Source organism: Salmo salar, chromosome ssa15 (assembly GCF_905237065.1).
Source record: "Salmo salar chromosome ssa15, Ssal_v3.1, whole genome shotgun sequence".
In the NCBI taxonomy this organism is placed as follows: domain Eukaryota; kingdom Metazoa; phylum Chordata; class Actinopteri; order Salmoniformes; family Salmonidae; genus Salmo; species Salmo salar.
The window spans coordinates 84,408,394-84,696,751 of NC_059456.1; the positions used below are offsets into that span (position 1 = coordinate 84,408,394).

The 288,358-nt window shown below is 45.0% G+C and overlaps 2 protein-coding genes across 2 annotated transcripts; one reads left to right on the top strand and one right to left on the bottom strand.

The window, feature by feature from the left end:
- Positions 1-32,987: 32,987 nt before the first annotated feature.
- Positions 32,988-222,908, top strand: LOC106572369 (metabotropic glutamate receptor 4). Its single transcript, XM_045696173.1, has 9 exons — positions 32,988-33,210; positions 90,289-90,424; positions 98,938-99,092; positions 99,448-99,588; positions 138,635-138,835; positions 150,487-150,623; positions 151,972-152,907; positions 214,651-214,897; positions 222,051-222,908. The coding sequence occupies exons 1-9, from the start codon at positions 33,099-33,101 to the stop codon at positions 222,098-222,100; spliced, it is 2,115 nt and encodes a 704-aa protein (XP_045552129.1). The 5' UTR covers positions 32,988-33,098; the 3' UTR covers positions 222,101-222,908.
- LOC123727329 (uncharacterized protein K02A2.6-like) lies at positions 59,151-60,341 on the bottom strand. The gene has a single exon (XM_045696174.1). The coding sequence runs from the start codon at positions 60,339-60,341 to the stop codon at positions 59,151-59,153; it is 1,191 nt and encodes a 396-aa protein (XP_045552130.1).
- Positions 222,909-288,358: the final 65,450 nt, after the last annotated feature.

The window sequence follows — 288,358 nt, forward strand, 5'->3', positions numbered from 1 at the left end:
CTTTCCCTCCATCTTGTTTCTCCGTGCCTTTCCTTTTTATAGCCATATTTCAGCCTGGTTTCGGGTGACCTAGGGTGTTTTTCCTTAGATGAAATGCCCCAGAGGTGTGAATAGTTCATCTGGAAACAGATACATCATGCTTTGGGGTGCAAGGTCTGTGTGAGGAAGTTGCAAATAGGATGCATTTTATCACATTGTGTTTAGATGTAATGCATACTTAGAACAATATAGGTGATGTAAAAGTGTTTAAATAATATGTCCAGGGTGTCACACCCTGATCTGCTTCACCTGTACTTGTGCTTGTCTCCACCCCCCTCCAGGTGTCACCCATCTTCCCCATGATCCCCTTGGTATTTAAACCTGTGTTTTCTGTCTCTCTGTGCCAGTTCGTCTTGTATGTTTCAAGTCAACCAGCGTGTTTTTCCCATGCTTCTGCCTTTTCTATTCTCTTTTGCTAGTTCTCCCGGTTTTGACCATTGCCTGTTTTCTGGACTCTGTGCCTGCCTGACCATTCTGCCTGCCCTGACCTCGAGCCTGCCTGCAACACTGTCCCTCCTGGACTCTGAACTGGTTTTGACCTTTTGCCTATCCACGACCATTCTCTTGCCTACCCCTTTTTGGATTATTAATAAATATCAAATACTCAAACCATCTGCCTCCCGTGTCTGCATCTGGGTTTCGCCTTGTGCCCTTATACAGAGATCCCTTGAGGATAGTATAATTATTTTGGTAATGAAAATGGAAGACACACAATAATACATTGGGATAGACACCACAAAAAACACCACAACACCACAAAATAACTACGGTATTTCTGTCCCTTTCTCTATCTTCTCTTTGTTGGGAGCTACAGGGGATACATAAGATAGCAGCCAGTATTGATTTATTCATCATTGATCAACTTTGTGTCAATGGGAACCTCCAGTGGTGAAAATAATGTGGGGGTTCATACTGTAAGAATGTACCCACTGGGCACAGATGTCAGTTCAACATCTATTTCACGTTGTTTCAATGTAATTTCATTGAAATTATGTGGAAACAATGTTGATTTTAAACCGGTGGGTTCCCAGTGGGTAGCTTGCTCAGTGTTATCATTGTTATAGTGCCTTAAACATGTCTTTGGGCAAATATTTTTTTCATCTATTTAACCCAAAAAATGAAAATTAATTACTTTCTCTAGACCTTGATAGAAGTCCGCTTTCATTCAGAAATATATTATGTGTACGCCATGTCCCTAATAACTATATTTATAGTGAAATAACATACCCTTTTTTGCCCCTTATTCAGTGTTGCACCTGGTAGAGTTCAGGGTAATTACAATTATGGAATGATTCAGGAAATGATTCAGGAAAATTGCATTTTATGGCAAAAAGGGAACATTGCCTCTTTTGTGTTGAAATGTAATACTTTTGTGTCTCCTTGTTATTTTTCCAAAAAGGTTCTGAACAGAGTGCAGGAAAGAAGGCATGAATAGGTTCGTCCAGTCTGTCGATTACATTGGTTCACAATGGAGGTTTCCTAAAACATTGAAATATAGCCCTTTAATAGACCACAACTTTGGGCCTTCTCCTATCCCATGTACAGTATTTGATAACTACTAACTACCAAATTGTTTTAGGTGACTGCACACTATTACACCTCATAAAGTAGTTATATGAAGACAAAAACTAATACAGGGTCATATTTTCTTCACATAATGTCAATTAATTTGAGATCAAACATTCACTGTAAAACTTTGATGAGGAATTTTGTTTAATTTTGAGCAATGACATAAAGCATACTTTGTGTGTGCATTGGTTGCTTGGGCAACCAACACCTACAATATACAGTTGAAGTCGGAAGTTTACATACACTTAGGTTTTGTTTTTCAACCACTCCACACATTTCTTGTTAACAAACTATAGTTTTGGCAAGTCGGTTAGGACATCTACTTTGTGCATGACACAAGTCATTTTTTCAACAATTGTATACAGACAGATTATTTAACTTATATGTATCACACTGTATCACAATTCCAGTGGGTCAGAAGTTTACATACACTAAGTTGACTGTGCCTTTAAATAGCTTGGAAAATTCCAGAAAATGATGTCATGGCTTTAGAAGCTTCTGATAGAATAATTGACATCATTTGGGTCAATTGGAGGTGTACCTTCAAACTCAGTGCCTCTTTGCTTGACATCATGGGAAAATCAAAAGAAATCAGCCAAGACCTCAGAAAAACAATTGGTTAATCCTTGGGAGCAATTTCCAAACGCCTGAAGGTACCACGTTCTACTGTTCAAACAATAGTACGCAAGTATAAACACCATGGGACCACGCAGCCATCATACAGCTCAGGAAGAAGATGCGTTCTGTCTCCTAGAGATTCATGTACTTTGGTGCGAAAAGTACAAATCAATCCCAGGACAACAGCAAAGGACCTTGTGAAGATGCTGGAGGAAACAGGTACAACAGTATCTATATCCACAGTAAAACGAGTCCTATATTTACATAACCTGAAAGGCCATTCAGCAAGGAAGAAGCCACTGCTCCAAAACCACCATAAAAAAGACAGACTACGGATTGCAACTGCACATGAGGACAAAGATCGTACTTTTTGGAGAAATGTCCTCTAGTCTGATGAAACAAAAATAGAACTGTTTGGCCATAATGGCCATCGTTATATTTGGAGGAAAAAGGGAGAGTCTTGCAAGCCAAAGAACACCATCCCAACCGTGAAGCACAGGGGTGGCAGCATCATGTTGTGGGGGTGCTTTGCTGCAGGAGGGACTGGTGAACTTCACAAAACAGATGGCTTCATGAGGAGGAAAATGATTTGGCTATATTGAAGCAACATCTCAAGACATCAGTCAGGAAGTTAAAGCTTGGTCGCAAATGGCTCTTCCAAATGGACAATGACCCCAAGCATACATCCGAAGTTGTGGCAAAATGGCTTAAGGACAACAAAGTCAAGGTATTGGAGTGGCCATCACAAAGCCCTGACCTCAATCCTATAGAAAATTTGTGGGCAGAACTGAAAAAGTGTGTGTGAGCAAAGAGGCCTACAAACCTGACTCCGGTACACCAGCTCTGTCAGGAGGAATGGGCCAAAATTCACCCAACTTATTGTGGGAAGCTTGTGGAAGGCTTCCGAAACATTTGGCCCAAGTTAAACCATAAAAAGGCAATGCTACAAAATACTAATTGAGTGAATGTAAACTTCTGACCCACTGGGAATATGATGAAAGAAATAAAAGCTGAAATAAATCATTCTCTCTACTATTATTCTGACATTTCACATTCTTAAAATAAAGTTGTGACCCTAACTGACCTAAGACAGGGAATTTTTACTTGGATTAAATGTCCGTATTTGCTGCTGTAAGCCACACATGAAGTTCCCTCGCAGGAAATACATTTTATTTGAAATTGAATTGAAGGAACAGTGAACATGTTCTTATTTATGGCTAGATTCATTAAAGTCCTCTGCACAAGCAAAATGTTCTCTCTGCCAGGTTGGGAGTAGATCGTAGTAATGATTTCTCAAACTGTGAGAGCTTTGTGGTTGCCTCGGAGAGGCGAGGGGGACCAGCAAATTGCCTTCCTTTGTATCTTAATAAGCAATAATTGAAGATATTAGTGGGAGGACATGCTCATCTTCTTTCTTAATTTGCATTCTAATGGCTTCTATCCCCTTCCCTTCTCAATGTTTCAATGGCTGAGGGATTTATTGCTGTTTCAAATTGTCATTGATCAGCCTAGGACTAGTGTTGATACTACATTGTACCTAGGACCAGTGTTGATACTACATTGTACCTAGGACCAGTGTTGATACTACATTTGTACCTAGGACCAGTGTTGATACTACTCTGTGACAAAGACCAGTGTTGATACTACACTCTTAGCTCTTAGAAAAAAGGGTTCCAAAAGGGTTCTTTGGCTGTCCCCATAGGAGAACCGTTTTTGGTTCCAGGTAGAACCGTTTTGGGTTCCATGTAGAACCCTTTTGAGTTCCATGTAGAAACCTCTGTGAAAAGGGTTCTACATGGAACCGAAAAGGGTTTTACCTCAAACCAAAAGGGTTCTACTTGGAACCAAAAAGGGTTCTCCAAAGGTTTCTCTGATGGTGGACAGCAGAATAACCCTTTTAGGTTCCAGAGAGCACCTTTTTTTTCTATGAGTGTACTCTGTGCCTAGGACCAGTGTTGATACTACTCTGTGTATGATAGCAGTCTGCTTGGCAAGTTCTCTACTCATATTACACTGTAAGAGAGACTTTGTGGAGGGATTATAACAAGCATAGTTAGCTTCAAGTTGGCTGACTTAGGTTAGTCAGCAGTTTTATTCGGGCCCTAAAGGTTAGAGCGGATCATTCCAACATCAGATGACGTTTTACCTTCCCCACTATCCCTGTCTCTAAATAGCATTCCTATTCCCACTGCTTCGGCCAAGCAATAATGTCATACCACATCTTCCATCAGTATCCTATCTCCATTCATCATGCTGAGAGATCCAGATGTACAGCCTAACACAGCATGGCCAGCCGGCTTTAATGGATCACACTGATAATGGTGATACATCATTCCCAGCACCACCGCATGCCAACATGGTTTGGTTGTTGGGTTGTTAATAACAAGCAACACATTTTCTGGGAATTAACATGGTATATTCGAAGCTTGGTGATGATTCAGACGAGTTTAATAAATATAGTAATCCAGAGCTTTGTCAGACCAGCCGTTTATTCACACCCGAGATGCCTCGCATACAATAGGATAGATGATCTGGCTGTTATTATGGAGTCCAGTCACATTGCTACAGTACTTACCCCTTTAAGACTATGGCAGGTGGCTAGAGCTGTTTGTGATAATTCCACATTAGAATAATGCTGCAAATCAGCCAGGATCCTCAGCCACAATACCGCACCTCTACAGCCACCTTGCTACCACTCGTCCAAGTATCTATTAATCTTTCCTCGTTTCTCTCTCCTCCCCCCTAACTATCTCCAAAGATGCATTATTCAACACATCATTTAATCTGCTTTTTCAAAGCAGATGGGGCCTCCATTGAGGAGACACATTATTGTCCTGCTATGACTGATTCCCCAACATGAATCACACACAGCTAACAAGGTGTCAAGAGGATAAAACAAGGTTGACTCACATAGTATTTTGTAGTAGTGGTCTACAATAAAGCCATATACCCTAGCTATGTTCAATATTCACTTTGAGAATGATTCATCACAACCATAATCATTATTTGAATGAATGTGTTATTCATTTATTATCTGAATGAATGTAATGTTTGTATCAGAAGTATGGGACCTAGCATTTTCACAGGTAATACGTGTATTTTCAAAATGACAGGCTAGAGGATTTGCTTTCCTACATGGTCAGTGTGTTAATTAGCCTACTCGTTTGGTCAAGGCAGCAGTATTTACTGCATGTTATAGTACTGTATGTCTGTGAGTGTGGAATCCTGTGTTCTCAAGGATTACAGAGACCCATGCAGTGGTTATATTTGTTCTATCCGACCACACAATAACCACCATTTATTCACTGTTAGGGCACTCAGAAGCTGCAATCACAAGATGCTCCATAACTACAAATTGTGTGCTTTAGCTTTGCCCATAATGGCTGCCCTGTAGTGTTCTCTAGTCATGTACCAGTTCCTGAAGTACTTAGGAGTACCTCTGTTCTTATGTGTCCCCTCATTTTCAGAAGAAATTCTATTAGTTCTAATTCTAATTCTATTAGTACCTCCAATGGGATTCTGCATGTGCAGACAAAAACAGTCAAACAACAACAAATATATAATAGCCTCCATATTGCTACATAGCTCCAAGCATTTCTGCAGAGTCTATGTTCCTTCCTGACCAGTTATTGTAGGTGGATACTCAAACGTTTCATATCCAGCAAACTTCCTCTGCACTTGTGCAAACATGCTAATGTCACTAGAAATCCCTGCTTTAGCATGTTTCTGTTAGACAAATTATCTTGACAAAATACAACATACTGGCCTGCTAATGTGCCTGGACCTTCTAGACTAAATTGCCTGAGAGAAAAATCATAACTGATCCAAATGGTTGCCTAAACAGGCAGGCAAGATGCAGTTATTTAATTTGATCGCATCCTAAATTGAAACAATGTGTTTGAATACATCTCCCTACAGGGACTGTTGATCCGAAGGCCAAACCTGTAAGGCTTGTCGTCAGGAATGGACCAAGGCGCAGCGGGAATGTGAATACTCATACTTTTAATAAACACAAGTAAAGCATCCACAGTGAAAAAACAATAAATGATACTCACGACAAGAACAGTTTTGCAGGCTAACAAACGCAGTGCAAAAACAACTACCCACAACCCCAAGGAAAAACACACACTACTATATAGGACTCCCAATCAAAGGTAACTCAACACACCTGCCTTCAATTGGGAGTCCAACAACCAATTTACATGTGACACAAAAATCTCTGCCACATCCTGATGTGACAAAACCACTGTAGTCGTGGATAGTTATTTAGTTATCCTGCTGGGTATAAATCTGTTCCCTTTTTTCATTTCTCCCGAGAGTCAAATGAATCTAGAAGGAGACCAGTTTTTGGCACATTGTTAAATATCATGCTGACCATCAATATAAGCCAGTCGTGGAGGTTATGACCAGGCAGTGGTGGTTCTAGCTCGTATGGCTCCCTGGGCGAACCCCTCCTTCGCCCCCCCCCCAGACATTTAGAACAACACAAATAAATAATCATAACATTTAAACCTATATAAATATAAAAATATATACAAAACTAAGACTCATAAATATCAAAAAGAAGTAACAAAGTCAAATAGAAATAAATTGTAGTATATAAATACTAAAGAAAACCAAATTATTACCTTGTCAGCATAGGGATTCAATCCAGCAACCTTTCGGTTACTGGTCCAACGCTATAACCAATAGGCTACCTGCTGCCCTAGGTGTAAGATACACCAAAAGACTCAATATATCACAAAGATACAAAATATCGGCATAATATAGACATCTTTTAAGTAGCTGCTTACCTTTACTTTTTGCACGTTTCTCCACTTCTTCTTTCCTCTTGACGTCATGGCTTAGACGTTTTCTTATCCATTTGTGTTGATTTGACACTCAAACATCAATACAGTACCCATCCCCCAACACTGTCAACCAAGAGTGAAGACTAAACCAGTTCACCTTGGTGGTATGCAGACTGGTTTTATATTATTCTTAACAATTTCGCACAAACCAGAAAAAATGCAACAATATGTCTGTGAAACTATATATTCACAGTATTATGAATGAATTGTGGTTTATTTGGTAGCATTTCGTAGTGTGGCTGATTTTACTAATTGCATTAGTACTGTACAAAGTTAGAGGTGCGCTATTTGATAGATTCCCCCGCTCCCCTTACCTCGGGCTTCCAGTGGGGAACATTGAGGTCAACCTACCCCAGCCCCCCTCCCCATCTCGTACCTCTGAGTGGGAGACCTTCCCAGGCAGTAGCCTGCCTAGCTCACAAACTAGAATCAGGATGCCCTCTCCGACAAGGTTAATTGACCCACAGTCCCACACGGTGACATGATATCATTGACATGACGTGCAAATAAGCGATAGAAAACCGATTGCGGCAAATTTCACCATTCCACTTTTTTTTGTGCGGGCGCCCCGTGCCGCGCCCGGCAAGATCCCGCCCTGGGCGGCTGTCCATGTCGCCCATACCTAAATCCACTACTGTAACCAGGTCTACACTGTCAAAGTAGTAATAGCATGAGTCTTATTTGCTTTATCAGAGCATTGCAAATATCAGGGCTACTCCTACTGAAGATTGATCACCTCTCAAACAAGTAGGCCTGTGCACTTTCAATCTACTGATTAATAGTGCACATATGGAGTCATACTCATTATGTAATGCTATTTATTACATATAGTATTAAAAATGAATATATATATATATATATATATATATATATATATATACTGCTCAAAAAAATAAAGAGAACACTTAAATGAAATAAATAATGTATTAAATACTTTTTTCTTTTACATAGTTGAATGTGCTGACAACAAAATCACACAAAAATAATCAATGGAAATCCAATTTATCAACCCATGGAGGTCTGGATTTGGAGTCACACTCAAAATTAAAGTGGAAAACCACACTACAGGCTGATCCAACTTTGATGTAATGTCCCTAAAACAAGTCAAAATGAGGCTCAGTAGTGTGTGTGGCATCCACGTGCCTGTATGACCTCCCTACAATGCCTGGGCATGCTCCTGATGAGGTGGCGGATGGTCTCCTGAGGGATCTCCTCCCAGACCTGGACTAAAGCATCCGCCAACTCCTGGACAGTCTGTGGTGCAACGTGGCGTTGGTGGATGGAGCGAGACATGATGTCCCAGATGTGCTCAATTGGATTCAGGTCTGGGAAACGGGCGGGCCAGTCCATAGCATCAATGCCTTCCTCTTGCAGGAAATGCTGACACACTCCAGCCACATGAGGTCTAGCATTGTCTTGCATTAGGAGGAACCCAGGGCCAACCGCACCAGAATATGGTCTCACAAGGGGTCTTGATCTCATCTCGGTACCTAATGGCAGTCAGGCTTCCTCTGGCGAGCACATGGAGGGCTGTGCGGCCCCCCAAAGAAATGCCACCCCACACCATGACTGACCCACCGCCAAACCGGTCATGCTGGAGGATGTTGCAGGCAGCAGAACGTTCTCCACGGCGTCTCCAGACTCTGTCACGTCTGCCACATGTGCTCAGTGTGAACCTGCTTTCATCTGTGAAGAGCACAGGGCGCCAGTGGCGAATTTGCCAATCTTGGTGTTCTCTGGCAAATGCCAAACGTCCTGCACGGTGTTGGGCTGTGTACATCGGGCCCTCATACCACCCTCATGGAGTCTGTTTCTGACCGTTTGAGCAGACACATGCACATTAGTGCCCTGCTGGAGGTCATTTTGCAGGGCTCTGGCAGTGCTTCTCCTGCTCCTCCTTGCACAAAGGCGGTAGGTTGCGGAGGTAGCGGTCCTGCTGCTGGGTTGTTGCCCTCCTACGGCCTCCTCCACGTCTCCTGATGTACTGGCCTGTCTCCTGGTAGCGCCTCCATGCTCTGGACACTACGCTGACAGACACAGCAAACCTTCTTGCCACAGCTCGCATTGATGTGCCATCCTGGATGACCTGCACTACCTGAGCCACTTGTGTGGGTTGTAGACTCTGTCTCATGCTACCACTAGAGTGAAAGCACCGCCAGCATTCAAAAGTGACCAAAACATCAGCCAGGAAGCGTAGGAACTGAGAAGTGGTCTGTGGTCCCCACCTGCAGATCCACTCCTTTATTGGGGGTGTCTTGCTAATTGCCTATAATTTCCACCTGTTGTCTATTCCATTTGCACAACAGCATGTGAAATTTATTGTCAATCAGTGTTGCTTCCTAAGTGGACAGTTTGATTTCACAGAAGTGTGATTGACTTGGAGTTACATTGTGTTGTTTAAGTGTCCCCTTTATTTTTTTGAGCAGTGTATATATATATTCCATATATGTGTCAGTTTTATGGTAGCATTATATATGGGCTGAGATTTGACTTGAGGTAAGGAATGACGTCATAAATTATTTGAGATTTTCATACATTGTCCTAATGAAAAAACACTGTTTTTCAGAGGATACATTTTTAATTATGACATTATCTCGATGTGTGAGACTTGACTTTCACTGCTAACTCACCTGAAGATATGCAATGTAAATACATGCTAATAATGCCCTCAGTGTTGGATCAAGCTGTATCTGTGCTAGTGAGGATCTAAGAATATATATAATACTGCTCTTACATTGAGCAAGAATGAAAGATGAATTGTTCTCACTCTGAAATATTAAGTTAATTCACATCTCAAAGGACAGCTTGGAATGCTGCTTACTCTGTTTCATCAGCGGCTATTTTTTAAACCATCGCAGTAGAAATTGTCCGTTGCCTGGGGAATAGAAAGAGAATGAGGCGGTGGCAAGAGATTCTTGATACAAAATAGATCTATATTCTCTAAGCACAAGGCCTCCCAGGCAGTTCATTACAGGTCAGATTTAATCATATGTTTCAAATGAAACTGCCAGGGCCCCTCACTCAAGAAAGTGGCATTTCAATAGCTTACTTTACAGATACCTAAAACAGATTAAGGTAAGGATTAAGTGTAAATCCTCAATGGAACCAACGATGCATTTAGATTTCAGAGAATATGGCCTACATTTCTCTACAGTTATTATTATTATTCAAAGAATGATCTCAATCAAAGTGAATCAATCAGGAAGTCCAATTCGGCATAAGCAGAGGCAGGAGCTGATGTTATCATCTCTTAGCACTAATTGCACTTTTCTATTGGCTCCCATCCCTTTATGTGGTAAACAAGTGTATTATTGTATCTGCGGTGAATCATTAATCACAAATGACATTTTTGTTCAAATCTCAGAGCATCCTCAACCTTCATTTGTGATAATTTGCATGTTTAATGCAAGTAATAATTCAATCTGTAATGAGATAATTAATCACAGTTGACAGTACACAAATTAATGATTGCAATTCCTTAACAAATGGAATACCACCCCCATGTATCCAGCAGTGTGTAGATACTTTCACAAAAGGGAAGAAACAATAGGTACCAGGCGACCTCATAAATTCAATTCATCCCCGGCATTTGTATTTTTTGTTATGGCAAAGTATATAAAATGAGATGCCTATTTGTTACAAAGAGTGGGAAATGAAATGGAAATGGCCCACTCAGCCAGAATGGGAAATCAATTATTATCCTGTATACCCTGTCTGTTCTTTCCACTATGAGACACAGTGATACATGCAAACTCAAACAATGTAGTATCACTGTCTCACATTGTGTGTGTATGCGTTTGTGTGTGTTCATGTGTGTGATTGAATGGATGAGAAAGGTTGATGTGCACATCCCTTTTTGGTTGTGATGGATGTTTCTCGTCTAATGCAGAGGGCTGTCACCCTGTTTCCAAGGGTCAATAACATTTAAAAGTTGCGAGTTTACACTGCGGTACCCAGCGTCACGGCTTCATTGCTCCAGACCACCACAAGGGGGAGTTAGAGCACTCATTATGCATTTGGGTCCCAAGGTTTTTATATGACAAATCATATCGAGTGGATCCAATGACGAATTTGACGCGAGCCAGCCGTCCTTGGTGACTTTCTTCAGCAAAGATGGCTGACAAAACATAATAGGGGAAGCAAATGTAAGTAGTTATAAAGTCATTATGAGTCAAGCAAAACATGTACAATTGAAAGGAATATGTTAGTTAGACAAACAATTGTGCATATTTTTTGTCATAGAGTTAATTTACGAACATCGCTATTTAGCAAGTTTTTTTCAGTTATATCCAATACCAGGTGTATCAAACTCCATTATTTGAATGATGCTGTGTCTGCATGTATGTATTACAACTATACACTTCAACAGTGTTTACCACTCCTGCCCCTGGGACATCAATTATTACACATTGTAACTATGCAATAGACTAGAAACATGATTTAAGTAATGGCTGATTTGTAATTCATATATATACAGAATTAAAAACAATACATCCTGCTAGCACACTCACAAGCGTGTTTAATGACGCGTGGAACAGAGCGAGGAATGAGATGGGAGTAACAATCCAGGCTATTTGCTCTGAGCCCGGCATAATCATGTATTGAAACAAGCAGGGAGCAGGTTTTGGACCCTCAACATTCTAGCCCGAAGTCCAGCACGCTATCGACTGTGCCCAAATGTATTAATTGGGGTTGGGGCCAATTGTGGCTAAAAAGACTTTATCAATTGGAATCTTTAACATGTGTAAAGGGAGAAAAGTATTATTATTAGGTTTTCACAAGCGTAGCAGGATGGGCTATTAGCTGAACAATAGACTATTCAACCTTTACTAAAGAATTGTCTAATAGCCGAGCTGGGTGTGAAACCCCTCCCCCCTCCCCAACTTGGGATAGGTGTGAACCCCCCGTCCCCAACTTGCAACAAATCATTTGAATCTATCTTTCCACATCGAGTGGCGCAGCGGTCTAAGGCACTGCATCTCGGTGCAAGAGGCTTTACTACAGTCCCTGGTTCGAATTCAGGCTGTATCACATCTGACCGTGATTGGGAGTGCCATAGGGCGACGCACAATTGGCCGGGGTAGGCCTTCATTGTAAATAAGAATTTGTTCTTGCTTAGTTAAATGAAGGTTCAATTAAAAGAACAACTGGCGGCAACAGCAGCGTAAACAATAGGATGTGAACAGTGGCTGGTGCTGAAAATATAGATAACTTGTTATGCAAGTGTTGCACACCAACAGTTGGAGAACCTACACCAGTCGAGCAATTCATTTCAACAATAATCTTCATTTTAATTTGACTTTACAAACAACAAGAAGGCTTGAAGTCTATTTATTCATAGCCTAGACCTATATGAAATAACTTAACCTCTCTGGGACACGTCCCACCCGCGGGACACACTATTCAACAGCCAGTGAAATAGCAGGGCGGCAAATTCAAAACAACAAAAATCTCATAATTCAAATTTCTCAAACATACAACTATTATATCCCATTTTAAAGATAATCTTCTCATGAATCCAACATTGGCGAGTGATGTTCAGAAAATGTATGGCCTCCAAAACTTCCGGTGAATAAGCACATCAATTTACAAAAATACTCATCATAAACGTTGATAAAATTTACAACAGTTATTGAAAGAACTATAGATACTGTCATGACGTTGGCCTGTGGGTAAGGTTTATGACCCCCCCCCCCATAAATACCTTTCCCCCTTCCCCTCTCTTACTGACCCTACTGAAGGACTGCTGTCCTGTTAAATATAGAGAGTCTGGGAACATCAAACAAATGTGGAAAGGTACCACATATTTTGTTAATAAAACCAGTTGGAAATATGCTTGGGAAGGTAATGAGTATGTATGTCAGTTCGGTTGTCATCTGAGACATTATGACTGATGACAGGACGACATAAACTGTATCTGAGAAAGGATACACCCTCTAGTTATCAGAGTCACATGGAATTGTTATACAATTTAAATGTTTGATATTGAAAATGTTTGTTAGGAGATGAAATGTAATTTTAGCTTCCAAACAAGAGAATTGGGTTTTCATAAGGAAAGTGCCCTGCTCGATCAGTGGCCCAACCCTGTGAAGAGACATGGGTTATAAACGATGAAACACCTCCCTCCCCCTCTCCACTATATAATCCTTTGACGAAAAGATAACCAGGAGTTCCAGTACTGGAGGTCTGCAGCCTCTACGTTAGAAGGACACACATGTCAAGTCAACTAAGCCAACCTCGGCGTGAGCTATGGTATGAACTGGTATGAACTTTGAGCTTATTCACTACAGAAGTGCTACTTCCTAGCCGTTGAGTTAGCAGCGGCCGCTGTAACGTGGGCTAGGAAAGGACGGACAACGGATCTAGTCTAACAACCAGACGAAGATACCACCACGTATCCAATCGACCACCATTGACATTCTTCCGAAAACAGGGAGATCGGTTGGCCAACCCGGCCAGCATCTACGACCAATCTACCGAAGCGCAGCTCAGAGTAAATATTTATTGCATTTTCCTTTTCCAAATGGGCGGTAATTTAGAATGCATAAGATAATGTATTTACGATAGCATAGCTGCTGTTTCTCTGTTCCTAAATCTTCCCGCTCTTTCATTCAAGCCCAACCCCCTTTCCTTTGTGTAACCAGCCATCATATCTGTTCCGTCTACCGGGACGTTTTCTGTATGACATCATTTGTATTCTGTGTATTTGTAATTCTGTGTGATTAGTTAGGTATTTAGTAAATAAATAATTAAACCCAACTTGTTAGCCAGGGTTCGTGAAGATAGCCAAGAACTTACAACTTTCATTATGAGACTGAAAATAAAACAAGGGTTAATATTGACTGCTATCGATGTAAAATATTACAAAGTATTTTAAGAGTTTATTCGGAAGATAACAGCTCTATAAACGTTCTTCCGTGGTGCCCCGACTTTCTAGTTAATTACATTTACATGATTAGCTTAATCAGGTAATATTAATTACAGAGAAATCATTTTACAAGTTAGCATGTCATATCACTTAATCCGGCATAGCCAAAGATACGACAATACACTTCTCCTTAATGCAACCGCTGTGTCAGATTTCAAAAGAGCTTTACGGCGAAAGCACATTGTTCAATATTCTGAGTACAGAGCTCAGCCATCAAAGCAAGCTATACAGTTACCCGCCAAGTTCTGGAGTCAACAAAACTCAAAATTAGTATTATAAATCTTCACTTACCTTTGCTGATCTTCATCGGAATGCACTCCCAGGACTCCCACTTCCACAAGAAATGTTTGTTTTGTTCGATAAACTCCATATTTATGTCCAAATACCTCTGTTTTGTTTGCGCGTTCAGATCACTAATCCAAGTGTTACATTTCTAACTTAAAACAGCATTTCTTCACCAACATCTTTATGCTTTCGTTAATCTTCTTGATCTTCTTCCTTTTTTTCTGTAGCAATTTTGAGCAAATTGCTCAAGGGCCACAGTTGATTCATTTGTGAAGATGATGTTATTGAATGTCTCGCCAGCTTTGATCCATGCCTGGGCCTGCAGGACGCAAAAGTTATTTTGAATCATTGACTCACTCACGCATTGAAAAGGGCAAGGAATGAGACGGAGTCACAATCCATGCCAGGCACACCTGTAAGCTCTGGAACTCCACCTCCGACAAAGTCAACATACATGGCAGGTTCATCTGGTCTTTGGTTCACCCTGACATTTCCATTCCTTTTCTGACAATAGAACTTGACCCACTGCTCACCAGGCACAGCAAAGGCCACCCGGACTGTTATGCTGTTCTGCTATTCCAAGGATGTGTAACCGAAGAGAGATACCACACGTGGGCACAGAATACATAGCCTTCCCGCTGCGGACATCTATTTCAGACCGTTCCGTGCTGCTCTGAGACAAGCATAGAGAAACAAAAATGTTCAAATATTCCATGATATTTTTACGATATGTGTTGGCTGAATATAATCAAGTGATGTCGGCTAAATAATCAATTTAGGTTTCTCCAGAAATAAATCATTCTAAATAACAAACTGGCTTTATTTACAAATTAGCGAGAATGTCTCACACTATGTTCAAAAATTGCCTTTTCTAGCTCACTCTAGGTTAAATGAAACTGAAATCTCCATAATAGTGTTACTTTTTAAACAAATCGATTACTATTATTATATAAAAGCCCCTTAGATATTCTCAGATATTCTCACAGATCCCAATGGAAAATGCCCCTTAGATATTAATATAGAGTCCTCCAATCCTCTAAATGTAATTATTGGTGGAGAGTCACATCACATCATCAAAAAAATATTTGTAGATATACTGTTAAAAATGGTGTAGGTCTTATTTATTTAAAGAGCATATTGAAGTTAGAAGCAAAAGCCTACAACTATTTTAGCACCGTTTCACGCTGCTCTGTGACAAGCATGGGGACTCTGAGACAAGCCTACTCCTTCCTCCCCATTGGGGATTTGAACCCCGGTCTCTCATCTGCACGACACAGGGATTCTTTAGCTAAATTGCCCAGTACTGTACTGCTGACCGTCACGTTGTACAGTGCCATATTTTCCGTTCCATCCTAACAGAAACCCAGAGGGTTTTTCATTTTTCATGGAATAGAAACACCATAATATTAATCAAATTAATTAAGCAAATACCAGTCAAAAGTTTGGACACACCTGCTCATTCCAGGATTTATTTATATTTTTACTATTTTCTACATTGTAGAATAATAGTGAAGACATAACAACTGTAGCAGGTGTAGCCCATCATGCAAATGTTTCCTATTTGCAGGACAATAGACTTTTTATAGGCCGGCAACTGTTGTGAAAATCCCTCAACTTGCAATGTATTCGATGCTTAAGTACTCTAAAGTGTTACATTTCTAACTTAAAACAGCAGTATAGTATTTCTTCATCAACATCTTCATGCTTTCGTTAAGGATCGGCGTTCCGTCAATGGGACAGTTGTAAATCATGCAGTGCATTATATCAAGATCGCAGATTTTAGAGTAACAACAAATGTCGGTACATAGAAGTGTCTTATGGCTGAAAGCTTAAATTCTTGTTAATATAACTGCACTGTCCAATTTACAGTAGCTATTACTGTGAAAAAATGCAATGCTATTGTTTGAGGAGAGCTCCTAACAACAAAACACTTTTTTCAACGCGATTGGTTTGATAAATTCACCTCTGAAGGTGAAATGTGGACTTACATTCTGAAATCTTACTCTGATATAACATCCAAAGGGTCCCAGAGATAACATGAAGTGTCATTTTGTTAGATAAAATCATTTTTCATATCCTAAAAGTGTCTATATAGCACGCACGATCGATTTTGTATTTCCACTCATTCAATTTCATTCAAAAAAACTACCTCTTCCCCTACTGTATTTATTTATTTATTTATTGTGCTCGTTTGCACCCCAGTATTTCTACTTTGCACACTCATCTACTGTCAAATCTATCATTCCAGTGTTTTAATTGCTATATTGTATTTACTTCGCCACCATGGCCTATTTATTGTCTTTACCTCCCTTATCTCACCTCATTTGCTCACATTGTATTTCGACTTATTTTTCTACTGTATTATTGACTCTATGTTTGTTTTACTCCATGTGTAACTGTGTTGTTATATGTGTCGAACTGCTTTGCTTTATCTTGGCCAGGTCGCAGTTGTAAATGAGAACTTGTTCTCAACTTACCTACCTGGTTAAATAAAGGTGAAATAAAAAATAAAATAAATCAAATCAAATTTGCAATGAAAGGAATCTGTGAAAATCTCACCCTAAACGTTGTTTGAACGAGTCAAATCACATTTGTATCTATTCCTCAGAGATCCTAGAAGGTAGCAAGACTTCACTATTTCATTAGGGGTGTAGTATATCCTATAGGACACCATATTTGGTCAGAGAGCGACGCCTTCATGGCACGCCGATGACACGGGCGGCAATCACTTGAACAACTGTATCTTTGTCAAATCAGCACAAATCAGGGTCAAACAAAACTAGCTAGATAGCCAATGAGCTGGGCTTTACGGGAGCTTCCGGAAACCATATATATGTCGTAAAATGTAGCTTCTAACCTTGTTCGACAGCAAGCCTTTTAATTTTGGACAAAAAGTATAAGGATATTCAGAGTTATGAAGTTATGAAAACTGGTTGTTTTGCAAATGTTGAACTTATAATATGGCTACTAATACTTGGAAAGCTAAATCCAAGTTCAAGTATACAGATTTGACGATATTCTTGCAGAAAAATGGAATATGAATGCGAATGTCTTCTTCACGATTTGCCCAAATGTACCTGGGGACTTCACACTAAAAGTCTTGTTGTTCACTCATTTTCAAGTTATCCATCTGAAACTTTGCACATACACTGCTGCCATCTTGTGGACACTATTGTAATTACAACCAGAGTGATGGCTATAACTATGACCTTTCTCTTGTATTTCAAAGATGGTGGTAGAAAACTACTGGTTGGTTTTTTCTTGTATTTTCTTCTACCAAATCTATTGTGTTATATTCTCCTACATTCAATTCACATTTACACAAACTTGAAAGTGTTCCCTTTCAAATGGTACCAAGAATATGCATATCCTTGCTTCAGGGCCTGAGCTACAGGCAGTTAGATTTGGGTATGTCACTTAGGCGAAAATAGGAAAAAAGGGGGCTATCCCTAAGAAGTTGTTTAATAAAATAAAATACATTAAAATGCGGATGTTTATATTAACTACATTTTAGTCACAGTTCCACCCAGCTCCACGACCACAGGTAAAACCTTGCTGAGATGATCAATGTATTTGTTGCATTGTTGTATCATCAATTTCTCAAGCCAAAACATCTTGATGGCCTTGACCAGTTCATCTTCTCCCGTCGGCTTGGCAGAGTTATGATGAATGTTTTCAGCTGATGCAAAACAAGTTTGATCGGGTTTAAATCAGGAGACCTACATGTAGAGATGAGAAAATATTTTTAGATACACTGTAGGCCTACCGAAGGTATTGTAGGTCTTTTATTTATTTATTTATTTTTCTTTAACCTTTATTGTACTACATAAAGGTCTACTTACTCTGCTGGTGTCTTGACCCAGTTTTTGCCCTCATTTGCAATGCAAACCTGGGCGGCAGTGTGTTTTGGATCATTGTCTGCATTTGGAGAAGAAAAAAAGACATTAGGTACAAAAGTAGAAATATACATGTAAATAATCCTACCTTGAAAGAAACGATGTGTACCCAGAAACACCTCTCTGACATATCCAGCATAGGGTCCAGCATATCTCTTGATGATTTCTTCCTCAAAGAAATCTTGAGCCATGATACCTGTAAAAGGAGGCAAGAGTGAATTCTTGTGAAACACATAACAGTCCGTAAGTTGTAGGCTACAACATTTTATGTACCTTTTGCTTTGTAAATAGCTAAATTTACCATCAAAAATCAAATATGGGCCTAGTCCCTGGTGAGAAATTGCCCCCCACACATGGAGTTTGAGCGGATGCTTAGGACTCGGCTTGCTTGATCTTCTTCCTTTTTTTTTAAGCAATTTTGAGCAAATTCCTCAAGGGCCACGGTTGATTCGTCTGTGAAGATGACATTATTGAATGTCTCGCCAGCGTTGAGCCATGCCTGGGCCTGCAGGACGCGAAGTTCTTTGTTTGTCAGACGAATCATTAGGTCGAAATTATTTACAAATTAGTGAGAATGTCTCACCCCATGTTAAAGAATTGCCTTTTTCTCGCTCACTCTAGGTTAAATGAAAACTAAATCTCCAAAATATCGTTACTTTTTAAACAAACCGATTATTATTATTATTAATTATTTTAGAATGATATAAAAGCCCTTTAGATATTCTCAGATATTCTCACAGATCCTAACGGAAAATGCCCCTCAGATATTAATTTAGAATCCTCCAATCCTCTAAATGTAATTATTGGCAGAGAGTCATGTCATTGAAAAAAATAATGTTTTGATATACTGTAGGCCTACCATAGGCAAAATGAGTCTCACTAGTGTTGAGTAATGTGCTGTTAAAAATGGTGTAGGTCTTATTTATTAAAAGAGCATATTGAAGTTAAAAGCAAAAGCCTACAACTATTTTATCACAGTTTCACGCTGCTCTAAGGCAAGCATGGGGACTGGTCTTGATAAGTCAATGAGATTTTTATTTTCACTAAATCTCAGTTTGGGTATTGGTTAGACAAGAAGTAGAAAATTAGGGTGCACAAATATAATGGAACCTTTATTTAACTTGGCAAGTCAGTTAAGAACAGCTTACTCCTTCCTCGTGCCCTGTGGGCATTCTTTAGCTAATTAGCCCAGCACTGTACTGCCGACCGTCATGTTGTGCAGCGCCATATTTTCCATTCCATCCTAATGGAAACCCAGAGGGTTTTTCGTTTTTGTTGGAATAGAAAAAACATAATATTAATCAAATGAATTAAGCAAGTACCAGTCAAAGGTTTGGACACACCTACTCATTCCAGGATTTTTCTTTATTTTTACTATTTTCTACATTGTAGAATAATAGTGAAGACATCACAACTCTGAAATAATACCAGTCTCCCGCTTGCCCGCATTCTGTAGTACAGACATGGCCTGCTCTCCCTTATGTAAGGAATAAGGTACTTTCCCATGTTTACTACAGTATGTATTGTAGACAGCACAGTAGCCTAAAAAACAAATAAACATATTTCCTTAATAAAATAATTATACAAAAATACTCTTTCAAAATGCAGATGTTGATTTAGTTATGGATCCATAACGAATTACTATGGGTATAAATATCACTGATTTACAGAAATATTGAAACAAAGTTGTCTAATGAAGGCAAACAATTTAGAATCCTCCAATCCTGTAGCCTACTCCCGACCGTCACGTTGTACTGTGCCATATTTTCCATTCCATCCTAACGGAAACCCTGAGGGTTTCGTTGTTCATTTTTCACTGAATAGAAACACCATAATATTAATAAAATTAATTAATCCAAATTTCTTAAAATCAATCCCCTGTATTATGTTATAACAAAAAAGGTTTTAAAATCTCTGGTAATACCAAAACGGAATACTATGAAATGCTTCTCATAGATGCTCTCTGGTGGTCAAACTAGCAATAATTTGCAGTAACAGAAAAAATGGCTGACAATTAAATGACGTGCCACAGAAGGTATGACACAACTTTTAAAGGAGGAAACACTGTACCATGGCGCCAAATGGATTCCATCATTCTCTGGTAATGGCTGCATGCCTCTAAATCAACCTGCTGGTTAGTGAACACTCAACAATCACATAGCTAAGACTTAAGTAAGACTACTGCATACAACAGTTTACTACCTGAGCAGGTCTAAGATGAAGACCCTATATCATCTGCTCAGTATCTGTAACAATACATCATGCCCATACCCACATGAAAAAATAATAGATTTTACTATAGAATACTACAGTACTTACCATAGAATTATATAGTAAACTGTAGTGTACTGTAGAATACTATACTACACACTGTAGTATCCCTTGATCAAGTGTAGTACTTACTATAGAATGTTGTAGTATACAAAAACACTTAATACTATAGTTAACTGTAAATACTACAGCATACTACAGTGAATACTACAGTAAAGTCAGCAAAAGCACTACAGTGAATACTATAGTATTTATAACATAGTATACTATTACCCCACCTCTTTAAGGAATACCTAGGATAGGATAAAGTAATCCTTCTAACCCCCCCCCCCTTAAAAGATTTAGATGCACTATTGTAAAGTGGTTGTTCCACTGGATATCACAAGGTGAATCCACCAATTTGTAAGTCGCTCTGGATAAGAGCGTCTGCTAAATGACTTAAATGTAATGTAAAATGTACTATAGTATTTTTTTATGTGTGCAGTCCCTTCATGCCCTCACACAGCTACAGTATGCATATTCATGGCCCAATACTTTTTTTCATGAAATATAGGAGAAGTTCGCGTAGTATTGATTAGTAAGACCCTTCACCATAATGCTACAACATCTGTCATCTCCCATATCCTGTGAAAACGCTTGTCACAGACCTGAAGCTGAGCAGCATGGGTGTCATCCACTGAACAGGGAAGAGGAAACGCTGATTTGTTCAGACACAATTTAAAAAATGTTGGCATCAGTCTCCTACATCGTCACTATTGGTCATAGTAATTATTCCACTTGGCTCAGGTTACCCAGTTGTCTTATGCTGTGGGCTATGATGCTACGGAGCGGAAATAGACTGACTGTCTTCCAAACCTGTTGTAAAGCTGTGTTTTTTCGCCATTCTGGAGTGAGCTGGAAGATTAGCTTATTCAGGCATGACTTGCTTAGTGATGCTTTCTGTAATGTGAGTGTTCTCATCTACTCAGTGAATAGTATGGGGATATACAGTATTTACGCAGGTGATCCTAAATGGTGCAATACACAGTGGTGAATAACTGACATTTCAATGGCTCTTAAGATGGGATAAGAGCTACTAGAGGTAGCCTAGTGCGGTGTGATGACTAGCATCAAATAATACCTGTGCTGACAGTGCCTCACAAATCATTTGATGTAATACTCTAATATATAACCATTCTGTCGTTGTATATGTGGTAATTACTGTATATCACCTGAAATACCATGTGAGAGGGTATATATCATATTTAGGATGCTAGCAACACATTTCAAAGTTCATTGTCAGAGATATTCATTTCTTAAACTTTTAATAAAAAAATAATAGCTCATAACTTTCACCACTCAGTTTTCATCACCCAGTTAACACTGCAATGGGCTTTAGAGAAAAGTACAGTACACAATAACTGTCAGAGATACAGTAGGTATAAAATAAAGAGATTCCCTATACTTGGGCGTTTGACATTTTCACAAGTTGAAACGGTGGTGATAAAAAGGTGTCCCTTTTGATATTATGCAGTGCAAAACCTGTTCTCGAGTCTTCAGCTTTCTAGGCAGAACATCTATTAATTATGGACTCCGAGCCAAGAGCTGCAAATGATCCTATGAGAGGGACTTGTCCTCTTTGGGTCTCCAGGCCTCATCTTTCTCCCCAAGCCTCACAATATCCATCATAGTTAAACACAATGGAAATATCATAGTGTGGTTTTCATAGTATTTAGTGCATTGGTTCCAGTAGTTCACAGGATTAGACAGTAGTAATAGCAGTTACTTTATTGTCCCAGATGGGAGAATGGGTCTGCGGCATACAGTCAGTATAGGGTCAAGACAAAGAGTCTACTGGTAGAAGTAGAAATCTTCTGTGATTCAGCATTATAACCAGGATGGACAACACCGGTAGCACAGACTGGAGCACAGGGTCTCTAGTCACCTGCCTGCTGCTGGAGGAGTTTGTGTTAAGGAATCTCTCATACCCTGAGACAGAGCAAACAAGGCATTTTATGACAAAGCTATTGCTGCTTGGAGGATTGCAAAAATGACAGGAGAGAGAAATATATTTTGTTCATGTTCCTGTGTAGAGGACTGTGGGTCTGTTGAGTCAGTTCTAAATTTGGCAGAATTTGTCTTATTCTGCCACATACCATATATATATTTTTTAAGATGAGTTGATGTTGACGATGCAGTTAGGAAGCAAGGTGGGACACATCATCAACCATAGAAGCCATCTATACCATTATTTGAAGGCTAATGCTTTTTGAACACTAGTTGACACTTCAGGGCCACTGTAGAACAACTCTTTTCTCCTTCCTCTCAAAAGTATCCCTCACTCTGTGTCAGCCAAACACCAGGCAATGGGAGACCTTGAATCCCACCCAGTAGCTACAGTACCTCTCCTTGGAGGCTTCTTAATTTATTGGAGGAGTCTGCTCTGTGTCTGAAGGTGTCTGAAGTTTCCATCGTTTGTAACCTGAGCTTGGGGACTGAGGCGAATGAGGAGGCTGCAGCATGTGGTGTTCAGCTCTGCAGGAACCCTCTGAGAGCCGACTGAGAGCAGATGGACTTGCCGTGACAGGGTTTGCCAATAACTGAACCTGACAGACATGTGTGAAGCCCCCCGCGTACCACTAACAATCTAGCCCATGTTCGACTGCAGACCCCTACTGGGAGACTGGCAGATAAAGTGAAACTGTCGTTGTGTGTGTCGTTATGGTACAGGGTTGGTGGGGGCATCTGACTAAATCCCTATGTGCTGCTCTACCACGACGAAGAGAGCCACAGACATAGCCTACCCTGGGTATTAGGCTCGGACGGTCGTTTTAGTACATATTAAGGATATATAGTGACAGTCAGAAAGCACTATCTGGAACAGCAGTAAAGCACAATTCATTGGATAGACAGCCACCTGGCAGACTGGTAGCTAACTTCACCAGTCTCAGACATCCATGTCAAATAGACATGAATCACTTCAAGTCGTAAACCTGTACTATTTGTTTCACTGCCTGGCTGGCAAATGCACAGTCAGACAAACAGACTTGACTGAAATATTCACCAAGCCAAATAGTTTCAGTGCCAGCCATAATGCTTCAGATGTTACATTGCCAGCCACACAGTTCAGATGTATATTATTTCTGTAGGCTTCTAATGAACATCATTACTTCTGCATTGATGTTGTTCCAAATGAACTCAAAAGCAAGCGATTTGAACATTAAAACTGCATAAAAAAATCTGCTCGAGACTCCATCGCTGTAATTAAGCATTTCTCCCACAAGCCCATTAGAAATAAAATGGATGTGGAGGGATGAGGGAGGGGTGAGGGGTAAGGGGGTTCATTCCCAAATTGGGGAGGATACTAGACACCATTGCCTTTCCCTCAATTTTCTGATCATGTTTATAACAAATCTGTGGGAAATGTCAGTTTTCAGCAAAGGAGATCAGGTTTATGTCAGTGGACACCTGGCTATTGAGGGCAAAAAGCTTTGCTGATTTAGTCCAAGAGAAAGTGGATGAGGAGTTCGGCCAGGTCTTAGAACAACTTCAATGTTAACGACAGGTACATGTAGCCTATCGGTTAGAGTGTTCAAAAGGTTACAGGTTCAAATCCCTGAGCTGACAAGCTGAAAACATTTCCCCATGAGTCCTACTATGGCTGACCCAGTAAAACAACATAGAGTATTTTACTGCACCTATCCGTTGTATTTTACAATACACTTTTATTCTTGAAATTCTGGTGATGTAACAATATGAGAGCTCCTCTGACAATTCCCTATGAAATGACCCACTGTAAACAAGCAAAACACAGTGTTTCTATTGCATTCGGGATAATGTGTGTCCACGTCTGTACTGTGTTGTGGTGTCAACAAATTGCACATCTGCTTTCACTTCATAGGTTGTGAAAACTATCAGAAATTAACAGTACAATGAGGAAGTGTCAATTTTCACTTAGCAACGGCTATGGAAGACAAACTAGCTCTCTCGGTAGGTTCAGACAGAATCCACATTGGCCCAACTCTCTATATATAGGAATCTGCTTTTAGGTATCTCTCTTTGACCTTGATAGGATTCCAAGCCACATTGATACACCTGGCAGTGCCTATGGTTTTAGATGGAAAAGGTGTTCTCTGGGCTGTATGTGTGCATGGTACAATATTCTATCCAAGCAAAGGTTTCTCTAGTTTGTCTTAACTCATGTTCTCTCATGGGTCAGAGAAGAGCTTGGCTGGGGAGTTTAATTCCTTCTGTCAAAGTATGGAAGTGCCTGTGTTCAATGAGAACATCAGGCTTCAGTACTATCACTGTACTCCAGAGAGGGAGAGAGAGTGAGAAATCTGACAAACGAAAAACATGATAAGCTCAGCCTATCCTGCTTCTTGCCATGATGCTGAGATTTAGTGATTGTTACAGGAGGAAAAATCGATCATGTGAGAAATGAAACATTACACATAGTCCCTGAATATCTACAGCCATTTTATTTGGCTGATATATTTCCCAGAGTTGTCGTGGTAACACCACCATACATTGCTTGAAAAATAAACAAAAACATGTATATATCCCTCTTCCCTCTTCAACATTTACCAATTAACAGCATTTAGCTTAATGTCATTGTGCTACCCTGTAATCAACTCCAACTCGTATAGGGAGTCCATTTGCTATTACCGGATTTATGAAGCACCCCAAAACTTAAATGCTATGTTTCATAGTCTTGGTAATACTTAATTTGGATAGTCCCATACATCTTTACTCTAGCAAAGTTTTGAGCCATTTTCTTAAAGCTTGAAGAGCTAAGAACTGTTATTTTGTAGAGGAACAATAGAAGCGAGGCTTGCAGGTAGTCTACATTCATGTGTGATGTCAGCAGCTATCCTGGTTTATGTGTGTTCTGTGTTTAGACAAGCTCCCCTGGGAGGAAAGTCTGAGTGATCCTCGTGGGTGGCACCGCAACCCCACAATGTGTGACAGGAACAGTCCATTGTCTTTTCTGATATACTATTATATATTTATTTCCTATTATATATTTATTTCCTTTCAAAGTAACACAAAAGCACAGGTGAAAACACACTAGGATAGTAAAAAGAATTGTGCAGTACAATGCAATCACATCCTTGAGAGAGAACTCTGTTGGATGTAGGTGAAAGTCTTTGATGAGTTAAATGAAAGTGAAATAGTGAATATTCAAGCGCTCTAAAATAAGACATTGTTAGCAGTTTCCAAATACAATTTAGCAGCCCCTTTAATGATGTTCAGTTAGGAGGCAGAGCAGAACACAGATTGAAGTTTCTCCATTTCTTCAAAGCCAGAACACTTATTTTCCTTTCAAAGGAGACAGGAAACAGTTTCAATTAACCTCAAAAGAGACAAAAGTAGAGCAAAGATTGGGAGGTGAAGTGTGAGGACAGTGTTCCTTGAATCTGTGTCCTGTAGGATACTTCCTCTGTCGTCCTCTGCCCCCTCCATCACAGCCAACTGTTTAAGTCTGGTGACCTCTGTCGGTTCCTAGGGAGCCCTCTGGACATATGCCATAGACCACAGACACGACTGACGTTGGAGTGTCCCCATGAGCTCTAAAATTATGAGACACAGAGTGCCCAGAGAGACACACACAGTGGCCTTTTCAGGCTGGAAGGATGGCTTGGCCTGTTGTCAGGGTAGAGCAAGGAGTTGAGGTGACAGGACTAAGGACCATTCCTATCAGACTCATCTCATGTTCTATCATCAGTCATTACACATCAAGCACATCCACCTACATGGTATTCTGCTCACACAAGACGAGTCGTTACACATCTTTGCTCTAACATTCCAAGGATTAAGATGATGTCTCTTAAGGGACAAAACCATACTTAAATAGTGACTTACTTTCCAGGTGTCACTTGAAATGAGGCTCTACTGTGGTGCTGTTGTTAATTTGCATAATTTAAACGCTACATCCGTGTGGATGGAGGAATATGGGGCGGGAGGAAGGCTGACGTGGGTGTTAGGGGCTGCAGGCACTGGGCGCAGCTTGTGAACACACTAGTGGCAGGATCAATGGGAGCTGCAGCTGAACACATCAAAGCCAACTACAGTGTGAGGCAGGGAGAGGAGAGGAGAGAAGGGAAGGAGGATAGCGCTACAGCAGTCAGACTAGACCACAGAGGAATACTGTACTGTAGTTGCAGGTTTTGGGCAGGTTAACTCTACTCCTGTATTGCAGAGGTTTAGCCGCTGATCTACAGACTGGCGAAAATGCCTCAGTTCATTCCGGAACATAGTACGCAGAGCTGAACTCAGCAGCATGAGTCATAGCTCACACATATCTCTCTCCTCAGGTAACCACGACTCACCCTGTTTCAAATAAATGATTCAGGACGGACAGTGGCTATTGCAGTTCAGTGTGAACAGACACATAGTGGTACTGTAGCTTCAGTGTACAAAGATTTTTGTATTTTTTGTATTTTTATTTTATTTAACCTTTATTTAATCAGGAAGGGCTCATTGAGATTTAAAATCTCTTTTTCAAGAGCGTCCTGGCCAAGATACAAAAATTACAGACAAACAACATGAAAAACTACAAGTAATCTAGTAAAACCATAGAATTCACAAGAGTATAACAAAATCAAAAACAGCAAATTAAAAACATTGACAGGTCAGGGAATCAGTCTCAAGATCATTCATCAGTGATTTAAAAATACCAATCGGGACAAGTTCTTCCATTTTAAAAGATGGGACATCTGTTTAGGATTTTTTAGAATATGAGCAGATTTATACAAATATTAGTAGATATTAGTGATACTGGCATTGTCCGAATACATATACTAGGGTACTACATACTTAAACTGCATACTATGTACTCATCGTCACATACTGTTTAGCACGTATCGGATCCTGACTGGCTGAGTAGGTGGGATGGGGCCGAGTGCGAGTGGATTTTTCCAAATTCAACAGACATGAATCGCATTAACCAGCCTGATAATAGCTAATTTCCAATTTGATTAACTTCTTTTAACTCTGAGTAGAATACAAATGGAGATATAGGCCTACTCAGGCTGGTTATAGGCAGACTCACATTCAACCTTAGCTCATATAGCCCATCTATGCTATTTAAAAAGGACTGAAGACAGAAACAGATAATTTGGTTCCATTTCAACATATTTATTAGTGAAACCAAAGTGCAGTAACATACACTGTATACACAAAAGTATGTGGACACCCCTTCAAATTGGTGGATAGGGCTATTTCAGCCACACCCGTTGCTGACAGGTGTATAAAATTGAGCACACAGCCATGCAATCTCCATAGACAAACATTGGCAGTAGAAAGGCCTCACTGTAGACTTCAGTGACTTTCAACTTGGCAAATAAAATAAAATCAAGCTTCATTTAAAAAGAACATTTCAGACTAAGGAATGCAATGCAATGTGCTTTAAAGGAAAAAACGAATAGAAATCTATGAAAATAAAAGCTGAAATATTTACTACACAACAATCATAACATAAAAAACAAAAGAATGACACAAACTGAACAACTAAAAGGCACCCTAAGGAAAAGCAAAGCTAAAAATATGTGTTTTAACATCTCTTTTAAATATGTCCACAGTTTCGGCCCCCTCTCAGGTTCTCTGGCAGGCTATTCCAGAGGCTGGGGCCATAGTAACTAAAGGCTGCCTCTCCATGACTCTTGGTCATAGGCTTTGGGATAGTTAAAAGGCCAGTGCCAGAGGACCTGAGGGACCTACTGGGTACATAACATAACAGTATGTCTGACATGTATTGGGGTGCACAATCGTGGATTGATTTAAAACTAGTGCAGAGACCAAGAGTACCCGTGCTGCAGAATTATGTATGTTTTGCAGTTGACAAATGGCTTTCTTGGGTAGACCAGAGTGGTGTAAGGTTTGCCGCTATTAGACTCTGGAACAGTGGAAACACGTTCTCTGGAGTAATGAATCACGGTTCACCATCTGGCAGGCCGACAGATGAATCTGGGTTTGGCAGATTCCAGATGAACGCTACCTGCCCCAATGCATAGTACCAACTGTAAAGGTGGTGGAGGAATAATGGTCTGGGGCTGATTTTCATGGTTCAAGCTAGGCCTCTTAGTTCCAGTGAAGGGAAATCTTAACGCTACAGCATACAATGACATTCTAGTCGATTCTGTGCTTCTAACTTTGTGGCAACAGTTTGGGGAAGGCCCTTTCCTGTTTCAGCATGACAATGCCCCCAGTGCACAAAGCGAGGTCCATACAAAAAAGGTTTGTTGAGATCGGTGTGGCAGAACTTGACTGGGCTGCACAGAGCCCTAACCGCAACCCTATCAAACTCCTTTGGGATGAATGGGAACGCCGACTGCGAGCCAGGCCTAATTGCCCAACATCAGTGCCCGACCTCACTAATGCTCTTGTGGCTGAATGGAAGCAAGTCCTTGCAGCAATGTTCCGACATCTAGTGGAAAGCCTTCCCAGAAGATTGGAGGGTGTTGCAGTATATCAGCACAGAGGGACCAACTCCATATTAATGCCCATGATTTTGGAATGAGATGTTCGACGAGCAGTTGTCTACATGCTTTGGTTATGTAATGTGTATAAATTAAATCAAATAGCCTAGTACACACACCAAAACTTTTCAAACGTTCAAATCCGAAGGCTGTTGCAGAGAAAAACATGGACAGTCAGGTGCATCGCAAATTCAGAACCGGTTGACAGCAACATAATAAACTAAAGCACTGATCATTGAGAACGAGATCAGAATGAGTGCTGATGCTTGATCTATGAATTAAATAATTAAATAGGTAGCCTAGCCTCCAAAACTAAAATCAAATTTCAATCAATCAATCAATTAAATGTTTTTATAAAGTATTTTTTACATCAGCTGATGTCACAAAGTGCTATACAGAAATCCAGCCTAAAACCCCAAACAGCAAGCAGTGCAGATGTAGAAGCACGGTGGTTAGGAAAAACTCCCTAGAGAGGCAGGAACCTAGAAAGAAACCAAGCGAGGAACCAGGCTCTGCGGGGTGGCCAGTCCTCTTCTGGCTGTGCTGGGTGGAGATTATAACAGTACATGGCCAAGATGTTCAAACATTCATAGATGACCAGCAGGGTCAAATAATAATAATCACAGTGGTTGTAGACGGTGCAACAGGTCAGCACCTCAGGAGTAAATGTCAGTTGGCTTTTCATAGCTGATCATCCAGAGTTAGAGACATCAGGTGCGGTAGAGAAAGAGAGTCGAAAACAGCAGGTCAGGGACAAGGTAGCATGTCCGGTGAATAGGTCAGGGTCCCATAGCAGCGGGCAGAACAGTTGAAACTGGAGCAGCAGCACGACCAGGTGGACTGGGGACAGCAAGGAGTCATCAGGTCAGGTAGTCCCGAGGCATGGTCCTAGGGCTCAGGTCCTCCAAGAGAAAGAGACAGAGAGAGAGTTAGACGGAGCATACTTAAATTCACACAGGACACCGGATAAGACAGGAGAAATACTCCAGATATAACAGACTGTTCCTAGCCCCCCGACACATAAACTATTGCAGCATAAATACTGGAGGCTGAGACAGAGCGCTCAGGACCTCAGACTGAGGTGAAGGTTCACCTTCCAACAGACAACAACCCTAAGCACACAGCCAAGAAAATGCAGAAGTGACTTCGGGACAAGTCTCTGAATGTCCTTGAGTGGCCCAGCCAGAGCCCGACTTGAACCCGATCAATCATCTCTGGAGAGACCTGAAAATAGCTGTGCAGCTATGCTCACCCATCCAACTTGACAGAGCTTGAGAGGATCTGCAGAGAGGAATGGGAGAAATCCCCCAAATACAGCTGTGCCAAGCTTGTAGCATCATACCCAAGAAGACCTGAGGGTGTTTTTTCTAGATAACTTGAAACAGTCTAACCAGGTGTTATGTCTTGAAGTCACCTAGAATAGCTAGCAGGCTAGCCATATTTTTTCACCAATTAGCTTCAGCCGGCTGGTGTGCAACCGTGGAATAGTTGGTTTGACTTTGGATAGTCTATCTGTGGGGCTAGTTAGCGACGGTCAATAAATTACAATAATGTGAATTAGGACAGGGACGATACCAGTATCGCAATATTATTTCCATGGAAAAATGAAAACACGAAGCAGAACAAACTGTTTGGTCGTTTAAAAAATAGATGTAATATATTGTGCACTATAGCTTGGAAAATAAATAAATGTGACTCTGGGTGACAACATAGATGTTTGTTTACAACATTGGAGCTGTTTTCCTTAATTCCGCTTCGTGTTTTGTTTCCTTGCCACGATACTAACGAGTATCGCGTTACTGGTATCGTCCCGGCACTAATGTTGATGGAACAACGTTTTAGTTGTCTCATTAAATGCTTTCAATATTTGGAAATTATTTTATACAATTTATGGTTGGTTTTGAAGTGCGTTTGAAATATTGTCCTATATAAATTGCATTATTTACTGATGGTCTTTAACTAGCCCCATAGGTATATCGACTGTCAAACCAAATTGACCATGAGCATTACGATTGGGTCTTGTGCAGCTGCGCTGAAATTGATGATTACTTGGGTCCTGCCTGCTGTGGGCAGGGTTGAAATAAACCCAACCCAATGAAAACTGTTATGGTACACTTCATTCTGTGACATACCGTTTTTTCCCTAATTATCTCGCTAATCTCAGTTTTGGACGAGACTGACTTTATGACCAGAATTATCCTATTTACAGTTTGTAGTCGATTTTGACACTAGAAGAAATGTTTCTAATATTCCACATAGGTAGTTTTCTACTAGAGAGGGTGTTTATTGCCTTCATTTGCTCTTTAAAATGTGTTATCACAGGCCCTGGAACAAAGGCCCTTGTCTCTTAACACCTTTCACCCACAAATGAATCACTACTAGTCTGTGAGAATCACATTTTAATTTGCTCATAGCTTTTGTGCTACTTGATTGACTCGAATACCACTTTGCCTACAACATCTCTACTTTGAGCTTTAATCTCAGAGTTTTCTTAACTCTTGAGAAATGCTGTGCTCACTTGTGCAGAGTACTATATAACATCATAGCGGCTCCAAGTCTGTGCACATAGTTCAAATCAAATCAAATCAACGTTTATTTGTCACCTGCACCGAATACAACAGCTGTAGACCTTACAGTGAAATGCTTACTTACAAGCCCTAACCAACAGTGCAATTTTTAAGTAAAAAATAACTACTAGGTAAACAATGGATAAATTAAGAAATACAAATTTAAAAAGAAAACTGTAAAATGACAGTGAAAATAACAGTAGCGAGGCTGTATACAGGTGGTACCGGTACAGAGTCACCTGTTTGTTGGGCTAATTGAGGTAATAGTACTGTAGGTATAGGTATAGTAGGTATAGGTATAGTTGTGAGAGTGAGCAGACAGAGGCAAAATGTTTGTGGTAGATTTTCTTCATTTTTGAAACAGTTATATCAACTCTCTTTAGGTGTCAAACTTTCAGTGTACAGAAGTGTAATATGCCAGAAGAATAATACAGTAGACATTATTCTGAGGTACACCCTCCATATATGGAGTAAAATCCAGATTATCACCTCAGTCCATTTACTCAGCGGTAACCTGAATGAACAGAAAAGCCTACCTCTTCATCAGCTATTTGACACTATTCCCATATAAATTTGATAAACCCAGAATGTATCTCTATACTTCATCATTTGACCCTACAAGCATGGTGTACGTCTATCGTTTGATAGTATTGATCAACATCAGAGAAATGAGAGGGGTGGTTAATGAAACAACTCAGATAGCGCATAAATGTGTGATACACTGTGCTCAATTATGTTACCATCATCCGACCAAAGACCTTTCCCTTTAGGTACTAGATTTACTTTATATGAAATTACCCCTTACAAACTAGTTTTATTACAATGGATCTCTTGTCTCTTTTATTACAAGCACTTACCCCTTAAATAATGTCCGATTTTAACACAGCCAATCAAGCCTCTACATTCTATAAGTCAGCTTTTTACACAGCCAATCAAGCCTCAACATTATATAAGTCCGATTTTAACACAGCTAATCAAGCCTCTACATTTTGCAACTCAGCTATTAACATATATTCTGTAAGCCAGAGGACTAATATGAAAACAAAGAGCTGACAGCCTACTCACAAAGCGAAGGCTTTCAGGAAGGTGTTGATTACCTCTGTAAATTAGAAATGACCTACAGTACTAATCTTGAACAAGAGCCGACTTGATAAAATCTCATAACAACTCATAACAACAAAATCTCATAACAATTGTAATAAGTGGCAATTAATGAATAATTGTGAATAATTCAGATGTTCTAACTTCCAACATTCCTCCTAGCATATCGCAATACTATAAACCAGTGGAGGCTGCTGAGGGAAGGACAGCTCATAATAATGTCTGGAAAGGAGCGAATGGAATGGCATCAAACACATGGAACCCATGTGTTTGATGTATTTGATACCATTCCACACCAGCCATTGCCACGAGCCTGTCCTCCTAAATGAAGGTGCCACCAACCTCCTGTGCTATAAACAGGAAGTACAGTATGTGCTCACACCATGTTCTCTTGTTCACTCTCTCCTCAGATCCCCCAGGTGAGCTATGCCTCCACGGCTCCGGAGCTGAGCGATAACACGCGCTACGACTTCTTCTCCCGCGTCGTGCCCCCGGACACCTACCAGGCACAGGCCATGGTGGACATAGTTAAAGCCATGCGCTGGAATTACATCTCCACAGTAGCATCAGAGGGTAACTATGGAGAAAGCGGTGTGGATGCCTTCATACAGAAGTCCCGTGAAGACGGTGAGTCATCTCCATCTCTCCTGAACATTATTTTCACTGTTCCACATGCATGCTGGGTCTAATTTAGAGAAATATGATGTATTATTGGCTCCTGCAATCAGAAACCTATTATGGCATCACATGGCTTCACAAATTAGTCAGGTATGGAAACTTACCGATGTCCTGTGTCGCTAACCTGATAACTTGTCTGATAAATGAGGTAGATTTGTATTGATGGGGGAATATGCTTTTAAGTGGCAATGCTAAAGTTCTGTAGTTTATGGGCATGAAAAAGCTACATTTAGTTATATCATGGTTGAATTTGGCATATTGCAATGAAACCAATCACTTAACCCTTTACACTCGTGGGAATTGGCATATATGGACAGGGCTAAATTGAAATGTTTCTTACAGAAAATATTAAATGCATAATCATTGTAGCAATTGAAAGGGAACAGTTTGGAGATAATGGGAACATTTCTAGATCAAATGTGAGTAAATCTGACACAAGACTGACTGAATCTAAACATTACACTGTTGATTTTATGTGCATTTTACATTTACTGTACTCTGAAAATACTCTGGATACCAGTAACATAACAAGACTATTCCTGTAAAATGTGGGGTAGGTGCAACATAAGACCAAAAAACAACAAGGGTTTGAGTGAGAGGACTAACTGGTGTCTTCAAGTGGCCACACACCTCTTCAAAGTGTGCACTGTCCCTAAGCAATTTCAATGCACTTTTATGACTCAAAGAAGAGTCATCAACTACAAGGTACTTTTTTGAGCTTACCTAGCTGTGCCGTTGAGGAATTAGAGCTATCACACTTGTTGTTTTGTTTGGAGCACAACCCTGCATCCCCACCATCACGCAGTTACAGTTGTTGTTTACGCTATACAATAACGGCCATTTTAAATCACAATCTGGGTCAGGTGGGCATAATTTGAAAGCTTGTTCTATTGCCAAATAAAATACAATCTTACAGTGTTAAACTTTCACAAGGCAATTCAGAGAAACAGATTGTAATTTTGGTGAGCATAGAAAGGATTCATGATTGCATTTAGATGTAATAAAACAAACATAGGCTCATTCTGTTCAGAACAACCAAGGGTATGGCACGATGTCATCTTGTAACTGTACATTATACATAGTGACACAGTATATGACATGAGTTTTATGATTTGGAATTGTGCACATTTGGACTCACAGCTGTTTGGCTTTCTTGTATGACATCAAAGCAGTATTTATTATAATCCTCAATGTCTCATCCTTCAAAATACATTGATTCATCTTGAATTACAGCATTTCCCTTACTCAGACAACAAAACATTTGCAAAAGTTGCCCAATTACCGGGAGGGATGGGTGCAACTTCTTGTCATGTGCGGTGGTCAAGTTCAGAACGGCTGTCAGTCAAAACCAATACAACACTTTGAAGCGCAGAGCCAGAGCTCTGATGTCATGTATAGCATTTTACTGTACAGCCACTACATTAAAAATCTGCCATTTTCAACCTGTATATGGGTACGTATGTAAAGGGCTACCATAGATGCCATGTTTGTACATAATGTTGCACTTTCATTTACCTAAGAGCCACTGGCTTGAAAGCGCAATCAATTGTTTGCTGCTAAATGATTCCATCTCTATGCAATGCAAACACTAACATAGATTGAATGGCACTTGACCCTTTATGTGTATAGCAGATGTCATGGTGAGAGACAGTCCTTGAATAATTGCTTTGTTCAAGGAACAGAACCAAACAAATCAGGGGAACTCATTGGGAATTACAATTTACCTTTTGAGTGCTTTTATCTCTGCAGTATTATTTGACTCAACGGCCTGCATCTACTTTGGAGGTGCTCAGGTATGGCATTATGCCACTTTAGCTGTGTCTCCTTAGGAAGCATTAGAGGCAGAGAGGTCTGTAGTTTTCAGGGTAGTTCAAATGTTGTGACCCAGCAGAATTCAAATGAAAGGAAATGACAATCATAAAATACCTGTTCCATTTGAGCATTCCATCCACAGATCAAACAACAACTGTTAAATATAATAGTATTATACAACGTGTGGGTCTAATCCTGAATGCTGATTGGTTAAAAGCAGATTCCAGCCGTTGTCTATTATACAAGTTACCACCAGCTAAATCTATGACGTTAAAATGCCTATTTACTCTGTTTCATCTAACTGCGCAATCCACTGTCTCATCAGCCCAGGCAGGGAAGTTATACACTTGATCTCCACTATAAAAACCATCTAGACATTATCTCACATTTCTTTTAGACTAACATTTAGTTTTCAACATCGGAGATTTGAATAAACCTTGAACTGTCTGTCTCTCCGACATTTGCAACATTGTTTCAATATTCAAATTCGATCTCCAACTGTCCCTACGAGAGAGCACATTTTCAATACCAGGCGAAATCGTGCCTCATTAGCTCATTGCTATGGATGTATCCAAATAAATGTCAGTAGAAAACGGCTTAAACAAATGCAGCTCCTGTTGTTATTCTTTCTGCACTGTTTGACGTGACTGTAAGTTAACCGTAGTTGGATAGTTAGCAAGCAAGGGATACGAATGTTGCCAGCCAGTATGGCAAAGGAACATTTAGAACGAACGACTGGGTCGCATCCATAGATACAGAACAAAAAGACTGAACGATCAGCCGGCTTGGGAAGCAACCCTAGATTTGTTTCGGGACTATATCTTGTGGAAGGATGAAACAGTATGAATAAATTCATCAAAATATTTTTGTCATGAAAATATGTCAATCATTATTTGAATACGTTGGTAACTTCGTCTTGGGCCTAACAACACCAGTGCCAATATATCCTCCAAACACCGGTTTCTCGGGCATTATCACTTAAATATCCATTATGGACCAAATAAATAGCACTATGCTGAATCAATGGAATCCAGTCATGAATTACGAGGACAATTAGATAGTATAGCCAACAACATTATGACAATCATCCATCATACGCATCATACCGTACGATAATTATTTTACTGTCACATTTTTATCAACCAAATACAGAATGGTTTATCTGACAGTTCACAGCGTAACATATAACCGTATCCAGCCCGGTAACACTTTATTTTATGGGTATTTATAAAGTGTGTGTTCACCATGTATTAATCATTACTTCCGCATTTATAAACCATTTACTAATCATTCGTAAAGTATTTTTGCAGCCCCTAATCTAAAGTGAGCCCTTTATAAATATTTCATGCATTTTTTACTGACCAGTGTAATTTCTCACAAAAAAATGGGCATGCCATTGGTAGACATTCCAGCAGTACCTGGTAAGAATAAGCACACAACACAGGATATTTAAGGAAATATATATACATTTGTGAAGAACTAGATCAATAACATTTACAAATGTGGGAGTAATGATCAATAAATGGTGAGCAAACTGTTTATAAATGCATTACAAATGGTTTAGAAATGCCTTAGAAATGGTTTACGATGCTTTGTGGAAAGTACATGTTTTCCTGGGGAACAAATAGTTACTTTGGAGTTGACCACAATTATTTATGACTACTTTTTAAAACTATTTGAATAGAGATTTAAGAAAATAACTACTTTTAAAACTATTTCAATACAGACCTGAGGAAGCAACAACTTATATATTTTTTTTAAATACAGATCTCAGGAAGTGACTACTTTTCTGAAACTATTGGATAGGCTGCCTTCAACTAATGGCAAGGCTGTATCTGGAACTGCATGTTGAAGATAGAAAGAGAATGAATAGAGCAAACACAATCTCCCATACTATTCTAATCTATCTAACAGTCATATTGGATCTACACAATACATTTTTACCTAAACATTCAGTAAATGTCCATTATTCTGAATATCCATTGTCCCATGTGTACATAATCAAGTCAAACCAATAAACCAATGATCTTTTTTACAGATAAGAATAAATAAGTTGTGACGCTCAACTTCTGTATGACTCTTTCAACATGCCACTGAAAAGGTCAAAGGCTGCAACTTATTTTACAATACCTGAAAATACTGCAGAGTAATTCAAAGCTATTTGCAAACAGCAAATTGGATGCTTAGTAAAAACAACTTCAAACCTCTTTGTCCATCTGTTCTTGTTTCAAACAAACACTACACCATCTTTAAAGGGATAGTTCACTCAGAATACAAACTATTTTCCACCTACCTTGGCTGTAGTTGATTCAAGAAGGCAGTTTTGGGATATTTTGTTTACTTTTTGCACCTACTAGCCACATTTTGTTACTATTAGCATTTTCAGTAACAATTAACATTAAACTGTTCTTGTGCCTGTGTAATAAAACTGTAATTACTTTTGGAGCAACATTTTAATAGCATGTTAGGTTACATAATACTTTGGTTATTGCATTTTAGTTGCATAGCAATAAGCTGAGAGTTTTTGTAAATACTGTTCCTTATTCCACTTATGTAAGTACTACATTATTATGCATTTACAAAGGAACATCCTATGTAACAACTATGTGCCTATTGTAATAATCATAAAGTTACTACACATGTATAAGAATTTGATATCAAGTGTACCTCCTTGTGTCTCACGCATTATGAAAATATATGTGTTGGTCATTTTGAGTCGGAAAAGTGGTCTACTCTAATGTTGAGGAGATTCCATGTCTCTCATGTGTTTAATTCAAGGCTATAGGCTATATTAAGATTCATATATAAGAGCCCTCCAGACCAGGTGCTTATGATCATATATTTAGCCTAATTCAACTAACTGTTGTAGTTTTTGGTTCTTCATACTTGGCAGCCATCAAATACATATTTTTTTGTTAAATAACTTGCAACATACTTTCAAATAATATTTGTTTTTCTGAGACCTGTATTTGAAAATCAAAGAAAATAGTTAGTTGAAACTCTATATAAACTACAGTATATTCGACTACCTCGAGTTGTCACATCCTGACCAGTAAAAGGGGTTATTTGTCATTGTAGTTTGGTCAGGGCGTGGCAGGGGGTGTTTGTTTTGTGTGTTTCGGTGTTTTTGGTTTAGGTTCTATGTTTTCTATTTCTATGTTGAAATCTAGTTTTCTATTTCTATGTTGGGTTTTGGTAGGACCTCCAATTAGAGGCAGCTGGTTGTCGTTGCCTCTAATTGGAGGCCATATTTAGTTGGGGTTTGTGTCACTTGTGTTTTGCAGGTGGTTATTTTCTGTATAGCCGGTGTGCCTTATGGAACTGTTTTTCGTTGTACATTTATTTTGTTTAAGTGTTTTCATCAAATAAATTAAGTATGAGCACTTTACCCGCTGCGCCTTGGTCCAATCCTTACGACGCCCATGACAGAACCACCCACCAAACAAGGACCAAGCAGCGGGGATTGGAGCACCGAGGAGAAGGATAGGCGTGGGAGGCAGAATTACGTTTCTGGGAGAGGAAATTAAGGGAGCTACATGAGGCCGAGAGGCATCCCAAATTATTTTTGGGTGGGGCACACGGGGAGTTGGGCAGAGTCAGGATGGAGACCTGAGCCAACTCCCCGTGCTTATTATAAGGAGCGACGGATCAAGCAAGCACCTTGTTATGCGGAGATACGCACTGTGTCGCCCATACGCACGCACAGTCCGGTGCGGTCAATAAGGGCTCCGCAGCATTGCCGGGCGAGAGTTGGCCAGCAGCCAGGGAGAAGTGCCCCGGCGCAGCGCATCTGGCCACCAGTGCATCTCCTCGGTCCAGTTTACCCTGTTTCTGCTCCCTGCACTAGCCCTGACGTGCGTGTTACTAGTCTGGCGCCTCCAAAGCCAGCCCCACGCACCAGGCCTCCAGTGCGCCTGCCCAGTCCAGTACGTCCTGTTCCTGCTCCCCGCACTCACCCTCCAGTGTGCCTCCATAACCCGGTACAGCCAGTGCCTGCTGTGAGCACTCGGCCTCCAGCGATGCTCCTCAGCCCGGAGCCTCCAGCGACGCTCCTCAGCCCGGAGCCTCCAGCGACGCTCCTCAGCCCGGAGCCTCCAGCGACGCTCCTCAGCCCGGAGCCTCCACCGACGCTCCTCAGCCCGGAGCCTCCAGCGACACTCCTCAGCCCGGAGCCTCCAGCGACGCTCCTCAGCCCGGAGTCTCCAGCGACGCTCCCCAGCCTGGAGTCTTCTGAACGGGAGCTACGCCCAGAGCCAGAGCCACCTCCGTAGTGGGAGGATTGGGAGGGGGGGGGTGTAGCACAGGGACTGTTGTTGACGGTGGCCACCCTCCCTTTAAGTTTGGGGTTGTTTTTGTGAGGTTTTTGTTTTTGAGGTGAATTTGGGGTCTGCACCTTTGGGGGGGGGTACTGTCACATCCTGACCAGTAAAAGGGGTTACTTGTCATTGTAGTTTGGTCAGGGCGTGGCAGGGGGTGTTTGTTTTGTGTGTTTCGGTGTTTTTGGTTTAGGTTCTATGTTTTCTATTTCTATGTTTAAATCTAGTTTTCTATTTCTATGTTGGGGTTTTGGTAGGACCTCCAATTAGAGTCAGCTTGGGACATTGTAAGGAATAACTGATTCTGTTTCTTTTTGCTTGCTAGCCATTCAACTCTGCCTCCCTGGCCTCAGATCTGCCCCAGGTTAATGGGTATTTTGGCAGCTTAATCTTAAAATAAGTGGATACTGATTTGTAATGTAATGAGCATGAATAATTCAAATATGGGGAGGCAAAACAGGTCAGTGCTTCTGAATGAATTATCCATGTTAATGAATTTATATCTTAATAGAAAACAGTAATTTATTTATTCACATTTTTCATAGAGGATAATTGTTTGTGTACATTGTCCCCCATGTGCACAAATGGCCTGTTGTGCGTGTGTATTTTGTCATTATTATGACTGATTCATGTGCTGATGAAGCTTGTCCTTGCTGACACCATGTCCTCTCTGTCAGCTTACGAGTGTCAGTGTCCTAAAATGGGCTACACTTATCTTCAGCTTTCTGGCTAAACCAAAGCAATTTTTACAATGGGATTGCAAAGGTGTTGATGAAGCGACAATAAATCGGTATTGAGAAATAGCTAGAAAGTGAGCAAGCAAGAGAGAACTGAGAGGGAGAAGTAGAAGTGAGCATGTCTGCCCTGGAACTACAGTGGGCGTAGCACAGCGTTGGGAATACAGTCAGCCCCGAGCAGGGAGCAGACCACACACGCTCAGCCTGACCTCTGACCCCCGCTGGGGCTGAATGTAATCACTACCGACATGCCTACTGCACTCTGTGCCACTGCATCACTTTCCTCTGCCAGCGCCAAGCTGTAGCACATCATACTGTACCGTAACTATCTCTGGAGAGAGACCAGTGGTGGAGGGAGCGGAGGAGTGTCCCTGCAGAGCCCTCCTGCTTCCCTGGCTCAGCCCTGTGGAGCAGGAGTTAATATGAGGAGAGTTCAGCCGGCTCAGCGATTTATAGTTTGGAGCCCCTAGGTGGAGAGCACCATGGGGAGCCTCCAGAAAGGGAGTTCCAAGTATAGGCTACCATAGATTAGCCAGGATGGAGCTCATTTCTTGCAGGTTGAGCTCAGTTCAACTGAAGCAGCAACTTCCAAACTCACTTCATTTCACCGATAGACAGACAAAATGGTAGGTTAATGTACTGTAGCTTTTCAAGCATCTCTGCCTGAAAGTAAAAACACCATCTAGCTGCCAAGCCAACCTACTGAACCATCATTATTACTTGGCTTCTTATTCACTGTGGCAACAGGAAGCAATCCAACACGTCTATGAATACCCACCAAACCATGACATCTCCAATTAGCATTCCTCTCACCCAGCCCTGTGCTGCTGAGTTTTCCCTGTTGTGAGCACTCAACTTCAAAAGGTCCTTGCACTCCAAGTCTCCATGCGCCAGACCATTACACCCTGCACTTTAATGATATTGACAGCAGGGCCCTTTTCACTGATCCTTATAACAACCCAAACTACACTGTTTGTAGGATGTTATGTTGAAGTCAGCATACTTTGGACTTGTCATTGTACTCAGAGTACATTGATACTGTAGATTATGTCACAAGGTATGTTGGTCTAACTCGAGGTAATAAAAAAATGCACCCCCTCCACCATGTGAAAAATATTTCCGTCTCTCTCGGTTCCGGACTGTAGGCCGTCTCTCTCGGTTCCGGACTGTAGGCCGTCTCTCTCGGTTCCGGACTGTAGGCCATCGCCGGAAGCTCTGGACGGGGAACTGTCGCCGGAAGCTCTGGATGGGGAACTGTCGCCGGAAGCTCTGGACGGGGTACTGTCGCCGGAAGCTCTGGACGGGGTACTGTCGCTGGAAGCTCTGGACGGGGTACTGTCGCTGGAAGCTCTGGACGGGGTACTGTCGCCGGAAGCTCTGGACGGGGTACTGTCGTCGGAAGCTCTGGACGGGGACTGCGCACTGAAAGCCTGATGCGTGGGGCTGGCTTTGGAGATGCCAGACTATTTATACGCACCACAGGGCTAGTGCGAGGAGCAGGACGTACTGGACTGGGCTGACGTACTGGAGGCCTGGTGCGTGGGGCTGGTACTGGAGGTACCAGACTGGGGACACGCACCCCAAGGCTAGTGCGAGGAGCGGAAACAGGACGTACTGGACCATGAGTAGGCACCGGCGGTCTGGAGCGCACCGCCTGCACAACCCGTCTTGGCTGGATGGTAACAGTAGCCCTGCACGAGCGGAGTGCTGGCACAGGGCAAACTGGGCTGTGCAGAGGCCTGATGGCTGCCGTGCGTACAGCAGGCGTAGGGTAGCCTGGGCCTAGGAGGCGCACTGGTGGCCAGATGTGCTGTGCAGGCATACTCCTGCCCGACTGGATGCCCACTCTAGCACGTCACTTGCGAGGAGCTGGGATCGCTCGCACCGGACTGTGCGTGCGCATGGGCGAGATCGTGCGCACTTCCGCATACACCGGTGCTCTCACTGCCAAACGCTCCCCATAATAAACACGGGAAGTTGGTTTAGGGCTTACCCTAGGCCCAGCCAAACTACCCATGTGCCCCCCCCCAAAAAAAATAATAATTTTGGGGCTGCCTCTCGCACTTGCCTCTCGGTGCGTATAATGCCTCATAATAGCGCCGCTCCACCTTGGCTGCCTCCAGCTCCTCCTTAGGGCGCTGATACTCCCCAGCCTGGTGCCAAGGTCCTGTCCCATCCAGAATCTCTTCCCATGTCCATGACTCCACAGCGCTCTGCTGCTGCTCCTTCCTCCGCTGCTTGGTCCGTTTGTGGTGGGTAGTTCTGTCACGGGTGTCGTATTGATTAGACCAAAATGCAGCGGGAATGTGTATACTCATCTTCTTTTTATTTGGCAGAAAGAAGGAAAAACAAAACAAAACACACGTATACAAAAAACAACGACAACAACCAGTCCTGTAAGGCATACAGTTATACACAAAACAACTACTCTCAAATCCCATAGAAAAAACACCCCTCTTAAATAGGACCTTCAATTAGAAGCAACGAGAAGCAGCTGCTTCCAATTGAAGGTCAACCCAATAAACACCACATAGAAATAGACATACTAGAACTAACATAGAAATAGACTAACAAGAACATAGCCAAACAAACCCCAAAACACTCTAAACAAACACGCCCTGCCACGCCCTGACCAAACTACAATAACAAACAACCTCTTTTACTGGTCAGGACGTGACAGGGTGTATTAATACGCCATCAAAAGTGTAATTAATAACTTCACCATGCTCAAACAGATATTCTATGTCTGCTTTTTTTAATCTATCAATATGTGCCCTTCTCTGCGAGGCATTGGAAAAACGCCCTGGTCTTTGTGGTTGAATATGTGTTTGACATTAAGCAAATTAAGCACATTTCTACTCTTGAACTTATTTAGGCTTGCAATAACAAAGGGGTTTAATGCTTATTGACTAAAGACAGTTCAGCTTTTCATTTTCAATTCATTTGTAAAAAATTCAAAAAACATAATTCCACAGTAAAAAAAAGCCATTTTATCAATTTTAAGGGATGTGAATATTTTCTGAAGGCAACCGCTTATGTCTAGAGCCCTGTACAAAGCCTCCAGAGAGGCCCCCTTTCATCATAGAGGGAGTGGCCAGCACAGAGATGGAGGGATGTGGCCTCTCATTAATCAGCAAAACAGAGACAGAGTCTGTACTGCTGGGCTTTACTCTGTCCCTCCACGGCCTAACCCCCTGACAAGGTACACCGAGAGGGGCTGCCCCACATCACAATGTGGAAAATGCATAGTAAGGGAACATGTATATAAGTGCACTGTGCAAGTCAAACTGCTTAAGATCAGTTACTTTTATACAATGATTACAATGATTTGTCATTATACATGTTAGCATTATTGACTTTTTCACATGATATTCTTGACTTTCTATATATTTCTACACAGTCATTTTGATTGTAGCCGTTCACTCAGTTTGTAAAAAATATCATTTACATCTGTTTATTAACCATCTCAGATTCCTCCAACATCCCCACTGATGACTCTAATCCAATGTGTCTTGTAGCAATGTGTTTACTGTATGTAATTTAATTTGGAGTGGTAATTATTAGACCGAGGGGTGGCAGTAATCAGCCTCTTGATGATCTGAGGCCTTTGAATAATGTGTTGTCTGGTGACTGGTGATCAGAAAGCTCCTCTGCCCAGCGTTAGGGATAAGCAGATTGCTGCTGTGACATATAGTAACCCAACATCTCTATTAGACTGCTACTGCTGTGATATAGAGCGTCTTGTGTATTTGTCTTACTTGCCTTAGATGGTAAAATAAAACATAATTTGGAAGATGGCCAAAAATGACTGTGCTGGAATGTATGGTGCAGCAAGTTAATATTTTTTATTTTCAACTGAATGTCTTTTTTCGCAAAAGAGCCACAGTATGCCACTAAATTTAACATACAGTGGTTGTGGGTGGAATTTAGATTTAGATAGTTTGGTGTACTGTAGTAGTTCCATTAGAGTAACTTGTTTTTATATACAGGAGTATAGTGCTGTGTTGCTGTGACTGGACAAACCTATGTCCTAGTCTAGAGGGGCCCTATATGGACTATATACAGCTCAACTGAAAACCAGAGAGCAAGTTGTTTTCCCATTTCTGTTCCCAATCACAGTGTATCCCATTACACCCTCTAGGATATTGGTCAGGGTTCACAGTACATAAGGATTTCCACAGAGCTGCCGCAAACTATCTCGCCACCTGAAACGCAGCTTCTTCTCAAAGTGGTACTGCTTTATAGAATGTATCTATACAGCTGTGGCTGTTTCATCAACAAAAGGACAGTTGGTTGGTAGTTTATTTGCTGAAAGGAACCCGAAGCAAATATAAGCACATATAACCAGAGAGAGACTCACAGACACAGCAAACATTCACAAATGAAATGTGAAAAACAGGGAAGATGCGGCTCAAAGGTTAACTCACGAGCAAACGTCAATGTGAGGTAGCAATAATCGAAAGTGATGTAAGAGGGAGCTGGAATAATTCATGATATTGTGTCCACATACAGTACGTTAAATCGGTTGGATCTGGAGATGGTCTGCTAGTCTTTCTCTGATCCCGGTGGCAATAAAACAGCTATCAAATCTGGCTAAATGGAGAAAGGCCCACCTGGTCAACTTTATTATCCTGATTAGGCTACATTTATGTGCTTGAATTGATTATTCTGGAAATAATTTACTCATTCTCTCTATGGACCTTTGACGTTATATTGACGCAGCACAATGTGTCATGTCTTCAACATACATAATGGACTGTGTGTGTGGGCATTCGTTTGTAAACAAAGTCACTGTGTAAACATTGTTATGGCAGGTGAGGTTGAATCCCAGCCTCTGTCCTTAGGCTCTGTAAGATCATTTATAGCATTGTTTGCATGCCTTATTTGAGACAAAAGCCCTTTATACGTCGACCCACCTTAAATCAAAGCCATCATTCTTACTTTGTCTCTGCAATCTTCTTGCAAATTGCCATTTCAGAAACCTTTCTTTGGCATGCTTTGTCACTTGATTGTATGCGCTACAGTTTGGGCTACAGGGTGATTTGCAAGCATATAACTCATTGGTTACTCTCTGTGTCTCAACCTCTTTCTCTCCCTCTCTCTCACCCTCTCTCTCTCTAATGGAATTTTTAAGGATACAAATTCAGAGTCTGACAGGTTTCTCACGCAGCTGTTGATAGCACTCTGTCTCTGAGAGGGCTGCTTCAGTTACTTAACACCACTTGAGAAATGTGAATAATAGCATTATTTTACACTGACTCATGTTGCCTTAATACCACATTATATGCTACTTATCAAACACAGATACAGTTGAAGTCAGAAGTTTACATATAGCTTAGCCAAATACATTTAAACTCAGTTTTTCACAATTCCTGACATTTAATCCTAGTAAAAATTCCCTGTCTTAGGTCAGTTAGGATCACCACTTTATTTTAAGAATGAGAAATGTCAGAATAATAGTAGAGAGAATGATTTATTTCAGGTTTTATTTCTTTCATCACATTCCCAGTGAGTCAGAAGTTCATGACGGAGCTGGTGTAACTGAGTCAGGTTAGTAGACCTTGCTGGCACACGCTTTTTCAGTTCTGCCCACACATTTTCTATGGGATTGTGGTCAGGGCTTTGTGATGGCCATTCCAATACCTTGACTTTGTTGTTCTTAAGCCATTTTGCCACTACTTTGGAAGAATGCTTGGGGTCATTGTCCATTTGGAAGTCCCATTTGCGACCAAGCTTTAATTTCTTGACTGATGTCTTGAGATGTTGCTTCAATATATCCACATAATTTCCCTTCCTCATGAAGCCATCTATTTTGTGAAGTGCACCAGCCCCTACCTGCAGCAAAGCACCCCCACAACATGATGCTGCCACCCCCGTGCTTCACGGTTGGGATGGTGTTCTTCGGCTTGCAAGCCTCCCCCTTTTTCCTCCAAACATAACGATGGTCATTATGGCCAAACAGTTCTATTTTTGTTTCATCAGACCAGAGGACCTTTCTCCAAAAAGTATGATCTTTGTCCCCATGTGCAGTTGCAAACTGTAGTCTGGCTTTTTTATGGCGGTTTTGGAGCAGCGGCTTCTTCCTTGCTGAGCGGCCTTTCAGGTTATGTCTATATAGGACTCGTTTTACTTTGGATATAGATACTTTTGTACCTGTTTCCTCTTGCATCTTCACAAGGTCTAAAGCCCTGACATAGTTTTCTGGAATTTTCCAAGCTGTTTAAAGGCACAGTCAACTTAGTGTATGTAAACTTCTGATCCACTGGAATTGTGATACAGTGAATTAAAAGTGAAATAATCTGTCTGTAAACAATTGTTGGAAACATTACTTGTGTCATGCACACAGTAGATGTCCTAACCGACTTGCCAAAACTATAGTTTGTTAACAAGAAATTTGTGGACTGGTTGAAAAATGAGTTTTAATGACTCCAACCTAAGTGTATGTAAACTTCCAAATTCAACTGTATATGCATGAACTGAGAATAAGAACTGAATTGGTACAGTATGAGGCTGGATGGTAGTTCAGTATCATTGCTTCATTGTGACAGCTGAGGGAATGATCAGGGTCTGGGGACTCCCCAGCTTTATATAGTCAGACCAGGGGCTCCAGGTTATTCATTATGGGAGTAACGTTCCCCATGATGTGCTCAATGGTGTCATAATCATGCAATTTGTATTTTATGACCAAGAGTTGGCTCTGTGGTTCATACGTTTTACAGTGGTTAAAAATGCATGGTGTACATGTATGTTTTATGTTGAGGAACAGATTCCATGTTTCAAGGGGTTATCTAACAGCTTCCTCACCACTCACCACAGCGTATATTGTTATTACAGATAATCTTGTATGGTAGCATATTCAGGGTTTATTTTATCTAATTATAACAGATTACTGCACCTGTTCACTTGTGCATCCGTACACAGGGGGTAAGGAACTCCAGGATTATTCAGCGCTAGATGTGCATGTGTGAGTACATCTGTGTGCGGGTGTGTATATGTGGGGTATAGCTGTTGGCCAAGATTCAGCTCTAATCATATATCTTTCCTTGCAACCCTCTAGCATCACACCTGCCTGCCCAAGGCACAGAGGCAGATGTAATTGGTTTGAATCTTCTTCGTACAAAAACAAGGAAATGGGCTAAATATGGAAAGATATTAGATGGGCCACTATATCTTTACCACTTGAACCACAGGATCCTTTGGCTCCTTATCTCTAACCATCTTCTGATTGGCGGCCTGGTTCATTATAGTTCACAAGGCAAGAAGATACATTCTTATGACCCTCCTCCTCTTGTTCAGATACAGTTGTAGGATCTTAATTTGACCTATTTTGTTACAGCAAAATAATCCTGCAGTCCATAATGTCTCTTGATCTGTGGTTATGCTATTAGCTGGCCAAACGTAGGCTACATGAAAAGTGTAATACTGTTGCTATAACCACCTGTTAGTGTGGGTTTTCAGTGAATTTATGTAAATCACTAAGCTCATCTGCATTTCCTGCAAATTCTCAGCAACAAAAGAGTGATCAAATTAAGACACTAAACCTGTAGTACCCTCTACATTACCATGTTGAGCAATGATACCTGGCTGCACCTATAGACCCCGTGGAGACTTCATACAGTACATGGCCATTTCTCACTGCCCGTCATGTGTATGTTTAAATATTCCTGATGGATAAAGGGGTGCTGGAGTCATATTACAAAGCATATTCGCTAGAGATGGACCAGGGATAAAATAACGTTTTCAATGTGATATACTTGCACTGCCAGTTCCGTGTACTCGTGGATGCCAAAGGAAGCCAGTCAGCCCCTCAAAAATGACATCTTTCTGCTTTCATAATATTCCTTCAATTCTCAAGAGGCTGAATGTATCTCACCGGAGAAAGCATCTGAGCCTGCGAAACAGCCGTCCTTGTTGTGTCGTTTCTCTCTGGTGGATAGCTAGCTAGCAAAAATCATCCCTTTCCTAAATTAGCCATGAATGGAGATTGAGATTTGGACTTGTGGTTTTACTTAGTTCTCCGTGCTGGCCAACGATTCGGATCCAAACATAAATTCATACATTGTGCCGCTGGCTTGAGAGGATGGAAGCTCAATATGTAGCTAGATGTAGGCTAATGTTAACTAAGTTAACTGGCCTTGCACATCTTTTCCCATGAAAGGAAGTTAGGCTAAAGAGCAAGCATTTTAGCCAGGTAGCCTAGGACAACAAATATCACAACACATAGGTTGTAATATGGCTTTTTTTCCTGGCTTGGCTTCCCCAGTGATTTTACCCACGCACCGCTCCTGTGCACTGCACTAATGAAATTTCAGCTTTGTGACCTCGGAAAGCAAGGCTGTCGTCAATGTAGTGATCTGTTCTCTGCTCTGTATGGGGTTTCATTTTGTCCACCGTGACCACTATTGTTGAAAAACTGCTCTATGCTCATGTCTTATTAGAGACTCCTTGGCCCTCTGGAAATGACACCTTTGCCATTTTACTGAATAATTCTGAAAATAACTGTTTTGGGAATGTTCAGCGGCTTTGGTGAGCAATGCCAAGGCAATATCATATTTCCTTGGCCTCATGTATTAAAACCTCTTAAGGATCATACCCTTGTTTTCAATTTTCGCCTAATAATGACATACCCAAATCTAACTGCCTGTAGCTCAGGACCTGAAGCAAGGATATGCATATTCTTGATACCATATGAAACAGCAGGGGTTCAAACTTTAGAACCCAGTTCCTACATTTGAATATAAAAAGGTATTTTTATCAAACACAACTATGCTACGTTTTATCTCTGGGACCCTCAGGATGACAAATCAGAGCAAGATTGCTGAATGTAAGTCCATTATTTACATTCAGAGGTGAATCTATCAAACCAAGTCCAGTGATAAAAGTTTTTTGTTGTTGTGCACTCTCTTCAAACAATAGCATGGTATTTTTTCACTGTAATAGCTACTGTAAATTGGACAGTGCAGTTAGATAAGAAGATTTTAAGCTTTCTGCACATACACTGCTCAAAAAAATAAAGGGAACACTTAAACAACACAATGTAACTCCAAGTCAATCACACTTCTGTGAAATCAAACTGTCCACTTAGGAAGCAACACTGACTGACAATAAATTTCACATGGTGTTGTGCAAATGGAATAGACAACAGGTGGAAATTATAGGCAATAAGCAAGACACCCCCAATAAAGGAGTGGTTCTGCAGGTGGAGACCACAGACCACTTCTCAGTTCCTATGCTTCCTGGCTGATGTTTTGGTCACTTTTGAATGCTGGCGGTGCTTTCACTCTAGTGGTAGCATGAGACGGAGTCTACAACCCACACAAGTGGCTCAGGTAGTGCAGCTCATCCAGGATGGCACATCAATGTGAGCTGTGGCAAGAAGGTTTGCTGTGTCTGTCAGCGTAGTGTCCAGAGCATGGAGGCGCTACCAGGAGACAAGCCAGTACATCAGGAGACATGGAGGAGGCCGTAGGAGGGCAACAACCCAGCAGCAGGACCACTACCTCCGCCTTTGTGCAAGGAGGAGCAGGAGGAGCACTGCCAGAGCCCTGCAAAATGACCTCCAGCAGGCCACAAATGTGCATGTGTCTGCTCAAACGGTCAGAAACAGACTCCATGAGGGTGGTATGAGGGCCCGACGTCCACAGGTGGGGGTTGTGCTTACAGCGCAACACCGTGCAGGACGTTTGGCATTTGCCAGAGAACACCAAGATTGGCAAATTTGCCACTGTTCTTCACAGATGAAAGCAGGTTCACACTGAGCACGTGACAGACGTGACAGAGCCTGGAGACGCCGTGGAGAACGTTCTGCTGCCTGCAACATCCTCCAGCATGACCGGTTTGGCAGTGGGTCAGTCATGGTGTGGGGTGGCATTTCTTTGGGGGGCCGCACAGCCCTCCATGTGCTCGCCAGAGGTAGCCTGACTGCCATTAGGTACCAAGATGAGATCCTCAGACCCCTTGTGAGACCATATGCTGGTGCGGTTGGCCCTGGGTTCCTCCTAATGCAAGACAATGCTAGACCTCATGTGGCTGGAGTGTGTCAGCAGTTCCTGCAAGAGGAAGGCATTGATGCTATGGACTGGCCCACCTGTTCCCCAGACCTGAATCCAATTGAGCATATCTGGGACATCATGTCTCGCTCCATCCACCAATGCCACGTTGCACCACAGACTGTCCAGGAGTTGGCGGATGTTTTAGTCCAGGTCTGGGAGGAGATCCCTCAGGAGACCATCTGCCACCTCATCAGGAGCATGCCCAGGTGTTGTAGGGAGGTCATACAGGCACGTGGAGGCCACACACACTACTGAGCCTCATTTTGACTTGTTTTAAGGACATTACATCAAAGTTGGATCAGCCTGTAGTGTGGTTTTCCACTTTAATTTTGAGTGTGACTCCAAATCCAGACCTCCATGGGTTGATAAATTGGATTTCCATTGATTATTTTTGTGTGATTTTGTTGTCAGCACATTCAACTATGTAAAGAAAAAAGTATTTAATAAGATTATTTATTTCATTCAGATCTAGGATGTGTTGTTTAAGTGTTCCCTTTATATTTTTTTGAGCAGTGTATAAGACATGTCTATGTCTTGGAAAGTTGGATATTACTTGCATCGTCATTCTAGTCACTTTAGAGCATGTTAGCAACAACTGTCCCGGTATAGGGACACCGATCCCATAGAGATTAACCCACTAAAGCTCTGTTAAACCAGCCTAGTCCCAGATCTGTTTGTGCTGTCTTGCCAACACCTATCCAATCAAATCAAACTTTATTTATTACATGCGCCGAATACAACATGTGTAGACCTTACCATGAAATGCTTACTTGCAAAGCCTTAACCAACAGTGCAGTTCAAGAAAGAGTTAAGAAATTATTTACCAAATAAACTAAAGTAAAAAATTATAAAAAGTAACAATAAAATAACAATAACGAGGCTATATACAGGGGGTACCGGTACCGAGTCAATGTGCGGGGGTACAGGTTAGTCGAGGTAATTTGTAGGTAGGGGTGAAGTGACTATGCATAGATAATAGACAGCGAGTAGCAGCAGTGTAAAAAATCGAATTGAGAGGGGGGTGGTGTCAATGTAAATTTTTTGGGCTTTCCTCTGACACGGCCTAGTATATAGGTTCTGGATGGCAGGAAGCTTAGCCCCAGTGATATACTGGGTCATACGCACTACTCTCAGTAGTGCCTTACGGTCAGATGCCGAGCAGTTACCATACCAGGCGGTGATGCAACCGTTCAGGATGCCCTCGATGGTGCAGCTGTAGAACTTTTTGAGGATCTGGGGACCCATGCCAAATCTTTTCAGTCTCCTGAGGTGGAAAAGGTGTTGTCGTGCCTTCTTCATGACTGTCTTGGTATGTTTGGACCATGATAGTTCGTTGGTGATGTGGACACAAAGGAACTTGAAACTCTCGTCCCGCTCCACTACAGCCCTGTCGATGTTAATGGGGGCCTGTTCGGCCCACCTTTTCCTGTAGTCCACGGTCAGCTCCTTTGTCTTGCTCACATTGAGGGAGAGGTTGTTGTCCTGGCACCACACTTCCAGATCTTCCTATAGGCTGTCTCATCGTTGTCAGTGATCAGGCCTACCACTGTTGTGTCGTCAGCAAACTTAATGATGGTGTTGGAGTTGTGTTTGGCCACGCAGTCGTGGGTGAACAGGGAGTACAGGAGGGGACTAAGCACACACCCCTGAGGGACCCAGTGTTAAGGATCAGCATAGAAGATGTGTTGTTGCCTGGGGGCGGACTGTCAGGAAGTCCAGGATCCAGTTGCAGAGGGAGGTGTTTGTCCCAGGGTCCTTAGCTTAGTGACAAGCTTTGTTGGCACTTTGGTGTTGAACGCTGAGCTGTAGTCAATGAACAGCATTCTCACATAGGTGTTCCTTTTGTCCAGGTGGGAATGGGCAGTGTTGAGATTGCGTCATCTGTGGGCATTGGACATTGTCAAGTTGGCAGGAAAGCACAAACAGATCTGGGACCAGGCTACTGTGAAGCAATAATCAGTGTTAAATTTGCTCTGACTGTTAAAATGGATGATTGTCCAGTCTGTAAGGGATTTGTGCTGTTTTAAAAATGGAGAGGAGGAGAGGTTCATTCACTCCTCTCTTCAATGACCTATTGGAATTCTACCCCATGAAGTACAGTTTATGATTTTGGGATCCTTCTTTCTTTTTGTGCTACTACTACAGGGTAGTAAGAAATACATACAATTATACTTTTACTAGATGCTAATGTACAATGATTTACTGACTAATTAGGCAATTTCATGCTAATATTGACTTATTAACCATTTTAGGCCTAATCCTCAAAGCCGGAATTTGGAATAGTGTTTGAGAATTATTATTCCAAGCAGGTGGAAATTATCTCTCATTTTAAAACCACCTGCACTACAAAGCACCTGGCACTACAAAATGAAGCAAAACATTTCTGAGAATTTGGGAGAGAATGTGAAATTGACTATGTGTGACAGACAGTAATAATATCCAAAAGTCCTTTGGATATTTTGCTTAGTAACGTCTCTGTTGAAGGGAAGTTTTCTAATCATCACTCTCATTCTTGACATTCCTGTCATGCCAAAGGGACACTGCCCTCAGAGATAATATTTGCATAATAAATCTCCCTGCTATCACTCTGCCCTGTCTTCCTCCACTGCCCTCCTTGTTGCTCCACATGTCAATCATAAAAAGTTTCAGTTGGCCCTAGAACTCGAAATAACCTGCCTCCCACATTGATATGCAGCTGTATAATAGTGCTCTTTTGGACAATTACATTGGGCTGTTCACCACGAGAAGCCTCAGGTACACTAAATGAGTTCTGAAATATTGATGCGGATCTCTCTTGTGGGAGAAATAGTCCTTTTGTCATTACTTTTACACATTATAGTTGTATAGCTGCATCCAACCATCTATAGGTGTCACACACAGTGTGAGAGGAACTCCTTGTTTTGGTATTGATTTCATTATGGAACAATGAAACCATTCATCAATGGGTTGAGTAGGCACTTTGGTTGCCCTGACTATTATAGGCCCTATATTAGGGTTCTATATCTATTCTGACTGCTATAAGGTCAGTGGTAAATATAAATACTAAAAATACAATTTACTGTAAATACTATGTATCTGGCATAATGGTTCAGATTTACATCCCAAATTTTAAACACACCCACAATTAAATCGTTTTTTTCCTAACCCCCTCAGAAGAAAAAATACTATATATTTTTCTTTACCAGGCTTTTAATCAATGGCTATTGCATTTGTGTGGCAGTATAACCCGATTATTGTGTGTGGGAGTAATTTGGCTGACACTGTCTCTGCACAGCTGTTGAGGATGTTTGTCACCTTTGTGCTGACAGATGGAATCAGCAGCGGTCAGGCTCAACCTCAATCAATGCTCAAAGCCCCCTCTTCCCCTAGTCCATTTTTAGACAGACTATTAGACTTTAAAGGAGGCATCAGTAGAAATTACTCTGCCAAAGCCGACCCCTTTCTCTTGCATTTTTTCCCATACATCACCAAGCACCAAGAATCTCCCTGCTTTGCATTATTCATACATAGGCCCTCCAGTTGCTCGAGGCTCCAGGTAGAGCAGAGAGGATTCTGGGTAATGTGCTGGTCAGCTCTTAAGTGTACACATGAAATGCATGAGTGGCTTCAGGATATGTAGCCTAATGCCAATCAACCTTAAGATGTATATTTACATAAAAGCAGTACACAATTGTTTTAGACAGAGGCTTATGATATTTGACAGGAACATATATACATTAAAGAAGAAATTACTTGAGAAGTTTAGTTTTGACCTGTACTCAATCATGGTAGCTGGCAGAGTGTTTTCAATTGCAGTTGTCTATTAGTCATATCTAGTTAATGGAAACATCTAAATCTTTGAAAGTCTATTAAAATGTGTCCTTGGTGAACTATTGGAATTCTCAATCTTTTAATCTTTAATCACTTACATTTTTAAGGTTTTCAAGAGTAGGTTTACAGTACAGCAAATCATCATATAGGTAGTGGAAACATCATTAGCAGCATCATCATTATTATTGTCCAGCTCCCCTACCCATTCACCAAACTACCCTGAGTCAGTCTGTGTGATCTCTGACAGCAGCGGGGTCGCTGCGTGTCCTGTCTCTATACCCTTTCCCAACCACTACTATGTGTGGTCAACTAGCATAATTCATGTTTATGAAGTAAATATGGTGATTATTATTTAGGTTCTGGTCTTCTGAGATATAAACAAGTATACAACAAACCAGATAACTATACAATTAAGCAAAAAAATCAAAGGAAATAGTTCAAAAATAATTGTAAAAAATGAAAGAAAATGCAAAATTAAGTCATCAAATGTATCATATGTTTGGTTGCTTTGAGACTAATACGTCTTATGTCTACACTATTATTTACAAGGAGTGGTTCACATTATTTTTTACATACAGTTTTATTTTATGGGTTATCTTTTCCATTAAATACATTTCTTTCACTCTACAAGGTCATTCTTCCATAGTAGGAATGGCCTTATTTAACCAATGTGTCCTAATAAATGTATTTGCTGCAGACAAGTATACAAGTACTGTATATTTAATAGATAGGCATTTTGAAACAGTTCAGGGATTACTCCAAGTATGGCACTCTTTGGGTTCTTTGACAGGAAACATTTAAATACATTTTTTCCAAGTCAAAAACATATTCCAGGATAAGACCAAAAAATATATAGGTAGTTTGTAAACAATTCCCCACATTTTCTCCAGCATTTGCTGGTTGTTTCTGGTCTTATCTTCACCATTTTATCTGGAGTTAGACCGTACCTACTAATGACTTTCCATTGATACTCTTTCCCTTTGTTTGAGTGTGTAATGTTATGAGCATTCCTACAGATCACTTCCTAAGTTTCCTTTTTTATGTTCTCCCAAAGTTCAGATTCTAACTGAACCATTTATGTTCATTAATACAGGGCCGACATACAAGTTCCTTCCTTTTTTCCCCCTTCTACTTGTCTCTTCCATTTTTGTGGTAAAGCTGCAATTAGTTGGTTGTAATTTTGGGTAGAGCAGACATTTCCATATGTCCGTGTTAGCTGCATGTGTGACATAACACCACCAGTCCTATTTATGATATCATTCACTAAATATATACCTTTTTAAAAAGCATTCTTGGAAGAAGACATTTAAAAAAAAAAAATTGTATATTTGAGTTTAACCGCAATATTTGTTGTATTATTTGTTGTCTTTTCCGGTGGATTAAACTGAAATTGCAACCAACTTTCTAAGGCTTGTTTAAAGAATTACGACATTTTGGAGATTATTTCCTTATCAAACAACCGAAAGTGAGCAGGTGTAATCTGAATAAGGGAAAAAGGCCATTCTTGAACATAGGATGAGACATTCCTACCAATTTACTAGAGAACCAGTTTGGATTTAAGTATAACTTTTGTATGACTGATGCCTTTAGTGAGAGGTCCAATGCTTTAATATGTAATAATTTCTGCTCTCCGAATTCATATTTGTTATATAAATAGGCCCTTTTCATTTTCTCTGGCTTGCCATTCCAAATAAAATTGAATATTTTTTGTTCATATAATTTAAAAAGCAGGTCACTAGGTGTAGGCAAAACCATAAGCAAATAGGTAAACTGTGATATGACTAAAGAGTTAATCAGGGTGATTTTTCCACAAGTAGACAGGTATTTTCCTTTCCATGGTAGCAAGATCTTATCTATTTTTGCTAACTTTCTATAAAAATGTATTGAAGTTATGACCTTTCTTAGTCGCTTTAACAAGACGGAAGCAAGACGTTTGTAATGGTTTTGGAACAGAGCGAGGTCTATATGAATTACAGTCAGTAGCATTTTCTTTATGTATAAGACTGATCAGAGATTCTCTCCAAGTATAAGGTAGCTCTCCTTGTTTATAGTACACTTGAAAACACTTCCACTAATATTGGAGTGACGTGGTCTGGGAAGGTTGTTAAGAATTCATTAATGAACCCTTCAGAACTGAGACTTTTATTTTTTAAACATATTCTGATATCGGCTTCTGATATAGGAATATCTAGTTCCGTCACTGCTGAGCTCGTCAACTGAGGGCATGGAATTTTCATTCTTATGTAGTATCCTATTTTGAAATTACATTTTTCTTATAAACACAGGTATAATAGAGAGCAATAGTAATGGCATCTTTTTGAAGGCACTAACTCTGCCATGGTTCATTGGACAACGCCTATGGGGAAATGAATGGGTTTTTAGTAGGGGTTTTGGATAATCATAGAAAACAAGGTCTGTGGTAAACACAGGCTTTGGAGATCTTATACGTTTTGTTCTCTGAGATAATCTTAATCAGATAACGCCACTTTTTGTAAATTATGAAGCATTAATGTAATCAAAATAAGCACATAAAGCACATAAAGGCTTCAAAATTCATAAAGGTCATGTTAACTGACTGATATTATCTCATAGAACAAAACGTATAAGATCTCCTAAGCCTGTGTTTACCACAGGTCTTATTTTCGGCGTTTATCCCAAACCCTATTATTTCCCTATTAATTCCCCCCTCAGGAATGGCCGGACGAACCAGAGATAGCTAATTTCAGGGTTTTAGGACTCAAGCTGGCGAGCTCTATGTTCTTCACTGTCATTGTGACCTGAGGGATTTTCACATTTAGGTAAATTGCAAGAGAGGCATCTTTAAATTCCTAGTTCTCTCTCTTCAAATTACAACTTAGTTCATTAAGCAATACTGTATGAATGGCCTTTCATTACAAAAAAGTTGATATTGCACCTTGTGGCAACATATTTATTGAAGAAGTTGATTGAAAGCGTAATAGAGCATTCCTGCAACTCATGCCAGGTACATAAACTAAGTGGTTACATTTTCAAAGGTCCTTGTGTTGAAGATAGATTTCTTTCACTCATACCTGACACTGACAGGCTTGAGGATCCGTCAGGAATTTTATATCTCAGACAGTATATGAATCAGTTTTAACCTAATTCTGGTTAAACCCAGGTAGTAGTCAGTCACCAGCAGACAAGGCCCAGACTCATCATAATAAAACACTGCTGGTTGTGGTATTGAGTATGTAATTAGGAGGGATGCAGACCTTGACAGCTAGAACAAAGCATTAAAAGTGATTTCCTATCAAATCACCTGGTCAAGATCAATAGTAAAATGCTTTTCATTTGGGCAAAATTCATATTGAATCGTTGCCCAAATCTAGCTGGGAGAATAGCATTCCATTGTATTTGCAGAAGGACCAGTCCAAACATAAGCCACGATGAGGTTGGTCAAGGCCACTGAGCCTTGCCCCCAGTTGCTGACACTATACAAGTCCTTTACCAGCCCTGTCAAGAGCTACAGTGAGCACAACTTTGAAAGTAACTGGAACCTAATGTCCAACAGCTCTCAGACAGTCATATCAACCAAGTGGATTGGCCTACAAATGGAAGCAGCAAATTTTTTTCAGTGGTGTAAAGTACTTAAGTAAAAAGACTTTACAGGACTTCTTAAGTATATTTTTGGGTATCTGTACTTTACTATGTATATTTTTGACAACTTTCACTTCACTACATTCCTAAAGAAAATATCATAGTTTTTACTTTTCCCTGACAATCCAAAGTACTCGTTACATTTTGAATGCTTAGCAGAACAGCAAAATTGTGAAATTCAAGCACTTATCAAGAGAACACGTGGTCATCCCTACTGCCTATGTTCGGGCGGACTCACTAAACACAAATGCATCTTTGGTAAATAATGTCTGAGTGTTTGTCAGGTTGTGCGCTACTGGTAAGAAGTCAGGTGCAGGAGAGCTGTGATCAGGCGCACACTTTAATTGGCAGAAGTAACAACAGACGGACGCAACTGCGTCAAAAACCTCCAGCCAATAGGCAAAAGTGCAAAGCGCGACAAGAATCACAATAATGCATAAGTAAAACAATTAAACACACTCGGGTACAACATGGTACATGGGGAAACACCAGCCTGGCGCGTAACACGAAACATGTAACAAAAACGATTCCACACAAAGACATGGGGGGGAACAGAGGGAATATATATGTAGTGTGATTAGGGAATGTAAACCAGGTGTGCGGGGAAACAAGACAAAACAAAACAAATGGAACAATGAACAGTGAGCGGCGATGGCTAGAAGACCGGTGACGTCGACCGAACAAGGAGAGGAGCCGACTTCGGCGGAAGTCGTGACACTGTTGGTGTGTGCCCCTGGCTGTCCGTACATTTTAAAAACAAGAATATGATGCCGTCCACTTTGCTTAATATAAGTACTTTTAAATGATTTATACTTTTACTTTTGATACTTAAGTATATTCTAGCAACTAAATGTACTTTTGATACTTAAATATATTTAAAACCAAATACTTTTAGACTTTTACTCAAGTAATATTTTACTAGGTGACTTTCACTTTTACTTGAGTAACTTTCAATTAAGGTATCTACACTTTTACTCAAGTATGACAATTGGGTACTTTTTCCACCACTGATTTCGTTATACTTGAAAGTATAGGGTTTTTGCCTTTTTTTCATTTTAAAGTAAAGCTGTGCTCTGAGTGCTTTCCTTGGGGGGTGAATCAAGACTCCCAGGGCTCAGGTGAGTAATTTCATAACCCTGCTGTTGTATAGCACACTGTATTACTTATACAACTAATATAAGGACAGGGCATGAGACGGGAGTAGAAATTAACGTGGGCATTGTTTAATGCGTTTCACAGGAAGAACATTCCAAGCATTTCAATTTAGGTAAAGGGGGGGGGGGTTTACAGGTGCCCTAAAGGGACAAAACTAGAATATCAATACACAACATATTCCTCCCCCTTTACCTTTGATGACTCATAAGGAAAAAGTAAAAATTCACTGTTTTGCCTATTGTTTTCTTTTTAATATAAGTTCTCTTAATGCAAATAAATGAACTTTTTCAGAATAACCTTTTCTAAACTAGGGATAAAGGGTAGACTGCCTCAGTCCCCAGACTTAACCCTGGGGTGTATTCTGCCCCAATGTCGGAGGTTAGTCTGAACTAAATAGTCAACCTGTCAGGGGGTCGTCTTTCTCTTGCAGGATAATGACGACGTACAGGTGAGTCTACAGTCACATTATCTCTGAGTCTGAGTGGTGATGGTGTATGCCCAGACTGGGGTGCAACAGTACCCTGAGTAGGCACTCTGGCTGGTTCAGGTGAGTCTGGAGCACTTTCCACATTTGTAGGTTGCTGCAGTGGATGTTCAGGTGATAGCTCGTAGTCATGGTAGGTCTCCAGTAGCTGATCTTGGTTTGTCACTTGACATGAGTCATCTCTGAGATTGGTTCCTGGCAACAGTTGATCCACGTGTCTCCTCCAGATGATGTTTTCCGGTGTATGAACTGTGTAGGACACAGGCCCTGTTTGTGCAACCACTGTGGCTGGTATCCACTTTGGATCTTTGCAGTAGTTCCGAGCAAGAACTCTCTCTCCAGCTATGAAGCTTCTGTCTTTTGCTTTGCTCCGTCTCTCCACCTGTGATCTCTGTTGTGTCTGTACAACCTGTTTCGTCTTTGGAGATCTCAGGAGGTCGAGTCGCGTGCGAAGCTGTCTTTTCATTATGGCTGATGCGGGTGCCACTTTGGTTGTAGCATGGGGAGTGTTTCTGTAGGTTAAGAGGAAGGTGTTTAGACGCCTATTGAGGGAGCCGTTTCCTTGTGATGATTTTAAAGCTTGCTTCATCGTTTGGACAAACCTTTCAGCGAGGCCGTTCGTTGCAGGGTGATACGGCGCTGACTTGATGTGCTGAATTCCATTTGCTTCCATGAATGACCGGAACTCTTCAGACACCAGTTGGGGGCCATTATCACTAACGAGTTGCGTTGGCAAGCCGAAGCGACTGTAGATTGACCATAGCTCTTCGATGGTTCTCTCCGCTGAGGTGCTCTTCATCACTGTGACCTCAGGCCATTTGCTGTGTGCGTCAACTACGACTAAGAACATACGATCCTCCAGTGGGCCTGCATAGTCTATGTGAACTCGCTGCCAAGGCTCCTCTGGGAAGTCCCATGGGTGTAGTGGCGCTAGCTGAGGCATGTTCCTCATCTGTTGACATGCAGAACATGACTTGACCTTGTCTTTGATAGCTGCGTCCAGACCTGGCCAACAAAAGTAGCTGCAGTGCTGCTCAGACCTTCTGTACTTGATATCGTAGTGGTGAGCAGATAACAATAACGCCCATCGCTGCATGCGGCTGGCTGCAAACGACGGAATGCCGGTGTGGGGACCAAAGATGGAGGTGAGGGGTCTATGGTCCGTCAGCAGTGTGAATCATCGACCCAACAGAAACTGATGAAATTTCTTAACTCCAAACACAATGGCGAGTGCTTCACGCTCTATCTGTGCATAATTTCTCTTGGCTTTACTTAAGGTCCGTGATGCGAAAGCAATTGGCCTTTCTTCAACTGATGGCATGATGTGTGAGACAACTGCACCAACGCCATAAGGCGATGCATCACATGCCAACTGTAATGGCAAGTTGGGGTTGAAGTGGGTTAGGGCCTCTGATTGAGCTAATGCTGTTTTCCCTTTCTTGAATGCCTCCTCACATCTGTCTGTCCACTTCCACTGTTTGGTTTTGTTCAAAAGTTAATGCAGTGGCTTTAACATGTTAGCTAGGTTTGGCAAACTTTGCGTAGTATGTCAGTAGTCCTAAGAATGATCTCAGCTGACTCACGTTCTGTGGGGATGGAGCTTCCACAACGGCCTTCACCTTCGATGGCGCCTTGTGGAGCCCCGAACTGTCGATGACGTGGCCCTGGTACTCAACAGAGCATTTGTCCTTCTGGACCCTCAGACCGTACTCCTCCAATCTCTGTAGTGTAGCATTCAGGTTTCTCAGGTGCTCCTGCTCGTCTTTGCCGGTGATGAGTAGATCATCGAGGTAACATTGGACCCCAGTGAGCCCGCTCAGTATCTGGTCCATAGCTCTCTGAAACAAGGCGGAGCTGAGGTGATTCCAAAAGGAAGCCTCCGGTACCTGTACAGTCCTTTGTGAGTCACTATGGTCAACAGTTCTTGTGACTCTTGGTCCACATGCATCTGTAGATAGGCCTGACATAAGTCTATCGTACTGAATTTTTGTCCTCCAGCTAAACCAGAAAAGAGGTCGTCAATGAGGGGTAATGGATATTTTCAGCAGTCAAGACTGGGTTAATGGTGACTTTGAAATCACCACAGAGTCTGAGTGATCCATCTTTTTTTATGACTGGAACAACGGGTGTAGCCCATTCACTAACATTCACTGGATCCAATACTCCACTCTCGACTAGTCTGTTTAGCTCAATTTCAATTTGGTTTTATGGCGTATGGGACAGGTCTAGCTTTGAAGCATTTTGGCTTGCTGTCTGGTTTCACAGTCAGTTTAACTTTTATGTCCTTCATACTGCCAAGGTCTCCTTTGAACACATCCGCGTGTTTCCTCAATATCCCTTGTAGGTTTGTGTCCTCTTTTGCAACCATGTGAATTTCCTGCCAGTTTAGTTTGATCTTTTCCAGCCATGTGCGTCCTAGCAATGCTGGATGGTTGCCTTTCACAATGTAGAGTGGTGGCTTTACCTTCTGTTTGTTGAGCTCCACTGTAACAATCACGCTTCCTCTCACTGGAACAATCTCACTGGTGTATGTTTTCAGCATCATCTTTGTGGGCTGTAGTGTGAGGTGATGTAGTTTCTCCTTGTATACAGCCTCAGACAGCAAAGATATGGCTGCTCCAGTGTCCACTTGCATCCGTACTGCGTTTCCATCCAGTAGCGGTGTCACCCAGTAGCCGTATCCATTGTCTGAAATTGACATAACATGCAAAGACTCTTCCCCTTCAGACAGGGTGTCACTTTGTTCATCCTCTGTGTGCTCCATTTTATGCACTTTCTTTTTGTACTTCCTGAAGTCGCTTTTCCTTTGTTCAGTACTTTTGTTTGATTGTGTCTTTTTGTTTTTACATGCAAGTTCGATGTGACCATTTTTTCCATAACTTCTGCAGTCTAAGTCTTTGCACCAACACTCCTCTGCTTGGTGACCTGGTTTCTCACAGCGATAGCATGGCTTGCCACCTCCTGCCTTGGTTTTTAACCACGTAGACACCTTATGCACTTTGGTAGATGCACTTAGCTGTTGTGCGTCTTTATTTGCCATTTCCATTGATGTACTCACTTCTATTGCTCTCTGCAATTTTAAGTTACTCTCAGTCAAAAGGCGTTTCTGAATTGCCTCGCTGTGCATGCCACACACTAACCTATCACGTATAGTGTCACTCATTGATCGGCCAAATTCACAGTGTTCAGATAACTGTTTCAATACAGCCACAAACTGTGAGATTGATTCCCCCTCCTCTTGATTTCTCTTATGAAACCGGAATCTCTCTGCGATTATCAGTGGTTTGGGAGAATAATGTCCTTTTAAGGTAGCCACAATTTCATCATATTTATCACCAGGTTTTCAGGCATTACTAGGCTGCGCAGTAGATTGAATGTTTTTCCTCCCATAACAGTCAAAAATGTTGGCACAACGACTTCTGCTTTAATTCCATTTGCCAACACAAAGTACTCAAAACATTCTGTGTAAGAACTCCATTGTTCCACAGATTCATCAAATGTTCCTATATTTCCAATCAATGCAGACATTTTCGGTTTATTTTTCTTTCTCACACTTTTCAGACGGTCCCTTACACCCAGACCCCTTTTTTCCCTTTCTTTTAACTCACGCTGACTTCACTTTCTCCCGCAGCTAAACTCATCCCTCGAGGCTCTCGTTGCCATGACATCAAAAGCTAGCTAGCATCACTCGACTGGCTAGCTCCACGTTTTGTTTGCGTCTTTCTACAGCGAAAAAAAAAAAATAACGAATTTAACTCAGACTTTCTGCCAAAGATGATGAGTAAAAACGTGAGAACGTTTCTTCCTCATCGTCAGTTTTGTTGTATAGCACACTGTATTACTTATACAACTCATATAAGGATAGGACATGAGACGGGAGTAGAAATTAACGTGGACATTGTTTAATGCGTTTCACAGGAAGAACATTCCAAGCGTTTCAATTTAGGTAAAGGGGGGGGGGGGGTTACAGGTGCCCTAAAGGGACAAAACTACAATATCAATACACAACACCTACAGTACAATTCATCTCACAACGCTGAGAGCCTTCAGCCCTGCTGTTCTCTACGTATAAATCATTTAGCCCAAGTAAGAAAATGTAATTTAGTCGTTCTTAATTCTAATTTATGGTTGCCCCAGAGCCTGCTGTCATGTATTGTTAAGTCCAGGGAACAGAGTAGTCGGTAAAATACCCCTGTGTTAAGATAAGACGTTTTTTTGCAGAGTACTAATGACAAGTTCAAACAAAAATGCAGCTACAGTCAAAATTGGCAATGATACATTTAATTGTACTATCCAGATACCACTGGAAGTCTAGAATAGATTTGTTGTTGTTCAGTATCAGAGGAAAAAGTGCCTGTTTGAATGGTATGGTTTATTTCAGTGAACTATGGTGTGAAAATTATGTATTTACTAATTTGTGTAATCAAAATGTTTTGGGACACTGCACATGTGATATGGTGTGTGGGACTGCGTACCTGCCCAGATCCGGTTTTAGAGGGGGTGGGACTGGGGAGACTAATATGTGCACAATAACATGTTCTGTCACTCGCTGCACCGTAACTGCTTCCCATGTGCCTGGGATAAATAGAGAGTCCATGTCAATTTCCCCATGGGAATTAAAGACTGCTTACAGATGAAATCAGGGCTGCTGACGGATGGCTTACTAGGCCCTGTTGCAGTTCGCTTTCCAAAGCTTTGGAAACTAGGCCTGTCAACTAATACATACAGTTGATCCATCATCTAAAAAGGCCAGTGTATAAGTACAAGTACAGATACAACCCAGTTGTGTTCTCATGCATAATGTTCATGACAGATTAGTTATATCATCAATGTTGTTACTTACATGCTTGACTAGATAATTGTTGATTATGGCAGCTAATGGTTTCACTCACACGCTTTATATTTCAGCTACTACAGTTTACGGCGTTGTGGCACTAATGTATCCGTCGATTAACGTACAATAGTACATGGCTTTATTTGCTTTGATTAGTTATTATTCATGATTTCTCCATCTTTCCAACAGATTGTACAGTATTTAGTTATCGTAAATACTTGATGTAGTGCTGCAGTAGCAAGGGGGAGTGGCACTCATTAGATTTAATTACTACAAAAATTCCATGAAAATTATAGAATGACAAACAAAATAAATATGTATACCACTTTGATACACCACAAATTCAATGTAACAAGAATATCCACAGACAGAAAACTCTACCAGGGGTTGCTAAACAGCTGTCCTCAAAACAGTTCATTATGGGGCTCATGTACAGCACACTTGAACTCGCCCTACTGTCCGAGTGCTTAGCTTACAGAAACGTACCAGCTCTATTGTGTATACAGAAAAACTGAACCAGTACATGAACCTTATCATCACACCAATGAGATCTAGGATGATAAAACTCCACAGACCCCCACTTGTGTAGTGGAACCCAGAATGATACAGTGAGGGAAAAAAGTATTTGATCCCCTGCGGATTTTGTACGTTTGCCCACTGACAAAAAAATGATCAGTCTATAATTTTAAAAGGTAGGTTTATTTGAACAGTGAGACAGAATAACAACAAAAAAATCCAGAAAAACGCATGTCAAAAATGTTATAAATTGATTTGCATTTTAATGAGGGAAATAATTATTTGACCCCTCTCAATCAGAACGATTTCTGGCTCCCAGGTGTCTTTTATACAGGTAACGAGCTGAGATTAGGAGCACACTCTTAAAGGGAGTGCTCCTAATCTCAGCTTGTTACCTGTATAAAAGATACCTGTCCACAGAAGCAATCAATCAGATTCCAAACTCTCCACCATGGCCAAGACGAAAGAGCTCTCCAAGGATGTCAGGGACAAGATTGTAGACCTACACAAGGCTGGAATGGGCTACAAGACCATCGCCAAGCAGCTTGGTGAGAAGGTGACAACAGTTGGTGCGATTATTCGCAAATGGAAGAAACACAAAAGAACTGTCAATCTCCCTCGGCCTGGGGCTCCATGCAAGATCTCACCTCGTGGAGTTGCAATGATCATGAGAACGGTGAGGAATCAGCCCAGAACTACACAGGAGGATCTTGTCAATGATCTCAAGGCAGCTGGGACCATAGTCACCAAGAAAACAATAGGTAACACACTACGCCGTGAAGGACTGAAATCCTGCAGCGCCCGCAAGGTCCCCCTGCTGAAGAAAGCACATATACATACCCGTCTGAAGTTTGCCAATGAACATCTGAATGATTCAGAGGACAACTGGTTGAAAGTGTTGTGGTCAGATGAGACCAAAATGGAGCTCTTTGGCATCAACTCAACTCGCCGTGTTTGGAGGAGGAGGAATGCTGCCTATGACCCCAAGAACACCATCTCCACCGTCAAACATGGAGGTGGAAACATTATGCTTTGGGGGTGTTTTTCTGCTAAGGGGACAGGACAACTTCACAGCATCAAATTGACGGGGCCATGTACCGTCAAATCTTAGGTGAGAACCTCCTTCCCTCAGCCAGGGCATTGAAAATGGGTCGTGGATGGGTATTCCAGCATGACAAGGACCCAAAACACACGGCCAAGGCAACAAAGGAGTGGCTCAAGAAGAAGCACATTAAGGTCCTGGAGTGGCCTAGCCAGTCTCCAGACCTTAATCCCATAGAAAATCTGTGGAGGGAGCTGAAGGTTCGAGTTGCCAATCAGCCTCGAAACCTTAATGACTTAGAGAAGATCTGCAAAGAGGAGTGGGACAAAATCCCTCCTGAGATGTGTGCAAACCTGGTGGCCAACTACAAGAAACGTCTGACCTCTGTGATTGCCAACAAGGGTTTTGCCACCAAGTACTAAGTCATGTTTTGCAGAGAAGTCAAATACTTATTTCCCTCATTAAAATGCAAATCATTTTATAACATTTTTTACATGCGTTTTTCTGGATTTTTTTGTTGTTATTCTGTCTCTCACTGTTCAAATAAACCTACCATTAAAATTATAGACTGATCATTTCTTTATCAGTGGGCAAACGTACAAAATCAGCAGGGGATCAAATACTTTTTCCCCTCACTGTATGTGACCACTTCGTTACGGTGCTGTCCTTTCAGCACCATGATTCAAAGAGTGCTCATATCACTTAAAATAACCCTCATCAAGATCTGTTGCCTACGCCTAATAGTGCTTGTTTAGTAAAGTTAGATCAAAGCTGAATCAATGTCTCGCAACATCACATAATAATGAATTAATATTTTATATGGCCAAATATAATAGTATACAGTATACTGTAGCATAGTAGGCCTGTAAAAAATTACATTAGAAAGGCTAATAGTTTTTTTAACACCATCTGCTTTAATTCACCCATGAAACAGTAATTCAATAATATCTAAATGCATATTCCCATGAAACAGTAATTCAATAATATCTAAATGCATATTCCCATGAAACAGTAAAATGATTGGCAAGCGGTTTGGACATTTCACCAGTAAAATATGAAGAATAATAATTTACGATTGACAGTGATGATTGCCTATTTAGAAATTAGTTATGCCTAACTTGTTGTTTGAGGGTATTCAAAATATAAAGAAATACTGAGACAATATGTGTTGGCATTGGCAGACGTTGCAATTGGGAGGATGAATTGTATGCATACTGTAGGCCAATTCTACAATGATATGTAATAGGCTACATCTGTTGGTACAAACTTTGATTGAGGAATTATGTCATTTATAATATTTCTTGCGCTCCCTCATTTAACAAATTACACTACACCACTGTGTGTGGCCTCTGTGCAGTATGCAATACCTCTTAAGGTTCACTTCGTAAATACTATAAGCAGAAAACAACAAATGACATGATGAAAACATGTGCTTCCACACAGTAGCAATCCTAATGTCCTTTTATCCAGCATACAGTAAGCTCTCTTATTGGCAGCAGGATCTTGCTTACTAACATCAGAGAGAGAGAGAACTTCACTATAGAGTACATTAAGGAAGCATTACGTAAGACTACACAGCAAACTGGAGAATCCTTCCCTGGGATTTTGTTTCATATTTTTGTCCTTAGATACCAAATTGGTCGGGGACAGCACTTTCCTCACCAACATGGCAGAGTCAGGTTATTTTCTAGAGTTTAGGCATTTGAAGCTAGAGGCGTGATGGCGTACAGTATGTTTTCTTGGCTGCCTATTATAGTGAGGCTGGGGATGAGGTCATTCATGAATTAAACTTCTGTTTCGTCATCTAAGGATTCACTGTATATTTAATGAGTGGATATTGCAGTTTCATTCCTAATAATTTATTTAACTGAACACTGACATTTGCTTTAGAAGCATATTCCATTGCTCCTTCCTCTCTTTGCATGTCTTTTTCCAGCTCTCTGTAGATCTGTATTTCTTCTGCTCTACAGGTTAATGATCCCATACACAATTAATTTGTCCTTTTATTCATTTGCCATACCAAGTACATTTTTGGGGCAATGGGCTTGACTAATGATAGGAAATAATATGCACAAGACATTGGTCCCGACTCATGCAAACAATAAAATCACTCTCTGCTGAGCATTGATTTGATTCTGCCTCTGAAAAGGCTTCTGTTTGATTGAGCGATGCCCACTGCACAAGAGGACCATTTTAGATAAATTGACCCCATCTCCCTTCTCGTCACAATCACTAGTTGTTTAGTTTAACATCAGTTTCCTTTGGTGGATGACAGTTTCCTTTGGTGGATGACATCCATGTATTACAGGGAGTGACTAGACTAAAGCTACACACTAGCACAGGAGAAGACTTATACCCCAGGAGAAGACCATCCTCAGTGAATTCCATAAAAATACAAATAGCAGAAAAAAGTTGTCATTTTTAGATAAAACTGTACTAAATATATTCACATGCCACACTGTTTCACAATGAATGTCTACAGTAGCCTTAACAGCACTCTGTAGGGTAGCACCATGGTGTAGCTGGAGGATAGCTAGTTTCTATCCTCCCCTGGGTACATTGATTTCAATACAAAACCTACACAGCAAATGTGAGTGTTTAACACCAGGCATGTTCATTTTAACACTTGTCCAGTGTTTATATAGATCCACTCTCATCAGTGTTAATATTGAAACACTCTGAGTGTTAAGATATAACACTTCAGGTGTTGTTCAAATGACCCATGGGTGTGTTTTTTTAACACTCATACAATGTTTATATAGGGCCACTCTCTTCATTTAACACTTTTGGTAGTGTTCATATTGAAACACTTGTAGTTGTTCAAATGACCCATGGGAGTGTTTTTTCAACACCCTCAGTATTAAGCAGCAACACCTTTCAGTGTTGAGAAACTCTAGAGAATGCATACTGTAGCTGAATTGACACCAGGAAGTAGGAAATAACTTTTTTCTGGTTCTTTCCCACTCTTAAATCAAGCCTGCAAGTTGTAGGCGAGTTCAGAATTAAATCAGTGCATCACAGGTGCATCAGAATGAAAACAGTGCATCACAGGCGCCTCAGTACATGTAGTATATGAGAACAAGAGTATTTGCAGAGTTGCTATTTAACACAAGTGGAAGTCCTCCTAAGACTAGGTATGCAATTTTCCTGACAAAGTTGCCAATAATCTGACTATTACTCAATCATGTCAAACAAAGGAACAACATAAAGGCTCTCATCAGCACCTTAAGCACTTTGAAGGACAAAAGGCTTATAAAATTTCAGATCATCGACTTTGACAACAACTTTGTCATCAACACCATCAAACACAGTGAATGCATGGTAATGTTCACTGAAATGATCAGTATGCAACATGTCCAGCAATAGGTATACAATATTGTCAACCACAATGATCTTAGTTATTTTACAAAAGACTGGCATTTCATGATCCATCTTAATGCAAACTAGCAGTCCCTGTCTGTACTCCGTGCCATCCATCTTAACCCAGCTGGTAGAGGAAATGGCTTTCTGCATAGTGACCTGAAGTGATGCTGCCAACTCCTCACCACCAGTAAAATCACTCAGGGAAAATGCCTTTATCGGTCCATACTCAGTATGTCGCAATGGTGATGTCTCCCAGTGATGGCTTATAGCAAATTGGTGTTTTTTGGCAAGGGACTTAGAAGTCTTTGAGGGTGTTCTTAAAGAGTTTGTGCTTTGCCTCAAACCTCATGCTCCACAAATGTAATAAAGGACCGATTTGTCTTATGCATGCTGGGTAATGTATCATAAAGTGATGTTTGGGTATCAAGTTTTTATGTTGGTACAACTGTTTGAAAAGTGTGTGATGTTCAATTATCAAATGCTTCAGATACACAGTCATGCCCTGGCTAAGAAAAGGGGAAAAAACAATGATTATTTGCAGTAAGATGAGAGGCAAATTCCAGTTCTCATTTCCTGGTGGAGCAACATCACCCAAAATCAAGGGAACCTTTCTTACAAGACACAGTGTTTAAATAGAATTAAGTGCTATGCTATTTCCAATGTTCTCTAGGTTGACTTTAGTTGGACGTTTTTTGCGCTCCAACGAGTCAAACGAGTCGATTCTAGAGAGAAGCGAACGTTTCGAAATAACATTTTCAGATACATATTCAAACAACAATTTTAACTCAAACTGAGCCACCCCTTCAAAAATGTTATGCATTACGTCCACAGTGCTGCAAACTGTTTAGATTAGATTTTTTCTTTACACCATACACAGATGGGAGGTGTAGGTCTGATTGCAACTGATTCAAATGCATTTCAAATAGATTTTTACCACGCAAGACAATCTTAGGATCATCCTCACTGTAAACCGTATGAGCATTAGACTTTTCTATCAAACAGAACCAGCAAAAGTAATGACCACTGAAGGACTCTGTGAAACCAAGGACTTCATGCATCACCAAATTGTCTCCAGTTATTTGGCAGATAGTGGAAAAAGGCAAATTTACACCATCACGCTCCAGTTTTTTAACATCATTAACCAAGGGCTCCAGAATGGCATCAAAGCCATATTTCTTTAGATCTTGATCATGAAATAATGAGAGAAAATTAATATTCACCACAGCAGAGTTACAATTGGGGGGCAGATTCCTGAGGACAAAATAAATGGAACCTATCTTGTGAACACAACGCTTGGATCCAAGCGGGTTGGCAGTTTCAAAGTCATCATAGTACAATTGGATCTGTAAAGCATTTCTATGTTTTGAGAACAAGGGATAAGTCTTAAAGTAACTTCTATCACAAAAGTCTTCATAAGTGTCTTCCACAGATGTATCCCTAGGTGCATTTTCCAATAACTTACAGATTTCAGAATTGCAGCACACGAACGTCAATGTTTCCAGTATAGGAATATATACAAAAGTGTCTTTCACTGGCACTTGATCATACATGCCTGTTTGTTTATCTCACCTGCTATCACATATACATATCTAACTCCCACCACCACTTTTACTGGTTCCACAACACCTCATTTTTGGTTGAAGTACTTTGTTCTTTTGGTTTCTGTGTTAAAACTGGCAAAGGGGTTTTCAAAGTTATCAAAATTATCATTTACAGCAGATGTATAGGGGTTATCCATAGGCACAACCTACAGAACTTGTTTAATTTGGGAGTGCAGACCAGTAGTAAGCTCTTCTAAATCACAAACTACTGTTGACACAACACTATTTGCAACACCACTAGATTGCAACTTGGCAATGACGGAGGCACACATATCTTTAGCAAGTCCATTCTTCTCAAAACAATCACTTTGAGTATTATCATGTGGGACACCAATGTCGCCAACCATTTGTGGAGCTTCTGACTGGACTGGAGAATCACCAACATGAGAGGGCCCTTAAAAGCTTAATCCATCAACTACTTGACTAATATCCTTATGAATACTATTCAAATGTTTTCTGAAACTTGAGTATGTTGAAAACTGCCGTCTACAACCATCTTGAGCATAGGCCAATCTAAACTTGGTGGAGGGATAGAAACTATGCTCAATTCTCAAATGAGATATCCATGACTGGCTGTTTCTGTGCAACACTTGACAACAAAAGCACCGTAACATACATTTATCTAGTTAAGAAGTTTTGTCCTCAACTCTATTACGCTAGGGACCTCTCTTATTTTGCCTACTTCAACGTTGTAGATGGTTGTCTGCACAAATGTGTAGAAGTTGACAACAGCATCATCATATGTCAGGTTAAAGACAAAGTGGGCTTTGAACAGTTCATCAAATGCAAACAGACCACTAGTTGCCTCGCAGGGAACAAGCCTCTTGTCCCCCACAATGTAGTAGTTGTCAATCTTGCTCTGTCTTCTTCCGTTGGCAAGGAGGAATGGCTGTCGACCATGACTCCCATCAAGATGGTCTTCAATGCTGCAGCATGACAGCAACACACAAAGGGTATTTTTAAGTCACTCTCCATGTTAAGACAATGAAGAGGCAACCTAAAAAAGAAATAGGTGTCAGCTGTAGGTGTCATGGAGGGCAGGAAGTTTTCCCTTGGTGATGCGTTGTGCAGACTGCACCATCCTCTGGAGTGCCTTGCGGTTGAGGGCAGTGCAGTTGCCGTACCAGGCTGTGATATAGCCTGACAGGATACTTTCGCTTGTGCATCTGTAAAAGTTTGTCAGGGTTTCACCGTCGAACATCAGAAAATAAATCCTGATTCACCTAAAATGTAGTGGATCAACTCAACATCATGACCAACACCAAATCATGTTCTCAATCAGACAAATAGCCTGCAGTTATGATTCCAAGACATACTACATACTACATCACACACCAGTCCTGTGATGTCCAGAAATCTGGGAAAGACTGTGAGGACATCTGTGGTTCTGTCTGGACTATAAATTAGCTCCTGGCGATACTGGAACATCTCCATCTTCTGATAGATTTGTTTTTCATCGGCCGAGTGGACAAGGAATGATATGGCCACCTTGCAAGCTTCACCAACAAGCTGGTGGTCCAGGTCAGTCTTCCCCCTATGAGTTGGGCCTCCCGACTGGAGTTGAAATACTCTTCTTGATGGGTCGAAGTGAGGTCTTCTTTATACAGTCTTCAGACGATAATTCAGATATACTTTGCCTGTATCAGGATCATAGAAGTGTTCCTTAGATGTGGGAAAAGTTGACCAACATGGTAGTCAAATGGTTAGTATTTTTAGACTTGATTCTATGACTGTTTGATGTCCCTTTCAGTCCGCAGAACAAGTGTCAAAATATTAAAGCAAGCATGCTCTACCACCACTTACATAGATCTCTCAACAAAGGAAAGAGGGGCACAATTCCAAGACATAACATTCTCTCTGTTGATGAGTGGGAAGCCTCCTGCTCAGAAACAGTAAAGCATACACACACCAAATATGTTTAACCAAAGCTTTGTTGATGAAGGTACTGTATCTTTCTACAGTCTCATATTGATGCCAAGTAACATGAATGTATAGTTTGATTGTTTATATCCATTGTTGGTGGTCAGATTGGTTAATGAGAAGCTTACCCATGCATCTCTTTCATGTGGCTGACTAAGATGGCAATCATCTCTCTCCTGGTTCTGTGGTCCAATGTGTTGGCTGTCTGGTACTGTTCTAATACGTCCTGCCCACCAGGTCCACTAGTCAGGGCATCTCGGACCATCTATCAAAACAAGAACAAAGTTAAACAATTTATGGTTGGTTTATGCTGTCGGAATTTCCATGAAGAGCAAACACAGAAATGTGATTATCAACATCCAATATTAGTTATCCTTATACCTCTTTTGCTGCTGTGGAGTCGATGGCCTCAACTCCTTGAGTTGACTTGTTGGCTTTTTTTAGACAGTCTTTCTGGAGATCTCAGGTCTAAATCAGTTGACGAGAAGGATAATGTGCCTGTGCACGAACTAGGTGTCGAACAGCCTACAGGAACAAAAACAATGGATCAAAGCAATCAATCTATACATTCATGTTATTTGATATCGTTGGGCTGCCGAGTGGCGCAGTGGTCTAAGGCACTGCATCTCAGTGCGTCACCACAGTCGCTGGTAGACTGTGTGATCAGGCTCTCTGCAGCCGATGTCAGTAAGACCTTTAAACACGTCAACATTCACAAGACCGCAGGGCCAGACGGATTACCAGGACGTGTACTGCGAGCATGCGCTGACCAACTGGCAAGTGTCTTCACTGACATTTTCAACCTCTCCCTGTCTGTAATGCCAACATGTTTTAAGCAGACCACCATAGTGACTGTGCCCAAGAACACTAAGGTAACTTGACTAAATGACTACCGACCCGTAGCACTCACGTCTGTAGCCATGAAGTGCTTTGAAAGGCTGGTCATGGCTCACATCAACACCATTAGCCCAGTAACCCTATACCCACTCCAATTTGCATACCACCCCAACAGATACACAGATGATGCAATCCCTATTGCACTCCACACTGCCCTTTCCCATCTGGACAAAAGTAACACCTATGTGTGAATGCTATTCATTGACTACAGCTCAGCGTTCAACACAATAGTGCCCTCAAAGCTCATCAATAAGCTAAGGACACTGGGACTAAACACCTCCCTCTGCAACTGGATCCTGGACTTCCTGACGGGCCACCCCCAGGTGGTAAGGGTAGTTAACAACACATCCGACACGCTGATCCTCAACACAAGGGCCCGTCAGGGGTGCGTGCTCAGTCCCCTCCTGTACTCCCTGTTCACTCATGACTGCACGGCTAGGCACGACTCCAACACCATCATTAAGTTTGCAGGTGACACAACAGTGGTAGGCCTAATCACTGACAACGACGAGACATCCTACAGGGAGGAGGTCAGAGACCTGGCCGGGTGGTGCCAGGACAACAACCTCTCCCTCAATGTGATCAGGAAAAAGAGGACCGAGCATGCCCCCATTCTCATCGACGGGGCTGCAGTGGAGCAGGTTGAGAGCTTCAAGTTCCACCAACAAACTAGAATGGTCCAAGCACATCAAGACAGTTGTGAAGAGGGCACAACAAAACCTATTCCCCCTCAGGAGACTGAAAAGATTTGACATAGGTCCTCAGATCCTCAAAAGGTTCTACAGCTGCACCTTCGAGAGCATCCTGACTGGTTGCATCACTGCCTGGTATGGCAACTGCTCGGCCTCCGACCGCAAGGCACTATAGAGGGTAGTGCGAACGGCCCAGTACATCACTGGGGCCAAGCTTCCTGCCATCCAGGATCTCTATACCAGGCGGTGTCAGGGGAAGGCCCGAAAAATTGTCAAAGACTCCAGCCACCCTAGTCATAGACTGTTCTCTCTGCTACTGCACAGTAAGTGGTACGGGAGTGCCAAGTCTAGGTCCAAGAGGCTTCTAAACAGCTTCTATACCCAAGCCATAAGATTCATGAACACCTAATCAAATGGCTACCCAGACTATTTGCACCCCCCCCTTTACACCGCTGCTACTTTCTATTGTTATCATCTATGCATAGTCCCTTTAATAGCTCTACCTTCATGTACATATTACCTCAACTAATTGGTGCCCCCTCACATTGAGTCTGTACTAGTACCCCCACTGTATATAGTCTTGCTATTGTTATTTTACTGCTGCTCTTTAATTACTTGTTACTTTTATTTATTTTTCTTATCCGTATTTTTTTAACTGCATTTTTGGTTAGGGGCTCATAAGTACGCATTTCACTGTAAGGTCTACACCTGTTGTATTTGGTTCATGTGACTAATAAAATTTGATTTGGTTCGCATCCAGGCTGTATCACATCCAGCCGTGATTGGGAGTCCCATAGGGCGGTGCACATTTGGCCCAGCGCCGTCCTGGTTTGGCCAGGGTAGCCCGTCATTGTAAATAAGAATTTATTCTTAACTGACTTGCCTAGTTAAATATAGGTTAAATAAAAGTATGTAAGACTGTAGAAAGATACCTTCATCATGATATTTGATTGTGAGGCACAGGTCTGGATTGGCCTCAATTAGGTCCAGCAGGATATCCTCCTCCACCTCAGTTTAGGAATCATCAAAAATGTGTATTTGGGCTGCAGAGGGCAGTCCAAACCTATTTTTGACAACAAAAAAGAGACGAATAAGAATACAGGGAGATAAGCCACCTAAGGGGCAACAGAATGGGTCTGATCTAAATCAAGCCCAAGAGTTCAACTAAGAAAATACATCAGACAATTCAAACAGTTGAAGTCAGAAGTTTACATACACCTTAGCCAAATACATTTAAACTCAGTTTTCACAATTCCTGACATTTAATCCTAGTAAAAATTCCCCGTCTTCGGTCAGCTGGATCACCACTTTATTTTAAGAATGTGAAATGTCAGAATAATAGTAGTGAGAATGATTTACATCAGCTTTTATTTCTTTCATCACATTCCCAGTGGGTCAGAAGTTTACATACACTCAGTATTTGGTAGCATTGCCTTTAAATTGTTTGACCTTGGTCAAACGTTTCGGGTAGCCTTCCACAAGCTTCCCACTTAATTTTGGCCCATTCCTCCTGACAGAGCTGGTGTAACTGAGTCAGGTTTGTAGGCCTCCTTGCTCGCACACGCTTTTTCAGTTCTGCCCACAATATTTCTATGGGATTGAGGTCAGGGCTTTGTGATGGCCACTCCAATACCTTGAATGTGTTGTCCTTAAAACCTGTTGGGGCTCGGGGGCAGTATTGAGACATTTTGAAAAAAATATGTGCCCATTTTTAACTGCCTCCTACACCAACTCAGAAGCTAGGATATGCATATTATTAACACATTCGGATAGAAAACACTCTGAATTTTCTAAAACAGTTTGAATGGTGTCTGTAAGTATAACAAAACTCATATTGCAGGCAAAAACCTGAGAAAAATAGATTTAAAAAAAAGTGAATTTTGTGACTGTACTATTTAGTGTCATTGTTTTATAGATACCATAGTGAGAAAGGATTCATTTCGCAACACCTACGGCTTCCACTAGATGTCAACGATCTTTATAAAGTTGTTTGAAGCGTCTATGATAAACAGAGAGCAAATTAGAATCCAAGGAAGTTGACATGTCATCACTTCATTTTTTTGCGCCTGCGCATAAATCTGAGAAACGTGAGTTTTGTCTTCATTGTTTATCTCGACATAGGATAGGTTGTGTGAAAATATTACTGATGTTTAACGTTAAAAATGGACCAAAAGATTAATGCTAAACAACATTTGACATGTTTGAACGAACATAAATAGATTATTTACTAGGTTTTTTTAGCTTTTCGGCGTGATTTTACAGTCCCCCACCACGTTTTGTGGGAGCATAATGAACTCTAAGTACTTGGTGTTATTTGGACATAAATTATGAACTTTGTCAAAAGAAACCACATTTGTTCCGGACCTGGGATGCCTTCCGGACCTGGGATGCCTGTCTTCTGATGGAGATAATCAAAGGTAAGGGGATATTTACAATGTTATTATCGATTTTAGATGATGCTAACTGTATAGCATAGCCTGTTGTTCTTAGCATAGCACCCCGTTTATTGCAAAATGTGATTTCCCAGTAAAGTTATTTTGAGATCTGGCCATTCGGTAGCAATTACGAGATGATAATATATTATTCTTTGAATGACAATATTATAATTTACCAATGTTTTCGAATAGTAATTTTGTTATGTTCACCGGAAGCATTTCAGAGAAGAAAAGAATCTGAATTTCACGCTACTGTAAAATGCTGTTTTTGGATATAAATATGAACTTGATGGAACAAAAAATGCATGTATTGTATAACATAATGTCCTAGGAGTGTCATCTGATGGAGATTGACAAAAGTTAGTGCATAATTCAAGCTGGTTTCTGCTTTTGGTGACGCCTGACCTTGAATTGAAAATGGATGTTTGTACTTTTGTGGCTATGTACTGTCCTAACATAATCTAACTTTATGCTTTTGCCGTAAAGCCTCTTTGAAAATCGAACAATGTGGTTAGATTAAGGAGATGTTTATCATTTAAATTGTGTAAAATAGTTGATTGTTTGAGAAATTGAAATTATTAGATTTTTTATGTTTTGAATTTCCAGCCTTGTTAGCAATCCCGGCTCGGGGTTCATTGCTAACCTGTAGCCCCAACAGGTTAAGTCATTTTGGCAAAACTTTGGAAGTATTCTTGGGGTCATTGTCCATTTGGAAGACCCATTTGCGACCAAGCTTTAACTTCCTGACTAATGTCTTGAGATGTTGCTTCAACATATACACATAATTTTCTTTCCTCATGATGCCATCTATTTTGTGAAGTGCACCAGTCCCTCCTGCAGCAAAGCACCCCAAAACATGTTGCTGCCAACCCCGTGCTTCATGGTTGGGATGGTGTTCTTCGGCTTGCAAGCCTCCCCCTTTTTCCTACAAACATAACGATGGTCATTATGGCCAAACAGTTCTATTTTTGTTTCATTAGACCAGAGGACATTTCTCCAAAAAGTATGATCTTTGTCCCCATGTGCAGTTGCAAACCATAGTCTGGCTTTTTTTATGGCAGTTTTGGAGCAGTGGCTTCTTCCTTGCTGAGCAGCCTTTCAGGTTACGTCGATATAGGACTCGTTTTACTGTGGATATAGATACTTTTGTACCTGTTTTCTCCAGCATCTTCACAAGGTCCTTTGCTGTTGTTCTGGGATTGATTTGCACTTTTCGCACCAAAGTATGTTCATCTCTAGGAGACAGAACATTTCTCCTTCCTGAGCGGTGACGGCTGCGTGGTCCCATGGTGTTTATACTGGCGTACTATTGTTTCTACAGATGAACGTGGTACCTTCAGGCATTTGGAAATTGCTCCCAAGGATGAACCAGACTTGTGGAGGTCTACAATTCTTTTTCTGAGGTCTTGGCTGATTTCTTTTCATTTTCCCATGATGTCAAGCAAAGAGGCACTAAGTTTGAAGGTAGGCCTTGAAATACATTCACAGGTACACCTCCAATTGACTCAAATGATGACAATTAGCCTATCAGAAGCTTCTAAATCATGACATAGCTTTCTGGAATTTTCCAAGCTGTTTAAAGGCACAGTCAACTTAGTGTATGTAAACGTCTGACCCACTGGAATTGTGATACAGTGAACTATAAGTGAAATAATCTGTCTGTAAACAATTGTTGGAAAAATGACTTGTGTCATGTGCAAAGTAGATGTCCTAACCGACTGCCAAAACTATAGTTTGTTAACAAAAAATTTGTGGAGTGGTTGAAAAATTTGTTTTAATGACTCCAACCTAAGTGTCTGTAAACTTCCGACTTCAACTGTATATTCACCTTGATTGATGAAATCTCCATAAGAGAACCCAAGCTGCAACTTCTTGAACTTCTTGCTTTTTTGGTATTGGAACTTCACCAACATGCAATTACACACAATGTCATATTTAAGTTAAATTTGGTTGCAAACATTTTATGGCGTAGCTGTACATATAGAAACAATCACAAAAAAAGCCTCCTTATACCCTCTCCCAGGGTTACAGTGGATCAACCATTCGTTCCAAATGCCACTTTAATAATGTAATGTGGATCTGAGGCTTTCATTTTTAATTTAACTAGGCTAGTCTGTTAAGAACAAATTCTTATTTACAATGACGGCCTACCGGGGAACAGTGGGTTAACATCCTTGTTCAGGGATAGACCAGTAACCTTTCGTTTACTGGCTCAAAGCTCTAACCACTAGGCTACCCGTCGCCTCAGATTTGGCAGGGCAATATTGCAGTGAAATCAACCAACCAAACTAGCTAGCTAACTAGCTACAAAGAGTTACCACCACCACTCAAATCTATAGGTAAGAAACTGGCCAATACATTGTTTTCAAGCCAATGTCTGATCTGTGATTAACAACAAGCACACACCATAGACATTTTCATCTAAATGACCGAGGACAACCCTATCACGTCTGGCCAATTCCGCTAACAACCTAACGTAAGCGCTAAATTACAAGATATTGTGGTCGGTGTTGTAGCTAGCTATCTAACAATTTTGGCCAGACAAGTGTCTGCCTGCGGATTTGGGGCTTTAATACATTAAAAAAATGTAACCTTTGACTAGGCAAGTCAGTTATTTGTTATATGCGTTTTGAAAAAACAATTAGTAGATATTAGCCATGTTGTTACCTTCACTTCCTGGCTAGATACATGCTGCACCAAACGAGGCTCAAATTGATCACCATGCACCTGCTGCACCACTAATGTTAGTTGGTCTCGTGAACTCAATATGCATATGGTTGTAATCACCTAACGGTATAGCCTAACTCTGATCCTATTGGATTTTGATTCATTTTCTCAAATCGTATAGTTTTAGTTGATTTTAGTGAACTAATGAAGTTGAGACAAAGTTCCTGCTAACATTTAGCTAGATAGCTAATTAATCTAACGCTAACCTTAACTAACCACTCTAGCTAGCAACCTTCTTAATCTAAACTTTGCAGATGTACTGTAGATATACACTGCTCAAAAAAATAAAGGGAACACTTAAACAACACAATGTAACTCCAAGTCAATCACACTTCTGTGAAATCAAACTGTCCACTTAGGAAGCAACACTGATTGACAATAAATTTCACATGCTGTTGTGCAAATGGAATAGACAACAGGTGGAAATTATAGGCAATTAGCAAGACACCCCCAATAAAGGAGTGGTTCTGCAGGTGGGGACCACAGACCACTTCTCAGTTCCTATGCTTCCTGGCTGATGTTTTGGTCACTTTTGAATGCTGGAGGTGCTTTCACTCTAGTGGTAGTCTACAACCCACACAAGTGGCTCAGGTAGTGCAGCTCATCCAGGATGGCACATCAATGCGAGCTGTGGCAAGAAGGTTTCCTGTGTCTGTCAGCATAGTGTCCAGAGCATGGAGGCGCTACCAGGAGACAGGCCAGTACATCAGGAGACGTGGAGGAGGCCGTAGGAGGGCAACAACCCAGCAGCAGGACCGCTACCTCCGCCTTTGTGCAAGGAGGAGCAGGAGAAGCACTGCCAGAGCCCAGCAAAATGACCTCCAGCAGGCCACAAATGTGCATGTGTCTGCTCAAACGGTCAGAAACAGACTCCATGAGGGTGGTATGAGGGCCCGACGTCCACAGGTGGGGGTTGTGCTTACAGCCCAACACCGTGCAGGACGTTTGGCATTTGCCAGAGAACACCAAGATTGGCAAATTCGCCACTGGCGCCCTGTGCTCTTCACAGATGAAAGCAGGTTCACACTGAGCACATGTGACAGAGTCTGGAGATGCCGTGGAGAACGTTCTGCTGCCTGCAACATCCTCCAGCATGACCGGTTTGGCGGTGGGTCAGTCATGGTGTGGGGTGGCAATATCTTTGGGGGGCCGCATAGCCCTCCATGTGCTCGCCAGAGGTAGCCTGACTGCCATTAGGTACCGAGATGAGATCCTCAGACCCCTTGTGAGACCATATGCTGGTGCGGTTGGCCTTGGGTTCCTCCTAATGCATGACAATGCTAGACCTCATGTGGCTGGAGTGTGTCAGCAGTTCCTGCAAGAGGAAGGCATTGATGCTATGGACAGGCCCGCCCGTTCCCCAGACCTGAATCCAATTGAGCACATCTGGGACATCATGTCTCGCTCCATCCACCAACACCACGTTGCACCACAGACTGTCCAGGAATTGGCGGATGCTTTAGTCCAGTTCTGGGAGGAGATCCCTCAGGAGACCAACCGCCACCTCATCAGGAGCATGCCCAGGCGTTGTAGGGAGATCATACAGGCACGTGGAGGCCACACACACTACTGAGCCTCATTTTGACTTGTTTTAAGGACATTACATCAAAGTTGGATCAGCCTGTAGTGTGGTTTTCCACTTTAATTTTGAGTGTGACTCCAAATCCAGACCTCCATGGGTTGATAAATTGGATTTCCATTGATTATTTTTGTGTGCTTTTGTTGTCAGCACATTCAACTATGTAAAGAAAAAAGTATTTCATAAAATTATTTATTTCATTCAGATCTAGGATGTGTTGTTTAAGTGTTCCCTTTATTTTTTTGAGCAGTGTATATATATATATATATATAAAACCGAAAGCTCAATCAACACTGCTCTGTGCCACCGCCCAACCTCTGTACAGTAACTCTCACCTGGGAGTTATATTAGCACAGAGGGTGTAAAAACAGCTCTTAAATAAACACCTCTTAACACTAAAAATGTAACACCAAGAAAATGAACACTTGATAACAATTGCCAATTTGCTGTGTAGGAGGCTCGTGGTTCTCACCCCCTTCCATAGAATTACACAGTAATTATGACAACCTCCGGAGGACTTCTTCCAAGCTATCAGAACTCTTGCAACATGAACTGAAATGACATTTTTTACTTTAGTTTATTTAGTAAATATTTTCTTAACTCTATTTCTTGAACTGCATTGTTGGTTAAGGGCTTGAAAGTAAGCATTTCATGGTAAGGTCTACACAAGTTGATTTCTGTGCATGTGACAAATACAATTTGATTTGACATGTCCATCCAATCAAAGGATCAGAGAATGAATCTAGTACTGAAAGCACAAGCTACAGCTAGCTATCAGTGCAGTGCATAACATGTGGTGAGTAGTTCAAAGAGAGAGAAAGACAATAGTTGAACAGTTTTAAACAAATTAATTCCTTCAAAAATTAAGGAAAAGCAAGAGAGAGATATATTTCGTATTTTTTTTCACTTTCACTAACTTAGCTAGCAAATGCAGCAAACAGCTGGCTCAAATAGAGAGGGATGCTATGTTACCTACCTGGCTATAGCTATCCATCACTGGAACTCTTCCAAGTCAAGGTAAACTTTTGGTTTGATGACTTTATTGCCACTGGGGCCCGCTGGTATAACTGCTAAACTGCTTGCTAATTGTACACTGTACTGCATGATTGTAGTGGGTTTACTAACACGTTAGTTCTAGTAGCTATGTTGAGTTGACGTTAGCTAATATGTTGACCATAATGTAGGTATGCTGTGCGTAGCTGTTAGTGGTTATGATATGAAGGTTTGCTTGGAAAGGTTTTTTCGCCTGGTCACAGACAGCTGATGTGTTGTGCACTGAAGGGAAAAGGTGAGAGGGAAAAGGTGAGAGGAGGAGCGTGCGTAGATGCAAGAAGTAATTGTCCAACGATCAAAGGGATCCTGCTTTGTATGTGGCTGCTATTAAAATAAACTGTGTTTGCATGCAATCGGGTGTATTCATTCCACTGATTCTGTTGAAAAATGTTTCTTAAACGGAAGCAAATGGAATGAATCGGGGATAACCATACCTGAATTTGTCCAATAGAAAATCTTGTTTGCAACTGTTGGATTAATGATTACACCCTAGATTGGCTAGATGCAGGCAATGTTGTGCAAGGCGGTATTGAATGTGTCAATGTCTGTCACCTTGATTACCCAAATTTCTCTCGACCTTTCATTTATAGGCTAGGTTGTAGCAACCTCATGATGGGTATTGGGAAAATTTGAGTATCATGAAGTAGCCTAAACCCGTCGATGTTACATTGAGCTGGGTGAATGTATTGTAAAAGAAATAAGGCCATGTTCATAAGAAATAAAAAATCGCACTCCCTCATCTTAAACCGCACCGACTGCCACTGACATCATACTCTTGCAGCTACTCTCAACAAAGACCCTGATAATAAATGAATTCACACATAGTCCATAGTTGCCAGTGAGTGGAGATCCTGTTGAACAAATATCACACTCTGTCATACATGGATATTCTTATCCATCTCAATTTAGCAACAGTACAAAGCATGTTTTCAACTTTACTTCTGTTTGGCTAATTGCCTTTGCTTCCACATCAAACACCACAGCCAGTGAATACACCTGTATACAGAACATGATCTAAGTGGAGAGGCAACTGTTTTATTCACTCTAGAAGAGGGCCTCATTTTATTGCACATTGTACTCTTCTGAGATACTGTTTGTGATTCAAAATGTATGTATACTAGGCTACCTGGGGCGGCAGGTAGACTAGTGGTTAGAGCGTTGGGCCAGTAACCGAAAAGTTGCTAGATGAAATCCCTGAGCTGACAAGGTAAACATCTGTTGTTCTGCCCCTGAACAAGGCAGTTAACCAACTGTTCCTAGGCCGTCATTGTAAATAAGAATTTGTTCTTAACTGACTTGCCTAGTTAAATAAATGTAAATGGAGCATGTCAAGATCTATCTCTGTTCCTCTGATAAAAACACCAGCTCAAATTCACCCAACAGTGCCATATTTGGTTTTGTGCTATTTTCATAATTTACCAGTAATCATTTCATTTCAGTCAAATAGAGATGATCTAATGGCAGAAATTAAAACATGGTGTCAGGGTGTTTGCATGCTGGGAGTTTGTATCTGCAGGATGGGACAAGCTGAGAATGCTTCTCAGCACAGCAGTCTGGCGACATGGCTCAACAGACCACCAGCAGGAACACGTCCCCTGACCAAATTCTGTTTAGTCATTTTCAATGAACCCCCCTGCTCATGAAAAGGGTTGAGTTCTCTGTCGTTCAGGCTATTTCCATATTTTTCTAATCCTCTCCTGGTTCCTTGTTTAATTTGGCATCTTTAGTAGGAAAAGAAACGTCTTTCTGTTTCTCTTGTAGTGTTAATAATATTCAACCTAGTGGAAGAAAAGTAGTAACTCTTTGGCAACTTATCTTCAGTTTATATCCCTATCCGGGGAGAGGGCTTTTTATCTGATCCAGTTCCACTATCTGAGTGTGCCAACAAAAGTAGTCAGTCCCATAACCAGTAGCACATGCACTAGCACCACACACAAGGGGGGTTGGGAAATGGGACAACTTAGTTACTACCTAGTTCTTTAAAATTAGAAAGAATGTTTGCCCTCAATCCCTTCATTACATTCCACTGTCCATGGAACCTTCTAGGAGCTTTGAGAAACACTTTCATTCGAAAAGAGCTTGGTTCAAGAGTTCACTTGATGAAAATACCAAACTCTTCAGGCAAGAATAAAATCCAGAGGAACAACACTTCACCCCTTACTATGGAATGGATGAAAAGAAGTGACTGCCTAAATCTTGTATTTTGCAGTAAATGGTACATTCAATGTCAAAACAATGGATCATCGAGTACCACTTCCCTTTAGAGGGGATAATCATTATTTTAAATTCATAATAGCAGAATATTAATATACCTGACCTTTGTGTATGCAATTTATAACACTAATGTTGATATAGATTTAAAAAAATCTCTGTGTAATTACTTAAATTAAGGCTGTTGGGTAGTCGTTCACTGGGGAAATAATTCATGTTAGACGTTGTGCAAACAATAATTCGGGAGCCGCAGTCTAACAAACTGTGAACCGTATCTTTGACCACCTGGTCATACAGTATGTTGAAGGTAGATAAGAACATGATAAGGACAAGTCTAAACAAAGTCATATTTGCCTCTGTTGGAGACCTACACGTTTATGTTTTGTTATGTACTCAGCTAGCAATGAGGGTGCATAACCTATTTTTACTTTACAGCTTTTCTAATACGCCTCCACTAGTTCCACTGCCTGTTTCTCTCTGTTTCCAGATGTAAATCTCCCAGGCATAACACAGCGCTCTAATACTCCCCTCAGTGTTCTCTTGTACCAAGAGGGAGTGTGCTGCCTTGCTGCTCTCTCTGTATTCCTCCTGTTCTACTAGCTACTCCCTCCTCTCCTGTTAGTACGCCTCCCTGCTCCCTCTTCTTAGATAGGCTCTAGTGTACCTACACCCTTCAAGTGTACAGTCTGTTGTCTGTGTTTATTAAACATCTGCCTTGCTACAATATGTTTCCATGTTTTAGATACATCCCCCTGCTGCCACAAGCAGAGGCATTGGGAGACTATATACTCAGCTTCAACACACACGCAACAAACAACACACACGCAACACACATACACACACAGTGGCTATGTAAAATCATAAACTTTTCAAAGTTGTCAGCCATGTCATCAACATAAATATTATAGAGCAGTATTAACTAGGAAGTACATGATCAGCAGCAGCAGAGTAGGAGAGGAGAGGCATGCTATTAGTGTGAATCCCCATGGGCCCTAAAAGGGTTTGACAAGCAGGCATGTGGGCACAACACAAACCCCTTCATATGAAAGATAAGACTGAACTGCTGCATTCTCCCACAGGGACGGTGAACCCACGACTCTACCACGATCCATCCCAGAGCTGCTGCCTCATATTAGCCTGCACACTGAATAAACAAAGTAAGCCTTATACATTCTGACAAGTCCTCTAGTGTCTGCCATGCCTTACAATATAAACAAAGATTCCCTTACTATCTGGGAAGTGGGCATATACACACAGGTGCCCTTTTGATTTTATACATTTCTCAGTTCAAAAGAGGAGAATAAGGAGAATTCTGAGAAATGGCTTTGGCATATGTAATATTAAAAACAAATGGCAAATTGGTTAGGTGAAAATGGGGTCGTTCATCTCTTCCCATTCAATAGCTGAACCATCCATGTGATTCAAATTAAAAAACGATATTTGCTACTAGTTTTTTCTACTAAGGAACGTTGTAGGTTATTCTACGTATCCTTTATTTGCAAAGAAATAAACCACTCCGTGAAGGTGCAACTCTTTGTTATGTACAAGACACTGCAAACATAAATGTGGATTATTGAGGATCAAGTTGTTTCTAATCTGATGATGTGATGGTGATGACAATCATAAGAATGATGCATCAATGTGGCTGTGTGGTAGTAAATCATAATGGTTACCTTTACCCCATACTCCGGATTCTTTTACAGCTTGTTTACCTAGCAAATAGCATTGAATTGGTCACATTGGGATATCTTTAGCACCTTCAGTGTGGTAAATCTAGCGAACCTCTCTCCAGTATTTCCACAGAGAACAAACGCTGTGCAGCAATCCGCCACTCTGAGTGGGCTGTATTTAATGTTTACGACATCAACGTTCTCTCTCCTGGGTGTCTAATAGGAATGAAGATTGCTGTTCAGGCCCACTAGAGAAGAGAAGACAGCTACTGTCAGTAGATGACGCTGGTTAGAGAATAGGAGCGTGCAGATCTCTGCAAAGAAGGCTATTTTTGGAGATGATTTACACATTGCCTGTCTAGGAGGTGTGAGAGGTATTGGGGTTTAGGTGGAGAGATGGGAGGCTGGAGGTTCATTGGAACTCATCAGCAACATCTTCAGCCTGAGACGTGGGTTCATTTTTTTCTCCTTCACTGGGCCCTCAGGTTATTTTTCCAGGCACAGAGTTGTTAGTGATTTAAAATCCCTTAACCAATCGTGTTCTTCGAAAATGTGTGAAAAAAGAAGACACTCAAGTAAGTAATAAATCATATTTTTGATGAAGAAGAGAGATTGCTTGGCTTGGAGTTTGATAAATAGCACACAATTTAATTATATTTTTCATGCAAGCCTCACAAATTTCTTTAAGTCTGGAGAGACAACAACACAGTCAGGTGGACTTGATGAACATAATTAATCAACAGATAATTATTGGTATGCATCTCCCCAGAGATTTAGAAAATGGTTAAATCATGTTAATGCTAGGGCGGTTGCAACATTCACTGTGTTTTTTTGAACTGCTTCACTATCTGTCTTTCTGTCTACATGTTCATACCGTATGCCAGTGGATTAAAAATGGTTGGTCTGCAATGCAGGGAATTTCATCAGGGAAAAGGAGAGAGAGGGAGAGTTTTCCTAATTAATCATAACCTGAAGCTAAATGTAATCTAGAAAAGCATTGTGTAGAGAACCAGATTCCTGGAAGGCAGTAATTACCGGTGGATTATTACCTTATATAAACTATAATAGCAGATGCATAATGAGGGAACAACCATAATTAGACAGATAAAAAGGCATTTTGAAGTAGGAATAAAATGTAGTCTGTGCTGGATTTGTTTTCGCAGTTCATCATAAACTCCACCACAACCCCTCCCCCACCAAACAACTTTGTAATGGGGAAATAATAAGAATACCTGCAGAACAGTGAATACATACTATAGTCCAACAATTATACAGAGATTGGTAATGCATTGTAATATGATTGCAATATTATAACTGATGAAGCAGGACTGCTAGCAGCATAGGGCTGAATTATGGAGTTTTGTTTCCAGTGACCCAATAGGGGACCCAGTGAGTTCAGTGGGCCTCAACTGCAAGTGGCTGGGAGCTCGCTCTTTCTATTTTAATCAAACAATCAATCAAATGTATTTATAAAGCCCTTCTTACATCAGCTGATGTCACAAAGTGCTGTACAGAAACCCAGCTTAAAACCCCAAACAGCAAGCAATGCAGGTGTAGAAGCACGGTGGCTAGGAAAAACTCCCTAGAAAGGCCGGAACCAAGGAAGAAACCTAGAGAGAAACCAGGCTATGAGGGGTGGCCAGTCCTCTTCTGGCTGTGCCGGGTGGAGATTATAACAGAACATGGCCAAGATTTTCAAATGTTCATAGATGACCAGCAGGGTCAAATAATAATAATCACAATGGTTGTAGACGGTGCAACAGGTCAGCATCTCAGGAGTAAATGTCAGTTGGCTTTTCATAGCCGATCATTCAGAGTATCTCTACCGCTCCTGCTGACTCTAGAGAGTTGAAAACACAGGTCTGGAACAAGGTAGCACATCCAGTGTATATCTCGCTCCCTTGGCTTCCCTCTCCAGAGGCTAGGTCACAGAACAGTAGCAGTGAAGAGGGAGCAGGGAGAAAGGGATAACGCTCTATCTTCTCCACAGAGAATATGGCGAGGGACCCTGGGACTGGGACACCTATGAGGCAAAGAGATATTATGGTTGAGATGGATAGAGTCTCTGGTAATGATGAGGAGAATAGTTATAGCATTCACCCTAGATCTGCCCATTACTGGAGTAACATTTCCCATAAGTCTACAGGCTACATAGATAGAATGAGACAGCTAGATCGACAGATAAACCTCAGGAGAATCCGTTTCGACTGGGTATAATTAGTTGGAAAAAGTTTAGAGTACTGTAGGATTGGAGAGTGAAAACAGAATGTAGGATGGAGAAAACCCAGTGTAGGCCACTGAATAGATTGGACAATTGTCGGACCCACGAATGGCTTTCAATCTATTTTGGAGTGTGGAGGAATGAGTGAAAGAATCGTGGAAGCAGGAGAATCATGGGTCTGTCACTATGACAATGGCTGACCCTAGAAAAAACAGACATGAACCATGATATGAGTAATTTGATTTGATTTATTTGATATATTAGGATCCCCATTAGCCGATGCCAATGGCGACAGCTAGTCTTACTGGGGTCTGACACATAACGAAAAATACATTACAGACAAAAGACAAGACTCTATTTCTCCAGTGAAGAGAAAAATAAACGATTAACCAGCCCAGTGACAGCATGGTCAGAGCACTGCCAGTGTATGCTTCATGTAGGCTACTTGGGTATAGTGGGGTAGCAAAACCACAAAATCAAAGAAAAATAAACTACTTGCATGTACAGTATGTGGGAGGGAGTACAATAACATCAGTGTGTTGTTGCATGCCATTGACTAAGGCCTTAGCTCAAAGGATCTCAACCGGAAGTGGCCCTTTGCACCTATAAGCTAGACTGTCATCACGCCCATTGTTGACCATCTAATGGTCTTTGCTATTTTTTTTTTCTTACTTCCACTTTCACAACCTATTATTATCAGAGTTGGGGCGCTGCCGCTTTGTTTTCTGATCCGTCGTGTGGCCCTGGCAGCTATTCACTGAACCAGAGGGTATTATTCCTGCATTGATTGCACAGTTCATTAGCATGCCCATAGTCTCTGTGGCATTTTGGCAGGACGACAAAACAATTCTCCTGAAATGTTTCTCTGAGAATTAGAAAGCCTTGGCTTGTTTGCTATCCAATGGACGTATGCTGGAGCTCCCTCACTTTCTTTCTGCTGCTGGATACCAATGTCTCATGGCACGGAAAGGTTTAGTTTGCTGCTCTCTTTGGGGAATTGTGTAAGTGTATTGTGTGTGTCAGAGTCTAACACACCAGATTAGGAATGGTCAGAATGGGATTATGTCCCGTGCAGTGATGTAGTGGTAAAAACAATTGGTGGGTAATGATTGCCAGTCGCGCTGAGTAAAGAAACACTCCCTAAACTTTCAATGCATTTGTCCGCCAACAACAAAAAAATGGGTAAACAGAGTTTACTCTACGTGAGTTTACCCTCCACTACACCATTGGTTACATGGATTTGATTGATTGAATTTAAATTAAATAGCACTGGTTTCCATAACATGTTGTGTGATGTATTGGTGGGTTATTTTGGAGTTTTAATCATGTCACTGAATTTTTTTGTTGGTGACATGTCAGAGCAACTGTCAATTTTTGACAGTTTTCATGAGTCATGTGGATACTTCCATTGAAAATTGAATTCCTTGATGCCCTATATGTTTGGATTCATACAATACACAACAAAAAGAATGCTGTAAAAAGTAGAAAGATGAATATCAGTAAATGTATGCTTGCCCAGTAAGCAAGATGTACTTCATGTCTTTTATAACTTACTGAAAGCCTTACAATGCTAAAGTTGAACAAAATACATCTATGGAGAGAAACATTTAAACTATTCGCAAATTTTCATTTACGAGTGTAGGTTTGCTATGAATTGCTACACAATTTCCCCAATCTCATTGGCACCCCCATAAACTGAATTTATGATTTTCCATGTCTCAGCTATGCCCCTTGTGGTACATGACAATATTTTGTTAATACCTTGCGTTCATCATGCTGTGAAATATTACACCAGCACAATTTTTATCTTGCATCCAGACATCCATAAAAAGTCCCGAAGATATGAATAGGATTAGTGTTGTTGGTTTAGGCGAGTGAAAAAAACTCTACTTGGCTTTGGCCTACTTTCAGTTGACACAGAGAACTAAGAAAGAGGGTGATTCTAAGAATGATGAAACTGCATTTAGATAGAGGTTTACTGTATCTAAATGCAGATGCCCTGTGCTGGTTTACTGTAGCTATATGCAGATGCCCTGTGCTGGTTTACCAATATAGTTATTTCTGGTGCTGATGCCCGACAGGTGTTCCATAACAATACTCCAAACTACATCAGAGATGGTGTACCCTGATAAAAGGTCCTCAGGTACTGATTATAAACTTTATTTATACTCTGTTTTAGGGACAGCCTAGACAGATCAGCAGATCAGCTAGTGTAATTTATCCATGTCTATTTTCCTCTGTCTATAATAATCCTTACATGTTCCTCTGTCCCTTGATTGCAGGAGGTGTGTGCATCTCTCAGTCAGTGAAGATACCACGAGAACCTAAGCCTGGAGAGTTTGACAAGATCATCCGCAGACTGTCAGAGAACCCCAATGCACGGGTTGTTATTCTCTTTGCCAATGAAGATGACATTAGGTTAGTGATGTTGACTGTTACAGGAATGAAAAAATTATTAAACTAACATACTAAATGATGCCAACAAAGTATCTCAATAAATCTGAGTTTCTGTTTAATGACGCAACATTCAGCATGTTTGCCCATTGGTTTAGATGGGGATGCACTGCGGTATAAATGGCTGTACATTAGTATATTGTCCTCCCCACCATGCTTGAACATCCCTAAAATGAAATACCCCATTTTCAGCAAGCTATAACAGCTTTATTTTCATTAGATGTCCACAATGAAAGGGATAGGTGCCAGTTCACATTAAACACACTCAATCTAACTACATTTTGTTCTTCTTATCTAAGGTATATACAGTACTAGTCATTCAAGGGTTTTTCTTAATTTTTACTATTTTCTACATTTTAGAATAGTGAAAACATCAAAACTATGAAATAACACATACGGAATCATGTAGTAACCAAAAATGAGTTAAACAAATACAAAACATATTTTATATTTGAGTTTCTTCAAAGTAGCCACCCTTTGCCTTGATGACAGTTTTGCACACTCTTGGTATTCTCTCAACCAGCTTCATGAGGAAGTCACCTGGAATGCATTTCAATTAACAGGTGTGCCTTGTTAAAAGTTAATTTGTGGAATTTCTTTCCATCTTAATGTGTTTGAGCCAATCAGTTGTGTTGTGACAAGGTAGGGGTGATATAGAAAACATAGCCTTATATACCAAGTCCATATTATGGCAAGAACAGCTCAAATAAACAAAGAGAAACAACAGTTCATCATGACTTTAACCTCTATGGGCTAGGTGGGACGCTAGCGTGCCACCCGTGGTGCACTCCATCAACAGCAGGTGCATTTCAAGAGCGGCAAATTTGAATCCAAATAAATGTCAAAATTCAAATTTTTCAAAAATACAACTATTTTACACCATTTGAAAGATAAACATCTCCTTAATCTAACCACGTTTTACGATTTCAAAAAGGTTTTACGGCGAAAGCATACATTTAGAGTATGTTAGGACAGTACATTTACAAGAGTTGTGTGTAATGTTTTGTCAAGTCAAAGACAGGGTCACCAAAACCATAAAACCAGCTAAAATGATGCACTAACCTTTTACAATCTCCATCAGATGACACTCCTAGGACATTATGTTAGACAATGCATGCATTTTTAGTTCTATCAAGTTCATATTTATATCCAAAAACAGCGTTTTACTATGGCATTGATGTTGAGGAAATCGTGTCCCTCCAATAACCGGCAGTCAAGTCAGCGTCACAAATTAAATAATTAAAATTAGAAAACATTGGTAAAATATTATATTGTCATTTAAAGAATTATAGATTTACATCTCTTGAACGCAATCAACTTGCCAGATTTAAAAATAACCTTACTGGGAAATCACACTTTGCAATAATCTGAGCACTGCGCCCAGAAAAATACGCGTTGCGATACAGACTAGACGTCATGTTGGGGAGATCTAAAATCGAAAATACTATGTAAATAATCCATTACCTTTGATTCTCTTCATCAGATGTCACTTCCAGGTATCACAGGTCCATAACGAATGTAGTTTTGTTCAAAAAAGCTCATCATTTATGTCCAAAAATCTCCGTCTTGTTAGCACATGATCTAAGCCAGCCGGACTTCTCGTCATGAACGAGGGGAAAAAATATATTTTCGTTCGTTCAAACATGTCAAACGTTGTATAGCATAAATCATTAGGGCCTTTTTAACCAGAACATGAATAATATTCAAGGTGGACGAATGCATACTCTTTTATAACGTATTGGAACGAGGGTACCCAACATGAACTCGCGCCAGGTGTCTAATGGGACATCATCGTTCCATGGCTCTTGTTCGGTCAGATCTCCCTCCAGAAGACTCAAAACACTTTGTAAAGGCTGGTGACATCTAGTGGAAGCAATAGGAAATGCCAAAATATTCCTAAACCCCTGTGTTTTTCAATGGGATAGGTTTAAAGTCAATACAACACATCAGGTATCCACTTCCTGTCAGAAAATGTCTCAGGGTTTTGCCTGCCAAATGAGTTCTGTTATACTCACAGACACCATTCAAACAGTTTTAGAAACTTTAGAGTGTTTTCTATCCATATATAATAAGTATATGCATATTCTAGTTACTGGGTAGGATTAGTAACCAGATTAAATCGGGTACATTTTTTTTATCCAGATGTGCAAATGCTGCCCCCTAGCCCTAACAGGTTAACACATGAAGGTCAGTCAATCCGGAAAATTTCCAGAAATGTTAAAGTTTCTTTAAGTGCAGTCGCAAAAACCATCCAGCGCTATGATGAAACTGGCTCTCATGAGGACCGCCACAGGAAAGGAAGACCAAGAGTTACCTCTGCTGCAGAGGATAAGTTCATTAGAGTTAACTGCACCTCAGATTGCAGCCCAAATAAATGCTTCACGGAGTTCAAGTAACAGACACATCTCAAAATCAACTGTTCAGAGGAGACTGTGTCAATCAGGCCTTCATGGTCGAATTGCTGCAAAGAAACCACTACTAAAGGACACCAATAATAAGAAGAGAATTGCTTGGGCCAAGAAACACGAGCAATGGACATTAGACCGGTGGAAATCTGTCCTTTGGTCTGATGAGTCCAAATTTGCGATTTTTGGTTCCAACCGCTATGTCTTTATAAGACGCGGAGTAGGTGAACAGATGATGATGTGTGGTTCCCACCGTGAAGCATGGAGGAGGAGGTGTGATGGTGTGGGGGTGCTTTGCTGGTGACACTGTCTGTGATTTATTTAGAATTCAAGGCACACTTAACCACCATGGCTACCACAGCATTCTGCAACGATACGCCATCCCATTTGGTTTGAGCTTAGTGGGACTATCATTTGTTTTTCAACATGACAATGACCCAAAACACACCTCCAGGCTCCAGGAGAGAGATGGAGTGCTGCATCAGATGACCTGGCCTCCACAATCACCCGACCTCAACCCAGTTGAGATGGTTTGGGATGAGTTGGACCGCAGAGTGAAGGAAAAGCAGCCAACAAGTACTCAGCATACAGTATGTGGGAACTCCCTCAAGACTGTTGGAAAAGCATTCCAGGTGAAGCTAGTTGAGAGAATGCCAAGAGTGTGCAAAGCTGTCATCAAGGCAAAGGGTGGCTACTTTGAAGAATCTAAAATATTTTTTGATTTGTTTAACACTTTTTTGGTTACTACATGATTCCATATGTGTTATTTCATAGTTTTGATGTCTTCACTATTATTCTACAATGTAGAAAATAGTAAAAATAAAGACAAAACCCTTGAATGAGTAGGTATGTCCAAACTTTTGACTAGTACTGGTTTTCTAGTTTACAGCAATTACCAATCAATCAACAATTTCCTCCATTCCTCTGCAGTGTTAAAAACCTTTAGTTGTCCTGAGGACTGAGGAGCATCCTGATCAGTGTCTTGGGGCAACAGCTGGTGATGTGTGTGGGTTCCATTATGTTTTACAGCACATTCAAAACCTACAGTACCTACTACTAACACAAGCATAGAATATACACTGAATGTACAAAACATTAGGAACAGTTTCCCCCTTTTGCCATCAGAACAGCCTCAATTTCTCGGGGTAAAATGTTGAAAGCATTCCACATGGATGCTGGCCCATGTTGACTCCAATGCTTCCCGCAGTTGTGTCAAGTTGGCTGGATGTCCTTTGGGTGGTGGACCCGAGTGACGCAACGGTCTAAGGCACTGCATCTCAGTGCTATAGACTTCACTACACACCCTGGTTTTATTCCAGGCTGTATTACAACCGGCCGTGATTTGGAGTCCAATAGGGTGGCACACAATTGGCCCAGTCTCGTCCGGGTTAGGGGTAGGCCGTAATTGTAAATAAGAATTTGTTCTTAACTGACTTGCCTAGTTAAATAAAGGTTAAATATTTTTTACAAATTATTGATTCACACAGGAAACTGTTGAGCGTGAAAAACCCCAGCATCGCTGCAGTTCTTGACATACTCAAACCGGTGTGCCTGGCATACCCCGTTCAAAGGCACTTAAATCTTTTGTCTTGCTGATTCACCCTCTGAATGGCCTCTGAATGGCACACATACACAATCCATGTCTAAATTGTCTTCTTTAACCTGTATCCTCCCCTTCATCTACACTGATTGAAGTGGATTTAACAGGTGACAACAATAAGGGATTGATCACAGCTTTCACCTGGATTCACCTGGTCAGTATATGTCATGGAAAGAGCAGGTATTCCTAATGTTTTGTACACTCAGTGTACCGTACGTGTATAGCGTAATGTATGGTTTGTCCTCTACATTGATACGGTGCAACAGTGGCTTATGGTACACTCTTAGGAAAAAAAGGTGCTATCTAGAATCTAAAAGGGTTGTTTGGCTGTCCCCATACCAGAACCCTTTAAATAACCCTTTTTGATTCCTGGTAGAACCCTTTGCACAGAGGGTTTGAGATGGAACCCAAAAGGTTATGTCATATGTAACAAATAATGCAAACGTATTCTTAGAGCTTGGTGACTAGAATTGATACGTTACAAAAAGTATCTGCCCTCAGAGGCAAGACACCAATATAGGGATATTGACGTTCTATGCAGTAATAGGTAATAGGCTTTTTTAAAGACAAATCAGGTTTGCTGAGTCAAGTAGCACAAATAAAGTATCCAAAAGCAAAGTTTTACCATAATCAAAGTTACCTTTAAATAACTTTAATTTTTAGCTTTTTCCTCAACATTAAACATCTGTAGAAAATAGCTGTTATACAGTGCCTTTGTAAAGAATTCACTCCCCTTGACTTTTACAATATTTTGTTGTGTACAAAGTGGGATTAAAATGTATTTAATTGTCATTTGTTGTCAACCATCTACACAGAATACTCTGTAATGTCAAAGTGGAAGAAAAATTCTAACGTTTGTAAAACATTTATGAAAAATACAACACTAATATATCTAGATAGGTATTCAAGCCCCTGAGTCAATACATGTTACAATCACCTTTGGCAGTGATTACAGCTGTGAGTCTCTAAGAGCTTTGCACACCTGGATTGTACAATATTTGCTCTTGCTCTGTGAAGTTGGTTGTTAATCACCGAATTAAGTCAAAACTGTAACTAGGCCACTCAGGATCATTCAGTGTCATCTTGGTAAGCAACTCCAGTGTATATTTGGCCTTTTAGGGGATTGTCCTGCTGAAAGGTGAATTTGTCTTCCAGTGTCTGTTGGAAAGCAGACTGAACCAGGTTTTCCTATAGGATTTTGTCTGTTGTGTAAAACCCTACACCTTAAATTATTAAACCCTCACTGAACCCTCTCTCTGACTAGGACATATAGACAAACTCTGTGTGACATTTCAGCTGCAGCAGGGTTTACCATCCCCCTGCCTCAGCCTGACCCTATTGTCCAGTGGCGGAAGCCATTTCAGACCTACAGTGTGTTTTAGGGACCAGGTTGTTTAGGGAAAAGAGTCAGCTGACCTGATCAACCAATCCGTGACCTAGCCTGGAAGCAGCAGAACCCCACTCTGCCTCTCAACTCTTCAGTTGTTTCCAGGAGGAGGACAGGTTAAGACAACCTCTGTAAGCTCCTGTCCTTCACATCAACTCACATTTGAACCCTTCCACATTCTGGACTCCCTGACTCATCTTTAGTGCATCTTTGACCATTCCTCTTCCTATCGCTGTGTGTGTGTGTGTGTGTGTGTGTGTGTGTGTGTGTGTGTGTGTGTGTGTGTGTGTGTGTGTGTGTGTGTGTGTGTGGCATGTCTGTTCAGTGTGGTAATAAAGTGTGGATTGTATCCCTTTCTCCTACTGGTCATTTACGTTCTCTTACCGGAACGCCGGGGCAGTTGCACCTATAATTGACACCTCTTCTTTGAGACCATCACATGGTTGTGCACTTTTTCACCTGTGCTTAGCTCTATTATGTTTCTTTTTATCCTAAAAAACTCCCTAGTCCTTGCCGATGACACGCATACAGTACCCATAACACGATGCAGCCACCACCACGCTTGAAAATGTGGAAAGTGGTACTCAGTGATGGGTTTTGTTGGATTTGTCCCAAAGATAACACTTTGTTTTCAGGATATAAAGTTACATTCACTGCTCATCTGAGGGACCTTACAGATAAGTGTATGTGCTGGGTACAGAGATGAGGTAGTCATTCAAAATTCATGCTAAACACTATTATTGCACATAGAGTGAGTCCATGCAACTTATTATGTGACTTGTTAAGCACAATTTTACTCCTTAAATTATTTAACACAGGCATTGAATACTTATTGACTCGAGACATTTCAGCTATTCATTTTTTATTAATTTGTAAACATTTCTAAAAATATATTTCCACTTTGACATTATGGGGTATTGTGTGTAGTGACACAAAATGCTCATTGACTTATCCAAGCCTGATAATGGGTAATAGTCTGGATATACAGTAATTATAAAAGCCAGGGGGATTTCTGCCCAGCATGCCTGCTATAACCTTGAACCCAGACAATGTGAGTTGGCAGCCAATTAATATATATTTTTTATATACATTCTGAGTTTACAGCACTCAGGCTAGCAGAAAGCTAGGAGAAGGATGTTAGTGCCATCATGCATTTTGTCCTAAACATAAACATTGTCGTCATGCCAACCCTTCCTCACTCAATAACTCACACCTTGATGAGAACACCTGGTATTTACTGTATGTGATTAACAAGATTGTTCTGTAAATGACCTCAAGGGGGGACAAAAAAGGAGCATATGACATGATATTATTATACTGTAGGTTTTGTTACAGACGTTATTTTATCCTCTAAAGCTATATGGATAAGCTGGGGCTCAGAATAAACCATGTTTATTCAGTGAGAAGTAGGAGAAAGGTCATTATAACTCAAACATGCATTACTCTGTCACTTCATTCTGCATTGACTGGTGAGCCAAAGGAGTGGCAGAGTGACTCGAGATACACTGTATTGTTATTGTACCTGGCTGTTGTAGCGACTGTGTTTCCAGTACTGTGCTCCTGTTGTAGCGACTGTGTTTCCAGTACTGTGGTCCTGTTGTAGCGACTGTGTTTCTTGTACTGTGGTCCTGTTGTAGCGAATGTGTTTCCAGTACTGTGGTCCTGTTGTAGCGACTGTGTTTCCAGTACTGTGGTCCTGTTGTAGCGAATGTGTTTCCAGTACTGTGCTCCTGTTGTAGCGACTGTGTTTCTTGTACTGTGCTCCTGTTGTAGCGACTGTGTTTCCAGTACTGTGGTCCTGTTGTAGCGGTTGTGTTTCCAGTACTGCGGTCCTGTTGTAGCGACTGTGTTTCTTGTACCGTGCTCCTGTTGTAGCGACTGTGTTTCCAGTACTGTGGTCCTGTTGTAGCGACTGTGTTTCTTGTACTGTGGTCCTGTTGTAGCGGCTGTGTTTCCAGTACTGTGGTCCTGTTGTAGCGACTGTTTCCTGTTCTGCGGTCCTGTTGTAGCGACTGTGTTTCCAGTACTGTGGTCCTTTTGTAGCGTCTGTGTTTCCTGTTCTGTGGTCCTGTTGTAGCGGCTGTGTTTCCAGTACTGTGGTCCTGTTGTAGCGACTGTGTTTCCAGTACTGTGGTCCTGTTGTAGCGGCTGTGTTTCCAGTACTGTGCTCCTGTTGTAGCGACTGTGTTTCTTGTACTGTGCTCCTGTTGTAGCGACTGTGTTTCCAGTACTGTGGTCCTGTTGTAGCGGTTGTGTTTCTTGTACTGTGCTCCTGTTGTAGCGACTGTGTTTCCAGTACTGTGGTCCTGTTGTAGCGGTTGTGTTTCCAGTACTGTGGTCCTGTTGTAGCGACTGTGTTTCCAGTACTGTGGTCCTGTTGTAGCGACTGTGTTTCCAGTACTGTGGTCCTGTTGTAGCGACTGTGTTTCCAGTACTGTGGTCCTGTTGTAGCGGCTGTGTTTCCAGTACTGTGGTCCTGTTGTAGCGGTTGTGTTTCCAGTACTGTGGTCCTGTTGTAGCGACTGTGTTTCCAGTACTGTGGTCCTGTTGTAGCGACTGTGTTTCCAGTACTGTGCTCCTGTTGTAGCGACTGTGTTTCCAGTACTGTGGTCCTGTTGTAGCGACTGTGTTTCCAGTACTGTGGTCCTGTTGTAGCGGCTGTGTTTCCAGTACTGTGGTCATAGAGGCAGCAGAAGGAGTGATCAATACAGAGCCTGGTGAAACAGAAGGGAAGGCTGGCTGGCTCATCCTGGTTGCTTCTTAATTAGCTCTATTACCAGGGAGAGACCAACCCTGGAGTAATGTGGCAGCACAGGAAGAGAGGGATGGGTGTTCGCGAGCCTGCACCATGTACACACCAGCAGAGGAGGCACTGTCACAGGCAGGGGGGGGAGTGTTCAAACAGGGTTCCTCTTTTGTGTATTGTGCTGGTCCTAGGATCGATCCATGCGATGTGTAGTTTTGCTGTTGTTAATGTCCAGTACCAACACATCGTATTTACCTAATCATCCAGCCCCATGAGTAGGTGCATCATGTATATAAATGACAAGAATTGTACTGTATTCTCTCTTTGCCCCTCCTACAGGCGGCTTCTTCAAGCAGCTAAGAAGGACAACCAGACAGGACATTTCATATGGGTGGGGTCAGACAGCTGGGGGTCTAAGATCTCCCCCATTCTCAACCAGGAGGAGATGGCAGAAGGTGCTGTTACCATCCTACCTAAACGGCAGTCCATTCGAGGTACTGATGTTATACAGAATATGATGTTCTATATTCTTTATTGTCAAATTTAAAAGACACACAACAGTTGGCAGTACTGGTGATGTGAGGATGACATTTGTATCTATTTTTTGTTGTCTTTGACAATGAAATTCAAATGAAATTCAAAACCCTGACATTTCCAAATAAAACACTGACATATACTGTAAACAACATCAGGATATACTGTAGAAACACCTGTAAGATGAAAGTAGTACTATGTGGAGGTAGTGCTGAAAAAAACTTGTTGATAAAGTCATCAGAAAATCCAACTACTATCTGCAGTAGTTCAGCAGGTGGTTCTAAATCCAACTGTGCCTCTCATTGATCTCTCTAGGGTTTGATCGCTACTTTATCAGCAGAACTTTGGACAACAACAGAAGGAATATTTGGTTTGCAGAGTTCTGGGAAAACAACTTTCAGTGCAAACTCAGTCGACACGCTCTGAAGAAAGGATCCGGCATCAAAAAGTGCACAAGTAAGAATATAATTTCCTTGTTTACCATAACCTAGTCCCACACACACTCTGATTGTTTATGAACTCACAGATGCAATCACTAGTTGTAGTATTCCGACATGTCTTGGATGATGTGCCATTACATCTACTTTAAATACTATGGTTATTTTGCATGCAGGGGTGAGAAACATGGAGCCCAAAATGTATTCCCAGATTGCAGGGCTATATACACTTTCTGTGGTAAGTTCCAAACTCTGCCAGGAACTTTGATTAGTCAAATATCACTTCACTTCACAAGAGACTGTGTAATGCAGTGCTTGCTGAATGCACAAATACAGGGTCACACCATTTAAGCAGAATAGAAGAGAAGAATCAGGAACTATATTGCGCTGGAGTGTGACTACATAAATGTGGAATGTGTTTTGGAAAGTGCAATAACAACAAAATAGATTGGTTTCATTACAGTTCTTAACATGTATTTGTACTTGAAATATACATTTATAACCCTTCTCCAACAGCGTTATGTATTTGCAGAGATTTAGGCTACTGTAGTATGAGCTATGGTACATTTTGGGGAAATGCAATGTGTTTGAGTAAAGGCTATGATTCTCTTGTTCCATTAGACATGATTAAATGTTCCCATGACTCCCCGTCGCCAAGTTCAATCTGCACTGCAGTACAATAGCAATCACCAAAACTGGGCCATTACACAAGTTGAAAACATAATCAATAGCAAATCCAATCAGCATATTAGAGACAAGCTCCCAGGTCATTAAAATCAGTGGGCACTCCAAGGCTGACTGTCTTTCATTTCCTTGCACAGACAACACAATCTGCAGGATTCTAATCAGTACAGACTGGACTGATTCTTGTATTGGTTGGATTGTGATGTGCCGATGATTGATTCCTTCCTATGCGTTAATGTTTCATGCTTTCATCAGCTTGCTATGACAGTTACTAGGATGGGTTTCCTCGCAGCCATTGCATAATGCCATTATATCAAAATTCTATCAATCAGGGGCCCGAGAACTATTTGCTGTGAAGACGGTGTATTAAAACAGAGAGCGATTGAATAGTACGGCTGATCCCAGGATGTCTAGCGACGACAGCTGTGTGTGCCCAGGTCAACAGCCGCTCCCTTATCCCTGTGGGAACGTAGATGCACTCAGGAGGACAAGTAGTGGGTACAGAGTTCCATCTCCAGAGCCTGGTGAATGTCCACATCTACGTCCCAGAACACAGGAGCTACGAGGGAACTTGAAAACAGGTCCTTCTGCATTCGGGTGACAAGTCCGTGATTCTCATCATCGACCATCGACCATAGATGGGGGGGTTATGGCGTGGAAGTTGTTTAAGTGTTCCCTTTATTTTTTTGAGCAGTGTATATATATATATATAAGGTGAATATTTATGTTGTATATACAGGGCACATTTGTAAAAGAGACCCAGGTATCAATATGTCTTCCCTGTTAAAAAAATGTAATTGTATTTGTCACATGCTTCGTCAACAACAGGTGTAGACTAACGGTGAAATGTTTATGGGCCCTTCCCAACCCTACAGATAGAAAAATAGAGAAATAATAGAGAAATAATATCACAAAGTATAAATACACAATGAGTAACAATAACTTGCCTATATACATGGGGTACTAGTACCAAGTCGATGTGCAGGGGTACGAGGTCATTGAGGGAAATACAGTATGCACATATAGGTAGGGGTAAGTGACTATAGACAACAGGATAGATAATAAACAGTAACAGCAGTGTATGGGATGAGTCAAAAGAGTTAAATGCAGATACTCTGGGTAGCTATATGGTTAACTATTTAGCAGTCTTATGGCTTGGGGGTAGAAGCTATTCAGGGTACTGTTGGTTCCAAACTTGGTGCATCAGTACCTTGCCGTGCGGTAACAGCGAGAACAGTCTATGACATGCGTGGCTGGGCGCCTGGTATAGAGGTCCTGGATGGCATGGAGCTCGGCACCAGTGATGTACTGGGCTGTACGCACTACCCTCTGTAGTGCCTTGCGGTCAGATACCAAGCAGTTGCCATACCAAGAGGTTATGCAGCCAGTCAAGATGCTCTCAATGGTGCAGCTGTAGAACCTTTTGAGGATGCCTATCAGAGGGCCCATGCCGAAACTTTTCAGCCTTCTGAGGGGGAAGTGCTGTTGCCTTGCCTTCTTCATGACTGTGTTGGTGTGTGTGGATGATAATTCCTTAGTGATGTGGACACTGAGGAACTTGAAGCTTTCGACACGCTCCACCACAGCCATGTCGATGTGGATGGGGGCATGCTGGGCCCTCCATTTCCTGTAGTCCACTGTTACGAACCGGCTCAGAGTTCGCAACAAAAGGGAGACAACGTGGAGACAAGGAGTATCAAAATATATATTTATTAAATAAAGTAACTAAGTAATTAACAATGGTGTGTGTAATCAGTAATCAGTAGTGTAAGTGAGTGTTTTGCATACCTGAATGTAATAATGCAGGGTGTTGAAAGGTGCCAAAGCAAATACCCCCCCCATCCTGTGGTTCTTCTCATGCTAGGTCTGTGCATGACGAGGAAGATTTTCCTGGTCCTGACGATTGCATATTGCAAGGTAGATTGAAAAATTCAGAGACACTGGATATTTTGGACGACCTTCTTACTCATCTACCTGTTGATGAGCGAAAAGAGATGGTTGGTCTGATTCGGAAATTTCCAGAGTTGTTTTCTGATACACCAACACGTACAAACTTGATAGAACATGATATTGACATTGGAGATGCTGACCCCATTCGTCAGCGGTTCTATAGAGTTTCTGCAGAGAAACTGCGTTGTCTGGATGCTGAGGTCAGGTACATGCTGGAGAGTAAGATAGCAGAGCCTTCTTTCTCCAGTTGGGCTTCTCCCTGTATCTTGGTCAGTAAACCGGATGGAACAAACAGATTTTGTACGGACTACCGTAAGGTAAATGCTGTCACTAAGCCAGATTCATTTCCTCTTCCTCGGATGGAGGACTGCGTAGATCAAGTCGGAGCAGCTAAGTTTGTGAGCAAATTTGACCTGTTAAAGGGCTATTGGTAGGTGCCACTAACGAGTAGGGCACGTGAAATCTCTGCCTTTATTACACCCTCTGGTCTGTACTCGTATTCGGTTATGAGTTTCGGCCTGCGTAATGCACCTGCCACTTTTCAGCGACTTATGAACAGGGTTGTTGCAGGTCTGGCCGGGTGCGCTGTTTATCTGGACGATGTAGTGATATATGCAGATACCTGGGAGGAACATCTGTCCCGTATTCAAGCCTTGTTTGAACGTCTGGCTGCAGGTCGCCTCACGATCAATTTGGCTAAATGTGAGTTTGCTCAGGCAACTGTTACATACCTTGGAAAGGTGGTTGGCAGGGTGAAGTGCGTCCTGTTCGGGCTAAAGTGATAGCTATTGATGCTTTTCCACCACCAACTACAAAAAAGGAACTTATGCGTTTCTTGGGAATGATTGGTTACTACCGTGGCTTTTTTAGGAACTTTTCTACTGTGGTCGCTCCCTTGACAGAATTGTTGAAAGCTAAGGCTGTTTACGTATGGTCTTCTCATTGTCAACAGGCTTTTGAAAATGCAAAGAGGTTGCTTACCTTAACTCCGGTGCTGGCTGCCCCTCGCGTAGATTTGTCATTTACCTTGCAGGTGGATGCTAGTCATGTGGGGGCAGGGGCGGTTTTGCTGCAAGCAGATGAGTCTGGGGTTGAGAGGCCTGTTAGTTTCTTTTCCAAAAAGTTTAACCGTTATCAGTTGAACTACTCGGTCATTGAAAAAGAAGCGCTAGCACTCATTTGGGCGCTACAACACTTTGAAGTGTATGTTGGGTCGGGAGTAGTACCTATTGTGGTCTACACCGACCATAACCCTCTCACCTTTTTCAGGTCCATGATGTGTCCTAATCAGAGGATAATGAGATGGTGTTTATTTTTACAATCCTTCCATCTCGAGGTGCGGCATATCCGGGGAACTGATAACGTGATTGCTGATGCGCTCTCTTCCTGAATATTTACGTGACTGACCGTTGTTTGGTGTTGTCATGTTCTGTCATTCCTGTCTGTTCCCTCCTGGTCTCGTTTTCTTCTTTCCTCTTAAAAGTTGCTTCCTGTGTAAAGGTTGCTGAGGTCTGGGGAGGAGGTTGGTTGGGGCAGGTGGAACTGTCAACACGTAACCCCTTGTTAATTTGGGACGCAGAGGCTGGTACGTTGTTCTGGGGTCCTTGTTGGTCCCCGGTTTTATGGGGGGGGGGGGTATTTGCTTTGGCACCTTTCAACACCCTGCATTATTACATTCAGGTATGCAAAACACTCACTTACACTACTGATTACTGATTACACACACCATTGTTAATTACTTAGTTACTTTATTTAATAAATATATATTTTGATACTCCTTGTCTCCACGTTGTCTCCCTTTTGTTGCGAACTCTGAGCCGGTTCGTAACAGTGGACTACAGGAAATGGATGGCCCAGCATGCCCCCATCCACATCGACATGGCTGTGGTGGAGCGTGTCGAAAGCTTCAAGTTCCTCAGTGTCCACATCACTAAGGAATTATCATCCACACACACCAACACAGTCATGAAGAAGGCAAGGCAACAGCACTTCCCCCTCAGAAGGCTGAAAAGTTTCGGCATGGGCCCTCTGATAGGCATCCTCAAAAGGTTCTACAGCTGCACCATTGAGAGCATCTTGACTGGCTGCATAACCTCTTGGTATGGCAACTGCTTGGTATCTGACCGCAAGGCACTACAGAGGGTAGTGCGTACAGCCCAGTACATCACTGGTGCCGAGCTCCATGCCATCCAGGACCTCTATCCCATGCGCCCAGCCACGCATGTCATAGACTGTTCTCGCTGTTACCGCACGGCAAGGTACTGATGCACCAAGTTTGGAACCAACAGTACCCTGAATAGCTTCTACCCCCAAGCCATAAGACTGCTAAATAGTTAACCATATAGCTACCCAGAGTATCTGCATTTAACTCTTTTGACTCATCCCATACACTGCTGTTACTGTTTATTATCTATCCTGTTATCCTCGGGAGACTTCCAATCATCCTGGAGAACAGATAAAAGTCCACGCACCCTATGTCCAAACACAAGGTCATTTGGACTGAAACCTGTGCTCTCCTGTGAAACCTCCCTAGCGGCTAACAGTAACCAAGGCAACCCCTCCTCCCAATCCTTATCCATCTCAGTACAATAAGCTCTCAACAAAGACTTAAGTGTGATGGAAACGTTCCAGTGCTCCTTGACTTTGCGCATGATAGGCGCTAGACAAATTGTGTTTAATATGGAGCTGTTGGAGAACCTGACCAAAGAGATTAGAGGTGAAATTTGATCCTTGATCACTCTGAATGACCTTAGGGATTCCAAACAGTGAGAAAAACTGAGTCAAAGCGTTTAACACAGACTTAGTCGTGATAGACCGGAGAGGATAGGCAGCAGGAAACCTAGTGGTCTGACACATCAGTCAACAAATAATTACTACCTTTTTTAGAACGAGGCAGAGGACCAACACAATCAATAATCAGGTACTCAAAAGGTTGGCTGAGTACAGGAATAGGAAACAGTGGTACCGGCTTAATAGCTTGATTAGGTTTACCAGTTAATTAACAGGTGTGACAAGTTTTGATAAAATCACAAACATCTCTCTTCAATCTAGGCCAAAAGAAATGTCTTAATATGCGATTGTAGGTTTTCCTCACACCCATATGTCCAGCAACGTCATTGTGAGAAGTGGTCAAAACCAACTCACGAAGCTTAACTGGTACAACAACCTGACTAATCGCCTCCCCCAGAAAACAACTACCATGAGACATCCACTTTCTCATCAGGACATCCTCTTGGAGAAAATATCCATGTGCGACATCTCCCAACTGTTCCACAGGCACAATTTGGTCACGCAACTTCTAATGTGGGGTCAGTCCGTTGCGCATCGATTAGATCGGAGCGGGGTACAGATAACGGGATAACAGGGAAAACAGTGAGAGACGTCTTTGTGGTATTCTCATTTACCGACGCAGTAACTAGGTCGCCATGGATCATAGAACGCGTCACTGCACACGCAGAGAACACCTCTGGGAAACTCCGCACACTCTCATCAGGAATCCCTACAATTGACGGTGTAGTGGAAACCACTAGAGATGGAGACACAACAGGCCACACGCTCACCAGCCAAGTTATTCCCAAGGATAACGTCAATACCCTCAATAGGCAATGAAGGACGCACCCGCACAACAACCTCACCTTTCACCAGTCCACAATCCAACATTAGTCTATGCAATGGAACTGACAGAGTGTTCAAACCTATTCCCCTAATTAGCACGCTATTCCCTGAATCAGTCTCAGCAGAGAAGGGTAACAGAGATTCCAACACAAATGATTCAGAGGCACCTGTGTCTCTTAGGATCTTCACTGGCACTAGGTTCAGAGACACAAAACCTGGATCAATATGGACTTTCACATGCCCCTGGGCATGAGACAATGTGTCAGGAGTGAACTGATGTGGAACAGGCGCAGCTAACGCCGTAGGCTTAGATTTAACAAAAGTACCTGTACTGAACTTATCCTTAGACCTAAGAACCGGACATTCGTTTTTCCAATGACCTGAGCTTTGACAGTAGTGACACTCTTGACCAAAGTCAGTTTTACCATGGGAGTCAGGCTCAACCCTAGTTGAATAAAACTCTGCCCGTGAACCAGAGTATCTCGGTGAGCGAGGTCCAAATCTCTCCGAACGTCTCCACTCACTCCGAATACGGGGCTCTACAAAAACAGTTTTGTGAGTCAAAACATATTCGTCTGCCAAAACCGCAGCTTCAGCGACAGTTTTAACTTTCTGTTCGCTAATGTACGTCGCTATACGATCAGGGACTGTGTCCTTAAATTGCTCTAACATAATCAGCTCACACAGCCCTTGGAAAGTAATAACTGCAGAGGCGGAACACCAGCGATTAAACTGTGAAGATAATTCTCGCGCAAACTCAACATGAGTCTGCTTATCATCCCTTTTTAAAGTTCTAAATCGTTGGCGGTAAGCCTCAGGAACCAATTCGTAAATCTGTAACACCGCCGTTTTAACCTTATCATAACTGACACTGTCGGCTACACTAAGAGCTGAATATGCTTCCTGCGCTTTACCAGTCAGCACACACTGCAACATTAAAGTTCGGTCAGAACCAGGCCAACTCCTAGCGTCAGCAACACGCTCAAACAATGAAAAGAATGTCTCAGGGTCCCTTTCATTAAACTGAGGCAACAACCGTAAATTCCCAACAATGTCAAATGTGTCCGGGGCACGACCAAAAGAGGAACGATTCCTAAGTAAATCTGCGTCACCTTCCCAGAGCAAACTCTCTCCTGAGAGCTTTCCTTCCCTAACCAACTTTAGTCGCTCTTGTTGCAGCTTGATTTTAGCACGCTCCATATCCTGTTTAAATTCCAATTCCTTCTCATATTTTACACGATCATGCTCTAGCTTTAACAGAAGCAGCTCTTTCTGCTGTTCAAAAAGAAGACTACTAGGACTAACCGATGGAGTGGTAATTGTGACATATCGGGGAGACGGCGAGTCTTCAGCAGAGGCTGCCCCAGTGGTAACGTCAAGAATACCACTCTCCATCATATTGGCCTTCAATATTAACCTAATATAATTTTTTAGACGTTTATCACTAATTTCAACCTTGTAGTGTTCAGCAACCTTCAACAGCTGTTCTTTAGTACATAAGTCTAACAGTTCCTCTGATGGAAAGCGAATGAACTCGTCTACATTAGACGCCATGGTCAGAGAGAAAAAATAATAAAAAATTCTCACTCAACCCCTCTGAGCACACCAGACAACAACAAGAGAAATAACAATCACACTGGCACCACAGAAAGAGAGATGAGATATGGAGCTTCCCCAAAACCTACAATAACTCAACCCTAATCTTCATGCAGATTTGCAGTGAGTAATTATGCACTGTAGCCCGCTGGCAAGGAAGTAACCCCCCAGCACGCTGGTAGATTCCACCAAGCCACGGATGTGCCCCCGAGACAACTGCTCAGTCCACAGACACCACACAAAAATAACAAACATTAACCATGCCCAACATATTCCAAAATGAAACACGTCGCTAAGCCTATCAGGGGAAAAAAGGCTATAGCTCCGGGTAGTAAGTTTCACTACCCTATCCAAATCTCCCACCAAGGTACACAGCTGATTGTACTCACCTCCTCAGACCAATGTCCCAACAGCGAGTAGAACAAGCGTTTCCAGGCTGGGCAGGGGCCTGGAAACTAACCAATGTACTCTCTCCAACACAGCACACAAACCAAACAAACAAAGCAACCAGTACTGAGCACCAAACTCAAACTAACAAAATATACAAACAAAGTACCTACGGAATTTAACATACCTCCACGTTTTCTCCCAAACACAATCCGTTCAATATCCCGGATGAGCCCCCACTTGTTACGAACCGGCTCAGAGTTTGCAACAAAAGGGAGACAATGTGGAGACAAGGAGTATCAAAATATATATTTATTAAATAAAGTAACTAAGTAATTAACAATGGTGTGTGTAATCAGTAATCAGTAGTGTGAGTGTTTTGCATACCTGAATGTAATAATGCAGGGTGTTGAAAGGTGCCAAAGCAAATAACCAAAAAGCCACAAAACTACACAACCAAAATCAACAAAGTGTCTGCGTGGAGAGAGTCTCCTCAATGACTGTGGAAGAGGTGCCTTTATCCTGGGACACACCCGAGCCCAAGTGTTTCCCATCCTAATAAAGAAACAAGAACAAAGAGAGAGAATACGGCAGACAGAGTGGGAGGGTCGTCACACCACAATTAGCTCCTTTGTTATGCTGACATTGAGGGAGTGGTTGTTGGCCTGGCAAAACACTACCAGGTCACTGACTTTCTCCCTATAGGCTGTCTCATTGTCGTCTGTGATCAGGCCATCCACCGTTGTGTCGTCAGATAACTGAATGATGGTGTTGGAGTCGTGCATGGCTATAAAGTCGTTGGTGAACAGGGAGTACAGGAGGGGACTAAGCACGCATCCCTAACGGGCCCCCCGTGTTGAGTGTCAGTGAGGTGGATGTGGTTTGGCCTACCCTCAACACCTCGGGTTGGCCTGTCAGGAAGTCCAGAATCCTGTTGCAGAGGGAGGTGATTAGTTCCAGTGTCATGAGCTTGGAGGAAACTATGGTGTTGAACGCAGAGCTATAGTCAATGAACAGCATTCTCATATAGGTGTTACTTTTGTCCAGGTGGGAGAGGGCAGTGTGGAGTGCAATAGAGATTGTGTCATCTGTGCATCTGTTGGGGCGGTATTCAAATCAAATAAATCAAATTGTATTAGTCACATGCGTCTAATGCAATAGGTGTAGATCTTACAGTGAAATGCTTACTTACGAGCCCCTAACCCACAATGCAGTTAAAAAATATGGATAAGATTAAGAAAGTAATTAAAGAGCAGCAATAAAATAACAATAGCGAGACTATATACAGGGGGGTACCGGTACAGAGTCAATGTGGTTGAGGTAAAATGTACATGTACAGTTGAAGTCGAAAGTTTACATGCACCTTAGCCAACTACAATTGAACTCAGTTGTTCACAATTCTTGACATTTAATCCTAGTAAAAATTCCCTGTCTTAGGTCAGTAAGGATCACCACTTTATTGTAAGAATGTGAAATGTCAGAATAAGAGTAGAGAGAATGACTTATTAGCTTTTATTTCTTTCATTACATTCCTTATGGGTCAGAAGTTTACATACACTCAATTAGTATTTGCTAGCATTGCCTTTAAATTGTTTAACTTGGGCCAAATGTTTTGGGAAGCCTTCTACAAGCTTCCCACAATAAGTTGGGTGAATTTTGGCCCATTCCTCCTGACAGAGTTGGTGTAACTGAGTCAGGTTTGTAGGCCTCCTTGCTCGCACACGCTCTTTCAGTTCTACCCACAAATTTTCTATAGGATTGAGGTCAGGGCTTTGTGATGGCCACTCCAATACCTTGACTTTCTTGTCCTTAAGCCATTTTGCCACAACTTTGGAAGTATGCTTGGGGTCATTGTCCATTTGGAAGACCCATTTGCGACAAAGCTTTAACTTCCTGACTGATGTCTTGAGATGTTGCCTCAATATATCCACGTAATTTTGTTTTCTCATGAAGCCATCTATTTTGTGAAGTGCACCAGTGTCTCTTGCAGCAAAGCACCCACACAACATGATGCTGCCACCCCCATGCTTCACGGTTGGGATGGTGTTCTTTGGCTTGCAAGCCTCCCCCTTTTTCCTCCAAACATAACGATGGTCGTTATGGCCAAACAGTTCTATTTTTGTTTCATCAGACCAGAGGACATTTCTCCAAAAGTATGATCTTTGTCCCCATGTGCAGTCTGGCTTTTTTATGGCGGTTTTGGAGCAGTGGCTTCTTCATTGCTGAGCGGCCTTTCAGGTTATATCGATATAGGACGCGTTTTACTGTGGATATAGATACTTTTGTACCTGTTTCCTCCAGCATCTTCACAAGGTCCTTTGCTGTTGTCCTGGGATTGATTTGCACTTTTCGCACCAAAGTACATTCATCTCTAGGAGACAGAACGTGTCTCCTTCCTGAGCGGTGTGACGGCTGCGTGGTCCCATGGTGTTTATACTTGCGTACTATTGTTTGTACAGATGAACGTGGTACCTTCAGGTGTTTGGAAATTGCTCCCAAGGATGAACCAGACTTGTGGAGGTCTACAATCTTTTCTTCTGAGCTCTTGGCTGATTTCTTTTGATTTTTCCATGATGTCAAGCAAAGAGGCACTGAGTTTGAAGGTAGGCTTTGAAATATATCCACAGGTACACCTCCAATTGACTCAAATAATGTCAGTTAGGCTATCAGAAGCTTCTAAAGCCATGACATAATTTTCTGGAATTTTCCAAGCTGTTTAAAGGCACAGTCAACTTAGTGTATGTAAACTTCTGACCCACTGGAATTGTGATACAGTGAATTATAAGTGAAATAATCTGTCTGTAAACAATTCTTGGAAAAATGACTTGTGTCATGCACAAAGTAGATGTCCTAACTGACTTGCCAAAACTATAGTTTGTTAAGAAGAAATTTGTGGAGCTGTTAAAAACAAGTTTTACTGACTCCAACCTAAGTGTATGTAAACTTCCCACTTCAACTGTAGGTAGAGTTATTAATGTGACTATGCATAGATGATAACAACAGAGAGTAGCAGCAGTGTAAAAGAGGGGGAAGAGGGGCAATGCAAATAGTCTAGGTAGCAACTTGATTGGGTGTTCAGGAGTCTTATGGCTTGGGGTAGAAGCTGTTTAGAAGCCTCTCGGACCCAGACTTGACGCTCCGGTGCTGCTTGCCATGCACCCTCTGTAGTGCCTTGCGGTCGGAGGCTGAGCAGTTGCCATACCAGGCAGTGATGCAACCAGTCAGGATGCTCTCGATGGTGCAGCAGTAGAACGTTTTAAGGATCTGGGAACCCATACCAAATCTTTTCAGTCTCCTGAGGGGGAATAGGTTTTGTCATGCCCTCTTCACGACTGTCTTGGTGTGCTTGGACCATGTTAGTTTGTTGGTGATGTGGACACCAAGGAACTTGAAGCTGTCAACCTGCTCCACGGCAGCTCCATCGATGACAATGGGGGCGTGCTCGGTCCTCTTTTTCCTGTCGTCCACAATCATCTCCTTTGTCCTGATCACTTTGAGGGAGAGGTTGTTGTCCTGGCACCACACGGCCATGTCTCTGATCTCCTCCCTATAGGCTGTCTTGTGTTGTCGGTGGGGACTGAGCACGCACCCCTGATGGGCCCCTGTGTTGAGAATCAGCTTGGCGGATGTGTTATTACCTACCCTTACCACCTGTGGCGGCCAGTCAGGATCCAGTTGCAGAGGGAGGTGTTTAGTCCCAGGGTCCTTAGTTATTGATGAGTTTGAGGGCACTTTGGTGTTGAATGCTGAGCTGTAGTCAATGAATAGCATTCTCACATAGGTGTTCCTTTTGTCCAGGTGGGAAATAGCAGTTTGAAGTGCAATAGAGATTGCATCATCTGTGGATCTGTTGGGGCGGTATGCAAATTGGAGTGGGTCTAGGCTTTCTGGGATAATAGTGCTTATGTGAGCCATGACCAGCCTTTCAATGCACTTCATGGCTAAAGACAAGAGTGCTACGGGTCGGTAGTTATTTATGCAGGTTACCTTAGTGTTCTTCGGCACAGGCACTATGGTGGTCTGCTTAAAACATGTTGGTCTTACAGACTCGGACAGGGAGAGTTTGAAAATGTCAGTGAAGACACTTGCTAGTTGGTCAGTGCATGCTCGAAGTGCACGTCCTGGTTGTCCGTCTGGCCCTGTGGCCTTGTGAATGTTGACCTGCTTAAAAAGGTCTTATTCCCATCGGCTGCGGAGAGCGTGATCACACAGTCTTCCGGAACAGCTGGTGTACCCATGCATGTTTCAGTGTTATTTGCCACGATGTGAGCATAGAGGTAGATTAGCTCGTCTGGTAGGCTCGTGTGACTGGGCAGCTCTCAGCTGTGCTTCCCTTTGTGGTCCGTAGTGGTTTGCAAGCCCTACCACATCCGACGAGCGTCAGAGCCGGTGTAGTACGATTTGATCTTAGCCCTGTATTGACGCTTTGCCTCTTTGATGGTTCATCGGAGGGCATAGCGGGATTTCTTATAAGCTTCTGGGTTACATTCCCTCTCCTTGAAAGTGGCAGCTCTAGCCTTTAGTTCAGTCCGGATGTTGCCTGTAATCCATGGCTTCTGGTTGGGTTATGTACGTACTGTCACTGTGGGGACGACGTCATCAATGCACTTATTGATGAAGCCAGTGACTGATGTGGTGTACTCATCAATACCATCGGAGGAAATCCCCGGATCACTTTCCAGTCTGTGCTAGCAAATCAGTCCTGTAGCTTAGCATCTGCTTCATCTGACCACTTTTTTATTGCTCTAGTCACTTGTACCTCTAGTCACTGGTACCATAACTCTATCAGGAAGATAGAGTTATGGTCAGATTTGCCAAATGGAGGGCGAGGGAGAGCTTTGTATGCATCTCTGTGTGTGGAGTAAAGGTGGTCCAGAGTTTTTTTTCCTCTGGTTGCACATTTAACATGCTGATAGATATTTGGTAAAACGGATTTAACCTGTCTGGGCTAGGGGGCAGTATTTTCACAGCCGGACGAAAAACGTACCCAATTTAAACAGGTTACTACTCTGGCCCAGAAACTAGAATATGCATATTATTAGTAGATCTGGATAGAAAACACTCTGAAGTTTCTAAAACTGTTTGAATGGTGTCTGTGAGTATAACAGAACTCATATGGCAGGCAAAAACTTGACAAAAAGTCAACCAGGAAGTGGAGGATCTGAGAATTGTAGCTCTTCTTTCTAGTCCCTTTCGAAACTACAATATCTGTGGGGTTACGTTGCACTTCCTAAGGCTTCCATTGGCTGTCTAAAGCCTTCAGAAAGTGGTTTGAGCATTCTCCTGTCACTGGGCAGATAATAGGAGCTCAGTTTCTGAGTGGACTGCCTGGCATCAAAGGGATTGGATATGCGCGGTCATGCGAGCGCGCCGTTCCTTCTTTTTCTCCTTGAATGAATATGCTATTGTCCGGTTTGAATATTATTGCAATTTTATGTAAAAAATACCATAAAGATTGATTTTAAACGGCGTTTGACATGCTTCTAAGTACGGTAATGGAACATTTTGACTTTTTGTCTCTGTTACCGCTCTCGCGCGTTATGCCTTTGGATAGTGCTCTGAACACACGAACAAAACGGAGGTATTTGGACATAAATATGGATTATTTGGAACAAAAACAACATTTCTTGTGGAAGTAGCAGTCCTGGGAGTGCATTCTGACGAAGATCAGCAAAGGTAAGAGAATATTTCTAATACTAATTCTGAGTTTAGGTTGCCCCGAACTTGGCGGGTGTCTGTATAGCTCGCCGTGATGGCTGAGCTATGTACTCAGAATATTGAAAAATGTGCTTTCTCTGTAAAGCTATTTTAAAATCTGACACAGCGGTTGCATCCAGGAGTAGTCTATCTATAATTCTTTAAATAATTGTTATATATTTTGTCAACGTTTATGATGAGTATTTTTGTAAATTGATGTGCACATTCACCGGGCGTTTTGGTGGGAATACATTTTCTGAACATCACGCGCCAATGTAAAAGGCTGTTTTTGGATATAAATATGAACTTTATCGAACAAAACATACATGTGTTGCGTAACATAATGTCTTAGGAGTGTCATCTGATGAAGATCGTCAAAGGTTAGTGCTTCATTTAGCAGTGTTTTGGGTTTTATTGACACATGTCCTTGCTTGGAAAATGGCTGTGTGATTATTTTTGTCTATGGACTCTCCTAACATAATCTAATGTTTTGCTTTCGCTGTAAAGCCTTTTTGAAATCAGACAATGTGGTTACATCAAGGAGAAGTGTATCTTTAAAATAGTGTAAAATTGTTGTATGTTTGAGAAAGTTGAATTATGACATTTTGTTTTTGAATTTGCCGCCCTGATATTTCACTGGCTGTGTCCCGCAGGTGGGACGTTAGCATCCCACGTAGCCCATAGAAGTTAACCTCTTACATCTAGATGTTCCGCTAGCAGAACACCGCTCCAATATCCAATGATAGGGCGTGGCGCGAATTACAAACTCCTCAAAAATCCCCAAACTTCCATTTTTCAAACATATGACTATTTTACACCATTTTAAAGACAAGACTCTCCTTTATCTAACCACATTGTCTGATTTCAAAAAGGCTTTACAACGAAAGCAAAACATTAGATTATGTCAGGAGAGTACCCAGCCAGAAATAATCACACACGCATTTATCAAGCTAATGTCACAAAAACCAAAACCACCGCTAAATGCAGCACAAACCTTTGATGATCTTCATCAGATGACACTCCTAGGACATTATGTTATACAATACATGCATGTTCTGTTCAATCAAGTTCATATTTATATCAAAAAACAGCTTTACATTAGCATGTGACGTTCAGAAAGAAACTTCCGGTGAATTTACTAAATTACTCACGATAAACGTTCACAAAAAACATAACAATTATTTTAAGAATTATAGATACAGAACTCCTTTATGCAATCGCTATGTCAGATTTTAAAATAGCTTTTCGGTGAATGCACATTTTGCAATATTCTGAGTAGATAGCCCGGCCATCATGGCTAGCTATTTTGGCACTCACCAAACTCAGATTTACTATAAGAAAAATTGGATTACCTTTGCTGTTCTTCGTCAGAATGCACTCCCAGGACTTATACTTTACACCCAATGATGTTTTGGTTCCAAATAATCCATAGTTATATCCAAATAGCGGCGTTTTGTTCTTGCGTTCAAGACACTATCTGAAGGGTGACGCGAGGGCGCGTATCGTGACAAAAAAATTCTAAATATTCCATTACCGTATTTCGAAGCATGTCAAACGCTGTTTAAAATCAATTTTTATGCATTTTTTCTCGTAAAATAGCGCTAATATTCCGACCGGGTGACGTTGTTTTCGTTCAAAGACTGAAAATGTAAAATGGACTCTTCACGTGCATGCGCGCACCCATGTCATTGTTCTCAGATCGACCACTATCCAAATCCTCTACTGTTTTTCGCCCAGGGACTGCAGACTCATCATTCCCCGTTCTGGCGCCTTCTGAGAGCCTATGGGAGCCTTAGAAAATGTCACGTTACAGCAGAGATCCTCTGTTTTCGATAAAGAGGCTATAGAAGGCCAAGAAATGGTCAGAGAGGGCACTTTCTGTATAGAATCTTCTCAGGTTTTGGCCTGCCATATGAGTTCTGTTATACTCACAGACACCATTCAAACAGTTTTAGAAACTTTAGGGTGTTTTCTATCCAAATCAAACAATTATATGCATATTCTAGTTTCTGGGCAGGAGTAATAACCAGATTAAATCGGGTACGTTTTTTATCCGGCCGTGAAAATACTGCCCCCTATCCTAAACAGGTTAAGTTTCCCTGCATTAAAGTCTCTGGCTACTAGGAGCGCCACCACTGGTTAAGCGTTTTCTTGTGTGCTTATGGCGGAATATAGCTCATTCAATGCTGTCTTAGTGCCAGCCTCTGACTGTGGTGGTTGGAGTGGGTCCAGGGTTTCTGGGATGATGGTGTTGATGTGAACCATGATCACCTTTTTGAAGCATTTCATGACTACAGAAGTGAGTGTTATGGGGCGATAGTCATTTAGACAGTCATTTAGACATGTAGGTATTACGAAATGGGTCAGAGAGTGGTTGAAAATGTCAGCTCTGAGTACGAGTCCTGCTAATCCAGGACGGCAGGTAGCCTAGTAGTTAGTATTGGGCCAGTAACCGAAAGGTTGCTAGATTGAATCCCTGAGCTGCCAATGTAAACATCTGTCATTCTGCCCCTGAACAAGACAGTTAACCCACTGTTCCTAGGCCGTCATTGTAAATAAGAATTTGTTCTTATCTGACTTGCCTATTAAAAGTGAAGGTTAAATAAAACATTATCCGTCTAGCCCTGCGGCCTTGTGAATGTTAACCTCTTTAAAGGTTTTACATTGCCTACAGTTAACGAGATCACACAGTCTTCTGGAACATCTGGTGCTCTCATGCATGGTTCAGTTGCTTTCCTCGAATAGAGAATAGAAGGCATTTAACTCGTCTGTAAGGCTTGCGTCCTTGGGCAGCACATGACTGGGTTTCCCTTTGTAATCCGTGATAGTTTGCAAGCCCAGCCACATCCGAGGCTCGTCGTAGGTCGTAGCGGGATTTCTTAAACGCATCAGGATTAGTGTCCCGGTCCTTGAAATAGGCTGCTCCGTGAGGATGCCACCTGTAATCCGTCGTCGATGCACTTATTAATTGAGCTGGTGACTGATGTGGTAAACTCTACAATCAGCTGAATCCCGGAACATATTCCAGTCTGTGAAACAGTCTGGTAGCTTATCATTCGCGTCATAAGACCACTTCTGTATGGAGTGCGTCACTGCTACTTCCCATTTGATTTTTTGCTTTTAAGCAGGTTTCAGAAGGATAGAGTCATGCACTCAAGACCACCACTCACACTACTGTACATATAGCACACTTAAAGAACCACAACATACCACATTCATCATCAACATGTGAGTATCTAATTTACAATTCAAATTAATGGTGATTAGTTTTCTAAATTGGATAAAGGAAGATAACAAATGTAAGCTCTGTTTATTTTAGCTCATTTAGCAAAATGTTGAGGAGCTTAACAATTATGAAATATTTATTCATCATGAATGAGATTTCCCGTCTTGGCTCCAACATATCACAGGGGGCCTGAAGAAATCCAGGAGAATAATAAGGAAAGTGCATTAGTATTAGCACAACATTAGTCAATTAATCCAAGACTCAACTGTAAGGGTTTCTACACATGCCAATGCCTTAGGGATGCTCTCAAACAGACTATCCTCCTAAATTTCAAGAGAGGATAGTATTCACATTGTGTTTACCCATACCTTTCATCAGTTGTCATGGTGGCAGCTCTTGAGCTAAATTGCTGCAGATTTGTTTTCCTGCAGTGAGTGGCCCCAAGAGCACTGTAATTTTCTACAGGAAAGAGTTATATTTACATTTACATCATTTAGCAGACGCTCCTCTCTCACTCTCTCTCTCTCTCTCTATAATATTTAAGGGGCACGTTTTGCGATACGATTGTGCTGGACCTCTGTAAAATGATCGATTTGCTCTATTAGACAACATAATCATTTGAATTAACATCTTAAATGAGAGCTTGCCCAATCAACGAATTTCAGGGAAGTAGGTACAGAGTATTCTCCAGTGATTTACTGCTAAATAGATGTTTACAAATCAACCCCCTGCTATTGCCAACTGCTGATGTTACTGTAAATATGTAACTGAGGAAGTTGGGACTGTAAAGCATTCCATTTAATTTCATAAGAAACTCCAGGGACGGGTAGTTATGGAGACTGATACCCAAGTGTACATCCCCAGAAGTTTAGGATTGTAGTATTGGTGGATTGTATGTGGAATGAACAACAAAACAAAATAAGGGTTATTGTGAGTCACATATATCAACCACTTACAAGTGCACCTCACCTGGAGGTACTTATATTATAATGTTAGGTTTTAGTACCTTTCCTCTCATCCATTAGGATGGTGACTCCAGACTGAAATGCCTAAGCCCCAGAGGCTGGATGTATAATTCAGATCCAACCACTGGTCTCAGACCAAATTTGCTCCGTTCACCTACTCTGCGTCTCACAAAGAAACAACAGTTGGAACCTTCTCTTCTTCTTATTGGTGTCCTTTAGTAGTGGTTTCTTTGCAGAAATTTGACCATGAAGGCCTAATTACTAAAATTGCGCCGAAAGAAATGGCAGCAGTTTTACAGGCGCCCAACCAATTGTGCTATTATGTTTTTTTTCGCGTTATTTGTAACTTATTTTATACATAATGTTTCTGCAACCGTATCTTACGGCAGAAAAGAGCGATCACTCACCTCAGATTAGACAAAGAGTTTTTCAACAACAAGCAAGACTCACATGATATTCTCCAAACACCCGGCAGGGCCGACATCCCAGTTATTCGCAAGAGGAAGCGACGCAGGTACAGAGGACGAATGCCTCGTCAGAACCCGGAGAAGGTGAGTAGGAAAGCTGCCATTACCGTCAATATTACCCGCCTACGTGCAATCATTGAACAATAAATTAGACGAGGTACGATCACGAATATTCTGTAATATCCTATGTTTCACGGAATCGTGGCTGAATGACGACATGGATATTCAGCTAGCGGATATACGCTGCACCGGCAGGATAGAACAGCACACTGCGGTAAGACGAGGGGGGGCGGTCGGTGCATATTTGTAAACAACAGCTGGAGCACGAAATCTAAGGAAGTCTCTAGATTTTGCTCGCCTGAAGTAGAGTATATTGTGATAAATTGGAGGCCACACTACTTGCCTAGAGAGTTCTCAGCTATACTTTTCGTGGCTGTTTATTTACCACCACAAACAGATTGGGCACTAAGACCGCACTCAGTCAGCTGTATAAAGAAATAAGCAAACAGGAAACCACTCACCCAGAGGCGGCACTCCTAGTGGCCGGAGAATTTAACACAGGGAAACTTAAATCAGTTCTACCAAATCTCTATCAACATGTTAAATGTGCAACCAGAGGGGAAAAAAATTCTATATCACCTGTACTCCACACTCAGAGACGCGTACCAAGCTCTATCCTCCTGATTCCTGCTTACAAGCAAAAATTAAAGCAGGAAGCACCAGTCACTCGGTCTATAAAAAAGTGGTCAGATGAAGCAGATGCTAAACTACAGTACTGTTTTGCTATCACAGACTGGAACATGTTCCGGGATTCTTCCGATGACATTGAGGAATACACCACATCAGTCACTGGCTTTATCAATAAGTGCATCGAGGACGTCATCCCCACAGTGACTGTATGTACATACCCCAACCAGAAGCCATGGATTACAGGCAACATTCGCACTGAGCTAAAGTGTAGAGCTGCCGCTTTCAAGGTGCGGGACTCTAAGCCGGAAGCTTACAAGAAATCCCGCTATGCCCTGCGACGAACCATCAAACAGGCAAAGCGTCAATACAGGGCTAAGATTGAATCATACTCCACCGGCTCCGATGCTCGTCGGATGTGGCAGGGCTTGCAAACTCTTACAGACCACAAAGGGAAGCACAGCTGCGAGCTGCCCACTGACACGAGCCTACCAGACGAGCTAAATCACTTCTATGCTCGCTTCGAGAATAACTCTATGCTCGCTGCCAGAATAACAACCTATCCCTCAACGTAACCAAGACTAAGGAGATGATTGTGGACTACAGGAAAAGGAGCACCGAGCACGCCCCCATTCTCATCGACGGGGCTGTAGTGAAGCAGGTTGAGAGCTTCAAGTTCTTTGGTGTCCACATCAACAACAAACTAGAATGGTCCAAACACACCAAGACAGTTGTGAAGAGGGCACGACAAAGCCTATACTAAAAAGATTTGGCATGGGTCCTGAGATCCTCAAAAGGTTCTACAGCTGCTACATCGAGAGCATCCTGACTGGTTGCATCACTGCCTGGTACGACAATTGCTCGGCCTCCGATCACAAGGCACTTCAGAGGGTAGTGCGTACGGCCCAGTACATCACTGGGGCAAAGCTGCCTGCCATCCAGGACCTCTACACCAGGCGGTGTCAGAGGAAGACCCTAAAAATTGTCAAAGACCCCAGCCACCCCAGTCACAGACTGTTCTCTCTACTACCGCATGGCAGGCGGTACCGGAGTGCCAAGTCTAGGACAAAATGGCTCCTCAACAGTTTTTATCCCCCAAGCCAAGCCATTCCTGAACAGGAGTCTTACCTGGACTATTTGCATTGTGTGCCCCCCCCCAACCCCTCTTTTACTCTGTTTATCATATATGCATAATAGTCACTTTAACTATACATTCATGTACATACTACCTCAATTGGCCCGACCAACCAGTTCTCCCGCACATTGGCTAACCAGGCTATCTGCATTGTGTCCCACCACCCGCCAACCCCTCTTTTTACGCTACTGCTACTTTCTGTTCATCATATATGCAGAGTCACTTTAATCACACCTACATGTACATAATACCTCAATAAGCCTAACTAACCGGTGTCTGTATGTAGCCTTGCTATTGTTATTTTCAAATGTCTTTTTACTGTTGTTTTATTTATTTACGTACCTACACACACACAACACACACACACACACACACACACACACACGCCTGTAAGTAAGCATTTCACTGTAAGGTCTACACCTGTTGTATTCGGCGCACGTGACAAATAAACTTTGATTTGATTCACAAAGTCTCTTCTGAACAGTTGATGTTGAGATGCGTCTTTTACTTGAACTGTGTGAAGCATTTATTTGGTCTGCAATCTGAGGTGCAGTTAACTCTAATAAACGTATCCTCTGCAGCAGAGGTAACTCTGGGTCTTCCTTTCCTGTGGCGTTCCTCATGAGAGCCAGTTTCATCACAGCGCTTGATGGTTCTTGCGACTGCACTTGAAGAAACTTTCGAAGTTCTTGACATTTTCCAGATTGACTGACCTTCATGTCTTAAAGTAATGATAGACTGTCATTTCTCTTTGCTTATTTTAGCTGTTCTTGCCATAATATGGACTTGGTCTTTTACCAAATAGGGCTATCTTCTGTATACCACCCCTACTTTGTCATAACACAACTGATTGGCTCAAACGCATTAAGAAGGAAATAAATTCCACCAATTAACTTGTAACAAGGCACACCTGTTAATTTAAATTTATTCCAGGTGAATACCTCATGAAGCTGGTTGAGAGAATGCCAAGAGTGTGCAAAGCTGTCATCAAGGCAAAGGGTGGCTACTTTGAAGAATCTCAAATATAAAATATACTTTTTTGGTTACTTCATGTTTACATGTATGTTATTTCATAGTTTTGATATTTTCACTATTATTCTACAATGTAGAAAATAGTAAAAATAAAGAAAAACCCTTAAATGAGTAGGTGTGTCCAAACTTTTGACTGGTACTGTAAGTCCAAACATGGATGTAGCAACTAAGGATTGCCCCTTTAACAGGCAGTGACCTTCAAACAGCAGAACTATTTTGCCATTTGAACGTGATCCGTTAACTTGCCCCAAGAAAATGTATTCTGTCCACTGTTCCATGAATGTCCTGCAAAATAATTTCCTTATTCCGCATTTGGGCTTATTAGATGTGGTCACTTTAATTCCATCTGCTACTGCAACATGTTAACACCATCTTTTCACATATGAGGAGAGTAACATTATTTCAACCCAATCATGCAATTCCAAATGTGAATGTGAGCATTTCACAAGTGAAAATCTAATTTCCAGTTTCAAATGTAAGAAATCACAAGTAAAAATCTATTTTGCAGTTTCACATGTGAAAACCTTTGCAAGCTTACATGTTATTAAAAACAATCACTTGTGGAAATGTTTCACATGTCAAACTGTAAATGTGATTTAGATTTTCACATGTGAATGTTTTTATTACATGTGAACTTGCAATTCCACATGTGAAAGGGAGAATTTCATATCCTATTTTCACATGTGAAAGTTTTAAACATGTGAAACTGCAATTCACACGTGAGGTGAAAAACAGGTTATTCTCCTCACATGTGGAAAAGGTGGTTTTACTCTAAATTGAATATGTGAAAATATGGTTTCACTGGTGAAATTTTAACTCAACATGTGAAAACAGCTATTTCACATGTGAAAATACAACCACTTCTAGGAGAGGATTACAGTATAGAAACCATCGTTTTGACTAGATCATGTCCTCTATGTTTTGGCTCTGTCTGGTATTTGCAGCAGCATTTGGAGTATATTCGCTGTATATATCCAACATTGCAAAAAATGTGTTCGCTCTACGAGGTTTCAAATAATGAGACCAAATTGTATGTTGAGCTCTAACAGTTGGACCAGATACAGTCCATCACACAATCATGTCTTATCTAGTGAACATAACCAGAGAGCCAACATGTTACAGGCTAACCTAAAGAAATGAAGCCATTCTCAGCCATGGCTGATCACCTGATACAGTATGTGAGAATGGGGACAAATTGGAAACAAACAAACATCTATTTCGTGACCAAATGAATCTGCGCACATTGGCGTGGCATGAGATTTTCCTCAGATTATCTCTGCATGGACAATAATGAAGAATGCTCAACTGTCAATGGGAGTTCTAATAGACCGGTTTGCTCTGTGAAACCATGGACCCCTGTCATTTATCGTGCAGAACATTGTGCATTGTCACCCATGTTCAATACAGCCATTTTCTGGTGAGATCTACTCACAGGTCTGACAAATGTAGGATGACTTTGCTGTCCCATTTTGATTCTACAACACCTTGACTCATTGCATTTCACATTATTACCATTATTCCAATTTGAGCACATATGTCTGTCACAGTTTGTTCATTCAGATAGTGCGTTACCTTTATCAGCCTGTGGCATTTCTTTGATAAAACAACCTTTTTGGTAAATAATGTGCCTGGAACACCCAGAGCTCTGGGACTAGGGAACTTGCAGCTCTGTCAGGTGCGATGCTTGTCGCTGACCAGTGCTTAATTTGCGCTGGATCCTGCCAGACCAGGATCCGGCACCTCTCCTTTTTGGACTGTTTTGTTCCGGAACTTATTTGACCCGGATCCGGTACCTCTCATGGCATGAAAAATAATTGTAACTTTTTGCAATGTAAAAATTCTAATAAATGCGATGAAAGTTAATTCAAGTTTCCTCTTCGTTAGTTATCCTACAACCCCACAACATTTTAACCTATGCTTGAGGCCAATGGGTGGCTGTGTGTGAAGCACACCTTTGTCTGTCACAGAACTGGAAGGAGATACACTTTCTATGATCTCTCTCCCTCTCTCTGCTCTGATAGACATGAATGAGCTGCATCTCACCTCTCCAGCATTTATTTCCTTATAGAATCATAGCCATGGGAAGGGCTCTGAAATACATTTGCCAAAGTTATAGAGTTACTGCTGTTAGTTCAGAAAGAAATGAAATCATTCATACTACACCATGAGAAAGAATATACATTTAGCCACAGAGGATCAAAAGCTTCTTTAAAAAATCTTTGCCTAGCTGTGGAGTGTAGACCAATAACAAGGAATAGTCTACAGTCGGGAACACGCTGCAAATCTGTCAGTGAACATGCAGACAAAACAGGCCTTTCGCAATATTTCAAAGACAATCGCTGGAAACACAGGTTGGAAAGCAAATGGCTCCTGCTGAAAAGAGAAGACTCTAATATGTCTGCTGAAGGCTACCAAAATATTTGATTAGGCCTATTGTTTTACAAAGTAAAACAACAGAGAGAGGGGCTTTTGGCACGAGCACCGGCCATCACCAGCGAGTGAGCTGCGCATCATTAGGTCAGTGAGTCAGTGAGACTGGAAAGCATTTTTAGTACTATAATTTCCTCCTCATATTGTAGCCTACAATATGTGTCTCCACACACCTAGGCCTAGGCTATTGATGGATTCAAGACAAGATCATTTTTATTGATCTCAGATTCTCAGTATGTCAGTGTCAAAGTACAGAAGCCTGCCATTTCGATCATTTGTGTGGTATTATGGTGCTTTCATGACAACTGGGAACTTGGATAAAAACGAGGTTGAATCATGGCGTCAGTGATCTTCAGGACGGAAAGTTGGAGCTCTTGATAGGCCTGAGTACCTGACTTGGAATTCTGATTTGCGTGGCCATTCAAAACAAAATTGCCCAGTCTGAGCAAATATTTCCTGAGTTCCCAGTTGTCTTGATAGCACTGATGTTGGAAGACAGAGATTTCCCAGTTCTGAATTCCCATGTTTTGAACTTGGCATTAAAAAAGATTATGCCAAAGTCTCCAGTCATGTAAAATGATGTAGAATTGCATGAAATGCGTTCATAAAAGGCCACATTTTTCCCGCACCCTAGGCCACAATTTTTTTTGTCCATGTGTGCCACTTCTGTAAATGCCTCTACTCTACTGCTCTATGCAACTACGCAAATGTGATGATATGCATGGAATGCGTTACTTGAAAAAAAATTTTTTGGGGGGTGCTGGGACCACCGTCTGGCGCTCACATTTCGCCTCGGCACCTCCTGATTTACAAATTAAGCACTGTCGTTGACGTCAGTCCAAGGTGAGGCCTCCTTTCAGGGTGCAGTGAAGAGTCAAGCAAACATGACTGACTAACTGACTGACTCACCCTGTTGCTCACCATCCCAGTGGACATGAGTCATCAAGGCCAGCAGAAGGAGGAGAATAAGGAGAGTTATGTGTGGGTTATTTGATTGAGTAGCTGAGGCCACGCTCTCGCTGAAACTCCACTTCCATGATCACGCAATGTTTATACATTATATATATATATATATCTGTGTGTGTGTGTATATATTTGGGTTAGGGTTTGGTGTATCTTTTTGTCCCTTGACTCACAACATTTGTCACTGATGTGACAGATCAAAAATAAACCCTTCCTCAGAAGAAAAAAATGGCATTGAGCTGGTTTTCTATAGTCTGAAACACAATGCCCATGATTGTAGCCACCGATTGAATTGCGGTCAGCAATTCAGCCTTTCTACTTGTAACCAACACAGCACAATAACTGAACATGCACACTCTTTCACAGGCCATTGATCGCAACAGTTTCCTATAGCCAGGGTGAGTTCACTACATGATTGGAAATGTATTTTCAGGCGATGATGACAGGAACTGTAGTCTGTCTGTTTTGAGCATAGGGGAGATGAGGCCAATTCTCCTTAATGAGAGGAAATAATCACCCTGCTATATGATAGCCTTCTACATTAAAGCCAGTGCATGGGTTGCACCAGCTCACTTGAACCTACAAGAGCCTTTCATGTTCAATTAAGTGCAGGGTTCCAAATATACTTGTGGAAAGAGCAGAGAGTGACTCCCAACTGCCATTATGCACAACTGAAGTCACCCATATACCACGCTTGATTTAGCTCTACTCTTGAAAATGTAATATTCCCCATGAAATGATGTGTCAGGTGAATGGTTGGGTTTCTGATGGTTGGATTTTTTTGCCTGCTGCGTCTTTACACCATTTCAGTGTTTAAACAACACACAACGATATATTTCTCCTTCTGGGACAAAAGGCAGTCATTTAGAGTAAAAAGAAGCAATTTCAAAGTGACACTTTCTTGGGAAAGCCTACCACTAATGATTACTGACAAACAGTATAAATCCACATCAGAAGGCAATGGACATTACCTATTGCCCATACAGGGAGAACACATCAATGCAGTGGAGTCGGCACTCATCAAAGTCAGTCGACAGTCTAATTATTATTCTGTAGTTGTGTTTTGAAGCTTAATGCTTCCAACTAGCACTGCTTGTATGAAATGGCCTTTAATGTCAAATTAGCCCAATACGTTTTAAGAAGAAACACCAAAGGAATTATGTTAGACATTAATTTCATACAGTATCTTACTGTCAAGAGTTTACTAGTCAAGTCCATAACAGGAGTAAAGCCTCTGGCATTAGTCGATGACAACCTCTAACTCTTCAATGGAATGAAGGGTACGTAAAAACAGTACAAGAGAGAAAATATGCTACATAGCTAGATAATCTTTTTGCTACCACTGTATTAAAAACAATAGGGTTGTCATTCAAGATCCTCCCCTCTGTCTCTCTCTTTCGCTTCTGAAACATTCCAATATGCAAAATATTATAAATCCATTGTATTTCTTTCGACAAGAAAGTGTAATAATAGCACAACATACATAACGAACAAAATGTTGTATATATAGCCAGTATTTTTCTGGCTCTGAGCAAGTTAATTATGTAGCAAAAGACACCAGCTTTAATTTAGTGGAATGATGTGTGCATGCTTAGTCAGAACACATCACCTGGCCTCTTCTGACTCGTCTTTTTCTTTTAAACTCTCAAGGCCCACCGTGATGCTGTCCCTGGATGAACAATAAACACAATAAACAAAGACACAAAGGTCTAATCTTCATATGCAGCTTTGGCTGTGGTCCACAGCAGGCACTCTCCAGTCTGCCAAGCAACACATGAAACCCAGTGTCCAGTCACTGCCTTCCTCTTTTCTTCCTTTATCATCCAATAAATGCTAGCCAACTGTGAGGAGACCAGATTGTCTAAACCTGTTGAAAACTGCCCAATCTAGCACACATTGTCAATTTACAGTGCTGTATGAGAATATTCATTTTATATGCAACCAAGAGAGTATCAAAGTTATATTGATCCAGGATGTATTACTGTAAAGCTGTGTAAAATGCTTTTGTTTGATACAAGAAAAATACGTAATGCTGGGTTAGATGTGACAACAATCAGTTAAAATATCTTGTTTACTTTTGAGCAGCAGCTATTAGGCTCCTATCAGGCCACTGGTATAGGACCATTGTCAGCAGTGGATAGGGTGCTAGGATGAGAGATCGTTTTCAGTGTGTTAGAAACACATTGCAATCAACAATGTGTTTCAGTATAACTTTTAGCAGTTCCGATCATAACTTGGTAATGGAGTTACTTTCAGGTTGAGCACTGCAGGCATTTATACACACAGCAACTCCCTGACGTGTTGCCATGTGCCTCATTTACGGTATTCTTCTTCGTAGTTTGTTAAAAAACTCTTAATGTGAAAAAAAAACAATATTTTCTCCTCGTGGCAGAGTGAATAAAAAAGGAAAACTGCTATGATAGTTGACTTATCTGCAATGCATTGTTCTTCTATATTTCTTGAATGTTTTGTAAGCTGTCTCTTTGGTGAGGGAACAAAATGCTGAGATTAAAAGCTGAGATGAGAAGCCAACAGTGGTAGGGGAATGCAATGCAATTGCCAGAGAGCGTGGGGACATTGCTTACATACGCTACGACAGATTCATTGTCCACTCTCCCTACTAAAGACTGGGAAGAGTGATAGAGCCAAGCTTCCGGGTCAGCAGCCTCAGCCCCACATCTCACACACACACACACACACACACACACACACACACACACACACACACACACACACACACACACACACACACACACACACACACACACACACACACACACACACCTGATTGACTGAATTCTATAAGGAATTCAAACTAGACATAGTACCTTTCTTATGCAAAGTCCTCAACTGGGCCCTCAACAACATAGAATATGCGCCAGCCTGGATCTCATCTATTACTACCTTTATCCATAAAGACTGTAAAAATCCAGCAGAATTTACATCGTATCGACCAATATTGTTGCTGAACGGTGACCAAATATATTACATCAATTATTGCAAATAGATTAAATCATGTAATCCCAGATATCATAAACTTTGATCAAACGGGTTCTGTGTCCAGCAGACTCCTGACCGATAATACTAGGCGAAAATGTAATGCATTGGAACACGCTCTCAAGAAAAAACATCAACCGCTTATGCTAACTCTAGATGCAAAGAAAGCCTTTGAAATGGTGTCATGGCCTTTCATCTTTGAAACATGTCAAACATTTAACTTTTGTGAACTTTTCAGTCTGTTCCCAGCACTATGGATAAAATAAAGCATTCCGGTGCCGTATCTGGGTACAGACTAAAAACAGGGAAATCAGAAGCAATGTAATGGTCTTCGTCATCCTCGGATGAAGGGGAAGAGAAATCAGACCAAAATGCAGCGTGGTAAGTGTTCGTCATTTTAATGTTAAAACTGAACACTAATGTGACAAGCAAACAAAAGAACAACCGAACCGTTCCGTCAGATGCAAAACACTAAACAGAAAATAACCACCCACAAAACCCAAAGGAAAACAGGCTGCCTAAGTATGGCTCCCAATCAGCAACAACGTTAAACAGCTGTCCCTGATTGAGAGCCATACCCGGCCGAAACAAAGAAATACCAAACATAGAAAAAAGGACATAGAATGCCCACCCCAACTCACGCCCTGACCAACCAAAATAGAGACATAAAAGGATCTCCAAGGTCAGGGCGTGACAAGCAATGACGGTAGGTCAACCAAAATCCCAAGACATCAAAACTAAGTTTCAACTTAATGAGATCAAAATAAACTGAAATACTCAGGGATTACTATCTCCCAAGATCTGACGAAACTACATCTGTCACGAGTGCTGTCTTCGTATTCCCCGTCATAAATTAGCCAAGGCGCAGCATGCCGGTAGTTCCACATATTTTATTTGTGAACTTGAACAAAAACAATAAACAGGTGGAACTGAAACAAACATGACATTCTGGGGCTGCTCACACACAGCTGCACAAAAACAAGATCCCACGAAAACAAAGGGAAAAACAGGCTGCCTAAGTATGGCTTCCAATTAGAGACAACGATAGACAGCTGCCTCTGATTGGAAACCATACCCGGCCAAAACATAGAAAACAACCGACTCCGGGCTGCGGACCGCCGCTGAAGACTCCGGGCTGCGGACCGCCGCTGAAGACTCCGGGCTGCGGACCGTCGCTGAAGACTCCGGGCTGCGGACCGTCGCTGGAGGCTGCGGACTGGGGAGCGTCGCTGGAGGCTCCGGACTGAGGAGCGTCACTGGAGGCTCCGGGCTGAGGAGCGTCGCCGGAGGCTCCGAACTGAGGAGCGTCGCCGGAGGCTCCGGACTGAGGCTCCGGACTGTGAAGTGTCATTATAGGTTCCGGACTAGGGACCGTTGCTGCAGGCTCCATGCCATGGATCCTCTCTACAGGTTCCGCGCCATGAATCATCACTGGAGGCTTCGAACCATGGATCATCTCTACAGGTGCCGGGCCATGGATTATCCCTACAGGCTTCGTGCCATGGATTATCCCTACAGGCTCCAGACCATGGATAATCCCTACAGGCTTTTTGCCATGGATTATCTCTACAGGCTCCGGGCCATGGATTACCTCTGGAGGCTTCGTGCCATGGAACATCCCTACAGGTTCCGGGCCATGGATCATCACTAGAGGCTTCGTGCCATGGATCATCTCTACAGGCTTCGGACCATCGATTATCACTGGAGGCTTTATTCGTGGAGCTGGAACAGGTCTCACCGGACTGGGGAGACGCACTGAGGACCGAGTGCTCAAAGCAGGCACCGGCCATACTGGGCTATGGAGGCGTACTGGAGGAAGAGTGCGAGGAGCAGGCACAGGACGTACTGGGTTATGGTGGCGCACTGGAGGGAGAGTGCGCAGAGCAGGTACAGGATGTACTGGGCTCTGGAGGCGCACTGGAGGGCAGGAATGCTGAGCAGGCATACTCCAAGCTGGCTGAGTGCCAACCCTAGCACGACAACGGTGAGGAGCTTGCACCGAGCGCACCGGGCTGTGAGTGCGCATGGGCGACACCGTGCGCACCACCGCATAACACGGTGCTTGTACAGTCACTCGCTCCCCACGGTAAGCACGGGGAGTTGGCTCAGGTCTTAAACCCGCCTTAGCCAATCTACCCATGTGCCCCCCCAAAAACAATTTTTGGCGCTGCCTCACGGGCTCCTGTAGCTTTCTTTGCCTTTCTTCCCAGTATCGCCGTTCCGCCTTCGCTGCCTCTATCTCATCCGGCGGGCGGCGATACTCTCCCGGCCTTCTCCAAGGTCCTGCCCCATCCAGGATCTCTTCCCAGGTCCATTCCTCTGAACCACACTGCTTGGTCCCGCTCGTCTTCCTGGTGAGTGTACGCTGCTTGGCTTTCTTTTGGTGGGATCTTCTGTCACGAGTGCTGTCTTCGTCTTCCCCGTCATAAATTAGCCAAGGCGCAGCGTGCCGGTAGTTCCACATATTTTATTTGTGAACTTGAACAAAAACAATAAACAGGTGAAACTGAAACAAACGTGACGTTCTGGGGCTGCTCACACAGCTGCACAAAACAAGATCCCACAAAAACAAAGGGAAAAACGGGCTGCCTAAGTATGGCTTCCAATCAGAGACAATGATAAACAGCTGCCTCTGATTGGAAACCATACCTGGCCAAAACATAGGATAACTTTGGAACACTGGAAAACCAGCTTAAACAGGAACTACAAAGATGGACATTAGTACCTTGAACAATAACAGGAAGAATTGAAACTATTAAAATGAATGTCCTCCCAAGATTTGTATTCCTGTTCCAGAATCTACCATTAACATCAGCAGCAGTTAAAAGCTTGGACACACCTACTTATTCAAGTGTTTGAATGACACTTGGCATTCTGGAGGTGTGTTGGGTCATTGTCCTCTTGAAAAACAAATGATAGTTCCACTAATCGCAAATGAAATGGGATGGCATATCGCTGCAGTGTGTTGTGGTACCATACTGGTTAAGTGTGCCTTGAATTCTAAATAAATCACAGAGTTGCTTCACAGAGTTCAAGTAAGACATATTTCAACATCAGCTGTTCAGAGACTGCGTGAATCAGGCCTTCATGGTCGAATTGCTGCAAAGAAACCTCTACTAAAAGACACCAATAAGAAGAAGAGACTTGCATGGGCCAAGAAACCCGAGCAATGGACATTAGACTGGTGGAAATCTGTCCTGTGGGCTGATGAGTCCTAATGTGACATTTTTGGTTCCAACCGCTGTGTCTTTGTTAGACGCAGAGTAGGTGAACGGATGATCTCTGCATGTGTGGTTCCCACCGTGAAGCATGAAGGAGGAAGTGTGATGGTGTGGGGGTGCTTTGCTGGTGACACTGTCAGTGACTTCAAGGCACACTTAACCAGCATGGCGACCACAGCATTCTGCAGCGATACGGCATCCCATCTGGTTTGAGCTTAGTGGGACTATCATTTGTTTTTCAACAGGACAAAGACCCAAAACACACCTCCGGGCTGTGTAAGGGCTATTTGACCAATAAGGAGAGTGATGGAGTGCTGCATCATATGACCTGCACTCCACAATCACCCGAACTCAACCCAATTGAGATGTTTTGGGATGAGTTGGACCGCAGAGTGAAGGAAAAGCAGCCAACAAGTGCTCAGTATATGTGGGAACTCCTTCAAGACTGTTGGAAAACCATTCCAGCTGAAGCTGGTTGAGAGAATGCCAAGAGTTTACAAAGCTGTCATCAAGGCAAAGGGTGGCTACTTTGAAGAATCTCAAAAATAAAATATACTTTGATTTGTTTAACACTTTTTGGGCTACTACATGATTCCATATGTGTTATTTCATAGTTTTGATGTCTTCACTATTATTCTACAATGTAGAAAATAGTAAAAATAAAGAAAAAACCTGGAGTGAGTAGGTAAGTCCAAACTTTTGAGTGATACTATATATATATATATATATATATATATATATATATATATATATGCAAAGAAAAAGCAATGTCACAGACTGGCCAATAATAAGAATGGGCAAAAGAACACAGACACTGGACAGACATATGGCTTTTTCTTTGCAACTCTGCCTCGAAGGCCAGCATCCCGGAGTCGCGTCTTCACTGTTGACATTGAGACTGGTGTTTTGCGGGTACTATTTAATGAAGCTGCCAGTTGAGGACTTGTGAGGTGTCTGTTTCTCAAACTAGACACTCTAATGTACTTGTCCTCTTGCTCAGTTGTGCAACGGGGCCTCCCACTCCTCTTTCTATTCTGGTAAGAGCCAGTTTGCGCTGTACTGTGAAGGGAGTAGTACACAGCGTTGTAGGATATCTTTAGTTTCTTGGCAATTTCTTGCATGGAATAGTCTTCATTTCTCAGAACAAGAATAGACTGAAAAGATTCAGAAGAAAATCTTTGTTTCTGGTCATTTTGAGCCTGTAATCGAACCCAAAAATGTTGATGCTCCAGATACTCAACTAATCTAAAGAAGGCCAGTTTTATTGATTCTTTAATCAGAACACAGTTTTCAGCTGTGCTAACATAATTGCAAAAGGGTTTTCCAGTGATCAATTAGCCTTTTAAAATGATACACTTGGATTAGCTAACACAACGTAACATTGGAACAGAGGACTGATGGTTGCTGACAATGGGCCTCTGTACGTCTATGTAGATATTCCATAAAAAAATCAGCCGTTTCCATCTACAATAGTCATTTACAACATAAAAAATGTCTACACCGTACTTCTGATAAATTTTATATTATGTTAATGGTCAAAAAATGTGCTTTTCTATCAAAAAGAAGGACATTTCTAAGTGACCTCAAACTTTTGAACGGTAGGTTATATATATAGCCAACTTCATTTAAACTCAGTTTTTCACAATTCCTGACATTTAATCCTAGTAAAAATGCCCTGTCTTATGTCAGTTAGGATTACCACTTTATTTTAAGAATGTGAAATAGCAGAGAGAAGGATTTATTTCAGCTTTTATTTCTTTCATTACATTCCCAGTGGGTCAGAAGTTTACATACACTCAATTAGTATTTGGAAGCATTGCCTTTAAATTGTTTAATTTGGCTCAAGCGTTTTGGGTAGCCTTCTACAAGCGTCCCACAATAAGTTGGGTGAATTTTGGCCCATTCCTCCTGACGGAGCTGGTGTAACTGAGTCAGGTTAGTAGGCCTCCTTGCTGGCACACGCTTTTTCAGTTCTGCCCACAAATTTTCTATAGGATTGACGTCAGGGCTTTGTGATGGCCACTCCAATACCTTGATTTTGATATCCTTAAGCCATTTTGCCACAACTTTGTTAGTATGCTAGGGGTCATTGTCCATTTGGAAGACCCATTTGCGACCAAGCTTTAACTTCCTGACTGATGTCTTGAGATGTTGCTTCAATATATCCACATCATTTCCCTCCTCATGATACCATCTATTTTGTGAAGTGCACCAGTCCCTCCTGCAGCAAAGCACCTCCACAACATGATGCTGCCACCAGCGTGCTTCACGGTTGGGATGGTGTTCTTTGGTTTGCAAGCCTCCCCCTTTTTCCTCCAAACATAATGATGGTCCTTATGGCCAAACAGTTCTATTTTTGTTTCATCAGACCAGAGGACATTTCTCCAAAAAGTACGATCTTTTTCCCCATGTGCAGTTGCAAACCGTAATCTGGCTTTTTTTATGGATGTTTTGGAGCAGCGGCTTCTTCCTTGCTGAGCGGTATTTCAGGTTATATCGATATAGGACTCGTTTTACTGTGTATATAGATACTTTTGTACCTGTTTCCTCCAGCATCTTCACAAGGTCCTTTGCTGTTGTTCTGGGATTGATTTGCACTTTTCACACCAAAGTACATTCATCTCTAGGAGACAGAACGCGTCTCCTTCCTAAGCGACGGCTGCGTGGTCCCATGGTGTTTATACTTGTACCTTGGTACCTTCAGGCATTTGGAAATTGCTCCCAAGGATGAACCAGACAAATTTATTTCTGAGGTCTTGGCTGATTTCCTTTGATTTTCACATGATGTCAAGCAAAGAGGAGCTGAGTTTGAAGGTAGGCCTTGAAATACATCCACAGGTACACCTCCAATTGACTCAAATGATGTCAATTAGCCTATCAGAAGCTTCTAAGGCCATGACATCATTATCTGGAATTTTACAAGCTGTTTAAAGGCACAGTCAACTTAGTGTATGTAAACTTCTGACCCACTGGAATTGTGATACAATGAATTATAAGTGAAATAATCTGTCTCTAAACAATTGTTGGAAAGATTACTTGTGTCATGCACAAAGTAGATGTCCTAACTGATTTGCCAAAACTATAGTATGTTATCAAGACATTTGTGAAGTGGTTGAAAAATGAGTTTTAATGTCTCCGACCTAAGTGTATGTAAACTATATATATATAAATATTTACAGTTGCAGTCGGAAGTTTACATACACTTGACAAAAAGTATGTGGAAACCTGCTCGTCCAACATCTCATTCTAAAATCATGGGCATTAATATGGAGTTGGTCCCCTCTTTGCTGCTTTAACAGACTCCACTTTTCTGGGAAGGCTTTCAACTAGATGTTGGAACATTGCTGCGGGGACTTGCTTCCATTCAGCCACAAAAGCATTAGTGAGGTCGGGCGCTAATGTTAGGTGATTGGGCCTGGCTCGCAGTCGGCGTTCCAATTCATCCCAAAGGTGTTCGATGGGGTTGAGGTCAGGTCTCTGTGCAGGCCGCTCAAGTTCTTCCCCACCAATCTCAATAAATTATTTCTCTATGGACCTCGCTTTTCTGTAGCATTAATGCTGTACCATTAAGATTTCCCTTCACTGGAACTAAGGGACCCAGCCCAAACCATGAAAAACAGCCCCAGAACATTATTCCTCCTCCACCAGACTTTACAGTTGACACTATGCATTCGAGCAGGTAGCATTCTCCTGGCCTTTGCTAAACCCAGATTCGTCCGTTGGACTGCCAGATGGTGAAGTGTGATTCATTACTGCAGAGAGCACGTTTCCACTGCTCCAGAGTCTAATGGCGGTGAGCTTTAACTCTAACTGACGCTTGGCATTGCGCATGGTGATCTTAGGCTTGTGTGGGGCTGCTCGGCCATGTAAACTCAATTCTTGAAGCTCTCGACAAACAGTTCTTGAGCTGAGGTTGCTTCCAGAGGCAGTTTGAAACTCGGGAGTGAGTGTTGCAACCGAGGAGAGACGATACGTTTTTGGGGGACCGGGGCAGATATAGCAGGGCAGGAATTGTACAAACTGACTTGTTGGAAAGGTGACATCCTATGATGGTGTCACGTTGAATGTCACTGAGCCCTTCAGTAAGGCCACTCGACTGCCAGTGTTTCTCTATGGAGATTGCATGGCTGTGTGCTCGATTTTATACACCTGACAGCAACGGGTGTGGCTGAAATAGCCAAAACCACTCATTGAAGGGGTGTCCACAGACTTGTGTGTGTATATATACAGTATATGTCTGTAATGTTCATGTTATTATTTTAAATGTATGTAAATTGTGTTTTTGTCTGTAATGTCTTTTTAGTTCTCTGTCGGATCCCAGGAAGACAAGCTGTCACCATTGACGTTGGCTAATGGAGATCCTGATAAAATCATAAATGAGCAGCAGATCCCTGTTCAGTTATCAGAGCCTCCTCATCCTGGCATTCCATAAGTTATTTGTGCCATTAATGCCAAAATATTGCTGAAAGCTGAGGTGTGTGTGTGTGTGTGTGTAAGTGTGTAAGTGAGTGAGAGCAGGCCTTTTTGATTGGTATGCCTATGGCACACATTTACAGGACCATAACTGGAAATGTTTTATTAAAGCTTCTTAAACTTTCAAAGGCTTGTCAGGGATGTTAAATTGCTTCTCCCAGCCTGGGAAAATACTGATTCAAACTGCAGATAGCAGCAGCAAGAGAAAACAAAAAAATGATTTATCTGTTCAAAGCCAGCATTTGTTAACATTAAGTGCCTCTGTTTAGATAAGAAATGGCCATGTATACCTTTCATGAGGCATGCAGAACACAAAAAGCTGAGCAACTTATCAATTACTCCATCCTGTTTTTCTTTTTCTTATCTTATACATTCTATGTCTTGTTTACATTCAGGGAACAAGTGGATTCGGCATTAAGAGACAAAGTGAGATGAGAAAGAGAGCCGAGCTGAATTTGGAGCATGGGTCTGAAGGGAGAGGGGAAAGAAGTGACCTCAGAGGCCATCCCCTAGATGGAACTGCCTGTTGATTTGTATCACAGCCATTAACACTGGGCAGTAGAGTCCTTACTTAGCAAATGCAAGAGTAATATGTGACAGAGTCACATTCATCAGTGACAATGAATGTCTGGCTACCAACACAGAGGCACGAAGACTACTTTCCAAATGGACATTAAAGAACTAGGCTGATTATGTGGAATGTTGCCTCCCCCCTTTATCACTGGCAAAAGGAGATTTGGTTACACAAAACACACATAAGCCTTGCATTTATGTACCTGTTTTATTAAGTGTAAGTCTCACAATTATATAGTATGCATGTACAATATATGTACTTTTACATACTTTCGAGATATAGGCATAGTTAAAGTTAAGTAGAATTATTTTGAAAAATAGTACTGTATAGGTTTACTCCCCCCATCTCCTATTTCCATCATGACTCATAGAAATGATCCAGTCTACTTATTTAATTCCACGAGCACTAATCATCAAGCATTGAGAACATCAGTAAGCAATCTGACAAAATCCTTTCATTGCCTAGGAGTGTTTGAACTTCCTCAGAGGTCGTCGACCCTGTTGATTTTACTTGAATAGCATGGTGCGGAATTGTCACACAGGGTAAAAGAGTGGCAGATGGTATCTGTTACAATAAGGATCAGCTGTCAGTGCTTTCACGTTGCCCCTATCTTGGTCCCCAAGCTAGCTCCTCCAAACTTTGGTTCTCAGCTAATGATTTCACAGGACGAGGATGCAACTATTAATGATCTTCACCGGCTATTATTAAAATGTGTGCTGTGACAGTGTTCATATTAGCTGTATGACTGAACTCATTGCATCCCTCTGAAAATGATTTCAGTCATGTTAAACTTTGTTCCTCATATCTTATAGATCAGTTTGTATTTCATTTGACTAAATTCAAAAATGTAGTTGATTTAGTTAGAATGCCACAGCCGTTGTTAAATGTATTCATAATTCAGACAGCAGAGCAACCCTAATCTGTCTTTCATTCTCATCAGACTCTTCTCAATGGCTGAAACCTCTGGTCTGGCATACTGATAATATAAACTATAGTCATGCTGTGTACGGAATCACAACTCACTTAGTTGTCAGGCCCGATGCCAAAGGTGGGGACCTTGGCTGGTGGTGGTGGTGGTTTTTCCTTCTCATTGGTGCTGTAATAATAACAACTGAGACAAGCCAATTAAAGGCCAGTGGACTGCACCACTGTCACTCTCTCCATGCAGGCGCTGACAGGGCAGTGGCTAATTGCGGGACCAGGATGTTAATTGAAACCTTGCATGGTGATTAACACATTTCCAAAGCATTGAAACAACCTCTGCTATGATTAATATACAACTGTCATAACTAATTACATTGATACTGAAGAATGATTAGGCCTGTCTTGCTCTGTCTTCCAGTCCTCCTCCATCACACACTCTAGCCTTGATTAACACATCTCTGATGAATAGTAGAACATGGCAGATTAACAAGACCTGTCGGTCAGTTGTGTTCTTTCTACATCAAAGGAACCTTTCCAAAATATATATATTTGTTAGATATGTAGATTTCTTGTCTCAAGAGAACTCTAATTTGAGTTGTAGGTCTATACCAGACATATTCCGAAGTGCAGTAAAATTTTGGAATGCAGTGATATGTGTTGAGATGTAAATGTATGCTAAGAGACTTTCCTCATCAATCAGAAATAACTGGACCATAATGCAATATATAAAAGCATTTTTTTTTTAATAATTTGCATTCGTAGAAAAGGGTTAGGCTAATTAATGTCTGGAACAAATAGCATGTAATTGGCAACTTTAATTTCTGCCAAGCTCCAAATAAATTAAGTATGGGTATGAAGGGTAGATTGACAACAAAGCAATCAGAACACTCTAAAAGGCTATCATTTGCTTGATTTCCCTTTTCTTGCAATCAGTGTTGTTCAGCCGTTTCGCTCTCTGAGGTTGGTTGGTTGTTCTGCTCTGCAGTACATAAAAAAACTGCAGTCTTATTGGGCATGCCATGTCAAATTCATTGAGTCAGAGTGTAGAGTCAAAGTTGAGAAGCTGTAAAAACAAAGGGCAACTAATAACAAAGCCAACAAAACTCAGCAAAAAAAGAAACGCCCCTTTTTCAGGACCCTGTCTTTCAAAGATAATTCGTAAAAATCCAAATAACTTCACAGATCTTCATTGTAAAGGGTTTAAACACTGTTTCCCGTGCTTGTTCAATGAACCATAAAAAATTAATGAACATGCACCTGTGGAACGGTCGTTAAGACACTAACAGCTTACAGACGGTAGGCAATTAAAAAAAAAAAAAAGAAAATGTAAAAAAAGGTCACAGTTATGAAAACTTAGGACACTAAAGAGGCCTTTCTACTGACTCTGAAAAACACCAAAAGAAAGATGCCCAGGGTCCCTGCTCATCTGTGTGAACGTGCCTGAGGCATGCTGGCCAGATGTGGGAACGCACAATCTCTCCATCAGTGCTCAGACTGTCCGCAATAGGCTGAGAGAGGCTGGACTGAGGGCTTGCAGGCCTGTTGTAAGGCAGGTCCTCACCAGACATCACCGGCAACAACGTCGCCTATGGGCACAAACCCACCGTCGGAAATGCACTGCAGTACTTAATGCAGCTGGTGGCCACACCAGATACTGACTGTTACTTTTAATTTTGACCCCCCTTTGTTCAGGGACACATTATTCAATTTCTGTTAGTCACATGTCTGTGGAACTTGTTCAGTTTATTTCTCAGTTGTTGAATCTTGTTATGTTCATACAAATATTTACACGTGTTAAGTTTGCTGAAAATAAACGCAGTTAACAGTGAGAGGACGTTTCTTTTTTTGCTGAGTTTATTTGCTGAATAGTAGGGTAGAGTTGGATTTACAATAATTTAATTGTTTACGAAAACTGTTAAGATCCACTGTAATACAGAAGTGCTTTTATTCTCTTTGGACTAAATGTTATTACAAGAGTGTTTGTGTTATGCTACGTATAATGACTGAATTGAACAGTAACTCCTATCTTTGTGTCCCTTTAGACCACGAGCGGATCGGGAAGGACTCGTCCTATGAGCAGGAGGGAAAGGTCCAGTTTGTGGTCGACGCAGTCTACGCCATGGCTCATGCCCTACACAACATGCACAAGGAGCTCTGTCCAGGAAAAGTGGGCCTCTGCTCCAAAATGGAAACCATCAATGGGACCATGTTGCTCAAGTTCATTCGCAAAGTCAACTTTACAGGTTTGTTTTTGTAATGCACAAACTACAAACACCTGTGAATATATGCAAGATAGCAGATACACACAAATAATTCACAAACACTATACAAATATACACATTGGCAAAGGCATCAGCATTTCCTTCAGTTTTTCTCTCTCTGTAAGAAAATGCCTTACCATTCATTTGTAAAGAGGTATATTAAACCCTTGCTTTGTTCCTTCCACCACATTTAGCTTGAATGATGTGTCTTACTATTGTAATTATTTTGAAAACAAACCGTGATACAAGAAACATTGTGTTTCTACAGCCAACTGAAAGATTCCAGAGTCTTCCAGAGAGCAGCATAAAAAATGCCTCTCCCAACAAATCCGTAAAGAGAACATGAAAGCAAAATCAAGCTGCTATTGCAGGGGAGCAAACCGATATTACTAGCTTACTGTTACTCAGTCCAGAGAAAGTAATCTGCATTTGTATGGAATCTCTTTTGCCAGAGAAGCATTTGAAGTGGTAGTAGTTCACTGCACTGTTGTACACTGCAGTCAAAAGAAGAGAAAAACCTTGTGTTGTTGTAATGGAACAAGCTTTAGGAAAAATACGCTAGTTGTGGTGAAATATCAAACAAGACAGTGGACATTTGATTCAAATCAGCTGGACTGTATAAAGCTTGGTTATTGATAGCTTGTAGATCGATTGAAGATCAACATAAAACAAAAGTTATAAGATAATTAACGCTTTATTCGTGGAACTCAATACTGTTTAGCTGACAGAAAAGTCACCCACACTGTCTTAGTCATTTTATAAACCTCAAAGTGACAACCTCATCTCCAGTCCACACAGGTGTTGAAATTTCAAGGAAAGACAAACTCAGATCGCCTAATAACCAATTGTGTGAGTGTGACTCATTGGCCTGCTAGGCTATTTTAGAGTACGGTCTCTGTCTGATGTCACTTTCATCTGTTCTAATAAAGTGCTGCTAATTATACATCAACTGAGCAGAAGGTCAGAGTGATGCAGAGTGGAGGCAATCAGACATAATGCAACATGTGCATCCTGACATCCATGGACTGCTCAGACCCTCCCTTAGAGCTAATTATATGGTAATAGGTGCCCTATTTGAATGGAGGTAGAGGAAGGCACAATCCAAATTGAGAATGGAAGGGAGAGCCGTAGGGTCAGAATAGAATAGAATAGCTGAACAGCAAAATGGAGAGCTGCCTTATCACAGGGCTCTTATTAACCTTCCATAGAGGTGTGCTGCTTCTTATGTTATGCACAAAAGGTGACTCTATCAGGCAGAGTGTATATTGAGTAGGCATACCAACCAATCACCACCTCCATTGAACAACGTCTACCTCTTCAGCTACCTGTTCAGCTTTGTAACTGAGATGATTACTTCACTTCCTGACCTAAATGGCTCATCACCAGGGATAGCCACACTGCACGTAGGCTGCTCTAGCAGCTCCTCACTCCTGTTCTGTGCTTCAGGGTTTCTCTCTGTTAAGCTCGACCCGAGAGCTGTTGCATTTTATTGCTCTGAATGTACACACATTTCCTGAATGCAACACCGCTCATTTGTCTCAATGTATCACGTTTCAGGTAAGACCCAGATGCAGACAACGTCGAAGTAACAACAGTTTATTAATCGAACAGGGGTAGGCAAAAGACAGGTCAAGGGCAGGCAGAGGTCAGTAATCCAGATAGGTGGGGCAAAGGTACAGGACGGCAGGCAGGCTCAGGGTCAGGGCAGGCTAAAGTCAGTAATCCAGAAAGGTGGGGCAAAGGTACAGGATGGCAGGCAGGCTCAAGGCAGGCAGAATGGTCAACACCGGGAAAACTAGGAAACAGGAACAATCAAGAGACAGGAGCAGAGGGGAAAAACGCTGGTAGGCATGACAAAACAAAACGCACTGGCAACAGACAAACAGAGAACACAGGTATAAATACACAGGGGATAATGGGGAAGATGGGCAACACCTGGAGGGAGGTGGAGACAATCACGAAGACAGGTGAAACAGATCAGGGTGTAACACAATGAATTAACTTTATTTACCTCAGTTCCCTTTACTTAAAGGGAATATTGTCTGTCTGCAAAATACAAGAAAAAGGGAAGCCTTCTCTTAAGGAATAAGCTTAGTTCTGTTACCATGTTTTCTCCTTTAGACAACCAACCACAAGTTCTTCCCAAAATGGAGACAACATACAAATTATAATTAGAACATTGTTTGCATATTTCTCAACTTGGTGATTATATGTATCCAGGTCACCCCTCATTTGGGTGTTTGTTCTAACACAATATGAAACAAATTGGCCCAATTTTCTAAACTCAGCAGAAGATGCACAAGTTCACAACCTGAACCAAAGTTCAGGCATTAAGCTATCTTTTGACATCTAGCCATCCCACTGCTCTCACCTTCATGTCCAGTTCACTCAGTCTCCAACCTAGCAGTAGCACTCCCCTATGGAAAAGGACTTAGAAAACCCTATACATGCATTACTGGAAGACTTCTCAGTAATAAAACTACAGGTATTGCATTTAAACCTAAGATGGCCTAAAAATCAATGCCAAAAACACATTACCGGTAGGATGTATTGCTGTGAAGTCTTACTGTACATTAGAAAGTAGAATTTAAAAGGTTTTAAGGAAGAGAACAGGAAATGTTGATATGATCCCAGTGTATTCTGGGAACTAGAAGCACCCATGCTGACTAGAGGAAAGGAGACACCTGGCCACTCCAGATATTGTTGACAAAGTTGATTCTTGTTGATGTTAGGCCTACCACCGTATTGTCTGTGTCGTTTCAGAAATGTTACTGCTGCGCTGGCTAAACTCTATCATATTTTTGTGATAGCATAACTTACATTGTGAAGTCCCTTGGTTCAAAGAAAACACGGTTAGAGATAAAAAGTTCTAAATACCCATATCCATTACACTAGAACCCATCGGCTTCGCGTTCATTAAAAGCATTGAACTGTTCGATTTTTGTGATTTTAGCATGGTTGAGATTGTTGCTGAGACTGTTGCTTTAGCTCACAAAATACAATATTGTTTGTCTACTTCTGAGTTCTTCAAACAATGGATACTTTTCCTCATTGAGCGGCCTTAAGCAAAGCCTAGCACATATAAACTTGCTGTTTTGTAAAGCCAGTTAATTGTTGCAACTGCCTGCGTATGAATGTTTAATTACAGAGTGGGGAAGCATAAACGGCAAATGCCATCCTCCCTGCCAGGCAACTAACAAATTACATGACACAACAAACAGCAAGGGGAGGGTAAAATACAGCATGGAACACAATGCATCACCCTTTTTGAGTTTTGTGTCACATAAAGATGACAGGGAGAGGCTGACAGGACAATCAGCCACAGCATTGGCCTTAGCTCTGCTCAATTGGATGACTAATAACTAGGAAAGGCTGGGCCTCCGTTTTGAGTGGTTGTAAATTATAGTGTGTCACCACTGAATCCCGGTGTTTTCAAAGCCTACTTTTGCATTTACAGCAAAATGTAGAAGATTGTGGTAATTGTTTATCTTTCACTGTTACCTTGGGTGCAGGATTCTGAAGCAGTAACAGTGGCATAGAGGAGATGATGTCTCGTAGAGATGTGCTACATATACTTTATCTAGTGATTTATTCCGTTTTTTCCTGATTGACCCCCAGATATGATAATGGATTTGTGGTTTGCATGCAGCTCACTTGAGACATTTAGGGTAAACCACTGTGCATACATTACAGACCTTACTTCAAGCATTGTCAACTGCTTTTCTGAAATTCCTTATTGAATGTTCAGACTCACGGAAGAATAACCCCTGGAAAAGCCTATATTTATATATTTATACCACATGCAGTTCCAATATGTAGAATATATGCCAAGATACAAAATCACCATCATGAAATGTATTTATGGATATTATTTTTACATCTAACCTTTACGATTTCAGTACAATGTATGCCATCTTTACATAATGTAAATAATTCAAGTGCTTAGAATAATATGTAGTACTTTTTATACTCCAAATACTGTAACTATCAATTAGTCAGTCAATAATTGGGTCAAGATCATTGGTTCTTGAGAATGTATTTCAGTTGACTGTGATTTTATACTGGACTATTTTAGCACTCTTCAGACCCTATAGACTATTGCTTCAGAATTTAACCATATGACGCCAGTTTTCTTTACACATTCGATAAGTGCAGGCTTTGACAGTGACAAAACTACAGCAGAGCAATAACCTCTGAGATAATGGAGATGGACTCTTCCTTCTTACAATAGCTGCAGGCAAGAAGCCCAGTCCACAGGCCTAGAATGCCACTAAATCTTTTCAAAATACAAAATGATATAGAGGGTTGACACCTTAAAATACTTTTTTGATTTATCAAATGCCCATGGGAGCCTCTTGAAGAAGTAAAGTGTGCTAATTCCAGTCTATTTTCTATCAGCTTCTTTAATGAATGACTTCTAAAGGTTACCATTTTTATCTGGCACTGGATAAACCTTTCTAATTCAAACTCATATCGTTTCAATTACTCACAGAGTATTTCATCAAAATGATTTGAAAAGTGACTCGTATATGAATACAATTGGAGTAGTTTTAGTGTCGTGAGAAATGTATACAGTGGAGGCTGCAAGGCATTCTCATGTCTCACCACAGACAACTTAAGTTTGCAAGCTGAGAATATTGGCTTTTGATCTGCTCTTCAGTGCTGACATCGTTTCACTTGTGGACATTGTCCCCTTGGAACAAATTCTCTTTAGATATAGACACAGTGACACCTTTACCGCATGAAATGCCTTGTAAACTCAGCAAAAAAAGAAACGTCCTCTCACTGTCAACTGCGTTTATTTTCAGCAAACTTAGCATGTGTAAATATTTGTATGAACATAACAAGATTCAGCAACTGAGACATAAACTGAACAAGTTCCACAGACGTGACTAACAGAAATTGAATAATGTGTCCCTGAACAAAGGTGGGGTCAAAATCAAAAGTAACAGTCAGTATCTGGTGTGGCCACCAGCTGCATTAAGTACTGCAGTGCATCTCCTCCTCGTGGACTGCACCAGATTTGACAGTTCTTGCAGTGAGATCTTACCCCGCTCTTCCACCAAGGCACTTGCAAGTTCCCTGATATTTCTGGGGGGAATGGCCCTAGCCCTAGCCCTCATCCTCCGATCCAACAGGTCCCAGACATGCTCAATGGGTTTGAGATCCGGGCTCTTCCCTGGCCATGACAGAACACTGACATTCCTGTCTTGCAAGAAATCACGCACAGAATGAGCAGTATGGCTGGTGGCATTGTCATTCTGGAGGGTCATGTCAGGATTAGCCTGCAGGAAGGGTACCACATGAGGGAGAAGGATGTCTTCCCTTGTAACGCACAGCGTTGAGATTGCCTGCAATGACAACAAGCTCAGTCTGATGATGCTGTGACACACCGCCCCAGACCATGACGCACCCTCCACCTCCAAGTCGATCCCGCTTCAGAGTACAGGCCTCGGTATAACGCTCATTCCTTCGACGATAAACGCGAATCCGACCATCACCCCTGGTGAGACAAAACCGGGACTTGGCAGTGAAGAGCACTTTTTGCCAGTCCTGTCTGGTCCAGCGACGGTGGGTTTGTGCCCATAGGCGATGTTGTTGCCGGTGATGTTCTGGTGAGGACCTGCCTTACAACAAGCCTACAAGCTCTCAGTCCAGCCTCTCTCAGCCTATTGCAGACAGTCTGAGCACTGTTGGAGGAATTTTGTGCTCCTGGTGTAACTCGGGCAGTTGTTGCTATCCTGTACCTGTCCCGCAGGTGTGATGTTCGGATGTAGCGATCCTGTGCAGGTGTCGTTACACGTGTTCTTTCACTGCGAGGATGATCAGCTGTCCATCCTGTCTCCCTGTAGCGCTGTCATAGGCGTCTCACAGTACGGACATTGCAATTTAGTGCCCTGGCCACATCTGCAGTCCTCATGCCTCCTTGCAGCATGACTCAGGCACGTTCACACAGATGAGCAGGGACACTGGGCATCTTTCTTTTGGTGTTTTTCAGAGTCAGTAGAAAGGCCTCTTTAGTGTCCTAAGTTTTCATAATTGTTACCTTAATTGCCTACCGTCTGTAAGCTTTTAATGTCTTAACGACCGTTCCACAGGTGCATGTTCATTAATTGTTTATGGTTCATTGAACAAGCACGGGAAACTGTGTTTAAACACTTTACAATGAAGATCTTTGAAGTTATTTGGATTTTTACGAATTATCTTTGAAAGACAGGGTCCTGAAAAAGGGACGTTTGTTTTTTTGCTGAGTTAATTTCGAATCTCCTTTCAATATCTTAGCTTTCTCACCCATTAACTTTCACAGCTGAGATCTGAGACCTGACTTGCAAGCACACCTATGTGTATTGTTTTGACGTCTTGGCATGTGTGATGTCAAGTGCCACCAAAATGAGCTACAACCATATTTCAAAGGGCTTGGGGTAATGTGCAATGGAGGGGAGGAGAGAGAGAGAAGGAAAGAGAGAGAGTTACTCTCCATGGCCTTCTCTATTTATCGACAGCCACACTAATATGGGGCAGCTGGCTGTGGTCTCTACTCTCGGCTCCCAACAGAAAATCACAGAATCCCCAGACCCATCATTTGACACAGTGATGAGTTTGTGGGATGGCTCAGGACCAAGCAGGCACAAACAGAGAGGGAGAGGCAGGGATAGGTAGGGAGAAGAACGGGGAGGGAGGGAGAGGGAGAGGCAGGACTAGGCAGGGACAGGCAGGGGAGGGAGGGAGAGGCAGGGGGAGGCAGGAAGAGGGAAGGAGTGGCAGGAAGAGGGAAGGAGTGTTGGGAAGAGGGAAGGAGTGTCGGGAAGAGGGAAGGAGTGGCAGGAAGAGGGAAGGAATGGCAGGAAGAGGGAAGGAATGGCAGGAAGAGGGAAGGAGTGTCAGGAAGAGGGAGGAGTGTCAGGAAGAGGGAAGGAGTGTCAGGAAGAGGGAAGGAGTGTCAGGAAGAGGGAAGGAGTGTCAGGAAGAAGGAAAGAGTGGCAGGAAGAGGGAAGGAGTAGCAGGAGAGGCATGGAGCGGCAGGGGATGGAGGCAGAGGCAGGGAGAGGCAGTGGGAGGCAGAGAGAGTGAGGGAGAGGCAAGGAGAGGCAGGGGAGGAAGTCAGAGGCAGGGAGAGGGAGGGAGAGGCAGGGGGAGGCAGATAGGCAAGGGGAGGGAGGGGGAGGGAGGGAGAGGCAGGGAGTGGGACCTTACTGTGGTAATCAGCCAGCGCTCAGAGAGGGGACTTTGAAGGCAACGTCTAACAGAGAAACAAGCAGAACAAAAGAGTGTGAAATTATATGCGAATGGCCACAGACATGGGAAGTCCCACATGGCTGTCAGCCTCCCTTTTACTCCACTCATTAATAACAGTATGGTAGAAGACTCATGCCCCAGCACCTAATACCACAGTAAGCCCTTTTATACAGTAATGTTGTTAATACACAGTATATGATGAAAACCACAAAATCTGATTTTCCAGCTACAGCTTTAATGAATAAACAGACTACTTTATTACACTGTCTCAGGTAATAAAAATAGTAATAAAAAGACCATTGAATTATTCAGCTGCACATGTGAATATGGAGCTAGAGTGCAGGTATAGCGCTCTCGAGTGGCGCAGGGGCTCCCGAGTGGCGCAGCGGTCTATGGCACTGATTCTGAGTGCTAGCGGCATCACTACAGACCCTGATTTGATTCCAGGCTGTATCACAACCAGCCATAGGGCGACGCACAATTGGCCCAGCATCGTCCGCGTTTGGGTTTGGCCGGGGTAGGCCGTCATTGCAAATAAGAATTTGTTCTTAACTGATTTGCCTAGTTAAATAAAGGTTAAATAAAAAAAATACTAATGAAATATACATCTAAGAGATCAGCTTCTAGTTTTGTGCCAACATCTATTAAACTGCTCAACTAATATTTATATTTGTAAATATGTCTATATACAGTGCATTCAGAAAGTTTTCAGACCCTTGACTTTTTACACATTTTGTTAAGTTACAGCCGTATTCTAAAATGCATTAAATACCCAATAATGCATGTCAATCAAATGAAATGTATTTGTCACATATGTTATGACTTTACTTTCATTATTCTGATGACTGTTATTTATAAAATCAACTAACTATGTTTAATTGTTACCTGATTAAATTAATTATGTAAAAATTAAGTCATTAGGAAATTGGGGCACCATGAGAGCGATTGTTTAAAGAGTTACCATCTCCCAAATTAAACTTTAAAAGTCTTTACCGATCACATCCATAAAACAATCAACGTATTAATCATAATCTCGTATCATATCCTCATTCTGAACAGTCATAACCTCCTGCATCTGCAAAACCCCAGCATTATAATTTATAACTTATAATTCAGTACTACACAAATTGGTTTAATTATTTATTTACTAACTCACTAAATAATAACACAGGATGAACATCCACACTTAATACATTAAGAAAAGGTCCCTAGCGGACTGACACAACATATGGTGACTTGTTACAAAGAAGATGAAAAGAGCGGGAGAGAGAGAAAGAGACACTTATCATTGATACATTTTAGGAACTACTCTCACAGTAATCATATACTTTGCACACAAACCACCGGCCATTTGAAGTAAGAAATCATGAATGTATTTATGTTTAAATGCCTTCGTTCGATGTGGATCTCTGTCGGAACCAGCTTTCTTAGGAAGGGTATTGGGCATTTTTGCGGCACGCTTGTAAGGCTCTGATTGTCCAAAAGGGGTAACCCACTCCGTCTTCTACTGTTGTTCACTCTGGAAGATGCTCCTTGGAAGATAGGCTAGCCAGCCGTGTCGACGGTTCCCATTGGTGATGAAAGTAGAAGAATACGGTGATTTGAGCAGAGTAGTAGAAATGCTTACTTTAGTGTAGACTTTAGTGCAGCCTTTGATATTATTTACCATAATCTGTTATTGGAAAAACATGTGTTATGGTTTTACATCCTCTACCATATCATGGGTTGAGAGCTATCTATCCAATAGTCATCATTGTAAATAAGAATTTGTTCTTAACTGACTTGCCTATTTAAATTAAGGTAAAAATTATAATTATAATTGAACACTGTCTGCGTGTCTGTGATAAACAAATGCCCTGCATTTTTAACACCACAATCAACCAAACAAGTACTGCAGGTTCTAGTTTTATCTAATCTTGACTTTTGCCCGGTGATATGGTCAAGCGCTGCAAAGAATGACCAAGAACAGAGGAACACGTCTTGCCCTTCAGTGTACACAGAGGGCTAATGTCAACAGTATGCATGTCGGTCTCTCTTTGCTCAAAGTAGAGGAGAGATTGACTGCATCAGTTCTTGTTTCTGTGAGAAATATTAATGTGTTGGAATTCAAAATTGTCTGTATAATCAACTTACTGTAGACTGAGTATACAAAGCGTTAAGAACACCTGCTCTTCCATGAGACTGACCAGGGGAATTCAGGTGAAGCTATGATCCCTTATTGATGTCACTTGTTAAACCAACTTCAGTCAGTGTAAATGAAGGGGAGGCGATAAGTTAAAGAAAGATTTTTAAGCCTTGAGACAATTGAGACATGGATTGTGCATGTGTGCCATTCAGAGGATGAATGGGCAAGACAAAAAATGTGCCTTTGAACGGGGTATTGTAGTAGGTGCTAGGTACACCGGTTTGTGTCAAGAACTGCAACGCAACTGTGTTTTTCACCTCAACAGTTTCCTGTGTATATCAAGAAGGGTGCACCACCCAAAGGAAATTCCACCAACTTGACACAACTGTGGGAAGCATTGGAGTTAACACGGGCCAGCATCCCTGTGGAACGCTTTCGAAACCTTGTAGAGTCCATGCCCAGAAGAATTGAGGCTGTTCTGAGGACAAAGAGAGTTCCTCTGTCCAGTGTCTGTGTTCTTTTGCCCATCTTAATCTTTTCTTTTTATTGGCCAGTCTGAGATATGTTTTTTTCTTTGCAACTCTGCCTAGAAGGCCAGCATCCTGGAGTTGCCTCTTCACTGTTGACGTTGAGACTGGTGTTTTGCGAGTACTATTTAATTAAGCTGCCAGTTGAGGACTTGAGAGGTGTCTGTTTCTCAAATTAGACACAAATGTACTTGTCTTCTTGCTCAGTTGTTCACTGGGGTCTCACACTCTTCTTTCTATTCTGGTTAGAGTCAGTTTGTGCTGTTCTGTTAAGGCAGTAGTACCCAGAGAGATCTTCAGTTTCTTGGCAATTTCTCGCATGGAATAGCCTTCATTTCTCAGAACAAGAACAGACTGATGAGTTTAAGAAGAAAGATCTTTGTTTCTGGCCATTTTGAGCCTGTAATCAAACCCACAAATGCTGATGCTCCAGATACTCAACTAGTCTAAAGAAGGCCAGTTGTATTGCTTCTTCAATCAGGACAACAGTTTTCAGCTGTGGTAACATAATTGCAAAAGGGTTTTCTAATGATCAATTAGCCTTTTAAAATGATAAACTTGGATTAGCTAATACAACGTGCCATTGCAACACAGGAGTGATGGTTGCTGATAATGGGCCTCTGTACGCGAATGTATATATTCAATTAAAACAAATCCGACGTTTCCAGCTACAATAGTCATTTACAACATGAACAATGTCTACACTGTATTTCTGATCAATTTGACGTTATTTTAATAGACAAAAAATTTGCTTTTCTTTCAAAAACAAGGAAACTTCTAAGTGACCCCAAACTTTTGAACGGTAGTGTATATATACATATTGTGCTGGGGACTCTAAAATGTGCAGTTGTCACACAACACAATGCCACAGATGTCTCAGGTTTTGAGGGAGCATGCAAGTTTTTACCACAGACCACGTGTAACCACGTCAGCCCAGTACCTCCACATCTGGCTACTTCACCTGCGGGATCGTCTGAGACTAGCCACCCGGACAAGTGATGAAACTGTCGGTTTGAACAACTGAATAATTTCTGCCCAAACTCAGAAACCGTGTCAGGGAAGCTCATCTGCGTGCTCGTAGTCCTTACCAGAGTCTTGACCTGACTGCAGTTCTGCATCGTAATCATCTTCAGTGGGTAAATGCTCACCTTCGATTCCCACTGACATGCTGGAGAAATTTGTTCTTCCTGGATGAATCCTGGTTTCAACTGTACTGGGCAGATGTCAGACAGCGTGTATGGCGTTGTGTGGGCGAGCGGGTTGCTGATGTCAACGTTGTGAACAGAGTGCCCCATGGTGGTATGGTTATGAAATGGGCAGGCATAAGCTATGGACAAAGAACACAATTTCATTTTATTGATGGCAATTTGAATGCTAAGAGATACCGTGACGATATCCTGAGGCCCATTGTCGTGCCATTCATCCGCAGCCATCACCTTATGTTTCAGCATGATAATGTACCTCCCCATGTCGCAAGGATTTCTGATCATGCCCGTACCTTCTTTTCAGGTATCTGTGACCAACAGATGCATATCTGTATTCCCAGTAATGTGAAATCCATAGATTACGGCATAATCAATGGATTTTCAATCCTTTATACTGTACTTTTTGTGTTCTATGTTGTTAAGTATCTTGTGTGTAACAATCCGTCACCACACATGAAGTTCCCTCTCAGGAAATAAATATTATTTGAATTGAATACATATGGTTTACTAACAAAAATGTCCCTCTTAATTATTCTGCAGGAATTGCTGGCACTCCAGTGATCTTCAATGTGAACGGAGATGCCCCTGGTCGCTATGAAATTTACCAGTACCAGATGAAACACAACACCACAGAGTATAAGATCATCGGCCACTGGGCAGACCAGCTTCATTTAGATGTATGGTTATTTATCTCTCTATGACTTCCACTTGTTTATTGCATGGCACCCATCAAGGTTTTCGGTAATGTGAATCTAAGTAAATACTGTGTACAGTTAGAAGTGTCTGTGAAGGTTAATACAGTACATCATATTTTTGGGTGAAAAAAAGATGCACTGACTAAAAACATGTCATATTAAACCATGATATGAATGTATTTGTCATTACTATATACATAGCCTCAGTCCTTGGACCAGCACCTTGCCTTGAGTTGGGTTGCTTTATCAACTAAGTTAAGTCATGCAGGACCTGAGACTTCTCTATATCACAAAAGGACAGTAGATATCAGGGGCCAGCTGTGCGGTTACTGTTGCACACCAAATCCATTTTTACAATTGTCATATATTCCCCCATAGCTGTTTTGGAATGCAGGCCCAGGAATAGCGGTAAAAGGAAGACATTTTCAGGAAACGTAAACAACCATGTTGTCATTCAGAGATTGTTTACTTTGCTGATTCTGATTCTACCACAGGCCATTTCAAGTAACCATCAGGCATCTGAAACGTATGGTAATAAACTAAGTAAGGGCAATAGGACAAGACAGCTATGTGGTATTACATTATGTCAGCATTACCATATTACTGCATTTGCTCGTTCTTAAGCAAGGCTTATGTGGCTGAGAAGGGGACACATATGTAGTTTCCTGCTGAGTTATAATTTACGAACAATGCTGTATTCCATGCTTTAAGATAAGAACATCTTTCAAAGTAATGACTTTGTGATTGAAAAATTGTATAGTCATCTTGTTAAATGGTGTTCACCATCCTTAAAACAGATGTCTTTCATCCCAACATCCTTGTATTTTGGGTTTTGAGAGTGTTTAGATTCATTCTAATCCACTAAATGGTAATTTAATTGGGGCGGCGGGTAGCCTAGTGGTTAGAGCGTCAGACTAGTAACTGAAAGGTTGCAAGATCGAATCCCCGAGCTGACAAGATAAAAATCTGTCGTTCTGCCCCTGAACAAGGCAGTTTAACCCACTGTTCCTAGGTCATCATTGAAAATAAGAATTTGTTCTTAACTGACTTGCCTAGTTAAATAAAGGTAAAAAATAACTTTAATTGTGCATATGTAATATTCCTTTTTAATATGCAACAATAAAAACAAGATAGTTGTGGCCACACAATCTGATCAGTGTTAATGCTTATATACTCTAAACTTTTTTCTGCAAATGTTACTCTAAGTTTATCCAAATTTCATCATGCCTATTCATGGAAAACATGCATTAATCAAGTACCCTTTTTATGACTGTTTAACAGTCACAGACAGATAGTTAACTCCTCCTGTCCTTCACCTTCTTTCCACCAGACTAAGGAGATGCGGTGGCCTGGTGGGACACTCCAGGTACCCCAGTCTATCTGCAGCCAGCCCTGTTGTCCTGGGGAGAGGAAGAAAACAGTCAAAGGTGTCCCCTGCTGTTGGCACTGTGAGCGCTGTGATGGCTACCAGTACCAGGCCGACACCTACAGCTGTAAGATGTGCCGCTTTGACCTGCGGCCCAATGAGAACCACACGGCCTGTGAAGCCATCCCCATCGTCAAGCTGGAGTGGAGTTCCCCCTGGGCTGTCATCCCTGTACTCATTGCTGTGCTGGGCATCATAGCCACCATGTTTGTGGTGGGCACCTTCATCCGCTACAACGACACGCCCATCGTGAAGGCGTCAGGGCGCGAACTCAGCTATGTACTACTGACGGGCATCTTCCTGTGCTACGCCACCACCTTCCTCATGATCGCTGCCCCTGACGTTGGCATCTGCTCCCTGCGACGGATCTTCCTGGGTCTGGGGATGAGTATTAGCTATGCAGCGCTGCTCACTAAGACCAACCGTATCTATCGAATCTTTGAGCAGGGGAAGATGTCAGTGAGCACCCCCAGGTTCATCTCCCCGGCCTCCCAGCTCGTCATCACCTTCAGTCTGATCTCAGTTCAGCTCCTGGGGGTGTGTATCTGGTTTGGTGTGGACCCGTCTCAGGCTGTCATCGACTATGAGGACCAGCGCACGTCCAACCCGGACATGGCTCGTGGCGTGCTCAAATGTGACATCTCAGACCTTTCTCTGATCTGCCTGCTTGGCTTCAGCATGCTGCTCATGGTCACCTGTACGGTGTATGCCATCAAGACCCGGGGGGTGCCAGAGACCTTCAACGAGGCCAAGCCCATCGGCTTCACCATGTACACCACCTGTATCGTGTGGCTAGCCTTCATACCCATCTTCTTTGGGACCTCGCAGTCAACAGAAAAGGTAAATGTTTACTTTGACAATTTAACTCTTTAAATCATGCTATAAATTCAATACTTATTCATTCAAAATAATGTAATTTTAAATATGTTTTACTGTTGAATTTTTTTAATGTTATGATAGGAACATTTCAATTGACATTTCAAAATGGTTTAAAACAATGATGTATGGAAGAATTTAGTCATCCTTGACAGGTATTACTTATGCTATTTCCTGTTTTCATGAATTTTCCAACGTTGTCTGATTGAACTCACAAAGATTCCTCAAAACTAGCGTGTAAGTAGTAAGCACCACGAGGACAAGACAATTAAATTCACTTGTGTGAGCCAAGGATTGTCTGACAGTTTTTCCATTTGGAATTACGCTTTGCTCCTGCAGTTTAATGTGAGAAAAATGGCTCACTCAAATTGCTCTTGTTGTATAACGTCAGTCTCTTATGTGCGTGGATGCCTCAGCTATTCATCATGTGATAAGATGTGCTGCTTTCTGTTCCACTCAGGGGATTATCGGGCATTGAGTGCTGACTTGTGCGGATAATTCATTTCACCCAAGTTTGTTTGGATTTGCTTTCTTTAATTGTGTTTCCTCGAATGTGTTTGATTTTGCTTCATACTTTAGTGATAGGGGAATGCCAAGTAGTCAGTCAATCAGTACACTCTGATGTGCAACGAAATAAATGAGAGATGCTCAGCACAACACATGCAATGAAAATCACAGCTTTTGATAACAAGTGCCTTATTGGGTAGAAATTCACTGTCTGTGGCATTGTCTTTCTACTGTAATCGTCGGACAGTGGCTTGTCATTTGACTTGGAACTTTGTATTTTCTGATGATGTGGATGGATCAGCCATCAAAAACAAGTTATCAGAAATACACCAGTTCCAACTCGCCCAACATGACTACAAATTATCTAATAAGTTACCTGTAAACTTGGTCCAAACATTTCAAACAACTTTCCTAATCCAACTTTAGCTATCCTAAAACGTAAATAATTGATATAATTTAAGATGGAATATACTGTGTTCAATAGCGGATAAAATCAACGTGGAGCGAGCTCCAGGTCACGCTCAACAAACAATAGAGTCCACTTGGCTTGAAACTCACAAAGAACAGCCGTACTTCTTCATTTCTCAAAAGAAAAACACAATTTCTAAAGACTGTTGACATCTAGTGGAAGCCATAGGAACTGCAACCAGGTGCCTCATAAATATAGTTTCCCATAGAAAACAAATTGAAAACACAGTAACCTCCTTTTTTTTTTTCCTGGATGGTTTGTCCTCGGGGTTTCGCCTGCCAAATAAGTTCTGTTATACTATCCAAATCTACCAATTATATGCATATCCTAGCTTCTGGGCCTGAGTAACAGGCAGTTTACTTTGATTATATGCAAATCCTAGCTTCTGGGCCTGAGTAACAGGCAGTTTACTTTGGGCATGCTTTTCATCCGGAAGTGAAAATAGTGCCCAATAGCCCGAAGAGGTTTTAAGTCGTTTTTTGGGGTATCTGTACTTTACTATACTATTTATATTTTTGACAACTTTACTTTCACTTCACTACATTCCTAAAGTAAATATTGTACTTTATACTCCATACATTTTCACTGACAATCCAAAGTACTCGTTACATTTTGAATGCTTAACAGAACAGCAAAATGGTGAAATTCACGCACTTATCAAGAGAACACATGGTCATCCCTACTGCCTATGTTCTGGCGGACTAACTAAACACAAATGCATCTTTTGTAAATAATGTCTGAGTGTTGGTGTGTGCCCCTGGCAATCCGTACATTTTAAAAACAAGAACATGGAACACTGAATATGTCCGTAAACACTCCAGCCAGCTGGTCTGCGCATGCTCTGAGGACGCCGCTAGGGATGTCGTCTGGGCCGGCAGCCTTGCAAGGGTTAACATGCTTAAAAGTCTTACTCACGTCGGCCACAGAGAATGAGAGCCTACAGTCCTTGGGAGTGGGCCGCATCGGTGGCACTGTGTTATCCTCAAAGCGGGCGAAGAAGGTGTTTAGCTTGTCCGGGAGCAAGACTTCGGTGGCTGGTTTTCCCTTTGTAACCCTGCCACATGTCTCGTGTCTGAGCCATTGAATTGCGACACCACTTTGTCACTGTTCTGACTTTTTGCCTGTTTATTTGCTTTACGGAGGGAATAACTACACTGTTTGTATTCTACCATATTCCCCGTCACCTTGCCGTGGTCAAAGGCGGTGGTTCGTGCTATCAATTTTGTGTGAATGCTGCCATCTATCCACAGGTTTTGGTTTGGGTAGGTTTGAATTGTCCCAGTGGGAACAACATCCCATACACTTCTTGATGAACTCAGTCACCCTGTCCGTGTATATGTCAGTGTTATTCTCAGAGGCACCTGGAACATTTCCCAGTCCGCATGATCAAAACAATCTTGTAGCATGGATTCCGATTGGTCAGACCAGCGTTGAATAGATCTTAGCATGGGTACTTTGAGTTTCTGCCTATAGGAAGGGAGGAACATAATGGAGTCGTGATCTGATTTGCCGAAGGGAGGGCGGGGGATGGCCTTGAAGCCAACAAGAGTAACAATGGTACAATGCTCGTACAACGCTGCGTACTACTCCCTTCACAGAACAGCACAAACTGGCTCTAACCAGAATAGAAAGAGGAGTGGGAGGCCCTGGTGAACAACTGAGCAAGAGGACATGTACATTGGAGTTTCTAGTTTGAGAAACAGACGACCTCACAAGTCCTCTACTGGCAGCTTCATTAAATAGTACCCGCAAAACACCAGTCTCAACATCAACAGTGAAGAGGCGACTTCGGGATGCTGGCCTTCTAGGCAGAGTTGCAAAGAAAAGCCATATCTCAGACTGGCCAATAAAAATAAAAGATTAAGATGGGCAAAAGAACACAGACACTGGACAGAGGAACTCTGCCTAGAAGGTCAGCGTCACGGAATCGCCTCTTCACTGTTGACGTTGAGACTGGTGTTTTTCGGGTACTATTTAATGAAGCTGCCAGTTGAGGACTTGTGAGGCATCTGTTTCTCAAACTAGACACTCTAATGTACTTGTCCTCTTGCTCAGTTGTGCACCGGGGCCTCACACTCCTCTTTCTATTCTAGTTAGAGCCAGTTTGCACTGTTCTGTGATGGGAGTAGTACACAGCGTTGTACGAGATCTTCAGTTTCCATTTTGAGCCTGTAATCGAACCCACAAATGCTGATGCTCCAGATACTCAACTAGTCTAAAGAATGCCAGTTTTGTTGCTTCTTTAAGTAGAACAACAGTTTTCAGCTCTGCTAACATAATTGCAAAAGGGTTTTCTAATGACCAATTAGCCTTTTAAAATTATAAACTTGGATTAGCTAACACAATGTGCCATTGGAACAGAGGAGTGATGGTTGCTGATAATGGGCCTCTGTACGCATATGTAGATATTCCATAAAATGTTTGCAATTTTCAGATACAATAGTCATTTACAACATAAACAATGTCTATGCTGTATTTATGATCAATTTAATGTTATTTTAATGGACAAAAAATGTGCTTTTCTTTCAAAAAGAAGGACATTTCTAATTGACCCCAAACTTTTGAACGGTAGTGTACAGTTGAAGTCGAACATTTTACAGTGGGGCAAAAAAGTATTTAGTCAGCCACCAATTGTGCAAGTTCTCCCACTTAAAAAGATGAGAGAGGCCTGTAATTTTCATCATAGGTACACGTCAACTATGACAGACAAAATTAGAAAAAAAATCCAGAAAATCACATTGTAGGATTTTTAATGAATTTATTTGCAAATTATGGTGGAAAATAAGTATTTGGTCACCTACAAACAAGCAAGATTTCTGGCTCTCACAGACCTGTAATTTCTTCTTTAAGAGGCTCCTCTGTCCTCCACTCATTACCTGTATTAATGGCACCTGTTTGAACTTGTTATCAGTATAAAAGACACCTGTCCACAACCTCAAACAGTCACACTCCAAACTTCACTATGGCCAAGACCAAAGAGCTGTCAAAGGACACCAGAAACAAAATTGTAGACCTGCACCAGGCTGGGAAGACTGAATCTGCAATAGGTAAGCAGCTTGGTTTGAAGAAATCAACTGTGGGAGCAATTATTAGGAAATGGAAGACATACAAGACCACTGATAATCTCCCTCGATCTGGGGCTCCACAAAAGATCTCACCCCGTGGGGTCAAAATGATCACAAGAACGGTGAGCAAAAATCCCAGAACCACACGGGGGGACCTAGTGAATGACCTGCAGAGACCTGGGACCAAAGTAACAAAGCCTACCATCAGTAACACACTACGCCGCCAGGGACTCTAATCCTGCAGTGCCAGACGTGTCCCCCTGCTTAAGCCAGTACATGTCCAGGCCTGTCTGAAGTTTGCTAGAGAGCATTTGGATGATCCAGAAGAGGATTGGGAGAATGTCATATGGTCAGATGAAACCAAAATATAACTTTTTGGTAAAAACTCAACTCGTCGTGTTTGGAGGACAAAGAATGCTGAGTTGCATCCAAAGAACACCATACCTACTGTGAAGCATGGGGGTGGAAACATCATTCTTTGGGGCTGTTTTTCTGCAAAGGGCCCAGGACGACTGATCCGTGTAAAGGAAAGAATGAATGGGGCCATGTATCGTGAGATTTTGAGTGAAAACCTCCTTCCAACAGCAAGGGCATTGAAGATGAAACATGGCTGGGTCTTTCAGCATGACAATGATCCCAAACACACCGCCCGGGCAACGAATGAGTGGCTTCGTAAGAAGCATTTCAAGGTCCTGGAGTGGCCTAGCCAGTCTCCAGATCTCAACCCCATAGAAAATCTTTGGAGGGAGTTGAAAGTCCGTGTTGCCCAGCGACAGCCCCAAAACATCACTGCTCTAGAGGAGATCTGCATGGAGGAATGGGCCAAAAAAACAGCAACAGTGTGTGAAACCCTTGTGAAGACTTACAGAAAACGTTTGACCTGTGTCATTGCCAACAAAGGGTATATAACAAAGTATTGTGATAAACTTTTGTTATTGACCAAATACTTATTTTCCACCATAATTTGCAAATAAATTCATAAAAAATCCTACAATGTGATTTTCTGGATTTTTTTTCTAATTTTGTCTCTCATAGTTGAAGTGTACCTATGATGAAAATTACAGGCCTCTCTCATCTTTTTAAGTGGGAGAACTTGCACAATTGGTGGCTGACTAAATACTTTTTTGCCCCACTGTACATGCACTTAGGTTGGAATCATTAAAACTCGTTTTTCAACCACTCCACAAATTTCTTGTTAACAAACTATAGTTTTGGCAAGTCGGTTAGGGCATCTACTTTGTGCATGACACAAGACATTTTTCCAACAATTGTTTACAGACAGATTATTTCACTTATAATTCACTGTATCACAATTCCAGTGGGTCAGAAGTTTATATACACTAAGTTGACTGTGCCTTTAAACAGCTTGGACAATTCCATAAAATGATGTCATGGCTTTAGAAGCTTCTGATAACCTAATTGACATCATCTGAGTCAATTGGAGGTGTACCTGTGGATGTATTTCAAGGCCTACCTTCAAACTCAGTGCCTCTTTGCTTGACATCATGGGAAAATCAAAATAAATCAGCCAAGACCTCAGAAAAAATTGTAGACCTCCACAAGTCTGGTTCATCTTTCGGAGCAATTTCCAAACACCTGAAGGTACCACGTTCATCTGTACAAACAATAGTACACAAGTATAAACACCATGGGACCACGCAGCCGTCACACCGCTCAAGAAGGAGACGCGTTCTGTCTCTTAGAGATGAACGTACTTTGGTGTGAAAAGTGCAAATGAATCCCAGAACAACAGCAAAGGACCTTGTGAAGATGCTGGAGGAAACGGGTACAAAATATCTACATCCACAGTAAAACAAGTCCTATATCGGCATAACCTGAAAGGCCGCTCAGCAAGGAAGCCACTGCTCCAAAAACGCCATAAAAAGCCAGACAACGGTTTGCAACTGCACATGGGGACAAAGATCATACTTTTTGGAGTAATGTCCTCTGGTCTGATGAAACAAAAATAGAACTGTTTGGCCATAATGACCATCGTTATGTTTGGAGGAAAAATGGGGATGCTTGCAAACCGATGAACACCATCCCAACCGTGAAGCACGGGGGTGGCAGCATCATGTTATGGCGGTGCTTTGCTGCAGGAGGGACTGGTGCACTTCAGAAAATAAATGGCATCAGGAGGTAGGACAATTATGTGGATATATTGAAGCAACGTCTCAAGACATCAGTCAGGAAGTTAAAGCTTGGTCGCAAATGGGTCTTCCAAATGAACAATGACCCCAAGCATACTTCCAAAGTTGTGGCAAAATGGCTTAAGGACAACAAAGTCAAGGTATTGGAGTGGCCATCACAAAGCCCTGACCTCAATCCTATAGAAAATGTGTGGGCAGAACTGAAAAGGTGTGTGCGAGCAAGGAGGCCTACAAACCTGACTCAGTTACACCATCTCTGTCAGGAGGAATGGGCCAAAATTCACCCAACTTAATGTGGGAAGCTTGTAGAAGGCTACCCGAAACATTTGACCCAAGTTAAACAATTTAAAGGCAATGCTTCCAAATGTTAAATGAGTGTATGTAAACTTCTGACACACTGGGAATGCGATGAAAGAAATAAAATCTGAAATAAATCATTCTCTCTACGATTATTCTAACATTTTACATTCTTAAAATAAAGTGTTGATCCTAACTGACCTAAGACAGGGAATTTTTACTAGGATTAAATGTCAGGAATTGTGAAAAACTGAGTTTAAATGTATTTGGCTAAGGTATATGTAAACTTCTGACTTCAACTGTATATTTCTTCTAAATATAGAATAATCCATTTAAAAAATGACTAACTATAAGATTTTACCATCCTTATAAGTGTGAAATACATATTGTATATTTAATGTTAGAGAAAATGTGCATATTTTGTAATGGTCTCTTGATCAAAATGTCTGCCCCTATTGCTCTAGTTTAGCTTCCTGAAGTTGTTAGATAATCACGTTTCATCTCATATGACTTTTGTCCGTGTATGACAAGTATAAATATTTTTTTCTTTAAAATCTATGAATTATTTTAGATTACTGGCTATAAATCGATCTCTGACTGTGCTACAGCAACGAAACCACTCTCCCCTGCTGTGTTACGATGTATGGATTCCAGGCATATGTTAGTGGCTGTGAGGTAGGTTTCAGCCAAGAGTTAAAGGAAAGTCAGAAGAGCGAATGAAATGGTAGGAAATCCAAGCTGGGACATGCTAGCTTCAAGTGTTGTCAGATTTCATATCCTGCTTCATACAGACAGAAGAGACATACTCCTGTGTCTGTGAGAATCCGTTCCACCACTCAATGCAAGACATTTCGATCTACAGTGTCCACAGATTGATTTATAATAAAAAATGTCAGTCAGAACCAGTACCAGAACCACGCATCAAAGATGTTTTTATTATAATCCACATGATAATTCACATTTCCTGTTGCTGCAGGGTTGTTTTCCTGCTGTAACAAGCTAGCTCAAATTAAGATCCTACATTTGTATCCTTCACTTTGTTGTTCAGTTTCAATCTTTCTTCACTGCCCCCATAATGTGGACATATACTGTAATGTTGATGGTATAATGCCAAGTATATCCTAGAGCAGACACACTCAAAGCTTATCACAGAAAGGGAAAAAATGAATGTGATTCTCCTAGACAAGAGCAAAGCTGGGACACAACCTTCATAGGTTTTGATATTATCCTTAATGTGTACAATTGAATTTCAGTTTCTGTTGGCTAGCATAAATGTACTGTCTGTATTGAGGAATATTGCTGTAGGAAACAAAGCAGCCACTGAGAGTCCCATACACTTATAGTCCAATTACAGAGGTAAGCCATTTAGGAAGGTAATGGGCAATACAAAGAAAACCGTGGCCATCTTTACGATGGTGTGAGCTGCATGGTAATTGCTGTTATTTTCAAAGAAAAACATAGAATTATGTTAACATTTACACCCTGGGCGACAGCACTGTCTGAGCACAAGAGATGTGATGCACCTGAGTGAGACCTGGAATCTTGTACAAAGAGGTTAGCAGTGGCAGCATTTCTGTCTTCTATCGGATGTGATTAGTGTACAGTGTACATTAGGGATACATTACTTTGCCTTAACTTAAGCCCAAAGCTTTTAGATTTTTAACAACCTCTAACTCTCAATGAACTAACTGAACAAATATGCTTATGTCTTTTGGATCTCCTGCTGTCAATGTTTTGTTTTAGTTAGAGAGATACATTCTGAATCATTTGAACACCTTGCATCCACGTACATGGGGTCTTGTTACATAACGAGACCATGGTTATGATGGTGCCAGTGTTTCCCCAGATTAATTTCCTGGCAGAGGGGGTTGCCTCACCTATACAATGAGAGGGGAAAAACTGGATGGTAGTGGGGGTGCGTGGGTACACTCTTAGAAACATATGATAACCCTTTTTGGTTCCAGGTAAAACCCTCTGTGGAAAGGGTTATACACTGATCCCTAAACGGTTCTAACTGGAACCAAGGGTTCTTTGTAGAGAGGGGATGGATGGGGCTTTAGGCAGTTGATAGGATGAGGATGACACTCCTATTTGACTGGCATCAGTCAATGAGGTGATGAGTGGCATCAGTAGTACAGTCAGTCAATGAAGTGATGAGTGGCATCAGTAGTACAGTCAGGCCTGGAGGTGGTGGGTGGCATCAGTAGTACAGTCAGCCCTGGAGGTGGTGGGTGGCATCAGTAGTACAGTAAGCCCTGGAGGTGGTGGGTGGCATCAGTAGTACAGTCAGCCCTGGAGGTGGTGGGTGGCATCAGTAGTAAAGTCAGCCCTGGAGGTGGTGGGTGGCATCAGTAGTACAGTCAGCCCTGGAGGTGGTGGGTGGCATCAGTAGTACAGTCAGCCCTGGAGGTGGTGGGTGGCATCAGTAGTACAGTCAGCCCTGGAGGTGGTGGGTGACATCAGTAGTACAGTCAGCCCTGGAGGTGGCATCAGTAGTACAGTCAGCCCTGGAGGTGGTGGGTGGCATCAGTAGTACAGTCAGCCCTGGAGGTGGTGGGTGGCATCAGTAGTACAGTCAGCCCTGGAAGTGGTGGGTGGCATCAGTAGTACAGTCAGCCCTGGAGGTGGTGGGTGACATCAGTAGTACAGTCAGTACTGGAGGTGGCATCAGTAGGACAGTCAGTCCTGGAGGTGGTGGGTGACACCAGTAGTACAGTCAGCCCTGGAGGTGGTGGGTGACACCAGTAGTACATTCAGCCCTGGAGGTGGTATCAGTAGTACAGTCAGCCCTGGAGGTGGTGGGTGGCATCAGTAGTACAGTCAGCCCTGGAGGTGGTGGGTGACACCAGTAGTACAGTCAGCCCTGGAGGTGGTGGGTGACACCAGTAGTACAGTCAGCCCTGGAAGTGGTGGGTGGCATCAGTAGTACAGTCAGCCCTGGAGGTGGTGGGTGACATCAGTAGTACAGTCAGCCCTGGAGGTGGCATCAGTAGGACAGTCAGTCCTGGAGGTGGTGGGTGACACCAGTAGTACAGTCAGCCCTGGAGGTGGTGGGTGACACCAGTAGTACATTCAGCCCTGGAGGTGGCATCAGTAGTACAGTCAGCCCTGGAGGTGGTGGGTGACATCAGTAGTACAGTCAGCCCTGGAGGTGGTATCAGTAGTACAGTCAGCCCTGGAGGTGGTGGGTGGCATCAGTAGTACAGTCAGCCCTGGAGGTGGTGGGTGGCATCAGTAGTACAGTCAGCCCTGGAGGTGGTGGGTGACACCAGTAGTACAGTCAGCCCTGGAGGTGGTGGGTGACATCAGTAGTACAGTCAGCCCTGGAGGTGGTGGGTGACATCAGTAGTACAGTCAGCCCTGGAGGTGGTGGGTGGCATCAGTAGTACAGTCAGCCCTGGAGGTGGTGGGTGGCATCAGTAGTACAGTCAGCCCTGGAGGTGGTGGGTGACATCAGTAGTACAGTCAGCCCTGGAGGTGGTGGGTGGCATCAGTAGTACAGTCAGCCCTGGAGGTGGTGGGTGACATCAGTAGTACAGTCAGCCCTGGAGGTGGCATCAGTAGTACAGTCAGCCCTGGAGGTGGCATCAGTAGGACAGTCAGTCCTGGAGGTGGTGGGTGACACCAGTAGTACAGTCAGCCCTGGAGGTGGTGGGTGACACCAGTAGTACATTCAGCCCTGGAGGTGGCATCAGTAGTACAGTCAGCCCTGGAGGTGGTGGGTGACATCAGTAGTACAGTCAGCCCTGGAGGTGGTATCAGTAGTACAGTCAGCCCTGGAGGTGGTGGGTGGCATCAGTAGTACAGTCAGCCCTGGAGGTGGTGGGTGGCATCAGTAGTACAGTCAGCCCTGGAGGTGGTGGGTGACACCAGTAGTACAGTCAGCCCTGGAGGTGGTGGGTGACATCAGTAGTACAGTCAGCCCTGGAGGTGGTGGGTGACATCAGTAGTACAGTCAGCCCTGGAGGTGGTGGGTGGCATCAGTAGTACAGTCAGCCCTGGAGGTGGTGGGTGGCATCAGTAGTACAGTCAGCCCTGGAGGTGGTGGATGACATCAGTAGTACAGTCAGCCCTGGAGGTGGTGGGTGGCATCAGTAGTACAGTCAGTCCTGGAGGTGGTGGGTGGCATCAGTAGTACAGTCAGCCCTGGAAGTGGTGGGTGACACCAGTAGTAAAGTCAGCCCTGGAGGTGGTGGGTGGCATCAGTAGTACAGTCAGCCCTGGAGGTGGCATCAGTAGTACAGTCAGCCCTGGAGGTGGTGGGTGACATCAGTAGTACAGTCAGCCCTGGAGGTGGTGGGTGGCATCAGTAGTACAGTCAGTCCTGGAGGTGGTGGGTGGCATCAGTAGTACAGTCAGCCCTGGAGGTGGTGGGTGACACCAGTAGTAAAGTCAGCCCTGGAGGTGGTGTGTGACACCAGTAGTACAGTCAGCCCTGGAGGTGGTGGGTGGCATCAGTAGTACAGTCAGCCCTGGAGGTGGTGGGTGACACCAGTAGTACAGTCAGCCCTGGAGGTGGTGGGTGACACCAGTGGTACAGTCAGCCCTGGAGGTGGCATCAGTAGTACAGTCAGCCCTGGAGGTGGTGGGTGACACCAGTAGTACAGTCAGCCCTGGAGGTGGCATCAGTAGTACAGTCAGCCCTGGAGGTGGTGGGTGACATCAGTAGTACAGTCAGCCCTGGAGGTGGTGGGTGGCATCAGTAGTACAGTCAGCCCTGGAGGTGGTGGGTGACACCAGTAGTACAGTCAGCCCTGGAGGTGGTGGGTGGCATCAGTAGTACAGTCAGCCCTGGAGGTGGCAACAGTAGTACAGCTAGCCCTGGAGGTGGTGGGTGACACCAGTAGTACAGTCAGCCCTGGAGTTGGCATCAGTAGTACAGCTAGCCCTGGAGGTGGTGGGTGACACCAGTAGTACAGTCAGCCCTGGAGGTGGCATCAGTAGTACAGTCAGCCCTGGAGGTGGTGGGTGACACCAGTAGTACAGTCAGCCCTGGAGGTGGCATCAGTAGTACAGTCAGCCCTGGAGGTGGTGGGTGGCATCAGTAGTACAGTCAGCCCTGGAGGTGGTGGGTGACACGAGTAGTACAGTCAGCCCTGGAGGTGGCATCAGTAGCACAGTCAGCCCTGGAGGTGGTGGGTGACATCAGTAGTACAGTCAGCCCTGGAGGTGGTGGGTGACACCAGTAGTACATTCAGCCCTGGAGGAGGCATCAGTAGTACAGTCAGCCCTGGAGGTGGTGGGTGACATCAGTAGTACAGTCAGCCCTGGAGGTGGCATCAGTAGTACAGTCAGCCCTGGAGGTGGTGGGTGGCATCAGTAGTACAGTCAGTCCTGGAGGTGGCATCAGTAGTACAGTCAGCCCTGGAGGTGGTGGGTGACATCAGTAGTACAGTCAGCCCTTGAGGTGGTGGGTGACACCAGTAGTACAGTCACCCTGGAGGTGGTGGGTGGCATCAGAAGTACAGTCAGCCCTGGAGGTGGCATCAGTAGTACAGTCAGCCCTGGAGTTGGTGGGTGACATCAGTAGTACAGTCAGCCCTGGAGGTGGCATCAGTAGTACAGTCAGCACAGGAGGTGGTGGGTGGCATCAGTAGTACAGTCAGCCCTGGAGGTGGTGGGTGACACCAGTAGTACATTCAGCCCTGGAGGAGGCATCAGTAGTACAGTCAGCCCTGGAGGTGGTGGGTGACATCAGTAGTACAGTCAGCCCTGGAGGTGGTGGGTGACACGAGTAGTACAGTCAGCCCTGGAGGTGGCATCAGTAGCACAGTCAGCCCTGGAGGTGGTGGGTGACATCAGTAGTACAGTCAGCCCTGGAGGTGGTGGGTGACACCAGTAGTACATTCAGCCCTGGAGGAGGCATCAGTAGTACAGTCAGCCCTGGAGGTGGTGGGTGACATCAGTAGTACAGTCAGCCCTGGAGGTGGCATCAGTAGTACAGTCAGCCCTGGAGGTGGTGGGTGGCATCAGTAGTACAGTCAGTCCTGGAGGTGGCATCAGTAGTACAGTCAGCCCTGGAGGTGGTGGGTGACATCAGTAGTACAGTCAGCCCTTGAGGTGGTGGGTGACACCAGTAGTACAGTCACCCTGGAGGTGGTGGGTGGCATCAGAAGTACAGTCAGCCCTGGAGGTGGCATCAGTAGTACAGTCAGCCCTGGAGTTGGTGGGTGACATCAGTAGTACAGTCAGCCCTGGAGGTGGCATCAGTAGTACAGTCAGCACAGGAGGTGGTGGGTGGCATCAGTAGTACAGTCAGCCCTGGAGGTGGTGGGTGACACCAGTAGTACATTCAGCCCTGGAGGAGGCATCAGTAGTACAGTCAGCCCTGGAGGTGGTGGGTGACATCAGTAGTACAGTCAGCCCTGGAGGTGGCATCAGTAGTACAGTCAGCCCTGGAGGTGGTGGGTGACATCAGTAGTACAGTCAGCCCTGGAGGAGGCATCAGTAGTACAGTCAGCCCTGTAGGTGGTGGGTGACACCAGTAGTACAGTTAGCCCTGGAGGTGGTGGGTGGCATCAGAAGTACAGTCAGCCCTGGAGGTGGCATCAGTAGTACAGTCAGCCCTGGAGGTGGTGGGTGACATCAGTAGTACAGTCAGCTCTGGAGGTGGTGGGTGGCATCAGTAGTACAGTCAGCCCTGGAGGTGGCATCATTAGTATAGTCAGCCCTGGAGGTGGCATCAGTAGTACAGTCAGCCCTGGAGGTGGTGGGTGGCATCAGTAGTACAGTCAGCCCTGGAGGTGGTGGGTGGCATCAGTAGTACAGTCAGCCCTGGAGGTGGTGGGTGACATCAGTAGTACAGTCAGCCCTGGAGGTGGTGGGTGGCATCAGTAGTACAGTCAGCCCAGGAGGTGGTGGGTGGCATCAGTAGTTCAGTCAGCCCTGGAGGTGGTGGGTGACATCAGTAGTACAGTCATCCCTGGAGGTGGTGCGTGGCATCAGTAGTACAGTCAGTCCTGGAGGTGGCATCAGTAGTACAGTCAGCCCTGGAGGTGGTGGGTGACATCAGTAGTACAGTCAGCCCTGGAGGTGGTGGGTGACACCAGTAGTACAGTCAGCCCTGGAGGTGGTGGGTGGCATCAGAAGTACAGTCAGCCCTGGAGGTGGCATCAGTAGTACAGTCAGCCCTGGAGGTGGTGGGTGACATCAGTAGTACAGTCAGCTCTGGAGGTGGTGGGTGGCATCAGTAGTACAGTCAGCCCTGGAGGTGGCATCATTAGTACAGTCAGCCCTGGAGGTGGCATCAGTAGTACAGTCAGCCCTGGAGGTGGTGGGTGGCATCAGTAGTACAGTCAGCCCTGGAGGTGGCATCAGTAGTACAGTCAGCCCTGGAGGTGGTGGGTGGCATCAGTAGTACAGTCAGTCCTGGAGGTGGCATCAGTAGTACATTCAACCCTGGAGGTGGTGGGTGACATCAGTAGTACAGTCAGCCCTGGAGGTGTTGGGTGACACCAGTAGTACAGTCAGCCCTGGAGGTGGTGGGTGGCATCAGAAGTACAGTCAGCCCTGGAGGTGGCATCAGTAGTACAGTCAGCCCTGGAGGTGGTGGGTGACATCAGTAGTACAGTCAGCTCTGGAGGTGGTGGGTGGCATCAGTAGTACAGTCAGCCCTGGAGGTGGCATCATTAGTATAGTCAGCCCTGGAGGTGGCATCAGTAGTACAGTCAGCCCTGGAGGTGGTGGGTGGCATCAGTAGTACAGTCAGCCCTGGAGGTGGTGGGTGACAGTAGTACAGTCAGCCCTGGAGGTGGTGGGTGACATCAGTAGTACAGTCAGCCCTGGAGGTGGTGGGTGGCATCAGTAGTACAGTCAGCCCTGGAGGTGGCATCAGTAGTACAGTCAGCCCTGGAGGTGGCATCAGTAGTACAGTCAGCCCTGGAGGTGGCATCAGTAGTACAGTCAGCCCTGGAGGTGGTGGGTGGCATCAGTAGTACAGTCAGCCCTGGAGGTGGAATCATTAGTATAGTCAGCCCTGGAGGTGGCATCAGTAGTACAGTCAGCCCTGGAGGTGGTGGGTGGCATCAGTAGTACAGTCAGCCCTGTAGGTGGTGTATGGCACCAGTAGTACAGTCAGCCCTGGAGGTGGTGGGTGACACCAGTAGTACAGTCAGCCCTGGAGGTGGTGGGTGACACCAGTAGTACAGTCAGCCCTGGAGGTGGTGGGTGACACCAGTAGTACAGTCAGCCCTGGAGGTGGTGGGTGACATCAGTAGTACAGTCAGCCCTGGAGGTGGCATCAGTAGGACAGTCAGTCCTGGAGGTGGTGGGTGACACCAGTAGTACAGTCAGCCCTGGAGGTGGTGGGTGACACCAGTAGTACATTCAGCCCTGGAGGTGGTGAGTGGCATCAGTAGTACAGTCAGCCCTGGAGGTGGTGGGTGGCATCAGTAGTACAGTCAGCCCTGGAGGTGGTGGGTGGCATCAGTAGTACAGTCAGCCCTGGAGGTGGTGGGTGACATCAGTAGTACAGTCAGCCCTGGAGGTGGTGGGTGACATCAGTAGTACAGTCAGCCCTGGAGGTGGTGGGTGGCATCAGTAGTACAGTCAGCCCTGGAGGTGGTGGGTGACAGCAGTAATACAGTCAGCCCTGGAGGTGGTGGGTGGCATCAGTAGTACAGTCAGCCCTGGAGGTGGCATCAGTAGTACAGCTAGCCCTGGAGGTGGTGGGTGACACCAGTAGTACAGTCAGCCCTGGAGTTGGCATCAGTAGTACAGCTAGCCCTGGAGGTGGTGGGTGACACCAGTAGTACAGTCAGCCCTGGAGGTGGCATCAGTAGTACAGTCAGCCCTGGAGGTGGTGGGTGGCATCAGTAGTACAGTCAGCCCTGGAGGTGGTGGGTGACACCAGTAGTACAGTCAGCCCTGGAGGTGGCATCAGTAGTACAGTCAGCCCTGGAGGTGGTGGGTGGCATCAGTAGTACAGTCAGCCCTGTAGGTGGTGTATGGCACCAGTAGTACAGTCAGCCCTGGAGGTGGTGGGTGACACCAGTAGTACAGTCAGCCCTGGAGGTGGTGGGTGACACCAGTAGTACAGTCAGCCCTGGAGGTGGTGGGTGACACCAGTAGTACAGTCAGCCCTGGAGGTGGTGGGTGACATCAGTAGTACAGTCAGCCCTGGAGGTGGCATCAGTAGGACAGTCAGTCCTGGAGGTGGTGGGTGACACCAGTAGTACAGTCAGCCCTGGAGGTGGTGGGTGACACCAGTAGTACATTCAGCCCTGGAGGTGGTGAGTGGCATCAGTAGTACAGTCAGTCCTGGAGGTGGTGGGTGGCATCAGTAGTACAGTCAGCCCTGGAGGTGGTGGGTGGCATCAGTAGTACAGTCAGCCCTGGAGGTGGTGGGTGACATCAGTAGTACAGTCAGCCCTGGAGGTGGTGGGTGACATCAGTAGTACAGTCAGCCCTGGAGGTGGTGGGTGGCATCAGTAGTACAGTCAGCCCTGGAGGTGGTGGGTGACAGCAGTAGTACAGTCAGCCCTGGAGGTGGTGGGTGGCATCAGTAGTACAGTCAGCCCTGGAGGTGGCATCAGTAGTACAGCTAGCCCTGGAGGTGGTGGGTGACACCAGTAGTACAGTCAGCCCTGGAGTTGGCATCAGTAGTACAGCTAGCCCTGGAGGTGGTGGGTGACACCAGTAGTACAGTCAGCCCTGGAGGTGGCATCAGTAGTACAGTCAGCCCTGGAGGTGGTGGGTGGCATCAGTAGTACAGTCAGCCCTGGAGGTGGTGGGTGACACGAGTAGTACAGTCAGCCCTGGAGGTGGCATCAGTAGCACAGTCAGCCCTGGAGGTGGTGGGTGACATCAGTAGTACAGTCAGCCCTGGAGGTGGCATCAGTAGTACAGTCAGCCCTGGAGGTGGTGGGTGGCATCAGTAGTACAGTCAGTCCTGGAGGTGGCATCAGTAGTACAGTCAGCCCTGGAGGTGGTGGGTGACATCAGTAGTACAGTCAGCCCTGGAGGTGGTGGGTGACACCAGTAGTACAGTCAGCCCTGGAAGTGGTGGGTGACACCAGTAGTAAAGTCAGCCCTGGAGGTGGTGGGTGACACCAGTAGTACAGTCAGCCCTGGAGGTGGTGGGTGGCATCAGTAGTACAGTCAGCCCTGGAGGTGGCATCAGTAGGACAGTCAGTCCTGGAGGTGGTGGGTGACAGTAGTACAGTCAGCCCTGGAGGTGGTGGGTGGCATCAGTAGTACAGTCAGCCCTGGAGGTGGAATCATTAGTATAGTCAGCCCTGGAGGTGGCATCAGTAGTACAGTCAGCCCTGGAGGTGGTGGGTGGCATCAGTAGTACAGTCAGCCCTGTAGGTGGTGTATGGCATCAGTAGTACAGTCAGCCCTGGAGGTGGTGGGTGACACCAGTAGTACAGTCAGCCCTGGAGGTGGTGGGTGACATCAGTAGTACAGTCAGCCCTGGAGGTGGTGGGTGGCATCAGTAGTACAGTCAGCCCTGGAGGTGGTGGGTGGCATCAGTAGTACAGTCAGCCCTGGAGGTGGAATCAGTAGTACAGTCAACTCTGGAGGTGGTGGGTGACATCAGTAGTACAGTCAGCCCTGGAGGTGGTATCAGTAGTACAGTCAGCCCTGGAGGTGGTGGGTGGCATCAGTAGTACAGTCAGCCCTGAAGGTGGTGGGTGGCATCAGTAGTACAGTCAGCCCTGGAGGTGGTGGGTGACACCAGTAGTACAGTCAGCCCTGGAGGTGGTGGGTGACACCAGTAGTACAGTCAGCCCTGGAGGTGGTGGGTGACACCAGTAGTACAGTCAGCCCTGGAGGTGGTGGGTGACATCAGTAGTACAGTCAGCCCTGGAGGTGGCATCAGTAGTACAGTCAGCCCTGGAGGTGGTGGGTGACACCAGTAGTACAGTCAGCCCTGGAGGTGGTGGGTGACATCAGTAGTACAGTCAGCCCTGGAGGTGGTGAGTGGCATCAGTAGTACAGTCAGTCCTGGAGGTGGTGGGTGGCATCAGTAGTACAGTCAGCCCTGGAGGTGGTGGGTGGCATCAGTAGTACAGTCAGCCCTGGAGGTGGTGGGTGACATCAGTAGTACAGTCAGCCCTGGAGGTGGTGGGTGACATCAGTAGTACAGTCAGCCCTGGAGGTGGTGGGTGGCACCAGTAGTACAGTCAGCCCTGGAGGTGGTGGGTGACATCAGTAGTACAGTCAGCCCTGGAGGTGGTGGGTGGCATCAGTAGTACAGTCAGCCCTGGAGGTGGCATCAGTAGTACAGCCAGCCCTGGAGGTGGTGGGTGACACCAGTAGTACAGTCAGCCCTGGAGTTGGCATCAGTAGTACAGCTAGCCCTGGAGGTGCTGGGTGACACCAGTAGTACAGTCAGCCCTGGAGGTGGCATCAGTAGTACAGTCAGCCCTGGAGGTGGTGGGTGGCATCAGTAGTACAGTCAGCCCTGGAGGTGGTGGGTGACACGAGTAGTACAGTCAGCCCTGGAGGTGGCATCAGTAGCACAGTCAGCCCTGGAGGTGGTGGGTGACACCAGTAGTACAGTCAGCCCTGGAGGTGGCATCAGTAGCACAGTCAGCCCTGGAGGTGGTGGGTGACATCAGTAGTACAGTCAGCCCTGGAGGTGGTGGGTGACACCAGTAGTACATTCAGCCCTGGAGGAGGCATCAGTAGTACAGTCAGCCCTGGAGGTGGTGGGTGACATCAGTAGTACAGTCAGCCCTGGAGGTGGCATCAGTAGTACAGTCAGCCCTGGAGGTGGTGGGTGGCATCAGTAGTACAGTCAGTCCTGGAGGTGGCATCAGTAGTACAGTCAGCCCTGGAGGTGGTGGGTGACATCAGTAGTACAGTCAGCCCTGGAGGTGGTGGGTGACACCAGTAGTACAGTCAGCCCTGGAAGTGGTGGGTGACACCAGTAGTAAAGTCAGCCCTGGAGGTGGTGGGTGACACCAGTAGTACAGTCAGCCCTGGAGGTGGTGGGTGGCATCAGTAGTACAGTCAGCCCTGGAGGTGGTGGGTGACATCAGTAGTACATTCAGCCCTGGAGGTGGCATCAGTAGTACAGTCAGCCCTGGAGGTGGTGGGTGACATCAGTAGTACAGTCAGCCCTGGAGGTGGTGGGTGACACCAGTAGTACATTCAGCCCTGGAGGTGGCATCAGTAGTACAGTCAGCCCTGGAGGTGGTGGGTGACATCAGTAGTACAGTCAGCCCTGGAGGTGGTATCAGTAGTACAGTCAGCCCTGGAGGTGGTGGGTGGCATCAGTAATACAGTCAGCCCTGAAGGTGGTGGGTGGCATCAGTAGTACAGTCAGCCCTGGAGGTGGTGGGTGACACCAGTAGTACAGTCAGCCCTGGAGGTGGTGGGTGATACCAGTAGTACAGTCAGCCCTGGAGGTGGTGGGTGGCATCAGTAGTACAGTCAGCCCTGGAGGTGGTGGGTGACATCAGTAGTACAGTCAGCCCTGGAGGTGGCATCAGTAGGACAGTCAGTCCTGGAGGTGGTGGGTGACATCAGTAGTACAGTCAGCCCTGGAAGTGGTGGGTGGAATCAGTAGTACAGTCAGCCCGGGAGGTGGTGGGTGGCATCAGTAGTACAGTCAGCCCTGGAGGTGGCATCAGTAGTACAGTCAGCCCTGGAGGTTGTGGGTGGCATCAGTAGTACAGTCAGCCCTGGAGGTGGTGGGTGGCATCAGTAGTACAGTCAGCCCTGGAGGTGGTGGGTGACACCAGTAGTACAGTCAGCCCTGGAGCTGGCATCATTAGTACAGTCAGCCCTGGAGGTGGTGGGTGACATCAGTAGTACAGTCAGCTCTGGAGGTGGTGGGTGGCATCAGTAGTACAGTCAGCCCTGGAGGTGGCATCATTACTACAATCAGCCCTGGAGGTGGCATCAGTAGTACAGTCAGGCCTGGAGGTGGTTGGTGGCATCAGTAGTACAGTCAGCCCTGGAGATGGCGGGTGGCATCAGTAGTACAGTCAGCCCTGGAGGTGGTGGGTGACATCAGTAGTACAGTCAGCCCTGGAGGTGGTGGGTGGCATCAGTAGTACAGTCAGCCCTGGAGGTGGCATCAGTAGTACAGTCAGCCCTGGAAGTGGTGGGTGGCATCAGTAGTACAGTCAGCCCTGGAGGTGGTGGGTGGCATCAGTAGTACAGTCAGCCCTGGAGGTGGCATCAGTAGTACAGTCAGCCCTGGAGGTGGTGGGTGACATCAGTAGTACAGTCAGCCCTGGAGGTGGTGGGTGACATCAGTAGTACAGTCAGCCCTGGAGGTGGCATCAGTAGTACAGTCAGCCCTGGAGGTGGTGGGTGGCATCAGTAGTACAGTCAGCCCTGGAGGTGGCATCAGTAGTACAGTCAGCCCTGGAGGTGGTGGGTGACATCAGTAGTACAGTCAGCCCTGGAGGTGGTGGGTGACACCAGTAGTACAGTCAGCCCTGGAGGTGGTGCGTGGCATCAGAAGTACAGTCAGCCCTGGAGGTGGCATCAGTAGTACAGTCAGCCCTGGAGGTGGTGGGTGGCATCAGTAGTACAGTCAGCCCTGGAGGTGGTGGGTGACATCAGTAGTACAGTCAGCCCTGGAGGTGGTGGGTGGCATCAGTAGTACAGTCAGCCCTGGAGGTGGTGGGTGGCATCAGTAGTACAGTCAGCCCTGGAGGTGGTGGTGACATCAGTAGTACAGTCAGCCCTGGAGGTGGTGGGTGGCATCAGTAGTACAGTCAGCCCTGGAGGTGGTGGGTGGCATCAGTAGTACAGTCAGCCCTGGAGGTGGCATCAGTAGTACAGTCAGCCCTGGAGGTGGTGGGTGACATCAGTAGTACAGTCAGCTCTGGAGGTGGTGGGTGGCATCAGTAGTACAGTCAGTCCTGGAGGTGGCATCAGTAGTACAGTCAGCCCTGGTAGTGGTGGGTGACATCAGTAGTACAGTCAGCCCTGGAGGTGGTGGGTGACACCAGTAGTACAGTCAGCCCTGGAGGTGGTGGGTGACACCAGTAGTACAGTCAGCCCTGGAGGTGGCATCAGTAGTACAGTCAGCCCTGGAGGTGGTGGGTGACATCAGTAGTACAGTCAGCCCTGGAGGTGGTGGGTGACATCAGTAGTACAGTCAGCCCTGGAGGTGGTGGGTGGCATCAGTAGTACAGTCATCCCTGGAGGTGGCATCAGAAGTACCGTCAGCCCTGGAGGTGGCATCAGTAGTACAGTCAGCCCTGGAGGTGGTGGGTGACATCAGTAGTACAGTCAGCTCTGGAGGTGGTGGGTGGCATCAGTAGTACAGTCAGTCCTGGAGGTGGCATCAGTAGTACAGTCAGCCCTGGTAGTGGTGGGTGACATCAGTAGTACAGTCAGCCCTGGAGGTGGTGGGTGACACCAGTAGTACAGTCAGCCCTGGAGGTGGTGGGTGACACCAGTAGTACAGTCAGCCCTGGAGGTGGCATCAGTAGTACAGTCAGCCCTGGAGGTGGTGGGTGACATCAGTAGTACAGTCAGCTCTGGAGGTGGTGGGTGGCATCAGTAGTACAGTCAGCCCTGGAGGTGGCATCATTAGTACATTCAGCCCTGGAGGAGGCATCAGTAGTACAGTCAGACCTGGAGGTGGTGGGTGACATCAGTAGTACAGTCAGCCCTGGAGGTGGCATCAGTAGTACAGTCAGCCCTGGAGGTGGTGGGTGGCATCAGTAGTACAGTCAGCCCTGGAGGTGGCATCAGTAGTACAGTCAGCCCTGGAAGTTGTGGGTGGCATCAGTAGTACAGTCAGCCCGGGAGGTGGTGGGTGGCATCAGTAGTACAGTCAGCCCTGGAGGTGGTGGGTGACATCAGTAGTATTTGAGTTTTTTTATTTTTACAGGGACAGTGCACATTAATCAACGTTTCAGTAAAAGTGCCGGTTTTAGCCAGCCGGCTAATTTTCAACCGCAGTCCCTGGGCGGCCCTGGAGGTGGTGGGTGACACCAGTAGTACAGTCAGCCCTGGAGGTGGTGGGTGACACCAGTAGTACAGTCAGCCCTGGAGGTGGCATCAGTAGTACAGTCAGCCCTGGAGGTGGTGGGTGGCATCAGTAGTACAGTCAGCCCTGGAGGTGGTGGGTGGCATCAGTAGTACAGTCAGCCCTGGAGGTGGTGGGTGACACCAGTAGTAAAGTCAGCCCTGGAGGTGGTGGGTGACACCAGTAGTACAGTCAGCCCTGGAGGTGGTGGGTGGCATCAGTAGTACAGTCAGCCCTGGAGGTGGTGGGTGACACCAGTAGTACAGTCAGCCCTGGAGGTGGTGGGTGACACCAGTAGTACAGTCAGCCCTGGAGGTGGCATCAGTAGTACAGTCAGCCCTGGAGGTGGTGGGTGACACCAGTAGTACAGTCAGCCCTGGAGGTGGCATCAGTAGTACAGTCAGCCCTGGAGGTGGTGGGTGGCATCAGTAGTACAGTCAGTCCTGGAGGTGGCATCAGTAGTACAGTCAGCCCTGGAAGTGGTGGGTGACATCAGTAGTACAGTCAGCCCTGGAGGTGGTGGGTGACACCAGTAGTACAGTCAGCCCTGGAGGTGGTGGGTGGCATCAGAAGTAAGGTCAGCCCTGGAGGTGGCATCAGTAGTACAGTCAGCCCTGGAGGTGGTGGGTGACATCAGTAGTACAGTCAGCTCTGGAGGTTGTGGGTGGCATCAGTAGTACAGTCAGCCCTGGAGGTGGCATCATTAGTACAGTCAGCCCTGGAGGTGGCATCAGTAGTACAGTCAGCCCTGGAGGTGGTGGGTGGCATCAGTAGTACAGTCAGCCCTGGAGGTGGTGGGTGACACCAGTAGTACATTCAGCCCTGGAGGAGGCATCAGTAGTACAGTCAGCCCTGGAGGTGGTGGGTGACATCAGTAGTACAGTCAGCTCTGGAGGTGGTGGGTGGCATCAGTAGTACAGTCAGTCCTGGAGGTGGCATCAGTAGTACAGTCAGCCCTGGTAGTGGTGGGTGACATCAGTAGTACAGTCAGCCCTGGAGGTGGTGGGTGACACCAGTAGTACAGTCAGCCCTGGAGGTGGTGGGTGACACCAGTAGTACAGTCAGCCCTGGAGGTGGCATCAGTAGTACAGTCAGCCCTGGAGGTGGTGGGTGAAATCAGTAGTACAGTCAGCTCTGGAGGTGGTGGGTGGCATCAGTAGTACAGTCAGCCCTGGAGGTGGCATCATTAGTACATTCAGCCCTGGAGGAGGCATCAGTAGTACAGTCAGACCTGGAGGTGGTGGGTGACATCAGTAGTACAGTCAGCCCTGGAGGTGGCATCAGTAGTACAGTCAGCCCTGGAGGTGGTGGGTGGCATCAGTAGTACAGTCAGCCCTGGAGGTGGCATCAGTATTACAGTCAGCCCTGGAAGTGGTGGGTGGCATCAGTAGTACAGTCAGCCCGGGAGGTGGTGGGTGGCATCAGTAGTACAGTCAGCCCTGGAGGTGGTGGGTGACATCAGTAGTATTTGAGTTTTTTTTATTTTTTATTATTTTTATTTTATTTTACAGGGACAGTGCACATTAATCAACGTTTCAGTAAAAGTGCCGGTTTTAGCCAGCCGGCTAATTTTCAACCGCAGTCCCTGGGCGGCCCTGGAGGTGGTGGGTGACACCAGTAGTACAGTCAGCCCTGGAGGTGGTGGGTGACACCAGTAGTACAGTCAGCCCTGGAGGTGGCATCAGTAGTACAGTCAGCCCTGGAGGTGGTGGGTGGCATCAGTAGTACAGTCAGTCCTGGAGGTGGTGGGTGGCATCAGTAGTACAGTCAGCCCTGGAGGTGGTGGGTGACACCAGTAGTAAAGTCAGCCCTGGAGGTGGTGGGTGACACCAGTAGTACAGTCAGCCCTGGAGGTGGTGGGTGACACCAGTAGTACAGTCAGCCCTGGAGGTGGTGGGTGACACCAGTAGTACAGTCAGCCCTGGAGGTGGTGGGTGACACCAGTAGTACAGTCAGCCCTGGAGGTGGCATCAGTAGTACAGTCAGCCCTGGAGGTGGTGGGTGACACCAGTAGTACAGTCAGCCCTGGAGGTGGCATCAGTAGTACAGTCAGTCCTGGAGGTGGTGGGTGGCATCAGTAGTACAGTCAGTCCTGGAGGTGGCATCAGTAGTACAGTCAGCCCTGGAGGTGGTGGGTGGCATCAGTAGTACAGTCAGCCCTGGAGGTGGTGCATCAGTAGTACAGTCAGCCCTGGAGGTGGTGGGTGAAACCAGTAGTACAGTCAGCCCTGGAGGTGGTGGGTGACACCAGTAGTACAGTCAGCCCTGGAGGTGGTGTCATCATTAGTACAGTCAGCCCTGGAGGTGGTGGGTGACACCAGTAGTACAGTCAGCCCTGGAGGTGGTGGGTGACACCAGTAGTACAGTCAGCCCTGGAGGTGGCATCAGTAGTACAGTCAGCCCTGGAGGTGGTGGGTGACATCAGTAGTACAGTCAGCCCTGGAGGTGGCATCAGTAGTACAGTCAGCCCTGGAGGTGGTGGGTGGCATCAGTAGTACAGTCAGCCCTGGAGGTGGTGGGTGACATCAGTAGTACAGTCAGCCCTGGAGGTGGTGGGTGACATCAGTAGTACAGTCAGCCCTGGAGGTGGTGGGTGACACCAGTAGTACAGTCAGCCCTGGAGGTGGCATCAGTAGTACAGTCAGCCCTGGAGGTGGTGGGTGGCATCAGTAGTACAGTCAGCCCTGGAGGTGGTGGGTCATCAGTAGTACAGTCAGCCCTGGAGGTGGTGGGTGACACCAGTAGTAAAGTCAGCCCTGGAGGTGGTGGGTGACACCAGTAGTACAGTCAGCCCTGGAGGTGGTGGTACACCAGTAGTACAGTCAGCCCTGGAGGTGGTGGGTGACATCAGTAGTACAGTCAGCCCTGGAGGTGGTGGGTGACACCAGTAGTACAGTCAGCCCTGGAGGTGGCATCAGTAGTACAGTCAGCCCTGGAGGTGGTGGGTGACACCAGTAGTACAGTCAGCCCTGGAGGTGGCATCAGTAGTACAGTCAGCCCTGGAGGTGGTGGGTGGCATCAGTAGTACAGTCAGTCCTGGAGGTGGGCATCAGTAGTACAGTCAGCCCTGGAGGTGGTGGGTGACATCAGTAGTACAGTCAGCCCTGGAGGTGGTGGGTGGCATCAGTAGTACAGTCAGCCCTGGAGGTGGTGGGTGACACCAGTAGTACAGTCAGCCCTGGAGGTGGTGGGTGACACCAGTAGTACAGTCAGCCCTGGAGGTGGTGTGGCATCAGTAGTACAGTCAGCCCTGGAGGTGGTGGGTGACACCAGTAGTACAGTCAGCCCTGGAGGTGGTGGGTGACACCAGTAGTACATTCAGCCCTGGAGGTGGCATCAGTAGTACAGTCAGCCCTGGAGGTGGTGGGTGACACCAGTAGTACAGTCAGCCCTGGAGGTGGTGGGTGCATCAGTAGTACAGTCAGCCCTGGAGGTGGTGGGTGGCATCAGTAGTACAGTCAGCCCTGGAGGTGGTGTGCATCAGTAGTACAGTCAGCCCTGGAGGTGGTGGGTGACATCAGTAGTACAGTCAGCCCTGGAGGTGGTGGGTGACATCAGTAGTACAGTCAGCTCTGGAGGTGGTGGGTGGCATCAGTAGTACAGTCAGCCCTGGAGGTGGCATCAGTAGTACAGTCAGCCCTGGAGGTGGTGGGTGACATCAGTAGTACAGTCAGCCCTGGAGGTGGTGGGTGGCATCAGTAGTACAGTCAGCCCTGGAGGTGGGTCATCAGTAGTACAGTCAGCCCTGGAGGTGGTGGGTGACATCAGTAGTACAGTCAGCCCTGGAGGTGGTGGGTGACATCAGTAGTACAGTCAGCCCTGGAGGTGGTGGGTGACATCAGTAGTACAGTCAGCCCTGGAGGTGGTGGGTGGCATCAGTAGTACAGTCAGCCCTGGAGGTGGTGGGTGACATCAGTAGTACAGTCAGCCCTGGAGGTGGTGGGTGACATCAGTAGTACAGTCAGCCCTGGAGGTGGTGGGTGGCATCAGTAGTACAGTCAGCCCTGGAGGTGGTGGGTGGCATCAGTAGTACAGTCAGCCCTGGAGGTGGTGGGTGACATCAGTAGTACAGTCAGCCCTGGAGGTGGTGGTGACATCAGTAGTACAGTCAGCCCTGGAGGTGGTGGGTGACATCAGTAGTACAGTCAGCCCTGGAGGTGGCATCAGTAGTACAGTCAGCCCTGGAGGTGGTGGGTGGCATCAGTAGTACAGTCAGCCCTGGAGGTGGTGGGTGGCATCAGTAGTACAGTCAGCCCTGGAGGTGGTGGGTGACACCAGTAGTAAAGTCAGCCCTGGAGGTGGTGGGTGACACCAGTAGTACAGTCAGCCCTGGAGGTGGTGGGTGGCATCAGTAGTACAGTCAGCCCTGGAGGTGGTGGGTGGCATCAGTAGTACAGTCAGCCCTGGAGGTGGTGGGTGACACCAGTAGTAAAGTCAGCCCTGGAGGTGGTGGGTGACACCAGTAGTACAGTCAGCCCTGGAGGTGGTGGGTGGCACCAGTAGTACAGTCAGCCCTGGAGGTGGTGGGTGACACCAGTAGTACAGTCAGCCCTGGAGGTGGTGGGTGGCACCAGTAGTACAGTCAGCCCTGGAGGTGGTGGGTGACACCAGTAGTACAGTCAGCCCTGGAGGTGGTGGGTGACACCAGTAGTACAGTCAGCCCTGGAGGTGGTGGGTGACACCAGTAGTACAGTCAGCCCTGGAGGTGGTGGTGACATCAGTAGTACAGTCAGCCCTGGAGGTGGTGGGTGACACCAGTAGTACAGTCAGCCCTGGAGGTGGCATCAGTAGTACAGTCAGCCCTGGAGGTGGTGGGTGGCATCAGTAGTACAGTCAGTCCTGGAGGTGGCATCAGTAGTACAGTCAGCCCTGGAAGTGGTGGGTGACATCAGTAGTACAGTCAGCCCTGGAGGTGGTGGGTGACACCAGTAGTACAGTCAGCCCTGGAGGTGGTGGGTGGCATCAGAAGTACAGTCAGCCCTGGAGGTGGCATCAGTAGTACAGTCAGCCCTGGAGGTGGTGGGTGACACCAGTAGTACAGTCAGCCCTGGAGGTGGTGGGTGGCATCAGTAGTACAGTCAGCCCTGGAGGTGGTGGGTGACATCAGTAGTACAGTCAGCCCTGGAGGTGGCATCAGTAGTACAGTCAGCCCTGGAGGTGGTGGGTGACATCAGTAGTACAGTCAGCCCTGGAGGTGGTGGGTGGCATCAGTAGTACAGTCAGCCCTGGAGGTGGTGGGTGACACCAGTAGTACAGTCAGCCCTGGAGGTGGTGGGTGGCATCAGTAGTACAGTCAGCCCTGGAGATGACATCAGTAGTACAGCTAGCCCTGGAGGTGGTGGGTGACACCAGTAGTACAGTCAGCCCTGGAGTTGGCATCAGTAGCACAGCTAGCCCTGGAGGTGGTGGGTGACACCAGTAGTACAGTCAGCCCTGGAGGTGGCATCAGTAGTACAGTCAGCCCTGGAGGTGGTGGGTGACACCAGTAGTACAGTCAGCCCTGGAGGTGGCATCAGTAGTACAGTCAGCCCTGGAGGTGGTGGGTGGCATCAGTAGTACAGTCAGCCCTGGAGGTGGTGGGTGACACCAGTAGTACAGTCAGCCCTGGAGGTGGTGGGTGGCATCAGTAGTACAGTCAGCCCTGGAGATGACATCAGTAGTACAGCTAGCCCTGGAGGTGGTGGGTGACACCAGTAGTACAGTCAGCCCTGGAGTTGGCATCAGTAGCACAGCTAGCCCTGGAGGTGGTGGGTGACACCAGTAGTACAGTCAGCCCTGGAGGTGGCATCAGTAGTACAGTCAGCCCTGGAGTTGGTGGGTGACACCAGTAGTACAGTCAGCCCTGGAGGTGGCATCAGTAGTACAGTCAGCCCTGGAGGTGGTGGGTGGCATCAGTAGTACAGTCAGCCCTGGAGGTGGTGGGTGACACCAGTAGTACAGTCAGCCCTGGAGGTGGCATCAGTAGCACAGTCAGCCCTGGAGGTGGTGGGTGACATCAGTAGTACAGTCAGCCCTGGAGGTGGTGGGTGACACCAGTAGTACATTCAGCCCTGTAGGAGGCATCAGTAGTACAGTCAGCCCTGGAGGTGGTGGGTGACATCAGTAGTGCAGTCAGCCCTGGAGGTGGCATCAGTAGTACAGTCAGCCCTGGAGGTGGTGGGTGGCATCAGTAGTACAGTCAGTCCTGGAGGTGGCATCAGTAGTACAGTCAGCCCTGGAGGTGGTGGGTGACATCAGTAGTACAGTCAGCCCTGGAGGTGGTGGGTGACACCAGTAGTACAGTCAGCCCTGGAGGTGGTGGGTGACACCAGTAGTACAGTCAGTCCTGGAGGTGGCATCAGTAGCACAGTCAGCCCTGGAGGTGGTGGGTGACATCAGTAGTACAGTCAGCCCTGGAGGAGGCATCAGTAGTACAGTCAGCCCTGGAGGTGGTGGGTGACATCAGTAGTACAGTCAGCCCTGGAGGTGGCATCAGTAGTACAGTCAGCCCTGGACGTGGTGGGTGGCATCAGTAGTACAGTCAGTCCTGGAGGTGGCATCAGTAGTACAGTCAGCCCTGGAGGTGGTGGGTGACATCAGTAGTACAGTCAGCCCTGGAGGTGGTGGGTGGCATCAGTAGTACAGTCAGCCCTGGAGGTGGTGGGTGGCATCAGTAGTACAGTCAGCCCTGGAGGTGGTGGGTGGCATCAGTAGTACAGTCAGCCCTGGAGGTGGTGGGTGACATCAGTAGTACAGTCAGCCCTGGAGGTGGTGGGTGGCATCAGTAGTACAGTCAGCCCTGGAGGTGGCATCAGTAGTACAGTCAGCCCTGGAGGTGGTGGGTGGCATCAGTAGTACAGTCAGCCCTGGAGGTGGTGGGTGGCATCAGTAGTACAGTCAGCCCTGGAGGTGGTGGGTGACACCAGTAGTACAGTCAGCCCTGGAGGTGGCATCAGTAGTACAGTCAGCCCGGGAGGTGGTGGGTGGCATCAGTAGTACAGTCAGCCCTGGAGGTGGCATCATTAGTACAGTCAGCCCTGGAGGTGGCATCATTAGTACAGTCAGCCCTGGAGGTGGCATCAGTAGTACAGTCAGCCCTGGAGGTGGTGGGTGGCATCAGTAGTACAGTCAGCCCTGGAGGTGGCGGGTGGCATCAGTAGTACAGTCAGCCCTGGAGGTGGTGGGTGACATCAGTAGTACAGTCAGCCCTGGAGGTGGTGGGTGACATCAGTAGTACAGTCAGCCCTGGAGGTGGCATCAGTAGTACAGTCAGCCCTGGAAGTGGTGGGTGGCATCAGTAGTACAGTCAGCCCTGGAGGTGGTGGGTGACATCAGTAGTACAGTCAGCCCTGGAGGTGGCATCAGTAGTACAGTCAGCCCTGGAGGTTTTGGGTGGCATCAGTAGTACAGTCAGCCCTGGAGGTGGTGGGTGGCATCAGTAGTACAGTCAGCCCTGGAGGTGGCATCAGTTGTACAGTCAGGCCTGGAGGTGGTGGGTGGCATCAGTAGTACAGTCAGCCCTGGAGGTGGCGGGTGGCATCAGTAGTACAGTCAGCCCTGGAGGTGGCATCAGTAGTACAGTCAGCCCTGGAGGTGGCATCAGTAGTACAGCCAGCCCTGGAGGTGGTGGGTGACATCAGTAGTACAGTCAGCCCTGGAGGTGGTGGGTGGCATCAGTAGTACAGTCAGTCCTGGAGGTGGTGGGTGGCATCAGTAGTACAGTCAGCCCTGGAGGTGGTGGGTGACACCAGTAGTAAAGTCAGCCCTGGAGGTGGTGGGTGACACCAGTAGTACAGTCAGCCCTGGAGGTGGTGGGTGACACCAGTAGTACAGTCAGCCCTGGAGGTGGTGGGTGACACCAGTAGTACAGTCAGCCCTGGAGGTGGCATCAGTAGTACAGTCAGCCCTGGAGGTGGTGGGTGACACCAGTAGTACAGTCAGCCCTGGAGTTGGCATCAGTAGCACAGCTAGCCCTGGAGGTGGTGGGTGACACCAGTAGTACAGTCAGCCCTGGAGGTGGCATCAGTAGTACAGTCAGCCCTGGAGGTGGTGGGTGACACCAGTAGTACAGTCAGCCCTGGAGGTGGCATCAGTAGTACAGTCAGCCCTGGAGGTGGTGGGTGGCATCAGTAGTACAGTCAGCCCTGGAGGTGGTGGGTGACACCAGTAGTACAGTCAGCCCTGGAGGTGGCATCAGTAGCACAGTCAGCCCTGGAGGTGGTGGGTGACATCAGTAGTACAGTCAGCCCTGGAGGTGGTGGGTGACACCAGTAGTACATTCAGCCCTGTAGGAGGCATCAGTAGTACAGTCAGCCCTGGAGGTGGTGGGTGACATCAGTAGTGCAGTCAGCCCTGGAGGTGGCATCAGTAGTACAGTCAGCCCTGGAGGTGGTGGGTGGCATCAGTAGTACAGTCAGTCCTGGAGGTGGCATCAGTAGTACAGTCAGCCCTGGAGGTGGTGGGTGACATCAGTAGTACAGTCAGCCCTGGAGGTGGTGGGTGACACCAGTAGTACAGTCAGCCCTGGAGGTGGTGGGTGACACCAGTAGTACAGTCAGCCCTGGAGGTGGCATCAGTAGCACAGTCAGCCCTGGAGGTGGTGGGTGACATCAGTAGTACAGTCAGCCCTGGAGGTGGCATCAGTAGTACAGTCAGCCCTGGAGGTGGTGGGTGACATCAGTAGTACAGTCAGCCCTGGAGGTGGCATCAGTAGTACAGTCAGCCCTGGACGTGGTGGGTGGCATCAGTAGTACAGTCAGTCCTGGAGGTGGCATCAGTAGTACAGTCAGCCCTGGAGGTGGTGGGTGACATCAGTAGTACAGTCAGCCCTGGAGGTGGTGGGTGGCATCAGTAGTACAGTCAGCCCTGGAGGTGGTGGGTGGCATCAGTAGTACAGTCAGCCCTGGAGGTGGTGGGTGACACCAGTAGTACAGTCAGCCCTGGAGGTGGCATCAGTAGTACAGTCAGCCCGGGAGGTGGTGGGTGGCATCAGTAGTACAGTCAGCCCTGGAGGTGGCATCATTAGTACAGTCAGCCCTGGAGGTGGCATCATTAGTACAGTCAGCCCTGGAGGTGGCATCAGTAGTACAGTCAGCCCTGGAGGTGGTGGGTGGCATCAGTAGTACAGTCAGCCCTGGAGGTGGCGGGTGGCATCAGTAGTACAGTCAGCCCTGGAGGTGGTGGGTGACATCAGTAGTACAGTCAGCCCTGGAGGTGGTGGGTGACATCAGTAGTACAGTCAGCCCTGGAGGTGGCATCAGTAGTACAGTCAGCCCTGGAAGTGGTGGGTGGCATCAGTAGTACAGTCAGCCCTGGAGGTGGTGGGTGACATCAGTAGTACAGTCAGCCCTGGAGGTGGCATCAGTAGTACAGTCAGCCCTGGAGGTTTTGGGTGGCATCAGTAGTACAGTCAGCCCTGGAGGTGGTGGGTGGCATCAGTAGTACAGTCAGCCCTGGAGGTGGCATCAGTTGTACAGTCAGGCCTGGAGGTGGTGGGTGGCATCAGTAGTACAGTCAGCCCTGGAGGTGGCGGGTGGCATCAGTAGTACAGTCAGCCCTGGAGGTGGCATCAGTAGTACAGTCAGCCCTGGAGGTGGCATCAGTAGTACAGCCAGCCCTGGAGGTGGTGGGTGACATCAGTAGTACAGTCAGCCCTGGAGGTGGTGGGTGGCATCAGTAGTACAGTCAGTCCTGGAGGTGGTGGGTGGCATCAGTAGTACAGTCAGCCCTGGAGGTGGTGGGTGACACCAGTAGTAAAGTCAGCCCTGGAGGTGGTGGGTGACACCAGTAGTACAGTCAGCCCTGGAGGTGGTGGGTGGCATCAGTAGTACAGTCAGCCCTGGAGGTGGTGGGTGACACCAGTAGTACAGTCAGCCCTGGAGGTGGCATCAGTAGTACAGTCAGCCCTGGAGGTGGTGGGTGACATCAGTAGTACAGTCAGCCCTGGAGGTGGTGGGGGGCACCAGTAGTACAGTCAGCCCTGGAGGTGGTGGGTGACACCAGTAGTACAGTCAGCCCTGGAGGTGGTGGGTGGCATCAGTAGTACAGTCAGCCCTGGAGGTGGCATCAGTAGTACAGTCAGCCCTGGAGGTGGCGGGTGACATCAGTAGTACAGTCAGCCCTGGAGGTGGTGGGGGGCATCAGTAGTACAGTCAGCCCTGGAGGTGGTGGGTGACACCAGTAGTACAGTCAGCCCTGGAGGTGGTGGGTGGCATCAGTAGTACAGTCAGCCCTGGAGGTGGCATCAGTTGAACAGTCAGGCCTGGAGGTGGTGGGTGGCATCAGTAGTACAGTCAGCCCTGGAGGTGGCGGGTGGCATCAGTAGTACAGTCAGCCCTGGAGGTGGCATCAGTAGTACAGTCAGCCCTGGAGGTGGTGGGTGACATCAGTAGTACAGTCAGCCCTGGAGGTGGTGGGTGGCATCAGTAGTACAGTCAGCCCTGGAGGTGGTGGGTGACACCAGTAGTACAGTCAGCCCTGGAGGTGGCATCAGTAGTACAGTCAGCCCGGGAGGTGGTGGGTGGCATCAGTAGTACAGTCAGCCCTGGAGGTGGCATCATTAGTACAGTCAGCCCTGGAGGTGGCATCATTAGTACAGTCAGCCCTGGAGGTGGCATCAGTAGTACAGTCAGCCCTGGAGGTGGTGGGTGGCATCAGTAGTACAGTCAGCCCTGGAGGTGGCGGGTGGCATCAGTAGTACATTCAGCCCTGGAGGTGGTGGGTGACATCAGTAGTACAGTCAGCCCTGGAGGTGGTGGGTGACATCAGTAGTACAGTCAGCCCTGGAGGTGGCATCAGTAGTACAGTCAGCCCTGGAAGTGGTGGGTGGCATCAGTAGTACAGTCAGCCCTGGAGGTGGTGGGTGACATCAGTAGTACAGTCAGCCCTGGAGGTGGCATCAGTAGTACAGTCAGCCCTGGAGGTTTTGGGTGGCATCAGTAGTACAGTCAGCCCTGGAGGTGGTGGGTGGCATCAGTAGTACAGTCAGCCCTGGAGGTGGTGGGTGACACCAGTAGTACAGTCAGCCCTGGAGGTGGTTGCATCAGTAGTACAGTCAGCCCTGGAGGTGGTGGGTGGCATCAGTAGTACAGTCAGCCCTGGAGGTGGCATCATTAGTACAGTCAGCCCTGGAGGTGGCATCATTAGTACAGTCAGCCCTGGAGGTGGCATCAGTAGTACAGTCAGCCCTGGAGGTGGTGGGTGGCATCAGTAGTACAGTCAGCCCTGGAGGTGGCGGGTGGCATCAGTAGTACAGTCAGCCCTGGAGGTGGTGGGTGACACCAGTAGTACAGTCAGCCCTGGAGGTGGTGGGTGACACCAGTAGTACAGTCAGCCCTGGAGGTGGCATCAGTAGTACAGTCAGCCCTGGAAGTGGTGGGTGGCATCAGTAGTACAGTCAGCCCTGGAGGTGGTGGGTGACATCAGTAGTACAGTCAGCCCTGGAGGTGGCATCAGTAGTACAGTCAGCCCTGGAGGTTTTGGGTGGCATCAGTAGTACAGTCAGCCCTGGAGGTGGTGGGTGGCATCAGTAGTACAGTCAGCCCTGGAGGTGGCATCAGTTGTACAGTCAGGCCTGGAGGTGGTGGGTGGCATCAGTAGTACAGTCAGCCCTGGAGGTGGCGGGTGGCATCAGTAGTACAGTCAGCCCTGGAGGTGGCATCAGTAGTACAGTCAGCCCTGGAGGTGGCATCAGTAGTACAGTCAGCCCTGGAGGTGGTGGGTGACATCAGTAGTACAGTCAGCCCTGGAGGTGGTGGGTGGCATCAGTAGTACAGTCAGTCCTGGAGATGGTGGGTGGCATCAGTAGTACAGTCAGCCCTGGAGGTGGTGGGTGACACCAGTAGTAAAGTCAGCCCTGGAGGTGGTGGGTGACACCAGTAGTACAGTCAGCCCTGGAGGTGGTGGGTGGCATCAGTAGTACAGTCAGCCCTGGAGGTGGTGGGTGACACCAGTAGTACAGTCAGCCCTGGAGGTGGCATCAGTAGTACAGTCAGCCCTGGAGGTGGTGGGTGACATCAGTAGTACAGTCAGCCCTGGAGGTGGTGGGGGGCACCAGTAGTACAGTCAGCCCTGGAGGTGGTGGGTGACACCAGTAGTACAGTCAGCCCTGGAGGTGGTGGGTGGCATCAGTAGTACAGTCAGCCCTGGAGGTGGCATCAGTTGTACAGTCAGGCCCTGGAGGTGGTGGGTGGCATCAGTAGTACAGTCAGCCCTGGAGGTGGCGGGTGGCATCAGTAGTACAGTCAGCCCTGGAGGTGGGTGCATCAGTAGTACAGTCAGCCCTGGAGGTGGTGGGTGACATCAGTAGTACAGTCAGCCCTGGAGGTGGTGGTGGCATCAGTAGTACAGTCAGCCCTGGAGGTGGTGGGTGACACCAGTAGTACAGTCAGCCCTGGAGGTGGCATCAGTAGTACAGTCAGCCCGGGAGGTGGTGGGTGGCATCAGTAGTACAGTCAGCCCTGGAGGTGGCATCATTAGTACAGTCAGCCCTGGAGGTGGCATCATTAGTACAGTCAGCCCTGGAGGTGGCATCAGTAGTACAGTCAGCCCTGGAGGTGGTGGGTGGCATCAGTAGTACAGTCAGCCCTGGAGGTGGCGGGTGGCATCAGTAGTACATTCAGCCCTGGAGGTGGTGGGTGACATCAGTAGTACAGTCAGCCCTGGAGGTGGTGGGTGACATCAGTAGTACAGTCAGCCCTGGAGGTGGCATCAGTAGTACAGTCAGCCCTGGAAGTGGTGGGTGGCATCAGTAGTACAGTCAGCCCTGGAGGTGGTGGGTGACATCAGTAGTACAGTCAGCCCTGGAGGTGGCATCAGTAGTACAGTCAGCCCTGGAGGTTTTGGGTGGCATCAGTAGTACAGTCAGCCCTGGAGGTGGTGGGTGGCATCAGTAGTACAGTCAGCCCTGGAGGTGGCATCAGTTGTACAGTCAGGCCTGGAGGTGGTGGGTGGCATCAGTAGTACAGTCAGCCCTGGAGGTGGCGGGTGGCATCAGTAGTACAGTCAGCCCTGGAGGTGGCATCAGTAGTACAGTCAGCCCTGGAGGTGGCATCAGTAGTACAGTCAGCCCTGGAGGTGGTGGGTGACATCAGTAGTACAGTCAGCCCTGGAGGTGGTGGGTGGCATCAGTAGTACAGTCAGTCCTGGAGGTGGTGGGTGGCATCAGTAGTACAGTCAGCCCTGGAGGTGGTGGGTGACACCAGTAGTAAAGTCAGCCCTGGAGGTGGTGGGTGACACCAGTAGTACAGTCAGCCCTGGAGGTGGTGGGTGGCATCAGTAGTACAGTCAGCCCTGGAGGTGGCATCAGTAGTACAGTCAGCCCTGGAGGTGGCGGGTGACATCAGTAGTACAGTCAGCCCTGGAGGTGGTGGGGGGCATCAGTAGTACAGTCAGCCCTGGAGGTGGTGGGTGACACCAGTAGTACAGTCAGCCCTGGAGGTGGTGGGTGGCATCAGTAGTACAGTCAGCCCTGGAGGTGGCATCAGTTGAACAGTCAGGCCTGGAGGTGGTGGGTGGCATCAGTAGTACAGTCAGCCCTGGAGGTGGCGGGTGGCATCAGTAGTACAGTCAGCCCTGGAGGTGGCATCAGTAGTACAGTCAGCCCTGGAGGTGGTGGGTGACATCAGTAGTACAGTCAGCCCTGGAGGTGGTGGGTGGCATCAGTAGTACAGTCAGTCCTGGAGGTGGTGGGTGGCATCAGTAGTACAGTCAGCCCTGGAGGTGGTGGGTGACACCAGTAGTAAAGTCAGCCCTGGAGGTGGTGGGTGACACCAGTAGTACAGTCAGCCCTGGAGGTGGTGGGTGGCATCAGTAGTACAGTCAGCCCTGGAGGTGGTGGGTGACACCAGTAGTACAGTCAGCCCTGGAGGTGGCATCAGTAGTACAGTCAGCCCTGGAGGTGGTGGGGTGACATCAGTAGTACAGTCAGCCCTGGAGGTGGTGGGGGGCATCAGTAGTACAGTCAGCCCTGGAGGTGGTGGGTGACACCAGTAGTACAGTCAGCCCTGGAGGTGGTGGGTGGCATCAGTAGTACAGTCAGCCCTGGAGGTGGCATCAGTAGTACAGTCAGCCCTGGAGGTGGTGGGTGACATCAGTAGTACAGTCAGCCCTGGAGGTGGTGGGGGGCATCAGTAGTACAGTCAGCCCTGGAGGTGGTGGGTGACACCAGTAGTACAGTCAGCCCTGGAGGTGGTGGGTGGCATCAGTAGTACAGTCAGCCATGGAGGTGGCATCAGTAGTACAGCTAGCCCTGGAGGTGGTGGGTGACACCAGTAGTACAGTCAGCCCTGGAGGTGGTGGGTGGCATCAGAAGTACAGTCAGCCCTGGAGGTGGCATCAGTAGTACAGTCAGCCCTGGAGGTGGTGGGTGACATCAGTAGTACAGTCAGCTCTGGAGGTGGTGGGTGGCATCAGTAGTACAGTCAGCCCTGGAGGTGGCATCAATAGTACAGTCAGCCCTGGATGTGGCATCAGTAGTACAGTCAGCCCTGCATGTGGTGGGTGGCATCAGTAGTACAGTCAGCCCTGGAGGTGGTGGGTGACACCAGTAGTACATTCAGCCCTGGAGGAGGCATCAGTAGTACAGTCAGCCCTGGAGGTGGTGGGTGACATCAGTAGTACAGTCAGCCCTGGAGGTGGCATCAGTAGTACAGTCAGCCCTGGAGGTGGTGGGTGACATCAGTAGTACAGTCAGCCCTGGAGGTGGTGGTTGGCATCAGTAGTACAGTCAGTCCTGGAGGTGGTGGGTGGCATCAGTAGTACAGTCAGCCCTGGAGGTGGCGGGTGGCATCAGTAGTACAGTCAGCCCTGGAGGTGGCATCAGTAGTACAGTCAGCCCTGGAGGTGGTGGGTGACATCAGTAGTACAGTCAGCCCTGGAGGTGGTGGGTGGCATCAGTAGTACAGTCAGTCCTGGAGGTGGTGGGTGGCATCAGTAGTACTGTCAGCCCTGGAGGTGGTGGGTGACACCAGTAGTAAAGTCAGCCCTGGAAGCCATGGGTGACACCAGTAGTACAGTCAGCCCTGGAGGTGGTGGGTGGCATCAGTAGTACAGTCAGCCCTGGAGGTGGTGGGTGACACCAGTAGTACAGTCAGCCCTGGAGGTGGCATCAGTAGTACAGTCAGCCCTGGAGGTGGTGGGTGACACCAGTAGTACAGTCAGCCCTGGAGGTGGCATCAGTAGTACAGTCAGCCCTGGAGGTGGTGGGTGACATCAGTAGTACAGTCAGCCCTGGAGGTGGTGGGTGACATCAGTAGTACAGTCAGCCCTGGAGGTGGTGGGTGGCATCAGTAGTACAGTCAGCCCTGGAGGTGGTGGGTGACACCAGTAGTACAATCAGCCCTGGAGGTGGTGGGTGGCATCAGTAGTACAGTCAGCCCTGGAGGTGGCATCAGTAGTACAGCTAGCCCTGGAGGTGGTGGGTGACACCAGTAGTACAGTCAGCCCTGGAGTTGGCATCAGTAGCACAGTCAGCCTTGGAGGTGGTGGGTGACATCAGTAGTACAGTCAGCCCTGGAGGTGGTGGGTGACACCAGTAGTACAGTCAGCCCTGGAGGTGGTGGGTGGCATCAGAAGTACAGTCAGCCCTGGAGGTGGCATCAGTAGTACAGTCAGCCCTGGAGGTGGTGGGTGACATCAGTAGTACAGTCAGCTCTGGAGGTGGTGGGTGGCATCAGTAGTACAGTCAGCCCTGGAGGTGGCATCATTAGTACAGTCAGCCCTGGAGGTGGCATCAGTAGTACAGTCAGCCCTGGAGGTGGTGGGTGGCATCAGTAGTACAGTCAGCCCTGGAGGTGGTGGGTGACACCAGTAGTACATTCAGCCCTGGAGGAGGCATCAGTAGTACAGTCAGCCCTGGAGGTGGTGGGTGACATCAGTAGTACAGTCAGCCCTGGAGGTGGCATCAGTAGTACAGTCAGCCCTGGAGGTGGTGGGTGACATCAGTAGTACAGTCAGCCCTGGAGGTGGTGGGTGACACCAGTAGTAAAGTCAGCCCTGGAGGTGGTGGGTGACACCAGTAGTACAGTCAGTCCTGGAGGTGGTGGGTGGCATCAGTAGTACAGTCAGCCCTGGAGGTGGTGGGTGACACCAGTAGTAAAGTCAGCCCTGGAGGTGGTGGGTGACACCAGTAGTACAGTCAGCCCTGGAGGTGGCATCAGTAGTACAGTCAGCCCTGGAGGTGGTGGGTGACATCAGTAGTACAGTCAGCCCTGGAGGTGGTGGGTGGCATCAGTAGTACAGTCAGCCCTGGAGGTGGTGGGTGACACCAGTAGTACAGTCAGCCCTGGAGGTGGTGGGTGGCACCAGTAGTACAGTCAGCCCTGGAGGTGGCATCAGTAGTACAGCTAGCCCTGGAGGTGGTGGGTGACACCAGTAGTACAGTCAGCCCTGGAGTTGTCATCAGTAGCACAGTAAGCCCTGGAGGTGGTGGGTGACATCAGTAGTACAGTCAGCCCTGGAGGTGGTGGGTGACACCAGTAGTACATTCAGCCCTGGAGGAGGCATCAGTAGTACAGTCAGCCCTGGAGGTGGTGGGTGACATCAGTAGTACAGTCAGCCCTGGAGGTGGCATCAGTAGTACAGTCAGCCCTGGAGGTGGTGGGTGGCATCAGTAGTACAGTCAGTCCTGGAGGTGGCATCAGTAGTACAGTCAGCCCTGGAGGTGGTGGGTGACATCAGTAGTACAGTCAGCCCTGGAGGTGGTGGGTGACACCAGTAGTACAGTCAGCCCTGGAGGTGGTGGGTGGCATCAGAAGTACAGTCAGCCCTGGAGGTGTCATCAGTAGTACAGTCAGCCCTGGAGGTGGTGGGTGACATCAGTAGTACAGTCAGCTCTGGAGGTGGTGGGTGGCATCAGTAGTACAGTCAGCCCTGGAGGTGGCATCATTAGTACAGTCAGCCCTGGAGGTGGCATCAGTAGTACAGTCAGCCCTGGAGGTGGTGGGTGGCATCAGTAGTACAGTCAGCCCTGGAGGTGGTGGGTGACATCAGTAGTACAGTCAGCCCTGGAGGTGGTGGGTGGCATCAGTAGTTCAGTCAGCCCTGGAGGTGGTGGGTGACATCAGTAGTACAATCAGCCCTGGAGGTGGTGGGTGGCATCAGTAGTACAGTCAGCCCTGGAGGTGGCATCAGTAGTACAGTCAGCCCTGGAAGTGGTGGGTGGCATCAGTAGTACAGTCAGCCCGGGAGGTGGTGGGTGACATCAGTACTATGAGTTTTTTTTATTTTTTATTATTGTATTTTTATTTTACAGGGACAGTGCACATTAATCAACGTTTCAGTAAAAGTGCCGGTTTTAGCCAGCCGGCTAATTTTCAACCGCAGTCCCTGGGCGGCCCTGGAGGTGGTGGGTGACACCAGTAGTACAGTCAGCCCTGGAGGTGGCATCAGTAGTACAGTCAGCCCTGGAGGTGGTGGGTGGCATCAGTAGTACAGTCAGTCCTGGAGGTGGTGGGTGGCACCAGTAGTAAAGTCAGCCCTGGAGGTGGTGGGTGACACCAGTAGTAAAGTCAGCCCTGGAGGTGGTGGGTGACATCAGTAGTACAGTCAGCCCTGGAGGTGGCATCAGTAGTACAGTCAGCCCAGGAGGTGGTGGGTGGCATCAGTAGTACAGTAATCCCTGGAGGTGGTGGGTGACACCAGTAGTACAGTCAGCCCTGGAGGTGGTGGGTGACACCAGTAGTACAGTCAGCCCTGGAGGTGGCATCAGTTGTACAGTCAGCCCTGGAGGTGGTGGGTGACACCAGTAGTAAAGTCAGCCCTGGAGGTGGTGGGTGACACCAGTAGTTCAGTCAGCCCTGGAGGTGGTGGGTGACATCAGTAGTACAGTCAGCCCTGGAGGTGGTTGGTGACACCAGTAGTAAAGTCAGCCCTGGAGGTGGTGGGTGACACCAGTAGTACAGTCAGCCCTGGAGGTGGCATCAGTAGTACAGTCAGCCCTGGAGGTGGTGGGTGGCATCAGTAGTACAGTCAGCCCTGGAGGTGGCATCAGTAGTACAGTCAGCCCTGGAGGTGGTGGGTGGCATCAGTAGTACAGTCAGCCCTGGAGTTGTCATCAGTAGCACAGTAAGCCCTGGAGGTGGTGGGTGACATCAGTAGTACAGTCAGCCCTGGAGGTGGTGGGTGACACCAGTAGTACATTCAGCCCTGGAGGAGGCATCAGTAGTACAGTCAGCCCTGGAGGTGGTGGGTGACATCAGTAGTACAGTCAGCCCTGGAGGTGGCATCAGTAGTACAGTCAGCCCTGGAGGTGGTGGGTGGCATCAGTAGTACAGTCAGTCCTGGAGGTGGCATCAGTAGTACAGTCAGCCCTGGAGGTGGTGGGTGGCATCAGTAGTACAGTCAGCCCTGGAGGTGGCGGGTGGCATCAGTAGTACAGTCAGCCCTGGAGGTGGCATCAGTAGTACAGTCAGCCCTGGAGGTGGTGGGTGACATCAGTAGTACAGTCAGCCCTAGAGGTGGTGGGTGGCATCAGTAGTACACTCAGTCCTGGAGGTGGTGGGTGGCATCAGTAGTACAGTCAGCCCTGGAGGTGGTGGGTGACACCAGTAGTAAAGTCAGCCCTGGAGGTGGTGGGTGACACCAGTAGTACAGTCAGCCCTGGAGGTGGTGGGTGGCATCAGTAGTACAGTCAGCCCAGGAGGTGGTGGGTGACACCAGTAGTACAGTCAGCCCTGGAGGTGGCATCAGTTGTACAGTCAGCCCTGGAGGTGGTGGGTGACACCAGTAGTACAGTCAGCCCTGGAGGTGGCATCAGTAGTACAGTCAGCCCTGGAGGTGGTGGGTGACATCAGTAGTACAGTCAGCCCTGGAGGTGGTGGGTGGCATCAGTAGTACAGTCAGCCCTGGAGGTGGTGGGTGACACCAGTAGTACAGTCAGCCCTGGAGGTGGTGGGTGGCACCAGTAGTACAGTCAGCCCTGGAGGTGGCATCAGTAGTACAGCTAGCCCTGGAGGTGGTGGGTGACACCAGTGGTACAGTCAGCCCTGGAGTTGTCATCAGTAGCACAGTAAGCCCTGGAGGTGGTGGGTGACATCAGTAGTACAGTCAGCCCTGGAGGTGGTGGGTGACACCAGTAGTACATTCAGCCCTGGAGGAGGCATCAGTAGTACAGTCAGCCCTGGAGGTGGTGGGTGACATCAGTAGTACAGTCAGCCCTTTAGGTGGCATCAGTAGTACAGTCAGCCCTGGAGGTGGTGGGTGGCATCAGTAGTACAGTCAGCCCTGGAGGTGGTGGGTGGCATCAGTAGTACAGTCAGCCCTGGAGGTGGTGGGTGACATCAGTAGTACAGTCAGCCCTGGAGGTGGTGGGTGACACCAGTAGTACAGTCAGCCTTGGAGGTGGTGGGTGGCATCAGAAGTACAGTCAGCCCTGGAGGTGTCATCAGTAGTACAGTCAGCCCTGGAGGTGGTGGGTGACATCAGTAGTACAGTCAGCTCTGGAGGTGGTGGGTGGCATCATTAGTACAGTCAGCTCATTAGTACAGTCAGCCCTGGAGGTGGCATTAGTAGTACAGTCAGCCCTTGAGGTGGTGGGTGGCATCAGTAGTACAGTCAGCCCTGGAGGTGGTGGGTGACATCAGTAGTACAGTCAGCCCTGGAGGTGGTGGGTGGCATCAGTAGTACAGTCAGCCCTGGAGGTGGTGGGTGGCATCAGTAGTTCAGTCAGCCCTGGAGGTGGTGGGTGACATCAGTAGTACAATCAGCCCTGGAGGTGGTGGGTGGCATCAGTAGTACAGTCAGCCCTGGAGGTGGCATCAGTAGTACAGTCAGCCCTGGAAGTGGTGGGTGGCATCAGTAGTACAGTCAGCCCGGGAGGTGGTGGGTGACATCAGTAGTATTTGAGTTTTTTTTATTTTTATTATTATTTTTTTATTTTATAGGGACAATGCACATTAATCAACGTTTCAGTAAAAGTGCCGGTTTTAGCCAGCCGGCTAATTTTCAACCGCAGTCCCTGGGCGGCCCTGGAGGTGGTGGGTGACACCAGTAGTACAGTCAGCCCTGGAGGTGGTGGGTGACACCAGTAGTACAGTCAGCCCTGGAGGTGGCATCAGTAGTACAGTCAGCCCTGGAGGTGGTGGGTGGCATCAGTAGTACAGTTAGTCCTGGAGGTGGTGGGTGGCATCAGTAGTACAGTCAGCCCTGGAGGTGGTGGGTGACACCAGTAGTAAAGTCAGCCCTGGAGGTGGTGGGTGACATCAGTAGTACAGTCAGCCCTGGAGGTGGCATCAGTAGTACAGTCAGCCCTGGAGGTGGTGGGTGGCATCAGTAGTACAGTCAGCCCTGGAGGTGGTGGGTGACACCAGTAGTAAAGTCAGCCCTGGAGGTGGTGGGTGACACCAGTAGTACAGTCAGCCCTGGAGGTGGCATCAGTAGTACAGTCAGCCCTGGAGGTGGTGGGTGACACCAGTAGTAAAGTCAGCCCTGGAGGTGGTGGGTGACACCAGTAGTTCAGTCAGCCCTGGAGGTGGTGGGTGACATCAGTAGTACAGTCAGCCCTGGAGGTGGCATCAGTAGCACCCAAACACTTCCTGTTTCCGGTCACAATTTGCAGACTTGTTTACGCTGCTGTGCGTTTTTGTTGCCGATCTTACTTTGATACCTGACGGTTTTTTACTTTTTCATTACCGTATATTTTTACTTTTTCCCTCACTCAACTTTTTTCCTCACTCAACTTTTTTCATTCATCCCCGGAGGTTTTATCTGGACATGGTTCGTCAGGACTTCAAACAGCCGAAGCTAAGTAACATTAACATGATGCCTTCTAATTGCAGTCGTTGTATTTATAATATACAGGAGAACGATCGCCTTACGGCAAGGATAGCTGTGCTGCAAGCCCAGCTTCAGACGCGATCGTTAGGCAAGGGTAATTTCAGTGTAGGAAAGGATGAAACAGCGTCTGTGCCACCAGTAAGTACAGATAGTAACGTTAGTATAAACCCCCTCGCACGGTCCCCGCAGCCGGACATCTTTCTCATGGCTTCTGGAGGGAAACGCTGTAGGAATGCTCAACCGGTGTCGCTTATTCAGCCGACAGAAACTTTCAACCGGTTCTCCCCATTAAGCGAGTCGGAGTCGGAGGCCGAGACTTCTCTGGTCTCTACTCCTCCCGTTGTGGGGTCTGAGACGCCGACGGCTCCCACCATTAGCTCTGACAAATTGAAAACCCTAGTCATTGGCGACTCCATTACCCGCAGTATTAGACTTAAAACTAATCATCCAGCGATCATACACTGTTTACCAGGGGGCAGGGCTACCGACGTTAAGGCTAATCTAAAGACGGTGCTGGCTAAAGCTAAAACTGGCGAGTGTAGAGAGTATAGAGATATTGTTATCCACGTCGGCACCAACGATGTTAGGATGAAACAGTCAGAGGTCACCAAGCGCAACATAGCTTCAGCGTGTAAATCAGCTAGAAAGATGTGTCGGCATCGATTAATTGTCTCTGGCCCCCTCCCAGTTAGGGGGAGTGATGAGCTCTACAGCAGAGTCTCACAACTCAATCGCTGGTTGAAAACTGTTTTCTGCCCCTCCCAAAAGATAGAATTTGTAGATAATTGGCCCTCTTTCTGGGACTCACCCACAAACAGGACCAAGCCTGGCCTGTTGAGGAGTGACGGACTCCATCCTAGCTGGAGGGGTGCTCTCATCTTATCTACGAACATAGACAGGGCTCTAACTCCTCTAGCTCCACAATGAAATAGGGTGCAGGCCAGGCAGCAGGCTGTTAGCCAGCCTGCCAGCTTAGTGGAGTCTGCCACTAGCACAGTCAGTGTAGTCAGCTCAGCTTCCCCCATTGAGACCGTGTCTGTGCCTCGATCTAGGTTGGGCAAAATTAAAAATGGCGGTGTTCGCTTTAGCAATCTCACTAGTATAAAGACCTCCTCCATTCCTGCCATTATTGAAAGAGATTGTGATACCTCACATCTCAAAATTGGGTTACTTAATGTTAGATCCCTCACTTCCAAGGCAGTTATAGTCAATGAACTAATCACTGATAATAATCTTGATGTGATTGGCCTGACTGAAACATGGCTTAAGCCTGATGAATTTACTGTGTTAAATGAGGCCTCACCCCCAGGTTACATTAGTGACCATACCCCCGTGCATCCGGCAAAGGCGGAGGTGTTGCTAACATTTACGATAGCAAATTTCAATTTACAAAAAAAAAACAACAATGACGTTTTCGTCTTTTGAGCTTCTAGTCATGAAATCTATGCAGCCTACTCACTCACTTTTTATAGCTACTGTTTATAGGCCTCCTGGGCCATATGCAGTGTTCCTCACTGAGTTCCCTGAATTCCTATCGGATCTTGTAGTCATAGCAGATAATATTCTAATTTTTGGTGACTTTAACATTCACATGGAAAAGTCCACAGACCCACTCCAAAAGGCTTTCGGAGCCATCATCGACTCAGTGGGTTTTGTCCAACATGTCTCTGGACCTACTCACTGCCACAGTCATACTCTGGACCTAGTTTTGTCCCATGGAATAAATGTTGTGGATCTAAATGTTTTTCCTCATAATCCTGGACTATCGGACCACCATTTTATTACGTTTGCAATTGCAACAAATAATCTGCTCAGACCCCAACCAAGGAGCATTAAAAGTCGTGCTATAAATTCTCAGACAACCCAAAGATTCCTTGATGCCCTTCCAGACTGCCTCTGCCTACCCAAGGACGTCAGAGGACAAAAATCAGTTAACCACCTAACCGAGGAACTCAATTTAACCTTGCGCAATACCCTAGATGCAGTTGCACCCCTAAAAACTAAAAACATCTGTCATAAGAAACTAGCTCCCTGGTATACAGAAAATACACGAGCTCTGAAGCAAGCTTCCAGAAAATTGGAACGGAAATGGCGCCACACCAAACTGGAAGTCTTCCGACTAGCTTGGAAAGACAGTACCGTGCAGTATCGAAGAGCCCTTACTGCTGCTCGATCATCCTATTTTTCCAACTTAATTGAGGAAAATAAGAACAATCCGAAATTTCTTTTTGATACTGTCGCAAAGCTAACTAAAAAGCAGCCTTCGCAAATGGAGGATGGCTTTCACTTCAGCAGTAATAAATTTATGAACTTCTTTGAGGAAAAGATCATGATCATTAGAAAGCAAATTACAGACTCCTCTTTAAATCTGGGTATTCCTCCAAAGCTCCATTGTCCTGAGTCTGCACAACTCTGCCAGGACCTAGGATCAAGGGAGATACTAAAGTGTTTTAGTACTATATCTCTTGACGCAATGATGAAAATAATCATGGCCTCCAAACCCTCAAGCTGCATACTGGACCCTATTCCAACTAAACTACTGAAAGAGCTGCTTCCTGTGCTTGGCCCTCCTATGTTGAACATAATAAACGGCTCTCTATCCACCGGATGTGTACCAAGCTCACTAAAAGTGGCAGTAATAAAGCCTCTCTTGAAAAAGCCGAATCTTGATCCAGAAATTATAAAAAACTATCGGCCTATATCGAATCTTCCATTCCTCTCCAAAATCTTAGAAAAAGCTGTTGCACAGCAACTGACTGCCTTCCTGAAGACAAACAATGTATACGAAACGCTTCAGTCTGGTTTTAGACCCCATCATAGCACTGAGACTGCACTTGTGAAGGTGGTAAATGACCTTTTAATGACGTCAGACCGAGGCTCTGCATCTGTCCTCGTGCTCCTAGATCTTAGTGCCGCTTTTGATACCATCGATCACCACATTCTTTTGGAGAGATTGGAAACCCAAATTGGTCTACATGGACAAGTTCTGGCCTGGTTTAGATCTTATCTGTCGGAAAGATATCAGTTTGTCTCTGTGAATGGTTTGTCCTCTGACAAATCAATTGTAAATTTCGGTGTTCCTCAAGGTTCCGTTTTAGGACCACTATTGTTTTCACTATATATTTTACCTCTTGGGGATGTCATTCGAAAACATAATGTTAAATTTCACTGCTATGCAGACGACACACAGCTGTACATTTCAATGAAACATGGTGAAGCCCCAAAATTGCCCTCGCTAGAAGCCTGTGTTTCAGACATAAAGAAGTGGATGGCTGCAAACTTTCTACTTTTAAACTCGGACAAAACAGAGATGCTTGTTCTAGGTCCCAAGAAACAAAGAGATCTTCTGTTGAATCTGACAATTAATCTGGATGGTTGTACAGTCGTCTCAAATAAAACTGTGAAGGACCTCGGCGTTACTCTGGACCCTGATCTCTCTTTTGAAGAACATATCAAGACTGTTTCAAGGACAGCTTTTTTCCATCTACGTAACATTGCAAAAATCAGAAATTTTCTGTCCAAAAATGACGCAGAAAAATTAATCCATGCTTTTGTTACTTCTAGGCTGGACTACTGCAATGCTCTACTTTCCGGCTACCCGGATAAAGCACTAAATAAACTTCAGTTAGTGCTAAATACGGCTGCTAGAATCCTGACTAGAACCAAAAAATTTGATCATATTACTCCAGTGTTAGCCTCCCTACACTGGCTTCCTGTTAAGGCAAGGGCTGATTTCAAGGTTTTACTGCTAACCTACAAAGCATTACATGGGCTTGCTCCTACCTATCTTTCCGATTTGGTCCTGCCGTACATACCTACACGTACGCTACGGTCACAAGACGCAGGCCTCCTAATTGTCCCTAGAATTTCTAAGCAAACGGCTGGAGGTAGGGCTTTCTCCTATAGAGCTCCATTTTTATGGAATGGTCTGCCTACCAATGTGAGAGACGCAGACTCAGTCTCAACCTTTAAGTCTTTACTGAAGACTTATCTCTTCAGTAGGTCCTATGATTAAGTATAGTCTGGCCCAGGAGTGTGAAGGTGAACGGAAAGGCTGGAGCAACGAACCGCCCTTGCTGTCTCTGCCTTGCCGGTTCCCCTCTTTCCACTGGGATTCTCTGCCTCTAACCCTTTTACAGAGGCTGAGTCACTGGCCTACTGGTGTTCTTCCATGCCGTCCATGGGAGGGGTGCGTCACTTGAGTGGGTTGAGTCACTGACGTGGTCTTCCTGTCTGGGTTGGCGCCCCCCCCTTGGGTTGTGCCATGGCGGAGATCGTTGTGGGCTATACTCGGCCTTGTCTTAGGACGGTAAGTTGGTGGTTGGAGACATCCCTCTAGTGGTGTGGGGGCTGTGCTTTGGCAAAGTGGGTGGGGTTATATCCTGCCTGTTTGGCCCTGTCCGGGGTATCATCGGATGGGGCCACAGTGTCTTCTGATCCCTCCTGTCTCAGCCTCCAGTATTTATGCTGCAGTAGTTTATGTGTCGGGGGGCTAGGGTCAGTCTGTTACATCTGGAGTATTTCTCTTGTCTTATCCGGTGTCCTGTGTGTATTTAAATATGCTCTCTCTAATTCTCTCTTTCTCTCTTTCTGTCTTTCTCTCGGAGGACCTGAGCCCTAGGACCATGCCTCAGGACTACCTGGTATGATGACTCCTTGCTGTCCCCAGTCCACCTGGCCGTGCTGCTGCTCCAGTTTCAACTGTTCTGCCTGCGGCTATGGAACCCTGACCTGTTCACCGGACGTGCTTGTTGCACCCTCGACAACTACTATGATTATTATTATTTGACCATGCTGGTCATTTATGAACATTTTAACATTTTAACATTTTGACCATGTTCTGTTTTAATATCCACCCTGCACAGCCAGAAGAGGACTGGCCACCCCTCATAGCCTGGTTCCTCTCTAGGTTTCTTCCTAGGTTTTTGGCCTTTCTAGGGAGTTTTTCCTAGGGAGTTTTTCCTAGCCACCGTGCTTCTTTCACATGCTTTGCTTGCTGTTTGGGGTTTTAGGCTGGGTTTCTGTACAGCACTTTGAGAATATCAGCTGATGTACGAAGGGCTATATAAAAATAAATTTGATTTTGATTTGATGATAGTACAGTCAGCCCTGGAGGTGGTGGGTGACACCAGTAGTAAAGTCAGCCCTGGAGGTGGTGGGTGACACCAGTAGTTCAGTCAGCCCTGGAGGTGGTGGGTGACACCAGTAGTTCAGTCAGCCCTGGAGGTGGTGGGTGACACCAGTAGTACAGTCAGTCCTGGAGGTGGTGGGTGACACCAGTAGTACAGTCAGCCCTGGAGGTGGCATCAGTAGTACAGTCAGCCCTGGAGGTGGTGGGTGGCATCAGTAGTACAGTCAGCCCTGGAGGTGGTGGGTGACACCAGTAGTACAGTCAGCCCTGGAGGTGGCATCAGTAGTACAGTCAGCCCTGGAGGTGGTGGGTGACACCAGTAGTACAGTCAGCCCTGGAGGTGGCATCAGTAGCACAGTCAGCCCTGGAGGTGGTGGGTGACATCAGTAGTACAGTCAGCCCTGGAGGTGGCATCAGTAGTACAGTCAGCCCTGGAGGTGGTGGGTGACACCAGTAGTACAGTCAGCCCTGGAGGTGGCATCAGTAGTACAGTCAGCCCTGGAGGTGGTGGGTGACACCAGTAGTACAGTCAGCCCTGGAGGTGGCATCAGTAGCACAGTCAGCCCTGGAGGTGGTGGGTGACATCAGTAGTACAGTCAGCCCTGGAGGTGGCATCAGTAGTACAGTCAGCCCTGGAGGTGGTGGGTGACATCAGTAGTACAGTCAGCTCTGGAGGTGGTGGGTGGCATCAGTAGTACAGTCAGCCCTGGAGGTGGCATCATTAGTACAGTCAGACCTGGAGGTGACATCAGTAGTACAGTCAGCCCTGGAGGTGGTGGGTGACACCAGTAGTACAGTCAGCCCTGGAGGTGGCATCAGTATCACAGTCAGCCATGGAGGTGGTGGGTGACATCAGTAGTACAGTCAGCCCTGGAGGTGGTGGGTGACACCAGTAGTACAGTCAGCCCTGGAGGTGGCATCAGTAGTACAGTCAGCCCTGGAAGTGGTGGGTGGCATCAGTAGTACAGTCAGCCCGGGAGGTGGTGGGTGGCATCAGTAGTACAGTCAGCCCGGGAGGTGGTGGGTGGCATCAGTAGTACAGTCAGCCCTGGAGGTGGTGGGTGACACCAGTAGTACAGTCAGCCCTGGAGGTGGTGGGTGACACCAGTAGTACAGTCAGCCCTGGAGGTGGCATCAGTAGTACAGTCAGCCCTGGAGGTGGTGGGTGGCATCAGTAGTACAGTCAGTCCTGGAGGTGGTGGGTGGCATCAGTAGTACAGTCAGCCCTGGAGGTTGTGGGTGACACCAGTAGTAAAGTCAGCCCTGGAGGTGGTGGGTGACACCAGTAGTACAGTCAGCCCTGGAGGTGGTGGGTGGCATCAGTAGTACAGTCAGCCCTGGAGGTGGTGGGTGGCATCAGTAGTACAGTCAGCCCTGGAGGTGGTGGGTGACACCAGTAGTACAGTCAGCCCTGGAGCTGGTGGGTGACACCAGTAGTACAGTCAGCCCTGGAGGTGGTGGGTGACACCAGTAGTACAGTCAGCCCTGGAGGTGGCATCAGTAGTACAGTCAGCCCTGAAGGTGGTGGGTGACATCAGTAGTACAGTCAGCCCTGGAGGTGGTGGGTGGCATCAGTAGTCCAGTCAGCCCTGGAGGTGGTGGGTGACACCAGTAGTACAGTCAGCCCTGGAGGTGGTGGGTGGCATCAGTAGTACAGTCAGCCCTGGAGGTGGCATCAGTAGTACAGCTAGCCCTGGAGGTGGTGGGTGACACCAGTAGTACAGTCAGCCCTGGAGGTGGCATCAGTAGTACAGTCAGCCCTGGAGGTGGTGGGTGACACCAGTAGTACAGTCAGCCCTGGAGGTGGCATCAGTAGTACAGTCAGCCCTGGAGGTGGTGGGTGGCATCAGTAGTACAGTCAGCCCTGGAGGTGGTGGGTGACACCAGTAGTACAGTCAGCCCTGGAGGTGGCATCAGTAGCACAGTCAGCCCTGGAGGTGGTGGGTGACATCAGTAGTACAGTCAGCCCTGGAGGTGGTGGGTGACACCAGTAGTACATTCAGCCCTGGAGGAGGCATCAGTAGTACAGTCAGCCCTGGAGGTGGTGGGTGACATCAGTAGTACAGTCAGCCCTGGAGGTGGCATCAGTATTACAGTCAGCCCTGGAGGTGGTGGGTGGCATCAGTAGTACAGTCAGTCCTGGAGGTGGCATCAGTAGTACAGTCAGCCCTGGAGGTGGTGGGTGACATCAGTAGTACAGTCAGCCCTGGAGGTGGTGGGTGACACCAGTAGTACAGTCAGCCCTGGAGGTGGTGGGTGGCATCAGAAGTACAGTCAGCCCTGGAGGTGGCATCAGTAGTACAGTCAGCCCTGGTGGTGGTGGGTGACATCAGTAGTACAGTCAGCTCTGGAGGTGGTGGGTGGCATCAGTAGTACAGTCAGCCCTGGAGGTGGCATCATTAGTACAGTCAGCCCTGGAGGTGGCATCAGTAGTACAGTCAGCCCTGGAGGTGGTGGGTGGCATCAGTAGTACAGTCAGCCCTGGAGGTGGTGGGTGACACCAGTAGTACATTCAGCCCTGGAGGAGGCATCAGTAGTACAGTCAGCCCTGGAGGTGGTGGGTGACATCAGTAGTACAGTCAGCCCTGGAGGTGGTGGGTGGCATCAGTAGTACAGTCAGCCCTGGAGGTGGCATCAGTAGTACAGTCAGCCCTGGAGGTGGTGGGTGGCATCAGTAGTACAGTCAGCCCTGGAGGTGGCATCAGTAGTACAGTCAGCCCTGGAAGTGGTGGGTGGCATCAGTAGTACAGTCAGCCCGGGAGGTGGTGGGTGGCATCAGTAGTACAGTCAGCCCTGGAAGTGGTGGGTGGCATCAGTAGTACAGTCAGCCCTGGAAGTGGTGGGTGGCATCAGTAGTACAGTCAGCCCTGGAGGTGGTGGGTGACATCAGTAGTACAGTCAGCCCTGGAGGTGGTGGGTGACACCAGTAGTACAGTCAGCCCTGGAGGTGGTGGGTGACACCAGTAGTACAGTCAGCCCTGGAGGTGGTGGGTGACACCAGTAGTACAGTCAGCCCTGGAGGTGGCATCAGTAGTACAGTCAGCCCTGGAGGTGGTGGGTGGCATCAGTAGTACAGTCAGTCCTGGAGGTGGTGGGTGGCATCAGTAGTACAGTCAGCCCTGGAGGTGGTGGGTGACACCAGTAGTAAAGTCAGCCCTGGAGGTGGTGGGTGACACCAGTAGTACAGTCAGCCCTGGAGGTGGTGGGTGGCATCAGTAGTACAGTCAGCCCTGGAGGTGGTGGGTGACACCAGTAGTACAGTCAGCCCTGGAGGTGGTGGGTGACACCAGTAGTACAGTCAGCCCTGGAGGTGGCATCAGTAGTACAGTCAGCCCTGGAGGTGGTGGGTGACACCAGTAGTACAGTCAGCCCTGGAGGTGGCATCAGTAGTACAGTCATCCCTGGAGGTGGTGGGTGACATCAGTAGTACAGTCAGCCCTGGAGGTGGTGGGTGGCATCAGTAGTACAGTCAGCCCTGGAGGTGGTGGGTGACACCAGTAGTACAGTCAGCCCTGGAGGTGGTGGGTGGCATCAGTAGTACAGTCAGCCACTGGAGGTGGCATCAGTAGTACAGCTAGCCCTGGAGGTGGTGGGTGACACCAGTAGTACAGTCAGCCCTGGAGTTGGCATCAGTAGTACAGCTAGCCCTGGAGGTGGTGGGTGACACCAGTAGTACAGTCAGCCCTGGAGGTGGCATCAGTAGTACAGTCAGCCCTGGAGGTGGTGGGTGACACCAGTAGTACAGTCAGCCCTGGAGGTGGCATCAGTAGTACAGTCAGCCCTGGAGGTGGTGGGTGGCATCAGTAGTACAGTCAGCCCTGGAGGTGGTGGGTGACACCAGTAGTACAGTCAGCCCTGGAGGTGGCATCAGTAGCACAGTCAGCCCTGGAGGTGGTGGGTGACATCAGTAGTACAGTCAGCCCTGGAGGTGGTGGGTGACACCAGTAGTACATTCAGCCCTGGAGGAGGCATCAGTAGTACAGTCAGCCCTGGAGGTGGTGGGTGACATCAGTAGTACAGTCAGCCCTGGAGGTGGCATCAGTAGTACAGTCAGCGGTGGAGGTGGTGGGTGGCATCACTAGTACAGTCAGTCCTGGAGGTGCCATCAGTAGTACAGTCAGCCCTGGAGGTGGTGGGTGACATCAGTAGTACAGTCAGCCCTGGAGGTGGTGGGTGACACCAGTAGTACAGTCAGCCCTGGAGGTGGTGGGTGGCATCAGAAGTACAGTCAGCCCTGGAGGTGGCATCAGTAGTACAGTCAGCCCTGGAGGTGGTGGGTGACATCAGTAGTACAGTCAGCTCTGGAGGTGGTGGGTGGCATCAGTAGTACAGTCAGCCCTGGAGGTGCCATCATTAGTACAGTCAGCCCTGGAGGTGGCATCAGTAGTACAGTCAGCCCTGGAGGTGGTGGGTGGCATCAGTAGTACAGTCAGCCCTGGAGGTGGTGGGTGACACCAGTAGTACATTCAGCCCTGGAGGAGGCATCAGTAGTACAGTCAGCCCTGGAGGTGGTGGGTGACATCAGTAGTACAGTCAGCCCTGGAGGTGGCGGGTGACACCAGTAGTACAGTCAGCCCTGGAGGTGGCATCAATAGCACAATCAGCCCTGGAGGTGGTGGGTGACATCAGTAGTACAGTCAGCCCTGGAGGTGGTGGGTGACACCAGTAGTACATTCAGCCCTGGAGGAGGCATCAGTAGTACAGTCAGCCCTGGAGGTGGTGGGTGACATCAGTAGTACAGTCAGCCCTGGAGGTGGCATCAGTAGTACAGTCAGCCCTGGAGGTGGCATCAGTAGTACAGTCAGTCCTGGAGGTGGTGGGTGGCATCAGTAGTACAGTCAGTCCTGGAGGTGGCATCAGTAGTACAGTCAGCCCTGGAGGTGGTGGGTGACATCAGTAGTACAGTCAGCCCTGGAGGTGGTGGGTGACACCAGTAGTACAGTCAGCCCTGGAGGTGGTGGGTGGCATCAGAAGTACAGTCAGCCCTGGAGGTGGCATCAGTAGTACAGTCAGCCCTGGAGGTGGTGGGTGACATCAGTAGTACAGTCAGCCCTGGAGGTGGCATCAGTAGTACAGTCAGCCCTGGAGGTGGCATCAGTAGTACAGTCAGCCCTGGAGATGGCATCAGTAGTACAGTCAGCCCTGGAGGTGGTGGGTGGCATCAGTAGTACAGTCAGCCCTGGAGGTGGTGGGTGACATCAGTAGTACAGCCAGCCTTGGAGGTGGTGGGTGGCATCAGTAGTACAGTCAGCCCTGGAGGTGGTGGGTGGCATCAGTAGTACAGTCAGCCCTGGAGGTGGTGGGTGACACCAGTAGTACAGTCAGCCCTGGAGGTGGTGGGTGACACCAGTAGTACAGTCAGCCCTGGAGGTGGCATCAGTAGTACAGTCAGCCCTGGAGGTGGTGGGTGGCATCAGTAGTACAGTCAGTCCTGGAGGTGGTGGGTGACACCAGTAGTAAAGTCAGCCCTGGAGGTGGTGGGTGACACCAGTAGTACAGTCAGTCCTGGAGGTGGTGGGTGACACCAGTAGTACAGTCAGCCCTGGAGGTGGTGGGTGGCACCAGTAGTAAAGTCAGCCCTGGAGGTGGTGGGTGACACCAGTAGTACAGTCAGCCCTGGAGGTGGTGGGTGGCACCAGTAGTACAGTCAGCCCTGGAGGTGGTTCACCAGTAGTACAGTCAGCCCTGGAGGTGGTGGGTGACACCAGTAGTACAGTCAGCCCTGGAGGTGGCATCAGTAGTACAGTCAGCCCTGGAGGTGGTGGGTGACACCAGTAGTACAGTCAGCCCTGGAGGTGGTTCATCAGTAGTACAGTCAGCCCTGGAGGTGGTGGGTGACACCAGTAGTACAGTCAGCCCTGGAGGTGGTGGGTGGCATCAGTAGTACAGTCAGCCACTGGAGGTGGTGGGTGCATCAGTAGTACAGCTAGCCCTGGAGGTGGTGGGTGACACCAGTAGTACAGTCAGCCACTGGAGGTGGCATCAGTAGTACAGCTAGCCCTGGAGGTGGTGGGTGACACCAGTAGTACAGTCAGCCCTGGAGGTGGCATCAGTAGTACAGTCAGCCCTGGAGGTGGTGGGTGACACCAGTAGTACAGTCAGCCCTGGAGGTGGCATCAGTAGTACAGTCAGCCCTGGAGGTGGTGGTCATCAGTAGTACAGTCAGCCCTGGAGGTGGTGGGTGACACCAGTAGTACAGTCAGCCCTGGAGGTGGCATCAGTAGCACAGTCAGCCCTGGAGGTGGTGGGTGGCATCAGTAGTACAGTCAGCCCTGGAGGTGGTGGGTGACACCAGTAGTACAGTCAGCCCTGGAGGAGGCATCAGTAGCACAGTCAGCCCTGGAGGTGGTGGGTGACATCAGTAGTACAGTCAGCCCTGGAGGTGGCATCAGTGGTACAGTCAGCGGTGGAGGTGGTGGGTGGCATCACTAGTACAGTCAGTCCTGGAGGTGCCATCAGTAGTACAGTCAGCCCTGGAGGTGGTGGGTGACATCAGTAGTACAGTCAGCCCTGGAGGTGGTGGGTGACACCAGTAGTACAGTCAGCCCTGGAGGTGGTGGGTGGCATCAGAAGTACATTCAGCCCTGGAGGTGGCATCAGTAGTACAGTCAGCCCTGGAGGTGGTGGGTGACATCAGTAGTACAGTCAGCTCTGGAGGTGGTGGGTGGCATCAGTAGTACAGTCAGCCCTGGAGGTGCCATCATTAGTACAGTCAGCCCTGGAGGTGGCATCAGTAGTACAGTCAGCCCTGGAGGTGGTGGGTGGCATCAGTAGTACAGTCAGCCCTGGAGGTGGTGGGTGACACCAGTAGTACATTCAGCCCTGGAGGAGGCATCAGTAGTACAGTCAGCCCTGGAGGTGGTGGGTGACATCAGTAGTACAGTCAGCCCTGGAGGTGGCGGGTGACACCAGTAGTACAGTCAGCCCTGGAGGTGGCATCAATAGCACAATCAGCCCTGGAGGTGGTGGGTGACATCAGTAGTACAGTCAGCCCTGGAGGTGGTGGGTGACACCAGTAGTACATTCAGCCCTGGAGGAGGCATCAGTAGTACAGTCAGCCCTGGAGGTGGTGGGTGACATCAGTAGTACAGTCAGCCCTGGAGGTGGCATCAGTAGTACAGTCAGCCCTGGAGGTGGCATCAGTAGTACAGTCAGTCCTGGAGGTGGTGGGTGGCATCAGTAGTACAGTCAGTCCTGGAGGTGGCATCAGTAGTACAGTCAGCCCTGGAGGTGGTGGGTGACATCAGTAGTACAGTCAGCCCTGGAGGTGGTGGGTGACACCAGTAGTACAGTCAGCCCTGGAGGTGGTGGGTGGCATCAGAAGTACAGTCAGCCCTGGAGGTGGCATCAGTAGTACAGTCAGCCCTGGAGGTGGTGGGTGACATCAGTAGTACAGTCAGCCCTGGAGGTGGCATCAGTAGTACAGTCAGCCCTGGAGGTGGCATCAGTAGTACAGTCAGCCCTGGAGATGGCATCAGTAGTACAGTCAGCCCTGGAGGTGGTGGGTGGCATCAGTAGTACAGTCAGCCCTGGAGGTGGTGGGTGACATCAGTAGTACAGCCAGCCTTGGAGGTGGTGGGTGGCATCAGTAGTACAGTCAGCCCTGGAGGTGGTGGGTGGCATCAGTAGTACAGTCAGCCCTGGAGGTGGTGGGTGACATCAGTAGTACAGTCAGCCCTGGAGGTGGTGGGTGGCATCAGTAGTACAGTCAGCCCTGGAGGTGGCATCAGTAGTACAGTCAGCCCTGGAAGTGGTGGGTGGCATCAGTAGTACAGTCAGCCCGGGAGGTGGTGGGTGGCATCAGTAGTACAGTCAGCCCTGGAGGTGGCATCAGTAGTACAGTCAGCCCTGGAGGTTGTGGGTGGCATCAGTAGTACAGTCAGCCCTGGAGGTGGTAGGTGACACCAGTAGTACAGTCAGCCCTGGAGGTGGCATCAGTAGTACAGTCAGCCCTGGAGGTGGTGGGTGACATCAGCAGTACAGTCAGCTCTGGAGGTGGTGGGTGGCATCAGTAGTACAGTCAGCCCTGGAGGTGGCATCATTAGTACAGTCAGCCCTGGAGGTGGCATCAGTAGTACAGTCAGCCCTGGAGGTGGTGGGTGGCATCAGTAGTACGGTCAGCCCTGGAGAGGGTGGGTGACATCAGTAGTACAGTCAGCCCTGGAGGTGGTGGGTGGCATCAGTAGTACAGTCAGCCCTGGAGGTGGCATCAGTAGTACAGTCAGCCCTGGAAGTGGTGGGTGGCATCAGTAGTACAGTCAGCCCTGGAGGTGGTGGGTGGCATCAGTAGTACAGTCAGCCCTGGAGGTGGCATCAGTAGTACAGTCAGCCCTGGAGGTGGTGGGTGGCATCAGTAGTACAGTCAGCCCTGGAGGTGGTGGGTGACACCAGTAGTACAGTCAGCCCTGGAGGTGGCATCATTAGCACAGTCAGCCCTGGAGGTGGTGGGTGACATCAGTAGTACAGTCAGCCCTGGAGGTGGTGGGTGACACAAGTAGTACATTCAGCCCTGGAGGAGGCATCAGTAGTACAGTCAGCCCTGGAGGTGGTGGGTGACATCAGTAGTACAGTCAGCCCTGGAGGTGGCATCAGTAGTACAGTCAGCCCTGGAGGTGGTGGGTGGCATCAGTAGTACAGTCAGTCCTGGAGGTGGCATCAGTAGTACAGTCAGCCCTGGAGGTGGTGGGTGACATCTGTAGTACAGGCAGCCCTGGAGGTGGTGGGTGACACCAGTAGTACAGTCAGCCCTGGAGGTGGTGGGTGGCATCAGAAGTACAGTCAGCCCTGGAGGTGGCATCAGTAGTACAGTCAGCCCTGGAGGTGGTTGGTGACATCAGTAGTACAGTCAGCTCTGGAGGTGGTGGGTGGCATCAGTAGTACAGTCAGCCCTGGAGGTGGCATCATTAGTACAGTCAGCCCTGGAGGTGGCATCAGTAGTACAGTCAGCCCTGGAGGTGGTGGATGTCATCAGTAGTACAGTCAGCCCTGGAGGTGGCATCAGTAGTACAGTCAGCCCTGGAGGTGGTGGGTGGCATCAGTAGTACAGTCAGCCCTGGAGGTGGTGGGTGACATCAGTAGTACAGTCAGCCCTGGAGGTGGTGGGTGGCATCAGTAGTACAGTCAGCCCTGGAGGTTGTGGGTGGCATCAGTAGTACAGTCAGCCCTGGAGGTGGCGGGTGGCATCAGTAGTACAGTCAGCCCTGGAGGTGGTGGGTGACATCAGTAGTACAGTCAGCCCTGGAGGTGGTGGGTGACATCAGTAGTACAGTCAGCCCTGGAGGTGGTGGGTGACATCAGTAGTACAGTCAGCCCTGGAGGTGGTGGGTGGCATCAGTAGGAGAGTCAGCCCTGGAGGAGGTGGGTGGCATCAGTAGTACAGTCAGCCCTGGAGGTGGTGGGTGGCATCAGTAGTACAGTCAGCCCTGGAGGTGGCATCAGTAGTACAGTCAGCCCTGGAGGTTGTGGGTGGCATCAGTAGTACAGTCAGCCGTGGAGGTGGTGGGTGGCATCAGTAGTACAGTCAGCCCTGGAGGTGGTGGGTGACATCAGTAGTACAGTCAGCCCTGGAGGTGGTGGGTGGCATCAGTAGTACAGTCAGCCCTGGAGGTGGCATCAGTAGTACAGTCAGCCCTGGAGGTGGTGGGTGGCATCAGTAGTACAGTCAGCCCTGGAGGTGGTGGGTGACACCAGTAGTACAGTCAGCCCTGGAGGAGGCATCATTATCACAGTCAGCCCTGGAGGTGGTGGGTGACATCAGTAGTACAGTCAGCCCTGGAGGTGGTGGGTGACACAAGTAGTACATTCAGCCCTGGAGGAGGCATCAGTAGTACAGTCAGCCCTGGAGGTGGTGGGTGACATCAGTAGTACAGTCAGCCCTGGAGGTGGCATCAGTAGTACAGTCAGCCCTGGAGGTGGTGGGTGGCATCAGTAGTACAGTCAGTCCTGGAGGTGGCATCAGTAGTACAGTCAGCCCTGGAGGTGGTGGGTGACATCTGTAGTACAGTCAGCCCTGGAGGTGGTGGGTGGCATCAGAAGTACAGTCAGCCCTGGAGGTGGCATCAGTAGTACAGTCAGCCCTGGAGGTGGTTGGTGACATCAGTAGTACAGTCAGCTCTGGAGGTGGTGGGTGGCATCAGTAGTACAGTCAGCCCTGGAGGTGGCATCATTAGTACAGTCAGCCCTGGAGGTGGCATCATTAGTACAGTCAGCCCTGGAGGTGGCATCAGTAGTACAGTCAGCCCTGGAGGTGGTGGGTGGCATCAGTAGTACAGTCAGCCCTGGAGGTGGCATCAGTAGTACAGTCAGCCCTGGAGGTGGCATCAGTAGTACAGTCAGCCCTGGAGGTGGTGGGTGACATCAGTAGTACAGTCAGACCTGGAGGTGGTGGGTGGCATCAGTAGTACAGTCAGCCCTGGAGGTTGTGGGTGGCATCAGTAGTACAGTCAGCCCTGGAGGTGGTGGGTGGCATCAGTAGTACAGTCAGTCCTGGAGGTGGTGGGTGACATCAGTAGTACAGTCAGCCCTGGAGGTGGTGGGTGGCATCAGTAGTACAGACAGCCCTGGAGGTGGTGGGTGACATCAGTAGTACAGTCAGCCCTGGAGGTGGTGGGTGGCATCAGTAGGAGAGTCAGCCCTGGAGGAGGTGGGTGGCATCAGTAGTACAGTCAGCCCTGTAGGTGGTGGGTTGCATCAGTAGTACAGTCAGCCCTGTAGGTGGTGGGTGGCATCAGTAGTACAGTCAGCCCTGGAGGTGGTGGGTGGCATCAGTAGTACAGTCAGCCCTGGAGGTGGTGGGTGGCATCAGCAGTACAGTCAGCCCTGGATTTGGTGGGTGACACCAGTAGTACAGTCAGCCCTGGAGGTGGCATCAGTAGTACAGTCAGCCCTGGAGGTGGTGGGTGACATCAGTAGTACAGTCAGCATTGGAGGTGGCATCAGTAGTATAGTCAGCCCTGGATGTGGTGGGTGACACCAGTAGTACAGTCAGCCCTGGAGGTGGCATCAGTAGTAGTCAGCCCTGGAGGTGGCATCAGTAGTACAGTCAGCCCTGGAGGTGGCATCAGTAGTACAGTCAGCCCTGGAGGTGACACCAGTAGTACAGTCAGCCCTGGAGGTGGCATCAGTAGTACAGTCAGTCCTGGAGGTGGCATCAGTAGTACAGTCAGCCCTGGAGGTGGCATCAGTAGTACAGTCAGCCCTGGGGGTGGTGGGTGACAATAGTAGACTGGCAGGTAGCTCTGTTAATTGTGCCATTGTCTCCTGGTTGAAAGGAGTGTGGCACAGCACCAAGCTCTCTTTTGTGCTTGATACGGAGGACAAGGCAGCTGATTGGCAGGGTTGTCAGAACAGGGTTAATCATGCATGACGATATGCATGCTCTGCCAATCTGGGATGTTTGAGAAGATGGAGAGCATTGACTTTACATTGCTCTGACGTTGCACATGAAATTAAGCTTGAAGAGCAACTATAAGAGTTTGATAATGTTCTTTCAAGGCTGTACAATGGCTCCTGCACTTTTTTTCTAAGTAATTAAAAGGGAAGCACTGCAGCAATGAGGTGTGAATTCAGTACGTTCTGTACTGTACGGTAGAAACAGATGATAAACGCTCATTCAAGCACAAAACAGCCTTAAAATATATTCCTTACTTCAAAGGAAGCTTATGCTGGCATCCAACCACTGAAAACGACAATAAGTAATGACTAACATCTTGAGCATTTTTGCTGAAAACAAATCCCAGCCAATGGCAAATACAGAAATCAGAAATCCGGTCATGACTCCAGCTGCTTTGATGTTGCAGAGGACAAAGCAGATACATGGGGATGGCTGGAATGGAAAACACTATCTATCTATAAACGCAGAAATAACCATTCCTGGTTTAAGTTAATCTTATGAATGGATTAATGTTTCCACATTGTTATCTGTTTGGAGGCGCTGTGTGAGGCTTTTCACTGTGATATTATGGGCCCAGTTACATTCCTGACACGTGGGAAAATGCAGAGGCAGGATCCTGTCAGAGGAAGGGCTGTAGATTGACAGGTGTGTAATCGTGGTGGCTCGGAAGGAGGGCCTGTTTCATGAGGCAATGACTGGCCCTATCTCACTAAATGGTCCCTGGCACTGTTTCTCCTCAGTGATAAAGACACTTGCATGCAGAGGGCCAGGGGTGGAGGGCTTCTGATGGCACTGTAACTGCAGTCAGGTGCAGGTAGGCTGCAGGAGGCACAGCTGGATGTTTGATTGATCCAATCCAAGCCATGTCTGGCAATTCCATACAAATATGCATAATAATAAGGCTTTTGTTTGGAAGATATTACTTTCTGATAATAGGGTGATTATATTCTGGCCACTTACACCTATACACATAAATGTAGTTACCTTTTGCACGTCAGACTGTGGAATGAAACAGAATGCAGGGGGTGAAATAGCAGCACAGATTTGATAACTTATCACTTTGGAGAGAAAGGTTTCTCTGCTCCTTTAGGAGAGACAGGATGGCTTTGCCTGGTGGAGTCAGTCTCTTGAGCACCATTTTCCTGCTGTGGCAATGAGGCACATTGGCGATCATATCAGTTTTTCAAGGCAGATTTATCTGGCCCAGGACAGGGGTCCTAGCCCCCTCACAGAGTTACTCCATTCTGTACTCCGGAGGGGCAGCAATATTGTGCCCAAGGCCATGTGAAATCTTCTCAGTAGATTACATACTCCCCCTCAGTACCCCTGTATTTCCCACTTCAAGGAAAGCCCATTGATGCTTGCAGCGTGATCAAATAATTCAATGACACTCTCATTTTTCTCAGGCATCCTTCTCCACTGACGTTTATTTAGGGGCTTCTATATACACAACACTTAAAGAAAAAAAATTATGTTTTAGCAGATTTAATCATAGGTCATAGGTACCATATGGCAGGCTTGTCACACCCTGACCATAGAGAGCCCTTGGTTCTCTATGGTGTTGTGGTCAGGGCGTGACTAGGGGGTGTTCTAGTCTTTTAATTTCTATGTTGGTGCTCTTGGTATGGTTCCCAATTAGAGGCAGCTGATGTTCGTTGTCTCTAATTGGGGATCATACTTAAGGTGTCATTGTTCCCACCTGCTTTGTGGGATATTGTTTTGTGTATGTGCATGTAGCACCACTACTTTCACGTTTCGTTGTTGGTTTATTGTTTTGTAGAAGTTTCACTATTTATTAAAAGATGTGGAACTCTAATCATGCTGCGCCTTGGTCCGTCTCTCATCACGTTCGTGACAAGGCTGCACTAACTCTTTAGATGTAAGTATTTCAGCATCCAGACTGAAGATAGAGCTGCATAAAACGTAGAGTGCCAATGCAGCACTATAACTAATGCATGTCATCTGTTGACATTCTCATGACAGACGACCTGTCGGGTTATTCCCTGTTGCCATAACACTAAGTTACTCATGATGTCTGGAAACACAATATCAGTCTACACCTTGGACAAATCTATTAGGGATGTGGCTGGGAGCTGTGTTTGCAGTTTACACCCTTCTCCCTTTGTTCATCAGGCCCAGAATAGCTCAGCAACCCTGTCCCAATGGGAGACAGAATGATGTTCCAAATAAGACATTGTAAAAGAAAAGCTTTTTGTGCTTTTGCAGGAGAATAATCCTGATGTTCACCACAGAGAGTAAATGTATATGACAATCTTCCAATCTTATACATATTATCTTCTCTGTTTTTGCAGTTAGTGCTTTTTGATTAATGCATTTTGTTTTCTACTGCTGTAGTAAATCAGTCCGTACTGTCTAACAACTCATTCAGATGACCTATATGATCAGACACGAAGACACATTTAATCCCATTGAGAATATGATATAATTGATATGGGAAAAGCACTCCGAGGCACACACTCAGGCATTGTGTTGATGTTCTCAAGATGCCTCTCCCTGATCCTTGCATGTAGCCATGCTTTCTGTGCACAGCTGTGAGTCCCAGCTGCCTTTACACTCAGTTGACTCCAACCACTCTACCACAGCCCCGGGCCCCGAGGGCAAGACATCTGTAGTACAGTCACTCACTGGGAGGCCTCCTCTATTAGTCACATGTCATAAACAAACAAATAGAACACACCAATAAAAACATAAACAGGAGTTGATGAATAATTCATAAAGCACTTGAAAACAGAACATTGTCCACTCCATGTGTCTTATCGCATCTGATGTTGGGGGTTTGATATTGCTGGAAGATCTACTAGGAGACAACTGCACTCATATGTTGTCTTGTTTAAACAATGTATAACTAGGTAATGTACTTTCAAAAAATCAAAGGTCAATGCTGTCACAAGGATCTTGAGAACCCTCTCCTTAGCCACTTGAACAGCACCATCTCTTTCTTGTTGTGTAACAATGTTTCCTTTGCTTGTCTCCTTCACAGATGTACATCCAGACCACGACTTTGACCATCTCTGTGAGCCTGAGTGCCTCTGTGTCTCTGGGGATGCTCTACATGCCAAAGGTCTACGTGGTCCTCTTCCACCCGGAGCAGAACGTGCCCAATCGCAAGCGCAGCCTCAAGGCTGTAGTCACCGCAGCCACCATGTCCAACAAGTTCCCCACTAAGGGTGGCCTCCGTCCCAACGGAGAGGCCAAGTCTGAGCTGTGTGAAAGCCTGGAGACACAAGGTTAGCAGCGAAGACCTCAGGGTTAGGGATGGAGTGAGGGGGAAATGGAGATCAGGGGGAAGAGAGGATAAAGGGACACAAGTTTAGTTTTTACAACACTCGGTCCTTGAGTTTATGCCTTAAAGTCAGTTGGATGGAGTTTTGAGGGGAAAGTATCAGGCTTGAAAAATGAAAAGCAATGCACTTGCCTTTATATAAACTCAATTGATGGCATTGTTATTTTACACCTCAACAGCTTTGTGAAATTATCTGGTGTTATTTTCAGGATGTAGGGAATTGGTAGTGCATTTTGTTTCATGCCAACCCTAGTAGCATCAAGCATTGGCTGGTGCTCTGAAACGTGGCACTGTCGGCAAACAGGACATAAAGAACAGCACAGGGTGAGATGGATCGATAGGAAAGGCTTCACATTCAGGTATCATACTGCAGAGATGGCCATTCGTATTAACTTTCCAGTCTCCATTGGTGCAATAGGAGGCAAGATTATTGCTCCAGCACTTCAGCCCCATCCTACAGTAACACAGCTGCCGTGGTCGGAATGATCAAAATCCCTAAATGTAAAAACGTATTCCAAATCATGAGAAAATAAGTTGATTTATGGATAATCACGCTCATTCATCCATACAGAATGACGTTTTCCTGTATATAATGCATCATCAGTCAATATTCCCATTACCTTTGGAGAACCAAAGCCAATGTTGAGAACATGTTCTGATTCCTCTATCATAGTGCTATTTGAAATATGCAGTTGCACTTCCTCTGAATGTGTAGGAGACAGGAGATGAAACTCTCAATATGGGGTATGTCAAAGAGACTGCGACAAGGAGATGAACAGAGTTAGAAAAAATGGCATGCCATTTGGGAATCGAAAAAATGATTATAGCACCCATGGAAAATGCTCCCCCAATTTCACAGTTTGACATCTATACCATGACCCATCTGGCCCAAGTCGGAGGACTAACAGCTGCTCTTTGTGCTTGTGTGTCAGCCTGTGACGAGGGAGGAGAGCACTGTGAGGGAATTTAGACGCTCAGGTAACGGATGGAGAGCCTGACAATCAGCTTGCCTCTCACTCTGTATGACTGACCACTTCTCCCCCATTTACTTTGTGCCAATGTTCAGTTGCCCCCCCCCCCCCCACCTACCACTCCCCCACTACACATCCAATCCTCCAGTACTGTTGTCCGACACACTCTCCCTCTCCCCCACTACACATCCCACCCTCACGTACTGTTGCCTCCCACACCCTCCCTCTCCACCACAACACATCTCACCTTCCAGTACTGTTACGCCACACCCTCCCGTTACGCCACACCCTCCCTCTCCCCCCACTATACATCCTTCCGTCCAGTACTGTTTCCCACCACACTCTCCCTCTCCCCCACTACACATCCCACCCTCACGTACTGTTGCCTCCCACACCCTCCCTCTCCACCACAACACATCTCACCTTCCAGTACTGTTACGCCACACCCTCCCGTTACGCCACACCCTCCCTCTCCCCCACTATACATCCTTCCGTCCAGTACTGTTTCCCACCACACCCTCCCTCTCCCCCACTATACATCCTTCCGTCCAGTACTGTTTCCCACCACACCCTCCCTCTCCCCCCACTATACATCCATCCATCCAGTACTGTTTCCCACCACACCCTCCCTCTCCCCCACTATACATCCATCCATCTAGTACTGTTTCCCACCACACCCTCCCTCTCCCCCACTATACATCCATCCATCCAGTACTGTTTCCCACCACACCCTCCCTCTCCCCCACTATACATCCATCCATCTAGTACTGTTTCCCACCACACCCTCCCTCTCCCCCACTATACATCCATCCATCCACTACTGTTTCCCACCACACCCTCCCTCTCCCCCCACTACACATCCACCCTCCAGTACTGTTGCCCCCCACACCCTACCTCTCCTCCCACTACACCCTCCAGTGTAGTGGGCCCCCACACCCACTACACATTCCACCCTACAGTACTGTTGCCCCCCACACACTCCCTCACCCCACACCATCCAACTCTCCCCACTAAACAGTGTACTGGCCCCCCACACCCTCCCTCCCTCTCCCCCCACTACACATCCCACCCTCCAGTGTACTGGCCCCCCACACCCTCCCTCTCCCCCCACTACACATCCCACCCTCCAGTGTACTGGCCCCCCACACCCTCCCTCTCCCCCCACTAAACATCCCACCCTCCAGTGTACTGGCCCCCCACACCCTCCCTCTCCCCCCACTACACATCCCACCCACCAGTACTGTTGTCCCCAACACCATCCCACTCCCCCACCACACATCCCACCCACCAGTACTGTTATCCCCAACACCATCCCACTCCCCCCCACCACACATCCCACCCACCAGTACTGTTATCCCCAACACCATCCCACTCCCCCCACCACACATCCCACCCACCAGTACTGTTATCCCCAACACCATCCCACTCCCCCCACCACACATCCCACCCACCAGTACTGTTATCCCCAACACCATCCCACTCCCCCACCACACATCCCACCCACCAGTACTGTTATCCCCAACACCATCCCACTCCCCCCACCACACATCCCACCCACCAGTACTGTTATCCCCAACACCATCCCACTCCCCCCACCACACATCCCACCCTCCAGTGTACTGGCCCCCCACACCCTCCCTCTCCCCCCACTAAACATCCCACCCTCCAGTGTACTGGCCCCCCACACCCTCCCTCTCCCCCCACTACACATCCCACCCACCAGTACTGTTGTCCCCAACACCATCCCACTCCCCCCACCACACATCCCACCCACCAGTACTGTTATCCCCAACACCATCCCACTCCCCCCACCACACATCCCACCCACCAGTACTGTTATCCCCAACACCATCCCACTCCCCCCACCACACATCCCACCCACCAGTACTGTTATCCCCAACACCATCCCACTCCCCCCACCACACATCCCACCCACCAGTACTGTTATCCCCAACACCATCCCACTCCCCCACCACACATCCCACCCACCAGTACTGTTATCCCCAACACCATCCCACTCCCCCCACCACACATCCCACCCACCAGTACTGTTATCCCCAACACCATCCCACTCCCCCCACCACACATCCCACCCTCCAGTGTACTGGCCCCCCACACCCTCCCTCTCCCCCCCACTAAACATCCCACCCTCCAGTGTACTGGCCCCCCACACCCTCCCTCTCCCCCCACTACACATCCCACCCACCAGTACTGTTGTCCCCAACACCATCCCACTCCCCCCACCACACATCCCACCCACCAGTACTGTTATCCCCAACACCATCCCACTCCCCCCACCACACATCCCACCCACCAGTACTGTTATCCCCAACACCATCCCACTCCCCCCACCACACATCCCACCCACCAGTACTGTTATCCCCAACACCATCCCACTCCCCCCCACCACACATCCCACCCACCAGTACTGTTATCCCCAACACCATCCCACTCCCCCACCACACATCCCACCCACCAGTACTGTTATCCCCAACACCATCCCACTCCCCCCACCACACATCCCACCCACCAGTACTGTTATCCCCAACACCATCCCACTCCCCCCCACCACACATCCCACCCTCCAGTGTACTGGCCCCCCACACCCTCCCTCTCCCCCCACTACACATCCCACCCACCAGTACTGTTATCCCCAACACCATCCCACTCCCCCCACTACACATCCCACCCACCAGTACTGTTATCCCCAACACCATCCCACTCCCCCCACCACACATCCCACCCACCAGTACTGTTATCCCCAACACCATCCCACTCCCCCACCACACATCCCACCCACCAGTACTGTTGTCCCCAACACCATCCCACTCCCCCCACTACACATCCCACCCACCAGTACTGTTATCCCCAACACCATCCCACTCCCCCCACCACACATCCCACCCACCAGTACTGTTATCCCCAACACCATCCCACTCCCCCACCACACATCCCACCCACCAGTACTGTTATCCCCAACACCATCCCACTCCCCCCACCACACATCCCACCCACCAGTACTGTTGTCCCCAACACCATCCCACTCCCCCACCACACATCCCACCCACCAGTACTGTTATCCCCAACACCATCCCACTCCCCCCCACCACACATCCCACCCACCAGTACTGTTATCCCCAACACCATCCCACTCCCCCCACCACACATCCCACCCACCAGTACTGTTATCCCCAACACCATCCCACTCCCCCCACCACACATCACACCCACCAGTACTGTTATCCCCAACACCATCCCACTCCCCCCACCACACATCCCACCCACCAGTACTGTTATCCCCAACACCATCCCACTCCCCCCACCACACATCCCACCCACCAGTACTGTTATCCCCAACACCATCCCACTCCCCCCACCACACATCCCACCCACCAGTACTGTTATCCCCAACACCATCCCACTCCCCCCACCACACATCCCACCCACCAGTACTGTTGTCCCCAACACCATCCCACTCCCCCCACTACACATCCCACCCACCAGTACTGTTATCCCCAACACCATCCCACTCCCCCCACCACACATCCCACCCACCAGTACTGTTATCCCCAACACCATCCCACTCCCCCCACCACACATCCCACCCACCAGTACTGTTGTCCCCAACACCATCCCACTCCCCCCACCACACATCCCACCCTCCAGTGTAGTGGCCCCCCAAACCTCCTCTCCCCCACATCCCACCTTCCAGTACTGTTTCCCCCCACACCCACACCCTCCCTCTCCCCACTACACATCCCTACCCTCCAGTGCTGTTACCCCCAAACCCTCCCTCTCCCCACCACACATCACACCCTTCAGTACTGTTGCCCCCCACACCCTCCCACTCCCCCACTTAAAATCCATCCCTCTGGTACTGTTGCCTCCGACACCCTCCCTCTCCACCACTACACATCCTACCCTCCAGTGTTGTTACCCCACACCCTCCCTCTCCCCCACTACGCATCCTACCCTCCAGTACTGTTGCCCCCCCACACCCTCCCACTCCCCCACTACACATCCCACCCTCTAGGACTGTTGAGCCCACACCCTACCTCTCCCCCACTACACATCCCACCCTGCAGTGTAGGGCCCCCCACACCTTACCTCTCCAACCACTACACATCCCACCCCCCCAGTACTGCTGTCCCCCACACCATCCAACTCTCCCCACTAAACATCCCACCCTCCAGTGTACAGGCCCCCCACACCCTCCCCCTCCCCCCACTACACATCCCACCCTCCAGTGTACTGGCCCCCCACACCCTCCCTATCCCCCCACTACACATACCACCCTCCAGTGTAGCGGCCCCCCACACCCTCCCCCTCCCCCACTTCACATCCCACCCTCCCGTGTATTGGCCCCCCACTCCCCCCTCTCCCCCACTACACATCTCACCTTCCAGTACTGTTGCCCCCCACACCCTTCCTCTCCCCTACTACTTATCCCTTTCCTCCAGTACTGTTGCACCCCCACACCATCCCTCCCCCCACTACACATCCCTCCCTCCAGTACTATTGCACCCCCACACCATCTCTCTCCCCACTACACGTCCCTCCCTCCAGTACTGTTGCACCCCCACACCATCTCTCTCCCCCCACTACACATCCCACCCTCCAGTACATTTCCCCCCACCCAAGCTGTCAGCAGTCGCCGCTCAGATTTATCTGCTCTGACTCACCCAATCTGCGAATGCTGTTATGGACAAGATTGGCAGATATGTGTGATGATTACACTGTAGAACAAGTGAACTGGTGACGGATTTATTTAGAGAGGACATACCATATCGGTTTGTTCAGGCCACAACTTGATAAAATAAGTAAACATTTTGTACAGTGTCTCTCACATCTGGTAATTGTGTGAGATCCACGTTCACCACGTACTGCATAGTTACATATTGTCATCTTATGCTCAATGTTATCACAATTCTCCAAGCTGTCTCTATGCTTTTCCTAAATGTTTTCACTTCTATCGACATGGTGCCACTGTTGCATGCTTTGCTTGGTGCACAGAGAAAGATCTGAATGTAGTTACTGAGCCTTGCATTTGAATGAGTACTATTGCATCACATACTACCCTATACTGTACTTAAAACCGGGCCGGCTCCAGGCATAAGTGGAGCAAGTTCGAAAAAGGAGCAAGTTCGAAATTTGGTTGTGCACCAGCAATGTTTCTCTTGTTATGTCAGTCACTGACAGTCACTCAATTAGCCATATCAGCTAACAATTTTCATATTGGTAAGTTAGTCTACCCAGCTTTCTAAACTTGTAGCAATCATGCCCAAATACCGACCGGTCACGCAGGGCACGTGCACAGGGTCCCTGTCCTCCAGCAGAGCCCATTGGTGTTGTTAGTCACTCTCACTCAGATATAATTTACATGGCACAAGTCATGGCAAAATCACGCTAAGGGCCCCCAAAAGGCTAGAGCCGGCCTTGACGTGAAATTAACTGCAAGGGATACTTTACCATGAAATAGTCTGTACTTATAGGTCAAGCTGCAATTACTGGTTAAATAAGTAATTCTTAAGTCACTTTCAGAACAGTATATATCCATGTGGAGACATCTCACTGGGCACAGACGTCAATTCAATGTCTATTCCACGTTGGATCAACGTGATTTCATTGAACTGAGGTGAAAACGTTGTTTCAACCTATGTGTTCCCAGTGGGTTGTTACAACAGCATCCTGATAAGCAATTCAATATTAGTTTTGAGAGTCAATTACTAGCTATAGCCACAGCTGTACCCTGCTCTGCCCTACTTTCCAGCAGATCAATGAAATCTGCATTTAGATGCAATTTACAGTTGGCAACACATTTCCTAGGAAGTTAAATCATTCTTGTAATACTAACCACACAACATGAAAAATGCTACCACTGCTTGCTATGCATATTAATTACTCTCTTACCCCACTGTTGGTTCCACCTGTACTCCCTGGTGACACTTGTGGTCTAAGGAAGTCATGCATAAATAGAAACTGTGCCGGCAATCACCTTAATGGACTGGAAGATAAGCCCCTGACAGATGGTTAAATGAGCCTTAATTGAATTGCCCAAATCTTCACCCACATCTTTTCCTTTCACTCTTCTTTCCCTCTCTTCCTCTTTCACGGCTCTATTCACAGCATTGGCCTCCAAGCAGACATACATCAGCTACAGTAACCATGCCATCTAAGAGACAGACAGTGGAACCCCGGCTTGGAAGCATAGCAAGGACCTGCCCGTGGGGTGAACGAACACCAAAAACTGGACCACCAAGATGCAAGAGCAGTGGCAAAGGTGGAGAAATGAGAATAATCACTCAACATACAGAACTGATGTCACTATTTTCAAGAGGACAAGGCAAGGCAAATATATTGAATGCCAAACAAAAGCAGTGGGGGGTGGGGATGTCAGGCAGACAGTGATGTCTCCCCTCCTCATCCTCCTTGTGACATGTCAGATACACCAGGCAGTCACGTTTCCAAATTCAGTCAGAGCCAATGACTTCAATTCAGTGTTTTCCTTCTGGAGTTTATAGAACAGCATTTCTCTTCTGGTGTTTTCTCTGAAGCTGACTAACACCCTCTTCGGTAAGAGTGAATTTAGTTTTCTCTTTGTGTGCAGTAGTGTTGTCTCTCTCTACCAGTAGTAATGTGCAATTATTTGCTTCCCTTTCTTCTCTGTCCTTTCCAATGCGGGTGAAATGCTGAACATAATATCAAATTAGTCAATAAGGCAAAACTGTCAAAAGTAGATGAAAGTGTTGTTGGTGTGGGATAAGTCTTCATTCAAGGCCAAAATAAACAAAATATGAATCCTCAGGCTCTGTAACATTAACATTATGTTGTCATCATTTTAATGAAGGTCATAGTTGTGAAACAGAGCCAACAAGTATGCACCTTTCCAACATTTAACATGTCTGAATATTCAGTGTTACAGCAGGGGTCCAATAAGTGTTTCCTTAACATTTTGTACATCAAATAAAGCGATGGATTTTCACAGATGATAGCGATATCATAGCTGACACCATCTTTACGGTCTTGTATACAGTCATAGAGCATGCCTGTGGGAGCATAATGTGTACTGTGCTCTGTTTTCAAAATCTATTAAATGCAACATGTGTCAGGATTGTGGTTCAACAGACACAGTGGCATTATCATGTTTTGACTATTACTCACACATGGTACCTTATGCAGATTAGAATACATGACAAAGGCACAAGAACTGGCTAAAAAGTAAAAGTCTTGTATGCTCAACACCGCCTACTTTTCAGTGAAATACAGCTTCAAGACTACAGCCCATAGACAGCCATGCACTGCCTCACTGTATTCATGCTGGCATTTTCACATGTGAGAATATCATTTCATGGTCTTGTTCCATTAGAAATTCAGCAGTTCCATCTCAACGTGATGAATTTGGAATCTGTACCAGAAATGTCTAACATATAGCTAGCTATTGGCGATACGTTATGTAATGGTACAAAACACTCTTTGGAGCATCAGCAGTGTACTCTGTCTAGAGCGCACCATCCTTGGTTACGTTATTGACTCATTTGCCATGCACCTGTGATTTCAGTAAGAGTACTTGTTCCCTTAATGTTGTTCAGAGAAAGGAAGTCCCTCCACATCCACATGAGGGAATTGGGTTTAAAATCCCCTAAGGGCGATATACATGCACGTGCGGAAATCTAATTAGCATAATAATAAAAAAATCCCCTTAAGAATCTGTCAGTTTAAGCTAGAGATATCTGTTTGTTTGCATTGGATGCATCTTAATCCACCGCATCCAGCTATGTAACACTTCTGCATCTGCGTTGAAAGGTGACAGAGCTAGAGAGGTGTTTGACAGACCATGAGACATCCGGAAATAAAAATTCTGACGCTACAATTATTGGTCTTTTCACAAAATCGTTTGTAGCGTCTTAACGGTTTGGCCTAAAAATAATTATGACCCCTCTATGCAAAGATGAGACTCTTACGAACAGGATGATGTTTCCTGTTTTGAAATAACACGAACATGTCAGTGATTTTGCTCCACGACCCCAACAAGCGACCCCCTGTATCGTGTGAAGTCCATACAACCGATCTGCCAACATCTGTCTATAGAGTCCGAACAGTTCGGGCTATGTACTAATAATCTGTGTAAAGGTGAGACTCTGACAAACACGGAAATGTTGGTTGTGTTGCTCTTGGATGCGCACAGACCTCACAAGACTCGTCTGAATGTCCTCCGGTACCAGATGAAAAATTGAATGGAAGTATATACAGTGCATTCGGAAAGTATTCAGAAACCTTGACTTTTTTCCTGATTAACCCACACACAATACCCAATAATAACAAAGTGAAAACAGGTCTTTAGAAATGTTTGCAAATGTATAAAAAAATGAAAAACAGAAATACATTATTTACATAAGAATTGAGACCCTTTGCTATTAGACTCATATCCAGTTTCCATTGATCATTCTTGAGATGTTTCTACAACTTGGAGTCCACCTGTGGTAAATTCAATTGATTGAACATGATTTGGAAAGGTACACACTTGTCTATATAAGGCCCCACAGTTGACAGTGCATGTCAAAGCAAAAACCAAGCCATGAGGTCAAAGGAATTGTCCGTAGAGCTCCGAGACAGGATTGTGTTGAGGCACAAATCTGGGGAAGGGTACCTAAACATTTCTGCAGCATTGAAGCTCCCCAAGAACACAGTGGCCTCCATCATTGTTAAATAGAAGAAGTTTAGAACCCTCAAGTCTCTTCCTAGAACTGGCCAACCGGCCAAATTGAGCAATCGGGGGAGAAGGTCCTTGGTCAGGGAGGTGACCAAGTACCAGATGGTCACTCTGAAAGAGCTCCAGAGTTCCTTTGTGGAGATGGGATAACCTTCCAGAAGGACAACCATCTCTGCAGCACTCCACCAATCAGGCCTTTATGGTAGAGGGGCCAGACAAAAGCCACTCCTCAGTAAAAGGTACATGACAGCCCACTTGGAGATTGCCAAAGGCACCTAAAGACTCTCAGACCATGAGAAACAAGATTCTCTGGTCTGATGAAACCAAGATTGGACTCTTTGACCTGAATGCCAAGCGTCACGTCTGAAGGAATCCTGGCTCCATCCCTATGATGAATCCATGGTGGTGGCAGCATCATGCTGTGCGGATGTTTTTCAGCGGCAGGGACTGGGAGACTAGTCAGGATCGAGGGAAAGATGAAAGGAGCAAAGTACAGAGAGATCCTTAATGAAAACCTGCTCCAGAGCGCTCAGGACCTCAGACTGGGGTGAAGGTTCACCTTCCAACAGGACAACAACCCTAAGCACACAGCCAAGACAATGCAGCAATGGCTTTTGGGACAAGTCTCTGAATGTCCTTGAGTGACCCAGCCAGAGCACGGACTTGAACCCGATCAAACATCTCTGGAGAGACCCGAATATAGCTGTGCAGCAATGCTCCCCATCCAACCTGACAGAGCTTGAGATGATCTGCAGAGAAAATTGGGAGAAACTCCATAAATACTGGTGTTCCAAGATTGTAGCGTCATACTCAAGAAGACTTGAGGCTGCAATCGCTGCCAAAGGTACTTCAACAAAGTACTGAGTAAATGGTCTGAATTCTTATGTAAAAGATTTCAGTTATTTATTTTTAATACATTTGCAAACATTTCTAAAAATCTGATTTTGCTTTGCCATTAAACAATTTAATCAATTTTAAAATGAGGCTGTAATATAACTAAATGTGGAAAGGTCAAGGGGTCTGAATACTTTATGAATGCACTGTAGGGAGAATGTTTAGTGACAAAAATAAGGGCTAAAGAATAAGCCTATACAAATCTCTCCTCTCATCTGTACTGTGGCTAGGCTTCAATGTTGTTTGTCATACAGTATTGTTAGTCTAATTTCATCATTCCGGAAAAAAATTCAGCATTAGTGTTACCACATCAAAGACAGTAAATATAGTAAGAAAAAGATTTGGCAAGATTCTGTACCACAGAAATTCGTATGATATGTGAAGCAATTGGAAAAATTATTCTATAAGCTCCATAAGGAAAACAACTGTAGAAGACGTTTATAAATAATATTGGAGAGAAAGGACAACCCTGTCTGTTTAATTTATGATTCTCAACTCTCTGCTTCAACAAAGATCCCAGATGTTGCAGCAAAATTAAATGTTTTCATTTTTCATTGTTTAAGATAAAGTATTGTGGGATTGTTTGTGTTTGTGAATATGATGATTTACTGTTTGTGCCTCCCCTTCATCTTTTTTCCAACACTTGCAAAATAGAGTATGTAAGTGCTGATCGAACTAAATGGCAAGTTAATGTACGTTATTACAAATTAATTGATCATGTCTGCTTTATGTACTGACCTATTAAAAATGAAGAAAATAAAAAATAAAAATTACAGTGCCTGGATATTTATGAATTATCTATAGAAAACATGAAAATGTGTTGAGCATGTAAATTTTTATACAAGATATTTCTAATAAAATACTGTTTTGCAAAACAACATGCTGCTTCTTATTGTTGAGGTCAGAATATGACATGTTAATGATGACATTATCTCTGGGGAAACCACAGTGCTGTTGGAACCCTAGCCTAAGAAATGCAGGGACAGGTCGAGATTTGTACTGGAGACACGCAGGCCAGTTGGAACAATTCATCATTAGTATTCTTTATCTGCAGGACATACTGTAGGAAATACACAGGCAGCGGGACCAAATACGTTGCACCAGCACCACCCCTGCAGCATTCAGGAATAATAATCTTCTTCTGCAACCCAACACAGCCAGACTCTGAGCTAATGCCATTAAAACCCCAGCCTTCATGCCTTATTTTTGTTTTCTGTTTAAAGGGATGTCACTTCTATTACAGAAAATGTAGTAACATGTAACATACACTGAGTGTACAAAACAATAAGAAAATCTTCCCAATACTGAGTTGCCCCCCCCCCCCACCCCCACAGTAGATAGTGTGGTCTACAGCTCTTCATGAGATACTCTACCTCAGGCGAGCAAAACCTTGAGACTTCCTTAGATATCATGCTACAGCTTGTTTACATAAATGCATAGGCCCCTGCCCCGTGTCTTACCAGAGGCTGCTGTTCTGTCTTGCCGATAGTGTATAACCCGCCAGCTGTATGTTCTTAATGTCGTTGTTCAGCCACGACTTGATGAAATATAAGATATTACAGTTTTTAATGTCCCTTTGGTCGGATATACGTGCTTTCAGTTCATCCCATTTATTTTCCAGTAATTGAACGTTAGCTAGCAGAACGGAAGGCAAGGCCAGATTAGCCACTCGTCGCCTGATCCTTGCAAGGGACCCTGATCTTTTGCCTCAAAATCTCTGCTCCTTCTCCAGTGAATCACGGGGATCGGGGCCTGGTCGGGTGTCTGCAGTATATCCCTTGTGTCCAACTCATTGAAGAAGAGTCCTCGTCCAATTTGAGGTGAATAATCCCAGTTCTGATGTCCAGAAGCTCTTTTCGGTCATAAGAGACGGTAGCAGCAACATTATGTACAAAACAAGTTAAGAACAATGCGAAAAAACAAACAAAATAGCATGATTGGTTGAGAGCCAATAAGATGGCAGCCCTACTCTCCGGCGCCATCATCTTATGGGGCATGAACTCTACAAGGTGTCAAGCGTTGCACAGGGATGCTGGCCCATGTTGACTCCAATGCTTCCCACAGTTGTGTCAAGTTGGCTGGATGTCCATTGGGTGGTGGACTATTCTTGATACATACAGGAAAGTGTTTAGTGTGAAAAACCCAGCAGCGTTGCAGTTCTTGACACAAACCGGTGAGCCTGGCACCGACTACCATACCCCGTTCAAAGGCACTTAAATATTTTGTCTTGCCCATTCTCCCTCTGAATGGTACAAATACACAATCCATGTCTCAATTGTCTCAAGGCTTAAAAATACTTATTTAACTGGTCTCCTCCCCTTCATCTACACTGATTAATGTGGATTTAACAAGTGACATCAATAAGGGATCATAGCTTTCACCTGGATTCATCTGGTCAGTCTATGTCATGAAATGTTTTGTATGTCATAATGTTTTGTGCACTCAGTGTAGATCAGTGCAAATGTATTCAATTTCCAAAAGTGTCCTTTGAATGGAGAGAAGGATTGCTACTTCCCAACAACACCAACCTGCACAAACACAGCGAGACAAAGAAATGGTTGTAGAAAACAATTGGAAAACACATTATAGCACAGAACAATTTTTTACAAGGATTTTGCAAGTGATTAATCACGTTAGTGATGACAGCAGAATAAAGAGATCCGTTTGCACCAGCTCTGCTATTTTATACCATTGTTCTTAGTGCATAATTATTCATGATAATTGCTTGCGAGGCAGAGACAAATGAGCACAATGTAGATAATCTTAAATGAGTGCACTAAGAATCTGATCCCTTACCTACCCAGTCTTGTTCCCAATGCTGTATGCTGTTCCAACCCTAAATGGTCCTTTACATCTGCAGATCACAATATGTATGGTGATAACTATTCATTTTGAGCATAAAAGGTAAGGAAAATACCACATGTCACAAAGTGATCAATGGAACACAGACAATGGGGCACCATTCAAAATATCTGATCTAACAAAGTGGATATTCGTTATTTTCATCATGATGTACGTGTTCTAACAAGCACACTAAAATACAATTTAGATATATTTGGCTGTTTTCGCTGAATATTATGTAGAAGTTGTCCTTTTCGGGTTTAGAAAATAATTATGCTAATTGATAACTCCCGTTCGTGTACGCTGGTAACATAGCTAACCATATAGAAATGGGCCGGAGTCTTTTTTAAATGTAAAGCAGTTGATTGGTAACGATGACATGAACATGTATTGGGGTTGACATACATACCAGCATAGAGTGAAATACACATACTGTATAAATCTTCTTAGGGATAGCCCCCTTTTTTTCAATTTTCACCTAAAATGACATACCCAAATCTAACTGCCTGTAGCTCAGGCCCTGAAGCAAGGATATGCATATTATTGGTACCATTTGAAAGGAAACACTTTGAAGTTTGTGGAGATGTGAATGTAGGAGAATATAACACAATAGATCTGGTAGAAGAAAATACAAAGAAAAAAACTACAGTTTTTTTTCTACCACCTTCTTTGAAATGCAACAGGTCCCACTTCCAGCCATCACTCTGGTAATTCCAATGGTGTCCAAAAGATGGCAGCAGTGTATGTGCAAAGCTTCAGACGGATAACTTGAAGTATGAGAAAACTACATGACATTTAGTGTGAAGTCACCCAGGTACATTTGGGCAAATCGTGAAGGAGACATTTGCATTCATATAAACATTTTCTGCAAGAATATAGTCAAATCTGTATACTTGAACTTTGATTTAGCTTTTCCAGTATTAGTAGCCATATTATAAGTTCAACATTTGCAAAACAACCAGTTCTCATAACTTCATAACTCTGAATATTCTCAGAATTTTTGTCCAAAAGGAAAAGGCATGCTGTCGCAAAAAGTTAGCAGCTACATTTTGCAGAAGATACAGGGAGATTTAAGCCGATTTAAGTCAAAACTGTAACTAGGCACTCGGGAACATTCAATGCTGTCTTGGTAAGCAACTCTAGTGTATATTTGGCCTTGTGCTTTAGGCTATTGTCCTGCTGAAAGGTGAATTTGTCTCCCAGTGTCTAGGATTTTGCCTATGCTGAGCTCTATTCTGTTTATTTTTATCCAAAAAATCTCGCTCGTCCTTGCCGATGACAAGCATACCCATAGGATGATGCAGCCACCACCATGCTTGAAAATATGAATAGTGGTACTCAGTGATGTGTTGGATTTGCCCCAACATAAAGCTTTGTATTCAGGACATAAAGTCCTGATTTCTTTACCACATTTTTGGCAGTTTTCCTTTCTTGCCAAACAGGATGCATGTTTTGGAATATGTTTTATTCCGTATGGGCTTCCTTCTTTTCACTCCATCATTTAGGTTAGTATTGTGGAGTAACTACAATGTTGTTGATCCATTCTCAGTTGTATTGTAACGTAGATGCTGGGAGTCGAGAAGCAGGTGGTAACTTCAATATAATAAACATGGAACGATATAACGTAGGAGTACAGTCTAGACATGAACAACAGAAACAACACTGCCAGGGGAAAAAACCTAATGGAGTGCCAGATAAAGGGGAGGTAATGAGTGAGGTAATGGAGTCCAGGTGTGCCTAATGATGAAGCGTAGTGAAAACAAATCTCAATTTAATACATTTTATATTCAGGCTGTAACACAAAATGTGGAAAAAGTAAAGGGCTGTGAATACTTTCTGAAGGCAACTGTAACTGTCAGAGAACACAGTGTAGTTGATCTGTTATGTTGTGTTATGTCAGATGTAAACACATCTAACATTGACACAAAACTAATCTGAATTTATATTGTGTACATTTTCATATGACATATGAATTTGTCAAACATTTATCTGTCATTTTATATCTGGTGTATCCTTGTTGGTATTAAAGGAACAGATAGGGAATGTTACTAGTGCATGTGTAAGATGCCGCCAGACAGCATATCACATCCAGGCAATCGTATGGCCTAGGGCCAAACCTGAGATTCTGCAACAAATCTGAGATTCAGGCAACGCTCATAATAATCTACATCATCATCTACACTGTTGAATCATAAAACCAATGTGGTGTGCCAGAGGAAACGTTGTCATTGCAAGGAAGATGAATGGAAGTTAGCATCTGCCAGAGATAGAAAACTGAAAAGTACAAGAGATTGAGGTGGATTTATTGAAAGACTGTAGAGCTCCTCAAGGCCAAACCAGTGCTGGGGCTTTGCTACAGTACATGGTGAATGCTAAGTGATCTTTTGTCCTCTGTCCAGAAACAACTGTATAGCACAACATTCATACTTTTTCAAATGTTTTATTACCATGACTACAAGTATAATTTAATGTTAATGATGGTCTAATTGAATGTACACTGAAATAATGGTCCCGTAAAATGTATGTTAACACATATTGTGACATATAAGAGACATATATGTAATAAACATTCAAATACTATGTGTCACACATATACTGTATGAGCATATTGTAACATATACGCAGGGAGTCAGGAAGCAGGTGCAGAAGGTGAGTTTAATAATAATAAACATGAAGATGATACAAAACAGGAGAAGTGTACTGAACGTAACCAAAACCAATACTGCCTGATTATTGAGGCTACAGAGGGCTATATGAAGGGAGAGTAATCAGGGTGGGGATGAAGTCCAGGTGTGAGTAACGATGGGGAGCAGGTGTGCACAATGATGGTTGCCAAGTGTGCGCAATGTGGGTTGCCAGGACCCGTGGTTAGTAGACCAGCGACGTTGAGCGCCAGAGGGAGGGAGCAGGAGTAAGCGCAACAGGCATATTATATATATATGTAATACACATTTCAATACTACATGGGTCACACATACAGTATATGATCATAAAAGTATTATACATATATGCACATATGTGTGTACATAAGGCAGAAATATATGTCCCATATTTGAAAATGGCCAATTCTTGTATATTTCAACATACAGTGCCTCGAAAAGTATTCAGACCCATTTACTTTTTCCACATTCTGTTAGGTTAAAGCCTTTTTCTAAAATGTATTAAATTGTTTTTTTCCCTCATCAATCTGAAAACAATACCCCATAATGACAAAGCAAAAACAGGTTTTTAGAAAAGTTTTCTAATTTATTTAAAAAAAAAGAATGAAAGCACATTTACATAAGTATTCAGACCCTTTATGCAGTACTTTGTTCAAGCACCTTTGGCAGCGATTACAGCCTCATGTCTTCTTGGGTATGACGCTACAAGCTTAGCACACCTGTATTTGGAGAGTTTCTCGCATTCTTCTCTGCAGCACATTTCAAGCTCTGTCAGGTTGGATGGGAAGCGTTGCTGCACAGTTATTTTCAGGTCTTTCCATAGATGTCTGATCGGGTTCAAGTCCGGGCTCTGGCTGGGGCACTCAAGGACATTCAGAGACTTGTCCTGAAAACCACTCCTGCATTGTCCTGGCTGTGTGCTTAGGGTCATTGTCCTGTTGGAAGGTGAACCTTCACCCCAGTCTGAGGTCCTGAGCACTTTGCTCCGATCATCTTTGCCTCATTCCTGACTAGTCTCCAAGTTCCTGCCATTGAAAAACATCCCCACAGCATGATGCTGCCACCACCATGCTTCAACGTAGGGATGGTGTCAGGTTTCCTCCAGACGTGATACTTGGCATTCAGGCCGAAGAGTTAAATCTTGGTTTCATCAGACCAGAGAATCTTGTTTCTCATGGTCTGAGAGTCTTTAGGTGCCTTTTGGCAATCTCCAAGCGGGCTGTCATGTTCCTTTTACTGAGGAGTGGCTTCCGTCTGGCTACTCTACCATAAAGGCCTGATTGGTGGAGTGCTGCAGTGATGGTTGTCATTCTGGAAGGTTCTCCCATCTCCACAGGGAATTTTTACTAGGATTAAATGTCAGGAATTGTGAAAAACTGAGTTTAAATGTATTTGGCTAAGGTGTACGTAAACTTCCAACTTCAACTGTAAATAAGCTATTTCTGTTTTTTATTTTATATAAATTAGCAAAAATTTCTACAAACCTGTTTTCGCTTTGTCGTTATGGGGTATTGTGTGAGGACATTGTTTAAATTTTAATCCATGTTAGAATAAGGCTGTAACGTAACAACATTTTTAAAAGTCAATGGGTCTGAATGCTTTCCGAAGGCACTGTATACAGTATGAGAGATATAAGTACTTATACAGTATGTAGTTACAGTGCCTTCACACCTTTTGACTGTTTCTACATTTTGTTGTGTTACAGCCTGAATTTAAGATGGATTCAATTGAGATTTTTCCCCCTGTCCTACACACAATAGCCCATAATGTTAAACTGGAATTATGTTTTTAGAAAGGACAATAACCTAAAACACAATGCCAAATCTACACTGGAGTTGCTTACTAAGAGGACAGTGAATGTTCCTGAGTGGCCAAGTTGCAGTTTTGTTTGAAATCTACTTGAAAATCTATAGCAAGACTGGAAAATAGTTGTGTAGCAATGGTCAACATCCAATTTGACAGAGCTTGAAGAATTTTGAAAACAATCATGAGCAAATGTTGCACAATTCAGGTGTGGAAAACTATTAGAGTGTCACGTCCTGACCATGGTAAGCTGTTATTTTCTATGGTAGACTGGTCAGGGCGTGACAGGGGGTGTTTTTCTGTGTTTTGTATTTCTATGTTCAGGTTCTAGTGTTATATTTCTATGTTGGGTTTGTTTGGGATGATCTCCAATTAGAGGCAGCTGGTCCTCGTTGTCTCTAATTGGAGATCATACTTAAGTAGGGTTTATTTTCCACCTGGGTTTGTGGGATCTTGTTTTCGCACAGCTCTGTAAAGCCTGCAGAACGTGACGTTCGTTTTCTGTTTGGTTGTTATTTTGCTTTAGTGTTCTGAGTTAAAATAAATATTTATCATGAGCACTCAACACGCTGCACCTTGGTCTACTCCTTACGACGATCGTCACATAGAGACTTACTGAGAAAGATTCACTGCTGTAATTGCTCCCAAAGATGCTTCTACAAAGTATTGACTAAGGGGTGTGAATACTTGGTAAATTAAATATTTCTGTATTTCATTTGAATTAAATTTGCAATAATTTCTAAAGACATGTTTACACTTTGTTATGATTGTGTATTGTGTGGTGATGGGCGATTTTCTTATTTTTTTTCATTCTTATTTTATTTAAAACATTTTAATACATTTTTAGTTCAGGCTGTAACAACAAAATGTGGAATAAGTCAAGCGCTATTAATACTTTCTGAAGGCACTGTATATGTGTGGATACATATAAGCATATCTGTTTACACTATATATGTCAATATAACGCATATAAGTAACATAGATATGTAGCCATATATTACTTTTCTGTATACTGTAGGTAAGTATACAATTTTAATTTAGAAAATAAAGACAATGGCATGGACAAAATAATTGGCACCCCGGAGCTAATACTTGGTTGCACAGCTTTTGACCAGGATAACTGCCAACAAATGCTTCTCAGTGAGCTTGCTGCACCCCACTGGGTACAGATGTCAGTTCAACGTCTAGTTTGATTTACATTTGGTCTATTTGTCAAGTGACGTGAATTCAACACAAAAAAAATGTCACCTTGTCATTGGATTTGTTGAAAGTTGGCTGAAAAAAAATATGAAATTCCCTTACGTTGACTTTTTTCAATTACAATCAGTTTTCCACGTTGATTCAAAGTTTGAATTGTTTTGTTGAAATGACGTGGCAACAACATTGATTCAACCCGTTTTTTCTCAGTGGGAACTTTCTACTGGCAATGTAAAAAGGTGCACCCATGTTTGATTGTAGGGAGGGAAGTTTTTTTACTTTGAATGCTTCATTTGGTCATTGGTAAACAAAGGAAGACACCACTGCTTAACAGCACAACAGAAAGCCTGATTGAACTTCACAAAAACCAACCTAAACCAACCTAAATCTTGGGAAAATGTTCTGTGGACCAATGAAACAACATTTGAACACTTTGGCAATACAGATCAGCGCTGCGTTTACCGACGACCAAATTAAGCACTCAATTAAAATAACACCCTCCCTACAATCAAACATGGGTGAGGTTTGTTAATGCTGAAATCCAGAGATGATCAGGTGTTTTGGAGCCCAATGTTCAACCCAGTGTCCAAAACGGAGTCTCCGGTGAAGGTTGTGTGTCTTCCAGCAGGACAATGACCCCAAATACAAATCGAAAAGCACCCAAGATTGGTTCAAGAAAAATTCAAGACTGTTCTGGAGTGGCCAGTGCTGTCAGCACCTCAAAACCTATGGCGAGATCGGAAAACCGTGCCGATAATTTTGTACATGCCATTTGTGTTAATTTTCTACAGAGAGATTTAAGTGGCTAACACAAGGCTACAGAGAAGATGGTGAGAAGCACAAATGAAATCAAATTCGCTTTTGCATTGATAGAAAATGACACAAAAAGAGACTGTACATTGACTGTCTCCAATGCACCGACAGTATTTTATTTAGTTAACTAGGCAAGTCAGTTAAGAACAAATTCTTAACAGTGCCTTGTTCAGGGGCAGAACGACAGATTTTTACTTTGTCAGCTCAGGGATTTGATCTAGCAACCTTTTGGGTACTGGCCCAACGCTCTAATCACTAGGCTACCTGCCGCCCCTAATAATGTAATAGTATAATAGTATAATACTCATCACAATTCATATATTCTGTTTACATCAGTTTCCTGCAAGCTTTCGGTTTACTTCTCTAGGACCTATCTGATCAACAAAACCTCACATATTTTGTCTCTCCTAGAGTGATGTGAGGAAATATCTTTTAATATCTATTATTTTTCTGCTTGAAGGGAGACACTCTAGAGCACCTGATTATTTGTTTAGCTTGGCAAGTGCATATGAGAAGGATACTCCGTCCAGTTATGTCTCCCTCTGTGCTGTGCAATTTATGTTGCCCTTGCTACCAAGCAACTAGCATGGGCAGTATGTGGGCCTTTAATCTGGGAGACAAGTAGCCAGGAGAGGGGACAAGCTGTTCACAGCGACCAATAAGACATTTCCCTATGTAATGTATGTTTTTTTACAGTACACTCTTAGAAAAAAAGTTCTAAAAGGGTTTTTCCGCTGTCCCCATAGGAAAACCATTTTTAGGTTCCAGGTAGAACCCTCTGAGGAAAGGGTTTTAAATGGAACACAAAAGGGTTATACCTAGAAGCAAAAAGAGTTCTTCAAAGGATTATCCTGTGGGGACAGCTAGAAAATCCCTTTCAGGTTCTATTTAGCACCTTTTTTTCTAAGAGTGTATGAACACAATGGCTGAAAATTGTGGCTGTCTATTCTCCAATTATTCATGATATTCATGTTGATACTGTATCTATGGTACCATGTATTTTTCCAATAGGATTATAAGCTAAATGAATCAAACCTTTCCTCCTTTTTCCACCTGTCTAGCCTTGAGACAGTCAGCCCAGTAGGCTACACAAGTGACTTAATATGCACTTCATGGTTGACAATTCAAAAGAGATTGACGTATTTGGTCTGCATGAAACGATGAGTCATACAGCAAAACACATTCACAAACAGCAGGCGTTTCACAGTATGGTGCTGTCTGAGAAATGTGTAATATGCAAATGTTATCAAACGTTTACAATATAAACTATGCCTATTCCATATAAAGTGTTCACAATTACATATTATTTGATAACATTGAAAGGATATCTATTTGTTTTAATCCATGTCAGTTCAAAGGAATAAAAGCGTGACCAGTAACCTTGAGAGGCTAATGATGTTCCTGTAACAGGAGAGGTGTTAGTTCACTCCTCTATAGTCACTGATGACCTGTAATCCCCAGGTGCATATGTCTTTACACTCGTAGAAAAAGGGTTATTAGACTATCCCCATTAGAGAACCGTTTTGGGTTCCATGTAGAACCCTCTGTGGAAAGGGTCCTTCATGGAACCCAAAAGGGTTCTTCAAAGGGTTTTCCTATGGGGGCAGTCGAATAAACCTTTTAGGTTCAAGAGGGCACCTTTTTCGAAGAGTATACATGACTCAGTTCATACGGGAGGACAGCCTGCATGCACAAAGAAGAATAATAATAAGGTTTAGAGACGTTCTGCTTCTGGCTTTACTGTGTCTGGATAATGTCCTGATATAGGACACTGGGGATGTTGCATGATATAAATAGTCAATAAAAACATGAAAGGTACTGCATTTGGAAATGAAAGGACAGACAGTATTCATATTATGAATTGAATCAACCTGGACTCAAGGGTAGACCTAAAATAGTAAACATAAATCTGTCTCCCTCCATTTTGTATGATATGTTACGTTTTGTATGGTACGTATTAATTTGTAGTCCATCTTCCATTTCGTATGATATTTTACGAATTGCAAAAAGGATTTAACCCTCTTGAGTCAATTTCTGCGGCCCCGAAGAAATCTAATTAGCTTAATAAAAAAATCACCATCAAAATCTGTCTGTTTAAACATGGCCTCCGTCTCTGCAGTAGAAGGTGACCCGAGCTACAGCGGTGTTTGTCAGACCATGAGACATCCCGAAAACTGGTCTGCTCATGTTTATAGCGTCCGAATGATTTGGTCTACGTTCTAATATGACCACTCTAAGGAAATAACACGTCAAGTGCATTCAGAAAGTATTCAGACCCCTTGTCTTTTTCCACATTTTGTAACGTTACTTATTTTAAAATGGATTAAATACAAAATGTCCCTCATCAATCTACACACAATACCCCATAATGACAAAGTGAAAACAGGTTTTTATAAATGTTTGCAAATGTATACAAGTAAAAAACAGAAATACCTTACTTACGTAAGTATTCAGACCCTTTGCTATGAGACTTGAAATTGAGCTCAGGTGCATCCTGTTTCCATTGATCATCCTTGAGACGTTTCTACAACTTGATTATAGAGTCCACCTGTGGTAAATTCAATTGATTGGACATGATTTGGCAAGGCAAACACCTGCCCATATAAGGTCCCAGAGTTGACAAATCATGTCAGAGCAAAAACCAAGCCATGAGGATGAAGGAATTGTCCGTAGAGCTCCGAGACAGGATTTAAGGCACGGATTTGGGGAAGAGTACCAAAAAAAATCTGCAGCATTGAAGGTCCCCAAGAACACAGTGGCCTCCATAATTCTTAAATGGAAGAAGTTTGGAACCACCAAGACTCTTCCTAGAGCTGGTCGCCCGGCAAAACTGAGCAATCAGGCCTTGGTCAGGGAGGTGACCAAGAACCCACTGGTCACTTTGACAGAGCTCCAGAGTTCCTCTGTGGAGATGGGAGAACCTTCCAGATTGACAACCATCTCTGCAGCACTCCACCAATCAGGCCTTTATGTTAGAGTGGCCAGACGGAAGCCACTCCTCAGTAAAAGGAACATGACAGCCCACTTGGAGTTTTCCAAAAGGCACCTAATGGACTCTCAGACCATGAGAAAGAAGATTACCTGGTCTGATGAAATCAAGATTGAACTCTTTGACCTGAATGCCAAGCGTCGTGTCTGGAGGAAACCTGGCACCATCCCTACGGTGAAGCATGGTGGTGGCAGCATTATGCTGTGGGGATGTTTTTCAGCGACAGGGAACTAGTCAGAATCGAGGGAAAGATGAACGGAGCAAAGTACAGAGACATCCTTGATGAAAACCTTCTCCAGAGCACTCAGGACCTCAGACTGGGGCCAATGTTTACCTTTCAACAGGACAATGACCCTAAGCACACAGCCAAGACAATGCAGGAGTGGCTTCGGGACAAGTTTCCGAATATCCTTGAGTGGCCCAGCCTGAGCCCGGACTTGAACCCGATCGAATATCTCTGGAGAGACCTGGAAATAGCTGTGAAGTTACGTTCCCCATCCAACCTGACAGAACTTGAGAGGATCTGCAGAAAATAACGGGAAATATTCCCCAAATACAGGTGTGCCAAGCTTGTAGCGTCATACCCAAGAAGAGTCGAGGCTGTAATCGCTGTCAGGTGCTTCAACAAAGTACTGATTAAAGGGTCTGAATACTTATGTAAATGTAATATCTCAGTATTTAAATCTTTGATTTATTTGCAAAAATGTCTAAAAACCTGTTTTTACTTTGTCATTATGTGGAATTATGTGTAGACTGATGAGGGAAACAAACAATGTAATCAATTTTAGAGTAAGGCTGTAAAGTAACAAAATGTGGAAAAAGTCGAGTGGTCTGAATACTTTCCGAATGTACTGTAGATGTCATTGATTTTGCTCTATGACCCCCAGAAGCATCACGGGACTTGTTTGAATTCGGTACTGCCAACTTCTGTCTGTAGCGTCCAAACAGTTTGGACTACATATTAATATGACCTCTCTGTGGAAAGGTGAGTCTCTCAGAAACACATACTGTTGTTTTGCTCTAGGATGCCCACAAGCTTCACAAGAATTGCCTGAAGGCAGCCTTTGTACCAGGTAAAAAATATGGAAGTACATATGGAAGTAGTTTAGTGCATAAAAAAAAGGGGTGAAATGTGTAAATATATATACTGCTCAAAAAAATAAAGGGAACACTTAAACAACACAATGTAACTCCAAGTCAATCACACTTCTGTGAAATCAAACTGTCCACTTAGGAAGCAACACTGATTGACAATAAATTTCACATGCTGTTGTGCAAATGGAATAGACAACAGGTGGAAATTATAGGTAATTGGCAAGACACCCCCAATAAAGGAGTTCCTATGCTTCCTGGCTGATGTTTTGGTCACTTTTGAATGCTGGCGGTGCTTTCACAACCCACACAAGTGGCTCAGGTAGTGCAGCTCATCCAGGATGGCACATCAATGCGAGCTGTGGCAAGAAGGTTTGCTGTGTCTGTCAGCGTAGTGTCCAGAGCATGGAGGCGCTACCAGGAGACAGGCCAGTACATCAGGAGACGTGGAGGAGGCCGTAGGAAGGCAACAACCCAGCAGCAGGACCGCTACCTCCGCCTTTGTGCAAGGAGGAGCAGGAGGAGCACTGCCAGAGCCCTGCAAAATGACCTCCAGCAGGCCACAAATGTGCATGTGTCTACTCAAATGGTCAGAAACAGACTCCATGAGGGTGGTATGAGGACCCGACGTCCACAAGTGGGGGTTGTGCTTACAGCCCAACACCGTGCAGGACGTTTGGCATTTGCCAGAGAACACCAAGATTGGCAAATTCGCCACTGGTGCCCTGTACTCTTCACAGATGAAAGCAGGTTCACACTGAGCACATGTGACAGACGTGACAGAGTCTGGAGACGCCGTGGAGAACGTTCTTCTGCCTGCAACATTCTCCAGCATGACCGGTTTGGCGGTGGGTCAGTCATGGTGTGGGGTGGCATTTCTTTGGGGGGCCGCACAGCCCTCCATGTGCTCGCCAGAGGTAGCCTGACTGCCATTAGGTACCGAGATGAGATCCTCAGACCCCTTGTGAGACCATATGCTGGTGCGGTTGGCCCTGGGTTCCTCCTAATGCAAGACAATGCTAGACCTCATGTGGCTGGAGTGTGTCAGCAGTTCCTGCAAGAGGAAGGCATTGATGCTATGGACTGGCCCGCCCGTTCCCCAAACCTGAATCCAATTGAGCACATCTGGGACATCATGTCTTGCTCCATCCACCAACGCCACGTTGCACCACAGACTGTCCAGGAGTTGGCGGATGCTTTAGTCCAGGTCTGGGAGGAGATACCTCAGGAGACCATCCGCCACCTCATCAGGAGCATGCCCAGGCGTTGTAGGGAGGTCATACAGGCACGTTGAGGCCACACACACTACTGAGCCTCATTTTGACTTGTTTTAAGGACATTACATCAAAGTTGGCTCAGCCTGTAGTGTGGTTTTCCACTTTAATTTTGAGTGTGACTCCAAATCCAGACCTCCATGGGTTGATAAATTGGATTTCCATTGATTATTTTTGTGTGATTCTGTTGTCAGCACATTCAACTATGTAAAGAAAAAAGTATTTAATAAGATTATTTCATTCATTCAGATCTAGGATGTGTTATTTTAGTGTTCCCTTAATTTTTTTGAGCAGTGTATATATATTAGTTTCCTGATCTTTCTCTCAGATATAGGACAAACACTTCAAAATAAACTTTTTATTACATTTTTTTTACTTTCCATGTATGAATCTGTTATTCAAAGGGCTAATAGTAGTAAGGCCAAGATCAATGTTTCATCAAATATATATTTTTTATACACACTACCGTTCAAAAGTTTGGGGTCTGTCAAGGGCTAAGCTCGAAAAAACAACAGGAGAGGTAGAGTCAGGCGCAGGAGACAGAGAGTTCTTGACCACACTTCTTTATTCAAAGCAACTGGATGTGGTCGCCAAAAGTATAGGGGCGCAGCCCTTAAATTATTCTGCGGTGGTGTACACAATGAAAACAAACCACAGGCAGAGGGAAAAAACCAGTACGTTCCTATAGCACAAAAAACCCGGACAAGAAACACAATCACGCACAAACACATACATCCTACGCTAAACTAAATAACCCCCCCCCTACTAATGACTAACCCAAAACAGGTGCGTGCCTACCTAGACCTAACCAACAGAAAGTGAAACAAAAAGGGATCGATGGTAGCTAGTAGGCCGGCGACGACGACCGCCGAGCTCAGCCCGGCCGAGGAGGGGCACCACCATCCGTCACTGTCGTGACAGTACTCCCCCCCTGATGCGCGGCTCCCGCAGCGCGCCGACGCCGGCCTCGAGGGCGCCCCTGAGGGCAAGGCGCAGGGCGATCCGGATGGAGGCTGTGGAACTCCCGGATGAGCACTGGGTCCAGTATGTCCTCCACCGGTACCCAGCACCTCTCCTCCGGGCCGTACCCCTCCCAGTCCACGAGGTACTGCAGGCCCCTCGCCCGGCGTCTGGAGTCCAAGATGGCCCGGACTGTGTACGCCGGGGGCCCCCCGATGTCCAGGGGGGGTGGAGGGACCTCCCGTACCTCATTTTCCTGCAGCGGACCAGCTACCACCGACCTGAGGAGAGACACATGAAACGAGGGGTTAATACGATAATAAGAAGGAAGTTGTAATCTGTAACACACATCGTTTATGTTATTCTCCTCAGGACTTTAAATGGCCCCACAAACCGCGGACCCAGCTTCCGGCAGGGCAGGCGGAGGGGCAGGTTCCGGGTCGAGAGCCAGACTCTCTCCCCTGGGGTGAACACGGGGGCCTCGCTGCGGTGCCGGTCAGCGCTCGCTTTTTGTCTCTCCCTGGCTCGTTCCAGGGATTCCTGCACAGCGTCCCAGGTCTCCCTTGAGCGCTGAACCCATTCCTCCACTGCAGGGGCCTCCGTCTGGCTCTGATGCCATGGCCCCAGGACCGGCTGATAACCCAACACACATTGGAATGGTGACATGTTGGTGGAGGAGTGGCGCAAAGAGTTCTGAGCCATTTCGGCCCATGGCACGAACCTTGCCCACTCCCCTGGCCGGTCCTGGCAGTAGGACCGCAGAAACCTGCCCACCTCCTGGTTTACCCTTTCTACCTGCCCATTACTTTCGGGGTGAAACCCCGAGGTCAAACTGACCGAAACCCCCAGTCGCTCCATAAACGCCCGCCACACTCGGGACGTGAACTGGGGGCCTCGATCTGAGACGATATCCTTGGGCACCCCGTAGTGCCATGAAGACGTGGGTGAATAAGGCTTCCGCGGTCTGCAGGGCCGTAGGAAGACCGGGTAACGGAAGCAGACGGCAGGACTTAGAAAACCGGTCCACAACGACCAGGATCGTAGTGTTGCCCTGAGACGGCGGGAGATCGGTCAGGAAATCCACCACCAGGTGGGACCATGGTCGTTGTGGAACCGGGAGGGGTTGTAATTTCCCTCTAGGCAGGTGCCTGGGAGCCTTACTCTGAGCGCACACCGAACAGGAGGAGACATAGTGCCTCACGTCCCTCACCAAGGTGGGCCACCAGTATCTCCCACTAAGACCACACACTGTCCGCTCAACCCCTGGGTGACCCAAGGAGGGAAGCGTGTGAGCCCACCGAATCAGACGATCGCGAACACCGAGCGGAACGTACTTACGACCCACTGGACACTGCGGAGGAGTAGGCTCTGTCCGTAACGCCCGCTCGATGTCCGCGTCCACCTCCCAGACCACCGGTGCCACCAGGCAGGAGGCTGGAAGTATGGGCGTGGGATCGGTGGACCGTTCCTCGGCGTCATGGAGACGAGACAGTGCGTCGGCCTTAGTGTTCCGGGAACCTGGGATATACGAGATGTTAAACCGAAATCTCGTAAAGAACATCGCCCACCTGGCTTGACGCGGGTTCAGTCTCCTCGCCGCCCGGATGTACTCCAGATTGCGGTGGTCAGTCCAGATGAGAAAAGGGTGACGCGCCCCCTCAAGCCAATGTCTCCACACCTTCAGGGCTCTGACCACAGCCAACAGCTCCCTGTCCCCCACATCATAGTTACGCTCCGCCGGACTCAACTTCCTACAGAAGAAGGCGCAGGGGCGGAGCTTGGGGGGGGCGCCCGAGCGCTGGGACAGCACGGCTCCTACCCCAGCCTCGGACGCGTCCACCTCCACTATGAAGGGCAAAGAGGGGTCCGGGTGCGCCAACACCGGAGCGTCGGTGAACAAAACCTTCAGACGACTAAAGGCCCTGTCCGCCTCCACGGACCACTGCAACCGCACCGGGCCCCCCTTCATCAGTGAGGTAATGGGAGCCGCCACCTGACCAAATCCCCGGATAAACCTCCGGTAGTAATTGGCAAATCCCAAAAACCGCTGCACCTCCTTCACCGTGGTGGGAGTCGGCCAATTACGCACGGCTGAGATGCCGTCACATTCCATCACTACCCCTGATGAGGAAATGCGATACCCCAAGAAAGAGACGGCTGGTTTGGAAAACTCACATTTCTCAGCCTTGACGTATATGTCATGCTCCACCAGTCCACCATGCTCCACCAGTCATGCTCCAAAGGGCCCAAGCACTTTACGCACCAGAGACACATGCTCGGCGCGTGTAGCGGAGTAGACCAGAATGTCATCGATGTACACCACTACACCCTGACCGAGCAGGTCCCGGAGAATCTCGTCCACAAAGGATTGGAAGACTGCGGGAGCATTCTTTAACCCATACGGCATGACGAGGTACTCATAATGGCCAGATGTGGTACTAAATGCAGTTTTCCACTCGTCCCCTCCTCGGATACGCACCAGATTATATGCACTCCTGAGATCCAATTTCGTGAAGAAGCGCGCCCCGTGAAATGACTCCATCGCCGAGGCGATGAGAGGTAGTGGGTAACTGAAACCCACTGTGATGGCATTTAGACCTCTATAGTCAATGCACGGGCGCAGACCTCCCTCCTTCTTCTTCACGAAAAAGAAGCTCGAGGAGACGGGTGAGTTAGATGGCCGAATGTATCCCTGCCTCAAAGACTCAGTGACGTATGTTTCCATAGCCGCAGTTTCCTCCTGAGACAGGGGCGTGACTACGAGGAAGTGCAGCGCCCACCTGGAGGTTTATCGCACAGTCTCCTCGTCGATGAGGTGGTAATTGGGTCGCCTTCGTTTTACTGAAGGCGATAGCCAAATCGGCATACTCTGAGGGAATGTGCACGGTGGAGACTTGGTCTGGACTCTCCACCGTAGTTGCACCGATGGAAACTCCTATGCACCTGCCCGAGCACTCATTTGACCACCCCTTAAGAGCCCTCTGTCCCCACGAAATCTTAGGGTTGTGAGTGGCTAGCCAGGGAATCCCTAGAACCACTGGAAACGCTGGGGAATCAATGAGAAAAAGACTAATCCGCTCCTCATGACCCCCCCGCATTACCATGATCAGTGGCACAGTGACCTCCCTGACCAGCCCTGACCCTAGTGGTCGACTGTCTAGGGCGTGCACGGGGAAGGGTTGGTCCAACTGGACCAGGGGAATCCCCAACTTAGCCGCGACCCCACGGTCCATAAAACTCCCCGCCGCGCCTGAATCGACTAGCGCCTTAAACCGGGAGTGAGGGGAGAAACAAGGAAAAGACACTGACACATACATGTGACGGACAGGGGGGTCTGGGTGAGGCTGGTGCTGACTCACCTGAGGTGTCAAAGGAGCGCTCTGCCTGCCTTCTGGACTCCTAGGGGAGTCTCCCCAGCACCGGTCCACAGTGTGCCCTCTGCGACCACATGAGGTGCAGGAGCGAACTCCCCCTCCAGTCTTCCTGGCTGCTGCCCCCCCCTATCTCCATAGGCGTGGGAGCAGGAGGGCTGGAGGGTGGAATGAGCAGGGCCCGGGTCGGACGTCCGCGGGCGGCCAGCAGATTGTCCAGTCGGATGGACAGATCCACCAGTTGGTCCAGTGTGTTGGTCGTGTCCCGACAGGCTAATTCCCGGCGGACGTCCTCCCTCAAACTACAACGGTAGTGATCTATAAGGGCCCTCTCATTCCACCCTGCTCCCGCGGCCAGGGTCCGGAACTCGAGAGCAAAATCCTGCGCGCTCCTCGTCTCCTGCCTCAGGTGAAACAGCCGCTCACCCGCCGCTCTCCCCTCCGGGTGATGATCGAATACTGCCCGAAAGCGGCGGGTGAACTCTGGGTAGTTGTCCCTGGCTGAGTCTGGACTGTCCCACACGGCGTTTGCCCATTCCAGGGCCTTACCCGTGAGACAGGAGACGAGGACGCTGACGCTCTCCTCCCCCGAGGGAGAGGGACGAACGGTCGCCAGGTATAACTCCAACTGGAGTAAGAAGCCCTTACACCCAGCGGCCGTCCCATCGTACTCCCTGGGGGGAGCGAGTTTCACCCCACTGGTACTGGGTGCTGGTGGGGGCGCAGGCTGTTGACCTGCCGCGTTCAGGGGGCCGAGAGCGCGTCGGTCCCAGCTCTCCATGCGCGCCAACACCTGATCCATGGCGTTCCCCAGACGGTGGAGCAGGGTGAGTGTTGGTCAACGGTTTCCTCCATGGACAGGGCTGGCGCTGAAGCTCCTGCTGACTCCATCAAGTTGAGGTGCGTGATTTCTGTCAAGGGCTGGCTCGAAAAAACAACAGGAGAGGTAGAGTCAGGCGCAGGAGACAGAGAGTTCTTGACCACACTTCTTTATTCAAAGCAACTGGATGTGGCCGCAAAAAGTATAGGGGCGCAGCCCTTAAATTATTCTGCGGTGGTGTACACAATGAAAACAAACCACAGGCAGAGGGAAAAAAAACAGTACACGTTCCTATAGCACAAAAAACCCGGACAAGAAACACAATCACGCACAAACACATACATCCTACGCTAAACTAAATAACCCCCCCCTACTAATGACTAACCCAAAACAGGTGCGTGCCTACCTAGACCTAACCAACAGAAAGTGAAACAAAAAGGGATCGATGGTAGCTAGTAGGCCGGCGACGACGACCGCCGAGCTCCGCCCGGCCGAGGAGGGGCGCCACCATCCGTCACTGTCGTGACAGGGTCACGTAGAAATGTCCTTGTTTTTGAAAGAAAAGCACATTTTTTGTCCATTAAAATAATACCAAAATGATCAGAAATACAGTGTAGACATTGTTAATGTTGTAAATGACTATTGTAGCTGGAAACGGCAGATTTTTTATGGAATATCTACATAGGCGTACAGAGGCCCATTATCAGCAACCATCACTCCTGTGTTCCAATGGCACGTTGTGTTAGCTAATCCAAGTTTTTCATTTTAAAAGGCTAATCATTAGATCATTAGAAAACCCTTTTGCAATTATGTTAGCACAGCTGAAAACTGTTGTGCTAGTTAAAGAAGCAATAAAACGGGCATTCTTTAGACTAGTTGAGTATCTGGAGAATCAGCATTTGTGGGTTCGACTACAAGCTCAAAATGGCCAGAACAAGTAACTTTATTTTAAAACTCGCCTATGTAGATATTCCATTAAAAAAATCAGCCGTTTCCATCTACAATAGTCATTTACAACATTAACAATGTCTACACTGTATTTCTGATCAATTTGATGTTATTTTAATGGACAAAAAATTGCTTTTTCGAAAACAAGGACATTTCTAAGTGACCCCAAACTTTTGAACTGTAGTGTATATAAAGGGGCCCTAAAATAAACAATTAAATAGATAAATGATCCTTGGTACTGTTTGACCATCTTAAAACCTCTCCAGCGTCCCGTCCCGTCTGTGGGATCAAAATCCAGGGAAAACTCCTAGCGACATTAGCATAACGAAATTTAATATATATTTTTTTTCAAATATAGGACTGTCTCATATCGTTTTATAGATACACCTCTCCTGAATCGACCCACGTCGTCCGATTTCAAAAAGGTTTTACAGGAAAAGCAAATCATTAGATTATGTTAGAGGAGTCCATCGTAAAAGCAGCAACATAGCCATTTTCCGACCAACCACATGCATCACAAATAACCAAAAAACAGCTAAATGCAGCACTAACCTTTTACAAACTTCATCAGATGACACACCTAGGACATCATGTTACACAATGCATGCATTCTTTTGTTCAATAACATTCATATTTATATATGAAAACAGCATTTTACATCGTCGTCTGACGTTGACTAACTATTTTCCCGTCAAATGCATCCAGGGAAACAGTGCTACAATTTACTGAATTACTATTCGAAAACATTTTTAAAATGTAATATTGTCATTCTAAGATTTATAGATGAATATCTCTTGAAAGCACCTGTCATACCAGATTTAAAAATAACTTTACTGGGTAATCACACTTAGCGATAAAAGGGGATGCGATACTCAGAAAATTAGCTAGTAAACCGAGCTCGGCGCCATCTTGGAACAATCGCATATCACATCTAATCTTGTATAATATTGTCAATAATCGCTTACCTTTAGTTGTCTTCATCAGAAAGCACTTCCAGGAATCCCAGGTCCACAACAGATGTATTTTCGGTCGAAAAAGTCCATCCTTTATGTTCCATTAGCTTGCTGTTGTTAGCGCGTCTGAATGCTGTATCCAAATGCTCTGCCGGTCGCGGGACAGCCGTTTCGAAATAAAACATTTTTTTCCCATTTAGGTTCGTTCAAACATGTCAAACATTGTATAACATAAATCTTCAGGGCCTGTTTCAACAAGAGAGCCAATAAGATTCGAGGGGGACGATTGTATTGTGTTTCAAAACGTTTCCAAAGGTGCGGGTAGACAGGGCCGCCGGCGTCATAATGGTGATGGCCCTCCCCCTGTGACCAATTTCCAACGCGTCTCATTCACTGAGTTTCGACAGTAGAAGGCTCAAAACACTTCGTAAAGACTGGCGACATCTTGTGGAAGCAATAGGAAGTGCTCAATGAACGATAGCTCACGGTGTGATTAATAGGCAACGACGTGAAGTTGAGTCCACAATTCAGAATTCCACTTCCTGTTTCAATCGGTCTCGGGGTTTTGACTGCCATATGAGTTCTGTTATACTCACAGACACCATTCAAACAGTTTTAGAAACTTTAGGGTATTTTCTATCCACAGGTATTAATTATATGCATATCCTAGCTTCTGAGTTTGATTAGTAGGCCGTTGAAAATGGGCACGAATTTTTTCCAAAATGCGCTGTGGCACCCCCTATCCTAGGGTAACGTCAAGAGGTTAAAATAATTCCATATGACAGCTTAGTAGAACCTATAATCACAGGATGAATCGTTCCAAGATGCCTCTTTTTTATTACCCAGAGATGAAAAGAGTTAGCCATTAACAGAATATCTCTATCTCCTCTCAAGTGTGTTTCTCTTGAGGAATGAGTGGTACTCTTTATTACTTCTTGTTTTTGCTTTACCTTACAGAAAGGCAACATAAATACATTCTGATGATGGGGACTGAGACGTTATGAAACTCAAAGTGGCAATACATGTCTGGTGCTGTCAGTCGTAGAGTTATTTAGTCTTTGTTCTCTGCAGGCACAACTTGAATAGTTTTAATTTCAAGAGAGTCAATCCACCAGGCAAAGGCTTGACAAAGTCAAATGAACATTCCATTTTGTTTGATATTGGATGGAGTTGTCAAAAAAAATTCTCAAATTGAGATAAAACAAACTTTAAAATGAGTCCCCAAAAATATATACGTTGATGAATTTTTGCTAATTCATCCAAATAACAACGTTGATGAAACATGATTACGTGAATGAATAAAGGAATTTGAAATAACTTGCAAACCAATGGACAACACATCCCATTTTTTTCCCTGAAGGTTTACTTCAATGATGTTCAATTTCAGCACTAATTTGATTGCAAATTGAAATAAACATGATTAAGTATGATTGTTACGAGAATGTTTTCACAAGGATCATACAAATACACAGTTTACAGCAGGTATAAAAGTGAAATGCTTGTGTGCTAGCTCCCTCTACAATGCAGTACATTAGTCAATATCAATAATAACAATAAAAAGAGTCAAGTCAAAAATACCAAGTAATAGGAGAGGTAGTGTGCATAGTTATAATGGACTGTATTTACAAATATAAACTGGGTAGTGACTTGGTCATGCAGTGGAATAAACAGTATATAATAGAACAGCAGTGTTGACTGTGTGTGTATGTGTGTGTGTGTGAATTCTGAGTGCGTGTATAGTGCTTGCGCGTGTGTGTGTGTGTGTGTGTGTGTGTGTGTGTGTGTGTGTGTGTGTGTGTGTGTGTGTGTGTGTGTGTGTGTGTGTGTGTGTGTGTGTGTGTGTTTATGAGGTGCAAATAGTCTCTAAGGTGCAGGGATACAGCTATGGTTAGCTGTTCAGCAGTTTGATTGCCTGGTGTTAGTAGCTGTCTCAGAGCCTGTTGGTCCAAGACCAAATGCTCTAATACCACTTGCCAGATGGTAACGGAGTGAATAGTCTGTAACTCGAATGACTGGAGTCCTTGATGATCTTACGGGCCTTCCTCAGACCCCGCCTGGAGTAGATGTTCTGAAGGGCATGGAGCTTGTTCCAGTGATGTATTGGGCCATCCAGACCACCCTCTGTAGAGCCCACTGGTTGAGGGCAATGCAGTTGCCATACCAGGCGGTGATAAAGCCACCCCCCGACCACCCTTTGGATCTGTTGGAGCTGTATGCAAATTGGAGTGGGTCCAGGGTGTCACTTCATTATGATAGAAATGAGTGCTACAGGGCAAGTCATTTAGGCAGGTTACCTTCATTTGTTTGGGTACAGGGGAAATGGTGGACATCTTGAATCATGTGGGGATCCCAGACTGGGACAGGGATACCGTCTGGGCCGGCTGCTTTGTGAGTATTCACATGCTTGAGGGTCTTACGTCGGCCACAGAGATTGAAAGCTCACAGTCCTCTACAGCAGCGTGTGCCCTCGTAGGAGGATGGTGTTGATTACCTCGAAGCGAATATAGAAAGTATTTAGCTCATCTGGGAGAGAGGTATCCGTGTTAGATGAACAGCTAAGCTAGAATCCACTTATCACGTCAATGTCTCAACTTATCATGCATGTGTATATAACACGTATAATATTGGATCTTTCGCTCAGTGTTGATTATGTCTTACACACCGTGCAGTACATGAATGCAGTCCATCAAATATTCATAGACATTAACATTTTCACTGAACCGGAATTCAATGATTGAAATTCAAGCGGCACATCCCTACCACAAGCAATCTAAATCACCCAGGCAGAAATTCATTGTGGATAATAACAGCATTTTCTGGACCTCAAATAAACTTAACAAACCACAAGGCAGCATAATAAGAGCTGATACAGTAGCTATATGAGAGATTAATATTCCCTGGCCTTAGCTCCAGGCCCCCTCTTTAGGAATCAGTATGAGCTGTTCAGGAAGGCAATCAAGAGCCCCTTACCTGTCTTTCAAGGTTGAAATGACATAAAACATTAGAAAGATTGTCTGAAATGACAAAAAAGGTACCTTTACTAACTCATTCTCAGAGTGTAGATAGTCTCAAAATGTGTTTTGTATGAGTTTGCATACACAACTCCCAGTTGACATTATCATTGTAAACATATTGTAAAATAATTTTGAACAACAAAAGCCCATTCAGCAAATTATTTAATGTTTAGGTACAGTACCAGTCAAAAGTTTGGGCACACCTACTCATTCAAGGGTTTTTCTTTATTTGTACTATTTTCTACATTGTAGAATAATAGTGAAAACCTCAAAACTACGAAATAACACACATAGAATCATGTAGTAACCAAAGAATTGTTGGACAAATCAAAATATATTTTATATTTGAGATTCTGCAAAGTAGCCACCCTTTGGCTTTATGACAGCTTTGCACACTCTTGGCATTCTCTCAACCAGCTTCATGAGGTAGTCACCTGGAATGCATACCAATTAACAGGTGTGCCTTGTTAAAAGTTAATTTGTGGTATTTATTTGAGCCAATCAGTTGTGTTGTGACAAGGTAGGGGTCGTATAGAGAACATAGCCCTATTTGATAAAATACCAAGTGTCACGTCCTCACCAGTAAAAGGGGTTATTTGTTATTGTAGTTTGGTCAGGGCGTGGCAGGGGGGTGTTTGTTTTATGTGTTTCGGGGTTTTTGGTTTATGTTCTATGTTAGTATATTTATATGATTATTCTAGTGTGTCTATTTCTATGTTTAGTTTCTTGGGGTGACCTTCAATTGGAGGCAGCTGTTCCTCGTTGCCTCTAATTGAAGTTCCTATTTAGTAGGGGTGTTTTCCATGGGTTTTGTGGGTAGTTGTCAGTGAACCTTACAGGACTGTTTTTCGTCGTTTGTTTAGTATAAGTGTTTTTGTTTTTGTTTTCTTCAATAAAAGAAGATGAGCATACATATACCCGCTGCGTTTTGGTCCACTCACTACTACGATTATGACAGAACTACCCACCAAAAAAGGACCAAGCAGCGGAGGAAGGAGCAACAGGAGAGCTATCTCGAGTCCTGGACATGGGGGGAGATACTAGCTGGAGAAGGACCATGGAGGAAGGCTGGAGAGGAGGGGGGGGGAGAGAGAGATTGGCTAAGTCAGGCAATAGACCTGAACCAACTCCCTGTGCTAATTATGGGGAGCAACTGATCAAGAAGGCACCGAGCTATGCGGAAATGCACACTGTATTGCCCAGACGCAGTCATAGCCCGGTGCGGCCGATGCAAGAGTGGGCATCCAGCCAGGGAGAATTGCGCCGGCGCAGCACATCTGGCCACCAGTGCATCTCCAAGGACCAGGCTACCCTGCGCCTGCTCTACGCACGGCAGCCATCAGTCCTCAGCAAAGCCCAGTTCGCCCTGTGCCAGCTCTCCGCCCGTGCAGGGCTACGCTGAGAAGCCAGCCAGTAGGGGTTGTGCAGGCTGTGTGCTCCAGACCTCCAGTGCGTTTTCAAGACCCGGTGTATCCTGTTCCTGCTCCTCGCACTAGCCCTGTTGTGCATGTCACTAGTCTGGCGCCTCCAAAGCCAGTCCCACGCACCAGGCCTTTAGTGTGCCTGCCCAGTCCAGTACGTCCTGTTCCTGCTCCTTGCACTAGCCCTGTGGTGCGTGTCACTAGTCTGGCACCTCCAAAGCCAGTCCCATGCATCAGGCCTTCAGTGCGCAGTCCCCGTCTAGAACTTCCGGCGAGAGTGCCCCGTCTAGAGCTTCCGGCGACAGTGCCCCGTCTAGAGTTTCCGGTGACAGTGCCCCGTCCAGAGCTTCCGGCGACAGTGCCCTGTCTAGAGCTTCCGGCGACAGTGCACCATCTAGAGATTCCGGTGACAGTGCCCCGTCCAGTGCTTCTGGCGACGGCCCACAGTCCGGAACCGACAGAGACGGCCCACAGTCTGGAACCGACAGAGACGGCCCGCCAGTCCAGAACTGCAGCCAGAGTCGCCCGTCAGTCCGGAACCGCAGCCAGAGTCGGCCGCCAGTCCGGAACCGCAGCCAGAGTCGGCCGCCAGTCCTGCGCAGCCAGAGTCGCCCGCCAGTCCAGAACCGCAGCCAGAGTCGCCCCTCAGCCCAGAGCCTTCAGCGGTGGGCTACAGCCCTGAGCCTTCAGCAGGGGTGGACAGGTTAGAGTGGGGATTAAGCCCGGAGCCAGAGCCACCTCCGTGGGGGGAGGTTTGGGAAGGGGGGGTGTAGCACAGGAACCGTCGGTGACGGTGGCCACCCTCCCTTCCCTCCCTTTATTTGGGGTTAATTTTGGGTTTTTAGTTTGAGGTGCATACGGGGTCTGAACCTTTGGGGGGGGTTATTTGTTATTGTAGTTTGGTCAGGGTGTGGTAGGGGGTGTTTGTTTTATGTGTTTCGGGGGTTTTGGTTTATGTTCTATGTTAGTCTATTTCTATGTTTAGTTTCTTGGGTTGACCTTCAATTGGAGGCAGCTGTTCCTCGTTGGCTCTAATCGAAGATCCTATTTAGTAGGGGTGTTTTTCCATGGGTTTTGTGGGTAGTTGTCTCCGTGTATTGTCAATGAACCTTACAAGACTGTTTTTTGTCGATTGTTTAGTATGTGTTTTTTTTTTTTTCTTCAATAAAAGAAGATGAGCATACATATACCCGCTGCGTTTTGGTCCACTCACTATGACGATTATGACACCAAGTCCATATTTTGACAAGAACAGCCCAAATAAGCAAAGAGAAATGACAGATAATCATTACTTTAAGACATGAAGGTCGGTCAATGTGCAGTCGCAAAATCCATCAAGCGCTATGATGAAATTGGCTCTCATGAGGAACGCCACAGGAAAGGAAGACCAAGAGTTACCTCTGCTGCAGAGGATAAGTTAACTATGGAATCATGGTTACTTCATGATTCCATATGTGTTATTTCATAGTTTTGATGTCTTCACTACTATTCTACAATGTAGAAAATAGTTAAAATAAAGAAAAATACTTGAATGAGTAGGTGTGTCCAAACTTTTGACTGGTAATGTATATCTGAGAATATAGGAATGTAACGAGTATGAGTAAACCATTTGTGTGTGCATGTCTATGCGTGTTTCAGTCAGGAGGGAGGCGGCTCTTCAGATTCTCTGCTCCCTCTCCCTTTATCTCCGCTCCAGCCACCCCAGTGTAGTATTTACATGTTCACTTGGCTGTGCTACCAGAGGGGACGGGCCACATGTCTCTCTGAACCGTCGGAATAATTTATCCCAACAGCCATTCTTATAAAAAACCCATCTATATTAATGAGGCGCCTCCGAGAACTCAGATCACTGCATGAAGGTGATTGTCGCTCCATCATCGTGGAGGTGTCTAAGCAGGTGTAGGCACAGCAGGGAAACCTCATGGTTTCAGCTCGTGGTCAATACCGTAGGTCAGAGGTCGAGAGGTGGCCTGTGAAAATAAAAAATCCACCATTCTTCCATCTGATGGTTTTTGATCTGTTTGCAAAACCATGCAATTTCAAGTAATGGATATATGGTGATTTGATTGGCTGTATCTGGCATTTGTTGATAACAGAGAGAGTTGGTGTTGGTCAGAACGAGAGGTAATCAAAGGAGTTTATACAAGTATTTTGCTGTATACAAATAAAATAAAAAATACACTACCGAGCACTGAAACAATGCTACTGACAAACAAGCCAGAGAAAAAGTTGGTTTAGCAGATTGTATGCCTGGTACATTGTGCAGTGCATCCTGTAGACCATGAATACCATTACACCATAAACCAATAGTTCCTCATTCACAGACACATTCATCCTTTATAGTTGGACGAACAAACATATTCAGCATGTGAGAAAATAACAGCAAACGTATGCTCCTGCTGTGGAGTCATCCCAGACACAAACAAGGTTTCTGTCCAACCATTTCATGCGGATGAATTACATGACACATAAGAACTCACAACAGACCTGATGGAAACAGGAATTTTGTCTGTAAAATGTCGACAAAATAAAATATGCTAGACAAGGTGGATCAATGTTTGATCTGTGAAAATGATTGAGACAATTGCAGTGGAAACGCCTTCATGCGCAAATATTGATATAACAACCATCATATCGAATTAAACTTGGAGTCAAGCGATGATATGTTACGTTGTAGGCCTACCACCATGAGGTGGAAAAGCATGAAGAGATTATCAGCAAATTCATTAAGTTATGATGAACTTAACAAGGTGCTAATTAAGTGCACAGTGATCATGCATATTTGCAATAACAATTGAGGGAAGGCTATTATTTAAATGCTGGTGACATGATGATAGGTGCTCGGCTGCCAATCATTAAATAAAATTTGTTTTTTGTTATTTATATCTCCTCATTGTCACGTCCTGACCAATATTTAGGTATTATTTCTATTATATTTGGTCAGGACGTGGCAGAGGTATATTTGTTTTGTATTATGGGGTTTTGTGTGTGGTGTAGTGGGGTGTATTAGTTTGGTATAGGTTCTAGGTTTGTTTTTCTATGTGTAGTTTTGGGTGCTGGACTCTCAATTGGAGGCAGGTGTTTCTAGTTGCCTCTGATTGGGAGTCCCATAAGTAGGTGTGTGTTTGTTTGGTTTTCGTGGGTAGTTGTTTTTGCACTGCGTGTTGTGTGCCTGCAAAACTGTTCCTGTCGTGTATATTGTTTTCCAGTGGATGCGTTACTCCTTTTTTTGAATTAAAACATGAGCATCCATATTCCCGCTGCAGTTTGGTCTATTCAACACGGCTCTTTTTGTGACACTCATTTAACCTACCCCATCCACTATCAGCAAACTCTGTCTAGAGAAAGCCTGTGCCAAATCCTGAATGGGCAAGTTTGTTATTTAAAGCAAAGTTTTTGTGACAAAACCATCGGAAGAGTTAAAAATGCAACGGAAACATATTGAACTTAATTGTTTTGATTCTGTACATGGGAATTAGGTGCAGACATGCTTTGTATGTGCACTATGTCATCATGCAGAACCTTTTATCTGCAACAAGTCAGTTTGATGGAAAGACACCTTTGGTGGGAATGTGAGTATATTATTTTTATGCAGAATTTAGAATAGTTGCAAGAAAATCTGTTGCTAATTGGATGGAAACCTTGCTACAGACATGGATCACCACCACCCTACTTATCTCCTGTCAGTTTAAACCCCATGTTAAAATGCCACCTACAGCATGTCTACTGCTCCCGTCAGACAGATACAGCCAGTCAAGCTTAACTCCTGGCATGCTGTATTCATGTAGCTGCCCTCCACATCATCAGCATCAGAACACAGTGGATACTGTGTAACCGACTGAGGGTAAAGTCAGTAACCTTTCAATCACCTCAGAAGCAGAGGAAATATTTGGTCTTCATGAGCCTGTAGGGGCCATTGTCCAATTATACAGCAGGTCAACCCTATTCAGAGATCGGTTTAATTCCAGGACAGGAATTCCTGTTACGGAGGTCTTTGAATCATACCTCTCTCTACTGTAGGGCCCTATCTCGAGAGCTGCTGTGTGTTTAACTGTTTCCGTTTTATCTAAGCTATTGAGATGGGCTTAATTTCAATCGTACGACAACAGTGGATGTCCAAAAAATGGATGAGTAATACAAATGTTGGAATCTGTAAATAAGATTGCTTTTTCGTTGAAGTCAGATGGCAGCAGAGGAGAGAGCTGGATGCATACCGACACTAAAATGAGCATGTATGCAGACAAATTCATTCCCCCCTTATCTATGTGAAGAAATAACCTTGGTGCCTCCATGTGTCATTGTTGCTCGGCATTCTGATGTCTCGATCTCTAAGGTAAGAGCTGTTATAATGTGGCCATTGCTATTCAACAAGCACAGTGGGTATTCAACAAGCACAAGCATTTAGGAAAATGGTTTTGTACTATCCACCCACTGGGCAACCACACACTTGGTAGACTGATAAACTGGCTAGCAGTGAGTACAGTTTGTTTGTTGATCACTTCTCCAATTATTTCAATCAAGTTACTGTACCTTGGCGGCCATTAAATTCTTTCCATATATTTTGTTTACGACAACATCACTCTGCACTCCTAATGCATGACCATCAGCATTTCTCACTCTTCTGGGGTTGTAACTCGTTTATCTTAACGCGTAGCATTCAATGCTATTTATTATTTGGCGTGAAGTGCTGCTCCAGGATCGATGGACTCGCCCATTGATGGCTTTATGGTGCGGCAGTCTTAAACATGGTTTTGGTATGAAGCCGTTTGAGGGGGAAAATCTGCTATTGATCAACTACTGCCTCCAAATTCAGATTAAATGAGAGGCCTGCCATAAGTCTCACCTTCCACTCTCTCTCACTTTCATTCTAATTCTCTATTTCACTTTCATTCTCTCCATCTCTCTCTCTCTCTCTCTCATTGCAATAAACAGTCAATAAACCTGTTCCTCAGCTCAACATCTACTGTAATGGCTCGCCATTTGTCTTCATGGGCAGTAATTTACTTACAACCGGGACCCAGGTAGACCCTGAAATTTCAGGATCAGTGTGGGACAAAACAAATCTGCAATCCATTTGGTTTGGCTTGTTTTGGTTATGCAGTGTTTGTGTTTGGAAACAGTTATTCAATGCCAATCTGACAGCTTGCAAATGTGTATAGCTTGGGTCCTGGAAGGCTTTTCCTCCCTGTCTACCTTCTGCCCTGTGTGAGCCTGGCTGACATATTCATTAGAAGAATATGAGTTCACCCAGGAAATTATTCCCCAGTTGCTGTTTGGCATCTGACTGTAGCCAAACCAGAGCTACTGCAATCAGCAGTCTGTGTGCGTCTATACTGAATGCACAGGCACTAGTCTTTCCCAAATCTGACATTTTTACACTGATGTGAATCTCCTGTGCTGAAGAGCATCTATTGTTGTCAGCTTTAGGGATCTGTCTTCACTTGCTTCTGTTGGATCTCAAAGCTTCTCTTATATACACTAAAGGTGCAGTGTACAACATAAAGGTTTGAGTCAGGTGAGAGTAGACACATTTAGATGCATTCTTGAATCACAGTAATTATGATTCAGTCTGACTGCTTTGGTGAATTCCAGGGGTCCTGAAGAGAGCTTTGCCAGATCATATATCTGCTAATGGTGTGTAAGACCACCTGTTGCCATGTCTAGTTCTTCCTTTGCGCTCTGCCTACCTTATTACCTTATTGTGCAAATGACAGCATGGATTCTGAGTGGCAGCCAGGGGAGGGCAGAACAGGTGGGAAATGTCTGCAGGGCCAGAGGACACAGCAGGATTTAAACACACGTACAGTTGAAGTAGGAAGTTTACATACACTTAGGTTGGAGTCATTAAAACTCGTTTTTCAACCACTCCACAAATGTCTTGTTAACAAACTATAGTTTTGGCAAGTCAGTTAGGACATCTACTTTGTGCATGACACAAGTAATTTTTCCAACAATTGTTTACAGACAGATTATTATCACCATTCCAGTGGATCAGAAGTTTACATACACTAAGTTGACTGTGCCTTTAAACAGCTTGGAAAATTTCAGAAAATGATGTCATGGCTTTAGAAGCTTCTGATAGGCTAATTGACATAATTTGAGTCAATTGGAGGTGTACTTGTGGATTTATTTCAAGGCCTACCTTCAAACTCAGTGCCTCTTTGCTTGACATCATGGGAAAATCCAAAGTCATCAGCCAAGACCTCAGAAAAAAAATTGTAGACCTCCACAAGTCTGGTTCATCCTTGGGAACAATTTCCAAATGCCTGAAGGTACCACGTTCATCTGTACAAACAATAGTACGCAAGTATAAACACCATGGGACCATGCAGCCGTCATACCGCTTAGGAAGGAGACACGTTCCGTCTCCTAGAGATGAACGTACATTGGTGCGAAAGTGTAAATCAATCCCAGAACAACAGCAAAGGACCTTTGGAAGATGCTGGAGGAAACAAGTACAAAAATATCTCTATCCACAGTAAAACGAGTCCTATATCGACATAACCTGAAAGATCGCTCAGCAAGGAAGAAGCCACTGCTCAAAAACCGCTATAAAAAAGCCAGACTACGGTTTGCAACTGCACATGGGGGCGAAGACTGTACTTCTTGGAGAAATGTCCTCTGGTCTAATGAAACAAAAATAGAACTGTTTCGCCATAATGACCATCATTATGTTTGGAGGAAAAAGGGGGAAGCTTGCAAGCCGAAGATCACCATCCCAACCGTGAAGCACGGGGGTGGCAGCATCATGTTGTGGGGTGCTTTGCTGCAGGAGGGACTGGTGCACTTCGCAAAATAGATGGCGTCATGAGGAAGGACAATTATGTAGATATATTGAAGCAACATCTCAAGACATCAGTCAGGAAGACAAAGCTTGGTCACAAATGGGTCTTCCAAATGGACAATGACTCCAAGCATCGCCCAGACCTCAATCCTATAGAAAATGTGTGGGCAGAACTGGAAAAGCGTGTGAACGGAAGGAGGCCTACAAACCTGACTCAGTTACACCAGGTCTGTCAGGAGGAATGGGCCCAAAATTAACCCAACTTATTGTGGGAAGCTTGTGGAAGGCTACTCGAAACATTTGACCCAAGTTAAACCATTTAAAGGCAATGCTACAAAATACTAATTGAGTGTATGTAAACTTCTGACCCACTGGGAATGTGATGAAAGAAATAAAAGCTGAAATAAATCATTTTCTCCACTATTATTCTAACATTTCACATTCTTAAAATATAGAGGTGAACCTAACTGACCTAAGACAGGGAATTTCTACTAAGATTAAATGTCAGGAATTGTGAAAAACTGAGTTTAAATGTATTTGGCTAAGGTGTATGTAAACTTCCGACTTCAACTGTATGTTATAGTATGTTCCTCTACAATACAATATGTACAAGGCCTCTGACCTGTCTTTTGTGTAATGGGTATTACTGATTAGAGAGAACCTTGCGGGTGCTTGATCATTTTACTGTACCCTACAGAAGAGCCAAGGTAATCCTTCTGTTGCTACTTTTCCAGGGTTAGCATCTGTATGTTTATGTTTGTGAGTGAGTGAGTGACTATTAGTGGCTGACCATAAAATCTTTAACTGCAGTGAACTAAATCAGGGTCACACAGAGTATTTCTTGGTAGTTTTTAACAAATCTACTTTGAAACAAAAAGTATACACATCACACACATGGTTATGGGCTTAAAAAAAAGAAGACACCTGTACCATTTCAGATATAGAGTCGAAATGTATTCAATTTTGAGTTTGCATCCCAATATTACTCTATATATGTCACAGAAGACTGAAATATTGCAAAACCGTTTGAAATAGAAACACTGGATTTTCAGTGGGTTTTTAGAAATGATGTTAATGAATTATGAAATTATGAAAAAAATGTATAACATTCCACCCAGGAGGCCACTAGAGGGCAATTTGGTCATTTTACTGCAGGAAAGGGTACATATAAAGCCAAGTGGATTCCCTAGAGCTTCAGAAGCACAACTTCTGTATAGATGGAATCCATGCCAGCATTTTCATTACTGGCCAGGCTCCTCGGTAGGTCACCATTTTTCAACACCTATATGAGCTTGGTGGTGGTGTAGGGGGATGGGGTGTTCCAGTGAGCGAGCTAAGTTGGAGTGCAATGAATGAATGAGAACTTTAAATCAAAACAAATCAAATTGTATTGGTCACATACACATGCTTAGCAGATGTTAATGCGAGTGTAGCGAAATGCTTGTGCTTCTATTTCTGACAGTGCAGTAATATCTAACAAGTAATCTAACAATTCCCCAACAACTACCTAATACACACAATCTAAAGGGGTGAATGAGAATATGTACATATAAATATATGGATGAGCGATGGCCAAGTGGCATAGGCAAGGTGAACTAGATGGTATAAAATACAGTATATACATATGATATGAGTAACGTAAGATATGTAAACATTATTAAAGTGCCATTATTTAAAGTGGCATTGTTTATAGTGACTAGTGATCCATTTATTAAAGCAGCCAGTGATTGGGTGTCAATGTAGGCAGCAGCTTATCTGAGTTAGTGATTGCTGTTTAGCAGTCTGATGGCCTTCAGATAGAATCTGTTTTCAGTCTCCCGGTCCCTGCTTTGATGCACCTGTACTGACCTCGCCGTCTGGGTGGTAGTTGTGTGAACAGGCAGTGGCTTGTGTGGTTGTTCTCCTTGATTATCTTTTTGGACTTCCTGTGACATCGGGTGCTGCCCGTGTCATGGAGGGCATGTATTTTGACCCCAGTGATGTGTTGTGCAGACCACACCACCCTCTGGAGAGCCTTGTGGTTGAGGGTGGTGCAGTTGCCGTACCAGGCTGTGATACAGCCCGACAGGATGCTCTCAATTGTGCATCTGTACAAGTTTGTCAGGGTTTTGGGTGACGAGCCACATTTCTTCAGCCTCCTGAGGTTGAAGAGGCGCTGTTGCGCCTTCTTCACCACACTATCTGTGTGGGTGTTCCATTTCAGTTTGTCTGTGATGTGTACGCCGAGGAACTTGAAGCTTTCCACCTTCCCCACAGCTGTCCCTTCGATGTGGATAGGGGGGTGCTCCCTCTGCTGTTTTCTGAAGTCCACGATCATCTCCTTTGTTTTGTTGACATTGAGTGAGAGGTTATTTTCCTGACACCACACTTCGAGTGCCCTCACCTCCTCCCTGTAGGCTGTCTCGTCGTTGTTGGTAATCAAGCCCACTACTGTTGTGTCGTCTGCAAACTTGATGATTGAGTTGGAGGCGTGCATGGCCACACAGTCGTGGGTGAACAGGGAGAACAGGAGGGGGCTGAGCACGCACCCTTGTGGGGCTCCAGTGTTGAGGGTCAGCGAAGTGGAGATGTTGTTTCCTACCTTCACCACCTGGGGGCGGCCCGTCAGAAAGTTCAGAACCCAATTGCACAGGGCGGGGTTGAGACCCAGGGCCTCCAGCTTGATGATGAGCTTGGAGGGTACTATGGTGTTGAATGCTGAGCTGTAGTCAATGAACAGCATTCTTACGTAGGTATTCCTCTTGTCCAGATGGGATAGGGCAATGTGCAGTGTGGTGGCGATTGCATCATCTGTGGACCTGTTGGGGCGGTATGCAAACTTTAGTGGGTCTAGGGTGGCTGGTAAGGTGGAGGTGATATGATCATTGACTAGCCTCTCAAAGCACTTCATGATGACAGAAGTGAGTGTTACAGAGTGGTAGTCATTTAGTTCAGTTATCTTTGCCTTCTTGGAATTCAATACCATCTATTTGTAACAAGTTCAATCTTGCAATGGTCCGATAGTTAACAAATTCTGGGGCTCCTCTAGTTTCTCTTCATAATTGCAGAACAGGGTGAATTGAGTTAATATAATGAAACCCCTCATAAAAAGGTTCCCATTCCAAAACCCTGTTTAATTTGGTTGTCTAGAATGCACCACATCACCAGTGAGACACAATACGCCTGCATTTTCCATTCCAAATATTTGACTCATCACCTGGATATGGTCTTATGTAGCAACATTTGCATTTCTGTTTTTACATTGGATAAAAGAATAGACTCAGATCTACAAAATGGTATATCCTGTTAGGGCTAGGGGGCAGTATTTGCACGGCTGGATAAAAAAATTTACCCGATTTTAATCTGGTTACTAATCCTACCCAGTAACTAGAATATGCATATACTTATTATATATGGATAGAAAACACCCTAAAGTTTATAAAACAGTTTGAATGGTGTCTGTGAGTATAACAGAACTCATTTGGCAGGCAAAACCCTGAGACATTTTCTGACAGGAAGTGGATACCTGATGTGTTGTATTACCTTTAAACCTATGCCATTGAAAAACACAGGGGCTGAGGAATATTTTGGCACTTCCTATTGCTTCCACTAGATGTCACCAGCCTTTACAAAGTGTTTTGAGTCTTCTGGTTGGAGATCTGACCGAACAAGAGCCATGGAACGATGATGGCCCATTAGACACCTGGCGCGCGAGTTCATGTTGGGTACCCTCGTTCCAATACGTTATAAAAGAGAATGCATTCGTCCACCTTGAATATTATTCATGTTCTGGTTAAAAAAGGCCCTAATGATTTATGCTATACAACGTTTGACATGTTTGAACGAACGTAAATATATTTTTTCCCCTCGTTCATGAAGTGAAGTCCGGCGGGCTTAGATCATGTGCTAACAAGACGGAGATTTTTGGACATAAATGATGAGCTTTTTTGAACAAAACTACATTCGTTATGGACCTGTGATACCTGGAAGTGACATCTGATGAAGAGAATCAAAGGTAATGGATTATTTACATAGTATTTTCGATTTTAGATCTCCCCAACATGACGGCTAGTCTGTATCGCAAGCGCGTATTTTTCTGGGCGCAGTGCTCAGATTATTGCAAAGTGTGATTTCCCAGTAAGGTTATTTTTAAATCTGGCAAGTTGATTGCGTTCAAGAGATGTAAATCTATAATTCTTTAAATGACAATATAATATTTTACCAATGTTTTCTAATTTTAATTATTTAATTTGTGGTGCTGACTTGACTGCCGGTTATTGGAGGAAACGATTTCCTCAACATCAATGCCATAGTAAAACGCTGTTTTGGATATAAATATGAACTTGATAGAACTAAAAATGCATGCATTGTCTAACATAATGTCCTAGGAGTGTCATCTGATGGAGATTGTAAAAGGTTAGTGCATCATTTTAGCTGGTTTTATGGTTTTGGTGACCCTGTCTTTGAATTGACAAAACATTACACACAACTCTTGTAAATGTACTGTCCTAACATACTCTAAATTTATGCTTTCGCCGTAAAACCTTTTTGAAATCGTAAAACGTGGTTAGATTAAGGAGATGTTTATCTTTCAAAGGGTGTAAAATAGTTGTATGTTTGAAAAATTTGAATTTTGACATTTATTTGGATTCAAATTTGCCGCTCTTGAAATGCACCTGCTGTTGATGGAGTGCACCACGGGTGGGACGCTTGCGTCCCACCTAGCCCATAGAGGATATCATACAATGCATTTGAGGAAAAAAATGGGAAAGTAGTTCTGCTTTGAAAGTTGATCAACTTGTAAACTCCCTTTTGAGAAAACTGTCTTTCAATGTTTTGGTACTACTATTTGAGAGCCCTTTTTTGTCTACACCCATTCAGCATTGCTCACACCCTCTTAAGCCTTAGCCCCACCCATCTCTTTAAAGGTTGATCCAACCGTTCTGTACTAACTTGCCAGCTATTGCCAGACATCTAAGAGAGAGAGAACAGCTCACTGAACTAGGCTGAACAATAGAACAAGTCAAAATTCACTCAAGGCTAAAAAATGGCAAAAGAACGTTGGTTAAGCTGGAACACTAGCGCGAGCCCATAGCAAATGAATGGAATCGAACGTTCGCAGAGCTTGTTTTGACTGGAGCGACGCTTAGAATTCCATTTTGCCTAAATGGCACCAAAAAATGTATTCCTTTTTATTTTACCACAACAACCTGTTCTTAGGACGAAACTGAAAAATAACAACTTGTGTAGAAAGTATATTTGGTGAAATATACCAGCATGCCTCTCCATAGGGAAACAATGGGGGGAGCTCAGAGTTCCAAGGGCAAAAGTTATTCTGTGGCTAGAGTTTGATGACAACGGAATACACTGCCCAGACTTACATAATTAGAAAGATGAGATTGTCATGATTGAAATGGTGTCCAATTTTAAAATATATATATATACACATGCGAGATATTTGGCGAAAAAGACAGACCTACCTGTACTTCCCTATCGGAAACAATGGGACGACCTCAGAGTTCCGTGAGTAATTTCATGTTGTTGTTTACATTTTAACTACAAACAACGTGGGCAGGTCTCATCGCCAACAATAGCAAAGCAGGCATTGTGATGTAGAACAATAAGCTGGGAATAGTACGTTCGTTCTGGCCAATAAGTAGGGTTGTTCCGAAAGCTCTGACCTCACAACTACAGTCAAGCACCCAAGCTAACTGACAAACATTGGCTAGCTACTTCCAGACACATAATGAGAGAACACCCCACTATGATCATTTTACTCGCCCTAGCAGAGCTGGTTAGGCTTTTTTCACGTTATCCAGAGCATTGGTGACTGTACCTGTGCTGCTGGCAACAATTGAATTACACTTTGTTGCAGACGTTTACTGACACCGGACATATTCAACGGGTGTTGAGCGTTCAAAAATGCATCAGTTATTCTGCACTCTGGCACACTAAGACGTGAGTCTTTTGTTAAGAAATGTATCTAGATAGCTAGCTAGGTAAACAATGAATTCAAACGCATGACATAACGTTAGCTAGCAAGCCAGCCAGCTAACGTTAGCTAGCTAATTAACAGTACATTTAACTTGAAATGAAAATACTTTGTCAAAATTAGAGTGGAGTCTTTTGTTAAGACATGTAGCTAGCTAGCTAGCTAAACAATGAACCATAATCACAACTCATGACGTTACTACCCTGTGTTACGTTTCCTCTTCCTAGAGGCGTGCGTAACATAATGGGGGCTCATCCGGGATTCCATTAAACCCACCGGACCCAGCTGCACTGAGCTCTCTGTGATTTGTGATTGAGGTGTGATGGTAGGTTGTGAGTTTAGATGACTTGTTTAGTTTGTGTGTGTTCAGTGGACTTCTGTGTACAAGATGGCTGCCTCAGCCATCTCCAAGTTTTTTGAAGCGCCCTCTGTTGATAGTTTGGTGAGGTTTCGGAAAGCAGACCTTTTTGCTGTAGCTGACCATTATGGACTCTTCGTCCCTGAGAAAGCCCTAAAGGCTGAGCTTTTGGTGCTAGTCAGGGAGGGTTTAGTGAGAAAACAAATTCTCTCATTGCAAGATGAGGAGCGGGAGGCTTCAGGAGAGGAGACGGGTAGACCTTCCGATGCCAAGTCGGAGGACAGGGCGGAGGAAGGGTTTGCTCGTACCCCCTTTATATTGCCCCGATTCGATCCTTTATCGTCTACTTCAGGTCATTCAGGCGGGACCGCTAGGCTGAAGGTGAGGCTGGCCCGGTTAGAAATGGAGCAAAAAGATAAAGAGAGACAGATGCAGTTTGAACTTGAAATTAGGAGAATGGAAATTGACAAGGAGGTGAGGATCCGACAACTGGAGCTAGACGCTGGCTCCAGTGCGTCTCCACAAGCTGCTTATCATCAAGCCCACTTTGATGTAAGTAAAAATATAGCTTTAGTCCCTCCATTCCGAGAGTCGGAAGTTGATTCCTATTTCTCTGCGTTTGAGCGTGTGGCCGCTGCGCTGCATTGGCCACTCGAGGTTTGGCGGCTCCTGTTACAATGTAAATTGTCTGGGAAAGCCCAGGAAGTAGTAGCTGCTCTCTCCCTGGAAGACAGTTTACACTATGATACAGTTAAAACTACCGTGTTGCGGGCTTATGAGTTGGTGCCTGAAGCTTATAGGCAGTGCTTCAGGAACCACAAAAAAAACACCTCACCGTACTTTTGTTGAGTTTGCAAGGGACAAAGAGTCTCTGTTTAATCGCTGGTGTTCAGCCAGCAAAGCTACACCTTTGCTGATATTCGGGAGTTAATGCTGTTGGAGGAATTTAAAAGCAACCTCCCTCATAGAATAGTAGTTCATTTAAATGAACAGAAAGTGGTGACATTGGCCCAGGCAGCAGTGTTGGCAGATGAGTACGCTTTGACACACAAGTCTGTCTTTGGTGCACCTCGTTTTGAAGGCCGAACGATTACGTCATTAGTGCCTCGTTCAGGTCGCTTTTCCTCTTTCAACCCTAAGCCTTTTCATGAAATCTGTGAATGTTTTTACTTTCACCAAAAGGGTCATGTGATTGCGGACTGCCCGGTTTTGAAAAATAAACCGAAACAGTACCTATCACCATCCCCAAAAATGAAAAGTGTGGGTTTAGTTAAGTCTATGGCTCGTCCGTTGGACCGAGTTATTGATTCAGCATTTGAGAAACCGGATCCTGTCTATGCTCCGTTTATCTCTGCCGGTTGTGTTTCCTTAACTGGAGAACAAGCTGATCAAAAGCCTATACGAATCTTACGAGACACCGGGGCAGCGCAGTCAGTAATCGTTACTGATGCTTTACCCTGGTCCTCTGAAACGTATTGTGGCTCGCATGTCATTACAGGGGATAGAGACAAAAACAGTACCTGTACCATTACACTGGGTCCACTTAGTGTCAGACTTGGTATCAGGACGTTTCCGTGTTGGGGTAGTGTCTACACTGCCAGTAAAAGGAGTTACATTGTTACTAGGGAATGATATCGCTGGTGATAACGTCACTCCTGTGTTAGAGGTAGTAGACAACCCAGAAATCAGAATTGCAGATTATAAATTGGTTCAAGCATTTCCACATGTTTTTCCAGCTTGTGTGTTAACGAGGGCACAATCTCGCAAGCTAGGAGATGTGGTGGATTTGGCTAGTTCCATTTTTGAGAAGGTTGAAGTAGAAGACAATGCACCGAGTATTCCTTCTGCAATGCCGACAGTTTTTACCCCCGTAAAAACTAAGGCAGGGAAAAGCGAAATTGCGCCCCAATTACATGGAATTCTTTTGTCTGTCACCCCCGAGAAGGTGATTGAATGTCAAAAGAGAGACACCAGTCTTCGCAAGTGTTTTGCTTCGTTAATTTCCATTGAGGAAGCTAAAACTAAGGAGACTGCCTACTTTATGGAAGCAGGAGTTTTGATGCGTATATGGGCAGCTCATGACACCGTTAGTGACTGGAGTAAAGTGTGTCAAGTGGTTGTTCCTACACTGTTCCGACAGCAGGTGTTGTCACTCGTCCATGACCAGGCGTGGTCCGGACACTTAGGGAACACTTAAGTGTCACTTAGGGACCCTTTGGAATGTGTAATGCACCTGCTACTTTTCAGCGCCTAGTTAACATTGTGTTTGCAGATGTACCAAATTGTACTGCTTATCTTGACGATGTGGTGATTCATTCGTCTACTTGGTCTGATCATCTCGCCACCTTGAAAAGTGTGTTTCAGCGGTTGGAGAATGCTTCTTTAACCCTCAATTTGGCCAAGTGTGAGTTTGGGAAGGCTACTGTGACTTACTTAGGGAAACAAGTGGGACGAGGTCAAGTGCGCCCAGTAACTGGCAAAGTGGAAGCAATGGTTGCTTTTTCTGCTCCCACGACTCGCCGCCAGTTGCGCAGATTCCTGGGGATGGTAGGTTACTATCGTACATTCTGTAAGAATTTCTCGACGGTAGTAGCTCCCCTTTCATCTCTGCTTAGTCCCAAGGTACCATTTAAGTGGTCCAAAGACTGTAACTATGCTTTTGAGTCCGCTAAAGCGCTACTTTGTAGTGCCCCAGTGCTTGTCGCCCCCAACTTTGACAAACCTTTTATGTTAGAGGTAGACGCTAGTATTGTGGGGGTGGGTGCAGTTCTCTTGCAAGAAGATGAAGATGGAGTGGATCGGCAAGTCAGTTTCTTCTCCCGTAAGTTCAACTCGTGTCAGTCAATGTGGTTGCTGACGCTCTATCATGGGTTTAGTAACTGGGGATGCGTTAGGTTTTGTTATTGCAAACTGTAGGTTTGCATTTTTTGTGGTGGGCGTGTTACGTTCCCCAGTTTCTGTGTTGTGGTTTGTGTTTTTTCATGTATGTATTTCAGGAAATGGTTTCCTGAAATTCTCTACAAGCAGCTGATTGGTCGGCCCCCATTGATGATTGGAGAGCTGACCCCGCCCCCTCGTCAGGAAACAGCTGTATCCCATTAACAACTCCTTCTGAAGCTTTATAAGCCAGTGTTCTGTTCCTCAGAAGAGAGAGATATTTGCTGAGAGAGGAGGCTAATGGCTGAGGGTTATTATATTGGTTGTTGCTAACAGACATGAGTGTGTCCTGTGTTGATTGTTGCTGGGGAGCTGATTGGTAAATTCTGTGTTGATCAGAGTTTTGTTAAGTATTGTGTAGCTGCTATTTTGAGGTATGTGTGTGTGCCAATAGAACTGTGTTTTTGATTATTGGAATTGTTACTTACATTTGTGTTATTCTGTTTCATTTGTTCCCAGTGGGGAAGGGGAAGGCACCTAGGGAGTGCTAGGCAAGAGGCCCGCGGGCATACATTACCCATAGTAGTTTATTGTCTATGCACACTAGGAAAGACCTGGGCGGACCATCCCCTGTATTTTGGTTAGTGCACCAGGTGGTGCTAGTTAGTTAAGCAGTGGGTAGGTAGGAGAGGGGGCTTTGATATTTACTTTCTTTGCTTTGGTTCCGTTCAGCCCCTTTTCCCCAAAATGACCGTGCGATGGAATAAATTCCCTGAAAACGGTAAATCTCTGCCTTTTGTCATCCTTACTCACAGGTACAGTCCATACCTCTTTCACACCATGTTGAGTTGTAGCAGGGTGTTGCGTTCCCTCTTCCTAGAGGTGTGCGTAACACCCTGCATGAATCTGCAGGGAGCTAACCACCAGGTTCTATGGCTATAACTAGTCAAGAAAATGTCTGAGATACAAAGAATAAGATCATACACATAACGTTAGCTAGCGACCCAGCCAGCTAACGTTAGCTAGCTAACAGTACACTTTAAAACTTGACATTAGGTTTATGCAGTTTTACTTTGCGGTTAAAAAAAAAATGTAAAGCCACGTTCGACACGATTACCTAAACATACTGACCAGCTCCAATAGACAGACGCATGCTATATGGTAGACCATTCCAAACTCATCTCTTGACATGTCCAGCCCACTCATTATCTCAGCCAATCATGGCTAGTGGGAAGGTTGCTCACTTTTTCTGTGGCTAAACCAACTAGGCTCGTAATTGAACAATTATATTCGTATTTACAGATGGCATACAAGTTTGATATTAAGGCGAGTAACGTAGATCAGCACAGCTGTGCTATAAAAGTTTTTTTGCACAACCTCAAGTGTATAATTGCTTTTTACAACGGGTTACCAATTAAATAAAAAACATTATTTTGATATTAATAGGCTGCCTTTTCATCTCTCAATGGAAATATAGGCCTAGTCTCGACACATTTATGGTTGCTTGCCAGGCCAGCTGGCCGTTCATTCTGTTTATGTTGCCAGAGACGCGACCCAGTCATTGTCTTTTTTTCTATATCTATGGACACGACCCAGTCATTCGTTCTAAATGTTCGCATCCTATCCCTTGCTTGCTAGCTAGCCAACTATGGCTAACACAATCAGGGCAAACAGTGCAGCTAGAATAACAGCAAAGTATTTGCATTTGCGTTTGCTGTTTTGGATACATCCATAACAATGAGTTAATGATGAGCGATTTCGCCTGGCATAGAAAATGTGCTCTCTCGTCAGGACACTGTTAAGAGGAGCTAGCCAACAACACAGCTAAAGCAATCACTTCAAGCTGAAGCCAGCAAGTTAGCTGCATTTCATGTTGTTTGGACAGTTTTTCTATTGACATTTCTTTCTACATATCCCAAAAATTATGCTGATTCATGATTTCGACTGGCTGAGAAAAGATTTCCAACTTGTCCTGAAATGTTAATAAATTCTCAATAGGACAGTGGAGATTGTTTCAATATTGAAATTCAATGTTGCAAAAGACAGCAACGTTTGTACAACCCCCCGTTGTTCCAAACCAAATGTTAAGCTAGTAGCAAGGGGAAATAACTGTCTAGATGCTTTTTACAGTGGAGACAAAGTTAATTAATTGTCTGGCAAGGCTGATGGGGCAGTGGATGCGCAGGAATTTCTCAGATGGAACAGAAAAAGGATGCCCATTTTTGCGTCATAGGCTTGCATCATTGTTTTAACCAACCCAATGTTGAATATGGAAGAACAGGACAAATCAGCTCTTATGCAGTTTGTCAGTGGGAGAGGGTTGTTATCTAGTATCATGGTATGGTATACTGTAGGCTTTGGTTACTGCAGTGTGTCTGAGGATTCCGTGATTATGGGTGATCAGGGTTGATATTTATCTAAAGGTGTCACGACTTCCGCCGAAGTCGGCTCCTCTCCTTGTTCGGGTGGCATTAGGCGGTCGACGTCACCGGATTTCTAGCCATCACAGCTCCATTTTTCATTTATCTATTTGTTTTGTCTTGTTCCCTGCACATCTGGTTTTCATTCCCCAATCACACTACATGTATTTATTCCTCTGTTCCCCCTCATGTCTTTGTGTGTAATTGTTTTGTGTTACGTGTCATTTTTGATGCGCTATTTCTGGTGTGCGTTTATTCCGTGTTTAATATCACGAGGTATGTTTATTTGTTTGTACTTTATTATTGTGACTGTTTGCGCGTTTTTGCACTTTGGCATATTGGATGGAGGTTTCGACGCAGTGGCGTCCATCTGTTGGTTTCTCCTGCCTAAATAAAGTGTACGCCTGTTCACAACTCTCTGCTCTCCTGCACCTGACTCCAGTACACACACCATTGACAAAAGGGAAGTCCAGTCACTTGATGTGCTCTGAAGGGCATACCCTCAGCTTCTCCTTAGGGACAAGCCTGTGGAAATCCCAACAGGAGGAAATGGCTTGATTTTGACTGTGTTTTATACGGACCACTACAAATACTGCCACTCCATCTTACTGCACCACTGTGAGCTGCCAAGTAGGTTGATGTGCAAGGCCCATTATTAAATGGGTTGCTTGGATCCTGGATGCTGATTGGTTGATATGAAAAATACCATAACATGTTAATGTCATAATTCCAATGTCCCATAGCCCAGGCAGGAAATCCCTCTAGAAAAAAGCATCTACACATTATTTTCTCATGTTACTATTTGGTTTGCAACAGTTGGGGGTTGAATAAACCTACCTGTCTGCCTCTACGACCTGTGAAACAATGTAGCATTTTACAAATGCAATCTCTCCTGTGTCGGTAAGCTAGCTGGCTCAAAAATGAATGTGAAACTAAGAATTCCCCTTGGAAACAGTAAACATGCAGAATTCCATAAATGTATTAACCAGCGCATTGCGGCTTCCAGCCTACAAACAAGACCAAAATATGGCCGAGTTCAACCTTAATTGCTTTGCCTCGGGCCTCAGAACAGCCTTTGTCGGGAGTTGTCACACAAAGGTTCTAAGGCATTATTGCTTAATTAGACTGTTCTGTATTACATGGAGTTATTTATGTGCAATATATAAGCCTGTAGTGTCTGCCGGATGTGTACTCACAGACTATTACCTCTTAGGTTTGCTCTGATCCCTGCACAGACAGGTGAGAAATTCAGATGAAGAAAGGAATGAATTTCCTGTCCTTACTGGTGAGCTACAGGCAGAGATGGAAAAAGTACCCAATGTCATACTTGAGTAAAAGTAAAGATACCTTAATAGAAAATGAGTCATGTAAAAGTGAAAGTCACCCAGTAACATACTACTGCAGTAAAAGTCTAAGATTATTTGGTTTTAAATATACTTTAGTATCAAAGGTAAATGTAATTGCTAAATATACTTAAGTATTAAAACTAAGTATGAAAAACATCAACTTCCTTATATTAAGCAAACCAGACGGCATAATTTTTTTATTTTAATGTACAGCACAGATAGCCAGAGGCACACTCCCACACTCAGACATAATTTACAGTGCCTTCGGAAAGTATTCAGACCCCTTGACATTTTCCACGTTACAGCCTTATTCTAAAATGTATCAAATAAAACAAAATTCTCAGCAATCTACACACAATACCCCATAATGGCAAAGCAAAATGTATTTAAAATAATAACAAAAATACATTATTTACACAAGTATTCAGACACTTTGCTGTGAGACTTGGAAATGAGAACAGGTGCATCCTGTTTCCATTGTTCATCCTTGAGATGTTTCTAAAACTTGATTGGAGTCCACCTGTAGTAAATTCAATTGATTAGACATGATTTGGAAAGGCACACACCTGTCTATATAAGGTCCCACAGTTGACAGCCCATGTCAGAGCAAAAACCAAGCCAGGAGGTCGAAGGAATGTCCTTAGAGGTCAGAGACAAGATTGTGTCGAGGCACAAATCTGGCGAAGGGTACCAAAAAATGTCTGCAGCATTGAAGATCCCCAAGAACATAGTGGCCTCCATCATTCTTAAATGGAAGAAGTTTGGAACCACCAAGTCTCTTCCTAGAGCTGGCCGCTCGGCCAAACTGAGCAATCAGGAGAGAAGGGCCTTGATCAGGGACGTGACCAAGAACCCGATGGTAACTCTGACAGAGCTCCAGAGTTCCTCTGTGGAGATGGCTGTACCATCCAGAAGGACAACCATCTCTGCAGCACTCCAACAATCAGACCTTTATGGTAGAGTGGCCAGGCAAAGCCACTCCTCAGTAAAAGGCACATGACAGCCCACTTGGATTTTGCCAAAAGGCATGTAAAGACCATCAGACCATGAGAAACAAGATTCTCTGGTCTGATGAAACTAAGATTGAACTCTTTGGCCTGAATGCCAAGCATCACGCCTAGAGGAAACCTGGCACCATCCCTACAGTGAAGCATGGTGGTGGCAGCATCATGCTGTGGGGATGTTTTTCAGCAGCAGGGACTAGGAGTCTTGTCAGGATCGAGGCAAAGATGAACGGAGCAAGTACAGAGAGATCGTTGATGAAAACCTGCTCCAGAGTGCTCAAGACGTCAGACTGGGGCGAAGGTTCACCTCTAACAGGACAACAACCCTTAGCACAAAGCCAAGACAAAGCAGGAGTGGCTTTGGGACAAGTCTCTGAATATCCATGAGTGGCCCAGTCAGAGCCCGGACTTGAACCCGATCGAACATCTCTGGAGAGACCTGAAAATACAGTGGGGCAAAAAAGTATTTAGTCAGCCACAAATTGTGCAAGTTCTCCCACTTAAAAAGATGAGAGGCCTGTAATGTTCATCATAGGTACACTTCAACTATGACAGACAAAACGAGAATTTTTTTTCTCCAGAAAAATCACATTGTAGGATTTTTTATGAATTTATTTGCAAATTATGGTGGAGAATAAGTATTTGGTCAATAACAAAAGTTTCTCAGTACTTTGTTATATATACCCTTTGTTGGCAATGACACAGGTCAAACGTTTTCTGTAAGTCTTCACAAGGTTTTCACACACTGTTGCTGGTATTTTGGCCCATTCCTCCATGCAGATCTCCTCTAGAGCAGTGATGTTTTGGGGCTGTCGCTGGGCAACACGGACTTTCAACTCCCTCCAAAGATTTTCTATGGGGTTGAGATCTGGAGACTGGCTAGGCCACTCCAGGACTTTGAAATGCTTCTTACGAAGCCACTCCTTCGTTGCCCGGGCGGTGTGTTTGGGATCATTGTCATGCTGAAAGACCCAGCCACGTTTCACCTTCACACGGATAAGGCATCCTGGTCCCTTTGCAGAAAAACAACCCCAAAGCATGATGTTTCCACCCCCATGCTTCACAGTAGGTATGGTGTTCTTTGGATGCAACTCAGCATTCTTTGTCCTCCAAACACGACGAGTTGAGTTTTTACCAAAAAGTCCTATTTTGGTTTCATCTGACCATATGTCATTCTCCCAATCCTCTTCTGGATCATCCAAATGCTCTCTAGCAAAACTTCAGACGGGCCTGGACATGTACTGGCTTAAGCAGGGGGACACGTCTGGCACTGCAGGATTTGAGTCCCTGGCGGCGTAGTGTGTTACTGATGGTAGGCTTTGTTACTTTGGTCCCCGCTCTCCGCAGGTCATTCACTAGGTCCCCCCGTGTGGTTCTGGGATTTTTGCTCACCGTTCTTGTGATCATTTTGACCCCACGGGGTGAGATCTTGCGTGGAGCCCCAGATCGAGGGAGATTATCAGTGGTCTCGTATGTCTTCCATTTCCTAATAATTGCTCCCACAGTTGATTTCTTCAAACCAAGCTGCTTACCTATTGCAGATTCAGTCTTCCCAGCCTGGTGCAGGTCTACAATTTTGTTTCTGGTGTCCTTTGACAGCTCTTTGGTCTTGGCCATAGTGGAGTTTGGAGTGTGACTGTTTGAGGTTGTGGACAGGTGTCTTTTATATTGATAACAAGTTCAAACAGGTGCCATTAATACAGGTAACGAGTGGAGGACAGAGGAGCCTCTTAAAGAAGAAGTTACAGGTCTGTGAGAGCAAGGAATCTTGCTTGTTTGTAGGTGACCAAATACTTATTTTCCACCATAATTTGCAAATAATTTCATAAAAAATCCTACAATGTGATTTTCTGGATTTTTTTCTTCTCATTTTGGCTGTCATAGTTGACGTGTACCTATGATGAAAATTACAGGCCTCTCTCATCTTTTTAAGTGGGAGAACTTGCACAATTGGTGGCTGACTAAATACTTTTTTGCCCCACTGTAGCTGTGCAGCGATGCTCCCCATCCAACCTCAGAACTTGAGAGAATCTGCAGAGAACAATGGGTGTGCGAAGATTGTAGCGTCATACCCAAGACCTGATGCTGTAATAGCTACCAAAGGTGCTTCAACACAGTACTGAATAAAGGGTCTGAATACTTATGTAAATGTCATATTTCAGTTTTTTATGTTTAAAAAAAACTTTTGCTTTATCATTATGGGGTATTGTGTGTAGATTGATGGGGGGGAAAACGATTTAATCAATTTTAGAATAAGGCTGTAACGTAACAATGTGGAAAAAGTCAAAAGGCACTGTACAAACGAAGCATTTGTGTTTAGTGAGTCAGCCAGATCAGAGGCGGTAGGGAAGACCATGGACATTCTCTAGATAAGTTTATTTATTGGACTATTTTCCATTACTGACAAGCATTCAATATGTAATGATTACTGTCAGGAGAAGGATTACTTAATCCTATCCCAGGTATTCCTTCAAGAGGTGGGGTTTCAGGTGTCTCCGGAAGGTGGTGATTGACTCCGCTGTCCTGGCGTCGTGAGGGAGCTTGTTCCACCATTGGGGTGCCAGAGCAGCGAACAGTTTTGACTGGGCTCAGCGGGAACTGTGCTTCCTCAGAGGTAGGCAGGCGAGCAGGCCAAAGGTGGATGAACGCAGTGCCCTTGTTTGGGTGTAGGGCCTGATCAGAGCTTGAAGGTACGGAGGTGCCGTTCCCCTCACAGCTCCGTAGGCAAGCACCATGGTCTTGTAGCAGATGCGAGCTTCAACTGGAAGCCAGTGGAGTGTGCGGAGGAGCGGGGTGACATGAGAGAACTTGGGAAGGTTGAACACCAGACGGGCTGCGGCGTTCTGGATGAGATGTAGGGGTTTAATGGCACAGGCAGGGAGCCCCGCCAACAGGGAGTTGCAGTAATCCAGACGGGAGATGATAAGTGCCTGGATTAGGACCTGCGCCGCTCCCTGTGTGAGGCAGGGTCGTACTCTGCGAATGTTGTAGAGCATGAACCTACAGGATCGGGTCACCGCCTTGATGTTAGCGGAGAACGACAGGGTGTTGTCCAGGGTCACGCCAAGGCTCTTAGCACTCTGGGAGGAGGACACAATGGAGTTGTCAACCGTGATGGTGAGATCATGGAACGAGCAGTCCTTCCCCGGGAGGAAGAGCAGCTCCATCTTGCCGAGGTTCAGCTTGAGGTGGTGATCCATCATCCACACTGATATGTCTGCCAGACATGCAGAGATGCGATTCGCCACCCGGTTATCAGAAGGGGGAAAGGAGAAGATTAATTGTATGTTGTCTGTGTAGCAATGATAGGAGAGACCATGTGAGGATATGACAGAGCCAAGTGACTTGGTGTATAGCAAGAATAGGAGAGGGCCTAGAACTGAGCCCTGGGGGACACCAGTGGTGAGAGCATGTGGTGCGGAGATGGATTCTCGCAACGCCACCTGATAGCAGCTACCTGTCAGGTAGGACGCAATCCAAGAGTGAGCCGCGCCGGAGATGCCCAACTCGGAGAGGGTGGAGAGGAGGATCTGATGGTTCACAGTATCAAAGGCAGCAGATAGGTCTAGAAGGATGAGAGCAGAGGAGAGAGAGTTAGCTTTAGCAGTGCAGAGAGCCTCCATGACACAGAGAAGAGCAGTCTCAGTTGAATGACCAGTCTTGAAACCTGACTGATTTGGATCAAGAAGGTCATTCTGAGAGATAGCAAGAGAGCTGGCCAAGGACGGCGCGCTCAAGAGTTTTGGAGAGAAAAGAAAGAAGGGATACTGGTCTGTAGTTGTTGACATCGGAGGGATCGAGTGTAGGTTTTTTGAGAATGGGTGCAACTCTCGCTCTTTTGAAGACGGAAGGGACGTAGCCAGCGGTCAAGGATGAGTTGATGAGCGAGGTGCGGTAAGGGAGAAGGTCTCCGGAGATGGTCTGGAGAAGAGAGGAGGGGATAGGGTCAAGCGGGCAGGTTGTTGGGCGGCTGGCCGTCACAAGTCGCAAGATTTCATCTGGAGAGAGAGGGGAGAAAGAGGTCAAAGCATAGGGTAGTGCAATGTGAGCAGGACCAGCGGTGTCGTTTGACTTAACAAACGAGGATCGGATGTCGTCAACCTTGTTTTCAAAATGGTTGACAAAGTCATCCGCAGAGAGGGAGGGGGGGGAGGGGGAGGAGGATTCAGGAGGGAGGAGAAGGTGGCAAAGAGCTTACTAGGGTTAGAGGCAGATGATTGGAATTTAGAGTGGTAGAAAGTGGCTTTAGCAGCAGAAACAGAGGAAGAAAATGTGGAGAGGGAGTGAAAAGATGCCAGGTCCGCAGGGAGGCTAGTTTTCCTCCATTTCCGCTCAGCTGCCCGGAGCCCTGTTCTGTGAGCTCGCAATGAGTCGTCAAGCCACGGAGCAGGAGGGGAGGACCGAGCCGGTCGGGAGGATAGGGGACATAGAGAGTCAAAGGATGCAGAAAGGGAGGAGAGGAGGGTTGAGGAAGCAGAATCAGGAGATTGGTTGGAGAAGGATTGAGCAGAGGGAAGAGATGATAGGATGGAAGAGGAGAGAGTAGCAGGAGAGAGAGAGCGAAGGTTGCGACGGCGCAATACCATCTGAGTAGGGGCAGAGTGAGTAGTGTTGGAGGAGAGCGAGAGGGAAAAGGATACAAGGTAGTGGTCGGAGACTTGGAGGGGAGTTGCAGTGAGATTAGTAGAAGAACAGCATCTAGTAAAGATGAGGTCAACGTATTGCCTGCCTTGTGAGTAGGGGGGGACGGTGAGAGGGTGAGGTCAAAAGAGGAGAGGAGTGGAAAGAAGGAGGCAGAGAGAAATGAGTCAAAGGTAGACGTAGGGAGGTTAAAGTCACCCAGAATTGTGAGGGGTGAGCCATCCTCAGGAAAGGAACTTATCAAGGCGTCAAGCTCATTGATGAACTCTCCAAGGGAACCTGGAGGGCGATAAATGATAAGGATGTGCAGAGGAATGTAGTGAAGTAAAAGTAGTCAAAAATGTTTATAGTAAAGTACAGATACCCCACAAAATTACTTAAGTAGTACTTGAAAGTATTTTTACCAAAGTACACCACTGGCTACATGCACTGTTTTAAATGTGCACTGTCCATCAAAATAATTCTGCATTTTACAGATTGCTTCTTTTCAATCGAACTGCCCTATTACTGGATGTTCCTGTTTTGAATAGCAATATTTGTAGTAGATTTATTAGTACATATTTGCAGTTTCTGACAGTTAAGTATTGAGATATAGCATTTAATCCAAGCCCTTACGCTCAGATATTGCAACTACCAGGTAGCAATTTAATGATAAATGTTCATTTAACTTGCTTACATGTCTTTTTGTACAGACATTATGTAATTTTTTCCCCCTATGTTTTTTGTTTATTTTAATCTTGTTGGTTTAATAGTTTTGCTATTGTCCCACACTATGGAACCTGTAATGGCAAGTTGCCTTTCATCACGATAGATTGGATTAATTACTACTTAAAACTCCCTAAGCATTAAGAAATATTTCAGCAACCTCCCGGAAGGAATTTGCCATTCAATTATTCTATCACGAGCATTACCAAAAAGATCAGCAAATTGGACAATTATCGCTAGGGGGTGGCGGCATAGCGTCAGTGCTTTCAGAAGGATCCATTCTGTTGTTTGGTGTTTCTGGGAGACATGATTTGACTGACAGGAAGGACCCTTAAACAATTATATCCCTCTTCATTAAAGGCATCTGTAAATAGTAAGCCTGTCCTCAGGCAAGCTTTAGCAGCAGGAGGTAAAGGAAGGCTGGATAAATGATCATCTGATGCTTCCCAAACTGCAGGAGACAAGCTGTCACTAAGCAATTGATGTTACTATAAAATGTCTCAGAAAGACACAGCAGTAATAACATCCAACTCCTAAAAAATAAGCACATTTTGTAAAAATGTAATGCCATACCAACCTAAAATCCTTTATCAAATCAAATCAAATTTATATTTGGACATGTGGGTTTAGAGGAACTATGTTTATTCAAGTGAATATAAATATTGATACACAGGCTCCCATTCAATAAAAATCCATAACCAGTTTCTGGAACACCCTGAAAAGCAAACTACAGGGAGGAATTTGGCATTCAACTATTGTACTATAACCAAAAACATCAACAAATTAAATAATTATTACTGGGGGAGTAGGCCATGTGTTGAGGCACCAATACAATAGTTCTTTGCACAACAACAACAAAAAATCTTACCAAAAAGATAAGTATCTTAAAATCTGATGTCTACATTATCAGAAAAGTCACAACCCTTACTCCGAACATCTTGGGACCAACGCCACTAACTCAGGGGATGATGAGAGTAAATGAATCACGGCTAGCCGACAGGGACAGGATACAATTAAAGTGCCCCAGCAGAAGCGAAATTAAATGGAACGGATTGTAAAAGCAGTCTCAAAGATGACAGCCTTGAAAAGCTGGACAGGCTGTAATGAGAATTGGCAAAATAGGGCAGTTAGGTATCAATTTTTAGGTATTATTATATACTATGCATAATATTTTTGGGAATGGTGTGTCTTGGTAGACCAGCATTGTGGGCTCTGATAATACTTCTAAAAGTTGCTGTAATCGACATTCATGGTGTCAGGAACTGGTCAGACTGTTTGTTTAATTCATTCAATTACCTGAGGGTGTGGTAAGAATATGACCCTATAACAAACCACCTATTCATTCAGGCAGTGAGGTTATTTATTTATATGAAAACTCTGGAGCATTGAATCAATTGTCCTGTTATATGAACCAACATTACAGCGCATATTTTGTACTTGTAATATCCAGCTTTGGATGGCTAGCAAATGTGGTGCAGAATGAAAAACAATGAGTCATAAAAGCAGTGATATGCAATCAACTACATATTTATAAATGAGAAAGCATTTTTGACAACAAATGTAAACAGGAAGACACACAACAATGGCACTCACGTCTGAATTGGCCTTTGAAATACAACATCACTTTTGATTCTGTTGAAAGTGGAAAATAATATTTGTTGTGGGTTGTGGGAGGCACACAGCAATGCTGTGGAGCTAGCTGTGATCACCCTGAACCAGAATGGGAGAGAGACTAGCTATCTTACCAGTGCAGTATTGCTCCTCAGTCGGGGGCATTGCGTGGTGGACGTTCTGTCCCACAGCCTCCAGGCAAGAACAAGGAGACACTCTCTGACACACGCTGTCTTTACAACATCAAACACAACCCATGACCTAAGAGAATCACACCACACAAGAGGAGTTCCTTCCGAGAGACCAATATCCAGAGTCAAGGATAAAGACACCAAAGCAAGCTGTTGAGTGGCTACTTTTTAAGTAGTCAATATCTTCAGGAAATGCAAATTAAACCAATTTTCCAACATATTTTCATGGTGTAAAAATGGGGGCATCTTTTCTACTAGATGTTCTCTCTAACATACAGCATACTGTTTTTCATCATTGGTGACAACAGGAGAACCATGTAATTTTAATTTATGGGCTTTTCTGGGCTCCATTATTTACTTAACAAATAAGGAATACTCAATGTGCACTTATAAATCATAACAATTTTAATCTAAATACAGCTTTAGACAGAAGTCAAAGATCAAACATACAACTGATGTCTCTCCTGAGTTCTGCCCTGAACAAAAGAAAGGATCTTATATACCCGAGATCACACCTTCTGGTGTGATCGCCTATGTCAAAACCTGCATGTGCAGCTAAAAGAACAAGTTATTCTTAACACAAGGTTTCTGAGAACCTGTCTCAGCGGTATGCAAATCTGCCCTTGTTTCAGAGAAAACAGACGCTGTCTTTCTGTGTCTCGCTATCACCCACAGTCCCTTTTCTCACCTTTTCTCACAGACATGGGGCTGCGGGTTTTGTCAGAGAGCTAGACACTGACAGAGGTCTCAATATTCAGCTATACAGTGAGCATAAGTACAATGACACGTAAGCAAATTAATAACAACAATCAATGGTGGGGTTCTTCGGAAGACCCACAAAATCGACTTTAACCCTTCATCTTCCATACCTCACTTAAAGTGGAACTGGCAGCATTTAGCAACACGAAATGTTATTAAAGGGGAATTTCACCCTGGCTTTTCCACAGCATATAGTCATTACTATATTAACAACATTAAGTTATCATAAACATCACAATTAGAACTAGCATATTTTCATTTCACTGGTAGAATTGAGAAGTTTCGACTCCCTGTGTATTTGTCTGCTCATAGTGAACCACAAAGTCTGGCATTCATTGCAAATGCTGATACTGCCCGCTAGGTAGAAGGCGCGTGCCCACAAACTTGAATAATGGAGTTGTTTACTTCAAACGACCAACACACAGTACTCTCAAAATATCTATAGGCAAGATTTGTTTTAAAATGTTTAAATTTTTTTACTGACGTTTTCTCCCCAATTTCGTGACTACGATCTTGTCTCATTACTGCAATTCCCCAACGGGCTCAGAAGAGGCGAATGTCGAGTCATGCGTCCTCCAAAACATGACTCGCCAAGCCGCGCTTCTTAACACCCACCGCTTAACCCGGAAGTGAGCCGCACCAATGTGTCGGAGGAAACACCGTTCAACTGACGGCCGAAGTCATCCTGCAGGCGTTCGGCCTACCACAAGGAGTCGCTAAAACACGAGGAGCCAAGTACCCCCCATGATGAGCCAAGTACCCCCCCGGCTAAACCCTCCCCTAACCCGGACGACACTGGGCCAATTGTGTGCCGCCATATGGAACTCACAGTCACGGCCGGTTGTAACACCAGGCTGTAGTGACGCCGCAACACTGCGATGCAGTACGTTAGACTGCTGTGCCACTCCAGAGGCCTTAAATGTTTGTTTTTCACTGTTTGTCATCATGCTCATGTGGTGTTCTGTGCCTGGTTGTGCTAATTACAATGAGTTATCTTTCACCATTCTACCTACCAGAGATGTATACCGATTCTGCCAGTGGCTTGCGGCTATCAAGAATGATACAGTGACCAAAGATTATTGACGACAGCGGAGAAGTGATGCAATAACATCTATTTTTTTCCTAACCAACCAAGCGGAAGATTCTCAATTAGAGGTAACCTAACGTTAGCTAGCTACGTGAAATAATGATATGAATTAAATTCTTAATAAGCTGACTGTAGCGAACAAGTTACACCCCTTGTTTTTGCAATTCGCTGGCAAAATGTAGCCAAAACGTTGCTCTCCTCCGCTCAGGGTTAAGGGACTGTCTTAAAACTGAAACGCCTACTTTTGCATTTTAATGAAAAATGTCAACAGCTTCTCAACCACATGACATATAGCTCTCAAATGAATTTGACATTGTTCAGAGACCTCTTCTCCAGTGGTGACCCGTCATTCAGGGCAGGTGCCTGTTTTGCATGTTATTTTGTTATTAATACATGTCACATATCCGTTTATAATGTCCCCCAAAAAACCCTTGACTTAATAAAGCCGCATACAAACATGGTCTCTTTTTTACTTTCTTGAGTAAAGTAGTTCCAAAATGCAGGTGTTTTCAGCCTTGCTCAGTGCTTTCTGTTTGGTGGAGCAGCCAGTGGAAAATTCGGAATGTAGGGGTTGGTAATGTTCTTCAGTTGTGCCGTGATTGGCTCAGTGTTCTGTCACTGCGTCACCGCAAAATCTTTTGGTGTACCTGTGCATCCTGGTACCTTGCATCTACCCTTATTTTCAGCCATAATCATCCAGTGGGCTGTTGCATCCAGGCGCACATCAGGGACTGGAATTGGAGCAGCGGGTCCTTTTCTCCTCTTCTCATACTCACCAGCAATTGTGGAACTGGGACAACCTTTCTTGCACTCCAGACTCTTTCCACTTTTGCATTGGCCTTCAGCGATGTATGACTTGCTGTATACCTTCTTCATTTGTTCCTTATTTCTCATGCCAGTGCCTTTACAATCTCTTCGGTAGAGCAGCCAGGTGGTCACGATGATCATATTGGGATGTGGAACACCAGCCGGTGGTACCACTTCTTTGATCTGATTTTGTTCTGGTACAGTGCAATCAGTGAGTCAATCAGATCCACCACACCCATATTCTGGTAGTATTCTTTCACCACAGCAGGGCAGGGGACTTTGGTGATCATCTTTCACTTGCGATCCCACCTGTCAACCTTGGTGACTGGGTAGGGTCCAGTGTAATCACTCAGAAGGGTCACTGAGCGGTTATTGTACCACTTCACAACGTGCAAGGTGGTTTCTCCAACCATGGCCATCTTCTGTTCAAAAGATCCACGTCCTGTTCTCTTCAGCTTAGCATCACACATCAAGTTGACGCCTGGTAGCCTGTTGCCACAAACAGTACCAATGCAGTGAATTCCCTGCTGAGCCAGTGTGAGCACAAGAAGGACACTCGTAAACCAGTTGTCGAAGAAGAGCTTGTAGTTCTCTTGCTTGGGTATAGGCTGGGTCAGGCGGAGGACAACGTTGCCACTTGCTCCCACATCTGCTAGCTAAGAGGGTTGTACAACTCTCCCTGTGTAGATTTCTAAGTTGTGCTGGACACCATCAGAGCCAGCCAAGACGAGTATCTTGTAGCCCCGTTTCTTTGGTTTTGATGGCAGTTATTGCTTCAATCTATTTCTTCCCTTGAATGGGACCATCTGCTCATCAACAGCCAGCTTCTCACCCATTGGGATTGACATCAGTTTTGAGGTTAGATGAGTGACCAGTGGTCAGATCTTGTGGAGTGGATCATCATTTTCCTTCTGTCTCTCTTCATTGTTACTGAAGTGCTGGGATTTTTTGATGGCCTCCCATCTATTCAGTATCATGGTGTCAGCAACTTGGGACACTTGGCAGGCTTTGTTCCAAAACATGCGGGTGCCTGGTAAACCAAACAATGATATGTACACCACAATTCCCAGGAACTGCTCCAATTCTTTTGAAGTGAGGCTAAGGGGCTCGCTTGCGTTACATTGTATCGCATATAGACTTGACTGCCCTACAATAACTTCCAGAATGTCCAGATCTGTCTCTCAAACCTGATTTGGGGATCCACTCTTCCTGACTCTCTTCAAGCTCACTGTCCACACTGTCAGAGGGAATGACCCTAACGGCTCGATCATGTTCCTTCCGCCCATAAAATGTTCTTGTGTCCATTTCCTGTAAGTATCAGTAGATAGTAAAGTAAAAACATTGACTATGGTCATAATTATGCATCCGAGCACATCTCCACACTTTAACATGATATTGCCTGAACAAAATTGGTCTAACTAAACAATGTTGCACTGAGGCAACGAACCAAAAATCTGTTTTAGTATATAAATAAAAACAAAATACATATTTAAAAACAATCAAACATACTTCTTTACATACTCATGCACATGCATTTTTTTTATATTAAGTTATTTCAATTTAAACATGTTAAGTAATTTTATCTTACCAATTGGTGGCACTGTGTCCCATGCAGCTTTGCTTCCTGAAAGGACTGCTCCACCCCCAGACTTAAGGCCACACCCACTTCAGCCCCTCATTTCATTGGACACAGACATTTCAGGTGATATTATATATATAAATCTTTTTATTTAAAAAAAAATGAAAGGGACGGTGTGAGGTCCAAAAAAGTTGTTTGTTGCCTGAGGGCAACACCATGCCATAGAGGGCTAAGTGATGAATCAGCGATACAGAAATTGGCTTAATTAATTACTAACTAACTAAATCATCACACAGAATACGTAAACACACACAGCATAGTTTATCGATTACATACATAATACAATGAAAACTGGTCGCTACTGGACTAACTAAAGCATGACCGTTTGGTTACGCAATGGAAGGGGAAGGGTATGTAAGGAAAGGGAGACACAAAGAGTCAACTTAACCTGTTTGGGATAGGGGGCAGTATTTTCACGGCCGGATAAAAAACGTACCCGATTTAATCTGGTTACTACTCCTGCCCAGAAACTAGAATATGCATATAATTAGTAGATTTGGATAGGAAACACTTTAAAGTTTCTAAAACTGTTTGAATGGTGTCTGTGAGTATAACAGAACTCATATGGCAGGCCAAAACCTGAGAAGATTCCATACAGGAAGTGCCCTGTCTGACAATTTGTTCTCCTTCTGTGGCATCTCTATCAAAAATACAGCATCTCTGTCATAGTCCGTGTATGTAGGTGGCAGGGAAGTCAGGCGCAGGAGAAAACAGAGTGGTTTAAAAATGGAATATTTATTTCCAAAACCATCGTAGAAAAAGAATCTGGGTAAAACAATAACCCGTCGCACACCGATACAGAAACAACACGTACATAACAAACAAACAATCACCGACAGAGAAATGAGGAGAAGCAGAGGGTTAAATACACAACATATAATTACTGGGATATGAAACAGGTGTGTAAAGAGACCAGACAAAACCAATGGAAAATGAAAAACTGATCAATGGTGGCTAGAAGGCCGGTGTCGTCGACCGCCGAACACCACCCGAACAAGGAGGGGCATCAACTTCAGTAGAAGTCGTGACAGTACCCCCCCCCCCCGCGGCTCCAGCAGTGCGTCGACACCGGCCTCGGGGACGACCCGGAGGACGAGGCGCAGGGCGATCCGGATGGAGACGATGGAACTCGCTCAGCATGGAAGGATCTAACACGTCCTCTACCGGAACCCAGCATCTCTCCTCCGGACCGTACCCCTCCCAGTCCACGAGGTACTGAAGACCCCTTGCCCGACGTCTCGAATCCAGGATGGATCGAACGGAGTACGCCGGGGCCCCCTCAATGTCCAGAGGGGGCGGAGGAACCTCCCGCACCTCGGCCTCCTGGAGCGGGCCAGCCACCACCGGCCTGAGGAGAGACACATGGAACGAGGGGCTAATGCGGTAATTGGGGGGAAGCTTTAACCTATAACATACCTCGTTCAATCTCCTCAGGAGTTTAAACGGCCCCACAAACCGCAGATTCAGCTTCCGGCAGGGCAGGCGGAGGGGCAGGTTTCGGGTCGAGAGCCAGACTCACTGCAGCGACGTTCTGCACCAGCTTTTTGACGTCGTACGGCACGCTGAAGGCGGACGTGAGCTGCGTCCCAGGTCTCCTCCGCGCGCCGGAACCAGTGGTCCACCGCAGGAGCCTCGGTCTGGCTCTGATGCCAAGGGGCCAGAACCGGCTGATAACCTAACACACACTGAAACGGAGTGAGGTTAGTGGAGTAGTGGCGGAGCGAGTTCTGAGCCATCTCTGCCCAGGGCACAAACTCCGCCCACTCCCCCGGCCGATCCTGGCAATAAGACCTCAGAAACCTATCCACATCCTGATTAACTCTCTCCACCTGCCTGTTACTTTCGGGGTGAAAACCCGAGGTAAGGCTAACCGAGACCCCCAGACATTCCATGAACGCCTTCCAAACCCTTGACGTGAACTGGGGCCCTCGATCAGACACTATATCCTCAGGCACCCCGTAGTGCCAAAAGACGTGTGTAAACAGAGCCTCCGCCATCTGTAGGGCCGTATGGAGACCGGGCAAAGGGAGGAGACGACAGGACTTAGAAAAGCGATCCACAACGACCAGGATCGTGGTGTTACCTTGTGATGGTGGAAGATCGGTTATAAAATCCACCGACAAGTGCGACCACTGCCGCTGTGGAACGGGTAAGGTTTGTAACTTACCCCTGGGTAGGTGTCTAGGAGCCTTGCACTGGGCGCACACTGAGCAGGAGGAAACATAAACCCTCACGTCCTTAGCTAAGGTGGGCCACCAGTATTTCCCACTAAGACAGCGCATTGTCCGACCAATCCCAGGATGACCAGAGGAGGGTGACGTGTGAGCCCAGTAGATCAATCGGTCGCGGACAGCGGACGGAACGTACAGACGCCCGGCTGGACACTGAGGGGGAACGGGCTCTGCACATGACGCCCGCTCAATGTCCGCGTCCAGCTCCCAGACTACTGGTGCCACCAAACAAGAGGCTGGGATGATGGGAGTGGGATCCATGGACCGGTCCTCTGTGTCATACAGCCGGGACAGTGCGTCTGCCTTGACGTTCTGGGAACCTGGTCTATAAGAGAGGGTAAACACAAAACGGGTGAAAAACATGGCCCACCTTGCCTGGCGAGGATTCAGTCTCCTCGCCTCCCGGATATACTCCAGATTGCGGTGGTCAGTCCAGATGAGAAAAGGGTGTTTAGCCCCCTCAAGCCAGTGTCTCCACACCTTCAGAGCCTTGACGATAGCCAACAGCTCCCTGTCCCCCACATCATAGTTTTGCTCCGCCGGGCTGAGCCTCTTAGAGAAGAAGATACAGGGGCGGAGCTTAGGTGGCGTACCTGAACGCTGAGAGAGCACAGCTCCTATCCCAGCCTCAGATGCGTCCACCTCCACTATGAATTGCAGAGAGGGATCCGGATGAGCCAACACAGGAGCCGAGGTAAACAGAGCCTTCAGTTTCCTAAACGCCCTATCCGCCCCAGCTGACCACTGCAAGCGCACCGGACCCCCCTTCAGCAGTGAGGTAATGGGAGCAGCTATCTGACCAAAACCCCGGATAAATCTCCGGTAGTAATTGGCAAACCCTAAAAATCGCTGCACTTCCTTTACCGTGGTGGGAGTCGGCCAATTACGCACGGCTGTAATACGGTCACTCTCCATCTCCACTCCTGACGTAGATAGGCGATATCCTAAGAAAGAGACGGACTGTTTAAAGAACAAGCATTTCTCAGCCTTGACATACAGGTCATGCTCCAACAGGCGACCAAGCACTTTGCGCACCAGGGACACATGCTCGGTGCGTGTAGCGGAGTAAAACAGAATGTCATTGTCACAAGTATCTTCGTCTTCTGATGATAATGCGAAATCGTCATCTGAGAATGTAGACCAATACGCAGCAGGTGTGCAGTTGTTCATTTTGAACATTTAATTAAATCAAAACGACTACAAAACAACAAACAAGAAAACGAACGATAAACTGACAGTCTACAAAGCATAGGCTCAACACAGAACAATCACCCACAAATCACACACACAAACATACCCTAATATATGGGACTCTCAATCAAAGGCAGATAGACAACACCTGCCTTCAACTGAGAGTCCCAACCCCAATTAACCAAACATAGAAACGCACACACCAGACTAACCATAGAATACAAACACATAGACCATCAACCAAAAACCCGGAAATACTAAATCAAACACCCTTTACACAAACACACCACCCCGAACCACATAAAACAAATACCCTCTGCCACGTCCTGACCAAACTACAAAACAATTAACCTTATACTGGCCAGGACGTGACAGTACCCCCCCCTTAAAGGTGCTACCCCAGAAGCACCTTAACAAAAAATAACCCCAAACAACACCAAAAAAAATTCCCCTTTTCTAAAAGGAGGGAAGGGCGGCACTGTGCTACACCCCCCCTCCCCAACCCACCTATTTCTGGAGGTGGCTCCGGCTCAGGCCGTTCCAGGCTGTCGGGGCAGTCTGGCAGCTCGGGACAGTCTGGGCAGTCTGGCAGCTCGGGACAGTCTGGCAACTCGGGGCAGTCTGGCAACTCGGGGCAGTCTGGGCAGTCTGGCAACTCGGGGCAGTCTGGCAACTCGGGGCAGTCTGGGCAGTCTGGCAACTCGGGACAGTCTGGGCAGTCTGGCAACTCGGGACAGTCTGGCAACTCGGGACAGTCTGGCAACTCGGGACAGTCTGGGCAGTCTGGCCACTCCGGCAGTTCAGGGCAGTCTGGCCACTCCGGCAGTTCAGGGCAGTCTGGCCACTCCGGCAGTTCAGGGCAGTCTGGCCACTCCGGCAGTTCAGCGCAGTCTGGCCACTCCGGCAGTTCAGCGCAGTCTGGCCACTCCGGCAGTTCAGTGCAGTCTGGCCACTCCGGCAGTTCAGCGCAGTCTGGCCACTCCGGCAGTTCAGCGCAGTCTGGCCACTCCGGCAGTTCAGCGCAGTCTGGCCACTCCGGCAGTTCAGCGCAG

Excerpts from the sequence above, each read along its gene's own strand:
- LOC106572369 (XM_045696173.1), top strand. The coding sequence starts at position 33,099 with ATGGTGGACATAGTTAAAGCCATGCGCTGGAATTACATCTCCACAGTA. Across the intron at positions 33,211-90,288 it reads ACAGAAGTCCCGTGAAGACG|GAGGTGTGTGCATCTCTCAG; the intron begins GTGAGTCATCTC and ends CCTTGATTGCAG. Across the intron at positions 214,898-222,050 it reads TGAAAGCCTGGAGACACAAG|CATTGGCCTCCAAGCAGACA; the intron begins GTTAGCAGCGAA and ends CTCTATTCACAG.
- LOC123727329 (XM_045696174.1), bottom strand. The coding sequence starts at position 60,341 with ATGCAGCGATGGGCGTTATTGTTATCTGCTCACCACTACGATATCAAG.